This window comes from Anolis sagrei, chromosome 4, assembly GCF_037176765.1.
Source record: "Anolis sagrei isolate rAnoSag1 chromosome 4, rAnoSag1.mat, whole genome shotgun sequence".
Classification (NCBI taxonomy): Eukaryota; Metazoa; Chordata; class Lepidosauria; order Squamata; family Dactyloidae; genus Anolis; species Anolis sagrei.
Window position 1 is genome coordinate 223143921 of NC_090024.1, and position 215999 is coordinate 223359919.

At 40.0% G+C, this 215999-nt stretch overlaps 1 protein-coding gene across 3 annotated transcripts; it reads right to left on the reverse strand.

The window, feature by feature from the left end:
• Positions 1-30766: 30766 nt before the first annotated feature.
• Positions 30767-192661, reverse strand: NFATC2 (nuclear factor of activated T cells 2). Of its 3 annotated transcripts, XM_060772101.2 has the most exons (11): positions 192117-192661; positions 143769-144801; positions 141994-142162; positions 117981-118183; positions 116898-117070; positions 100265-100405; positions 82627-82682; positions 81827-81953; positions 79489-80172; positions 43705-43793; positions 30767-34306 (listed from the first exon to the last, which is right to left on the reverse strand). In XM_060772101.2, exons 1-10 carry the CDS (start codon positions 192178-192180, stop codon positions 43750-43752), a joined length of 2694 nt encoding a protein of 897 aa, XP_060628084.2. In that variant the 5' UTR covers positions 192181-192661; the 3' UTR covers positions 30767-34306; positions 43705-43749. The 3 variants fall into 3 exon arrangements, with proteins under 3 accessions (XP_060628084.2, XP_060628083.2, XP_060628085.2); XM_060772100.2 differs by lacking the exon at positions 43705-43793; XM_060772102.2 differs by lacking the exons at positions 43705-43793; positions 192117-192661 and adding an exon at positions 171217-171621.
• Positions 192662-215999: the final 23338 nt, after the last annotated feature.

Sequence of the window (215999 nt, forward strand, 5' to 3'; positions counted from 1 at the left end):
AACACACACAACACAACCCTATACTAAACACATCATACTAAATAAAATTGACTTCCATTTCACACTTCGGTTTGTTTTGAGTCCATTATTTCCCTTTTGCTATCTACAGATCCTCTTGTTCTCTTCTTCTTTTATCATACTCACAAAAGAGGGTCCAATCTGTCCTCTTTATCAACTTGCCCGTATTCTTTTTCAAGTAAAATGTCGAAGTATCCATATCTCTTATTTCTCTTATCTTTTCCAACCATGAATCAATCTCTGGGATTTTTTCCTGCTTCCAGACACTAGCAAAAGTTATTCTTGCTGCCGTTGTTATATATGTAAACAACCTATCTTCATTTTCATTAAGTTTTAGATCTTGGTCGGTAAAACCTAGTAAATAATATTCAGGTTTCTTTTTAAAAGATTTCTTCAATATTTTTTGTACCTCCACATGTATTTGAGCCCAATATTTCGTAGATTCCTTGCAAGTCCACCACATGTGGAAGAAGGAGCCTATCTGTTGGCATCCCTTCCAACATTTATTTGACATATTCCCATACATTTGGGCCAATTTTTCAGGTGTAGTATACCATCTGTGGAACATCTTTATCCAATTCTCTTTCAAGTCCGTCGCATAAGTATATTTTAACTTCCTGTTCCACATTTGTTCCCACTCCTTAAAGTGGATAGGTCTTCTTAAGTTCTCCGCCCACCTGATCATACAATTTTTAACTTGCTCCGTTTCTGTTGCCCAGGACAATAATTTTCTATAGACTGCTGTTATTATTTTCTTTTTCATATTTAAAATTTTGTCCCAAAAAGTTTCTTCCAATTCAAAATTTATTTTTTTATCTTGTTTGTGATAATCTTTCATTTGGAGATAATGTAACCAAGTGAGGTTTTTATACTTTTCTTTTAAATGTTCAAATGGCTTGATCTCCTGTGTCCCCTTACTTAATATATCTCTGTAAGTAGGCCATTCTCTCCAACCCAACAACCTTCTTTGGTGAGCTTCCATTGGAGATACCCATAGTGGTGTTTTTTTGTAAAAATATTCTTTATATTTCTGCCATACACGTAATAAAGATGATCTTACAAAGTGATTGCCAAAATTTTTTTCTTTAGATTCTCTATTATACCAGACATATGCATGCCATCCCACTCGCAAGTCGAAGCCCTCTAAATTTAAACATTGTTCTTTATCAAGTATCATCCATTCCTTGATCCAAAGAAGAGCACATGCTTCATGGTATATTTTTAGGTCCGGGAAATCCAGGCCTCCTCTTGTCTTACTATCTATTAAATTCAGATATTTTATTCTTGGCCTTTTCCCAGCCCACACAAATTTTAAAAGTTCTTTATTCCATTTTTGGAAACAAGATTGACTCCTGACAATAGGAATATTCTGAAATAAGAATAACATTCTAGGCAATATATTCATTTTAATCAAAGAGATTCTACCCAGCAGGGAAAGTTTTAAATTTCTCCATGTCCACTCTCTTGAATGAAAACAGAAGGACTGCAGACAAGGTTTGCAGCCTCCCACCAGCGATTAGGTTTCTGAAGCTTGGTTGTTGTTGTTGTTGTTGTTGTTGTTGTTAGATTTATTTACACCCTGCTGGATCTCCCCTAAGGGGACTCAAAGTGACTTGACATAAAAGCATCAACATAATCATTTAAAATATACAAATATACAAATATTAAAATGGGATTAAATATAATCAGTACTAAAAAAATATCCCAGTTAAAAAACATTAAAACAAATTCAGAGTTAAAAGCCACAGCACTCTTGAATTGATCTTAAAACCCTTCATATTCAAAACCTTCATCTTCAAAAACCTTCATCTTCAAAACCTTCATCTTTAAAAAATTTTAATCTGCAGTTGGAAGGACAGCAAGGAGGGGAGCATTCTGGCTTCCCTGGACAGGGAGTTCCAGAGCTGAGGGACAGCCACGGAGAAGGAAGGTCCACTTTCTCATTCCCACCAACCATGATTGAAATGGAGATGGGACAGAGAGAATGGGCCCCACCTCCATTTCAAGCACAGTTGGTGGGAACGAGAGAAGGGCCTCTCCTGAAGATCTCAGGGCCTGGGCAGGTTTGTACAAGGGAATGCCTTCAGCCAAATAGCCTGGACATAAACTGACTAGGGGTTTAAAGATCATAACCAGCTCTTTGAATTGTGCCTGGAAACGGTCTGGCAGCCAATGGAACTGCTGCAACGGGGGGTTTTCCAATCCCTGTAGCCAGCCACAGTGAACAACCTTGCTGCAGCTCTTTGGATCAGTTAAAGTTTCTGAGCACTCTTCAGAGGCAGCCCCAAGTAAAGTGCATTACAGTAATCCAAATGGGATGTAACTAAGACATGTACCACCATGGCCAGATTGCACTTCTAAGGAATGGGCGTAGTTGGTGCACAATTTTTAATTGTTCAAAGGCCCTCCTGGCTACTACCAATATCTGGGCTTCTACTGCCCAACATTATGTGCATCCTGTTGGTCTGCCTCCTCCAAGTGATTCTCCCATCACTAGCCATTGACACGTAGAGCCTCTCAATAGCGCCTAATACCACAACAGCCCCATCATCTACCTTGATGAGATAGGTCCCTTCCACTGCTGTGCCAGCATGCAGGCAGTGAAATGACATCACGGGGCGAGATTATTCTCCTCTCCCCTTACCTCCTTGCTATTCCTAAGATGCCCATGATAATATAATATTTTTGCTTTATTTTAAAAGCTGGAATAACTAAATTGATATAACACTAGAAATAAAAAATTAAGGAGCAATGGTAATGTAGGAAAAAGAGTTATGGGTGTATGCAGAAATATGATTGTGGGACCATGAATGGTTGAATCAGTGCAATTACACAATTGAATTGAGGAATGATATTGAAGGTGAGCAACCCAGTATGTATACTATCAATGGAAATATTACTGTAGTGAAATGGCAAGCTTGTGCGATAAAATCTTGGGTGTCCATACTGCAGAAAAGAAACAGTCCTGGCATGGGGGGCTGGAATATTGTAAGAGTATACATGGATAGCATTTCTTCCCTAATTTTTTAAAGTCAAAATATGGAGGTATTTGCAAAACTTAGTCATATCAATTTAAATTCCCTGTCCTTGGGCTACTAGCCTGCAAATCAGGTCACTTGATTTAAGTAGAACATATTCTTAGCTGTGTCATTTTCAGCACCTGGATGATGAGCTGAAATCCTTATCAGCCGAATAGCTTTAGCACCTTGGATTGCTTCTTTAAAGATCAGGCTAAACTCCAGAGAAGATTAATCAACTGCTGTAAACCATTCACTGCTACTGAACGGCCTGAGTGTGACAATATGAACATCCAAAGCCTATCCTTACTAGAACTGTTTTTTTTTTAAATTATTATTACAGTGCCAGGTGCACTCCTGATACATGGTCATCTGGTCTTTGTTTCAAAGCAAAGGACACTCTACCACACTCTAGTGGAGGATATTAAACTGTCAAAGAGCTCTTACAATCTGGAAGTTCTTCTTAATATTCAAATGTAATCTCTTTCCCTCTTTTCCTGTAGTTTGTATATTTTTTCCATGTTCTAGTCTCTAGAGTACCAGAAAAAAAACCCTGTGCCACCTAGAAGATGATATCATTTCAAATATTTAAATATGCAACTAGGGCATCTTTTCAGTCAAAAAGCTGAATCTTTCAAACATTTTCAAGGACTACATTCTAGCTTATGTAAAATAGGAGCAAAAGAGAAGGGAAGTATTATCAAATCTCTGATTAATCTTCATCTATACTCTTTGGACTCTTTTTCATCTATCAAAGAAATAGATGAATCTACAAAGGAATCTTGTAGAGACTAAATGAGAAAACAAGGTCTGGCCCAGCTTACCTGTCAGACTGTATCTCCCTCTATGAACCACCTTGGAGGTTAAGATTTTCTGGGGAGGCTCTGCTCTCAGTCCCACTTCCTTCGCAGGTGAGGCTGGTGCAGATGAAAGACAGGGCCTTCTCAATGGTGGCCCCTTGGCTGTGGAACTCCCTTCCCAGTGAAATTAAATCAGCTCCCTCCCTCCTGACCTTCAGAAAGAATGTGAAAACCTGGCTGTGTGACCAAGCTTTTGGAGAACAGACCGTGTAATAGGCAGCAATGAAGTAAGTGTAATATGATTGGAATGTCCCCTGAATTGTGACTTTGGATTTGTGTAGTTTTAATAGATGGACCATAGGGAAGGCTGGGCAAAGGAAGATAGATGCTTTTGAACTGTGGTGCTGGAGGAAAGTTCTGAGAGTGTCTTGGACAGCGAGAAGGTCCAACCAGTCCATACTTCAAGAAATAAAGCCTGACTGCTCATTGGAGGGAAGAATAGTAGAGGCCAAGATGAAGTACTTTGGCCACATCATGAGAAGAAAGGAAAGCTTAGAGAAGACAATGATGCTGGGAAAAATGGAAGGAAAAAGGAAGAGGGGCCGACCAAGGTCAAGATGGATGGATGGAATCCTTGAAGTGACTGGATTGACCTTAAAGGAGCTGGGTGTGGTGACGGCCAACAGGGAGCTCTGGCGTGGAGTGGTCCATGAAGTCACGAAAAGTCGGAAATGACTGAACAAATGAATAACAATAGTTTTTAATGTATTAATATGCTATGTTTTTAGTTTTTAATTTTTAACCATTATAATGTATGTGTATATTATATCTGTTTGTTGTGTGTATGGTATTGAATATTGCTAACTTGGAATCCGCTTTGAGTCCCTTCCAGGGTGAGAGAGAGCAGGGTAAAAGTATAATAAATAAATAAATAAATAAATACATAAATACATAAATTGCACACGCTTTTGTAGATTAAGTCTACTTCCTCAGATGTATGGTGTGAAATGCCTAGGACAAGATCTTGATAGGCAGAATATATATATATATATATATATATATATATATATATATATATATATGAATAGAATATCCATAGTAATGCAAAACTTGTGAGCATGGTGATGAAGTGCAGTTTTAACAATGACCTTTGGGGAACAAAGGCAGGAGTAAAAAGGTTTCCTGAAACCATCATGAATAGATAACCATATGAATGGTAGAGGAAATTATTTGAATTATTGTAATGCTGGCTGGAAACTAGAAAGATGATGTTATAAACTGGCCATGAGAGCCTGGGGTGTTAACTAGTGTTATAATATATGTGGCATGTTAGGAAACATTGCCACTCTTCAACTCTCTGCTGATGGATTGGAGTTTGTAGACTCCATTCCATATGTAGACATATTCCAGTTGTGTTGTTCCACTTTCTAACTTTCCTTTGTAGTTTTTTATTCTTGTTGTTGTTTAAGGACAGCTGTTCTGAAGTCAGAGATGGAATTTCCAGAAAGGTTGAAGGGTCTTGCAACTGGTTTTTGTGTATTCCCATTAATACAGACTGATTTACGGTATGACCATTTATCTTCTGAGCAGAGTGAACTGTTTGTCCAATATAGTGCTGAAGGGCATTGTTGACAGAGCATGACATATATCACCTAACAAGATGAACAAGTGAAAGTGCCCTTAATATCATGGGTGATGTGATTAAGTGCAATGACATTTCTCAATTACAAGTGTGGGTAGAGTTGGCATCTATCACAGTAAAACTTGAAAGTCTCTTTATCATTTACTTCCCTTGACTGGGGAAGTAAGTTTGCTCTGATATCTTTGGTCCTGAGAAGTCCAAAAGCTGTGTTATCAAGCATCTCCATATATCCATATCTGCATGCCAATTCAAATCTCTCTTTTTAACTACAGAGACTGTTCAGTGACTTGTAGGATCCTATCTGAATGTTTATGTGCACTCTAAAAGGAGAGAATGAGTGGTATTTATTATATGGTAGAAGGGCAGGTGAAATTCCAGGGTTTATCTGTAATATTTGTATTATAACCCTGACTGGGACCACCTTCCACCCGGAAACCGATGTCCTCACTGCGGGAGAACATGAGGATCAAGAATAGGGCTCCACAGCCACCTACGGACCCACTGCCAAGACACTACACTTGGAGGACCATCATCCTCGGGCTATGAAGGATCGCCTAAAAACAACAGTGTATCACATACAACTTTCACCCTAAAGAATCATGGGATTTTTGTTTAGTGAGATCTTTAGAATTCTCTGCTAGAGTACTTTACTGCATCACCCTGAACTACAATCCCCAAGGTACTCAGAGAGCAGGGATTGGAAATCCAAGTGTCTTATTTTGGAAATTGGAATTCAGGGGAGTGGGACAAGAAGTCTATTACAAAATATTCTAAGAACTCTATTAAAATCCATATGCGGCTACTGGATAATAAACAAAGCAGATATTTGCATTCCAATTTCATTTTTAGGAAGTTTTCTAAAATTTGAAAAATCAAATATTGTTTGTTTTTTCATATTACAATTATTCTCATTATCTAAAGTAATTGCTTTATGTAACATGATTAGAGTTTATTTCTCTATAGGTAGTTTAATGCATGACTGACACATTTTTAAATCTGATTTTTCTGTTGAAGGAAAATGTTACCGTCTCAGTTTCTTTTGCATTTCAAATCTTTCTGTGAATACTTTGCAATGGAAATGTGAAGGTTGGTTTAAATTCATGCCTGGAACAAAATATTTTTTCCGGAACCCATTTCATGTTTTGGAAATACTGTGATTTTTAGCTCTCTGGGTGAGATGCATGTTTAATAGAAAATGAGACAAGAAAATATTCCACTTTAATTTATCCATCCCTTCCTAAGCTTGGTTATATAAAAATGCAGTATAAAATCCGAGGCTTTGCTGTAGCACTACAGCAGGGGTCCTCAAACTAAGGCCCAGGGGCTGAATATGGCCCTCCAAGATCATTTATCCAGCCCTCACTCAGGTCAACCTAAGTCTGAAAGGACTTGAAAGCTAACAACAACAACAACAACAACAACAACAACAACAATCCTATCTCATCAGCCAAAAGCAGGCCCACACTTCCCATTGAAATACTAATAAGTTTATATTTGTTAAAATTGTTCTTCATTTTAATTATTGTATTGCTTTTTAGTGTTTTTATTTTTTTTGCACTACATATGAGATAGGTGCAGTGTGCATAGGAATTCATTCATGTTTTTTTCAAATTATAATCCGGCCCTCCAACAGTTTGAGGGACTGTGACCTGGCCCTCTGTTTAAAAAGTTTGAGGACCCTGCACTACAGCATATGTGGGATGGTTGCAAAACTTATCAAAAGGAAGTAACAGGACAAATATCAGGAAGCTTTTTCAACTCATGAGCCAAATTCAGTTTCAGAGAATTTCAGAAAAGTTCTTATTTTAGTGATGGCAAGGCCATAAGCAAAAGGATGGTGTCAAGAGTACCAGCATGTTTCAGTTTAACACTCTTACTGAGCATGACTGTGTTTTTTGTTAATTGCCTTCAAGTTGACTTAGATTTATGAATGAGAGCCCTCAAAGTCAACCTGGTCAGATCAGGATTCTTGACTGAGTCTCTCCATCTGGAATGCAGTCTTCCTCTATTGTCTTTTCCAGTGAGTTATGTCTTCTCCAGATATGGCTAAAGTAAGACAGCATCAGTTCAGTCATCTTGGCTTCTAGGGAGAGTTCATGATCCAGCTGTTCCAGGAGCAATTCATGCTTTTTCAATAGTCCATGGTATCTTTAGAAACTCTGCTCCAGACCACACCTGGAAGAAGAGGATAGGGCCATCTAGAAAACCCAGTTAAACTTTCCTGGCATCACCCAATACCTGGATAGATTCTAATGTGGAAAGAGCTTTTAGGGTTAATGCACATGCTCATATTAAGTTGAAGCTTGCAGAAATGGAATTGCATATGCCGTGTAATTGCTCACTGCAGATGCAAATGTGTTGCATATGCAGAGGCATGTTGGGCATCATATGCTAATTGCACACATGTGCAAGATGTGGCATATGCATTGCAGTCATGTATTTCACTATGGTTGAACATTCAGCTGCCCAATCTCTCAATTCATTAATAGGATACCTATTTGTGCAAGGTTATGAGTGGATTGAATAAATGATGGTGTGAAAGAAAGTACCTCATGTGTGTGGATTTGCCTTCAAGTCATTATTATTATATCCATTTATACCCCACTTTTTCTCTCCTTAATGTAAGCTTTCTTTCAAAGCTTACATTAAAGGCATTTTCAATACTATTAAAATTTACAAATATACAAATATTAAAACAGAATTAAATATCATTGGTATTAACAATCCATAAAAAAATCAACCTGTGGTGACCCCATAAATTTCTAAGCAAGGAATACTCAGAGTTGGTGTTGGCCAGTTGCTTCCTCTGAAATATAATGTACAGCATCTGTTCTCTCATCCAAATACTAAGCATGGCTGACAGTCCTTACCTTCCAAAATCATATGGAATCTGATAACTTTAGGGTATTTAGGACTTGGAAGCAGTGCCTTAGCCATTGATTAGCATGGACATGGTTTTCTGTTAAGTGTTTTTTCAAAGGAAACAACAAATAATTTTAATAATTTCCTTTATACTGCGATACAATATTAAAAATCTATACACTTTGGGAAACTGATTTGCAATTTTGGACATGTTCTGTAAAACAAAAATCACATATTTTTTGCACAGAAAACAGTACTTCCTGCACAGAAAATATGCTATTTTTAAGTCAGCAATCTAGTTAGCACATTAGAAAAAGATTTAGCAGATCAATATATATTTTTCATTCTCAACTTGCATCTCAAAATAGTGAAGATTATAAGGATTGCTATTTTAGAAGAGGTTAAATTGAATATGTATATTCAAATATGAGGCACAGAGTTGCTGTGAGTTTTTGAAGTTGCATGGCCATGTTCCAGCAGCATTCTCTCTTAATGTTTCACCTGCATCTGTGGCTGGTATCTTCAGAGGTTCTGCTAGCCACAGATGCCCATGAAATGTTAGGAGAGCAAACCACGAAGAGACATACGAGCCCAGAATATGCCAGCACCTCACATACATTTTCTGGGGGATTACAGACAGTTTAAGTTTTGAGAGTTATTTTCTAAAACTCACCTTTTTCTTGACTCCATTATAGGTTTTGTTGGCCACCAGCTCAAGTCCTATAAAACTAGGTTTCCCCTGATAGGGTATGTTTTTACTACAGTTAAAACATTCTGGGAAAGCATAATTCCTGACTGAGCTATTCATGTGTCCCTAAAAAAAGAATGATCAAGTTGCAATACAAGAAAATTACAGTTATGATAGGAAGTGGTTGTTATTGCAGACAATGGTAATCAAGTACTGTAGAATTGTTCTAACAGTGTTCCAGAAACATCAGTCTGAGGTTGCATTAAGCAAATAAAACAGCTGGAGAAATACACTGGATTTCCAAATAACTTTCAAAGCAGTGTTCTTTGCATTGCCACAAACAATTCCTTTTTCTAAGGATCATTTCCACAGTACTTTTCCATAATTGAAATATGGCCGGCCTCCCAACTCTGTTAATATTTTGGTGGAAGCCCCATCCACCGCTTTGAAAGTTATTTGGAAATCCACTTTTGCTGCTGCCGATCTGCAGAGAAGGAAAAAGGGAAATAATTCAGACACTGATAAACTGGCTTGGTTCACCTCAGGGAGGAGAGATATTGGAGTATACTCTCTTAGCTCTTCTCCAAGCGACATCAACTGAATTGGCTCCTTGCTGTCTCTTCTTCCCATCAGCTAGCAGTTGCAGCAGTCTCTCCTGGGTTTGAGAGCTGTAAGGGAAGAGTTTTGGCTGTTGCATTTTAATTTTTACTAAAGTTAAGACAAACTGAGCAGGTAGCTCTCTTCCTGGTTGAACTTTGCCTTCCAGCTGATTTGCTTTATCACTGCGAAAGGCTATAAGAATCGCACTTTGCCCTCCATGCAAAAAGAGATGCATGCAGAGGCCACATTGGCATGCATATATAGTATATCACTAACAGGATATACTCTGTGAGCCACATAGTTTTATGTACTCCATATTCACTGGGGTTATGGGAGCAGGATCCCTGCAAAAGTGGAAAAAAATGTGAATTAGAAAACAATACCTTTTTAAAAATAGAAAACACCTCCCAAAGAATTAATCTGGAAGTTCACCACAGGGTTGTATTGGATGACCTAGAGATTGGCTCAGAGGACCTAGAGAACCCCCCGAAACCCCACTGTAAGAAGCCCTGTATCATATGATGGGCTCAGTGGGACTCCGTGCCGGCAGCATGCCGGCAACACAGAGAAGCAGGGAGAAGATGCTTCTCAGTCTCAATGTAATGACGTCTTCCGTTTCTGCCAGAAGTTGGATATTGAGTTTCACTAGTGGATCTAAAGGTTCCTAGAGAGACCATGTTTATCAGATCGACAAATAGTTGCATTCATAACAATTAAATCCCCAAATGTAGAGGGCTGACTATATTTAATTTATGCCCCACCTTTCTCCTGAATGGAATGGAAGGCTATGCACCCAGGACATAGGCTGGAACAGGGAAAGAAATGATTATCCCCTGATTTACAAGATGTATACAGGTTCCTAACTATATTTATAACATGATATGACAGAAATCGCTCATTTTTGTAGGATAACATTTTGGATGCATTTTCTCCCTTTAAACATGTGCCAGTAGCACAGTGATCATAGAATCATAGAATCATAGAATCATAGAGTTGGAAGAGACCTCATGGGCCATCCAGTCCAACCCCCTGCCAAGAAGCAGGAATATTGCATTCAAATCACCCCTGACAAATGGCCATCCAGCCTCTGCTTAAAAGCTTCCAAAGAAGGAGCCTCCACCACACTCCGGGGCAGAGAGTTCCACTGCTGAACGGCTCTCACAGTCAGGAAGTTCTTCCTAATGTTCAGATGGAATCTCCTCTCTTGTAGTTTGAAGCCATTGTTCCGTGTCCTAGTCTCCAAGGAAGCAGAAAACAAGCTTGCTCCCTCCTCCCTGTGGCTTCCTCTCACATATTTATACATGGCTATCATATCTCCTCTCAGCCTTCTCTTCTTCAGGCTAAACATGCCCAGTTCCCTAAGCCGCTCCTCATAGGGCTTGTTCTCCAGACCCTTGATCATTTTAGTCGCCCTCCTCTGGACACTTTCCAGCTTGTCAACATCTCTCTTGAATTGTGGTGCCCAGAATTGGACACAATATTCCAGATGTGGTCTAACCAAAGCAGAATAGAGGGGTAGCATTACTTCCTTAGATCTAGACACTATGCTCCTATTGATGCAGGCCAAAATCCCATTGGCTTTTTTTGCCGCCACATCACATTGTTGGCTCATGTTTAACTTGTTGTCCACGAGGACTCCAAGATCTTTTTCACACGTACTGCTCTCGAGCCAGGCGTCCCCCATTCTGTATCTTTGCATTTCATTCTTTCTGCCAAAGTGGAGTATCTTGCATTTGTCACTGTTGAACTTCATTTTGTTAGTTTTGGCCCATCTCTCTAATCTGTCAAGATCGTTTTGAATTCTGCTCCTGTCCTCTGGACTATTGGCTATCCCTCCCAATTTGGTGTCGTCTGCAAACTTGATGATCATGCCTTCTAGCCCTTCATCTAAGTCATTAATAAAGATGTTGAACAGGACCGGGCCCAGGACGGAGCCCTGCGGCACTCCGCTCGTCACTTCTTTCCAAGATGAAGAGGAAGCATTAGTGAGCACTCTCTGTGTTCGTCCACTTAACCAATTACAGATCCACCTCACCGTAGTTTTGCCTAGCCCACATTGGACTAGTTTCCTTGCCAGAAGGTCATGGGGGACCTTGTCGAAGGCCTTACTGAAATCCAGGTACGCTACATCCACGGCATTCCCCGCATCTACCCAGCTTGTAGCTCTATCGAAGAAAGAGATCAGATTAGTCTGGCATGACTTGTTTTTGATAAATCCATGTTGACTATTAGCGATGACTGCATTTGTTTCTAAGTGTTTGCAGACCACTTCCTTAACAATCTTTTCCAGAATCTTGCCCGGTATCGACGTGAGGCTGACCGGACGGTAGTTGTTTGGGTCGTCCTTTTTTCCCTTCTTGAAGATTGGGACCACATTGGCCCTCCTCCAATCTGCTGGAACTTCTCCCGTTCTCCAAGAACTCTCAAAGATGGTTGCCAATGGTTCCGAAATGACTTCCGCTAGTTCCTTCAATACTCTGCTACTCAGTGTAAGTATTTAGTATTTACCAGTAGCACAATGATAAAGCAAATCAGCTGGAAGACAAAGTTCAACCAGGAAGAGAGCTACCTGCTCAGTTTGTCTTAACTTTAGTAAAAATTAAAATGCAACAATGAAACCATTTTGCTTCTGAACTCAGTAACCGTGTGGTTGTCTTACAGCTCTATAAAAGCTCAGAGCTAAATTGGATGGTTGAAAGGAGAACATGGCACCTACATTTTTCTGCTTCTGGGGAGAAAACCCAGGCATCAACTAAATTGTTTATAATTCCCTACATATACTAATAAACTATTGGCATTTGTTACTGAGAAAGCTCAGGTTCTAAAGTCTGATGGTTCATTTATATCCATCTGCTGAGTTTGTGCTTCTCATATTGTTGAGACTTTTGCCCAGAAGGTTTTTCAACTGATGAAGCACACAGCTTTGGAAGGGTTGGCTTCTGAAAGGATTGCTCACTTGTGGGCATGTCCAAGTAATTACTGGCAACCAGATCCATGGCTGAGGAAACTTTGGCTTTATAATTATAACATAGACAAATTGGAGTTTTGGCTAACCATAGATGATGATTTGGTGAGATCAGCTATGATGATGTCAGCATAGGCTGGATTGCTTCATGGAGCTTCTATGCCTTTCCCAGGACCATGCTAGCTGTGGAATTCTGGGAGTGCTAGTCTTAAAAAAGCTACAAAACTGAATACTTGTAATCATTTTTATTTTAACAAGAAAATGCTTGGACTTGATGATATTATTGAGGCACATTTCATTTATTAATTATTGATTAATAAAAATGTTTTTCATTGGGTGATGTGGGCCTTTAGAGTCATCTAAGCTAACCTCAATACTGAGATACAGGATGGAAGTAGGGAACAAATTGAACCAAATATCCCATGGAAGAATCACATTGAAACTGAAGTTCAGAGTGTTCTTTATGGCATTGTAATTTGCATAGCACTTATATATACCAACAAACCAGACAATAGTACAAACAAAGAAATGAAGTAGCATGTTGACTGGTTATACCATCCAGTGTCACAATATTCAAAATCAACAACGAGATAATGTCTAGAAAATTGATGTCATTCACAATTTGTCATTTGAAACCATTGTTCTGAGACTAGGACATAGAACAATGGCTTCAAACTACAGGAAAGGCGATTTCACCTGAACATCAGGAAGAACTTCCTGACTGTGAGAGCTGTTCAGCAGTGGAACTCTACCAGGAGTATGGTAGAGGCTCCTTCTTTGGAGGCTTTTAAGCAGAGGCTGGATGACCATCTGTCAGGGTGCTTTGAATGCAAGTTTCCTGCTTCTTGGCAGGAGTTGGACTGGATGGCCCATGAGGTCTCTTCCAACTCTATGATTCTTTTATTCTAATTAAGAATGCTGGAAGTCTCAGTAATGAAGGAGAGCTTTTGATTGAGGTGGGAATATATTTTACTGGACACAAGCATTTTAGTGCAGTGGTTCTCAACCTGTTGGCCTCCAGGTGTTTTAGCCTACAACTCCCAGAAATCCCAGGCAGTTTACGAGCTCTTAGGATTTCTGGGAATTGATGGCCAAAAGGCTGAGAACCACTTTTTTAGTTGAAGTAGCATGGGTGTTTTTTTTTATTTTTGCATCCCCCAATCATTGTTCTGGGAAAATATACACTTTACCTTTAAGATTTGCACATTTGCAAGGCTCACAGGAAGTTTCTAAGAAATGAATTGCATACAAAACCACATACACATTTTAAAACATGAATGCCTAAGATGCATATTACTGGGAAGAAGACATGCACAAACATTATTTTGCCACTCCAACTCTACCACACTATGTTTTCTCTCCCTCCCTTTCTCTTACTCATTTATCTGATCTATCTCAGCTGAAGTTCAGAGTGTTCTTTATGGCATTGTAATTTGCATAGCGCTTATATATACCAACAAACCAGACAATAGTACAAACAAAGAAATGAAGTAGCATGTCCATTGGTGATACCATCCAGTGTCACAATTTTTTTGCCCTCCCTCCTCACCACAAAGTAGAAATTCTCCTCCGTACATCTCCAACCTTATCTCCAGAAGAAATTAAGAGTACTTAACTCTGAATCCTTTTACTGATCTTCCAAAAGAGCAGAACCATGTTCTCATTTGTTAAGTGGTTCCTTTCTCAGAAATATAGCCCACTTTATTTAGTATTTGTTGGTAGTCTCCCAACCAAGTACTAATCTGGGCTGATCTTGCTTAGCTTCCAAGATAAGGCAGGATCTGCTGCCTTTAGATATTTTGATCCCATTTGAGATCCATCTTATAACATGGTGTTTTTAATGCTTTTTGAACACAGCTGTTGGGAAGCATAGACTGCATTCTTCTATCTTTCTTTTTAAAAAGTTGCTGGCTCCGAGGAGATGGAGACAGTTCAAGCCAATGTTCTTTGCATCATTTTTTAATTTTTACTTTAAAGCATGAAGCAGTCACTTTTTATAACAAGAGCCAAGCTAGTGTTACTTTACATTTACAAAAATGAAGCAGGAGGGGGGACCCATTTTGGCTTCGATTTCATGCTGAAGCCAAAGCATGACGTGGACCCATCTGACAGAAGATATTTCAGCACTTGCTCTGAAAAATGCCTGGAAACATGCACTCAATAAATATTCTAATAAAGTTGCCAAGTGAACCAAGAAAAACAGCAACATGCTCTCATGCCTTTAATGAAAGCTTGTGAAAAGAATACAGTAGGTGAAGCATTTCACAGCATGGAGATAAACCTCATCACCATAAGCTTCTGTTCAAGGCACAGCTGCAAAGGTACAGTAGTTGAAACACTGCCAAGCCTTCATACACAATGTTTCAGTTAAAAGAGGGGAAACAGAACTTGGAGGTTGCACAGTAGCCACAGCCAAACCAATCCCTCTACACCAAGATAGCTTCATTCTCTTCTCTGCTGGATATGTACTAGTTGGATAGCTGCCCAGGGCTGTTTGTAGTAAGTTGTCAAGCAGTTCAGTAATACAGGTCTTTGGAAAGTCATTAGATGATGGTGGTGATGATTAGATGATGATGATGATGATGATGATGATGATGATGATGATTCCTTATATGCTGCTTTTCTTCTACAATGGGGATCCAAAGCAACTTCCAACATTTTAAAATACAATACAAAATCAACCACTGTCAATGTATAAATAAACAAACTTTGTAAACACTCAAAAAAGTAAAAGCACATTGCTCTTGATGATCTTGGTGCTGTGTATTCTTCTCAGAATTCTGCCCTAGATTTACTCAGTTGCCTCAATTAGAGTACACCCATTAAACCAATGGTGCTTTGGAAAACGAACACTTTTTAAATCCTTTTAAAGAAAATAAAACAATTTTTAGTCTTCCTAACATTTAAATGAACATAATTTTATGTTCATTTAAATGTTAGAAAGACTAAAAATTGGTTTCTGGCAGAAGCGCTTCTTCATGGGCTTTTGGTAATTCTTGTATTGTTTGCATTCTTTCAGCTGCAGCTTGAAAAGTTGCATTTGTTGTTTTAGATATCTGCAACCAGGGCCAATGCTGGTTGGGAAATTCTTTTAAAAAGTAACTTTCCTAAACTCTACAAGTGCAATCCATCGATATGCATAGCACTAAGCCTGTCAACAGAGATTAGAATTACTGGTGTTTGCATTGCCATTTCTTGAAAAGAAGATGGAAGACTCCCCTCCTTGAGAGATAATCATATATTGTCCCAAAAGTTAACTGTGTATCCAGTAACCATCTTCCTTGAATCTATAATTTGCTGATAGACCTGTGCATTGTATGTTTTTACCCTATTTCCCCTTCCGCTTCCTCACACGTATTGTGCTTCAGTATTTATATTTATATTTTCAATGTACTAAACGTACCAAGTTTGTATGAAACTGTGACTTTTATTTCCTGTGCTGGTCTATGACTGAAATAAATAATTTGATTCTATATATTGTAATTGGGATTGAATTTTATCTCCTCTCTGAATAATCAGCAAAGAAGGACAGGAACTGAAAGGACAAGTTGCTTTCCTTCCTTGCCCTGTTGGCTTGTCTACATCAATTGCACTCACTAGTTGAAACTCATCCAATTAAATCTTACTCATGGAGTCGCTAGACATCCTATTCTCAATTTCTGTTATAATGATGGCATCTAGGTCAGCTCTTGAATTATGTGATTCTACCAACTGCATTATATGGTAGTGTAGATGGGACCTTGGTCTCCCAAACAAGAAAGGGTTTTTCTGAGGAGCTAAACTAAATGTGATCTACACTGATCACTTAATGAGAAGGGTTGGCAAATCAGCTTCTTGGCAGGTAAATGACTCATGGAGCCGATCCAGGTTAATGCAAGCCAAAGCTACTTAACATGGCCTTGAACCATGTTAAGGAAAGTCATGGGTTGTTTTGAATTCAGAATCTAGAACAAACCATTAGATTGGGCCATGTATACAGCTGGGCCAATTCTGAGGCAGCAGCAGTATGTATGCAAAAGTGCATGGTATGTATGTATGTATGTATGTATGTGTGAGTGAGAACAACAGAGGAAGGAGAGGGGCAGGGAGAGCTCAGTGAAGAAGGCAATGGAAAAACATTACTGAATGTCTTTTATCCCCCCTCCCCTAAGTGTCAATGAAGAGACAATCCAAAGAAGGGATAATAGGGGTAATATATGTGCTATTAAAGATTTCTGAGTAGAATTGTAAGGGCTGCTTTCATTGCTTTTCAGATACAGATACCACCTAGTGGACTATGTGTATTAATTTTCACATCCCTTTGAAATATTGTTCTACAATTAATGTGCAACAGAACTGAAAGCAACAATCTGCCTCTTAACTGATGCCTAATCTTTATTCTACTTGTGCTCAGATGTTATTGAATCCACATTTATGGCAGACTTGAATGAGTCATTAAGCTGGCTGTCATTTTAGGCTGCAATGTCTAGTAAGGAAGGTAATGTATTAGAAACTATCAGGAAATGAGCTCTTGCCTGAAGCCTTTATGTTACTATTTTTATTTATTTATTTGCCATATTTATACCCTGCCTTTCTCTACCTGAGCAGGGGGACTCAAGGTGGCTTACAATGGCACTACTGACTGTAGATCAAAGAGAGCTTGGCAGCATTTCCATGGCATGATAAGGGTGCATGATAATGCATCTAGATTGATCAGGGCAAACATGTTTACTTGATCCAAAGAAGCCATTTTAGCAATTCTGTATAAAATACAAATATATGGAAACTTGTTTAAGCAAAAAGAAAGCAACATGTTATAAAAGCAACAGGGAGGAAATGGCTGACAAAAATGATAAACTTAACTGCACTTTGAAGCAGTAAAATTGTCAGTCTAATTGACAAAACTAATATTTACTTTTAAAATGTCTTATAATCTCCCTTTATCTTATATGTTTGTGCTTATGTCACTGTCACTGAATACTTCAGTGCATTATATTCTGCTCATATTTTATTGCATTTGCAGTGACCTGTGACTAAGAGAAATAAATATCATGATTTGATTTTTTTTTTGTAGTGGGTGGCATGTGAATCAGTATATTATTTTCCTTGCCATTGAAGGAATATATAAAAGGGAGAAAGGGTTCCCATTGTCCCTAGTAATTGTCTATCCCATTTTGGGAGCCAGGAGGCTTGATGGATAAGATGTGACATAGCTCTCATGAAATATATGACATCTGGAAGAACTTATTGTTGCAGTTCTCATTGTTTCTGTTTAAGAAAAGTATTCATTTCATGGTCCAGAGACATAGAGAATTTCTGGAATGTAACTCAACAGAGGATACCAGTCAATAGGAGGAATCATTGTTCCTATTAGGGTCCTTCAGTAGTGTTTTCTGCTTTTCATGGGTGGCTTGCTTCTCATTGTGCCATTTGAAATTGCTATAGACTTCTGAAGCAATGCAATTTTGAACCAAAGTACTAAGTCTAACAAAACTGTTGTCTATATTGCTATCAAATCCAAGTTATTTGCCCATTTGATTACTTTTGTGTCAAGTCCAGATGCCTCAGCTATGCTTTTCACACTGATGGAGGCCACATGATCTTGACAGTTAGGCAGATGTGTTTTTACCAACACTCCAGGTAAAAGTTGATTGGTTAAAGCTACTTCCGCATCAATTTACAATTAAAGACTTTCCCTCCAATCTGTTATTTCCTTAATTATTTGTGGTGAATTATGCACAGTACTAATTCCCCATTCCAAATCTTCCCCTCTGGTGATGTTCTGCTATAAGCATTTGAGTTTGACATAAAATTGGACACTAGATCATACTTCTAGATGAGAATAACAAACTCCAGTCACAGTTTTTATGAGTCTCAATGAGTCTCTAATGAAGTCATTTGGATCATCTGTTGCAAATTCAAATGCCATCTGAAATTTGATGGGTTTTTTCTTCTTCTTCTGTAGAGCACACAAACTGCCTTTTGAACTCTCTTTTCAAGGAGGTGCAATTCACCAGCTCTATTAAATTCAAAGAACCCTGTTGAAAACTCAAAGCTGGTACTGCTGGGGATCATTCACTGGGATCATCTTGGGAGGTTTATCCTTCTTCAATTTGTCATAATATTTACTGGTTATTGTATTTTAATTGCATTTTGCACCTAATATTAATTGTGGTGACCTTTTCAAAAAGCAATTTGAGTCTCAAAGATAGGGGAAACTATAAAAAAAGATGGGTTGTTGTAGGTTTTTCCGGGCTATATGGCCATGTTCTAGAGGCATTTTCCCCTGACGTTTCGCCTGCATCTATGGCAAGCATCCTCAGAGGTATAAAAAAGATGGCGATAAAACAATTTAGACACATTTTGATTTTAGTGTCTTTAATTTAATGTGTTGTTAGCCCTATTTCTATCAAAAACTAAAGTCAGGATTAGATATTAATTACAGTTTATTTGCTATTGTTTCTATAGTGTAAGAGCAACTAACTAATGGCTCTCTGGATGTTGTAGGATTCCAACTCTAATCAACTTTATCCAATATGGTCAATTATCAGGAATGATTGGTATTTGAATAGAAATGTTCTATTCATTCCAAACTGGAAGATGTATAAAATTAGTAAATTGGTATAATTTCCAGAAGGGCATTGTGAACAAATGGAATTCAATGAGCAAGCACTTTACATTGCATGTAATTAATGAAGCAACCAGACTCATTGAAAAGTCCCAGATTCTGTTCCATTTTATACTAGGTTAAAATACCATTAGACTACCTGGGAACCCCAATTAAAAAATCTCTGATTGTACCGGGATCTAACTGAACAACAGCAATAATAATAACAATTATCATCATCATCATCATCATCATCATCATCATCATTTTTATCTTTATTTATACCATGCCTTTCTCCCTGTTGGTGCTCAAGGACCAATCTTGTTCTTTTAAACATATTAATCAGTCTGGATACACCCTAATTTAATAGTCACAAACTTTTTTTGGGAACATAGAATCATAGAATCATAGAATCAAAGAGTTGGAAGAGACCTCATGGGCCATCCAGTCCAACCCCCTGCCAAGAAGCAGGAATATTGCATTCAAATCACCCCTGACAGATGGCCATCCAGCCTCTGCTTAAAAGCTTCCAAAGAAGGAGCCTCCATCACACTCCGGGGCAGAGAGTTCCACTGCTGAATGGCTCTCACAGTCAGGAAGTTCTTCCTAATGTTTGATTTATAAATAATTTAACACCCTTCTGGAAATCTAGGAAACAGTGCTGGGAACACAGTATTTTCTGGACAGTAATTCAGTGAGTCTGCTTCCAAAAGAACCTCAAAAATGATAAATAAGAAAAGTGTGACAGATATTCTTTGGAGAAGGGGAAAAGATGAATGTGTACTTGGAAAACTTACCTGTTGAACTTCATTTCCCAGAATCCCTAGCCCACATCCTTTTGGCCATACTATTTAGGAGACATTCTGAGAGCTGTATTCCTGGATAGAACCTTTGCTCTGCTCTTTTAGTTGTTTTTTCTCCTGTGTGACTTGTGCATGGGTTTATCAAACTCTGGAATTAATATATAATGGGAATCCAAATGCATTTAGTTGAGTTGTTCAAAAGGAATCATGACAAAATACTTAGTCATTGAAAGTTCGGATGTATTGGATGTTACACATATGTAGGTTAGGAACAATGCACAGATTTGCACAATTCACCCACAATTTCCAGTTAGGACCGAAGTGAACATTTTCAGGAAAGTAATGGTCATGACAGAGTCCCAGTTCCATGATGGACTCATCCTTGCTGGGGCTAGACATCCAGAACCATTGCATATACTTAACCTGCTTTAGTTTAGAATATTTCTCCCATCTGCATTAAAGATTAAGGCCAGAGTTTCCTGGTAAAAACCCAAGAGTTCTGCAGACCTTTGAAATGTTTGTTGAAACCAAAGGTATAATATGTTCCAAGTTTAGCATTGTAGACTATAACATTAAGTCTATTCTATTTAATGACAGAAAGCTGTTCAGCATAATGCTTGGAACATTTATGATCCCTTACCAGTGAAAGTACAATAAGATTTGCAGAGTTCTTCAGAATTTTCTTCCCTACGTCAGCACGAACTTTTCTTCAGTAACGTCAACTGTCTAAATCAGTGGCTGGCTATGAATAATTCTTTTGGCCCTACATTGTTGTAATATTAACACAGAGTAGAGGGTAATGTAATATAGCACCATTGCGCCAGTGTTCTGGGTTTTAGAACAGTTCAGAACAAGGTATTTCAAAATGGACACCCATTCTTACTTTTTGGACATCTAGTGGAGAGAAAAAGACATACAATATAATCAATGAACCAAGAATACTGTTTTTGTCTGGAAGTCACACTGACTGTTTAATGCTATGATATAATTTGTGTTCATATATTTGAAACTCTGTATTTACTATTTCGTTTTTAATCATTTTCACCTCAGTTCAAATGTCAGGAGTGTGCCACAAAGAGGCTCCCACTCATGATCTATTTGAATGAGGAAAATGTATGTGCCTTTGAGTCACATGTTAACTCAGTTAATTAATTTCATAGAGTTTCCTCAGAAAAGAATACTTATAGGTCATTTTGCCACTTCCTTCCTCTGAAATATAGCTACAGTATCTGGTATTTATCGGTAGTCTCCCATCCAGGTGCTAAAGAAAGCTAACCCTGCTCAGCTTCCAAGATCAGATGTGATCTGGTGCTTTTAGGGTTAAGTAAATTGATTGAATTAGAGCTAGTGTGGTGTAGTGGTTTGACTATAGGATTATGGCTCTGAAGATCAGGGTTAGAGTTCCCATTTGGCCATGGAAACCTACTGGATGAACTTGGGCAGGTCACTCTCTCTCAGTTTCAAAGGCAGGCAAGAGCAAACCTCCTCCGAACAAATCTTGTGAAGGAAATTGCATGATAGGGCTGCCTTGGGGATACTATAAGTTGGAAAAAACTTGATGGCACACAGTAAAAACAAGACCAATTGAATGAGAAATTAGACACTCAGTCAGTAACAATTTATTTTACAATTCCTTGGCTCAGAACATTGCTACTTCCTCAGACATTCAGTGGATTTGCCTGGGACTTGGTGCTGAGATGCCCATGCTGTTGCCTTCCAGGGTGTGGAGACTTTTTTGTTAATAAGTCTGGATATGCCCTCCATGCATTTAATGGAGTGATGACTACAACTGGGGTCTTTCAAGTCCCACCCCAAATTTGTTACCCACTACAACTGAATAGGATACTAGTAATGTAATTTATCCATGTGCATTTCTCTGTTTGGATGGTGCTACTCTCTCACCCTTTGTGCCTTGTCCAAAACCATCTTTGGTAGCCATAGGAAGGGCTGTTGCTGTTTTCCAAAAGGGAAGGGAAGTGAGAGAATGACTAACAATTTAGACAGTGAAGATGAGGCTGGTTTATATAGCAAGACTATAAAGCAGGGGTTCTCAAACTTTTTAAACAGAGGGCCAGATCACAGTCCCTCAAACTGTTGGAGGGCTGGATATTCCTGTGCACACTGCACATATCTTATTTGTAGTGCAAAAAACACTTAAAAGCAATAAATAATTAAAACGAAGAACAATTTTAACAAATATAAACTTATTAGTATTTCAATGGGAACTATGGGTCTGCTTTTGGCTGATGAGATAGGATTGTTGTTGTTATGTGCTTTCAAGACTTTGGTTGAGCCTGAGCAAGAGCTGGGTAAATGACCTTGGAGGGTCGTATCCAGCTCTTGGGCTTTAGTTTGAGGACCTCTGCTATAAAGGGAAAGGAAACCAGGCTGCACTTCTGAGCACACTCTGGTTCCCACCACTACCACCAGTTGAGACAAGCTCTTCTTCGGCATCTGAATTAACTTCCCTGTCCTCTCTCCACCAGTAAGTGGGAAGGTTGGGCTTGAAGGTTGCCTGGGTAGGGGAAGGCATTGGTGGAGTGTTTTAGTCCACTGCTTACTGTAGGATCTCAGTCATTGTCACTGAGACCAGTAATTTTTTTGTTCCCAAAGCAGCAATTCACATTTAAGTGATTCTCTAGCCTTTGTGAAGAGCTCTGCTTGACTTCTTCAAAAGGCTTAAGTGCTTCAGAGTTCACTGTAGCGTGTGTAAGGAGAGGAGAAGCCAGCTAAAGCAAATTCACTACAGCTCATTCACAAATCCTCTACTTTCCCATGGAAACTGTTTCTATAACAGTCAGGCACTAGGCAACAGAGAAGCATTTTTCTTTGCTTCCTACTCCTCCCCCACATCTTTTCTTTCCAACTAGAGATATTGCAACTCTTGTTGGCTTGGATGCATGCAAGCGTTCTTTGGGGTTTAGGTGACATTTCTGTGCAGTGAGTCTCCCCAGCTGGACCAATCCCTCTGTCTGATCAAGCTGACTCATGTTTTTTGCCATCACAATGAGTTTGTTGTTCATAAACAGCATTGATTCTTCCACATAAGCCAACAAAATGCACTGATTCAGAGGTTTTTGGGCAACTGCAAACTACAACTTTCTGGGGGATTACAGAATCACAGTACTTGGAAGTGTCTCCAAGCGCAGTCCAGTCCAACCCTTGCCATGCAGGAATTAAAGCACTTTCAAAAGAAACCTCCAGAGAAAGAGACTCTATCACACTCCAAGGCAGCATATACCACTGTTGAACAGCTCTTACTATCCCCATATGTTTCTCTATATGTTTAGGAGAATGTCTTTTCCTATAATTTGAATCTACTTTTATTGGAGCAGCAGAAAACAAGCTTGTTTCTTCAATATGACATTATTTAAAATAATTAATTGTGGTTATCGTCACATCTTAAGTTTTTTCTTAATGTGGCTGCCAAGTGTGAAGTCTTGGTTCTGCCTTCTCCTCTCCTCTGCTTCGGTTTTTCCCTGTTCATAGGCTTTCCCAATAGTGTAGTCACCTTCCTTCATATTAGTTTTTGGGTGGAGCTTAAAATTCCCCCAGAGGCCAGTATTAGTTGGTATATTCTATTTCCCTGTACATTCTATGACTGGAATCTCAGGCCAAAGCAACCCAAACAGGCATGCTTAGCACCTACTGCATTCAAGCAGTATTATTATACCAATAGTCCAAAGGACAACAGAAGCATTTGGCCAGCCTAAGCTTCACAGGAGAGAAGATTAAGACAGTCTGTAAGCAACAAGTTAGAATCTATTGCTTTGCATCAGAGGCAGAAGATTCCAGAGAGATGACTGCAGCCAGCAAATTCTCCTTTGTAATGTATTGTTTCAAGTTATCTTATAGTAGTCCCAGGTGGAGTTACCCCTTTATTCATTTTGTTTCAGTAAACTCATTTGGTTATCTTTTCACCGTGCCTCAAAGTGCTTCTGTCTGCTAAGAGTCTTAATCTTAACAGAAGGTATCAGATAACTCCTGAGTAAAGCCAGACAATACAGTTTTCTCAAAGGGCTCGAGCATGCCATCACACCAAGGCAATTTCCCCCAGTTCCGCTTTAAGTAGTCCCAGCATTCTATTTTCACAGAGGCCAGCCAGATACCACTGGTATAAAAATACTGCAAGTTGGACACAAATGCAATAGAACTCATGTTTCCAACAGGTACTGTAAGGCTTAACACCTAGTTAGAAATTGTAGGTGATGTATAGGCATCATAACAAAGAGCCCCCATTGCCTTCCTCTTCCTGAACTGGTTAAGGAGAAATCCATAAACCCATGCTTTGCAGCAATATATAATGGCAACAGCAATAGCAATGAGAGGGTGGAGACTTTGAACCATACATCTCAGTTTATTAGTAACATCTCCAGCTTGTTCCCTAAGGAATGCATCTGCTAATTTGGTTGTTTTGCAGAGCGCAAGGCGGGTGGGGGATCTACTGTTCATTGCTGCTCTCTGCCTGGAACTTTGCCAGATCCTGGTGTTTCTTCCTTTTTCTGACTCATTAGCTCCATGCACCACTTGACATGAAATATGAATGCCTGTGTCATCAAGAAAGCAGGAGCACTTTGCTCACAGTGTGTGGCATGTTAACATGAATTTCCCCATGGGGCGTGGATTTGGGGGGGGGGATAAGGGGGACTTGATGGCAGTTGTGGGGGCAGCTTTCCTCAAGGGGGCAGTGAAGTTCTATGCAGGAGGGACTTGTCAGCTGGGGTGGAGACAGAAGAATTAGTATAGTATTGTTTACCAGCAATCTCTTAGAATGTGTACATTGGTTGGCTTACCATAATATTTGCTATGTATATGTAAATGTGTTGATTTTCTGATTTTTGGGGAGAAATAGTGATGCGAGAATGAGACCCTGTACAGTGAGTACTGTGTCCACAGGAATTTGGTTTCAGGATACACCAGATACATAAAACTAGATGATCATGACCCATATTATTAAATAGTGAAGATAAGAATACAGATATTTTGGTGTGTCTATGCAAATTTTGTCACAATTTAGGATGCAACAAGCCATAGTTACTGGAAATCATAGCTCTAGTATTCTCATCTTGCATTAGGTTGCCATGTAAGCAACACCACATATTTATGTTATTCTTTCTTACAGGGAGATGGGATAACTTTAAGGTCCTTAGGTTATATTTCTTTTCACAGGGCCAAAAATGGGAAATTATCATTATTAACACCAGCAAACCAAATGTCCGCTTTGTGGGATTAAGCTTGAGTGTGTTAACATGACAGCACAACAAGGCCTTAGGTGTTTTTCTGCAACAAACTGACATAGCCATTGTTCATGAAGCTTGCAAAATTAGTGACTGAAAGCACCAAGGCCTAAATCAATCTTTGAAGATTTTACTCATCTGGCTCCCAATTTTCTAGCCCAGATCTAAAAGGGAAAGCAGTGCTTGAGGCAACATGATTGTGCAGCATGACACTTTAGGAAGTAGATATAACAGATGGATACATTGTCTGCAATAGCTTTATCAGTGTATCTGTTTAGCAAACATTAATCCAAAGGGTGTCCTATTGGCGCTAGCTTCATACAGTAAGCATGTGGCATAATTGGATCAGTCTGACAAGTAGTAATTAGATCCTTGGAAAACCACAATTGCAGCATTCTTATTGAGGCTTTTCATGAGCCCTTAACAAACTTCCTCTAATTACACAAAAGTACAAGCATATGAGAAGACCACACATCCAGTAGTTGATGCCTTTTGATTTATTGCTAGACTATACTAGTACAAGCTGTATAAAAATATTTTACAAAAAAAAATGAGATCACAATTAAATTGAAGATTAAAATATCACACTGGAAGAATATAACAGAGATACAACTCTCATTCTTTTTGTTGTTGGTTTTTTTAAAAAAAATGCAATGACATTTTGAACATGGAATTTACTTCAAAAGATATGTAAATTAAAAGCTGATTTCTTGTTTCAGTAAATAAACATTGCTAGTTGCATATTTATGCTAATATTTACCTTGGAGCACTGAAAACCACTCCCCCAATGTATATATTAATATTGATTTCCATGAGATCTAAAGAGTCTTTCTTCCTTTTTCTGAAGTGTCCTTCAGGGTATTTTCTTAAATGATACTAACTGTACACTTTAATGTTCAATTTCCTGCTCCTAAAAATTGTTGAAGACCAGCAGAAAGTTGAACAGAGCCATCTTTAAACCGAGTGTACAATCTGATCAGTAGAGCTCTTTCATTTGTGGGAAATCACAGATGTGGGAAATCTTTGGTGTCACTTAGGAATGGCCCTGCTGGATCAGAACAAAGAGCTATCTAGTCCAGAATCCAGTTTCCTTGGAGCAGCCAACCAAATGCCTTGAGAAAAACAGGATATGAAGGCAAAAGCTCTCCATCTTCGGCGTTCCCAGCAACCGATACTCAATTTGCCGCTTGCAGCTGTTGATAGACATACGTTCCAAAACGGGGTAGGTCTCAATGGCTCCACTTCTGGGAACATCCAGACAAAATCAATCATGGAGTATGTGACTACTGAACAAAAGAAGGATTGTTACACCTCATCTTTGGGTGCTAACTGTAGTTAATCTTCATTTTCAGAGGGTAATTACATGAAGTCCTTTGGCTTTGCTGGATCAGTTTAGGAACACGCTTACAATTTAGTGCAAATAAAATGGATTCAATTCAAAAATGATAAAACAACTATCAGATGTAGCTTGAATCCCAACACTTTCCCACCATCTGATGGCAGCTTCTATTAGAAATGCACAGCATGCTTAATAATAATAATAAATCCACATAAATTCATCATGAACTGGAAGGGCTAATTGATGCATATTATTCACTTGCAGAACATAATTTGCATATAATTTTCTTGAACATGAAAGGTGCCAATGTATTGCTGGTAAATATAGTCAGCCCAATCCAGGGATAGTCAGATACAGCAACATGTTAAGGGTAAATAAAAGAATAAAAATTGCAAGCCACTGTGCTTAATATTTCACAATATAATTCTGATAGTCTTTTTTATCTGACATACATAAACATGAAGAACCTGAGTTAACACTTGGAAAACCTTGAAAATGATTTGTCCTGTTCCCTTCTTCTGATCATTTTAGCACATTTATGACCATTCATTTCCATAACTAGGAGGACAAGAAATTAATATAATATCATAAAAGCTAGGACTATCAATATTCTCTTTTTTCCCAAGGCCACACATAAGATGCATTTGCATTAGGCTTGTATACCACTTCCCCTTTGGTCTCTAGAAGATTGTGCAACTGCTATCAGCATTTTCAATTTACACAAATACCAGAGATATTGGAATTTTTTTATAAAAAATATGCATTATAAGCAAGCAAGTAAACAAATCTTATAACTGGCTATTGACAAGATTACTGATTTATCAATGAAGCAAATAACTGTCATTTGCAACTGTTATGCAGCAGGGACAGAAAAGCAGGGCAATTTCAGCTGACATATTAAACAGAGCAAATACATCTGTACATTGACCTTAAAAACATCAATATGAGCATCCAAAATAGCAGAATCTTTAAATGAGATGTATGGACAGATGCCTCATATGAAACACCCACTAAAGCATTTATAAAAGATAATATACAAGCTAAGTCTTTGGGAGTATTTTTGAGAATTTCATAGAATTGCAAAGTTGGCAGGGCAATTGTAAGGTTGATTCAATGGAAGAATATGAATAAAGGGATGTAGCAAAGCTAAGAGGGGTTTGAAGAGCCCTGGGGGAGATACTGTATCCCTTGTTCTCCAAGTCCACAAGGGTCCAGAACTGCCTCAGAGCTTACTTCTATGTAAAGGCACTTATTAAAACTTCAGTCGAAGAAAATGCAAAACTAGCTATTCATAAATATTAACATAGAAGAGTTGCATTATTTGTGGCAATTTAAAAAAGCATAGAAGTCATTTTTTTCTTTCAAAAGATCTTATAATACAATATACATATTTTTCCAAAAATACACTGTGCTAGCGGTTTGATATATATATCTCTATATAACCAAGACACAGATTTTAAAAATATAGTAACATGGCGCTGTCTTTGAACATACCCTACATTTAAAACATGTCAGTTGGTTCCCAAAGAAGACAGAAAAAGTACATATTTACAAGAATCACAATCCAACCAGAAAGCACTTTTCAAGACTAGGACGGATGAATTAAGCACATGCTCACCTCTCTCTTTCCTACAAATAAATGGATTTATGGAGTCTATATTACATACATATATAGTTTCTATCTAGCAAGGCATAAAGCAAAAAGTGCTTCATTTGCCTGGATTGTGTCCCAAAAGCAGTATTAACTTGAGTGCAAACTGTAACTATTCAAAATTCCTTTTACCAACAGAATCACATCCAACAGACGCTTCCATCCCATCACTATTGAAATTCAGTCAATCTAACATTTTTCTCAGCCTCACAGATTAAAAGAGGGAGAGAGAAACAAAAAGAAAAATGAGATAATTTGTAAATGAAATGTGGCCATTTAAATTACAAATTATCTCCACACGGTTTCTCTTTTCTTATTCTTAACTTCCAAAATGCATTCAAAAAGGACAAAAGCCTCTTCTTAACATCTGTCCTCTCCTTAAACTCTCCCCGATTGCTTATATGTTAAGACGGATGGCTTCATTTTCTCCATATTGTCTATCTGCTATAAAGGTTTACAGGAGCTTCATCCTGTAATTTGCAGGCAAAGTTGTGATAGAAGAATGGGAGTTAGAAAAAAGACACTAAAATAAGAGAGACTATATTTTGCATTACAATATGTCACTTATACTTGAGCATAGTATAACATCGATGGAAAATGCATTAAAGCTGTTCACCTCACAGACAATGCCCTGGGAGAACTTTTGGTACAATGGCAGGAAGGCACAGTAGTGAAACTTTCAGATAACTAAGGAAAGACAGAATTTCCTCATATGTTGCTATGGCTGTCTTCCAAATAAACTCACTTGAAGCAATTAATTTGTCCTAGGTGAATCTAATTTCATTTTAGGAAGACAGAGAGATACTTCCATCCATGTTATAACATTAATACTGTAAAATGAATGCAGAAGTAAAAGAAATAATTTTTAATATGGAAGGTTTCAGAATTTGCTATGCTACCTTAATGTATCCACTTACGTATAAAGAGAGAAATCTATATAATTGCCTCTAAAAGGGTTCTCTTGTTTCAGAAATAAATATATACCTAGTATTTGGAAACAGCTGCTTGCAAAATGTTCAAAAGCAAATACAGTAGGATAGCTTGTCTTCGTATAGCCACCATATTTGTAAATATGTAGCCTGTACTACACGCACAATATAGGAAACTACACCCAGCATTTAAGGAAGGCATCGGAATGCAACTGTAGTTAATGTGAGAGTGGGAACAAGCAGAATCATTCTTTGTATTGTCAAAGGCTTTCATAGTCGAAATCACTGGGTTGTTGTGAGTTTTCTGGGCTGTATGGCCACATTCCAGAAGCATTCTCACCAGGGGAATTCCAGACAAGAAACAATCAGTGCCACCTAATCATCTCCCAACAAAGGATTCCCCCAGGCAGTAAGAAGTCACACCTTGAAACTGCCATTAGCCATTAAATGCTAATCAAGGTGGCCAATTGCAACCTTCACACCTACCTCAAATACGAGTTCTTTTTTTCCTACCCTGGACATTCCACAGATATATAAACCCCATTTTCCTAGTTTCTAACAGACCCAGGCCCGTAGCCAGGATTTCGTTTCAGGGGGGGGGGGGGGCTAAAAATTTTCAGGGGGGGTTTCGGGGGGGGGGGCTGGGTTTCGGGGGGGGGCTGAGTCTGAGTGAAAGAGGGTCTAGCCTAGCAAACCTTCTGTATCATTACCCCAATACCCCCATACATATGGGATATATTGAGAAGGGTGATCAAATCATGATATTAATAAACATAACAGTTTAAATAATGCACCAGTAAGGCCTTTTTGCGAACCACCATGAGAATTTCGGGGGGAGGGGGGGCTGAAGCCCCCCCGGCTACATGCCTGAACAGACCTCACAACCTCTGAGGACGCTTGCCATAGATGCAGGTGAAACGTCAGGAGAGAATGCTTCTGGAACATGGCCATACAGCCTGGAAAACTCACAACAACCCAGCATCATTCTCGCTTTTCACACTTCTGTGCTTTTAAGATAAAATTTGTGAAAACAATCAAGGCATTGCATCACCAAGTGCTGAAGCTCAGGACTGGCTATGTCCTTTGAAGAGTGTTATTACCTGGAATGACTTAGGCACTGATAAGGTAAGAATTCAAACCCATCTTCAGACAAATGGGGGCACCACAAACAGAAAGGTAAAAGTAGGCACTGAATGGGAAGCAGCAGGTATACAGCCCTGCATTGAGAAACAGCCCGTCCCATTATTTTAGCATGTTAAAAAACAGATGTTGCCTTGCTATTTCTTCAATGGAAATGTAAATTTAAGGCATAGGTATCAATAAAAAGAATTAAAAGTGAAATAGTGCAAAATTGTCAATGCTTATAGTCTACCAACCATAGTTAAAAATTAGTTGATGAGTAGTTTATGAAAGAATTTGGTTATCATGAGATTTTGGATACATTTCTAAGATTAATCATAATCCCTGAGCATGTTTGAAAAAGGAACTTCCCTGTCAATAAGCAACAAGGGAATTAACTAGTTTTAAGAGAATGAATTGCAACATTGTGGTAAGTCTAATTTCTGCTAAATGCTGAGGATCCCTTATTCAAAATGCTTGGACTAGAAGTGTTCCATATCCCCCCCCCCCCCCCCAGATTTTGGAATACTTTTGTATGCATAATAAGATCTTGGAGATGGGACCCAAGTCTAAACATAAAAAAATTTAATTGTTTCATATATGCTTTAGACCAGGCATCAGCAAACTTTGGCCCTCCAGGTATTTGGACTTCAACTTCCACAATTCCTAACAACCTAAGTGGCTGAGGGGGGAAAGGAAGGGCCCTGAGGCTGTTACGAGTGGTAGAAGTTGAAGTCCAAAACACCTGGAGGGGCCAAGTTTGCTGACGCCTGCTTTAGACCCATAGCCCAAAAGTGATTTTATATGCAATGCCTGAAATAGTTCTGTGCAGGAAACAATTTTTGTGTATATTAAATCATTAGGAAGCAATCTCATTGTCCAGGAGGACAATATGGGAGAATTTTGCATTTCAGAATTCTGGATAAAGGATACTCAGCCTGTCTTGTCTATTATTGATTGTATAATAATATTTAGGCACTTTAAAATATATTGGATAGGAAAGGATCCAAAGGAATGCTTTTATGTAGTTTCTTCTCATTCTAAAGTAGTTTGGAGTAGGTCTGTCTCAATCAGCAATACTTCCTACCAGTAAGGATATTATCTAATAAACTGCAAGATTTTTCAAAATATGCCTTCTTGTCCCTTATTTTGTAAACCTGTGAGAAATCTTATCATGTTCAACTTATTCCATATGAATGTTCAAAGTGAATGTTTACTGAATGTCTGCTAAAGATTTCCTTTCTCTTGCTGTTTTGTGTGTGTGTGTAAACTCATTTTCAAATTGCATCATTTCTTTACATTTCTTGCTTTTCAGTGTTATGCTGGGTCATTCTTATTGAGCCAAAATAAACAAAAGTGATTTTTTTTCTTTAGGAAGAACAGTGACAAGATGAGCGAGGATTTTCCAAATGTCAAAACAACTTTCTGTTTTGTCTGCTACTTAACCTGACGTGAACATGACTACAAGATGTGCTCTGAAATTCAGAGGCTATAAAATTAGTTTCTGGAAGGTATTGTGAGTTGCATTAGAAGGTGGGCTTAAAAAAATCAATTTCACGTGAAACTGAAAATCCTTTTATATGTACAACTACTATTGTCTTTTCCTACCCCTTCTTTTTCATACATGCCACTCCTTCCATTGATCTTAGGGCAAATCAAAGATGGGATTGACAAGAAAACTTGGTTAGAGCCTAGATGACAGAATGGCTGTCCTTCCAAGTCAGAAGGAGACTGAAAGGGGAAAAAAATCTGTAAACTACAATCTGGTTATCCTACCTAGGAGAGTCACCAAATCTTGTCTGAGCTTTGCAGTTTAGCTGGATCATTCCTGGCTAGTATCAAATGGGAACACCAGAGGAAGGATTGGGCAAAAACCACCTGAGCATTCCTTGCTTAAGAAAATCTTTTGGAATTCACGGGGTTGCCATAAATCAATGGGTACTGGGGAACTGGAAGGCAAATGGACACATGTGGCTATCCTGCATCGATGTTAATCATGCTAAGAACTTTGGGAATTCTCATAAATATTCTCCCTCCTTATGAGAAAATCTAATTTGGCATACTCTTGCCGTGTCTATGTAAAGAGTGGCAATTGACAGTGCCAATGGTATGGAGAGCCAGAAGCCCATACAACAACAGATCCACTGTCAGCAAAAGGTTGAAGCAATTCTCTTCTTCCTGTGTATTGCTTATAAATGGTGAGATGATACAGCACAGTGCTGCCTTGCTCTCTCCATCTATATGACTTGTGTTAGCACTAGAGCTATAAGTTTAGTGACTCGCTATGAGTCCCAATACATATAGTATATTTGAGTCAATGTACATGTGATGTTAAATCACATGGTGTACATTTTTTGGAATGGTAGAATATCAGACTGGAGGGAAGGGGGCACACACCAAAAAAACTGACCTGTCAGTTAGAAAGCTACTGTAACATCTCTGTTGTGCTCTTTTTTCATGAATACTGAAATGCTCTGATGAAACATTCAGATATGTAGCTCCAGAAATTCTGAATCCTGAACTTCATATAGATGTGTAGACTGAACCTCAGTTACCACTTTTGCACTACACAAGCTGGCCAAGAAAGTAGAATTGGCTATCCAACTTGATATATTGTGTAAGGAAGCTCAAACATATTGCGGTTTCTTCTTGTAACAGAACTCTTAGAGAGTCAAGATCTCTATACTGACTATGTGTCAATTATCTTTGGCAGGAATTTTAAACTGGAGGAAACAAAATCACCTTATTGCACCATAATGAAAAAGGGTCCCTGAGATATCTGGGTATTTGGCTAGCTGCTGTCATGAGAACTAAGACAGGAAAAGTATTTAAACAATTTAACCAGTTAAATTTCTTTGCATGTCACTTTTCCTATGAATTAAATCATGGTATCTTTTTAGAGCAGTTTGCTCTTGTAATTTGGACCATGAAAAAAAATCCCATTGTTACAATATGGGAACAGTTTCCAGTTCATATTACTTAAAAGCAAACAAGTTCTATATATTGTGAGAATCTAAGATAAATCTGTTTGACTTTTGCATTATCCATATATACCCCAACATTAGATATGAAAAATTCACTAAGAAGAATCTGAGAACACAAAGTTACCCATTTAAAATTCCAGTGATTTCAGAGGAAGTTTTATGCACTAACTAATGCAAATATCTTCCAGTGAAATCCATGGCTTCTAAAATATCAAAATATTCATTATATTGTTGGTTGAATTTATATCTCTTCTAATTCAAAGCAAAACAAATTTAGCTTCTATGTATCCTGAGATGAGAGCAACAATATGGTAAAGTACAATTAAGAGCACTGCTTGATGTGTCCATAAACTGTGGCTTTCCTTTTTTTTCTCATTGCAGTATCGTTCTTGTGCTAGATTCCCTGCTGCTTATGAAGTTCCCATGAAATTGTGCCGAAAGGGTAGTTAAACCCCTATTTGAAAAAGAACAAAGGTAATTTTGCTCCCTTAATTTTTTCTGGCTCAGTTCGTGTGCATTATTTTGTGAGAGGTCTTATCATTTTAATTTTTTTATGGCCAACTTCATTACTTTAGGAACCATACTATTTTCTGTTGAATGAGTAACTTTGTAATTCATCTGGTGTGGTTCACAGCACAAACATAATCCCTCTTCAGCACAGGTTTCTGGACTGGTGCCTTCTTTTTTCAGTTGCATAGCTCTTTCCATTCTGCAAATGTGTGTGTATGTGCATCTGTAATCATAGTAATATATTGTGTCAAGCGCACGCCTTGTTACATGAGAACGACATGATCTTTGAACAAAAGGAAGAGTGTTCTTTTTGATGTTTACAGTGAGAGGTGCCGGGCTGCTTAGTCAAAGCTGTCAGTTTGATGCCAGTGCATTGTTCCTGGTGTTGAACTGGTGCCTTGAGATGATCAGTTAAGGAAGCAGGAGGCTGATGGGGCAAGAGAGGAATCTAAGAGGTCAGCTACGGAAGCGTTCAATAAAAGTTGACTTGCAAATCTCTTCTATGTCTGACTTCTGGCAGGCAGTCCTGAAAATTCTTTCCTGATAATTTCGTTAACTGTGAAGGAAAGAGAGGAAGGAGAAATGTGTTAATCTGCCAGGGATTTAAAAAGACCTTATTATGAAATCATGAGGGTAGTTTGTTGCTAAAAGCCATTCAGAGGGTCAGAGAAGTGTGGGAAGATGGCTAGAACTAGGTTGAAAACAGCTATGAAACTCACGGGGCAATTTTGTGCCACTATCTTTCATTCTGAAGAGTAGGGAAGACTGCCCCGAACTCCTTCGATGAAAGGATTTTTAAAAAATGTAATATAATAACGTATCCTTATGCATCTTTTGTAAAATATCTTGTGAAGTACTCTTATTTGACAGCCAGAAGAGTGTAGTAGTTTGAGAGCTGACTGCAACTTTGAAGACCAGGGTTTGAATCCATTCTTGCCTATGGAAAGGAAACCCACTGGATGACCTTGGGCAAGTCACATTCTCTCAACCTTAGAAGAAGTCAAAGGCAAACTTCCTCTGAACAAATCTTGCCAAGAAAACTTTACAACTGGTTCACGTTAGTGTTGCCATAAGTTGAAAAGTCACACTGTCTTAACTGCAGAAGAAGACCAAAGCAAACCCCAAAGGCAAGCAAATATAACTAGGAAAACTCTATGATAGATTCACCTTAGGGCTTACATCAGTTAGAAATGATTTGAAGGCATACAACAACAACAATGCTCCTGTTTGATAACTTAATTGTATCATGATGCACAGCCTATCTCCTTCCTTGGAAATAATGATGCAATAATCATAAATAAAAGAGCTCACATTTAATAGTTCTTTCAAGATACCCCATTCCACCTAAATGTATTTCTATATACTGACAAGACTGTTGGGTCAACATATGTGAAGTGTCTAAGTGTTAGGGAATATGTATATTGTCACTCAGATAGCACAAACATGTGTTGGTCAATTAAATATGCTGCACTTTGGGCTATTAATACTATCTTTTCATTTTGGAAGTCAGTGAGCTCCTTTATCTGGTATCTGCTGATGATCAATTCCCATTTTCTGGTGAAACCACACAATGACTAGCTAATATGCACACACATACCTCTCTTAGTTCTGTAAACTCATGACTTCACAGGAATATGCCACAATCACTGCTATCTAGACAAATCATCCAATAAGTTCACAACATCCCAAAGAAGAACATATGAAAATATCAAAACAACCATACCTTAAATTACAGAAGTAGAAATTTAGAAACAGGAAAAATAGAAACAAACAGCAGCATTGGGGGAAGGGGCATTTTCAGAAAGGAAACTGTTGTGGAGGACAGACTTGAACCTTTTTCAGATTATCTTCTCTCCCATGTACCCACAATTACTTTAGAGAGAGAAAGGGAGAGAATCCGAAAGTCTATTTATAAAACTGTCTTAGGGCAATGAAAATTTGGATTCCAGGTTTAGGCACAACGGGAAGCCTTTGCTTCCTTGTTACTTAGCCAATTCCATAGCAAATTAATGAATGTGCTCTTTTTGAGCAACAAACCAGAAAACTCTGCAATTCTGACTTATCATTATGTCTGAAAGCAGACAGTGTGTTAGCAGATCTTGACAGCAACTTTGTGCATTACTATCCAGAACACAATAGCTGTTGTTGCTTTCAGCAACCTTCAGAGGAATCTCTGAACATGTTCCATGGGTTCTGAGAAATTTAATAACTTTGCCATCTCAGATATTTTATCAGGATCAGACTGAAATGCTAACAGTTAGATGTTTGCGATTTTTGGTGATTTTAAATAGTGATCCAGAACTACTGAGACAAATGTGTGTCTTTGAATTTCATAATAATTACATTAATTAACATTATAATAGGATGAAACTATTAAAATTCTTAAACGACTAAAATAGCATACCTACTAAATGATAGTAGCAGTGCTGGACTGCTTCCAATTTTGCTATTTTAAGTGCTATCCTTAATATCCTTTTTGAGGTTAAGCTTTAAATTGTTTTAATGGCATAGCTGATGAGTAAAAATAGCAAACTTGATATAAAATCCCTTTACTTAAAAGTCTTCAGTTGTACACGATTGTTCAAAAAAGGTCCTTTCTGCATTTGTGTGTGAGTTTGTGAGTCCAGACTCCCAAATAAGGGAGCTTCGGAGACTGGGGGCAATCACTAGGAAGGTCCTATCTCATGTGCTCACCAACCCATTCCACTGAAGGACTTCTTCTGGGAGTCTTGTGACCCAAACAGGCTCATGTGAGGAGATAATGTCTGTCACACTGCTTGGATCTAAGCCATAGAAGGCTTTGTAAGTCACAACCAGCACTTTGAATTGTGTTTGTAAAGAGACCAGAAGTAAATGGTGCTGTTAAAAGAGTATGGGGCAGTCGTACGATTTCTCTGTATATGTTGTGTGCATATTTGTATGTGTGTAGAGGGGAGATGGGCAGGAGAAATTATACAAAACCAGAAAGCATTGTGATATTTATATCCTATAACATTCATAAAGAGACATAAAATCTGACAGCATCATCACACCAGAGCATGGATCCACTTTAAATCGGGTTTCTGCCTCGTGCAGAATTCTGGGGTTTGTAGTTTAGTGAGGCCAAGGGTCTGTCTGGCTAAGCAGTTTAAAGGTTCCTCCCTAAAGTACAAGCCCAGAATTCTGCAGGAGGCAGACACTGGATTTAAAGTGGATCCATGCTCTAGTCGATGAGGTTCATAGAGTTGGAAGAGACAACAAGGGCCGTACAACTCTCTGCCATGGAAGGATACATAATCAAAACACTCCTGACAGATGACTATCGTATCTATCATCTTCTTAAAAATCTCCAGAGAAGACTTCATCACATATTCAAGCAATGTACTCCATTGACAAAACACTCTCACCACCAGGAAGTTCTTCAAAATGTTTAATAGAATATCTTCTTATAGATTCCATGCAAACATTAGGAAGAACTTCCTGATGGTAAGAGCGGTTCAACATACTCAAGGCTGTAATGCTACTCAATGCCCTTTATGAACGTTAAAATAAAAAAATATGAGTTAGATTATTAATTATTGAGTGGTTAATAATCCATCGATATATAACCCAATATACTCTTGTAAAATCCCACTTAGTTCATGTTATTTTTAATGTACATGAAATCAGCCTGTGGTTCCTTTTGCCAAAGTTTGCCAAAGAACAGTTTCACTTTGCCAAAGTTTGCCAAATAACAGTTTCACTTTAAAAAAAAGAAACAGGCTTTGAAACGTATTTGTTAGCAAACCTCTTGTCTTTCTGGTTAGCTGCAATGCAAGGGATCAGCCGGTGGGAGGTGAAATTGATCTAATTTCACCACAGGCCAATTCAACGGCTGGCGTTTTTTCTTCTTCATTTTTTTTAAAGCTTCCTGTTTTCTCTACCCAGGAAATGAGAAGAGCAGATCTTCAATGGAAATTTTTCGGTCTCTTGAGTGCTAAAAATAGCAGTTAGGTAAAAAAAGGTGGGCACCAACACTAATGAGGGAGTGGAGGGTCATTTCCTTTCTGTAAACAAATTGACTGAAGCTACAGACTGGATTATTTATCAACATATTTGTTCACATAGTTCAGTTCACACACACAAAACACACACATACAAAAGACAAACACATGCACTGCATTGTAGGGGCATTTCCTTTTATTTAATGAAATCAACCTGTTTGGAAATGTGACATTTTCCCTGTTACAAAGCTCTGTTGGTTGCCAAAATGGGGATAGCTGGATGGGTTTAACATTTTAAAATCAGAGGAGAACCTTGGCTGGATTAAGAACCAAATTACTTTAATTTTATTACGAATACCAATGTGAGGGCCTCTGGGAACAGATAAAGCACAATGCAGTCTCATTAATAAAGCCACAAATGCTACTAGTCTGCAAAAATGTGTAACTAGCTTGGCAATAGGCTGATCCCACACATTTTCAAGCCAGCTGTAGAGGAAATGGGTGCCCCTGGTTCGGTGGCTGAGTAGAATATAGCCTACCAACCTTTTAGCAGGCTAGTTGTTTTTATTTAAATTCCCCTTATCAAATAGGTTGGAGGAGAAGGTATTCAATCCAGTGCCTTGCATCTACCAGTCATTGCTTTTTATTAGGCTTGGTTGATACAAAAAAAAAAGAAGAAGTTCAAAACTCATTTCAGATGTAGGGGGTGCTGGTGGTTCAATTCTAAAGTCACTTCCGATTTTTTTTAAAAAAATTGAAACTATCCAAAACTTCTGAAACTTTCCAATCAATATGTTAATGTGGACACACCTGCACAGTAGGAAAAAAAAAACCCGGCACTGGCACTGGCAAAACTTCAGGCGATTCTCCCTCATTTTTAAACCAATTCTGATGAAACTTGCTACAGTAGTAGAACACATGGACCTCTGGTAGCTCACCAAATGTCATAACCTTTGACTTATCCATGGATTTTTGGTGAATTTTCAAATTTTTCATTATATTTTTTAATAATAAAGAAAATATGTTCCTGATTTTGAAAGTGTTATTTCCTGTTTCATTGGGTGGTCTTTACTTTGCACGTAGTTGTTCTACTTCAGAAACTTTTTTTGTGCGGCACAAACTGTTAAATTGGCGGAGAACAGAAATCATAGTACAGACCCCATCAAGGGATATCCATCCATTTATTCCTTTTTGCAGTTGCAATCAATCATTTTATTTTATCATTACTTACTGACTGAAAAGGGCTGGCTGTGGTTGGCTACCCCAGTTCTTTGTTCATGGCAATCAGGCAAAAGTAAAATGATTGTTTTCAAGCAGTTTATGTTCTCTTGGCTTTGCAAAAGTTGCCTATTGCTTTGCTGCCTTCTTTAGACACTTTTGTAGATTCCATCAGTTTATTTTATATTCAGACAAAGACTGCTACAGACAGCTATTTTAGGGTCCTTCAGCCATTTTGGCCAATGACCAGCCAGGAAGTGTGGGAAATGTAGATCAACAGCAGGGCCTTTTGAAATCTCTACCATTGGGGGCCTGGCCTTCACAAAGTACAGTTAAAGATGGATGTGATTAGCCATGCCCACCTCATCCCTCCTTGTATCGATGGCGGAAAGCATGAGACTTTAAAAGTTTTTAGGCTTTACCAAAGTTGCTTAATGGTTGTGAAAATTAAAATAACCTTGGGAGACATCCAAAAATTATATAATATTTCCGGAAAAAAGTAAGTGGTTCAAACTCGGATTATTTTAGATAAAATAATATATTCAATAATGGAGTAGGGTTTCCTATGAAAGAATCACCCATAATTTTCTCTGGGTTGTATTCACAATAACTTATTGATGTGTGCCTTCAAAACATTTCTTATTGTGCCCTGTCTTGAGCCATATGGAAAGGCGGGTAACAAATTAAATGTTGTAGTAATCATCATCACCACCACCATCATAATTATTTCTGACTTACGGAATTTCTATGACAAACCTATCACAGGTTTTGTGTGTCTGAGAGTGTGTGACTCATGTAAAGTCATCCGGTGGATTTTCATGGCCAAGTGGAGAATTGAACCTTGGTCTCCAGAGTCATAATCAAACAGTATGCATTATTAACAGTTTTCTTGAATTGGCAGAATTGTTTCTGGCCTGCCCCACTTCAGGGAACAGATGGAAAATGGTATTATTGAACGCTTCTCTATCACAGAAGCCAAGAAAGCTTGTGTTTCATGGAAAACAATGCTTTGAAAAATTGAGAAAATTGAAAAAAAATCCATGATTTATTTACGACAAAACTGTTTTGATAACAAACATGGCTTTTTTGCAGAAAAAAGTGTGGGATTTTTTTAGTTGCAGAAAACAACATATTTTGGTGAGGAAAACAGTGCCTCTTGATCCAAAAACTGTGTTTTTTTTGTGGGGGGAAATGGTGGTTTGTACAAAAAGTGTTTCCCATAAACGCTTTACTTTTTACAAAAAGACCTGAAGTGTGAAAATGCAGAGTGGGAAAAAATGTTTGCAATTCTTAATTCTTGCATACAAGAATGGAACAAGCAATTATGTTCAAGCCTTACTCACTAAGTGTAAAGAATTCCTCCCACAAGGATGTGAAAATGGGCATGCAGACCAGGAGCACAGTTGTTGGCCATAGCAATAAGAAAACCATTACAACATCTTCTGCCTTTCATGAATATAAATTACTCCATGCTAAGCACTCTGACAATAAAAGTGAAGTTGTTTAATAAGTATAGATGATTTCAATGCAATCCGTTTAATATTTACTTGAGAGTAAGTCTTCTCAAATTCAGAGGGATTGAGGAATGGGCAATGAAAGCTGGTGGCTTCCAGGTTTGTTGGGTGAGAAATCCATTCTGGGTTTTAGCTCGAACTTGAAATATTATTCTGGACTATAGGGTTCGACACTTTGGACAGCCCCTCTGAAATCTTAGAGGCACAACTCAGTAGTAAACTTATCTAAGGCTGTGTGCCTGGATGTATTTACAAGAGTGGCTGAACTAATTGTGAACCAGGGTGTTATAGAATAATAGGTTGTTAAATGATGAGTTAATAAACTCAGGGTTCATGCTGCCTGACATAATTGAAGTTACTCACAGGGCTAGAGTTAATTCAGAAGCCCACATTAGCAATGATGTGATGCCATTTGAGTACCACTACCTCTATTTTCTTTGTTAAAAAAATACTGTGTAAATGAGGTACAGGCCAACTAAACTTATCGAGATTATTCAACCAAAATCTGGGGTCAATATTTACTTAATGGAACTGCAAAGTAAATACAGATTAATGTTGAGCCTATTTTTCATTTCTTACTATAGAAAGGGCAGGAGAAAACGTAACTAATGTTTTGTTGTGTCAATCCATGAAATGTTTTGTTAATTAAACTGAAAGTTATCTTATACTTCTTTCATTGTATCAAATACACTATCCTTGTTAAGCTTTTGGTACTATGTTGATTTTTTGTTAATCAATTGGTTAAACTGGTATAAAAGGTAGATTATTAATTAACTAAGCATTCTTTAATTGGTTGATAGTCTTAAAAGCAATGTTTCCTTTGGGCGTCTTCTATGTTTGAGAGTTCTGCTTAACACATGCTTCACGCATGTCTTATATGAATCATCAATGGGCCTATCTTTGTGAGGTCTCTTTTGAAGTAATTTTAATGCATCCTGTAAATCAAATATCTGATCTGCATATGATTGTGCATAGGGGAAGAAACATATTATTTTTAAACTTGCTCAGACCAACACCCTCACCAACTCTTTGTATCACAGGAAAGGGTAAACAACTGTTTCATATTCATTTTTTCCAATACTCTCATATTTTATGTACTTTTGATGATTGTGCAGAAGATATCTAGAGCTTATTATGACTCATTCTGCCTTTGCAATGGAGGAGGGAAAGAGGGAGATGGTGGTAAAGAGTCCAAAAATTTCTGAGGCCTGGATACTGTTCTTTGATTCTTGTAAATATCCAATAAAATGTGCCTTCATTGAGCCAAATAGCTGGGAAGGCATCCAAAAGATTAAGATAATCAGAGGTTTAGATAAAGGAGAGTGCTGTGTACATAGGATTATACTGTTGTGGACAACAGATTTAGAAGAAGGGAGTGCACTCAAGAACAGCCTACAGGCATATGCACACAACCCAACTAGCATGTTGCACATGTGGAACTGGTTTGTTTGGGTAAACATTCATCATGTCTTTAAGAATTTGTTTATTTGTTTTATTACATGCCAATGCATCAGGCTAATCAACAATTGGTAAGCAATAGCATCAACCATCTTGACTTCTCCTCCAGTGAGTTAGTAAATGCCAGCAATTTTGCAGTTATCAAGGGTGCCCTGTGAGTTCTTCAGCATATATCAAATGTTGCACAGATTGACCAATGTGCCTGTGTCCAGAGCAGTGGTTCTCAACCTGTGAGTCCCTAGATGTTTTGGCCTTCAACTCCCAGAAATCTCAACAGCTGGTAAACTGGCTGGGATTTCTGGGAGTTGTAGGCCAAACCACCTGGGGTTCCACAAGTTGAAAACCACTGGTCTAGAGAGTTCTGCAAAGTTTAGACTGGCTGATTAATTCACTCCCTTCCCATTTGGTCATCAGTGCTCAGACTGAACATTTGAATATGAGAGGACTGCTAGATCAGACCAAGGATTTACCTGCAGTGACCAAGCAAATACCCCCAGAAATCTCCCAACTAAAGGGAATTAGCCTCTCTTTGCTGTTGCTGGCCCATACCAGTTAGTAGTGTACACTATAAAGTGTGTCAGGCCACAATGTACATCACATATTTCAATTGGCTTCCTTCTCTAAACTGGGAGCAAACTTTGAGATTAAGCATTTTCCCCTGTCCCAGAACAGCTTATTGTCTTGCTTTGCTGGTGTTAACTGTGGTTTCATATGTCATGCTTACTTAAGCAAACTAAGGTTAACTCAAGTCATCATCCCTTCCAAATATGAGACTAAAAATAAACTAGACATGGTAATAGCAGATATGGATGTTACAATATTTCTGCCCTGCTCACACATAAAGAAAGTCAATATTTATAGCAGACTTGAATTGCTTGAATTACAATGGGCATTGTACCACTCCTATCAGCCCTCTTAAATGTTGTTTTCAGAAGCCTTAGGGAAGCAATTGTTTAAAAGTGGAATTAATAAGCAGGAGATTTCATCGTAAGCCCCTACACCTTTTTCTGATTCAAGCATTGTTTACCTCATTTTGCTTTGTCACCTCAGGCATTTTGCTTCACAAAATGGCAAAATGCCTCACCTTCTCACCACAGTACTACCCCAGGACCCTGACATGTTATCACAGTATCATGCAACTAGCATTGCTACAGCAGCACTCACAAATACATTGAGTTATATCAGAAGGCCTTCAATCAAACTTGTGTAATCAAACTGATAAGGGCATGTGAGATTGTGCTTCACTTAAGAAAAAGTTTGAATAATGTAGGAACATTGGCTCTAGTTACTGGCAAAAGATCTAAAGTTAATCAGTTTTACAAAATGAATTCTCTTCTCTTAGCTATACTGCATAATTGCAGATAAGAAACTCTGGATAAGCAGTGCCTATGCCAAACACAGGATCAAGGGCATATTTTTATACAAAATGAGAGCAGTCCAAATAGACCCAGTGCACAATACAGGTCAAATAACATATTAGGCAATGGGAGGAGGGGGCAAGAGTGTGGACAACAGCTAATGTGTTCATTTTTGGAACAAACCTAGGTCTTTGAATTATTAGATCCTATTGTTATCAATGCAAATAATGACTTGGCAATTTTCAGTGATTTCAAACATAGCATGCAATTCCCCCCACAACACCCACAGTGTTCCTCCCCAGCCTCCCCCCAAATATTAGGTTTCTGCAATTAGCCTTTCAACTGAGGAATAACCAAAATGACATTGACAGAAGTAACCCAACTAAATAAAACAAAATTTAAGAAAAGCTGTAGCTAGACAAAATTCAGGAAAATATAAATTACCTTGGACTTTGATTGCTCGGATCAAAAAAGCACAGTCATTCTGTTTCATATAATGTTTTGTATCCAGCTAAGGTGTGTATCTATCAGCTCTGAAAAAGATTTGCAAAACCGTTTTTGAGAAAAAAGTGTAACCTTTGACCCTGTTATAAGGTCAAATGTTACAATACTTGGGTTTTTTTGTTTCACATTACATGCTAAAACATGAATTATAGCCCTATGTATCGCTGGACTAACCAACCAGTATTTGGACAAAGATCTTGAGACAGCAGGAAGTACACCTGGAGTAACTTTCTTGAGTTTTGTGTTCCAGGCATTCTGAGTAATGAAGATATGGATGACTTACATATTAGCTCAGTGCTGAAGAAAAGCCATGTCTTTTACTCTGAAAATAATATTCACAGTAATTTTACCAAATAACTGGTGGAAAATGTTAATAATTTTGAAAATATTTATTTGGTTTATAGATGAATATTTCAAAGCAAGTGATAGGTATCAACTATTTCATAAGGATATGTGTGATCTGCAAATGAACATGTAATTACTCTAAAGGTACCAGATGTTGTCTGATCTTGGAAGGCAAGTAAGGTCAGGATTTGATGGGGGATCAGCAAAAAATACCAGGTGCTGAAGACCATATTCAGAAGAAAGCAATGGAAAACCAGCTTTGAATATTCCATGCCTAGGAAAATAATAGGAAATTCACGTGGTTGCCATGTTGATAGACAACTCGAAGGCACATACTTTTCTTCCTTTCCTAATCAGAAGTTTTTACAATATAGTGCCTTAAAGACTAGTCTCAATTTCTTAGATAGCAGGTATAAGCAGTGAACAACATAGCTTCAACACTGGCATTAATATTTATGCACATCTAGTATAACATATGTGCAATGTATCCAAGGTGTATTACCTACACCAGTGCGCAATGACTTAAATCAAGAAATAGTTTTCTTAGATCTACAGACACTCGCTGGAACACCTCAGCAAGTGAGAGTTCAAAAGTGGCAGACTCAAACCCAGCACCTCAATCCTTGGGTGATACCAGATGAGAGACTCCCCCCTGGGCACACAGAAGACTGGGCAACTTGGAGGGCGCTGAACAGACTGCGCTCTGGCACCACGAGATGCTGAGCCAACCTTCAGAAATGGAGCTACAAAGTGGAATCCACGACATGCGAGTGTGGAGAAGAGCAAACCACTGACCACCTGCTGCAATGCAACCTGAGCCCTGCCACATGCACAATGGAGGACACCAGAGGCACTCCAAGTGGCCAGATACTGGTCAAAGGACATTTAATCAGCTACCAAGTTTGCAAAATTTGTGTTTTTTAAAATCTGTTTGTTTGTTTTGTTCTGTTAGAAATGTAATACAATGTTCTGGTTATGGATGACACAATAAATAAAACCAGTGAGCAATCACTACCTGTTCCAGAAGTGAAACATGGAACATTAGGGCTTCAATTGAGGGCAATTTACACAAATCTGCACTTTCGCACATCTATTTTTTTTTTAAAAAAATAAAGCCATTTCCCGCCTCTACTAGTAAGGTTACAATATCCTCACAACTGCTGATAGACTGTTCACTTCCAGTGTAAAAATAAAATGATAAAAATGTGTTTCTTTCCTGTCAATGTCTCTGGAATTTGAGTCAGGAAAAATCTGCATAAAACTAGACATTCCCCTTTGTTAATACCATAAAACACACATATATAGAAAGCACAGAAGTATATAATTATCAATTAAAAAGTCAACAGCAACTATGTTTTGTGTTTAAAAATCATGTAAAAGATGATCTCACAAAAATGCACTTCCTTCAAAATGCATTAAGAAAATCTCTATATCACCAGTACATAGCCTTTTGATTTTTCATCTTAGTCTGCATGAATGAGATGTCAAAAAAATAGCCCTATCATCCATGTTCTGAGTGCACACATATTTCTAAACCTTTCTCTTGCAGCAAGCCCTACATGCTGGTTAAGCCTGTATTAAAATCCTGCACCTGGATGTACTCATTCTCACTCACTGTATATTTGGGTGGGCAAGCATACTGCATGCAGCCTCCAAGACCACCCCTATTCTGGGGAAAAGGGAATGAAATGCCTCTCTTGGAAGTCTTCAGGAATAGTGATTCATGTTTTTAGTTGTAGTCCCCACTCGACTGGTTATTCCCCCCCCCCCACCAAAAAAACCCCCCAGAACTAGACTTGCATCCAGTTCATTTTACTGGTTTGTTGTCATTTTTGTGCATCTCCCGCAGGATCTCTGAGAAGAAATATAGGCCTTATAACATCTAAAGTGCCTTCAAGTCACACGACAATATTTGGTGGTTTTCCCATGAGTTTCACAGGGTTTTCTCAGGTAAGAAATACAGGTGGTTTTGCCAGTTCCTTCCCTCCTCCCCCTCCTCCTTTTTTTTTTGGACATCTTATGACATGAGAAGGAAGGAAAGAAAGACTACAGAAAAAGTTCTGAAATACATCAGTCTTTGCAAATATTCTCAACACATGGCCTCATGTTCAATTGCGTTTCACTCTTCCAGACAGACCTCATTAAAATTCCACTGTACTTATTTATACCAGAATTTGTGTTGACAGAAATGTTAAATGGAACTGTTTATAATTGCCCTCTTACATTGCTAATGTAATAATGCATTGCTGTATACAAAGACTTTTTGCTACTGCGGTTGCAATATTTTTCAATTTACAATTTCCAGACATCCTTTAGTTTGTAATACATGGACATCTTTAAAATGGGGGTACTAGTCATTGCCCAGAAATTGTAAATGACTCTGGGAAAAAATGTTCAAAGGTACACTAATTGATTCTTTCACTCTAGGAACCTTTTGCGGGTAGATACTATCTTCAGGCTCCATTATTTTGTAACAGACTGCTTTAAAAGGCAAGTTTACCACTACAGATGTCAAAACTAGCAGAAAGTAACAGCACTCACATTCTTCTTATGCGCTTTCATTTTATATTCTTTGGCCAGTACAAGATGCTGAACTAGACAGACTTTTGATCTGATCCCTAGGACTCCTGCCTTTTTGAAATACTCGCATTATCAATATTATTTTCACTGAATGCTATTTATCTGCATTATTGTTTTTATTGTATAGCCAGATTGGTAGCTTAATGTGAAGAGCAGTATAGAAAATCTTAAGCAAATAAAATATATATATAAAAAACTTCATTTTTTTTCTCCAAAAGCATGCATTATTAACAGAGGTTGCCCTGGAGTGTGTGTGTTTGCAAAAGCTACATTCATATTTCCCCCAGTGAACATTTCAAAGATTGCAGTCCAATATTACTGATAGCCACCTCACCGATTTTATTTAGATTTTTTTTGTCGTGTCAGGAGCGACTTGAGAAACTGCAAGTCGCTGCTGGTGTGAGAGAATTGGCTGTCTGCAAGGATGTTGCCCAGGGGACACCAGGATGATTTGATGTTTTTATCCTTGTGGGAGGCTTCTCTCATGTCCCTGCATGAGGAGCTGGAGCTCATCCGCCTCTCCCCAGACTCGAACCTGCGACCTGTCGGTCTTCAGTCCTGCTGGCACAGGGGTTTTACCCACTGCACCACCGGGGGCTCCTCGGTGATCTAGGAATATGCTGACGGCTGAGGTGCAAATCCCCCTCATGTGAAGTGAAGTTAGAGCAAATGATAAAATTATGAGATTGCCACCAAAAATGGCAGCCACCTTTTAGTTCCTCTATCTAGAAGATTCATTCAATTCATAATATGATGATGATGGCCACGTCCCTTGTAACTAGTCTATCCCATTCTGGCATAATATATGAAATGTTAGAAATTGCCACTCAAGCAAAATGATCAAGTCTTCTAAGGACTTGAGTTTGTATTTTGCAAACTTCTGTTTAGTGCTTTTTAAAGTGCTTTTCTTAAAGTAGAAAGGCAAGACAAATGTTTCTAAACATAAAAAAAATCATCTGTTCTCTGTCCTAAGGGCATAGGGAATTGCTTTCCCACAAGCCAAGGGAATGCTGAGCTGAAACATGCAGCCCATTGATTTTTTTTTGCAAATTTCAGAACAGGACAAAATACTGCCAGAGGTTGGCTTCATTGGGTGTGGGGACCCATCTACACTGCCATTTAATGGAGGTTCAAACTGCAGTATATGACCAATGTATACTTTTAATGCAGTAACTGCACTGAACTGCATTATATGTGTCTACACTGCATTATATGGTAATGTAGATGGGGCCTCAGTGGCGGCGGGGGGGGGGGGGGGGAGATAGGAAGCTAAGACTAGTGAATGTTAAAATTCCTCCCCCCCCCCCCAGGTGTTTGCCTGATCTTCAGTAAAGAAAAAGCCCTTTAGTTTTAATAAAGTAATCCCACTATGCCTCCAAGTTGTCTTCAACTTTACCCTTGCTCAAAAGATCCACAACTAACTTTTGTGTGAAAGAAAAGGCCACCAAACGTGTAGGAAATTTATAGCCCAATCTTAGGTCATGAAGTTTGTGTATCTAGCCTATATTCTCATCCCTGAGTTTCAGCCATAGCTGAATGACACACAAACTGAAATTTTACACGTTGCCTACTATTTTCTGATCTCTTTAACTGGAGACACTGAAAATATGTGTTCCTGTCTTGTCCACTGTTCCTATGCAGTAGAAATAGAGAGAGGGAAGCTTGTCTTCAGCAAAATGTCCTCTCCTAAATTCCTAGACTTTTTGGTCCTGAGCTACAAAAAATCACTTGAATTGTTGTAGTTTGTTACAGATCCCTGTCAATCATTAATGTTACACCTGAGCCTGTAAGTGATTAAGCCATTACATTTCAAATGGCCAGAGGACTTTCACACAGTTAATCAGTTAAACACTATACTGTGTGCATGGGGATGGCTTCATGCTCTGGAAAGCAAGTTACAGATACCTTACTGTAAAAATAAATGTGAAATATAAGACAAAGCAACAAGTAACAGATGGGAAGTAACTGCTATGCATATTTACTTGGAAATAGTTTCATTAAATAGTCCCCTATCTCCCTGAGGGGGTTCAGGGCAGTTAACAACAAATATTGGCAAACATTCAATGCCATAAACACTAGACCAAGACAAATAACCCAACCCACCCAGGCCCAAAACATTTAGACATATTCTTTTTGAACAGAGGCTTGGTGGTTAGATTGATTCTTGCTCTACATTTTCTGTATGAATCTTCATCTCTGTGATTGTATGTTTGTATCTTTTAATAAGATAGCTGCACAACTTCAGATTTGGATTGTGATGATTTACCATAAAAGTGACAGTGACAATATTTTGTTAGTAAATAACATTTGAGTATAAACATGGGACATGGATGCTCTGTCTGGAAAATGCAAATCTGGAACAAATATATGGTGTGTATTAGTTTATAAAATGACCTATAAGTTGAAGGTAGGATTTGGATTTGGGTGTTACCTATGAATAAATTGTAGGTAATTCCATGAATAGGGGACAGGCCAATGCTGTCTCAAGGTGCCAGCTTCCCCCCATCACTAGTCTCCCACCCAAGCATTCAAAAAGGCAAGAAGCAGATAGAATAGAATAGAGGAGGGTCAATGTTTCTTTTAGAATGGACTACACTTTTGGTACTCTTCTCAAAGTTCAATAAGGTTTAAGGGATAGAGCTTACACTGACCTGTGGATAAGTGGACTTGGTTTTTTTTAGGATGATCTTTTGGCTAAAATTTCTATACTTATCTATAAGTGTGTGTGTGTGTGTGTGTGTGTGTGTGTGTGTGTGTGTGTGTATGTGTGTGTTTGTGTATATATATATATATATATATATATATATATATATATATATATATAAAATCATGTCATCCAAAATCGTAGTCCAAGGCCATTTCATTTGTCAGTTCACTATTTCTTATTCTCTTATTGCACTAAAAACTTGCTCTCTGAAAGATTGGTCCCATAATCTGGTCAGGAGGGAGGTGGCTGCTCTAATTTCACTAGGGAGGTGTTCTGTAGCCAAGGGATCACCACTGAGAAGGCCCTGTCTCTTGTCCCCACCAGCCCTACCTGCGAAGGAGGCAGAACTGAGATCAAGGCCTCGTATATATAATATAGAAGTATTACATACAGGAATTCTCCTCTACCCCCAGTGGAAATTCTGCTCCCAAGTGGTACTCCAATGAGATATCTTAAGTCATAGATTGGCTAGAGAAGGATGCACATGTACTTCTACAAACAAGAAGAATAATATAGTTGAAGAAGCATGGACTAACTCCACAATGGGAAAGCAATAAAAAAGACTCAAAGCACAGGAAAATGAATGAAACTGTGTATGTCTTCAGAACACAAGAGAAGTTCTGGATTGACTCAAAAGCTTACCACCAGCTAGATCAATAATATAAGATCTAAAACTGGTATAATCTAAATCAGTATAAACTCATTTTTTAATCAAAAAAGGAGTCTTTACTTAGGATGGAGAAACAAAAGGGCATTGACTGTTTTGGCATTCTACCATGTGGTACATTGTATTTATTTAACTTTCAGTAATAACATTTCTATAAAATATAACTTGCTTTCTTCAAATTCTTTGATATAAAATTTAGTATTTTATTTTTATTTTTTGCAAATGCTCACAGATGGTTTGGGTTGATTCTGGGGAAAAGAAGACCATGTGTGGCTGAGTCAAGTATTTGGCTCTCCCAGGTTGATAGCTAGTAAATTAGAGAAAAAATATTAAATGTGTTTAGTATTAGATTACACATGCTTGAAATCAAGTGAAATATTTTAAAGGAAGGCATCTATTCATTCATTTGCTGTTTCACAGGGAGTTGTCATAAACTTTCTAAACTGGAGGTTTTGGCTAACCTTTGACTTGATGAAATCATCACCATGTTAGTTCTCATTCAGAAGGTTCAGCCAGGTTTGGAGGCCATTCTAATGGTCCAAACCCTGACAGAGGTTCAGAAGAAAGGTAAACGAGAAATGGTTTTGTTAATTATGATGCTCATGTGATGGAATGGCTTATGGATATTCTTGTCACGCTTGTTGCCTGCTTTTAAATGGGCACTGAAGAGAGTAGCTTTTGTTAAGTTCTGGTTTGTTTGTTGTTGTTTTATTGTGTTTATCTGGTTTGTATTGTTTTAAGAACTGCTCCTTTATTGCAGTTTAATTACATTTTACTGTTATATATTATATTGCCCCATTGTGGTCAGGGGCTTTCATAGAGTCTATCTGCCTAATCATTTATTAATACATTGTATGCACAATGGAGCTTTATAGAGCAACAATAAACAAAAGAGCATGCCCCCTGCTGTGCATAGCAAACAATAAAATGTCAATAGTAGGGCAGAGAAAAATGAGCAGAAAAGAAAGGAGAAAATAGAGGGGCAAGTGTAACGGATGAATGTGCATAAATATGGTTACATACATATAGTCTCAATTCCATAGGAATATAAAAAGAAGAGCCCCTTTTTGAAGCAGGTTGTCAATTGAGAAGTAATACAGGAAGGCTTTTTAAATATATCTTTTATAAACAGCTTTGGTGATTCAACTTGGACTGGAGGGTGGTGGTTAAGCACAGAGCTGTTTCCTGACCCATAGTGCAACAAATTAAAAGCTTCAAAACAAGAAGCTTTAAGCCGTTTATTAACAACTTCAGAAGTTACAATACAAAACTCACTACCACAAAATGTGTTTGCTATAATTTTAGATTTAGTTGGCATATTAGTGATGGATGTGCCTATCCATTTCAACAAAACAGTTGCTTTTTAGTTGGATGAAATGGCTGGAAAATGACCATTGACAAATTAGTACAATCATAAAAGATGTCTATTCCTTCAAGCACAGCACAGTGCTTGAAGAAATGCAGTGGTTTCCTTGATTGGCTTTGAAAGTTGACAGGTGTCACTTATTGTAAGAGATGCTTCCTATTTAAGGGTTGGAAAGTTACCCTTTTATATATACTAGATCTGATGTTGCAAAATCCTGTATTTTGGAGCTTGGAAAGCAGAAAAGCATGCATCGTTATTTATGAATGTGGGTAATATATACATTTAATACAGGTAGACATGACTAGGGTATCTAAAATCAATACTTTAGTTTGGTATCTAGGCAGAACAAAGACTTGTTACCAGTTATTGTTGAAGGCTTTCGTGGCTGGAATCACTGGGTTGTTGTAGGTTTTTCAGGCTATATGGCATCTAGAACATGGCCATATAGCCCGAAAAACCTACAACAACCTTGCTACCAGTTACTTGCTGATTGTTGAATCTTCCTGTGCTCTCATTGAATGTAGTGCGATTGGAAAGGACAATCTCTGAGATACAGCTAAGCCCTGTTACTAAACACTCTACTGAAAAAGACACAAGGCCCAAAAATTGCAAATTTGCCTTTGTAAATCACAAAATGTGGTCCTGAGCTCCAAGAACTCCTTTACGCATCGTTTAGTTTAAATACATTAGATTCAGCTTCTGTCTCTAATTTAGTCTACATAATAGTTTTCACTAAAAATGGGCATAACTGTTCTGGTTTAGAACTCAGAAGGTTTTCTAAAGGCTCCTACCTCTTGGCAAGGAACACTAGAGGGGTTTTCCTTCTACCTTTCTCACCTGCTTTGTTAGACAGGGTGAAAAACAGGAAAGATTAGTTTTGGATCGGTGGTTCCTAATCTCTGATCCTTCAGGTGCTTGGGACCTTCACTCCCTGAAGCCCAAACAGATGAGCCAACTCTAGGAAATTCTGGGAGCTGAAGTCCAAAAAACCTGGAAAACTGAAGGTTTGGAATACTACTTTAGATGTTATTTCAATCTGTATGGAAAGTTCTTAGAGGGTCTAAAACCCTTTAAGTTAGCTTCTGAAGCTTAAATCCAATTACTATCCTAACTAGAGTAGACTTGCAAAATTAATTATTTTTACCTAAGTGTTCACTTAACATTTGACAATTGTTTCAGTTAGTCTTTTCTAGTTGGGAAAAGTCATTGGATTTGGGCCTTGAGAATCAAAGACTTGACGTCTGATGAAAAATAAACACAATGCAGCCCTTCTTGAAAAACTCAAAGGAGAGTCCTCAGAAAATGTATTGTTGAAGGCTTTCATGGCCGGAATCACTGGGTTGTTGTAGGTTTTTCAGGCTGTATGGCCATGTTCTAGAAGCATTCTCTCTTGATGTTTCGCCTGCATCTGTGGCAAGCAACCTCTGAGGATGCTTGCCACAGACGCAGATGAAACGTCAGGAGAGAATGCTTCTAGATCATGGCCATACAACCCAAAAAACCTACAACAACCCAGTCCTCAGAAAGTTGCCTGATAAATTTCCCTAGTACTGAAAAACAGCATGCCACTGTTCAAGTGACCAAGAGCAATGGGAAGACTGCTCTCCATCTCGCTAGAAAGAAGTTCATGACACATGGGGAATCAACTTGGCTCCATCTGAAAGCCATAGAAGGAACAACTACTAGGAACTCGCTTTGTTTATCCAAAGTTTCGTAACTACAAACTATTGCCTGACTTTGCTTCATCCCTCCTTCCTTCCAAGTGTCCTCTTTTATATCAAAGCAACTGGGGGAAAATGTTGATGCTTTTAAAACCAATGTAAATGTGGAGAGCCAAGACCAATTTGCTTTATTTTGAGAATCAAAACTTTAGCCATGCCAAAAGCAGTGAAGTCATTGAATTGCCATGTACAAATGTTCCCACTACCTTCCAGTAACAGCTTAGATAGCTATTTACCACAGGTACCTTTTAGTACAGCAGTGATAGGGGGAGGGCATCCATCCATCCCCACATTTATTCACACATAATTTTGTGGTTTCCTTACAGAATTCAAAATGCCTGCATAGAAATGACATCACTCATTGGAAAGAAAAGTATAACACTTTCTGATGCAAACAGGCTGATAGCTAATCACCATGTGGTCATGATTAATGGAGAGAGTCATCTAAGGAGCCTCCACAAAATGTTGCAGGAATGCTTCTGATGCAGGAAGAGGTCTTATTAGTAAGGACTAATTGCTCAGGTTTGCTCTATAACTTTCTTTCTAAAATAGAAAACCAGACAACATGCCGGTAAAGAGACATAGTTAGTATACTAGAGAGCTCTGTCAACAGTCTAATAAATATGTCATTTTCTGAAAAAGAAATTGTCCATTATTTCTGCATAATATTGCTTTTGAAGGAAAGTATAGTTGGTACTTCCCATTTGTGGATTGGACTTTTGCAGATTTGTGTATTCATAGATCTAATTAAAATGTTTTCTCCAGGAATCTCTAGGTTCACACTTCACTCTCTCTGGAGGCAGCAGTGGCAAGAGAATGGGACTTCTTCACTTCCCATCACCTTGTCCCCCAGCTGCTGCCACCTCCTGAGACAGAAGCAGAGAGGCTTCCACTCTCCCAGCTTCTGCTGCCCTTAATTCTCTTCATTCAAGACAAACTTGGCAACACTAAGGCAATGGTGGCAGCACAAACGGTGCAGGGTTGGGGAGGCGACAGCAACATGGGGTAAAAGGTTGGAGAAGTTTTCCAAGGGCTGGTCAGAACAGCTAAGCAGCAAGACAAAGAAGTTGGGGTGAGGACTTTCCCCCCTCCAAAATTTGAGGTTCAAATAAAAGGGGTGCATCCTAGAATCAAAAATACTTTTCCCCCAAAATTAGACCTCAAAAATTGGACGACTTCTTACAATTGATGGCATTTTACAATCAATGAAATACAGTATTTTTTTAAAAGTCCAAAAGAAAAGAAATTCAGAATTACAAACTGTTAAAGGCGTGTGGTATGTGTGTGTGTGTGTGTAGAGGGAAATACTGTAAATATCCATATCTCTTCATTCATAAGGCAAAGAGAAAGGGTTATGTACAGTCTCAAGAAGTAATAGCCATGAGACAGCTGTTCTTTACTGCCATTTTTGAACCAACATTCTCTGGCTCAAAGAAATCTGAGGAGAGAAAAGATATACTTGGCTGAGTAGATACCCAGTTTGGTACTTGGATAAGTAGCCTCTCTCTTACTCAAACCAGGCCTCAGAAAAATCACTATGTTCCAAAACTGAAAATTGCACTGAAAAATTAATACTATTGTCATTGCTAAAGCTTAGTCTTGTCAGTTAAAGCTCTTTTTGTTGGTGTAAATAATGCACTCATTTCTAGAGTTTTCAGGTATAATTTTGTTACTATAAAATAAAATATTAAGGTAGAGAAAAGGTAAGGAAAAATCAATATGAAGCTCTTATCATAACTCCTTAGGTTCTTCTCCAGTTGTAAGAAAATATGAAACTGGTACTACAAAACCCTTTACTCCCTTGTAAAAAAAAGTCCACATCATGTTGCAAAGAAGCATACTGAAATTATAAGAAGAAGAAAAAGAAGAAAGCTGCCAGGCAGTTTCATTATGACTAAGTGACACTAACGGTAATAATGCTCTAAGTATGGAGGAGAAAAGAGTGTGATTAAGGAAGGCAACTTCACACACTTTTGATTGTAGGGTGGGTATTGTGAAAAGCCCACCATTTTGTAAGGATTACAGACTGTAACATATAAAATTAAAAAAAAATGTTACAAAAATAAATTGACTCTTAGACTGCAGGCTATGACTATCTAACAGTGCTTCCCAAAGAAAAAAATGGTTATCTTGCACCGTATTTAATTTCTTCTCTTCAAATGTCTCTACATTCAGTGCCTTCACTTTAGAAAGAACCATCTGCTTATCATTATTACTTGCCCCTTCTATCACATTTTCTAATTTAATGACAGACATCCTATTGTCTGAAAGATTTGATGAGTTCTTTCAGGACCATTTAGGTAGCGAGATCATTTTACCTTGGCAGGACTTACATGCCCAGACCATTGCATGTTTGTCTTTCTCTGAGGCGGAAAGAGTGTGACTTGCCCAAGGTCACCCAATGGGATTCAAACCCTGACTTCCAAAGTCATAAACCAATATTTAAAACACTACATCACATTGACTCTTATTTATATAAACACTTAGTAAAGAAAACACTTTGCAAATATGATAATGCCGATTTTGGTCCATGAAATGTCACACTGTTAATTTGTTCCTTGTTAATTTGTTTAAAGAGCTGCAAAACTACATGCAGTCTCTTAAGTTACAAACATCCAACTTGCAAATGATCCATAGATTTGCAAATGATTATTTTTTCACCCCATAAGAACAGGGGTGAAAAAACATACAAATTCAACAAGAACAAACCTACAGAATTCATCTTGTCCATAACTTGAGGACTGCCTGTATTTCATAAAGTACGATGCTCTGAATCCTAACTACAAGAGAGGGACAGTGCATTGGAAGACTATAGCTAATTTAAAGCAGGGCTTACAGAGGTATAACAATACAAGAATGGGGCCTTGTTAAACCTGATTTCTTAGAGAAGATCGAGGATGAACTTAAATTGCCAAAAAGAGACATAGTTCTTGATGGCGAGTATAGCCAATGTAACTTTGCCCTGAGACTAAATGGTTTTTATTTTTGATTTGTGGTTTCTCCCACAGCATTTTTGTATTGTTTCCATGCATTACATATTTGCCTAGTGACAAGAGCATCTCAATTTTTATTTTCAAACTATGTGAGTGCATTGTAGGAAGCAATGCCTCCAAGCACTTTTCAATTCTCTGAAAAATTATTACCTCACTTAATAGATCAGCTACTTGAAACACCTTGATTATCTTTTATAAGTCTTTGAAGATTTATGGCCATTGTCATAATTTGCATCTTTCTGTATCCTACTACATTTTGTTCCACTCCCAGAACTGTGTAATTGCACTTAAAAACCTGTGACAATATTATTAGAGCATCCAAGCAATGGATTCATACCCATGAAAGCTTGTGCTAAAATGAATACGTCTGTCTCAAAGGTGGTGCTATATTTATTTTCCTCCAGTTGTTGTTTCCCTCTTCCTTTCTTGTTTAAGCTAAAACAGACTAATATGGTTATCTCTTTGAAAACTACTGTCTCAGGGTGCATTTACACTGTAGAATTAATACAGCTTGACACCACTTTAACTGTCAAGGCTCAAAGCTGTGTAATTCTGGGAGTCATAGTTTGGTGAGACACCACCATTCTTTGGGAGAAAATGCTAAAGACCTTCTAAAACTTCAACTCCCATAATTACCTGAACTGAGCTATGACAGTTAATGTGGTGTCAAACTGCATTAGTTCTAAACTGCAGATGCACCTTCAATTGTACATCAAAGTTCTGGTTGTCTGTGCTTTTTCTTTAACTCCTCATTTTGCATTCTCCTGAAATTATGACATCCAAAACAGTGTGAGGTGCGGAATTGGATATAAAAAATCAAAGTGAGAAGGAATCTGCTAGAAACAGGCTTGAAAATGTGCCAATTCTTAAAAAGTTGCTACTGAGATGATCTGTGGAGGGCTAAGATGGAGAAGTGTGGGTTTAAGTGTAATTTCTGATGGGAAAAGCCTCCAAAGCAGCTGCAAATCCAAAATAACACTCTCCTGTTATTCACATTACTGCACAGTTTTGGCTGCAGAATTTTGTACATACTAGGAATGTGTGAACAGCTGGATGCAGACTGAGATGATACTTCTCAGTGCAATGTACTCTCCAGTCACCTATTAGTTGCCAACACAAGTTAACCATCTTCCAGACTTGGAACTACTAAAAACTAAAACTTTAAAACATGGTTAAAATGCCATGTAATGATTCAAGTCCATTTGGGTAGATGGACAGAAACCCTCCTTGGTGAGAGACAGATGGGGATTTTACATACCATATATACACGCACATATAAGTCTAGAAATGTTAGCCAAAATATATAATTTTGCAGTGGTCTGGAAAAAACACTGTCCCTTTACCATCTTCTGAAATTCCTGCAAGCAGATTCTTTCCAAAAACTAGTGTGGTGTTTTGGTTTCTGACTCTGAAGAAAAGGGTTTGAATCCCTGCTCAGTCACCAAAATCCACTGACTGACTTTAGAGAGCGTCACATTTTCTCAGCTCAGAAGAAGGCAAATTCAAACCTCTTCTGATCATTGTTGGTTCCAAAGAATTTGAATAAAGCATACTCCAGCCTATATAATGGTTCTTGGTTTTTTTTTTTATGAATCAGCCACTACAGAATATAATACATTTCTTTTTAAAGGGAGAACAACCTTCCAGAAGAATAAGGCTAAACATTATGAGTCTTTTCCCTCCCTCCGTTCCTTCTTTCAGTTTTTAAAAGTGGCATCTGCAACCAGCTGTTGAGAATTTGGAGATTGTCAGGGTTTGTTTGCTTCCTGTGGTTCCGAATTGTGATGGCTGCTCCCATTCCTAGGTAGACCAAACAGCCTGCACAAAGTAAAAATATCCAGGAAACTAACTTTGGTGCTCCTTTAATGTACACATCCAGCTGGGAACATCTGTCAAAAGCTGTTTCACAATGTATACAACACAAGTCAGTGTCCAAGACTCACAGGCAGGGAAGGCAAATGCTTACAGGCTTCATGTAACTAGAATACGGCAGCAATGTAAATCTTTGCTTAGTTTATTCTTAAATGCAAAAATGAAAGCAACTAGAAGTTTATACTCTGTTGAATGAGATTATGAGAGCTTTGCATATTCTTCACTGATTTATCACAGTGTGGAAAAAAATTGGTCAACATTTCAGGAAGTTTTTTCCTGCCAAAACTAATATATTTTCCAAAAAGAATAAAAAAGATGCACAGGTCCTCTGGGAGATGTTCCTGCAACCAATTAGGACTAGACTGGGAATTGTCACCCAGATTTTTTTTTCATCAGCTGCTGTACTATGGAATGGCCTGATTTTTTTAAAAAAGGTTTAACATTTATATCTTCCATTATGCCAATTCAGTCAATTTTATAATTTGATATTTTATAGATATGGACAATTTTACTGTGTGTATTAATTTTATGCTTATGTGTTTAAAATGATTTTATGTGGGGGTTTTTTGTACTGTAATTCTATTTTGCTCCCTGTGTGAAGTCTTGGGCAAAGACAGGTGAGAAATAAGTTGTTGTTGTTGTTGTTGTTGTTGTTGTTGAATTCCTACTATACCCTGTCCCCAATTCCACTCCTGGCTGATGAAAAGATAAGTTTAACAAGACTTCAGACCTTTTACTATCAGAGATGTTTCTTCTTCTGTTTCTGTACTTCCATATAACTTTTCTCAAAAACTAGACTTCAAAATACCCTAAAATACTTCTTTAGAACTGGCAGTGTTATGAATAATCTTTGAGTGGGTGCAAAAATTTAAGGAAATCATTGAAAAAAACCTTGTTGCTTTTTAAAAAGTATGCTGTAAGTGGCTAATGACGAAGGTGGAAACTTTTTCCCCTCTCATGTAGAAATATATATAATGAAAAGGCAACTCCTGATGCTTTAAAAAAATAAAACAAAACGGAAGCTCCTATGAAAACAGAAAAGGGTAAAACAAAATATATGCCACACTGATTTCATGCTATTTTCCATGTGCAGAAACAGGGCTCTGCAATGTGCCTTTCAGCACAGCTTGAACTTCAGGCAAGCCTATCAGGGAGGCAGAGGAGTGGGAGGGCTTTGAAATGTGTAGTCCAGTCCAGAAGATGAAAACACTACTGCTGTTTATAGAGGGAAACCCAAGCCGTCAGTCCAAATGAATTCCTGCACTAATCCATGCAGACTTCATGTTTTCCACCCAGCCTGGCCGCTATAAAGACTATCTTTAGGAGGCGGCACACACTGCGCTTGGAAAGCTGCCCCTGGAAAAGAGGAGGGTGTCGATGCCAGTTTGGCAGGGCTTCACTTTGGGTATGGAAAATGAGGAATGCTCTCTCCTAGGTTTCCCCCCACAGAGTTCAAGGATCTTGGGCCAGATGAAAACAATGCCAAAACATCAACAACACAAGGCTTTCCCCAATTCTCCTGAGCCAGCCTTCACAATGGTTTCCATAGAACTTGTTTTGCCATCATAACAAAGTTTACTCGAGCCAACCACTACAGTGTGCTTCACATTTTCAAAGCAAGAACATTAATTTCCTGAACTGTAGGATGCTATTATTATTTTACTACGTTCCCTTAAAGTGCATGCCTGCTTCTGTACTGGGACCTTTTAACACTACTGAATACTACTGTGTTCCATTCTCAACTTGTAGTGGAATTAAAACAATGATCTCGAATGGCAAGACATATGAGAGTGTCTTTATAATACCTTTTCCTACACATATGCAATTAACAACAGATTACAGTCAGTCAAATCCAGTATTATAGCTGTTTGGCCTGCAAGTCTGATATCCAGCATGTTCAATCATGCCCTTATTCCTCTACCTCAAAGAATAAGGACCTCATCACATTAGAAAATGTCAGCACCCTAGGATGCTTCCAGGACACTGGGAGGACAGAGCCTGTCAGAGCCCATCTGACAACATAGGGCTACTTCTAGCGGGGCTCCGTGCTTCCAGTATCCTGCCAGCATCCTAGTACGTTGGCCAGGGAACACGGGATGCTTCCCATGTTCTCATTAACAAGAGCAGGGCAAGTGGTGATGCTTTTATATATAGTTTTGGACTGCTAAGATTTATGTTTCTTTCACCTCACATGGTTAACATACAGTTTTGTATTTTGCTACAGCCGAGCAGTTATCAAGCCCTACCATGGTCCCTTGCTGCTGTTGCTTTCTTGCCAGAAAAGCAGAGTGCAGGGAAAGAATTCATAATACAGAGAAGTAGTTAGACTGAGAACATCATCAGATGGGGTGAATTCAGCATCCCAGGATGTTTTCAGGCAGTTTAGAGGATGGAGCCCCTTAAGGGAGGACCCACCCACAATCAGGATGAAAGCATCACTGGATGCTTTCCCCTCAACATGGGAGGCTTCCAGTGTTGTGCTTACTCCAATGGAGCCATCATGAGGCCTCTCCACAAGGATGAGAGTTTCTCCATGTGATGAGGAAAGCGTCACAGAGAGAGAGAACTGCACGTGGGGTGACAGATTTGTTCTACTGCTCCCTCTTTCCTCCTGGATGCCAGGTGAAGCAGGATGCTTCACTTGGCCTTTATGATGAGGCTCTCAGTTCAGTAAGAAAAGAAGGGAAGGGAAGAAATGATAGTTCACCCTGAGATGTAGTGCGCCTGCTTTTTCCTAACCCACAAGTCCAGAGTGGCAGGATCTTCATGGAATGAATGATTCCCTGTGTCCTCGTCTTTCCTCTAGTAAGGAGGAGCATAATTCATTTCCAATGCCAAAAGTTGTTGAGTATGAGAGATTTTTGGATGAAGTGGAAGGGCAAGAGAAGAGTGCATTGCACACCACCCAAAGCGGGATTTGCACATAGATAAGTCACTGACAGATTAACAGCCAATGAAAGAAGCCATTAGTGCTGTGCTTACAACATCTGCCCATGTAGTAAAGACAAAACAAATCCAACACTGGGACCAAAAGGAGAGGTCTTCTTTCTTCTTAAGACTTGTCTCTTTCCTGCTTTTGCCTCCCCTCATTCTAATTGAAACTGCTTTAGGTTTGTGTGTAGAGTATTTATGTGTGGCAACACAAGTTTCCTGCCATAAACTAGACGTGCACTGCATGTATCGTTCACTGCATACAAAAGAGGAAGTGAACATTTTGATCTGTTCACCACAATATTGTTGAAATGCTAGTAAATATTATGGTCTAGCTGTGATTCAAGGCTAGAGTAATTTGCTCTGCTGGGTTTTGGGAGGGGGGGGGGGAGGAGTGTGGCAGTCTCTCCAAACAAACAGGGATTAGGGTGTAGTAGTTGTTGTTTTTTTTTACTAACTTGTAGAATACAAGGAACATACTGCCAGTGGCAAAAAGTGCTTTCCTCATGACTTTGATGAAGATCATAGGGTGGAACAAAGATAGGGTGATTTGAAGCTGGTTTGAATTTTGGTCTAGTCTAATTTATGCTTTGCAAAAGAGGGTTTTGGGGCTAGGGCATTGTTTTAAAAACCTGCAAACTGGTCTGAGTAACAAATACTATGGGACAAAAGTGGTGTAGATATGTGGATATCAGGAAAAGGGCTGAGTAACAAATACATTTTGCAGAATGGTTTTCCCTCCCCATCTCCTTTTTCTATATCATTTCCACTGGAACATCTAAGAGAGGAAAACTGCATATAGGACATCTTACATAAATGCACCTGGATTAAACATGCTTGGGAATATGCCTATTCTTAAGTATATTGAAAGCGAAGTGATTGATGGAGTATTAGCAGGATGCAGTGGGTGGAAAAATGAAGGATTTAATGCAGTCCAAGGGGGTAAAGTGAAGGAGAAGACTATATAGTGGATGTGGTTGATAGGGTAGACTGGAACCTGGCTACTATGCTCTTTACCCAGCATTCTGCTTTGTTGTTGTTGTTGTTGTTTGTCTGAAACTTGCACAGAGAACACTACTTCTGGTTGGATTCTTTGCTGTTTTAATTTCTGAGAAGCTGGAGTGCAATTTGAAAGAGGAGAAGGAACAGCAAAATTACCTTAGCAATCAAAATGTGTTGGACTGGCTGAGCATTCATTTGAAGGAAGTACCATTACACTTGCTTACAACTTCCGCCTTCAAGCTATACCTGTCTCCCGGATTTGTTTTTCCAGGGTAAAGGCCAATGTCTGGCATGAGACAGGAACACTGAACATAAGAAGAGTCAAGAGATGGCAAAACCAAAATTCAACCTAATTCTGCACCCTCTTTCTCACAATAGTCAACAGATCTTTCCAAGCAACCTTATGAGTAAAGCTTGACTTTTATAGTCTTCACTCATTATTTGTCTTTGAGACGATATATTGGTTTGATACCTGATACCTGCATTTGGAAATTCCGGTTGAAACACACTCAAGACTTAATCTCCATGAATTTGTGAAGACACGTTATCACTACCACCAAACCAGTGGTCATCATCATCATCATCAACATCATCACCACCACCTGTCTGAATGTATCTCTCCCTATGAACTAGCTAGAAATTTAAGATCTTCTGGGAAGGTCCTGCTCTCGATCCCACCTTCGTCGCAGGCGTGCCTGGTGGGGACGAGAGACAGGGCCTTTTCAGTGGTGGCTCCTCAGCTATGGAACTCCCTCTCTAGGGATATTAGATTGGCCCCATCCCTACTGACATTCTGAAAAAAAAAATAAAACCTGGCTTTTTGAACAAGCCTTTGAAAACACAGTGTAACTGATGAATATGGAACCCAGGAAAGAATGAACATGGGACAGCTTGACAATGTCTTTGGAAAATGAGCTAATAGGATGTTACTGGTGTTTTATGCTTTTAATGCTTTTTTTTTACAGGGTTTCTATAATGTGTGTTAATAGTTTTTAATTTTGTTTTAATTTTGTTCATGTTAATTGTGGCATTGAATCGTGCCAGTGTAAGCCACCTTGAGTCACCTTCGGGCTGAGAAAGGCGGCATAGAAATGCAGTAAATAAATAAATATTGGCTTTAGATTCTGCATCCATAGATCTATCTATCCATTCACAGCTTAAATATATATATATGAGAGTCATTTTATATAAGGGACTCAATTTTATTATGCTATTGCTTGAGCATCCATAGATTTTGGTATTCACAGGATCCTGGGACAAAACCTCAGCAGATACCAAGGACCATATATGAATATTACATGATGTGAAAACATATGATATTTTCTGTATCAGTCACAGTCTCAGCTTCATCCTTCATCTACTTTTGGGGGGTCAAAATCAGAAATTACCTCAATATTCAATACAATAAATGCATGTGGAAAATCAGTTAAAATTATGTGATTTAACGTAGAAAACTGTGTAGTTTTGGAGTAGGTAGGGTTAAGCTTCCTCTCTCCACAAGCTTTTCATCTGCTTAAATTCTCAGCCTCCTGGGATGTGTTTGGTCAGTTTTTTAAGTCAGAGGAAAGATACACACAGTGGCATGCCACAGCTAGCCTTAAGTTATCCTCAACATTTCCATCAAAGTTTAAACCATCCAAATAAACCAGCAACAACTGCAAATGTCAGAGGAGTCATTCATGCTTTTCTCTCTTCTTGGTCTTCTATTTGACTTGATTCATTCATAGGTGATGAAGTCATTTTATATATTAAAAATACACATATACCAAAACCAATTTAACAAATGCCGTAGTTTGGGAATATTTAACTAGTCTCTTTTTGACTTACAGAGAAAACTGAGAAAGTTTTCATCATATTCAATTGCATATGTGAGTTCAACTTTTTGGTGTTATTGCTGCATGCAAAGTTAAGCAGTTTCCGTGTAAGTCTGGGATTACCTTATTTTAATGAATGTCTTACATGTCTGAGTTCAAAGAGTTGTCCCACATTCGAGAACATCACAGTCCCAGAGGATAACACAAAATACATCTTCAATCAGAACATTATGGCATCAGTGAGACTAGATTTATTTTCTTAAAATCATTTTGTTCTGAGGTTTATTATACCAGAGAGAGAAAGGCTCCTCATTGCACGTGGATTGAAAACCCAGGCTCCGTTGGGATGCTAGTACTAGTTCTCAAGAGGGTATAATTTGCTTATTTTATTTATAAAGCAAACCTTTGATGGCCATGCACCCTGTTCTGATGCTTAATTGGGTGGTTGAATACTAAGGGGTACCAACTCAGGATGCTGATAGAAAGGTGGTGTACAATTCTGAAATTTCTCCTAGTTAGGAACTTCCCATTTGCAGTTTATGGCAAAAGCAACACCTATTGAAATTCTGTATTACTGTGAATATTAAAAGCCTGGGGTCCCCTTCAAAGACTAAGGACCTCATTAGATGGGCAGGGGGAAAGAGGGGGAAAGAGGAGGGAACCATCCTCTGTCATTCCTTATCATCTTCCCCAGTCTTCTGGGATAGCCTCCTATCCCACATGGTTTCCTGTCCTTTCCCTGCTTTCTCTTCATGTTCTTCAACGAGAAGTTGGGTAATACTCATTTCCTCCAAAGCCATTTCCTCCAATGCCAAAACAGAACCCTACGGACCCCTGCCAAAATTTGCTCTGCTTCATGTGACGAACTCTGTGGGACTCCACTTTGTCAATATGGAGAAACAAGAAGACACAGAGAAGACTATGTCTGATAAAGTCCCAAGCCTTACTAAAGCATGAAAAATTCACAAACTACATATATTGATTGGTGCTTGCCCCTTTTAGCCACCAATATATTATCAATAGCTAAGATTAGGAACATGGATACTGAACAGAAATTGTAGTTCTCCAGCTAGTGTTGGACTTCACCTCCCATCAACTCTAGCTATGACCAAAGATCTGAGACAATAGAACTGTAGCTCAACATCATCAAAACACAGAATATCAACATGAATCTAATCCTAGGCTAAACTATTTCCCCCCTAACCTAGACACATCAGAACCTGGCTTCCATCATCAATTCCATTGTCCATGTTCAAAGAGAGTTCTTTTAAAGGTCAAAGGTTTAAACTAACTACATCTTTCTTATATGTAACTGCTACAAAAGAACATAGCTATAATTTGAAGTTCATCATTGTTTCTGGAGATGACTCAGACTTCTGGGTAATTTCTACTGCTGGCCTTGTTTGTTCTTCTCTTCAATGACAGATGGAAAAAATTGCTGGATCAATCTAGTGCATTTAATCAAAACACTAGTATCCTCAGTATAGAATGTGTATGACTGTGGAGTAGAACAAACAACTCAACATCTGTATCCTTGCTCACAATGCCCTGCCTCATGCACAGAGGAAGAACTGTTTAAAGCTACAGACAATGCGGTCGCTGTTGCCTGTTTTTGTTCTAAAACTATTTGTTGCTTGTAATCCCCTTTTATCAGTTTTAAATTTATTTATTACACAATGCTTTTGAGGTGAAATAAATAAATAAAAGTATAGAATTTCTTTCTAGTCCCTGTCTGGTTGAAAGATTTCTCCTGCCATAACTTTCTCTAGTTAAAAGATTTCTCCTACCATAACCCAACTTAAGAGTACTCTAGATTTGGTGGAAAGCTTAGTCATGCTTTCATGTGAGCTCCAGAAAAGATTGGCAAAATGGTTACTGACACGATTCACCAGCAGGTATTTTTTTGTTCATGACTGGCAAGGAAGGGGGAAGGGGGCACTTGGTATTTAAGCTAAGGTTTTTTGTTTTGTTTTTTTGGAGTGGGTAAAAGGTATACTTCAGAATTTTCTTATTTGAAATTTGAGAAAATAGCCATTCAACAATGTCTGATCTCTTCTTCAGAAAAGCCTCCTAAAAGCATGAGAACACTGTTACATGGAATCTCTATGCTGGTTACCTGGATATAGCTTGTCACAAGTATGAATTTAGATCAGAGATTTTCTAATCCCATATTTTTCCAAAACTGTTTTTCACAGTTTCTGGGCTACTGTGGTGCAACAAATAATGTCACATCAACCAAATATAGGATGCAAACTTCTAGGACCTCTTCACATGGGCTGAAATTCAGCTGCACGTTATATGCATTTTTACCACGGAGCCTCCTGGTTCCCATCACACAGAATAAAAGTACTTCTGTGGCAGCTCTGTGGCAAAAGTGCCAAAAATCTGTTGCCGTCACTGAAAAATTGCTGGCAATGCACAGCAGGAGGCTTCCTGGCTTTTCATCTTAAAGAGGCTTCCACCCATGTGATGAGGGGGAATCCAGGACGGTGTGGGGCGTGGGCACAGTCTGGATCACTGCCTCTGGCAACGTGAAACCCAGGCTGAGGAAAGAAGGGACAATGAAGGGAGAAACAGCCAGGTCTCCCTTAAAACATGAACCTAGCTGGCTTGAGGCTTGAAGCAGCATAAGACCCGTCGCAAACTCTGTTCCTGCGGGAGCAAACCTTGCTAGCATGTCCCTGACGTCATGAGCCTGCGCCTCTCGCCCCGCCCCTTTCTCTGCCCCTTTCTCTTTGCCAGCGTGGTTTTTCCTTTGCTAGGGCAGCACTGCCCGCATTTTCTCTCAGTTGAATTCTGCCAACTGAGAGAGTATGCTGGCAATGCTGCCCTAGCAAAGGAAAAACCACTCTCGCAAGGAGAAAGAGGCGGAGAAAGGGGTGGGGCGAGAGGTGGAGTCTCATGATGTCAGGGACATGCTAGCAAGGTTTGCTCCCGCAGGAACAGAGTTTGCGACGGGTCTAAGAAAGAAAGGAGAGTGAAGTGAGAAATAGCCAGGTCTCCCTTTTAAAAGCCTGAACCCAGCTGGCTTCCCTCTGTGTGATGAGGGGGATGAGAGGGAAGCCTGGACGGTGTGGGGTGTGAGGCAACAAATCCCCACACCACCTGGACGGGCACCATCAGAATTGCCTCGCTCTGCAGCGATACTCAGCAATTCCAGTGGCACATTTGATGAGGTCCCTATTTATGTATTCTTTTAAGAAGACAAACATTGGCAAATTCAAGTGCTCAGAGGAACCAACGAATTACTGAATACCCTGCAAAGCTTATTTCCATTTCACAAAATTTCTTGCTTCTCAATCAGGTACAAGTAGAAGTAGTCACAGCAAAGTGTGATAAGTTTCCTGTGCTCACAGACTCTCATGCATCTTTTAATGAAACACAAAGTTCAGCTTGTTGGACTGAATCTGATTTCCTTCAGCTTAAAATGGAAGTGAGAATTAGAGCAAAGAGTGAGTCTCTGAAAGTGAAATTATTACAATTATACCTCAACAAAAGAAAGTTAAAATCGTAATAGGTACAGCTGTTTTTAGATGTGTGTTCTAAAAATATGTTCTTTCAGGTGTAGTCATTTTTGGTTAAATGTATGCTTACTCTTTAGGGATCTTTACCAAAATCTGGTAAATGTATCAATGTACTTGGCCTCTTATTCAGATATTGTCATTCACATTTTGGCATCTAACCCCTTGCAGCTCAAATTAGAGTATACATTGTCTTTATCCACTGTGGCTTAGCTTATTTGGCAATGACTGTCAGAAAACTTGTACACTATGTGTACTATATGGTCTGAAAACAATATGGTCTGAAAACCATTGAGTTGACATTGACAAATTCTCATTAATCCACCTTTTCAGACTTCCTGACTTCCAGCTAATACTTTCTGTACTTTAAGAGGGCAAATAAGGCAACCAAAGGCTAGGATACTACATGCATTTGCTTGAGATCAAACCATAGTGAATTCAACAGGACTTAATTCTAAGTAGACTTGTTGAGGGTTGTACTTACTATTAAATGGCAATGAGAGATGCTTTCATTTTTTTCCTTCATGAAAATAGTTAGGTGAATATATGATCCTAAAGTAGCTAAATCACAGAACAAGAAAAGCAACAAACCTACAGCACTCAGCAGCAAATAGAATTATCTGTGTTGTAGTTTTGTTAGATGCGCAATGGGAAAAATAACACCTTTTGACTTTGGGCTTCCTGCACTCTGGTGGTGTGTGATGCAAACACTTGTTTTTTAAAAGTAATACCACAGCTTTAATAACAAAGATTTGTGTGTGATATTAAAGACTAGCATGTTTGGTGCAAGGTAAGCTTACATGGACTCATTTCTGAGATTCCACAAATATCTTGGTTAAACAGATGAATCCATCTCTTCCTATAAGATTTCTAGGATTGTTCATGGATACCTTTTTCAAAATGGGCTCTGGCTGTTCCAGCTCTTTTGGCCAGTCTTAATGACACAGGGACTGCTGCCATTTTTTTGGCTGCAACAGACCATGCTGACAACAGCTACATTTGGTTTCATTCGGCTACACAATGAACACGGAGGGGCAGCCGTGCACCTGCGCAGGGTTTCCCTGTCAGCCCTGCCTGTTGAGCCAATCAGAATAGAAAAAAGTTATGACATGTCTTTTAGCCAAGCGGGACCTCCATTTTTCTGTTGTGAACAGGCTCCTGAGAGAGACAGATCATACTCCAGTCTGCTGGTGATCTACATTCTCAGTGCCCACCGCAGCGCTGCATAGCTTGCCCTGCTTCTTGACTCAAATAGCTATAAATAAGCATTTCTACACAAAGAAGAAACTGCCACCAATGGTGCCCTTCACATGAGCCACTATAAAATGAGGAGGTAAATTATATATTTTTAAAGAATGGCTAATGCTCCTTCTGGTAGTGTGGCCGCCACTGAAATAAGTGTTTAATAAGGGTGTCTTAATTCAGCTTCATTGAAAGGGTGTTGAGGGCAAACAATGCCAGAAAAGGTGGTTTCTTAAGCCCGATGCCTTAAACCTAGTTCTTATTGAAGGGTCAAAGCAGAAACAATGCCAGAACAGGTGGTTTCTTAAGACTGGTGCCATAAAAATGACAGAAAGGGAGCCTTGTACATTCCTCATTGCTGCCAAAGGGCTGGATCTTCCTGGAGTGAAAACTGATCTTTTGGCTGCTAGATTGAAAAATTGAATTTTGCCTGCCAAATTCAGGAGGCTCAAGAAAAATAGATTGGGGGGCACTAAAATCTGGACACCAAAAACGACATGGGGTTCAACCAAATTGTAAATCCCAAGAGATTACTATAGTTTTGGTCCCAATATTTTCCTTTTAAATTGTTTTTAATGTCTTAGGTTGTATTTTATTCTTGTACTTGTTTTATAAACTGTCCCTATTCACATATGAAAACAGATACACAAGTAGTTAAGATAGCAAAGGTTATTAAGAAGTAAAAATACATGAGCTAAAAGAGACTGCAGCACTAAGCATATAGGGAAGGAAAAGACTCCGTACTCCTTGATGTCCTCTTACCCCATCCTGTGCATTCTGGTATCAGTTTGCAGCAGTTGATGTAAGCCAAAGACAAAGGGAAGAGAAACTGGGACATTTAAAATGAGCTGGAAAGAGCCACACAACTTGATCTAGCCACAAGTATGTTGACCTTTAGTAAAACATATATAATTTGGGAGGTGGAGAGAAGAAGGTGATATCCTATTTTATCGAATTGTCTAGGCATTTCTTTGAAGAGAATGAGTAATGTCTGATTATTTACATGACCTACTGAAGCATTCAGTGATTGTGCAGTGACTACTTGGCATGTTAGGGAATAAACTTCTTTGTGGTTGAGTTTCCAGCCATGTTCCTCTTTTGGGTAACTCTTACTGTATTTTAGAATAATCATTGAAAGTGTGTCATCTAGAAACTGATTTAGAAATGTAATGCTGGTAATCCTTGGCAGCTTTAGAGCAAGTGTGGTTCAACGGCAAAAGAGCTGGAATGTACTCTTGACAGAAAGGAGTTCACAAATGCTATCTCTAGCATAGTGTCACTGTATGGCTTCAGGAAAGTCACTCACCCTGCCTTGTATAAACTTAGAATTATAACAATCTATCACACAAAATTTGGGGATGGCAAACATCCACAGGAGTCTGCAACAAATTCTAAATGCTCTAAAGTCACCAGATCCAGACTGATATTGGAAGCTAAGGAGAGTCAGCCCTAGTTAGAACGTGGGCGGGAGATCACCAATGAATCCCAGGTGTTGTAGCTATATTTCAGAGGGAAAAAGTATTCTTTCCCTAAGAAAACACTATGACATTCATGGGGTCACTATAAGTCAACAGATAATTTGAAAGTATGTACACACATAAGGAAAAGACAAGCAAGTGATTACGAGAAGTTGTCAAAGGAGAGATATATATATATAATGAGAGAGACTAAATGCAGTCAGATATAGTGCTTCAATCACGATACATGGAAGCAGGAATTTAACCTGATATACCTCTCCTCTACTCAGTCTGTTGCCTATACGCAGATGTGTTGAAATTTTAGCACATCTAAAGTTTTTATAAGTATTACAGTTTATTAAGATCACCTACAAATGGCAAAGTTCAACATCCTAGTGAGATCAGAACTATTGCTCAACAAACATTGCTTATAATTATGTTAACTTTAGACTTAAAAAAATAAACATTACACTGGGACATTTATTAGCACAAAACACAGCTTCTGCTTGAACCATTTTATATTTCATCTGCAGTAATACCCTCTGGTATTTGACTCCTAATGATACAAGGGCTCTATTGTCTGGCATTTTGATTAGCAAACTAATTAAATGTGGGATAGAAAACTGTGAGATGGATCCATAATTGATTGGAAAACCATATTTAAAGAATCATCATCTATGGCTGCAGTTCAAACTGGAGAAAAATCTCAAGTGGGGTACTGCAGGGTTCTGGATTAAAGACAATGAAAGTAGTACTACTCACGATAATCTACGTTAGTCAAGCTTCATCTGAAGTACTGTGTTCAGTTCACGACACTTCATTTCATGACTGATAAAGACACGTTGAAGCAGGTTCAGATAAATACAATGAGGATTGTAAGAGGTACAGTGTGAACATATGAGGACAGGTTGAAGGGCCTGGATGGGTTCAGCGTGGTGGAGAGAAGATTGAGATGTGACACACTTTTCAAGTATCTCATGGGCTACCACAAAGAGGAAGGTGCAGGCTTGTTTGCCGATGTCTCAGAGGTCTGCCTAGGTCTAACAGTGCTGAGTTACAGGTGGACAGATGTTGATGTGATATGAGAAGGAACGTATTGGTGGTTAGAGACATTCAGAAATGAAATCAATTGCCTAGAGAGGTGATGGGATCTCCTCTAGATGTCTTCAAAAAGATGGTGGACAGCTACCTGCTGGAAAAACTCTAACTGGAGTTCCTGCATTGACTGGGACATTGGATTCAGTGGCATATGAGACCATTCCAACATTGATTTTTTTGACATTCTGACTTGAATGGATGTGTGGGGATGGCACTGTAGACCTGGTAATAGTGGTGGACACTTGGTCCACCCCATGAGACAGACTTTTTAAGGTGAGAAATATAATCTAATCCAGTTCAATCCAATCTGTCTGTTTGCACCAGGGAACTGGAAATCAGGTGAAGGATATTGGTATACTATGCTTTTTATTTAGCTGGATGGAGCCCCCGGTGGCGCAGTGGGTTAAACCTCTGTGCTGGCAGGACTGAAGACCAACAGGTCGCAGGTTCGAATCCGGGGAGAGGCGGATAAGCTCCCTCTATCAGCTCAAGCTCCTCATGCGGGGACATGAGAGAAGCCTACCACAAGGATGATAAAAATATCAAAATCATCCAGGTGTCCCCTCAGCAACGTCCTTGCAGACGGCTAATTCTTTCACACCAGAAGCGACTTGCAGTTTCTCAAGTCGCTCCTGACATGACAAAAAAAAATTAGCTGGACACTACTTTGATTTCTATTCAAGCAATGTCATGGCCTATGTCCAGAGGATGCCTCGACCCCAAAATGGATAAATTGTTCTCTAGCAATGCTGCAGTTCTTACTTTCTATAAAGCAAGCAAATCGGTCACAGGCAAGAAAGGGGATATACAAAGGGATCTTGCAGCACCTTTTGTTCAGCTTAGAATAAATGAATTTTTCCCCAAGGAGACACACACACTGCAAATCCTACCAACAGTGCTGCAATTTGATTTAACAATATTCCTTTTTCCAAATAAATGGGGAATTTTTCATCTTGGCTTTATTGTTGCCTGAGAGACCTTGTGCGTGAGGGGTGCGAGCACAAATTGTGAATGTGTACTCTGAGAAAGGCTGCTGAGTTCCGTTCTGTGGTGATCTTGCTCTCTTAATAGTTTTTGTATGTTCTTCTGAACAGGAAACGCTTTATAGAAAAACTTGCCCGTGGGCATTGTACTGTACCAATTAAAGGATTCCTGAATTCAAGAACAAAGAAGTGCCAGTAGAACAACTTCTTTCTTTTCTTTTCTTTTCTTTTTAAATCACCCAATACATTTTCCTCCTTCCTCTAGTGCTGAGTCTGGATTTATCGTTTTCAATTTTCGCTTGCATTTTATTAGATGATTGGGCAAGGTCTCTTGGGAATAGTGCAGGTAGATTTATTTTATGAAGAATTTAGGTCTACTTAAAAAACAGTCCTTAAATATACCTGGAATTTGGCACCTTTTAGCTAAGCCTCCTTGTGTGTTTTGAAAAACATTAATTAAGCCTCCATGCAGTTTTGTGAAGCAAAAGTTATGGAAATGCATAGAGTGCCTTGCAAATATAAACATGTATTGTCATAAGAAAAGGAATAAGATCCTGTCTGAGAAACTGAGAAATAAATCTTACTGGATTATTAGTTGAAAAAGCGCATAGCCAGAAGAAACACGAAGGCTCATTCAGACTAATTCAGCCAAAACTATGTTAGCCGAAGTGGAAAAAAGAGTATCATGTTTTGTAGAAAATGTAGGAGAAGATCTGCATCATAAATGTCCATGTCTACTCCAGAAATGCAGCAGAACCAGCAGACCCAACACATGTGTTTCATCCCTAAAACCCCACATTTGGTCCCCAAATATCTCAATATCTCATAGCTGGAAAGAGTCTTTATGAGAAAGAAAGAGCAGATAATACCAGGTTGGTGGGTGTGAAGGGAGTAGCTGGCAAGTCTGGCTTAAGGCAACTAACCATGGCTCAAAGATTGCTGGAAAGTGGGGCTGTGGGAGGGAAGTAATGTAACAAAAACTGAAGACTCTCTCTGTAAGGGACAAATAGCGTTTGGATTTGAGAGAGACATGGAAGAGCTGGAATAGAAACAGGATACCCAGTGAGAAGAAACAGCAGAGTATATTTTTAGAGAGCTGTGTTTGACTGAGAATTCAAGGGTTAATATATTGATTGTGTCTTAATAAACATCCACTTGTTTTGTTTTTGTTTTTTGCCACTGTCTCTGTCTGTCTGTATTAAGTTTGGTGTAAACTGCCATGCTAACCACAGCAAAGCCACCAAATCTACACATCCGCAAATCCATATAATAAAAGGGTTGCCCTGAGCCCCAAGTACACACCCAAGGAAGGGGTGAAGAGGTGAACAAAGACAGGTTGAGTGACAAAATTACAAGAATTGGAATTATGGAGGCAACATAGAAAGTACCAACAACAAAGAATGCTACAACAAAGAGTAAGAAATGTTCATGGTAGCACTTTTTCTTATAATGGCATGAGTTTCTATGGACTATAATCCATTACACATGATTCCAGCTATCTATTCAGGATGTATGTGTAAGTACATGCAAAATGCTTTAATGTTAATTCCAGTTTGCCCGATGTTTGAAGAAGCAGTAGAGCAAAACCAAAACAAAAACCTTTTTCAACCATTTTCAGTCATCAAGGTGATTTTCACTCCAGTTGTACTTTAGGGGTGAGATTAGAGGAAGAAAACATGATTAGCTGCCATATTATTTTATCTAAAAAGGAATGCTCTTGGGCATTTTTGGAATCTGGGCAGAGTAAAAACAGCTGTCACTATTAAAAATGGTTGTTTCCTTCACCACCCACTGAGGCCCACAAATATATGGACAGCATCTATGCATCTAAAGAAACTGTTGCAGAGTTGATAGATAGTTCCATCAGCAACCCATTCTTTTAAAGAGATAGGAAAAGGTAAAGGTTTTCCCCTGACATTAAGTCCACTTGTGTCTGACTTTGGGAGTTGGCGCTCATCTCCATTTCTAAGCTAAAGAGCCAGCATTGTCCGTAGACAACTCCAAGGTTATGTGGCCAGCATGACTGTATGGAGAGCCATTACTTTCCTGTCAGAGTGGTACCTACTGATCTACTCACATTTGCATGTTTTTGAACTGCTAGGTTGGCAGAAGCTGGGGCTGACAGCAGGAGCTCACGCCGTTCCCTGGATTCAAACCTGAGACTTTTCGGTAATCAAGTTCAGCAGCTTAGCGGTTTAACCCACTGTGCCACTGGGCACTCTGGTGTATCTCATTATAAAGAGATACAGTGTTAAATATCACTCAAAAATGGAAGCAATTGAACCAGGCTTGTTTAAAATATAAAATCACAGTATTCAAGCCTTTTTTTAAAACATTGGAAACTACTAATTATTTGTTTTTTTAAAAAATATCTGGAACTGTTTTTTTTAACATCTTCCAAAACCTGTTTGAGGTGAGGAAAAGAATAAGAGGGCACCAATACAGTTCCATTTGTGTGTCTTTTCTGAAGGGGATTATAGACTTCAATGGGGTCTACTTATGAGTAAGTCTACTAAGTAAATGAAATGATTCAGTGAAACAAAGGTGGGAACGAAGTACATTTAATCAACTTTCTCTTCAAATTACTGGATCAGTTTTAAAATATTGAATTAGACCATTTTCCCTCCTAGCACTAACTCATGCAAACACACATAGATGTATGGAGAAGAGCAGAGACCTCAACAAAGAGAATTAATGTACTGATATTTAATCACAAACAGAACTGAAAATGTTCAGATTAGCATCACCTCTGAACTCCAGGGTGATTGCAAAAATGGCCATGCCTGCTTCAAAAAGCTGTTCTAATTATAACTTATCATTTCTCTAATCAAACTACAAGCTTTTAAAAACATACAAACTCATTCACCCTGAAAGTTCAAGGGAAAGCAGAAGGAAAACTTCACATTTCCTGTCCTATCATCAAAGTGCAATGCTTGTCGTGCAGAAAGAATAAATATAGTAAAATGCTGCATTGAAGTAAGGGTGAATATGTTCTGGGCAGTGGAAAATTAGAAGATGCAAGAGGCTATCTCATCTTTTTAGCTACAGGATTTCCTATCTCGTAGCAGAATCATGGTGCAGTTGATGTTGGGGTTAAAGAAAAAAGAAAGAGTCTATGTCTCCAGAAGGATGCAGGCGGACTGAAACCCCCTCATGTATTAACTTCAATGGACACTTTCCATTCAGAAACAGTTAATGTATCATAACCAGGTTTCCCATGCTACACAATTGGCTGAGTTTTACCCAGAATCACCTAGTGATCACCTATGCCATTAGCTGACTCAGATTTTGTGCTTTTATTCTGTTTTTTTATTTTAAAAAACAACCAAGTTCCTTGCCCACGGAGGAGCCATGATACAGGACAAAACATGTCTCCCTACTCTACTTTGGTTAGACCTCACCTGGAAGACTATGTCCAACTCTGGGCACCACAATTCAAAAGAGTTATTGACAATCTGGAAGGTGTCCAGATGAGGGCAACTAAAATGATCAAAGATCATGCCCTAAAAGAACTGGGAATGTTTAGCCTGCAAAAGAGAAGATTGAGAGGAGACATGATAGCCATGTATAAATATGTGAAAGGATGCCCTGGAGACTAGAACTCAGAGAAATGAGTTCAAATTACAGGAGATTCCACTTGAACATTAGAAAGAATTTCCTGACTATAAGAGCTGTTCAACAGTGGAACTCTGCCTCGGAGTGTGGTGGAAGCTCCTTCCTTGGAAGCTCTTAAAGAGAGTCTGGATGCCCATCTGTCAGGGGTACTTTGATTGTGCTTTTCCTGCATGACAGGGGTTGGACTAGATGGCCCACGTGTTCTCTTCCAACTCTATTATTCTGTGATTCTATGCAGTCACTATTCTGAGATCTAACCTTTTCTGTGAAACAAGTCTGCTGCCCCCTTTCAATTTTTAAAATGGCAAATGAAATCTCACACTTTTGACTGACTCTTCCTCTATTAAATTACTCTGGAAAATGATGCAATTAGGACAAAAAGTCTAGCTTTTTGGGAAAGCCTAGCTGAAGACTAATTTGCAGTACATAGAAAACAAAGTGCCCATGGGAATGTCTAGCAAAGCAAAGTAACTGCAAAATAAGATAAAATGTTCTAACACTAATACAGTTAGGACTTGTATTGTTTTTTACACTTTTTAACATGACAATATTATGCATTTGCTGATTATTTTGGGGGGGGGGGGAGTTCCATTCTATAACTTTTTCTATGGTAAAACTTCACCAAGAATGTTCTGATCATTTCTAGGCATCATGAAGGATATAAACAAGGTAGACTGTGCATAGAGACTAAAAGACATGATACAAACAAAGATTTCATTCTTAACAAACTTTTGCAGACTGCAATTTACTTTCTTAGATGGATATTGACTTGGAAGCTACACTGGGTTTGGCATTTATGTGTAATTGGCAAAGTGAAAGAAAAATACAACCGTGAGTCTTAAGCAGTAGTAGGGTTAGTAAAGACATTCCAGCACAGATGAAATGAATAATAAATACTATGTTGAAAAGCTGGAATAGACAAAGTTAAACAAAAACGGTTTCTGGTAATAACTCAATATTTAGATACTGAAGAAAACCCCACACATTGTTTTTTCCCTTGCAGTTTCTGTCTTGATTTTTTCTATCTTTCTCCCTGTGAATCTTCTTTTTTGGGGGGGGGGCAGTCCTGTGGTATTCTTATGGATCTGCAAGGGGGGGGGATTGCCATTAGTGAAATAAATAACAGGGAACTGATGAGAATATCACTCAATCACTTGTGTGTGACACAATAATATTTTGTTGAGAGTGCTTCGTTGTGTGTTCCAGGAGCTCAACTGGATGTGGCCTTTGTGGTCTGTTCCAATTCTTCTATTGTTCCATAATTCTATGATAATTTGTGTCAGACCAATAATGTATATTGTCACTAATCTCAATAAAATGCTACCAAAGCTAAAATATAGTTGTAAAAGAATGCAATAATTAAAGCACTTTAGTGCAGCCTTATGTAAGAAAGCATTTTGGCTGAGGGCTGAATTCAAATTTAGGGAAATTGTCAGGGGAGCGCATGAAATAATGGACCAAATCAAAAACTGTAGTGCCAAAAGGCACTCACATATTTTACCTTAAAGTCTTATTGCAAGTAAGTAAGCCTTAGGGAAGCTGTCTAATTTGGCTTAAATCCTATTTTTTCATGTCTAGAGGAGATCCATTGAATTAATTGGAGTTGTCACTCCACTCAAATACAAATCCCTCCTCAAAAATAGAACTCAGCAGTTCAATGGGCCCATTCTAGCTGAGACTAATCAAGACTCTAGACTATACAAAAGTTGGGAAGTAACTAACCGATGTTATGATGGATAAAAGCACACGAGGAACCACAAGAGGGATGCAATGGGAATCCATTATGATCTCATCTGTCATTCTTTTCCTCTATGGATTCCTTCCTCCCTTTTGTGGCTTTCATAAATCACAGGATGCTTATAAAGACATGTTCATGACAATACAAAAGCATAATTAGAAACCACACCACCCCTTTAATATACATATTATTTAGAAATAATGGATATGTTTTTGTGTCTTATGATGCCAGAAACTGAATGTAGAACTAAGAGTTATACTGAAAAGAGTTATACTAAAGAGGAGCAAAGTAAAAACAAAACTGTCAATTGAAGCACTCATTTTTCCTCAGAAGAATGAAGAAGAACAATGATCAATATTTTACTCCCTACCCAGCTTCACTGGAATGTATTATAGTTAGTTGTTACATTATTTTTCTTTTAGGAACAAAACCATGCCACAGTAACATTTTTCAGACATTCACAAAATTCCTCAATAGCTTTCCCTCATGGCAATTGGATTAAGCACCAATTGACCAATACATCTGCCTTGGAAGTTATTTACATAGCACATCACAGTACAACTGTCTCCGTGATTGGTCAACAATCATGAAGACCCCAAACCAAGACCCCAAAAATCATTATGAAGCTATCCTTCCACCCACAATGAAATGCCTACTGGCTTCCATATTATGACTTATCTCGTCCATACCTAAACCTCACACAAGAAAGGAAATGAACAACAGCACTTTGAATGTTTCCCTCAAAAATGCAAGTTCAGGCCTGCAGAGGGTGTGAATTTTTAACACTAGGAAGGTCTTGACTCAATTTTGTGATTTATATATATGAAGAAAATTTAAAAGATAGGAAACAAGTGGCATGCTTGTCATTGCCTTATTGTGTCTAACTGATTGACCTGAAAACCAGTTCTACAGAACAAAGTAAAGGTTTACATTAGAGAATACCCCAATGTGTGTCCTCACATTGAACAATGAACTCCAGTGAGGTGTCCCGTCTATAATAACAGTCATTTCAGCAGTATATGACATCATCAAGAACTTGGTTCTAGTTAACAAGCTATAGTTGTCATTCCCAGTAGAACTGAATTGAGATCAAATTCTTAGTGGTTTCCTCCACACCAACCACATACTTTTTATTAGAAGAAATTGGGATATAACCTAATCTGCTGATGGAGCAAATAAAATGGGATGTGCTTAGAGCAAGACTCACTACATTTTTTCTATTTGTTCTAGAACTGAAAATATCTGGAGTTACATGGAAATTGTGCTTTTGTACACATGTAGAGACATATACATGCATACAGTGGCCGTGTTCTTCAAGTCTGGGAGATTCCTTGCTTTTTGTGTATGAGGAAGTATACTGGTGATGACCAATGACAGTTGTGTAATTGCTCCCACGAACAGAAGCTGCTTCATAACTACATATCCTTCAGGAGGAAAAAGCTTAGCCTCTGAACTCAAGCTTGAGCCAAAATTAGAATTGCTGTCGAGCGTTAGCCACTCTGAGTCCCTCACTGAGGGAGAGAGGGCGGGATATAAAACAAAGTAAATAAATAAAATAAATAAATAAGTAAGGCATCTGAATTTGGCTTATGATTCTTGGCTTGTATAGAAATGAGAAAGTATGCTTAGAGTCCCAGTGTAATACTAATTTTTGACACGTTGATGTTTCTATTATTTATTTAGTTATTTAAAATTTTAAAGCCCTCTTTTCTTCAATAGCTGTTCACTTACCTGAAGTCCACCAGAACAAAAAGGTCTTTGCCTTTCATTGGAAGGAAATATATCACAGGCTAATTTAGGTTCTCTTTGGAGGGAATTCCATAGCCTGGGAGTAGCTAGATAAATTGTCCCCATTACCAAGAATTGCCAAAATTGGATTTGTTGGTCACCATGCATCAGAACAGTCATTTCTGAATTATTGATATGCCAAGATTCTGCTTATTGTTTTGTGTAAACAATCCATTGTGCTTTCCAAAGTGTGTACATGTACCTTAGGGATATGGATGCTACATCGCTTCCTTACAGAGGTAAAACATGAGTAGGTAGGAACTTATAAAAGTAATGCTGCTTACCATCATCCAAGTAGGCTTGGTCAAGATTCTGTTCTTGTTTAACGGTGACTCCTGTTGATGCTGTTTCTTTCTGATCACTTACTGGTGGTCCATTTTTGACTGTTCTCTGCTGCTGAATCACAGTAGGGTATGAACTTGGGCTTAACCTTTGTGCTTGGCTGACCTGAGGCTGGCTGGGCCTCACTCCACTGGATGTGAAATTTTCACTACACATAATGTGTTGAAATTCCTGATGGCTTTCACACCTCAAGTGTTGGTTGGTCGAAGGAGAGCAGTGAATCACAGGAGGAGACTGCTGATTGGCTGGAGAATGATGGAGCCCTGCTGAACTTTGGCTGGGGGATCCTGTGTGCACCAACACTGACCTGTGAACATCTGGAATGGAGACTTGTGCAGCCATTAAGCTGGACTGCTGATAGCCCAGGTGGCTAGGACTGAGACTCTTGCTTCTTTGATATATTACAGCCCCTGGGGTTTGTTGAGGATACTGATTTTCAGGAGAAGACAGGCTTGAGCGCAACTGTTGGCAGGAAGCCATTGTGGCCACAAGACAGGAAGGAGATTCAGAGACCATTGTATGGTGTGAATAATAAGGCTGTGTTACTGTTCTTAGACCACTGTGTACTGTATTGCAGATTAAAGCTGGATCATAATCATCAATGGGCTCTGTTTTGATGGAAGGCACTGTAATAAAGTGCATATAAAAGACATGATTCTTAGCTATTGAACAATTAAGAGGAGGAAGCAGGATGGGCACAAACAATAAACACATTGTATATTTCTCCTCAATCATAGATAGAGGCAGATGTTGGCTTCTATTGGACAATGAGTCTCATCTACATTTTCATCTGAACTTTAGAGGGTCTATCCAAGGTCCTGAAACCTATCTCCAAAATAGATTCAGAACATTGGAGAGCTCCTTTAAAGTTATAATTTAATACTAAAGTGGATCCACTATCCCATTGAGAAATGAGCCACCACTAGCAGTATGCAAACACATGTTAATTATTGGTCTAGTGCAACACCAAGCTATGGCCTTAATGTGTGAAAGAGTCATAATAAGGCAGGAAGAATTTTCATGTCTCCTCTTGTCAGCTGAAATACCATGCTTTGTATGAATTGACCCTGAAACATAAGGTCACTGCATTGGACTATAACTCAGAGGACCAGGATTTGAATCTTCACTCAGCCATTAAACCTACTGGTGACCTTGGGCAACTCACACTCTTTCAGCCTTAGTGAAGGCAAAGTCAAACCCTGCCAAATCCTACTAAGAAATCCCAGTGATAGGGTTACCTTAGGGTACCATAGGTCAGGAATGATTTGAAGACACACAACAAAACAAGCAGTATTCCCTTTCATACTAAAGTAATTTTTAATCTATTTTTTATTTTCTTCTTTATTGACTTGTCATTTATTTTGCATATATTATTTATTTTATTTATGTTGTGAGCTGCCCCAAGTCCTTTCAAGGAGATGAGGTGGGATATAAAGATTATTATAATATTATTATTGATCTAAATTTCAAGTCAAACCACCCCGAGTTTCCTAAGGGCTGAGAAGGGCAGTATAAAAATATTATTTATTTATTTATTTATTTATTTATTTATTTATGTACGTGATTTCTACCCTTCCCATATCAGCCCAAAGGTGACTTAGGGCGGCAAACAGTTGGCACAATTCAATGCCATATAAAATACATACATCAATAAAAATAGAAAAACATCACATCACAATGTATCTAAAAACATCAAAACAGTGAAGAATAAAAACATTCTTAAATAACTATGAAGAAAGTCTTCATGTTGATTCTTGCCAGTTAAGAAAACAATAAAATTTACAAATAAAAACAGAATTACCTTACTCTTGAGTATACATGTATCTGTGAAATGAAATTCTTTCTTCCAAAGTAAAGAACAAATATGTACCTTTTAAAACAAATATGTACTGGCCATGAAAAAAAAAATCTCTGATCTAAAGGCATAAATGCAAAAACAATTAAGAGATGGAGAATTAGGCTGCCCTGAGTCCCCCTTCGGGGTGAGAAGAGCGGGTTATACATGCAGGAAATAAATAAATATTATTTATTATTATTATTATAAATAACCTTCATTGCTATTGTTAGGACTTATTGTTTTCAAATTAATTTTTTCTGTTTTTATTGTAGTAAAGGACTGAAGTAGTTGAGCTGAAAGAATATTTTGTAGTTGGGCTGAAAAAATATGTTTAATAAATCAGTTACACAGAAATAATATTTTTGAATAAAACAGCTACAGAAGAACAGTCCCTAATAAATTTGGCAATATTTTGCTCCAGGCCCCTTGCAATAAAGATTTACCTGGGTGGTAGGTGAAATGCTGTGCTTGGCTTTTTTTCCTTTTTCCATTGATCACATAGAAATTCACCTTGACAGGAGTACGAATGTGCTTGTTCCGATATTCTGGAATCTCTACAAAAAGCATATTCTGAAAATAACCAGAAGTGGGTTCAGGGAAGAGAAAAAAAGATATTAGAATACTCACTGGCTATTATGTAGTGGGATGCCTACTAGAAGTAATTTTATTCTCCACTGCTAGAATGTAGCAACTTTTAGATAGGATAAATAAACATTCTTGTTTATTATATTAGTAGCTCTAGATAGCCTTTTTCTTCAAAAGTATTTATGCAACAGAAAAAAGAAGATAAATGATATTATCATGGTTTAATACCTGCTATCCGTGGGGCAAGCTAGCATCATTGATTTACATCTAGCTTGCACCTTTCTTTGTTTTAAGGCATAATAATCTTAACCTGGGATTATTCTGTTCTTTCATAAACTACAATCATTCTCTGATAGATTCTCAAATACTTGTGGCCATTTGTTTATGCAATCTAAAGCATGAAGCAGTCACCCTAATAAAATGCATAATAGTCTCAATGCAAAATGTAAATTATGGGGTTGTTAATACTAGTTACTGCACTGCAAAGCTCTTTTTAATATAAGGAAGATTTTTGGTAAATAAAAATAATTTTGGATCAACTATTTTAACAATGCAGCCATTGGTGGATTGCAGCTATTGGGTTTACAAGGCTTTTCTTGCTGCCACTGAATGAAATGATGTCTAAAAACTAGGAAGAGGAAATGCTGATACAACTTACAGGCTGGCTCTTATCTTTATCCACGGTGGCTTCCATCTCCCATATCTGTTGACCATCTGGGGACAGAAATTAAGTCCTGCATAACAACTGTTTTCCAGAACATACAGAATACACATGTAGTTAAAAAGGTTATAACACTATAGCTCTTTTAAGTGTTTACACATTATCATACTGTATAACTATCTGAGAAGTTGTTCTCCATGCTGCAAATAGGAGGTTAAGGCTGAAAGTACAACGGGGCCACTGGAAGATTTCTAATCAGAAGCGAGATACAGATTAGAGCCTTTCAAAATCAGATTGTAATCCTTTCTCATTTACCCAGAATCTCACTCAACATTTCACCTTTCCTTGTGGAAAACATGCACATGATTACTCTCATTGTTTCTTAACACTACACAACATATTGAATCATCAACATGGCAAACTCCAGGTCAACCGGAGTTTCTGAAAAATGTTAGCGAAGTATTTTAAAATTACTTTTAGGACTTCCACAGAATGCCATGTTTTGATTTAGCATTAATATTAATATGTGAGTCAAAAATATAAAAAATTATGCCTTCTGGAACTTCACTGTTTTTTCCCTGAGATTGCAAATACTTTCAGTCTGCTTCCTAAGGAGGATCTGCTAACCAAGTCACATTCTTTCCTAGTTTTATGTAAGACCACTCTTTCTAAACTGTGGGTCCTGACCCCAATTGCGGTTCCCTTAGCTCAGCATTGGGGTCACGAAAAAATTAGCAGCAGTAAGAGGTTACACAAATCATCCAGTGTTTGCAGTGGACTCTGAAGAAAATGCTTCAGCTGTATTCCACAAAAGAAAAATCCACCTGTTTAGCAAGCTATGCAAATGCTGATTTATTTTAAGAATATGTCTTATTTTTATACCTATTTTATATACCTATATACCGAAGGTCACATGAAAATTTATCAGGTAAAAAGTGGTTGTGAACTGAAAAAAATTAAGAAGCCTTGTTTAAGACCATTATGTCTTGATCTGTTTTCAGCTGACGCAGAAGAAAAAACAATTGATAGCACACTCCAAGCAGCTTTTTAATGATTTTTTGAAAAATGATATGATGTTCCCACCACTTTAGCCTCTCCTGTGAGCTAAAACTTTCCTAGTTCCTTCAGGCCTTCCTTGTTGCTCTTATGGCCATACACAAGTTTCTTTCCTTCCTCTTTACTTTGTCAGCATATTACAGGCAACATGCAAATGGAGGCGGCCATTTCATTGGCACTCAAAGTATGTTTCAGCTTCCTTGGATTGCTCCCAGATATTCTCAAGTGAAGCCGGCTTACTGTTGCATGGAATGAGATAATAGCTTTTACTATATTATATTATACCTTCTCGGTGATTGCTCCCCGGCTATGGAACCCCCTTCCTGGTGAGATCAGGTCGGCCCCCTCCATCCTGTCCTTTAGAAGGATGGTAAAAACTTGGCTGTGGGACCAAGCTTTCAGGACAGGGCAATAAAGCGGCAATAGGAAAGATGACCACGCCAATTGATTTGATTAGGACGGTTTTAAATGGTGTATTTTAATGTTTTGATAAATGTTTTAATGTTTATGTATTTTATGTGAATTTGTGTCCCAGCTTTGAATGTTTGCTGTGTATATGCTATGCTCCGCCCTGAGTCCCCTTCGGGGTGAGAAGGGTGGAATATAAATGTTTTAAATATATACAAATAATAAATTATACCAGTGCTCCCAGGAAAACTGTGTTTTTTAAAAGTCATTCTCTTTCTTAAGTTGTAAATCATCCAAAGCCTTTTCTCCTCCTCCTTAACCACTATCACCTGAGTGCTAATGCTTTGTATTTCTGCTTCTGTAATTATTGTTCTGTGGGATGATGAAATAAAGGTGCAACTTCTCCTGTCCCCAGAAGAATGATTAAAGCCATACATGAAATATGTCACAAAAGTATTTATGGCACTTGGGATCCTCTTTAAGTCAAACCAAGGAGTCTATTGAGAGCTGGCTCTGAGTAACTTGAAATAAAACGTGGCTATTTTCTAGAGCACGGTAAAGAAGAGACATTTTTATGAGCCAGAACAGCCAGTTCAAAGCAAGGAACTTGCTTGTCAGTATTGTTAGAAGCTTGCCATAAAATCACTGTCCCTTGGGGCGGTAGGGGAAGGGGAGGCAGAGGAAGAGGGATGACTCAGATGCGGCTGAGTCAGAAAGACCTCTGGGACTGACTCTGGGTGGTTGCAGTTTACACCCCGGTCCTCTCTCAAGGGGGTTTCCTACATGCACACAGTACTCCATTGTTTTTGTAGCCAGCTAGTGTGTAAGGTTTCCAGATTTTCGGTGTGTCGTTCCCAAACCAACCTGGGCAAGCACATCTCAATTGAATACTCAGCTTTCTAAACAGGTTAATTATGGTACTGTTACACACAATCAGCCAAGTCAAGGTGACCTAGACTGCAACGCAACAGACTAAACACTGGACAGACAGCTTAGCTTCAGGTATACACTGTGCTTTTAACAATACTGGTAGTAATAAATAGATAAATACTAACACACAAGCACAGCCAAGGCGACCCAATGCTGAATCAACGTCTCAGTTCAGCAGCTCGAATGCCAAGTTCTGCAACTTCTGTGCAAGGTTAGCAAGTCTGCAGAATTTATTCTGTTTCTATTACTTTTGAGCAAAGGCAAGGGGTAAAGCAGAACAAGGGCACTCATCATTTCCTTCATCAATCTAAAATCATTTTAAATGAGCAATACAGAGCTTGAACTCAAAGCACTATGGATCTAATGTTAACCCCTGTCATAAATATTACTGTGGGCTAGATGCCAACATTATTGCCCATTTTAACAACTGACACTGGAGGGCCAATCTGGTGATATGAATGGTTATGACTCACTGGACTACTGTATTCTTGCTCCGTCTGGTCAAGTCTTTTTAGGATATAGTTGTTGTGGTTTCTAACGTCTCTCTCTCTACTCCCTGACTATTAGCTTCAGTGTAGATATGAAATGAGAAGAACATAAGAACAGAACCAAGTTGTTCATCCTACCTTGCTTTTGCTTGCAGACTGCAGTAGAGGAGACAATAAAGCTAGTCTGTTTTACTGAGATGTTATAGTGAATATAGTTAGACAAAGAATTTATTATGTGTTCAGCTTTTGGAATTGCTGTACAAATTGCTACATCTTGATAATATTTATTTAATCCTTGCTTTCCTCCCTCTTCTCCAAGGTTTCATCATGTATCACTTGCATGCTTTCAAGTACATGTTCATATTCTTGACAGTTTTGTTTTTAAATCCACAACCATGATTCTCAAATACATTCCAAAGACTGCACCCAAAGCCAAGCCCTACTCTCATGGCACACCTAAAAATGTGAAAATAGCCTTGCTGAATCTGTCCAAGGTATTGAGCTTTCTTTTAATATTAACTGCAGAGATGAGGGCATAGTAATACAGAACAGTTGCATCTCCGGGTATTAGATGGCAAATCAATCATCTCTCTCCAGTGGCTGATGTGAATTGCATTCCAACTATATCTGGATGCTCACCCCTACTCAGGTATTCTGGAATTAAGCCTTGATTATATATGCCAGGGATAAGGAATTAATCTGGGTTTTACATGCAAAAGAATAAGAGAGTAGAATCCTGGTATGATGTGTGGACAGAACTATTTCTTGCTAGGACCTCTCTAGGTCCTCATGCACAATTCTATGAGATTCCTAGAGAGAATATTGTAATGAAATCCACAAAATTAAAAACCGCAAATGTTGAGGGCTGACAGTATAGTCTAAATATATACATTCTACCACATAGGGTCTCTACCATCTGCATCTCACCTTAGTATGCTATATGTGGGGACTCAGTATTATAAGAACAGACACAAAAACTGATCTAACATAAACTAGGCACAGCATTCAGAATCAGACATCCCTCCAGAGACCAGTGAATCATGCTAAAGCCACAGAAACATTTGATTTCATTTAGTGACCAAACCACTGGGATGGCACTAATAAAAGCCTATGAATCTTAAATGCTAAACATAACCAGATGATGTTTTAGAATTTAGATATACCCCAAAGTCTAAAAGAGGTCTCAACAGGGGGATAAAGATAAGCAAAAGTAGTGAAACTCTGCCTCAAATGGATGAGCTTTTCATTTTTTTATGGTACAATTTTGAAAAAAAAAATTACCAACATATATTTTTTCACATGTATATAGCCATGTGCCCAATAGGTAAATGTTTCCCTTAAAAATCTGTTACCTGGAACAATTAGACTTGTTATACCCTTGTATTAAAAAGGCTTCTCTATGGTTGGTCTGAGGTATGAACGTAGAAATCTAAATATACTAAAGATATCAGATCTTCTATAATCTTGGAATCTAAACAAAGTCAGCATTGGTTAGGAGAATGTTAATGAATACTATGTGATGTCTTATCTAAGAAAACCCTATGAAATTCATAGAGTCATAAAAAGTCAATAGGCCACATACACACATGAAGCTGATCACATGGGCTGCTGTCCACAGAGCTCAATTTGGACCTTGAGATTTTAGTGTCTGGGACAGCCCTGACACCTCTATATGGATCTGTTTCTTTGTGGCGGCACATACCTACATAACATTATTAATTAGAAGGGAGCAGGAAAGGCATTAGGTTGCTCCTGTTGTTACAGTACAGTGTTGTAATTTATCTCCTAGCTATTACTGCACTGCTGCTTGGAGGAAAACAGAGGAATTTTATGGACAATTTTAAATTTTGGCACTGCTGACAGCCAGCTGCCTGTTTCACATTATTCCAATTATTATATTTTGTTGTCAGCCACTTAGCAACCTGTAATGAAGGTAGTACATAACATTTCTAGAAGAACAGGGGGGGGGGAGGGGTACAACTCAACACTAATCTGTATTGTAATCTAGGTCTCAATAGTGTCAGATAACCGGTAAGTCTACATATGATTTTCCTTGCCATTCTGTTTTCTATAAAACTATAAGTGCAAGGAACAATTCCAAGAACTGAAAATAGAATGCTACCGACCTACCATCCATCATCAGGCCTAAAAAAACAAATGCAGCAGAAGCAGAATTGCATCTTCCTCAAATATGGTTCTGAGAGCTGCGCCCATACCTTGGGAAGTCTGACTTGGCTACAGTGGTCCACGCTTTGGTTACATCCCGTTTAGATTACTGCAACGCTCTCTACATGGGGTTGCCTCTGAAGACTGCACGGAAGCTTCAATTATTCCAACGTGCGGCAGCCAGACTACTAACAGGAGCGAGGTACAGGGAGCATACTACTCCACTGTTGCGCCAGCTCCACTGGCTGCCAGTCAGCTTCCGAGCACAATTCAAAGTGCTGGTCTTAACCTATAAAGCCCTAAATGACTCCGGCCCAATTTACCTGCCTGAACGTATCCTCCTCTATGAACCATCAAGATTGCTAAGATCACCTGGAGGGGCCCTGCTCTCGATCCCACCGGCCTCACAGGCGCGGCTGGTGGGGACGAGAGACAGGGCCTTCTCGGTGGTGGCCCCTCGACTCTGTAACTTCCTTCCACTGGAGATCAGAACTGCCCCTTCTATCTTAATGTTCAGGAAACAGGTGAAAACTTGGCTTTGGGGATTGGCATTCGACGAATGAGCATGGATGGATGACAACGAATAATGATTTTTGATGATGACTGACCACTGTAATTATATGATTGTATTTTGCTATTTTAATGTTTTAGTGTGATTTAGAATATGATGTTTTAATGACTGTCTGTAATATTGATGTTGGAAACCGGCCTGAGTCCCTCGAACGGAAGTGAGAAGACAGGTATACAAAACTGCTAAATAAATAAATAAATAAATATAGAGAATATGGATTTTCTTAATGAATTCTCTCACCTGCCCATGTGGTTCCTTCTTTTTTATGGACCATACTATGCATTACTAAATAATTAACTCAGAGAACTATTGTTCAGGTGCATGGAGACAATCTATGATCTATTGGAACAACATGAGGAATCAGATGTGTTGTCCGAGCAGCCCTTTGGGATGGAAATCTGGGACAGTCACTTAGAATAAAGAGGAGCACCCAGAGTCATATTTCAATACCCTATCAAATTGTTGCCATCCATTTGAGATACATAATGCATATTTCCACCCCACAACTCTTTCTCATCTGATCAAATGTAGCATCTAAAATTATCTGACTAAGTAAAAACCAGCTAGCAACAGAGATCCATGGGAAAGCACCCTAGACTTTTTATGTATTGCACCTGTCTAATAGCAGAATTATCAAATCTAGCATGGATGCATATGTTTTATGTAGGTGGCACTCCCTATGTCTTTATCACTGTGATTTGCCCTAAGTAGGTTTGCATGACTGGAGGAGATCATGGTCTCCCAGAGGCCTGGTCCAGCAGTGAATATTTTAACCACTACACCATGCTAATTCACCATGTGTATATTTATGTGTATTGGAAATCATATCAGACGTATATATGTATTTGTAGACAACCTTAGAATTTGACTTAAGCCAAGGCTGGAAATCATATAGTCCTTCAGATATCGCTGGTCTATAAACAGTTGCATCTCAAGCCATGGCAAATAATGCTAGGGATTGAAATCAGACAAATTTGGTGGGATGCATGATTTCCTCCTCTGATTTAGGCCAGCTTCTCCATACCTTGAACCAGTCTTGGTGATTGTAGTGTTCTGGAATGAAAGGATTGTTGCTACAAAATGGGTATACGTTCATGGTGAGAAAGTAGCCCATGTCCAAAAACACACAATGAATTACATGATAGCATTAAGGATCTCTTTATCTGTAATCTTCAATAATATTTTTTTATTTTTTTAATAGTCAGCATCCATATGATGTAATTATTTATCTTTCCATTGCAGTTCCCCTGTTCATCTGCAGTTCCTGACTTTTTGTGGGGCATGAACTACATCATCAATTAACCTCCCCACCTCCACCTCCCTGTAACCATTATGCATTACATATGTTTTAAGTGTAAGCCAATTTCAGATGAAAAGTGGGATATAAAACAACAGCAAAAATATAATCAATCCATCAACAGAGCCTGTGTAAGGGAGAAACCTGTGTCCCTCTGCAACCCTCCCTATAAGGCCCAAATTATACTTTGGGGGAATTACGGACAACCGAGAACAGATGGGGGTGCTGGAGGGGAACAGAAGGGAAAAAAAAGCCATGCCACACAAGAAGACCTCAATTTGCATGGCATTGGATTCTGCTCACAGTAAATGAATAAGAACACGAGTATAAGTTCACAGTATATGAAAAGCCATGCATTTTTAATATGTGTGGTCCCTGCATCTGCCATTTAGATACGTATTACTGAAATATGTACTTGGAACGTAGGAGCAGATTTGGCAGTATGGTGAGCAAACACCATCCATGCCTGACACACCACCACCACCACCAAATATTGTGCATAGTAAGCATACATCAACCTGTCCTTACTTGGGCAATACTTGGGCAACATCATAGTACAATGACATATTTAGTCTTATTTTGGCACTGGAAACTTAATATGGAATTACACTCCAGCACTGGATCTGACAGTGTCAGCACTTTTCTACAGAAATAAAGGAGGTTTTTTTTGAAGGAAAAGTGTAATTCTATGCTGTCTAGCCTGAACTGCGATCGGACCACAAATTTTGTGCCAAACTCAAGGGGAAATCAAGATGTCAGTCTGTATTAGGTAAATCCTGCTTGATCTGCTACAGCACCCTCAGTGTTGTTTGGCTTAATTAGCCAATTAAAGGGTCTGTCAAGCATGTACACATTACTCACAATCCCTTACTCATTACTATGGGTTTGCAAAATGGCAGTAAAAATTTATTTTCTGCCACAACTTGGTTGAGCTGGCATTGGAGATGAACTGAAAGGTCTGGGAAATTCTCTTAGCATTTTTCATAAGCCTACTCTGAGGTTTTCACAACAGAGATTTGACAGATTGTCAAAGAAAATGTCCAAAAAAAGTAAAATTTACTAAAGCCGTTGCAGAAAAAAGTGGTACTGGAGCTTCCAATTGGATATCTGATCCGATCAGTACAAACCATATGCAATCTGAGAGACTAATATAGTTCCAGTTCCCACCTTTGCTGTGGATTTGATTTATAATCCTGAACTACATACAATGTACACTGGCAAGAATTTGAACTAATGCATATTTAAACAAAACCACAATGCATTCTACCACTCGCCTTTTATTTCTCATAAGTAACATCTGAATAATAGTGATCTGTCTCACATAGCTGTTGTATAAGTAACCATAACAAAGACTGCAATGTATTTTTCAAGAAAAAGCGATTTTACACTGGAATAGGGATGAGGTAGTTCAATGGAAGACCAGCTGCTTCACCACTAAGATTTCAGGGCAGAGCTAAAAATACCATTTACAGCCAGCTAGCTATCTACCTATTTCCAACTGTCTATCCAGAGAGTGTTAAACACTCAGTTCTCTGTATCTGCAGAATCAGTCATGCCATTTTGACTTCAACCTTACTTGTGGCTTCTTTTACTTGGAAAAACTCTGCAGTCCAGAGCAACCCCCCCACCCCCAGGCTACATCAGCTTCAGCAAGTAGTTCTTTGGAACCTTATTCTGCACAGACTTACCTCCTCCACAGGCTTAACTATCTGGAGACTAAAAATGAAGGTGAGGCTAATTCTGCTCTGAATCACCCTTCTCCTGGCAGCTAATACTGACACAACAAGAAAGATAGCTCTACAGAGGAATACTTTGTCACTATCCCATTGATGAATGAAGAGGTAGGAAGTCTGGGGTTTCAGATTTGTGTAATGTTTTTGGACCAACCTGTGTGTGTGGAATTGAATTTTTGGTTGTACCTCACTGATAAACCAGGGAGAATTGAAGATTTGATGCATCACACCCCATAGAAGGGACAGAAAGATTTTGACACTCACACATCAAGAGAACATTTTCTTCAGTGGGACTGTGTTGAGCTTGACAGATTCATGTGTGTCAAGAGACTATCCATTTTAGCCAGTTAGACTGGGCCAGTGGTGTTGCAGCCAACATTTTAATTGCACTGAGAAAGAACTCAAGGATGATTCACCAAGGCCAAAGATACACATCAAGGTCTGGCTGGGAATGGTCCAGGAGAATTAGTCATCTGGGTTGTAGGCCAACCCCAAAATTGACATTTGTACCAAGAGAACAAGTTCAGAGGCACTCTTCCCCAAGTCAATTGTTTTAAAATTTTGACCCTAACTGCAACAAAACATAGCAACAGTAGCAGAATATTGAAACAATGGGGGCCAATGTACATCCAAATCTATTTCAACGGATGTCTTGTGCCAATTCATGGAAATACATTTAGCAAAAACATTAAAGAAAAAAATGCACAAACATTTTATGAAACAAAGACTCCACTCAAAATAAAACCACTGGGAACCTCCATGTAATAAAATGAGTCACACCAGGATGAGATGACTAAGTGGGAGAATAGGGAATTCCATTCCTTCTGCCAGTTTTTTAATGCGATCAATTAGCTTTCGACAGGTGTCAGAAGAATCTCCCTCTGCCTTCTTCCTTTTGTTCTTTCCAAGACAAATGCATTAAAAAGCAATCACCTTCTTTAAACAAATACGATGGAAAGCTGAATAATCAGAGGCAGGTTTGTTTCTAGGCACCCTGTAGTAGTAAGCAAGCCAGAGAATCTAGGCCAGTAGTAGTTGCCTTTGTTAATGAGAGCTTACCAGCTGCAAAATTCCAAAACCATGTGTCATGCAGGGAGACTTTCCAAAACACTGGATTCCACCCCGTCTCAGTGATTCTCTTTCAGCCATGGCAACTCAGTTTCCACAGCCACTTTTTCTTTCTTCCCCACAAGAGTTATGCTTATTTGTTTGTCTTCATCTATACCCCCACCTGCCTCCGTTGCAATGTTTTTCTGGGATTCCCCTTTTTCCTTCTGACATTTGCTGGCTGCATTACAAAAATGGTCTTGCTTGTCGCCAAGAACACAAGAGACTACAACAAAAAGATAATACTTTCACCAAACATCACAGCTATGCATATATAGCATTCTTTATATGAGACTTGACAGTCTCCAGAAGGTCCTTGGCTTGTTTTCACCTTCTCCTTCTCTAGAGCTCTATAATTCTGCTATAACAAAGATTATAGATCATCTCTAGAAACACATCCTGAGAATTACAAATATAATCATGAGAACAAATGCTATTTCTGTACATATAATCATTGCAATGCAAACAGGCAGAGTGTTTCATTCCCATTACCAATGTTTCGTTGGAACAAACTGGTAATGGGAATGAGTACGGATTACATGTGGCTACTTGGATATCTTTAACCATTACTGAAGAAAAGATGTCACTGCTTTAAAGTTCCAAACAATGCCTCCCATGTGACAGACCACCCATGTGGAAAATATCTTACATATATTGCAGCACATTGAGTTTAATATGGACTACGATTGCTCATTAATGCGCTAGATTGAAAACATGACTTTGTCCATGTGCAGCATGGAACGTCTTGAGTAAAGTAAGCTCTTTTTTTCTTGAAATTTTATTAGACAAGGCAGACAAGCTTTAGATATTACCACAGATCAGTAGAAATGCCATCCCTTGAATGGAGAGTATTTGGATTTGTGGTACATGAGGTAAACAGAGTAAATAACTGCTGTATTTAAATGTTGAAAGGAGAATGGATAGGGACAGAATAGTATATATGCAATCCCACATTTTAAAAAACCATAATGATGAGCTAAAGTCGCTCTTCCAAAGGCACCTTGAGAAATTGAAGGGCAATGATCCTATCAGGTCAGTTTCTTTCTCCCACCCTTCTTTGGCATTATTTCCTTTACAGTGGGAACAGCACCGATTTCAGTCTTTTGTTTTAAGAGCTTTTGGATAGTGGAATGTTCAATCCAAACCTATCATCCTGTAACTTGAAAACATTACACTTAGTACTACTTTCTGAGGCAGCAGAGAACAAGCCTGCATCCTCCTTTTTGTGGCAACCCTTTAGATATTTAGAGACTGCAGCCCTCATGTCAGCCCTCAGTCTCTTCTTAACCAATGTGAACATTCACAGCTCCTTAGATCCCTTTGTATGTTTTACTCTCTCTATTTCTTACTCTTCTTGCTTTTCTCTGAAACAGATTCCACTTAAAATGAGGTCTACAGAAGTGAACACAAGGACTTCCCTTGATTTGGAAGCTATGGTTCTATTAATAAATTGGCATTCTTTGCTGCAGCACCACACTGCTGGTTCATGTTCAACTTACCATCAAAAATAACCCCAATGTTCTTTTCAAATGTAGGACTGTTGAATCAGGTATCTCCCTGACATGCTATATCTGTTAATTTGGAATTTTTAAAAATAAGAAACTGATATGTCATTTTTTATTTGAATCATATGAGAAGGAAGAAAGGAAAGAGTGTGTCTTTATAGAGTATGGATTTGTGTTGTTATGACGTGATGTGTGTTTGTGAACTTGCTATTTGCAAGAACTTTAGGATGCTAAGGTATCTTGTAAATTCTGCAATGAGGGCTAAGTTATGCACTGTCATTTGCCCTTCAAGCGCTCTCTTTTTCTATACAGAAGTGTATGGTTACTATTGACTTCGGCAGGAGTCCATTTTAGACACCACTGATGTGAAGGCAATTCCTGTCTTTGGCAACCAAAGCCAATAAAAATGAAATCTGCTGCTGTTTCCACATGTCTTCCTTGATCACCCAGAACCATGATGGTATGTTGGAATCTGGTTTCTATATACATAGACATAGTTGTTAAATAAAGGATAGTTGGGGCATGAAAATCCTAAATGATTTTATGCACCTCTCCAAACCACACAGTATTAGTGATCTTATGTAGTATCTTAGGAATCCAGACATGACCAAAAAAGGTTACCTACTCAGAAAAAATTGTTACTCCCCACTGCTCCTATCACTTTGGAAAGCGGGTGTGTGGCTAAATCATTGCAAGGTTCATTTAAGAGTGCGATATGCACGCAGATGGTGTAAGTAAACATACTACATGTGCAGTGCACACCACAGGCCTCTTAAACACAATTGCTTTATTCAGCTGCTGCAAGAGCACAAATTTGCAATCTCCCAGTCCCCCAGAGTTCACTTCCTTCCACCATTTCCTGTGCCAGTCTTAGAATGACTGTGTCTTTATAAACTGCTGGCTGATCTCATTAATATGTAGTGTAGTTAAGTCAACGTAGCAAGGGTCAGTTACTTTCATGGCACAGGCTTGATATATTGCAGCTTTGCACCTATAGCCCTTTTAGTTTCGAGGTCTAGTTAGTGTAGAAATATGCTGAACTTTCTAGTTGTCTTCTTCTTTCTTTCTGATCTACTAACCACTTTGAACTCAGCAACATCACTATCCATATTCAATTTAAAAATACAGTATGATCCTGGCAACTGTGGAGGATACATTTCCAGACTTTGCATAAATATGCAAAACTACAGGTAATAGTGAACCCCATTAAAAAGAATTCAACTGAGTTGTATTGGAGGACCTAGAAAATGCCTAGAGAGTGTATATTCTGTCAGATGTGGATAAATGAAACTACTTTCCTGTGGATACGAGAGCTGTACTGTAATCCAATACAAAGGTTTCCCTAGACTAAACTATGAAGATACTGATATGGGCCTGGGTTTCAAAGGCATGTGGAATTTGTTGCCTATTTCTTTTCAGAGCCGAGATTTGGAAATTTATATTTGGCTACACTTCTAGCTTTGCTTAAAGCTCTGCTCAAACTTTGGCATCCCAAGATGATGCTGGCCTGAGACTTGTAAATGCACAGAAATACAGATGCATGTATCTAAATCCACACAACTATCCCTAAAAAAACTGGCCCCAGTGAAACACTGATGTTTGTATACAAAGATACTCAGTGGTGCTCTTCCTTTATTGCTCACCCACAATGTAATCCTAAGACAGAACCCTCTTTTCTTACCAATTGCAGCAGTTGAAAAGAAGAAACCAAGGTGATCATTTCCACAGTAAGGTGTGACAGGGGATTCAACAAATTACTAACTGTAAATCAAACAATGACATTCCTGTTGAGGGGGATGCATCATTGACAATGGAGCTTAATCACTTTTTTGCTTGCTTTGAAGTAAGCCCACCAAAGATAGATGCAATTCAGCCTCTGGGCAGTTGCGGCTCCCTCCTCACTGTGGAGGAGCATGAGGTAAGGCATGTTCTGAAGGTTCGAAATCCTAGGAAGGTCTCTGGACCAGATGGCATTTCTGCCCGGGTGCTTAAAGACTGTGCTGACCTATTGGTCAGTGTTTTTACTGTGGTTTTTAACCAGTCTTTTTCTCAGCCTATTATTCCATCTTGTTTGAAGGCCTCAATCACTGTTCTGGTACCAAATAAGTTTCCTACTGGAAATATTTAGAATTACAGACCACTGGCACTCACTTCCACCAGCATGAAGTGCGTTGAAACACTGGTCTGTAGATATACAATTTCTTGCCTTCCACATACATTGGACAAACATCATTTTGCATATAGAGCCAACAGATTGACAGAGAACACCATAGTCATCATGCTCCACACAGCTCTGACCCACCTGGAATGACAGGGAAACTATGTGAGGATGCTTTTTGCAGACTTTAGTTCTGTGTTCCTCCCACATAGACTGTTATCTAAACTGATGGATCTTGAACTGTCAGGTTCAATCTATTCCTGGATTATGGACTTCTTGTCTGATCTTCCCAAAGGGTTAGATTAGGTAATCATACCTCTTCAGCTCTCACTCTCAACACAGTCCTCTGCTTTATAGTTTGTACAGATATGATTGTACCCCCCATCTACCATTACTAAATTTGTGGATGATACAATCATGGTGGGGCTTAGCTCTGAAGGAGATGAGCCTGTCTATCAAGATGAGATGGATCGGCTACTCCCATGGTGCAGGGACAATAATCTGGTTCTTAACATCAATAAGACCAAGGAACTTATAGTGGACTACAGAAAGAACAGAACCAGAAATCCAGCACTTGGTTATAAATGGAGACCAAAAGGAGTGGGTGGCCAGTTTTAGGTTCTTGAGTGTCATTATTAAGGAGGATCTGGCCTGAAGCACCCATAGGGAAGCATTGGTTAAGAGAACCTAGTAGAGACTGTCCTACCTACAATGACAATAAAGTTATTCTATCTATCAGCAACACGACTAAGACTCAGGGGGTCTGTTTGCTCAAACCACAACATAATGCTGGTTCTGTATATAAAGTATAGCCCATCCTTTTTTTTCTTTTTTTTCTTTTTTGGTAAAAAGGCTGACAGGCATCACAGACACCATTCGTAGAGCAATGGAAACAAATTGTATAATGATTTGCCAAATTGTCACCTACATTTATAGGTTTGTCCATACAGATATTTTGTAGATCTATGTCCTATTTTCCCGTTCCATAAGCACCCTCTGCGCTTTGTACTAATAAACAGTTGCTGTTCAATACTCTAAGGAGAAATTGAGGCCAGCACTTGAATACTCAATTATAAATTAAGTCAAATGATATCCTTTGGAAATGATATATCAGACAGGTCATATGAAGGAACTGCTAGACTACGCTGACTCTGGAAATGGTGTATGGGTTTCAGTGCATTCTTGACCATGGCAGTCAAAGTGCTCTCAAAGCATAGCATGAGAAAGATGGCATTAGGGAAAATCCTATTACAAGTTGATGGACTCAATCAAAGAAGCCACTGCTTTCAATTTCTAAGAGCAGAGCAGGGTTGTTGATAACAGGATAACTTTGAGGTCTCTCATTCATATGATAGCCAGAAGTTGGAGTTAATTTGATGCATGCTAAAGAAAAAGGCCCAGATCCTGGTGAGAGCATTACAAAAGTTGAAAGAAGGTAATGCACATGATGCAACACAACATGCACGATCTCCTGTAAAGTGCATTAAACTCCTAGAATCTTTGCACTACACAAGATCAACACCAACCCCATCATGCTTACTATCTCCTTACTTAGTGATACTCAGACAACATTGCTAGGGTGATCTTGTGTGATAAGTGAAAGTTCAATAAGATGTTGTGTGTCCTCATGAGTCATCAAAGTGAAATGAAGAAATAAGAAAGTGCTTCCAATGTGCTGCTGTTCTCCCTCACCCCTTTTTCTTCTTTCATAAAACTGCAAGCTTTCAATTACTCTTAGATAGCTGAAAAAGGAAATTAACCATGACACATCACCAAGAAGGATGCACAAGCCACCCACAGTAGGTTTATTGTGGCTTTATTTAACTCTTAGCTACTTATCAGCATCTTAGCAGGAAATGTGCAAACTGGATCAGTTGCTGTGGATGGCTCTATTATCTGCATACATGGAAAGAATGTGTATGTGCATCATTCACATAATAAGCACTAATGCCAGTGCACCACATGCCTGTTGTAAGTCTTTCTCAAGGGAAGCTCTGTAGTAAGGGACCATCTCCTGTAATCTATGTTCAGACTTCACTGCATCTCACTATGCATCACAGATTGGAATAGGGGCAACTTGTGAAGGATGGCTGAGAACACATTTTAAAGTAGATAATCTAACCTTTTTGAAAATATACAGAATTCCATAAAGCAGGAGCGGGGGTGGGATGGGGTACAAAATCCTCCAGTTATATGTGTGTTTTGTTTGTGTTTTGCAACAGCCTTAGTCAACATACTCAGCTTGCATTTAGATTCATGTAATCTACTTCACATTAGTCTACTCTTCTGCTTGGTTTGGAAAATATGGCATACAGGAAGCTGAGTGGAATACCTGGCTACGTATTACAGGGGTGAGGAAGAAACTATTTATTAGCTACCTGACCTGGCTTGACATCTTGTTGCTGACATACAAGTCCAAAACTTGCAACAATATAATCAGGCATATCTCCTTCCATGATATAGATCTGTACAATCACAATATTATCACAGAAGGTCTTGCCTGCTGGTTCTATTGCATCATATACATTGCTTTCTGTCAGGAGTCTGGAAGCAGGCCTTTCCCATAGTGGCAACCATCTTTTGGAATGTGCCACACATCAAGATGCATGTTCTCCTGCTCACCTGAGACCAAAAAGATATATGAATTGGACTTGGTTCTCCTTCCTCCCATACATATTGCACAAATGGCTTGGATGTAAACAAACAGGATAATGTTTTGTGAGTTGTTGACATATTCTAAACATTTGCAATGCTGCCATAAGCAAATACTAATAAAGGACTTCTTAATTCATAAACATAAAAGAAAACTGGATCGATCCAGTTCCTACCAAGAAGCACCATCATATATGCACATCTAGGCATGTGTATAAGTCCACACAGATACAGCCAGGTTTAATTTTTTTAAATTAAAATAAACAGCACTAACGGCTGCTTCTTGCACATTTCAGAAGATGCTTCCAATGTGGCCTCTTTGGGGGAGATAAGGTGGGGTGAGGTTAAGAAAACCCAGTGCAAATTGGCAAACTGTGGTGAATCTCTGAATCGGAGCCAATCTCTGAGAAATTTCAAATTACAAAACAGAGTGGCAGCTATTACTAAGTAGTCTCCAAATGAATCAGAGCTTTAGAGGTTAGTCTTAACTGCTCTATAATTGTATGTGAATGAAGTGTGCTGCATTCTTGTTAGTCATCCCCATTGTTTGAACTTGTGTGCTACATACTTACTGAAAACAATGAGTCCATGGTGAAGTTTTTTTTAAGGTCAGGTATGATTCAGGTCAGAAATCAAAGGATCCCTGTGGCTATTCATAGCAGGCTACACAGAATGCCAGGAAAAGAATAGTCAGAGTGACTTTGAGGAGATGTATCTGTGGTCATTCAGCAACTGGTAGCCCATGGAACAAATCTGGCTCTCTGGCCGAGTCAGCAGTAGTGAAAAGTGGGAAGAAAATAGCATTGCAATGGAAGTAGTTGGGTTGCCATCTTGTGCAGAAGGGAAGCCTTTCTCAAAAGTGAAACAACTTGCTAGAAGGACTTCATACTTCTCATGTTTCATTACAAGTGACAGATGTTTATCTGAGGTTGTAATCGATGAATTCTCTCTAAAGACCCATATATCCTCATGTCATTTGAAGACAGTACATTGCATCTCTAATAGGGAAAACTTAACTTTGCATTGTACTTTTGTCGTTTTCATTACATCACAAAGAGAGTTTCTTCACTTGCAATAGGTGAATTATGTTTGGTTGAAATTATCATACAAGGGCCAAAAGTCTGCCTACCTCTTTTAAAAAAAATCTGAAGGTCTCTACAATACAGTAGGTCTCAATGGTTACTAAGATTACAATTCATGTATTATTTTACTGAGGTGTGGATTGTTTAAATACTTTGAATAGTTTAATTCTATTTTAATATTCACTTTTTGTGTGTTTTTAATTATATTGTTCTTTTAAATTATAAGGCCCCAGAGTCCCAAATCTGGGGGGGGGGGGGGGGAGCAGAATGTTAACAAATAGATAAAGCCCTTTTTCTGATTGTCTTCATCTAAAAGAGTTTTCCTATTTTCCAGTGAAGGTTTTGTCTTGTTCTAATAGCTAATAAAATCTTTTGTTTTTTACCTTTACTTCTGGTCATCCTGGGCTTATCCGTTCCAGACCTATAAAGCACCGACTTTTGTGATCAGACCCATTATATAAATAATGCAAAGAATAGCATACCTGGTGTTTTCTCTGTGAATATGACCTTAGATTCTGCAGTGAAATTCTGCCCACTTAGGATCATCTGTTGCCCACCATAAACAAGGCAGCTGTCAACATCTTGCCTCTCAACCATCGGAAGTTCATGAGCAGAGCGTTGGGCTGTGGACAAAATATAGGCAAGAATGTAATGAAATCTCTCAGGTTTTTTTCAACTTGGAAATTTCAGAAATACCCACAAAATCTATTTTGTCACTATTGCCATCCCCTCACCGCCAAAGGAACTTCTCTGTGAGGCTAAATTTAGGACTAAAAAAGGAGGAGGAAAAATAAACTTATACTCAAAGCATTTTTATTTGGAAATAGTCAAGAGCTGGCTCCAATGCTTCAGCTGTGCTGGCCTTGCTCCCTGTCCCTGACAAAGGAGAATTCGACTGAATGAGCTGGAGTCAGCCCATGTCTGTTTCCAAGTCAATGGCCAAATATTCAAGTACAAATACACTACAATCCTGGAACCTTAAATATGCCACCTGCAGTGTGGATAACTCTAAATTTCTCTAAATAAAACCAAAATAGAACTCATTCCAAGCTGAAATACAAAAACTTTTGAAACACATTGTGTGGATGTTATGTATACATGCATGCATGCATCATCTGTACTATAATCTAAAGTATATATTGTGGTAGAAAAGTGTACATGCCAACAAGATTCCACCTGAAGTTCAGCCAGAAGTTGAACATAGAATCATGCTGGAGTCCTGGGGAGAACATTTCTCTAGGAATGTGAAGGTCCTCTAACACAATTTTAAGGTGTGTTTCAATCAGTAGTTCAAGATATCATTCATTTCAGATAAGAAAAATAGGGTTCCAAATTACAGGTGAAAATTGTATTATATGAAGGTTCCTTCATGTATCACACAGACCTAATGCATGTGGTAGCACTCAGACCTTTTGTTTCAAAGCATGAATGAAATCTCAAGTATCAGACCAGGAAATGCTGGAAAATTTCCTATTTCCCTCTAATACTGAATAGAGAGATCTTCTCCACTATCTTTTTTTGAAGGACTCCAATGAATTCATCATTCCCAGAGGAACAACAAGGCAGGCAGAAGAACATGCTCATCCAAATTTTCTTCACTAAAGGAGAACAACCTTTTTATCCTTCAAATTCTTGTACTTTAGGATAATGCATGCATGTTACACCCTCAGTCTAACTTCCAAATTTTTATCTTTCTCTCTGAACTATTGCTTGGCTTCCTCTTCTGCATACGTCCCCATTTCTTTTAGCTATTGGCTATCATCAGAATGAAGAGTGTCAGGCCAGGCAGTGGGTAGAAAGGACAGAGTATGGGAGTATATGTGTGCTCTTTCTTAGAAGTAAGAACAGAGGTCACTGTCCTTGGAGAAAGAAAATGAAGTGTGTATAATCTTATGCCGAGACTTGAATTTCTTAGGGTTTTCTTGTGGAAGGGATACTCAGAAGTGGTTTTGCCATTTCTCTTCTCTGAAACATAAAACCTAGTATTGACAGGCTGCCATCCATCGAAATACTAACTAGACTTAACTCTGCTTAGCTTCCAAGGTGAGACAGAGTCTCTCAGTGTATCATTAGGGTCTCTAAGTAAACTGCTGCTCATTCAGAAGATACATCAAGAAGACATACTACTGAATAGAAGCTGTCCTAGTCCAATACTACATAACTTTAAAAAAAGGGATGAAGAGCAGAAATAATAATGCACATATACATATTTTGTTGTGAGTGCCACTTGTCCAGCTATACAATCTAATAGACTTCTATGACAAATCTCTGCCAAATAGAACTAGCTGAAGAGGAATGGGACATTCATAGAATGCTGAAAACCAATTCTATTTTTTGTTTTTTTTTAAAAAAAATGACTGGTTAGATTGGGAGTAACACCATCATTGAGAGCTTAGAAACATGATATATACAACTTGTGTTGTGAAAAAAGTTATGATGTATATCAAGGAATGGTGAATTTGACAGGAGCTATATGTATGTGCATCCATATACAGGCACATGCTGTATGAACCATACCAGCTTGAGAAAGAGAATTCATCAAACAATTCTATAAACAATTTATTATTTCATCTGGCCTTTACAAGAAAATCTAGTTCAGAAGAATAGCAAGCGTATGCAAGGAAACGGTCACTAGATTTCACAAGTATGAGGGTTATCCGGAAAGTAAGGTTACAAGATTTTTTTAAATTACAAAGAATGAATATATTTTAATAAAACTTACATGGATTGTAGCATAGGCATTACATTATTTTTCCAAATCATCACAATTGATTTCAATACATTTTGTCATCTTTGGGACGAGTTTTTGATGTCTGTGTCATAGAAGTTTCCCTCCACCTTTTTTTGCCAGTTTGGCACTTTGATTTTTACCTCCTTGTTGTCAGAAATGTTTTTTCCACTAAGGTGTTCCTTCAATTTAGTGAACAGATGATAGTCACAGGGTGAGAGACCAGGGCTCTGAGAGGAGTGGCTTAAAACATCCCAACCAATGAAGTCAACAACCCTTGTGGTGCATGAGCAGTGTGAAGATGTGCATTGTCATGAAGATGACAGACTCCTGCCATCAGCATCCCACAACATTTGTTTTTGATAGCTCTACAAAGTTTCTTCATGGTCTCACAATATATTCCATACCCATTTTGCACATGCTGTGTCTTGATATTATGTTCTCTCCATAAACTGAAATGATTTCATGATGAATCGCAGCAGCATTCATGCCCTTAGCATTTAAGTAGCGTATTACAGCACAAACTTTGCACTTGGAGGGAAACGGAATGAGGATGCTCATCTCTAACCTTCACCACATTGCCAATTGATAAGCTACTGACAACTGACACTGCTCATTTGCTTCCTCTTGCTTTCTGCTACACAGCAGTGATACCAACTTCCACTGAGAAAATTCCCCGTGAGAGCTACATGCCTCGTAACCTTACTTTCCAGATAACCCTTGTGCAGTCAAAATGATATACTAAATCTTCAAAAGCAAATCCTTAGCTTCACATAGGGACATAATGAATACCCACACATTTCCCAACCTTGATAAGAAAGAGTGTCTTCATACAATGCAACATTTCATAAAGAAAACAGTCAATCATCACAAGATCTTTAATGCTTCAGGATTTCTTTGGTGAAACAGGCGTTTGCTCATAACATTTGTTTCTTTTTAAAAAAATTGAGCTCAGTAAAAATACCTCAGAGTATTTTGTTGACATTGGGTGTTTTTAAGTGAATGTTTTGCAACAAAAATAAAGGCGAGTAAAAAAATAGATGGTGTAAAAGCTCTCATAATCTCACTGAGTGAGTAAAAACGTTGAAATAAATTAATTTTATACATGAGAATGGAAAACAAAAAAAAAATCACAACTCTCTTTCATAGAAGTGAAAAGGCAAGTAAAGAAGTAAAAGGGTGATTAAAGACTTATGTTATCTTGATCAGTCTTTTGCTCTAAGACACAATGTCTTGCAAAGCAATGATCCCTTCTATACTGAATAGGCTCATCTTGGGACCTCATCACATGGAGGTTGAGAAACCAGGGAACAGCAGCAGAAACCCTGGGGCTGCATACCGCTTGGCCCCCTTACCATGGTTGGTCGTGAGCTCTCATCCCATGATGTTTCTGTGTTGTCCCTGGCTTCCTCCCTGGCTTCTTCTATGAGAAGTTGGGCAGTCACTCAACTCCTCTGGGCTCCATCTCTGTGCTGCTGCCACACTACCAGCACACTGCCAGCATGGAGCCCAAAGGATCATCTCCAGAAGTAGTCCTGCATCGTTTGACGGGCTCCAGCGGACTCTATGCTAGCAGTGTGCTGGCAGCACACAGAGATGGAGAAAAATGGTGTGATGAGGACATTGTTCTCACCTTGTATCAGAAGCAGCACAAGGTATGAGATCTGAAATCCCTCCCCCACCAAAAAAAAAACCTGGCCATAACAGTAACAGCTGGAAAAGATAAACTCCTTTTATTTTACTGCTCTAGATGTGTCTCAAGGGCAACTGTTTAAGAGCTTTGGCATTCAGGACCTGAATTCAAACTCCTCCACGCTCATCCCATCCCTGCAGTAAAGATCTCCAGAGAACTCTCTTCAGCAGTTCAAACATCTTTTTCTGCTAACCCATGTGCTTTTGGGGGAAGAGAGAGGAGATTTATATTAAAGGGCGATGAACCTTTCAAATGGGAACCAATTTGTACAGGTGTTCTGCTTACAACTGGGCGCTTCCTTTTGCTTCTACATGGATTAAAAAATGAACCCGATACATGGAATCTGCAATGACAGAATCCTTTCTGAAGAGAGATTCACAGATTCAGAATGACACTTTACAGTGTAACTAACAACTGTAGAGATGTGCATGTGAAAGGAAGTGCACTGTAGATTATGAACACAGTGGTTACACTAACAGAGATTAATTTGCTTTCAGTGGCCACTAGAACCTTGTTTAGTCCACGCATCAATCATTTGATACCTAGGAAGGTTGCCTGAATGTCCCCCCCCCTCTCTCTCCCCAATCTATTACAGAAGTTTCAGCCCAATAATTTCAGCCCAAGCTAAAATGTTATCAATTAAAATAATTTTAACTTTTAGTGCTATTATGGATATTATTGATAAATTTACTGTCTTATTTCATTTGTGTTAATTCTATTGTGCTATTGATACATTTTAATTCAAAGCCATATTTCACAGGAGATGTATATATCTAACTCAGGGGGGAAATTGTATAAGATATAATTTTGAGGGAAATGCAAGCAATGTAAATGCAAGCATGAAAATAACAGAAAGAAGGTTTGAACAGATAAATGAATGAACATCTATTAAACTGACATACATTAAAAATAATCTGATCAGTCTTTCTTATTAGCAAAATGAATGCTATGCCTTTTGAAACTTTCAACCACTCATGCTAGCCATGTTTAAATAGCTGAAAGGATATCATAAGGAAGAGGGAGAAGGCTTGTTTCCAGCTGCCCTGGAGGCTAGGACACGGAACCCACCCCTTCAGAAGGCATCAAAGTGAAATTTTGCAAAAAATATATCATTAAATTTGCCCTGAAATGCCATTTACTTACTTACTTACTTACTTACTTACTGGTTTTATATACAGCTCCCCCCGCCCCCAAAAAAAGGGAACTCAAAGAGGTTTCCAACATTATAAATGCAAAATTCAATACCGTACATACATGTGAAAACCGAAAGATAATAACAAGACAATAACATATAACTATAAATTAACCTAACCAAATTAAAACAAAAACATAAAATAACATTTAGACATTAAGCATAAAAATTAAACATCGATAATATAATAACATTTCTATTAAACCTCACAGATAAAGCAACACAATTTAAAAACAGTTATTCAAACCACGCCATCCAAAACAGAGTCCGTTCCATTGGTCTGTTCACTATTTTTATTATCTTATTGCACTATGAGCCTTGCTGTCCGAAAGCTTGGTCACATAAAGGTGCTCAGGAAGCTGAGCTGTCTCTGCCAGAACAATCTTGTTGCAGTTCTATGTAGTCTTGCTACATTTCAAAAAATAACAATATCTTTGCTTGAATCTTTAAAAAGGTTCCAGAAGTTAGACTTTGCTGTGGGTTTTTAAAGCACCTGAACAACAAATGCGACACTTGTACATGTGTCTAAGCTTCAGAAAACTTGTTCACTGTCTATTAATTCTCAGTTGAGTCATTCATTTTGTGTGATAAAATGTATTTTAAAAACTTTTAAATAAGTACTTTCCAGAATAGACTTCAGTGCTTATTGTAATTAATTACTTGCACAATTTTAATACTTCATTTTAAATTTAGAGCACTCATCTTTTATTATTCTCACAGCTGGGCCGCAAGGCTGCCAGTAGAATATATTAAGATTACTTTCACAGAAGTTGCTTATTTCTTCCACATGGTTTATGATTAATCATTCTTTGTAAACAGACAGGGCCCTGATGAGTTCATAATTGGACTTACCACTAGCAGGAGATTTATATTTCTGAAAACTCTAGAGTAAATAATAGCAAGCATAAATAAATAAATAATCCACAGCATTCAAGAGAAAATAAGCTTAAATACTGTCTTTGAATATTTAAAGTTTATTTTCTTTCTGCTGAGATGAATTCCGAGACTGGACATTTCTGAAGGGAATTTCAGGGCACCTTGATGAATGCATCTGGATAGATACATTACATTATAAAGAGTTTAGTTTAGCTCAGGGTGGATAACTGCCCAAGCTTGGAACTGCATTGGCCCCAGGGTGAACTACATCTCCCTTTGGGGCCAGGGCTATAAAAGGGACAGCATTTTCTTGGCATAAGAATCTTAAGAACAGAATATATACATCTGAATAAGCGGCAAAGGAAGATTTAGTTGGGGGAGTCAAGGATTATTGTCTGCTTCCTTGCTATTTGTGGATTTTGAAGGTCTTTTTAATGTTACTTGTATTATTATTATTATTATTATTATTATTATTATTATTCTGCAACTTCTTAAGCTTATTACCTGGAGTGGCACTCCAGGGTGCCTTATTAAAATAAAGTCTTTTTCTTATCATAAACTCTTTTTTTTCATCGTCAACATCCTGTCCACTCAATGAACTTGTGGGGAAAGAAGGGGAAGGGCTCTGGAAGTTGGAAATGGAACAAAACAGACCCCCTGGCAACATCCATCCTTCTTGTCAATTTGAGGTGCTCAGAATCAGAGAAAGGATAAGGTGGAAGTTACTCAGGAATTACTCAAGGTGAGGATCCTGGCCTTCATGCAAGGATGGTTACAGGGTGTAGATCCTCTACATAGAGGAGTCCACAGAAGGTCAAAGGCTACCTCAAACATCAGTCTTCTGACTCAGCTCCTGCTGCCACATTGCTCTTATGCACCAGCTTTATTATTAAATAAAACCTCATTCATTAAATAGAAATTAGATATACAATCCCAAAGTGCAAGATGAAAGTAATATCTGGTTTGATTGGCAATTCATCAGAGTTACTGACTGTTCTCCTTTATTTTCAACTGATGCTGGAAAACAACAGTAGCTTCATGTAAAAGAAAATGGCCAGGACCTCCTCTATAGCATTGCTGCTGTATGGACAAGTGGGTGTTTTTGGGGGGAGCAGTAGTAGTGTTTATTTTTATACTTCACAACCTGCTGATTTCGCCAGAAAGGTTCTTTAAGTGACCCCTGCATCTGGGTATAATTAGTTATATTTAACAAAGGGAAGTCTGTCCTAAAATGCATTTTTCAAAAAGTAACATTAATAAAATCTCAGCCCAGCATCAACCGGTTTCCAGATTGCTCACTGCAATTAAAAGTCATCCAAAACTTAATAGTTTGGTTTTTCTTTTCCAAAGAGGGAAGGGCTGTAGCCCAGTGGGAAACCACACACAATAGGAAAGACACTTCTCTAAAATTCTGAAGACCTTGTTGCTAGTTGATGTGGACCATATTGATCTGGACCAAGAAATGGATTGACTCAGGACCTCATCAAATTGAGATCCCTAAAGTGCAGAGTCTTCAGGGCAGTGGGGAAAACCATCTCTCCAAGGCCCACATCATCACCTTTCCCATTCCACTCAGGAAAGTGTCACTGGCTACCTTCCCCCCATGCTGGCCCAACTGTAGGCTATGACAACACAGGTAGCCACCCATGTTCTCAAGTCTCTGTCCTAGGACACCTCCAGAATGGAGCCAAGATGGAGCCCTGGCAGAAGTAGCCCTATATTGCATGAAGGGCTCCAGCAGCTCTGACCTGCCTCCATCCTGACTCTGTTCTGGAAGCATCCTAGGATGGAGCCAGACATCCATGTGATGAGATCCTGAGTGTAATGTCTTAAAATCATTGCCACACCTCCCAGTTATCCAACTTTGATTCCAATGGAACATCAAAAGAGGGAACTTCCATAAAGGAGTCATTGTAAAGTTTTTCTTTGCACCCTAATACAAAGATGCTCAGGAGCTAATGCTCAGGTGCATTTAGACATTGCTTTAAGATTCAGAGAGGGCTGTTTCTAAAGACATTCCTGTGTGGACATGTCTAAAGCAGATAGTGGATAGGAAGTCCTCTTGGCAATCTACAGTCAGCCCTCTACATTCACTGGAATTAAGGGGCACAGGCCCCATGAAAGTGAAAAACTACAGATAAAGCCATTGCTATTTCTTTACCAAAAAGAACATCTCTATGTTCTATGCTCCAGAAGACAGGAGCAGAATTCAAAACGATCTTGACAGATTAGAGAGATGGGCCAAAACTAACAAAATGAAGTTCAACAGTGACAAATGTAAGATACTCCACTTTGGCAGAAAAAATGAAATGCAAAGATACAGAATGGGGGATGCCTGGCTCGAGAGCAGTATGTGTGAAAAAGATCTTGGAGTCCTCGTGGACAACAAGTTAAACATGAGCCAACAATGTGATGTGGCGGCAAAAAAAGCCAATGGGATTTTGGCCTGCATCAATAGGAGCATAGTGTCTAGATCTAAGGAAGTAATGCTACCCCTCTATTCTGCTTTGGTTAGACCACATCTGGAATATTGTGTCCAATTCTGGGCACCACAATTCAAGAGAGATATTGACAAGCTGGAATGTGTCCAGAGGAGGGCGACTAAAATGATCAAGGGTCTGGAGAACAAGCCCTATGAGGAGCGGCTTAGGGAACTGGGCATGTTTAGCCTGAAGAAGAGAAGGCTGAGAGGAGATATGATAGCCATGTACAAATATGTGAGAGGAAGCCACAGGGAGGAGGGAGCAAGCTTGTTTTCTGCTTCCTTGGAGACTAGGACGCGGAACAATGGCTTCAAACTACAAGAGAGGAGATTCCATCTGAACATTAGGAAGAACTTCCTGACTGTGAGAGCCGTTCAGCAGTGGAACTCTCTGCCCCGGAGTGTGGTGGAGGCTCCTTCATTGGAAGCTTTTAAGCAGAGGCTGGATGGCCATTTGTCAGGGGTGATTTGAATGCAATATTCCTGCTTCTTGGCAGGGGGTTGGACTGGATGGCCCATGAGGTCTCTTCCAACTGTTTGATTCTATGATTCTATGATTCTATGTGAATTTCTAGTTCTTTCAGCATGGATCTATGATCAGCTTCTACTGAAATCTGATCATAAAATCCCACTGGAGAAACTAAAGATTCCTGTAGATGTGGTTTCTATAGGAATCACTAGATCCTCCAGCATGACTGGAGAAAGTTGGCCAGAGAGAACCTATAAATCAAATCAGTAGAGAATCAAAAGCTCGCAAGTGAAACCCATGTATGTGGAAAATCAGCTGTACACATCTCATAGTACATGGCCATCACCATCTCATGAGTACGAAGAGGATTAGGCTGTACTAGACAATGCTGTACTCCTATTATTCTTTCCCTGTCAAATGTTCCCAGAAAGCCTAAGGATCAGAATGTGAATGGAGCAGTTACCCCTTTTTTTTCTTGGACCTAGCATTCAAATGTTTTCTGAATACAGAAGTTTCATTTTCAGTTATTCTGACTGACTTCCATTAATCTATCTGTTCATGGTTTTTAATGCTAGAAGATCTCAGTATAGTGATAGATATGAATTAGTAATGTGTTGGGAAGTAACAGTTTTTTCCCTCTCCCTTTCATGGTCAAAAGGTCAGTTTCATTGGGTGATTCCTGCTGTTATGAAGGACGAAGTAATGGAAATTTCAGTGGAAAGAATTCACACAGCTAATCAAGTCCACAAATGTCTGTACATAGGTTCTATGTATTTCAAGAAACGCTTATTCAAATAGTTGTTTTTATTAGGGATCTTTGGGAACTAGGGTGTTTTTTCTCCTGTGATCTTCCGTGTTGTTCAATATATAACTTTCTTAGACAAACTTTGGCAGATTTGGCATAATTTCTATGTGAGTTTCCTAACCCAGAAGAGGCGGTGAAAATTTGCTCCTTTTTTATTGGTTGGGATGATGATTTTTAAGGCAGCTCTTTTTTGCACGGATGGCACAAAAGGATAGAAGTAAATTTGTTGTAAAAAATGTGGTTAGGCATTACAGGCCAATTCATCATCACCCATGATTTTCTTATTAGTTTGTTTTACATGTTGTAAACTTTTATGGATGGTTTCATATTTTAGCTTGTATATGGGGCATTGTTTGCTAGTTTGCAAACCTCAGATTTGTTTCCGTGTTTAGCAAAGACCAATGAGCCCAAAACACATGAATGACTACAGTGACTTCAGAGGAAAAAAATCTTTGGTTCAAAGGCCCACTGCTTGTGAGACATACATGGAGGACTAAAATATCACTTGTATTTCTTAGACTAAATGTAAAGGAACCTTTGTCCTTCATCTGTCTGTTTTTACAAAGTATTTGTTGGTAAAATTCTTGTTTTTGGCATAAAATGGGCCAAAAAGGTCCAAGGACTTAGCAACAATCCCCCAATCCTCTTAAGGGACACATGAAGACAACCCTCTTGTTTTTATTTCCATGAGTTGCAACCCTCAAAGAGGGGGACAATATTTCCTATCACCACTTCTGGAATACACATTCTAAATTGTAACTACTTTGACCCTAATATAATGGGAGATTAAAATAAAAAGCTAGACCAATGCTGACAAATACTTTTTTCCCCCCACTGTATTTTATAGCCTTCTCTATCTAGGCACCAAAAATACAAACAGTAATAAAAATGTTCAAAGATCTATTTTTGAACTATAATTCTATTTATTACCTGAAAGCTATAAGAGAAGCCTATTACCTGTCTAATTTGTTCTGTTCTTGTTTTGTTTGAAAGTACCATTTGCAAACTTGCATTGATGAAACAATTCATTGTACTCCCTTCCAATCCCATCTGTTATTGTTCTGGTAACAGACTTTTGGGTCTTGATATTTATTTGCATTTTATTTAATACATTTTATTTGGAAATGCTGCCATCCATTCTGATGATTTCTTTTAAAATATCATATTTTGGGTTCATAAGAGCTGGATGGATACTAAATAATGCAAGGGAATTGGATCTGCTGATATGCCAGCCAATTCAGCATCATCATATACAAATGGGAGTCATGTGGAATAGATAATGTTGGTGTAGATTAACTTTATTTTCTTTTGCATGCTGTATTAAACCCCAGAATATTCACTGCCTCTAAAGCTCAGGATAGGTGAACGGTAAGCCTATAATTTTGCACTATTCCTTCTCTTCCCCTCAGGGGCTGGCACTCCATAAAGCAGACCTACAGCTACTGTAGTTTATGAGCTCTGTATAAACATAACAGTGTTGACTTATCCAGTCCGGGTGTTTACTTTCAATAGCAACAGCCACTGACATAATGCAGGAAGGCAACTGCTAACGAAACATTCACTTTTGCCTTGAAACAGCATTTTAGCTCTGTTAATGGCATACGGGTTGGGTGGGGATTTTCTTTATTTTATTTGACTGCCTGCAAATCAAGATGTTATGGATCCTCCATGCCAAAAACTACATTAGACCCAGCTTTGGAAGAGAAACAAAGGGGGGAAAGGAGTGAGGGGACTGATGCTATTGAGGCACCACTGTGTTTGCTTCCAGACCCCTGCAAAATAATAGGAGTGGGAGGTGGGGGCAAAGAATTTGGCTCATACACAGAAAACCAAGAAGCCCACAGCTCCAAAGCCAGGAGACACCCCATGTTGGTTCACAACAAACCAACACCTAATTGGAAATAATATATGTTTCAGTGTCAAGCATTACAGCACCAGAGCAAGAAGGTTGAAAATTCTTCACTGGGGTAACCTACATCAAGGAATACCAAATTATGGTCCCTTAATAAATTATGAAATTTTAACATAATTTGTAAATCATTCACAGTGTGCCACTTGCAAATAAAGGGGTAATGGGTCCCACAGTAGTCTGCAGAAAAAGATGATGGGATAGGAGGGTGACTACTTTTTACCCAGCTTTTCATCTACTATTGACAATCTATCGGCTAGCTTTTTCAGTTTTAACAAAGCCGTAGAGGACCTGCCAATATGAATGCACTGTTGAACTGTTTCTTTCCACTGAGTTTACAACTGTGCTGCATATCATAAATCCAGTATATCTAATTTTATTGGGAAAATTGAGTTGGAGGAGGAGAAAAGAAATAAAAAAGAGGAAACTTCCAAGGAAATTGACTAAAATATTTTATATATATATATATCTGACTCAAATTCATTGGCACAGAACAAGTTTGCACACAATAGGGAAATGTCAAAAATAATCAAAGAGATTCTTTTTAGGAAGGAATATGTTTATCAATATTTATAATTAACGAATTGCAAGGAAATATTATTTAGCACTCCATGATGGAAGGGGAAAGGTGTTTTATCCTTGGAAAGTTAACTTCAACAGGCTGAGACAAGGCAAACCTCAATTACTTCAAATGTCTTCAATGGCCATTTTTTCTTATTTTTCCTTCAGCAAAATGGAAAGCAAATGGCAGGTAAACAGTTAAATATTACCTCCCATCTCCTGATCTGCCCCTGAAAAGTCTGGCTCTGCATTTAATTAGCAGTCAGTTAACCTTCTGGACTAAGTTGGCAGACCTTCATTTAAGAAACATGTTTGTGACTACATATTTAGTGACATGAAGACCTTATGCTCAGAGGCAAAGCCTGGGATTGGTATATATGATTATTGAACTTATTTTTCTTTTACTGAACATAGTCATCAATTTCACATGCACAATCAGGAACAGTGTGTCTTTGGAGATGTAACTGGTTACTCAGTACTTTCCACACACCAAGGTTTTTTTAGGATGCTATGCCAAATTCTTGTAATCGCTCTTTGAACTACTGAGGACCACATCCCTCAAAGCACACACAGTGGAATATGACCTCTTTACTCATGTCAATTCTCACTTCATTGCAGCTGCTGATCTTCTCCCTACTGAAGGGAGCTCTCAGGTGCACTGTTGCTAGCAACCAGCATCTCAAGGGAACACCAGCAGCTAACTCAAACTTGACTATTTCATGATGCTGTCTCTAAAGGATGTTATAAATTACTTCTGCTTTAGATGGATCCTGCAGGCAGATTTATCCTCAACAAGAGTCACTGCCTGCAAAAATGAGCAAGGAAAGCACTCATAAATATTGATAGGAGGACTTGGAGAGGGGGACCTCTCCTTTCCATTTCCAGAGCTAATACAAATCTCCAGGCTTTATAGTCCTACCCATATGAACCAAAATACAACCGCATGCAACAATTCATCCATTAAAAAGAATTATCCCTCTGAGAACTATTTCAATAGAGGGTTATGGTTTAATAGTGCTGGCTAGTGTGCTTTATATTAAAGCTGCCATTTCTTCTCACAGAAGCAGACAGAGCTGCAAGGCTGCAGCTAGGAAACATCGTCAATAAATGTATGTGAAGAAGGAAATCGAAAAAAAAAACCCCACTGTACAATAATGTTCAAAAAGGAAACAGATAACTAAACCCAACCTCCTATTTCATTAATAAAGTGTGACCATCTTCCAAAGTAAACTTTTGTAATGAGTCAAACAGTTAACTTGGTGATTGAGATAGCTTGCTGTTTCATTGTTTTATAGTGCTACTGTTCTCGTCTTCAGGTTTCAAAGAGGTTGTTGCCATTTTTGTTCATTTGTTCAGTCGTTTCCGACTCTTCGTGACCTCATGGACCAGCCCATGCCAGAGCTCCCTGTCAGCCATCACCTCCCCCAGCTCCTTCAGAGTCATGCTAGTTACTTCAAGGATGCCATCCATCCATCTTGCCTTTGGTCGGCCCCTCTTCCTTTTTCCTTCCATTTTCCCCAACATCATTGTCTTCTCTAAGGTTTCCTGTCTCCTCATGATGTAGCCAAAGTACTTTGTCTCTAATATCCTTCCCTCCAATGAGCAGTCGGGCTTTATTTCCTGAAGTATGGACTGGTTGGATCTTCTTGCAGTCCAAGGCCCGCTCAGAACTTTCCTCCAGCACCACAGTTCAAAAAGCATCTATCTTCCTTTGCTCAGCCTTCCCTATGATCCAGCTCTCACATCCATAGGTGATTACGGGGAATACCATTGCTTTAACTATGCGGATCTTCATTGCCAATGTGTCAAAGAGGTTAGAGACTTTGATAAACCATGAACCTAATTTTATCCTAAATTACTAGGAATAATAGACAAACTACTGGGAAAATTCTCCAGAATTGACACTGGGCTATGTACATCATCATCATCATCACCTTCGGTATGAGAAAGGTGGTGTATAAATGCAGCTCAAAGCAGCTCACAACTAAAGCATTGCAATGCAACTTAAAATATAAAAACATACAAGTATTAAAACAGTATTGAATATCATTAAAAGTATATAAAATCAAAGCAACACCTGATGATCTTAAAAACCTTTTTTAAAAGCCTCCTTGAATAAAAAGGTTTAACCTGTCAGCAGAAGGACAGCAGGGAGGGGGTCCATTCTGACTTCCCTGGGAAGAGAGTTTCAGAGTCGAGGGGTAGCCACCAAGAAGGCCCTCTCTCTGGTTTCCATCAACCGAGCTTGAGATGGAGGTGGGACCGAGAGAAGGGCTTCTCCTGAAGATCTCAGATTCATACAAGGGGATGCTGTCAGCCAAATAGCCTGGACTTGAACCATCTAGGGCTTTAAAGGTCATAACCAGCACTCTGAATTGTTCCCTGTAGCAGACTGGCAGCCAGTGGAGCTGCTGCAACAGAAGGGTTTTGCTGTTGCAGCAGTTAGCAATGTGGCTGCAGATCTTTGGACCAGCTGGGGTTTCCAGGCAGTCTTCAGAGGTAGCCCCACGTAAAGTGTATTAAGTAATCCAGATATGATGTAACTAAAGTATGGATCACCGTGGCCAGATCTGGCTTCTCAAGGAACAGGTGCAGTTCGCACACACGTTTTAATTTTGCAAAGGCCCTCCTGACCATCACAGATACTTGGACCTCCAGGTTCAGTGCCAAGTCCAGGAGTACCCCAAAACCGCTGACCTGGGGGATTGTGACCCCATCCAGCACAGCCTGGAACCCTATTCTCTGGTCCGCCTTACAACTAACCAGGAGTACCTCTGTCTTGTCTGGATTAAGTTTCAATTTGTTTGCCCTCATCCAGTCCATTACTGATGACAGATGCTAGTTTAGGGTCAGGGTAGAAACCCCGGATGACCTCTCCCAACGGTTTCATGTATATATATATATGTTAAACAGAATGGGAGACAGAACATGTATTCTTCTTGGATTCCTCTAAAAGTGTTCAAAATGCAAGATGACTATGTATTGACAATACATGGGGAAGAATGAGATAGGACATATATATATTGGAACCAGGACTGCTTCATGAAAAGTGTGATTAAATTTACAGAAGTAACTATCCAAAATTTAGACAGAGTTATTGGAATAGATGGTGGCCGGTTCCCTTTTCATTAAGAACTAGATCCGTCTTCCATTAGTTTGCGTGCCAGTGAAATCCATGGACAGAGGTAGACAATTTTTTATACAGGTGAAAGCAGCAAACAATAAAGCTACCCTGCTGTTCTGCTTGTATGTGGCAGAATACAGTGGAAAAGAAAATGCTAGAGTGGATTGAACTCCAGATTAGATGTATCTAAAAAGGCACACCCTACCAATTAATCACATTTCTTCAGAGGTTTGCTTTGCAACCTATATGTTTGTAGTATTGCTACAGTACAGTCAGAAGCCACAACACTGCTCAAAATCGTCTGAACAACTTTTCTCAGGCTGCTTATTGTTACAGCAGGGTTTTGTAGATTATTATGAGTCATGCAATAAAAGAAGTGAAAATGGTTCGTTATGATTCTGTAAAATCCCCAAACCACTGAGAAAGGTCGGGTTACTAACAAAAAGCATCACAGGATGATCAACAAGACTCATAAGTGCAAACACTCTGAAGATGACTAAGACTCCCTGCATGTGCCAGAATGGAGGCCCTTCTACAGGTCCAGTCCTGTGAAATGCAAAGAGCTCATGTTGGGAGTTAATCCTCCTACACCAAAAAGGATGATAGCTGGAAATGGGAAATCTAAGAAAGTGAACATACGCTAGTGGGCCCCAGTCCGAGAACATTTGCTGAAAGTGAGGGCTAGTGGGTTAGTACAGACCACATTCTGTGATCATTACATATGTTAAGTGGAAATCCCCTCTTCTTCAACATAGGGATTAATTAAGTGTACAAAAGGGAAACTCCCACACCCCCACTATTTTATGGCTTGCTTGATTGGTCTTGTTCTCTTGGAGTACTGCCTGGAAGCAGTCCGCTACAATGTACTCAGAGTGAGACTTGTAAAAATATCTCATTTTCAGACTTTCATATAACCAGGCAGTCTTTGACAGAATCTATACCAAATCTCAGCTTTTTATCTGTCCTGAGTGTACACCAGTGATCCCTGATTCAATGATATCACAACACCTCACTATTCATTATGTGCAGCTTTCTCTGAAAAATGCACTCAAATGTAAGCCTTGTGGTCTTCAGTGAGACTTACTCCCATTCAATACATATACCAATGCAGCCTTGAGTATAAATGTAAAGTGTGCACATGGATGTTTGCCCCTGGAGCACAGCTATCTTTGGGCAGGAGACTGGATTGACTACCTTGCAAGTTTATTTCAATCTTGTAAGGCTTATGGGTTCTATGTTATGAAAACAATCGAATTAAAGAAAAAATGTGGCTTACAGCATTCAATGGGGTTGGATGCAACTTGCAGAGATACTATTCTGCCACTGGATTCAGGAATGTGCACACGGAAAACCAGCCTCACACGGGTGTTCTTCCGACCAATATCTGTCTCTCCTTTCCGGAGTTCAATGTCTGCGTTCCTCAGTTTGAGGATGCCTGCACAGTCAATACTGTAAAACAAAAAAGAGAGGAAATATCAATTAATCTCAAACCAAAGGGATCAATCACTTAATTACCAAGTACACTTGCAAGGCAGGAAAGACAATGCTAATGCACCTGATTATAACCACGGATTGAAAGAGAACTTTCTCATGGTTCATTTTTTAAAATTCTTCATAGCTAAGCATACATTTTGAGATGTATAGGCCTCCATTTAAAACAACTCAGGCCCTGAAGATGTTTGAGTGTGATGCACCATGGGCTATTCTGGCTGTGGCTAACGAGAGTTGTGGCTCAACATTTTAAAAAAGGACAAAGAAAAGGGGATGGGAATTGCCACACAATTTAACACTAAATAAACAATATTATACATTGGTTAAAGCAAGACTACATATCTAATCCAGAAACAGCCATAATACTCATATGGAATCTTGTTGGCGTATACGCGTTTCTATCACAATATATACTTTAGATCAGTGGTTCTCAACCTGTGGGTCCCCAGGTGTTTTGGACTAAAACTTCCAGAAATCTCAGCCAGTTTACCAGCTGTTAGGCTTTCTGGGAGTTGAAGGCCAAAACATCTGGGGACCCACAGGCTGACAACCACTGCCTTAAACTGATTTGGCATTGATTCATCTGCCTTGCCGGTATTGCCTGCTCTAACTGACATAGCCTGCTACCTAACCATTTTACTAGAGATATGAATGACTGAACCAGGAGCATTTTACATGCAAACAATTTGTTCTGTTACTAAGCTATGACTGCATGATCAAATCAAACTGTACATTCAAGCCTGAACGTAAATCTTTTGCATGTGATACTTTTCGTTTCAAATTAAATACAGGTTCTTTGTTGCATGCACATTACATTTGGCTCTATAAATATCTTGCAAGAAGACACTTTCTCTGATAGCACACTTACGTTGCTTTCATGTTGTTTTTTGGCTCCAGGGGAATTTCCAGCACTTTGGTGTTGCCAATGATTTTCTCATAGCTTGTTGTGGTGACTGTTTTCCCCGTAATGCGATGAACTTGGTAGAAAGCATGTGGTTTAAGAATCCGTTCATCTGCTGTTCCAATGAAGATCTGAAGGCCCAAGGGCTTATTGTCCATGTAACCATGAAGCTGGCAAAAGACCAAATCAGTTACATCAGTATCATTTCATCAACAAATAGAGGAGACAAATCAAAATATAAGTAGTGTGAGACCGAGTACAAGACAAGCTATAAATAGTTGCTGGGCTGATCACCTATGGTGACAGCAACTAGACAGAGGATTTTCATAACTAACGGAGTTTTGATTCTTTTAATTTCCTTGACCCATAAGCTGTTAAATGGGGGAAAGCACAATCGTCTATTAACTGTTGCGGTTTTACATTGCAGGGCCAGAACAAATTCAGGTACAGAATGTTGATCTTATTTAGTAACTGTGGTTATTCTGATGAAATGCTGGATGTTTTAGAAATCATTTTCTCTCCCACCCCTTCTATGTATATAACTCTTCTAATATATAAGACATCAGTATAGTATAATACAGACAAATCTTATTTGCACAAATCCTGCCAAGAAATGATTGGAATTAATCATAGGATTGCTACAATTTGAAATCTACTTGAAAGATATACAACAATGATGCAGACATCAGGTATGTTGTGTTCAGTGACCTAAATTTCTACTCAGTTCTTGTGAGTTTTTTCAGGCTATATGGCCATGTTCTAGAGGCATTTCTCCTGACGTTTTGCCTGCATCTATGGCAAGCATCCTCAGAGGTGAGGTCTTCACCTCTGAGGATGCTTGCCATAGATGCAGGCGAAACGTCAGGAGAAATGCCTCTAGAACATGGCCATATAGCCCAAAAAAACCCACAAGAACTGAGTGATTCCAGACATGAAAGCCTTCGACAATACATTAAATTTCTACTTTTTTCTCATTTTTTCAGAAGAGAAGGCTAAGAGGAGTCATGATGCCCATGTATAAATATGTGAGGGGAAGTCATAGGGAGGAGGGAGCAGGCTTGCTTTCTGCTGCTCTGGAGACCAGGACACGGAACAATGGCTTCAAACTACAGGAAAGGAGATTCCACCTGAACATTAGGAAGACCTTCCTGACTGTGAGAGCTGTTCAGGAGTGGAACTCTCTGCCCTGGAGTGTGGTGGAGGCTTTTCTTTGGAGGCTTTTAAACAGAAGCTGGATAGCCATCTGTCGGGGGTGCTTTGAATGAGATTGTCCTGCTTCTTGGCAGAATGAGGTTGGACTGGCTGGCCCATGAGATCTCTTCCAACTCAATTATTCTAGGACATACAAAGTTAAAGACACAGCAGTCCTTAATCTTATTAAGAATGCTGAAATCTAGGTGACTTATAGAAAACAAATTTAAACACTGACCCCTTATAAATAAAAAATCTGGGTATTAATTGGGAAGTCAGCAACATTTTTATACCTGTGAAAAGCAACAACAGGGTGGGACACTTCACACATAATTATAGCACTCTGATTCCATTTGAACTACTTGGATTGCAGCCTATAGAATCTTGGGATTTAGGAAGGGCAAGCCAGCATGGTGTAGTAGTTTGAGCATTGAACTATGACTCTGGAGGCTAGAGTTTGAATTGAGTAAATCACAATATTTCTGCTCCAGAGGAAGGCAATGGGACACTTGAGAACAAATCTTGCTAAGAAAACACTGAGGTCACCATAGGTCAGAAATGACTTGAAGGCATATACAACACAGATGTCAAATTCTCATAGGTAGAATGCTCCAGTACATTACCACACTATGAACCCTAAGATTCCATAGGATACATTCAAGACAGTAAAAGTGGGATCATCCTGCTATAATTTTCTAGTACAAAAAGGTCCTGGGTCTCACACAGAATTCTATTTATATAAGCTGTCCTGATTGGCACTTGCATCATAGCTGAATACTAACGGTCAGCAACCTCCACTGTACTTTAGGGCAGCAGGCTATCTTAGACTCATATCACACACATTTCACTCCTCCAACATCTTGCCACCACACCCTGAATGCCAGCATCTCATGCCTCAGGAGGATACCTCATTCCACCTAATAGTTGACTCAAGGTTGTTTTGTGAAGAACTGAAATCTGAATAAAACTATGTTAGAAATGTTTTGAGTAATAGGGCATTCTAACCAAAATGTCTTCTGCCTCCTTCTCCATAGCAATGCAACAAGAAAACACCACTAAAACAGGATGTTCAAGATCTTCCTTATATATAGTGCAAGGATAAACTTCAAAGCTAAACCTAAAGGCTAAATTTCAATAGGTGAGGCATCAATCAAATGTTTAGTCAAACTCTTTGTCAGTTTACATTGTCAGCTCACAAAGCATTTCCTGTTTCTGAATAGCTGGAAATAATCTAGCTGCAGAAGAAATAATCTGGAGTCATGATCATTCCAAATCTAAGGAAGTGTGTGTGCACGTGTGTGTCCACATGTACGATAGAGAAAGAAAAAGAGAATATATCGTGTTCTTGCCTAGAGGCTGACTTAGAGAACTCAACTGAGTAATTAAATCCAGTTCATATACATAAAAAGTGGATGTTGAGAAATAGCAGAGATAGATAAAATGGAAACCACAATGATTCTATCACCCTGGTTGAAACAACATCTCCCTGAAGGCTTCTCTCTCAACTGGAAGTTCTTCCAACAGGACATGATAGAAAGCACCACAAAGAAAGGAGAATAATTTCAACAGACTTATTAAAAGATAACTTCTTTCTTTCCTCCCATCCAGCATTCCTCATCATTTGGTTGCTTGTATTTGAAGTCTAACAACTTCTGGAAGCTTTGCAATTCCCATTCTAGTTTTAGACCGGCAAGTAGCTATAGATAGGACATAAGCTGCTCCAGGAACACACATACACACACACTTTTGTTCTGTTTTTGTTTTTTTGGCTGAGGAGCATGATAACAACGATGCAATTCAAACAGAGTTAGAGTAGCACCATGTAAAGCTAGTAGAATTCCATCGGTGAGAGGCAGACACAACTCACAAAGCTAACATGAGTCCTCTCAGTTTGCATCACTCACCAGGAGTTCAATATACCTCCAAATTTTGTCACCTGCAAGAAGGTGCACATGGCAGGCCATCATATATGCCTCATGGTTGCCCTGAGCTAGGAAAGGAATTTTAAATACCTAATAAACTCTGTTTTGGCTAATGCTGTGTGACTGTCTTTGCAAACATTAACAGTACATACATTTTAAATAGTGCAAACGCAATTACATGCAACAGGTTGTTGTGTGAGACATGCCACAAAGTGCAACCGATTGGAGCATAGATTCACAAACAGTATCGTAATGTCTAGCAGACCTGTGGTGAGCAACTATTTTACATAAATGACTTGTCCTATACAGCAATCGGATTGGTGTCAGTATGCAACACCTTTAGAGAACTGCCACAGCCTAAGAAACTTGGCAGAATCCACTACCGAGCCTTCTTTGATGTGCCCCACCCCACCACGGAGAAGCTCATTTGGGGACCTGCCATTTCAATTCATCACTAAGTATTTAATGTAGAGTTGTTCTAAGGTACCATGTGGAAATCAAAATGGCACTTCTCAGAACCAGCTTCTCCTGGTAAGTCAAAGTTTAAAAATGGCTATAATTCCACATCACTGCAAAGGTATAGAAACAGGAGGGACTAAGGCAACCAAATGAAAAAAAAGATACTGTAAATGTTCTGTGCATTGAAACTTAACTGTAAAAACCGAACCAAACACCTGGATTAACTTATTCATAGGTCAATATAAATATTGTACGTTAATTCTAATTGAAAAAAGAATAACCTTGAGTAGTGTGGCAACCCCCCCCCCCCCCCAATAAAAAACAAAAAACAAAAACCAAGAGCTTAGGCCATTAACAGTTTAATTGTGTTACTCATTGTTGCTTTTTATGTAATAGTGGCATTGAATAATTGTCAAAATTGGGAGCGGCTCTGAGTCCCCCTCGGGGTGAGATAGAGTGGGATAGAAATATAGTAAGTAAGCAAATAAATAAATAAATAGGTCATCACAGAAGAATCTAAAAGAAGCACCAACCTTCTGTTACCTCTGCTACAGGCCACTTCTGACGTATTTGAGTGGGAAAATAGTGGTGGGAGTGGTTCCCCCCCCCCCCCCCCCAAGGTAATGCTGCCACTTCTCTTCCCTGAGGAATAACCCTCGACATATCTAAAGGTCATATCAAAATCCATAATTGTGGCACAAAGATCTGCCCTTCAATAATACATGAGAACAATTTATACACAAGTATACACAGTACATGCTATAACAGAACTTAGGAGTAAGACATTATAGATAGCATTATTATCTGTAAGTAGTTTGTCTTTGGGATCATGAAGTTGGAAAAAAGTGCATTTTACTATGAAAAGTATCTGTGGTGGATAGGGGATTCCAGGAGCTTGCAACTCCTTTGTTGAATCAGCTCCACTGGTTGCTGGTCCATTTCTGAACATAATTCAAAATGCTGGTTTTGACCTATAAGCCTTGTGCGGTTTAGGTTATTTGAAGGACTGCATTTCCCCTCAAAAACTGCCTTCAGACTCTGGGACCCCTTACTGACACTTTCCCTATTCTCAGTCTGCAGACTTTTCTATTCTAACAGGCCTTTAGGGACTGAATGTTCAAAGCTTATCCTGCCTAAATGATTTGCTGGATTTTCTGGGATTTTTTTGTTCTGCTATTGTTTTAAATAAAAATGGTAAATGCTATTAACTGGTTCTTAAACTTTGTTTATTTTTTAACTTTTGTGTTTTGTAAATTTTATCTATGCCTTTTATCTGTTGTTAAAAAAAATCGCAAATACAAAGAAGAAGGAGATGTTCAATAAAGTAGCATGTCTAATGTTCAGATCTGAGGATAATTTGCCAAGACTAGTTCCCAATCTGAAGACATGCAGCCCCCAGTGGCACAAACCATTGTAACAGGAGGACTGCTGACTGACAGGTCAGAAGTTTGAATCCAGGGAGAGCGGGTTGAGCTCCCTTTGCCCGCTCCAACTCCCCATGCGGAGACATGAGAGAGGCCTCCCACAAGGATGGTAAAGAATCAAACATCCAGGCATCCCCTGGGCAACGTCCTTGCAAACGGCCAATTCTCTCACACCAAAAGCAACTTGCAGTTTCTCAAGTCTCTCCTGACACACACAAAAAAATCTGAAACCATTCCTCTACAGCAGCATTTCAAAATACTGTATTCTTTTGTGCCTGGAGGAATATTACAATACATCAGTGGTGCCATGGAGTGACATTTTGTAAATTCCACAGAGACAGTGTTGAAAGGATGCATAAGGGACTAGAACTTCCTCTTCTTTCCCTCTTCCAGGTCTTGGGAAAAGACAGGATATCCTCATACCACTCCTTTGCACGAGACTTGGGAGCAGTGGACAAGAAAGCACAAGTCATTCTCTAAGAAATATATGCCACAGCAGTCCCAAATGCTCTTCAACAGCAACTTTGCTGAAATGTGATTCACCATACCAGCTCCGTAACTGTTGGTAACGTTACATGGTTGGATTACCAAGGGCTATGCAATCCCACCTGGGAGAAGGCAAATATCTGGATAGGGACTCATATATATGAAGTCACCTTTGTGGTTAAGATAGTTTGCAAAACCCACAAACTACAAAATCCTACAACAGTAAATCAAATCAATCAAAACAGAAGGTTTCCAGCTAAGAAATAGCTCAATAGTTACATAATCTAAGTGTAAAACTGAAGTTATGAAAATATGAGACTGCCTTACACCAAACTTTGGGCCACCTGGTTTAGTTAGTTTCCCAAACTTTGGCTTTCCTGGTGCTTTGGACTTCTGCTCCCAGAATCCCTGATCATTGACCAAGGAAGCTGAAGCATCTGGGAGTTAAAGTCCTCTTTTAGAATAATAGGCAGCTACATTCAAATTTCCTAGCATCACCTGAAAAACATACCGCATATAGACTTCTTCATATAGAACATCTTCACGTACAATGAGCTCCAGATTTATAGACATTTAATCCAAAATAGATTTCCAGGTACTGTTAAAAAATTTCTTTTAAAAATTTTTGCTCTGCCTTTAAGCAACGTGGTCATACACATGGTTCCCTCTTCTTTTATTATCATAGCCTAAAGACATTTCTATTTTTCAAATATTCTTTTCATAGCTGCTCAAAATGAAACCAATTTTTCCACTAATTCCTGGAAACTATAACCAAGTTTCCGTAGCTGTAAAGACGATAGTGGGGTTCAGGTTAGAAAGGTCCAGCCCCCGAAAGTTCAGCTTCTGGGGACACAGAAGCTGTGTAAAATCACAAATTTAACCAAACACAGGACCTCATCCCACAATGTGGGGGAAGCAGTGGGGGAATCAACTTCTTATAGTTTCTATTCACTTTAAAGACGGGCTCCCACATAGACTTCCAGTGGAGTTCCTCTTTAAAGTAGTATATAGAAATGGGAGGCTTGTGAAGCCAGGGAGGAAATGACTCAATTGCTCCCCTTGAGCATATAAAAGGTTAAAACCAGGTATTTTAAGGTGAGATGGGAACTGTTGGATTTTAAAGTGGGGTGGGAATTATTATGAAATTCTCAGTTTCCTTTGGAAACAGAAGGCCACTGAATGCCACACTTAGAAGATGATTCCTCTCACTCCCCCTCCTCTTGTAGGATGAGGTCTTGTGTTGAACTGAAGAGTTCCTTAATCTAATCTCCTTGAGAAATTCTGAAAATCCTTCTCTATGTCAAATCAGTGACAGTAATCAAACATATCCAATTATGATGTCATGGGCTACTGCAGTGATTCCAAACTCTCATCTTCAGGTGTTTTGGATTTCAGCTCCTAGAAACTTCAGCTTCTTTGCCAATGATCATGGATTCTGGGAGCAGAAGTACTAAAACAACCAAAAGACCAGAGTTAGGAAAACATTGGGCTAAGAGGAGGACTTGTAGTAAATATACTCAGAAATTGGCAACACACCAATTGTCCAGCTGGGGGCTTCCAGGCATTGCTCCATTAGGTTATGTAACAATTTGCCAGGAACCTTAATTTTGGAGGATTTTTAAACACAACTGTTGAAATAAAAACGTTCCTTTGATTTTCATGGGAGTTGATGAGATGGTGCTTCTTTATCAAGCATGCATCTTTCAAAATGAAAAAAGAAAAACTCATGAAAATAAAGCGCAGTGCAACATAAAATATGTATGACTTTGTTATAAGTGGGATTTAATGTATTTTTCTCTAAGTAGGTTTTGATAGTTATGACTGTTAGCCACCTTGAGTCCCCATGGGGAGAAAAACAGGATATCACAGAAGTTACATTCAACAACCAAATTTATCCGCATATAGAAAAGCAAGCCTAATTTTTTTTACAAGAATCTTAGCCTGAGCAAATACTTAAATATCCTGTATGAAGCACATGTTTTGAGGAAACAAAATGGGCACTTGGTTAAAATAATAGTTGAACAGAATTTTTTTCAGTAAAGAATAATAGCAGGGTTTTGAATTGGAGTTTGTCATGTGAAGCGTAACGAAGCCAGAATTCCTATGTAGGCTCAAAACCAGAGATTTTCTCTTTCATTATTAACATTCACAATTACAAATCAAGCCATTCTACATTTCTCACATCAGTGGAAATTGAAAGCAGAAGAGTCTACCGCATAGCTAGCCATCTAGCTGAAAGGGAACTTGATGGTCTGAGACATGGTAAATTTGTTTTCAATTACTTGGACCGCTTAAAAAAAAAACCTTGATTAAGCTGTACAAAGCAAACAGAACAGGAAGATCAGAGAACAGAAACATTAAGCCTCTTTTTCTTTGTTCTCCACTTCAACAGTCAGCAGGAGGTATCTTTGCATAGAAGAACTAATCCACCACCATCAGCACCCCCAGAAAGAGGCCACATGCAACTTCTATGCATTGCTGGCAGCCTTCCCATTATGCTATAAATGAAGAGGAGCCAGGAGACATGCAGACTTCAGATTCATCTTGCTTTCACCAATATAGAACTAATGTATCAAGGCATGGAGAAATCTCTATAGAAGTTTGGGCCACTCAACATGGATCATGGAACTTGAGTTAAAACATCTGGAGATAGGGTTCTCACCCTGGACTGAATGAAAGAGCAGAGATTGCCCTTTATTCTTTAAATAACTGGGGGGGGGGGGGCTTGAAATGTTCATTTATAGGATTAAATCTATGAATTTAATATATGATGTTTTTTCTTTAATCTGATGATGCAGACTCTCGTCCACTAAAAGCTTAAACCACAATGAATATCCTAGTGTTAAAAGTGCCAGAAGACTCTTTGTTGTTTCCAGTTCATAGTTATAAATGAATGTTCCTCTTTCTTGAATGAAACTGATGATCTTTATCCATTTCAAGCATACTTATGGGTCAGAGGCAGATCTTCCACATTGGTGGACAATCCTCATCCAGAACTGGATAGGGGAGCATGTTCCTGTTGGTCTTTTCAGTGGTTTTTGAAAGCACTGACCATATTATTCATCTGGGTTGCCTTGCTGGAAACACTATTGCTCCATTGTTTTCTACAGCATAATCACAGAAGGTTCTGCTGTGGGATTTTGTATGATCCCTTAGGTTGTGGAATCCCTCAGGGCGGTTTCTTCTCCACCGTGCTATTCAGTACACACACACACACACACATGTCATAAACAAAATGATGACACCCAACTCTTATTCTTCCTTTCCATCAAGCTCCATCAAAGCTGTTTTAGGAACCTGTTTCAGGCATTAGACTGGTTAAGAATGGGAAAATGGGAACTTAATTCAGACAAGACAGAAGTGCAACTGATCATTTTGAAAAAGCAGATCAGGAAATAGGGTAGATGTGGGTTCCTGATCCAAAATGAGCCCCATTCTACTGCATGGTTACATTTGGACCCATCAGGGTGCCATGTCATCCACCAAAATCTTCACTGTGTCCCCAAGATATCTGAGAATGTTATTCTTAAGAAACAGTCTCAGACTATCACCAAGGAGATCCATTAGACTTGGGGAGGATACCATGTATTTGATAGGTTTTCACACTGAGATCAAGTCTAGACATAATCACTTTGTTAAAATGTCAAAGTATGCACACAGTTAGGAATTGCAATTACAGTAGAGTCTCACTTATCCAACATAAATAGATCAGCAGAACATTGGATAAGCAAAAATTAATTAATTTAATTAATTTAATTGGATTAAGAAAAAGCCTATTAAACGTCAAATTACATTATGATTTTACAAATTAAGTGCCAAAACATCATGTTTTACAATAAATACACAGAAAAAGCAGTTCAATATATGCTAACTTTATGTAGTAATTACCATATTTACGAATTTAGAACCAAAACATTGCAATGTATTGAAATAGCTGTGGATCCGGGTGGGAGGCAGACTGTGTTGGATAATACAGAATGTTGGATGAGTAATGGTTGGATAAGCAAGACTCAACTATATTATGAAAGGCCAAGGCATTGCCTTTAAAGTTTCAATGCCATTGTTTTCAGTGACAGAGAAAATGGAAATTGATATTTAGAGAGCTCCAGTAAAAAAGGGAAGAAAACAAGTAAAAGGAATAGGATCTTATTTCCCTTATTATAAGACAAGCAACTCACAATAAGCCTTCCCTCAAAAGTGTATATATAGAGAGGACTGGAGAAAAACCAATTCATTTGAGTCACATTTACCAAAAAGGGAAAGAGAAGCCAGACATGATGTGTACCTTTCCATATTCTATTTTGGTTTTTTTTCTTTCTCTCTCTCTTGGTAGAAATTGACTGGCACTTTTAAAAAAAAAATCATAAGAGTTATAATATTAACATGGCTAGACTTGGTCTGAGACCCAGCATTCTGTACTAGGCATTCGGGCAAATAAACAAATAACATCATCCAGAAAACAAGGAGACTTTTCTTCATTGATTTTATTGCAGGGATTGGTTTTTCACCCTCCCTACAAAAATGCACAATTAAATTTACCAATGTGCCTCTTCATAAATAAGTATTATTCCCTCATTTGTTCTTCAGGATGTGCAAAAATGAGGCATGTGCTTCCTTTCACAGAACTGTAGTTACGCTGATAAAAAAAGTATCTATAAACACAAATGTTTATTCAATACACATGGCGTAACTATGCATGAAGTTAAAGCTACACAGCACATACTCACAAACTCTGTTTATACCTTTTTGGAAGTCTGAATCAAAGCAGTGCCTCAGAACCAACAGGCTCTTATACCCTGTAGAATGTGGCTTAAAATTCAAGTGTGGCCAGAGGTAGATTTGCACAAACAAAAATGTTCATATCAGAAACATATCTACTTGGCACCTCAAAGATACACATTGTAAGTTAAGCTATTGATGGAGTAGGGACCACTTTGTCAGATTAAATAAAAGACATACTAAATTCATCGAGTTAATATATAGCTTTTTTTCCAGTCATGCAAAAATATGGGTCACTCTTACATCTTCCATATAGTTGGTATGAGACAAAATTCTAGTCACATTTTCTTCATGTGCATTGTTTTCATACATGAATGTATAAACAACCCCACTGATAGGTAAGCCAGGTCAATGGGGGGAAAGGATTAGCATCTTCTTTATGTACGCATTTGATGCTCGCCTCACAAATAACTGCATTCATCTGAAAACTGCTGTGCAAAATATTGTTTTAATATTAGAATAAGTAATCCTGGCAGAGTGCTGTCTACAATATGAACTAGATTGTTTTTCTTTCCCATGCTCATTAAAAAGATTCAGGTAAGCTGCTCTATTTTACTCTTCCATCTATAATACTTACGATGGATATATATTTTCTTAAGTACAATGCTGGATTAACCAGGTCTTTCACCTGACCTAGAATTATTAGAGTAATTAGAATTTCTACTCAGATGACCTCATCATACATGCCACCAGAATCGCCACAAATCATGGGGAATCTGGTGGTGCCTGACAGAAGGCGTAAGGAACCCATCACCCCACACCCCACATCACTCAACTTCGCCCCACCTCATCCCATGGGGGGGGGGGAGCATCCACCACCCAACTTCCCCTTATTAATCCCAATGCAACATGGGAATCCTCTTGTGTTGCTGCTGTGGCATATGCCGGTTCCTCTGCAGTTTTATGACAGAGTCCAACCAGAAGTAGTTTTACATCATGGGATGGGAGTCAGTGGGTTCTGTCGCAAACTACAAAGGAACCAGCATATGCCAACAAAAATATCCCCGTCTGATGAAGTCATAAGTCTTACCCAAAAGAAAAGGGATCACGAATATTTTGAACTCTCAAGGGTCATACAAATGATTATTACTACTGTTATAGTGATTACTTTTCCAATCATTTCTAGAAAATTTGGTGTATAATGGGGCTTTAACTAGAATCACATTTTCTGAAAACAAAGAAGCAGGTTGTAAAATAGAGTAGAAACTAGCAAGTAATCTCTTTTTCATTTCTCCTTCCAGAGGTTTTGCTTCCTGGGAGTGGTGTACTTTTCTCCACGAATCAGATCTTTAGAGAAGATCAACACCCATCAGTCTGTCTAGACAACAGCAAGCACTCTTCCAGAAGGAAAATTTAATATATATGAATGCATTCCCAGTACTTGATGATTCCATCTGACTTCAGCTGGTGCATTACAGTGGATTGTAGACTGAGTCAATATTACCATGTTTTTGGAAGGCAACACACAAATGTATGTCTGTGTCAGAAGACAAATGCATATCTAGTGTTTCAGTTTTAAACATACCTACTCAAAATAAGTCACACTGAAATTAATGGGACTTATATCTGGGTAACAATTAAAATTATGTCAATGGTCTAATACTTCCTGGACCTCTCCATTGTGCAGGTATTACTCATGCATAAGATAAATACTCAAATGTAAACTGACCTCAGTTAAAAGTCAAGGGCAGGTTTTGAGGTCAAAAATATGGACTTGATATGATCTGTGGATAAATCGAGGATCGTTCCACAGAGAGCGAAAACAACAATGATGCTTCAGAAAGCCAGCCAACCCTGGCTGTCAATACCCTGGTTCTTTTTTTAATAGGTACAGTTCTGATGTTGACCCAGGCTTCCAAAGTTGAGTTTTTTGACTAAAATTTCTACATGGATATATGAACATATAGTGCAAGCCTCATGTGAAAACAAGTTGTTAATGGGCAAAAAACAAGAAAACTTAATATGAATAAGAAATAGAGATAGATAGGAATGAACGCCCTGTAATAGGGACTGTCATACATTTAACCAGCTAACAAATAAATTCATTGAATATACTTTATGCTACCTATAGCCAAATATTGAAAAGGTTACTGGAAATGAATGAATGAATGAAAAAAATAGGATTCTCTTTGTCACTGAAGAAGCCGTTTGTGTCTGTGTAGACAGCCCTTGACAAAGTGATAACATATCACAGTGAGCATATAATTATTTGATTATGAATTAGTCATTTATATTGCCTCATTCCATAAATAAATAGATAAAGCTTTATTTATATACCGCTCTATCTCCCTGAGGGGGACTCAGGGCGGTTTCCAAGTAACTTAACTGAAACATATAAAGTAAACAGCAGAACATAAAATTAACAGAAAAACAACATAAGCATAACATTATCACAATAACACATGCATATTAAAAGTAATCCTGCCTGTTCATAGCAATTAAAAAGCTGGGCCAAGGCTAGTGCAAACTCAAAATATGAGGGGGCTGGGAATTAAGTACAGTGCTATGATGGGCTAATGGCCATGGCAGGTACGGATCTGTGGCTGCTTATTTCCAGGGCTTATTAGAGGGATGACTGGGGTAATAGGTAAGAAGTGCAAGGCCATATTCAACAATGTTTGGGGCCGGACTATTATCTGGCCTACACTGTGCCTTTTATTAACTTGACCTTTGACCAATGGAACCTTCTTCCTTTTGATGAAAGTTCCTCTTAGTTTCTCTCCAAAGGAAGTGTGTGTGAGTGTGTGTGCGTGCGTGCGTGGTTAGCTTTTTTAATACTGCAGTGGTGGTTCAGGCACTCATTCACTAACCTTTGGTTAAAAATATGAAGAAAATAGAAAGCTATTGCCTAGAGTTAATGAAGGCAAATACAAAGCTGAGAAATCACTTCCTCCTATTCCTTCCTTTTTCCTGCCACTAACAAGATGATAAGGGAAGAGTTGAAATCAGCACAGCTACATACATGCTTCCACATCCAAAAAGTCTTATCACTTGCTGCATCAGAAATGGTTCCTCCAGTAAATGTAACTGATCTTCCTAAAAACCGCATGACATACAGAGTCTAATTTTACAACAATGGGGGAAATGTCCTTTGCAGTAAAAGTGTCTAATGAAAGCACAGTTTCCGAACTCTAAATAATGTAAGTGAAATACATAGCTCTAAATTTATTGCACAATTTGTTCTCTATCCAAGAGAATATTGATTTGAGGAAAGGAGAACTTGGGAGTAACTGGAAATACAACGATGGAGAGAGCCATACTACAAATTTAATTTCTAAAGAAATGAAATTAAGTAGGTCAAGATGCTGTATCCTGCTATATTTCTTGCACAAAGAAAACAGAGATGTGAAATTCACAAATTCCAGAATTTATGATAATATTTTTGTAAATATTTACATAAACTGTTGTAATCAACTGCTATAATTTACTGAACAGTAAGTACCTGAACTTTCAAGACAAATACAATATATATAACAGAGTCTACAATAGTAAAATATGAATTCACTGATATGGAATCAGTGCCGAGCAACCAGCTGGTGCCTCCTTTCTCTGTGGAGAAAGAAGCAAAAACAGTCATGTGTTTATTGACCAAACTAGCTATGAACAAATTATTGGGATCAGTTGAACCCATGTCTGTATAAACACAGAGCAGCAAATGACAAAGTGTTGCTGCCACTATTAAGCAAGCGTTGAGACATTGAGGAGGAAAGGCATAGTTTGGTGTGAAGAAAGAGACTTTTCTTATTGTCACCTCCTCTTAATCTTTTAATTCACCAATTCCAAACCATATCATTCTGAACCCAACTGCTGAGTGTTGTATGGACAATATTTCAGCTCCATATTTAGGAGGTGGGTTAAGGACCTTGGGCAAATTATGCTTTCTCAGCCTCAGTGGAAGGTAAAGAGAAACCTCTTCTAAACAGATCTTGCCAAAACCACGATAAAGCTTGCCCTAGGGTTGCCATAAGTTGGAAACAACTCGAAGGCACACAACAACAACATTTTGTAATCCATAAAAAATCTAGAGTTTGCATGTAAATATGACACCTACACCCCCCCCCCCCCATTTTTATTACTGGGGGACAAACATAATTTTGGAAAATATTATTTCCGGAATGAGAAGTGCTTAGAACTTTTCTCATCAGCTATTTTTCAATGCTGCTTTCCTCTACCAACATAGTCCCAGGTGCACACCTGTACAGTCAAAGTTGCTGTTAGGTTCCCTCAAGACAACTCTCTCTTGGGTGAACCCTATCCTAAGGGTAAGATTTATTCAGAGAATGTTTGTCATTGCCTTCCTCTAAAGATGAGAAAGCATCTTTACGACATTCAAACAAGTTTTGCACTAGGAGCTCAGTTTACACCAAGGACAAAGGGGTAAAATGGGAAAAAGTGAGAGGAAAGAGACTCAAGAGAGATATTGACAAGCTGGAATGTGTCCAGAGGAGAGCGACTAAAATGATAAAAGGTCTGGAGAACAAGCCCTATGAGGAGCGGCTTAAGGAGCTGGGCATGTTTAGCCTGAAGAAGAAAAGGCTGAGAGGGGATATGATAGCCATGTATAAATATGTGAGAGGAAGCCACAGGGAGGAGGGAGCAAGCTTGTTTTCTGCTTCCCTGGAGACTAGGACGCGGAACAATGGCTTCAAACTACAAGAGAGGAGATTCCATCTGAACATGAGGAAGAACTTCCTGACTGTGAGAGCTGTTCAGCAGTGGAACTCTCTGCCCCGGAGTGTGGTGGAGGCTCCTTCTTTGGAAGCTTTTAAACAGAGGCTGGATGGCCATCTGTCAGGGGTGATTTGAATGCAATATTCCTGCTTCTTGGCAGGTGGTTGGACTTGATGGCCCATGAGGTCTCTTCCAACTCTTTGATTCTATGATTCTATGAAATGGGATATTTCAAAAACAACGGAAAAGAACTGGGATTGTCGCTGCCAAATCAAAACATTTGGAAGGTATACAACTTGTCCAAAGTTGCCAAGGGAGTTTCCATGAATGAGTGAGGATTTGAATCATTGTCTAATAAATTCCTAGTTCAACATTCAGATTGCCATACTAAATTGGCTCAGACACTTGTAAGGACACCTACAGCTACAGGAGATTATTGGCTGGGATAGCAGTCAACATTTCAACGACCATAGAAAAGGATGAGCTACCTTTTTTGCTTCAGAGAACCAGTCAAAGCATTGCTGGTGATATTTAAACGCCAGGCCAACTTTAAGGTGTTGAATTTTTATGTCATCTGCTGAGCCTTGCCCTCAAATCCTGTCTATAAAGGAAGGTTTATATCAGGGAGATGAGATTTTCAAGCATGGCATCTAAATTTTGGAATGTCTTGCCCAGGCTTTTAAAAGCCAGGTGAAATCTTTTGGTCTTTCCAGCCATTTAAAGCATTTTATGTTTTGTTTAAATACTGTTTTATAATTCCACTGCACTTGATTCAGAGAATATATCCACAAAAATACAATATAAAATAAAAGACCTTTCAGAGTGTGTACCTCTTTTGCTGCTGAGTAATCATAGTTCACTTCCCTATTTCTAAACTTTCTAGAGTCCCATCCCTCTTTGCAAACTTTAAAAAAAACCCTCAGCTGGTAGTTTTGGACAAAAGTTTACTGAGAGGCGCAGGATGCATGTGCCACATCCTCTCCGAATTGGGTGATTGTGCCAACCTGGTGGGGGGAGAAATGCTTCATGTCAACACCAGCCTTTGTCCTCAATACAGAGGCAGTTGTTGCTATTCTCAGCCCTTGAACAAGATGTTAAACACACAAAAGCCATGTCCTTGCTGAATGCCTCTTGTCCTGCCAGAGGCTGTAACTTTAACAGATAGACAATTGTTCTGGTGTTCTGCAAGTACTCTACGAGTGCACGCTCCTCGGTGGTGTGTGCCAAACTCCTGAGACCAAGCATGCAAAGAGGAGGAAGTCACATCAGAGAGCAAAACCACAAGATAAAACTGGGGAGGATGTGAGACCCACTGCTGAGCAGCTTCCCTTCCCTCACCAAAGCCAGCTTCCTTGCGATGGGAGGGGCAGGTTTTAAAAAGTTACAAGCCATCATATTTCATAAATTAATTCAATACAGTGGGCAGTTCTTACCTAAAACCTTTTCTTGATTAATGCCGTGCATGGGAGAGCCCATATCTCAAAACAGATGAATCCTGAACCAGAATGTTTTAACAGGTTTTATTTTATTATTAAGGACTCACTAGAGACAAATGTTCTTTCTCTCACTACAGGTGTTAAATAAGCACAGCAGAGCTAGAGAAATCGCCTGAAAAGTCAAATGTTTCACCATTCCTTGCATATTCTAGCTTTCCTGTATGTTCTTGCATACAGGGCTATTCTAGGTAGCAGGGGCAATAGGGCCATGCTCTTGAATCTGCTTCCTCTATATCCATACATACAGTGAGGAGGTCTACAAAGGTTCACATAAGGAACTGAAACTGTAGGTATTACAAGGAATCGGGGACCCCAATTGTAGGGAAATTCCAGTCTCTTACAAAGTCTATACATCTGCGTCCTCTATATCCGTATTCACTAAATACTATACACTTATGAAGCTGTCTTGTACCATACACTAAGGAGATGAAGACAGCATAACTCAATTACCAAAGCCTCTGGCATCTACACTGTAGAATTTGACAACAGCTATGGAATCATGGGAGTTGCACTTCTGCAAAGTTGCCCTTCTCCACCAAAGAGTGCTGGTGGTGACACACAAAATTACAATTCCCATAATTCGGAAGGACATTATATTAACATATAATGTCTCTCCTTTGGTGGTTTGGCCAATTAAAATATCACACAAGTGTTGCATACATCTTGTTATTATGATTTCCAAAGCCATCTCCTGATTTTGAAATGGCTTCTAAACATTTTAAAACATTTTAAAGACGTGGTCCCATGGAGCTCATTAAAGGATGCAAGATTACCTCTGTGGATTGCTTGGAGGACTTCATTTCTAAAGTGTGTAGAAACTAAGGTCTTTGGAGTCAGGGAGCAATTGACTCCAGAGCTGCCCATTTGTGTAGGATCAACAAATGGTGCTTATTTTAAGGTGGGGATGGGAATTGTTGAATTTCACCATTTTAGGTGTCATTTTAGGGATGTGAAAGTGTGGGTGTTCTTGTGAGTGGTCTTGAAGTGTGCCTCGATGCTGCTTTTGTTGCCGTAAATTGTCTTTCATGCAACTTTACCAGCAATTTTATTTATTTATTTCAGAAAATGCACAATTATTTATATACACACGCACACTTCACTGTAGCTATATTTTCCAATTTTGTAGACCTGGGGTTTCTCATTTTACTGCTGCTTTTTTCACTTTTTATTTAAAATTATTATTGGAAATAACAGAGGTAATATTTTTTTAAAGTCCTCGAAGCACTAACATCTTTCCAGTACCTCATGATTTAGGACTTCTGCAATAGCAGTTTCCCCCTTTTTTAATAAAAAAAGAAGAAAGCGGTATGGGTAGAGATGACACTTCCCCGTGAGATAGTTCAGTAAGTGGAGGATTTGTCTAGAAATGGTTTGAGTCCATCAATGTGATGGCGATTGAATAAATTATCCTTTTTTTCTTTAAACTGAAAAGACACAAAACACTATGGTAAGAATATGAACCCCCCCCCACACACACACACACACACACTTTCTGTTCCAAATGGGATGAGGTTCTACGTCCTATAATTCAGGACTCTTGAGAATGGCAACAGCAGTTGGTGACCTCAACTGACTAAGAGAGTCAGTAAACAAGAGCTGAATTTTATCATTTCTCTCAATATGCCAAGAACTATTTCCTGGAAAGCCAGTGCCACACAAGGCATAAAGCAAAGTCAAAGACTTTTAGGGAAACTGCAAGCAGAACTTGCAAGATTCTGCATGCATGCATGTATGAATATGTTTGTGTATATATGAGGAGGTACATTTCAGATAGTACCTAAACAAATTTAAGCATGTAATAAATAATGCAGATTATTTCTTACCCTGGGGCTTGGGATGCATTTTAGATATAACAATTAATGATATACATGCTATATAAATATATAAACAGGTAATGTTGGAAAACACATGCAGAAAGTAAACAAGAAAATATTACCTACACAGAAGGATATATCTTCCTTGATAAGTGGGGAAATATCTATTATTTGCCTAGTAACTGCTCCTTTAGATTTAACTCCCATAAGATATAAAATTCTACTTCCGCTATTGCTTTTGAGGAGTTTGTTTTCAGAAACCTTAGGACTTTCAGGGTACTGTCCAATGGGCCTAATTTGATAGCCAGCTTTGTAAAAAGGCAACTTTTTGGATTTGTAGTCTTGCAAGCCTGCATCTTTTTGCTTGGTATTAGCACAGTTTGTATTGCAATCAACACAACTACCGATACATTTGTAGAAGGAAGAATTAGACTTTGGGAGTCCTGATTTTACAAATCAGCTTACACATGAGTAAAATAATCAACATTATTTCCAAAGAAACCTTTCAACTAGTGACATTTCCACCACCAGAGCACTGCAGTCCTCAAGATTCGCTGCAGAGAGCAAACAATCATTACGGTTTTGGAACTCCCTCCCCAGGGAGATTAGAAAGGCCCCCCACACTGTCCTCCTTTCATAGGGACTTGAAGATGTGGCTCTTCAATCAAGCCTTTGAGAATATTTAGACCAGGGGTCCTCAAACTTTTTAAACAGAGGGCCAAATCACAGTCCCTCAAACTGTTGGAGGGCCAGATTATAATTTGAAAAAAAAATGAATGAATTGCGCACTGCACATATCTTATTTGTAGTGCAATAAACACTTTAAAACAATACAATAATTAAAACGAAGAACAATTTTAACAAATATAAACTATTAGTATTTTAATGGGAAGTGTGGGCTTGCTTTTGGCTGATGAGATAGGATTGTTGTTGTGATTGTTGTGTGCTTTCAAGTCGTTTCAGACTTAGGTTGACCCTGAGCGAGGGCCGGGTAAATGACCTTGAAGGGCCGCATCTGGCCCCTGGGCCTTAGTTTGAGGACCCCTGATTTAGACCTCAGTTATCCTACATAGTAGTCACACATTCTGCACTTTATCCCATGCCCTCACTCCATTACTACATCTGGCACTTATTTTATTCCTATGTTTACACCCAGGCCATGGTGCCAGTAATTTACCACCACGGTTAGAGGATTGCAGCTTGATTGCATCTGAATGGATGTTTTTATATATCTTATTTTATTGTATTTTATATTGTGTTCACTTTTATGTTTGTTTTTAGACACTTTGTGCCTTCTGTCAATCACCCTGGGCCTCTTCGGGGAGATGGTGATGGGATATAAGAATAACTAGCTGTGCCCTGCCACGCGTTGCTGTGGCCTATAGTAAAACTTATCAAAGTTGTGGTAGATATCTGGACTATTATGAAAGAGAGATACCTACCTATTCCTTCCCCCTTTTCCTCCCCTTTTCTCTCCTTTCTTCCTTCTCTACCTCTTTCTTTCTTTCCTTCTTTCACTACTTGGTTTCATCCTTCTCTCTTTCCTTCATTCCCTCCCCCTTTCTTCCTTTGCCTTTCTTCCTTCCCTGTTTGCTTCCTTCTTTCACTTTTTATTTCCTTTTATTTCACCACCATCATAACAATAACAATAATGCAATGCATTGCCTCTGGGACCTGACACCTCTCCCATTCCCCCAGGGTCTAATAGGAATAATAGCATAATAATAATAGAAATAACAACCTTTACCCGCCACGTGTTGCTGTGGCCAACCTTCCCTCTTTCTCTCCTTCTTTCCCTCCTTCCTTCCTTCCTTCCTTCCTTCCTTCCTTCCTTCCTTCCCTCCCTCCCTCCCTCCCTCCCTCCCTCCCTCCCATCTTTCCTTCTCCTCTTCCTTCTCTATCTCTTTCCTTCCTTCCCCCTTTTTCTTTCTCTTCTGGTCTCTTTTCTTCCTTCTCTCTTTTCTTCTTTCCTTCCCTCCCTCTTTCTCTACATCTTCCCCCTTCCTTCACTCCCTCTTTTCTTCCTTCATTCCCTTTTTTCTTTCCTTCTCTCCTTCCTTCCTTCCCCCTTTTTCTTTCTCTTCTGGTCTCTTTTCTTCCTTCTCTCTTTCCTTCTTTCCTTCCCTCCCTCTTTCTCTACATCTTCCCCCTTCCTTCACTCCCTCTTTCCTTCCTTCATTCCCTTTTTTCTTTCCTTTTCTCCTTCCTTCCTTCCCCCTTTTTCTTTCCCTCCCTCTGTCTCTCGTTTCTTCCTTCTCTACCTCTTTCCTTCCTTCCCCCTTTTTCTTTCTCTTCTGCTGTCTCTCTTTTCTTTCCTTCCATTTTTCCTTTTCTTTCCTTCTTCTTTCTCTAACTTTCCTTCCTTCCCCCTTTTTCTTTACCTCCCTTTCTCTTTCTTCCTTCTTTCCTTCCTTCCCGTCTTTCCTGGATTTTGACAGGGCGGGAAGGGGCGGAGTGGGGTTTGGAGGTGGCGTGAAGTAAAAGGAGGTAAGATTGGGGCGGGGGAGTGATGGAGCGTGGGGTTGTGTGTGTGTGTGCAGCGGCGAGGGGACTGATGGAGCGTGGGGTTGCGTGTGTGTGCGCGGCGGTGGGGGGAGTGGGGTTGCATGTGTGTGTGCGGCAGTGGGGGGAGTGATGGAGCGGGTGTGTGTGTGGCGGTGGGGGGAGTGATGGAGCATGGGGTTGTGTGTGTGTGCGGCGGCGGGGGGAGTGATGGAGCGTGGGGTTGCGTGTGTGTGTGCGGCAGCGGGGGGAGTGATGGAGCGTGGGGTTGTGTGTGTGTTTGCGGCAGGGTGTGTGTGTGTGCGGGAAGTGGCACGGCGGGGCTTGGAGTGGGCATGGCTTCCGCAGAGGGAACGTTGGCCAGAAGGCCGTGTGTGCGCGCCAGGGAACTTGCGGCTGGGCGCCAATGCACATGCTCAGTTTTGCCGTTTTGTGAGTGTGTTGTTGTGTTGTTTTTCATTTTGAGTAGATATGTTTGTACCTTGTAGGTTGTGTCATGGGCATGGGAATTTTGGTTAAGTTTCGTTGCGAGGTTTTGGAGTTTTGTGGCTCCGTTGGATGCCCCTAACAAATTTATATATATAGAAGTTGTTGTTGTTGTTGTTGTTATTAAGGTGGATTGTGTCTCTGGCATAGATATGCATCATGACTTGAATATCTGGAGATGGAAAACATGGAAAATTCAACATTTATATCAGCCCATACTCTAATACAAAGATGAATCACAATGTTCTGAGGTCCAACACTAGTTCACACATGCATCAGTATACTGCAGAATGAATGGAACACATAGATGGGAAACATATGATCACAACAGACAAGGTCCAGCGCGATGCCCTCTCTTAGTTTGGTAGATGACTCATGGGTAAAATGGACTGGACTTTTCCAGGGTTATAGCTTTTGTTACAACTTGTGTGCTGAACATTACAGCTTACAAATAAGGAGCTAGAAAGATGTTACAATAGGTCATTGGGGGGTCCTGGGGTTTGGTTCCACCCCCCCCCCCCTTTTCCCCCATGGATATCAAAATCCATGGATGTTCAAATTCCGTTACGGCACAATCCCCTTATCCTGATTTGATATCTATGTTTTTGTAGCATCTTATGAGAGATAGCCTGAAAGCCAGACTAAAATATTACTACAATTAATTCAGTTCTAGTTGGACTATAGTTGAGGAACAGGACACATGAATATTCTGTCAATAAATCCTATCTCCACACAGAAAAGGAGGCTGCTATAGAAATAAAAAAAATGTGCCTGAATTACATGTATCAACCAGAATCCAAAGAAACATAGGTGGGCAGGACTGGGACAAAAGTGCCACAGAGCAAAACGAGAATATTACTTGCCTGAGATGCTTTCCAACACTGCAAACTACTGTGGCAAAAATTGCAATTGAAACTGCACTGTAGCTCTCTTCCTGTATGCTCAAGCTCCCTTTTTGTGGGATTCCAGACATAATACATGGTTAATTCTGAGGCACCAAAGTTTTGATTCTAATATACCTAAGGAGAGAGCTAACCTGGGATTCTCCCATGAAGATTTGCCTGAATTTGTAGTGAAAAATACAGATTCACCTAACTCTTCAAGGCCCTGATGCAGGAATGGAGAACCTCAAATGCTCTAGAAATTGAATGATGACTACTCCCATTATTGTTTATACTTCTTGGAGGTTGAAAGGGGATTGAGGTCACGAACTTCACTACCCCTCCTGAAAAGATGCCTTACTGCTTCCACGAATTCACACCAACTTTCAAAAAAACCATTCCTGCTTCAAACTCATTCACCTTTCCCTGGTGGATTCATGAACCCAATTAACCTGTGTCAGTATCTCTTTACAACTTTGTAAACTTTACAATGGGCCATCAAATACCTCATTGAAGTAGGTGCCAACTCTATGAAGTACTTCATTGACCTCCAGCTTTTTTCTTATCACACTCTAACTTTGCCAATGAAAAGATCATCTATTGGCGTCATACAGACAAATGCAAAGATATTGCTAAAGGAGGAGTCGTTGTGAGCAAAAAGCCAGCCGGGTGACAACTTAATTTATAAACCTTGTCTCACAAAAGGAAATCAATATGCAGGTTGCCAAAATGCCTCTAATGAAATTCTTATATACCACACAAAGTTCTAAAATTAAAAAAAATACACAGGAGAATTATTGCAGGTCTCCGTTCAGGATGAATCTACATTGTAGAATTAATGCAGTATGATGCCACTTTAACTGCCATGGCTCAATGCGAGTTGACTGAGGATGTTGTAGTTAGGTGAGGCACCAGCTCTCTTTGGCAAGGAATGCTAAAAACCTTGTAAAACTATGACTCCCATGATTCCATAACATTGAGTTATAGCAATTAAAGTGGTGTCAGACTGTAGATGCTCCCTCTAGACAATGTCTATACCCACATTAACATGAAAATATTGTTTTGTACTAACGTAACATTTCACTGAATTTCAAAACAGTTCAAATTTCCTTTCGAGAGATGGGATATACATTAAGAAGAAGATAAAGAAAAAGAAGGAAGAACAGGAGGAGAATGAAGAGCCTGTCAAGTTTTATTAATTAAGGCTGTGATTATTAATTTCCATCAGGCAATTCCAAAACTTCTACACCTTGTAGTTTTCTATGGCCATGAAAGGATATCCCCTGTTCTTTCCCCCACATAATTTCTTTTTATTTAAGGGGCTATTAAAGTTTGTTAATTATGCAGGAATCAGGAATTTGAGTGACACGAGCAACTAGAACACATTTATTTTAATGGCAAGAGTCATATGCCTCTGGTTCAGAGGCCCAAAAGTATGACACAAACATTATGGTGTTGTTATTCTACTTCCATTTACCCAACATGTTGATGTTATATTTGATCATTTGGGTATTCTTCTTCCATATACGCTCTATATAATCTATAAGAGAAAGGAAGTGGATTGTGTATACTCCTTTCTTCACCTTTTCTCAGTGTACTTCCCATATTTGCATAAAAGAGATTCCTGTATCCATAGAGGCTATGGAAACGGGAATATCAAAATCTGAAGGACAGCCTCCATAGGCAGAGGGAGGTTTTGTTTTTTTTCTTGGCCAGACAACCCTCTCCAAATGTAAAAGGCATGAAGAATAGAAAAAGGGTGAACTAGAATGCTAGTCCCCATTTCTTTTCCTATGACTCAAACTTACATACGAGTAAAACTCCCAGACAATCTTCCAAAAATTAATCTTTCCCAAGAAATTATCTTACCTGGACCACAGGGTGCCCTCCTGTTGGTGCTTTGACTGCCCCTCGACTCCCTTCTGTTTCGTAATGGGCACGATGGTGGGGTTTTGGCTGGACTTCAACACTTAGTTCATAAGAGCCAGAATGGCTGGAGAGTGGCCACTCAAGTGGTGGAAGGGATTGCACAGGAATGCTGGGCAGAAAAAATGAAAAATGATTTGAACACACACTGTGAAAAACCCATTTGCCAAAATATAAAAACAAAATTCAGCAACAGCAGGGTGTACAGTCTCCTTGGGTCCTTCCACATGGCCATGTAACCCAGAATATCAAGGCAAAAAATCCCACAATATCTGCGTTGAACTGGGTTAACTGAGTCCACACTGCCATATATTCCAGTTCAAAGCAGAAAATTAGAGATTTTATTTTGCTGTGTGGAAGTGGGCCTTGAAACAAATGGAGAAGCACTTTCCTCAGATTATTTGAAACAAAATAAAACACATACTATGAGCTATAACATGCCACTGAAAAGTAAGGAGAGAAGAGACTGCAAGGTGCTGACAAATCCTTTTATAGTTTATAGTTGCATCCTGCCCAGTAAGATTATCATTATTACTGTAGCTACTACAGAAAATGAGAGATTTCCTTTGTCAGCTTGAAAAGTAATTTGTAGGAGAACAGCCCAAAGCAAGGCTACCACAAAGGCTCTCAAGGTCATAGTCAACTGTGAGCCGCAGAGTGCTTCCCCACATCTAAAGTGGGCTCTCTAGCCCAAACTCCTTGAAGTTAATGGCTGTAGTTGGAAATGGTGGCTTCAATAGGCTGAAGCAGAGGCTGGGTGACCAATTGTCAATGATGCCTCAATAAAGGATTTCTAGCATCAGCAGGTTAAATGACCTTTAAAGTCCCTATCAACTCTAGGGTTTTAAGACTGACCACATGTGGATAGCCCACAAGACTGCTAATATATCAGCTAACCAATCTTTAGATAGCATTTAGTGTCACCATTTTCCCTACTATAAGTAAAGTATGCAAAGGGACCTGAATCACCGTCTAGAGATTGCTAAAACAGCTCTCTTTTTGGAACAGCAAATATTTTTTTATTTGAAAATTGAGATTTATTACATGCTATCCTGCCTCTTCTTGTTCCAAGAGCTCTTAATAGCACATATCTCTCCTCTTTTATTCCCACAATAAGTCTATGAAGCAGTTAGGCCAGCAATTAGGTCAGTTCTGTATCATGACTGCTTATCCATGGCCAACTAAGCAGAGAGGAGACTTCAGTCCAGGGAGTCAAATGTCTCCCAAAAGAATACAAGAAATCCCCTACTGCAGAGCATTCCCTGACTCAATCTGCTGTGGTAAAAAAGCAGGTATTCCCAGTCACAGCATAAAACCTGTAACGTTCCACAACAATGTTCACATTGCTAACCCCAAAAGTGCAGCCAGAGGTCGGATACAAGGTAGAACAGGGAATGAGTCTTGTCCAAATCTAGAGATGGGATCATGAGTAAAAAATAAAATAAACAAAACCTGTAACCTTGTTCAGAGATATATTTTTTTTGCTCCCAGTATATCAGAATATGTTCCTACTTAATGTGCTAAAGAGCATCTGTAAGGTAACCCAAACAACAACTCTCACCATAATGCAAACAGAAAACTTTGTAAGATTTCCCCTGGCATTCTAATTTCTGTTTAGAAACAATATTAAAGCTACACAATCCCATACACATGCATAATGGGATTTTTTGGAACCAAAGACAATTTCTGTATCATTAGATCACAGACATTCCACTTACCTGCAGATAGGTATTGCAGGCATCAGTTGCTTTGGCCAAGATGGTGGCACTAATAAGATGGATTCTGGTGGTGGGTTTCTTCGGTCATCCTGATCACAAGTCCCAATGTATTCAATAGGCTGAAGCACATGACACGACATGCTGGCTTTGTGGGAATGCATTGGAGAAGGATCCGGGCTGGTTCTCCATATTTTTGTGGGAACTCCACAGGAAGGATCTGTGCTGAGGTTGTTCATTGCATCCATGAGAGTAGAAGAGGTGGACAACTGGGTGTATGTGACTGAAGATCCGTCTTCTCTCAAGGAAATCTGAGGAGAGGCCTGTGGAGAGGGGGTCCTCGACTGCCGTGGAGAAGCAGAGGGTTGCTGGCTTCCGTAGAACTCAGTGCAAGAGTACCTCCTCTTTGTGCCCGGTGATGACGACCTTGAGTTGGGACGTGGTGATGGTGAACGCGGCCCCAAGCAGGTATCCTCCACGATGGTTGTTTGTGGGGACATTATTGGAGAGGTTCTGGGGGAATAATGAGCATGGGTGTTTTGAAACTGTGGACAAAGGTCATCACTAGGGCCATTATTTGGTGAAACACATGGTGAGGTGTAAGGAGAGAAATTAGTCTCTGAAATGAAGCTTGCAGAGGAGCCACTGCTAGGAGGGCTCAGGCAGAGCGGTTCTCGATAGCTTTCAAAGCCAGGGACAGGCAGGGTAAACCTTGGGCTAGTGGCAGCTGAGCTGGATTGATGCTCTACCAATAGGTCTGTATCTCTGCTGCCGAAGGGACCCCCCGAGTGAATCAGTTCATAAGATGGTGTTATCTCAATCCTAGGGCTCAGAGTAGGGGGGCCGGCAGCCTTGACAGGGTCCAAGTAGCATTTTGACCCTAAGCTATCTGGCTGTCCATACCGGCCCATGTGATCTGCTGAAAGACTAGGCAAAACGAAGGGGTATGGCTTCAGGCCATAATCCGAGACATCATCATGAGGGTAAGTTACTCCAGAGGGTGGGCTGATGATTTTATGTGAAGGTGTCGGTTCTTCTGGAAAAAGAAGGGTTGCTTTTAAGACTAGACATACCACTGCAGAAGCTGAGCAATCATGGGTTAACAAGAAGGCATTAGCGATAGTGCATTAAGGAAAAGATGGCAGCATCTTTACAATACTGATGTTGTCTTAATGTAGAAGGCATGCATCAACAGCCCAGGAGCATGAAAATCTCTCATATTCAAAATAAAGAAAGAGGACAAAAAACCACAAAAACAAAACAAAAAAACATCTAAACCAGCACAGTACTGCATATAATTGCCTCACTGGATTCCAAAATATCCCGGATTCATCGTACTTCATAAGATAAGGATCGATTGGCCTACAAACGCCATGAACTTCAAATCTCAGCAGCTCTAGTCAGTCTAGTCAAAGGTTAAGAATACTGGGATTGTCAGTCAGTCCCACAACATTTAAAGGGTGACATGATTCCAATCCCTTCTATACAGTATAGGTATTTATGTATGAGTATGCGCTTTCATCTGACTCAGTGGGATCTTAGTGCATCAACACTTACATAAATTCCACTGATTCAGTACATTTTCTCTGGTTCATACTAACATTTGCACTGGTATCTTTATTCTATGTTCAACACAGGACAGTTCTCAGTCTTAGCCAATAGCTGTAAGCTCACAGCAGCCGCTCCCAGAAATGACACAGGACGCCAATCCGTGATCAAACAGGATACTTTTACTACTGGATGCATATACACAATGAAAGCCAGGATTGGCATACAGACGCAAGTCAACCCTTATATACCCTCCCCCACATTCGAATCCCCTCTTCCCGCCGACCAAAGATCCCGCTCAATGTTCCCCGCCAATTCACCAACTGCCCTTCCCAAGGCCACCAGCTGCAACCCCTTATCAGTCCTCCATGTCAGGAATCTGGTTTTTTGCGCCACCATCCAAGGCCAGGAAACCGAGTCCTGACATAACGTCCCCCTCCTCCTTCTCTTCTTCCTGGAAGGGAAACACATATTTCCATCATGTCCCTTCTTTGTCCAGTGGGCCTTGGTATTTCTTCAACAGACTACAATGGAATGTTGGGTGTACCTTCCCCAAAGTCTTTGGCAGTTTCAAAGTATATGTCACCTCATTTATTTTGTCAGAGATCCTGAAGGGACCAATGTATTTGGGAGACAATTTCCGAGAGGGGGTATTTAGCTTGAGGTTTTTGGTGCTCAGCCACACTAACTCCCCTTCCTCCAATCTATCTCCTTCCCTCCTTCTCCGGTCTGCGAACAGTTTGTATTTTCGTTGGGCTTCTCGGAGTGATTTTGCCACTTCCTCCCAATTTGCTTTCATCTTGTCTGACCACCCTTCCTTTCCCTCCAGTTCTTCCCCCCAACTCGGCAGCTTTGGTAAAGGGGTTACTTCCATGCCGTATACTACCTCAAAGGGGGATTTCCCTGTGGATGCGTGACAAGCTCCATTGTATGCAATCTCTGCAAACGGGAGTAGATCGGCCCAATCGGTCTGGCATTGGTTTGTGTATGTCCTTAGGAACAGTCCTAAAGTCTGTTGTGTGCGCTCGACCCCCCCATTGGTCATGGGATGGAACGCTGAACTCAGGGTCCTTTCCACCCCCATCAACTGCATGAATCCTTCCCAGAATCGGGCTGTAAATTGTACCCCTCGATCACTAATCACCTGGTCCGGGCAACCATGCAACCGGTAGATATGTTTGATAAACAATTCAGCCAATTTTTCTGCAGATGGCAATTTAGGCAGCGCTATGAAATGTGCTTGTTTTGAGAATAAATCCATCACTGTCCATATATAGCGCTGACCTCTGCTGACTGGGAGTTCGCCCACAAAGTCCATAGCAATCACCCTCCAAGGTTTTGATGGCTCTGCCACCTTTTGCAATAACCCCGTTGGCTTTTGTGTGGTTGCCTTACTTTGTGCACACGCATTACATTTGGATACATACATTTTGGTGTCACCCCTCATCCCGGGCCACCAACACTGACGTGCCAACATTTTCAGGGTCTTCGTCACTCCCCAGTGTCCTGCTCCCTTGTTGCCATGGCATCTAATCATCATTTTTTCCCTTAGGTTGCCTGGGATGTATAACTTCCTGTGCACAAATCCCAATCCATCCTTCCATTCCACCTTTTCCTTATTTCTTTCCAGCCACTCATCCTCCCTGCATGCTTGTCTTATCTCCTCCTCCCATCCCCCGTCCTTGCTCTCAACCCCCACCAGCCTTTGATTGCGCTCCGTTTGCGCTCGGGTTTGTACTGCCATGCCCCACTGCTGTTCTGAGAATATGCTCCCTTTTGGGCCTCGCCCCCTCCCTCCATCCTCCGGCATTCTCGACAACGTGTCTGCGACCACATTTTGTTTCCCCTTTTGGAAACGCAGCTTAAAATCAAATCTGCTGAAATACTGCCCCCATCTTATTTGCTTCGCTGACAATTGCCTGGGTGAAGTGAGGTATTGTAAGTTTTTATGGTCAGTCCACACTTCAAAGGGGATGCCGCTTCCTTCTAATAAGTGCCTCCATGTCTCTAGGGCCCTCACTACTGACAGAGCCTCCTTTTCCCACACCGGCCAGTTTCGTTCAGTTTCGCTGAACTTTTTTGAGATGAACCCGCATGGTTTCAACCTCCCTTCTGGGTCCCTTTGCATCAGGGCCGCCCCGTAAGCCCAATCTGACGCGTCACAATGGATCACGAACGGTTTGGTTAAATCGGGGTGGATTAATACTGGTTCTTCAGTGAATCTGCGTTTCAGTTCTTCAAAAGCCCTTTGGCACTCAGTTGACCAATCTAACTTTGCTCCCGGGGATCGTACCTTTACCGTTTCCCCCTTTCCCTTTGTCTTTAGCAGTTCAGTTAAGGGCACTGTTATCTGAGCAAATTCCTCTATGAAACCCCGGTAGAAATTTGCAAACCCGAGGAATGATTGCAACTGTTTGCGCGTTTGGGGAGGGCTCCACCCCCTGACATCCTCCACCTTTGCCGGATCCATTGCTATCCCTCCCTTGGAGATTCGGTATCCCAGGAAATCTATCTGCTCCCTATTGAACTCACATTTTGGCAGCTTTGCAAACAGTTTTGCCTCCCTCAATTTCTGGAGCACCTCTCTCACCAATTTGACATGAGATCGCCTATCCCGGGTAAATACAATTACATCGTCCACAAAGCAAAACACCCCGCGATACAATAATGGATGTAACACCTCATTAATCATTTGCATAAATGCTGATCCAGAGCCTTTTAAACCAAAGGGACAAACGGAGAATTCAAAATGGCCGAGCGCACAGGTGAACGCCGTTTTCCACCTGTCCTCGGGCCTTATACGCAGCTTATGATAAGCTTCGATCAAGTCAATTTTCGTGAACACCCTTGCTTCTGACAGTCTCGATAGCAAGTCCTTAGTCAGTGGCATGGGGTAGTTGTTGGTGGTGCTCACTGCGTTCAGCCCCCTATAGTCCACGCACAGTCTTAATGAGCCATCCTTTTTGTGCCTAAACAGCACTGGGGCCCCCAAGGGTGATTCGGAGGGCCTTATAAACCCTCGGGCCAAGTTTTTATCAATATATTTCCTCAGTTCCTCCATCTCCTTGACCGACATGGGGTATAATCTACTCCTGGGCAGCTTAGCGTCCTCATTGAGTTCAATTTTCACCTCGACCCTCCTAGGAGGGGGAAGCTGATCTGCTTCCTTTTCGTCAAATACATCCTCGAAGTCTCTGTACTCAGGGGGAATCTCCTGCACATTGCCTGCCGTGCCTTCCTCCCCCTTGCAACACTCCCCTCCTTCTTCGCTCTGGAATGTTATGCTGCCTTCCCTCCAATTGATCTGTGGGTTGGCTTCCTTTAACCATGGCATCCCCAGTATTATATTGTAAGTAGCCATAGGGGATACTACAAAGGTTATGCTTCCTTCCCAGCTCCCCACTTTACATCTCACTTCTCCCACTTCGAATCGCGCCGGGGCTCCAGCTGCCACTGATCCATCTAGCTGCGAGAATGCTATGGGGCTCTGCAAGGGGGTTTTCTCACATTTCAGTTCGTCTGCTAACTCTGGGGCCATAATGTTTCTTGAGCAGCCGCAATCCATGAGAGCTTTGCAGCTGGCCCACTTCCCCTCCCCTTCTAGCCTGATCGGGAATACTAGCATTCCTGGGCTGTGACTCACCAGATCTCCCACTGGGGCCCTAGAAGGGGGGCTCTCCTCCGCTCTCTTCCCTGCAGCCGGTTTGAACTTTGGGAAATGGGACTCTCCCCCTTTCCTTTGTCGGCATTCGGCAGCTCGATGGCCCAGGCGACCGCAGACATAACAGCCGCCCCTCTGCTCCTTGGGCCCCCCGGTTGGGGCTTTCCCGACCGTGCCTCTCTCCTTTCTCCGACTCTCCTCCTTTGCTCTCGTCTGCTGCGGCGCCGCTCCTTGATGCCTCTTGACCTGTGCCAAGGTCGTCTCGATGCGGCCGGCCAGCTCAATCCATCCACCTATCTCCTCCGGGTCGTCGCGATGAAGCGCCCAGGTCAAGATTTCCTTCCGCAGGCCCTCTTTGAAGATCTGGACTTTGGTGGTGTTGGACCACTCTGGGACCTTCTCCGCCCTCAACCGGAATTCCTCCACGTACTCAGATACGGAACGATGTCCTTGGGTTATCGTCTGCAGCTTTTCCCTCGCCCGGACCCTCTCGAGCGGATCCCTGAAGCGCGCCTCCATCGCAGCCAGGAATCGCCTCGTAGATCCCAAACATGGGTCGTGCCTGGCGTGGAGCTGGACATACCACTCCGCTGCTCCCCCTCTCAGTGCTGCGCCCACTGCTCGCACCCTGCTTGCCTCCGACCCGAAGGTAAGGGCGTTATCTTCTAGATATCCCCTCACCATAGTCAGGAAGTACGCAAGGTTCCCGGCTTCTCCTCCGAATTCGATCCTCAGCTCCTCCCTTCTAGGTTGGTAGAGAAGGGGCTGCCTCTCCCGGTTCTCCGCTAGCGGTGGCCCTCCCTGGAGCCCTCGCTGCTCCGGGGGCAACTCCCGACGCCCTGTGCCGCGCCCGGCTCCGGCCGGGGGCACCAGGAACGTCTGCTGGGACGCCGGTCCCCGGGGTTGTTCCTCCTCCTCATCACTCTCCGCAGCGGCCCTCCAACTCGTCTGCGTCTTGGGACGTGCCCCGGGTCCCCGGTCACTCCTCTCCTCCGCGCTCCACATCGATTCCCCTCGGGGTGGTGGTTCCTCTAACAGGGGGGCCAGCCGCTCCATCACTTTTGACATCATCGCGAGGGTGGTCTCCATGGATGCCAACTTTTCCTCCAGGAAATCCAGCCTCTGTGGGGAGGGAAAATCTAGCCCGCTGCTTTCTCTCGCTGCTGCCTCTGCCCCCTTCACTCGCCTCTGTGTGACTCCGTTGGGCTGGGCGTACGCAGTCGATGAAGCCAAGGCATTCACTCTCTCCAGCTCCTCTTCCGCATTCCCAAAAGGGGAGACTGGTTCTCCCCCCTCCGTTGGATCTTCCTCCTGTTGCATAGGGGTACCTCACCACGGCCGTGGGATGGTACTGATGAATCCTGGCTTAATGTAAGCTCACAGCAGCCGCTCCCAGAAATGACACAGGACGCCAATCCGTGATCAAACAGGATACTTTTACTACTGGATGCATATACACAATGAAAGCCAGGATTGGCATACAGACGCAAGTCAACCCTTATATACCCTCCCCCACATTCGAATCCCCTCTTCCCGCCGACCAAAGATCCCGCTCAATGTTCCCCGCCAATTCACCAACTGCCCTTCCCAAGGCCACCAGCTGCAACCCCTTATCAGTCCTCCATGTCAGGAATCTGGTTTTTTGCGCCACCATCCAAGGCCAGGAAACCGAGTCCTGACAAATAGCCATATCTGTCTCTTCTAATGTTGCCATAGATTCATTCAGTAGTTAGAACTGGACTGTAGGACAAACAGGAAAATGACTATATATGTAATGACTGTTCCAAGCTGCTTTATTAAACACAATAACTCACATCTTCTTGTACTTTCTATTCATCTGCCAAACCCAACACTTCCCCATCAGCCCATATTCCAATGTTTCTGCCTTTAGCCTTTGTTCTTGTTTATCTGATCTCCAGCTGACAATAGTTGTATCTTCTACCTCTGGTCCCTTGAACATATGTTTACCTTGCCACTACTGGTGCTTACTTGAAGCCTCTGACAAAATCAGGACCCAGACTGAGATACCCATTGATGAATGATTGTCTTCCTCTATCCAAGGCTTGAAATTGACCTGAACTTTTAATTCTCTAATAATAGGTATCCAGATTGATTGTTTTCATATATGAATGTTAAGTATTGTATCACCTTATGCAACCCTTTGAATGTTGAGGGCAAATATCATGATTTGTCCCCTTCTGGATCCTATTACGTTCTATCTCATTCCTACTCCTAGCTCCTTGAGATCATCAGGGAAGGCTCTCCTTCAGAGGTGGCTCTAGGTAATTTTCAATGGTAAGCAAACAGTATTTTGCCCCCCCCCCCCCCACCAATCACTGATATATATTTTCTGTTCGTCATAGGAGTTCTGTGGGAGAGGGCCTTCTCAGTGGTGGCCCCCATGGCTCTGGAACTCCCTCCCTGGGGAGATCAGACAGACCCTGACCTTATCCATCTTTCATAGAGAATGAGGTGGATGTTCTGTCATGCCTTTGATTGAGCAGTTTCACCAGAGAACTATTCCCTTCCTACCCTGACTATGCACTTTATTTTGCCCACTGACTTATTACTTGACATGTTAAGGCATCTCTAACCTCAGTTCCTTTAATCCGCACTCTCCACTGGCCCCAATCCAGAAGCACTGCACTAATTTGAGCCTGATCCCAGTTTGACTGTTATCCCAGCCTATTGTTTTAAGATGTTGTTCTGATTGTGTTTATGTTTTTATTTGATTGTTTTTAATGCTGTTTTATCTGTAATGAAGGCTTGCTCCCTTGTAAGCCACCCCGAGCCCCTTCAAGGAGATGGTGGCAGGGTATAAGAATAAAATTATTATATTATTATTATAGAGGTATGTATACAAGTCATGGACATTGTTTGGTTGCCTGGCACGATAAATAAAAATGGACAGGGTTACACTCCCCCTGAAAGACTATGTTCACAGCTTGAGAGTGTTCTTGGATTAATTTCTCCAAATGTCACCCCAGGTAGATGTGACTGTCAGGAGTGCTTGCTACCAGCTTTGGTATTCCCCCTCCTAGATTGAAGGACTTAAATATGGTAGTGCACAGACTGATAATCTCAAGGCTGGACTTCTTCAATGCAATGCACTGTACACTGGTTTACCTTTGTACCAAGTTCAGAAACTCAAATTAGTTCAAAATATGGCAGCCAGCTTGGTTATAGGAACATCCAGGAGTGAGCATATTACACACATATAAAAGTCATTCTACTGGTTGCCAGTTAGTTTACAGGAAAAATACAAAGTGTTGGTTTCTATCTTAAAGCCCTACATGGTTTGGGTCCAGGTTACCTACATGATTGCCTTCTCCTGTACAATCTGCCCTTTAGATCACCCAGAGGACCTTTTCATTGGCTGCCCCAAGAAGACTGTGGAATGACCTGCTGGAAGAGATTTGACAGCTAAACAAACTTTTGAAATTTAAAACGAGATTGAAGACCCATCTCTTCTGGCAGACTTACACAGTCAACTTTCCATAATGAGTTTTGATTAACATTCTATTGCTACTATATGTTGATTCTGGATCTGTGTTTGAAGCAAGTTTTTATATTGTTGTGTTTTTATCTATAGAATTTCTTGTATATATTTTATGTACATTTGACTTTGTTGTAGCATGCCTGAAGCCATTAGGAGAGGCAGGTAATAATAATATTATAGTAAAATTTATTTATTACAACTGTGTAAATATGCTTTACAGCTGAGCATTTAATATCATTCTGTACTGCATCTGAACAAGGATTTATATCCACAGCTACATTACTTTTCCGCCAGCACAACTGGAAAGGATTTTTATTACTTATTATTATATTAATTATAAATTTTATATATAATTATGTACTGTAAATTTGATCCATTTAAACTAATCTATTAAAATTAATATTATGGAAATGGCCCAGCACCTGGAAATTTGATAAATATATGGTTTTATCTTTTATAAATAAAAAAGTCACATGTAGTAGATTTTCCTATCAGAAAAAATTAAAATCCTGCAAATGGTGTTTTAATTTGTACACCCCCCTCCCCCCCAAGAAAAGGATTATTTTAAGAATGGTGATAAAACATGCCCCATTTTCACAGTTTCATAAATGCTCTAGTTAACAAAATCTTGGGAGAGACATAGCAACAGAAATAGTGTGTGGTAATAAACACAAAAATATTGCAAAGTCTCATATTTAAGCTTAAATAATGGTTCATTTCATTCTGTAGTTTATGGGAGAAGTTTATCTAGGCAAACACTGGTAATATATCTTTGGACATTTATAATTTTATTGAAAGTCGAAAATATTGCACAAGCTTTGAATCATAAGGCTCCTTCATTTGATAGAGGAGGACAAATTCCTTACTTGTTTCATGTGGACAAGTCTGACGTAAGAAACTTAAATCATGTCTAAATATTCCCTTCAATTTCTAAGGAATACAGATTTGGGTAAAGCAAACTATGAGGCAGACAGGAACCAACTCCCTTGGCACTGGCCATTCAACTTAAAATGAGTATTTCCAACACAAGGTATGATTGTGTCCACACTTGATTGTGCACTTTAAACATATCAATCAATTATCGATCTGTGGTTTTTTAAAAAACTTTTTTCACACAAAAACTTCATACCTGGAACTGGCAAATATGACATATTTTGCAAACAACTCCTGCAAACTACACCATGCAAAATACACCATGCAAAAGTTTGGATGACAACTCTTTTGAGAGCCATATATACCACATTTATCAGGCAAGCAACGTAGAGTGGGATTTAAGGACCTAAGCAGTCTTTCAACATGGGTTCCACATGTTAACAGTGTCTGCTGCCTGCAATAAGCCATAACAATTCTCTTAATCTTATTTGTTTGTTTGTTTGTTTGTTTATTGCACTCACATCCAGCTTTTCTCCCAAAATGGGATTTGGGAGAAAAGAATCTACAAGTTTCCATTAAAAGTAATCATAATAATGTTATAAAGGCAAATCTGACTTTTTGAGCTTTAAGACAACTGTCAGCCTATGTTCTGACACAAAGTTGACTCTTTTTGGTGGGAGAAAGGGACAAATTTGGGATAATGCATTTATATGGTGGGGGATATTTAGCTGTCTGAATCCAAACTTATCCTTCCTGCCTCAATTTTGCCTTGATATGGCACTAATTATTTTACTGCTCTTGTTTTTGTTAACTATAAGATGGCCTGTATCTTCCAACTATGCAACTTTGACAAGGTTGATCTGAGTTAACCCATTGTCATTCCACTTTTCAGCTGCTTTACAAATGTACCGTTCTCTTCTTTTCTCACCTTTCTCCTTTGTCCTCAGATCATTTCAAGTGCTGCAAAAAAAGAGTGCAGAGGGGAAGGGAGAAAGGGGCAGAGTCATGCCTTTCCTAATAGGCTATATCCTGTACATCAGTGGTTCCCAACCTGTAGTCCATTGATCACCAGTGGTCCACAAGAACAAAAATATGGTCCACAGCCTCATCATTACAACACTGTTGCCTCAAAACCATGCACCAATGAGAGTGACTGGTTTCACAAAACCCTCTTGCAAAGGCAACAGGGATGTCGGGAGAGGAGAAGCTGACTACCTACGAAATATTACTACTACCACATCAGCTCTATGTTATTAAATATGGTTTTCTGTAGGTGAGCAGATGGTGACTACTGGATGGTATGTGTTCTGTATCAGAAACTAGAGCCGATGTGGTCTATCCAATGCAGTTTTCTGAATCAGCACCCCAAATAATCAAACCGAATCTAAACTTGACCAAAAACTTATTCATAACCCTTTTGGTAATAATGTTGGAGAGTGGTCCCTGGTCAAAGTGGCCCCAGGTCCGGTGGTCCCTGTTCAAGTGGTCCTTGGTCAAAAAGTGGGAACCACTGCTGTATATAAACTCTTAGGTTTCTCTGCTTTGAAAAGTAGTTTTTGTGTTTTCCAGCATCAATTACTTTCATCCCTTTAACGCCTGATCATATTCTTTTCAATACAATCTGATGTTCCTTGGCCACATATGTTCTTGTTTTCATCTGTGAAATATTGGATATAGAGGCAATTATTATATTTACCATACAGTATGATGCTATAATTAGCTAAAATCTAACTTGTGAATTATTCAGTCTGAAGTGTATGTTCCTTATGTTCCTCTGAAGCAATTAACCACATTCCAATTTTGGAGACAGAAGCCTCTATGCACCCACACACAAATGCATATCACACCCTGAAAACGAATTCTAGATGGTTAGAAACATTTTTGGAGCAGATTTCCAGTGCTGCAAACAGCCATAGCAGTAAGGGATCAGAAATAAACTACGACTTGTTAAGTTTTATTCCCAAATTACAAAGTTGCTTCTCTTGAATACCCCAAACTCACTAGACTTTGAGGCTAACCCAAATACCTTGGGAACAAGTTGTGTGGATCTGCAACACATTCCCTTCCACACATTTACCATAATTCTTTCATGTGTATACAATCCTATGATCAATATTAATACACAGATATAGTAGTATGTGGCATGTATGTGTGTAAATAGACATTTACTCACAGATCTCTAGAATTTTTGCTAAATTCTACTAAAATTTTGTTACTACTGGGTCTGGGATTGATGTCCCAAACTGCTATTATGCTTTTTTCTCCTATTAGATTTCCCTTCTTCCTGTTTATGATGAAACAACTCTAGAAGTGCTAGTTCTGGACAGCATGTCAAACATGGTAGCACAAAAAGTCACACACAGTAGCACAAACCTTTTAACTCAAAGTCCTAATTTTAGCTGTACAAACACACACCCTCTCTGTTCTAAAGAAAGGCCTGAGTCAATTATTGGCTGTTCAGAATGGTGCTTGCTCTAAACTGATGCAGCAAACACCACATTATCTTGACAACAGGCACAAAGATACAGCAAAATAAATTTCTAAAATATCTTTTAACCATAATCTTCATTTTAATCTTAAAAAATTCAATGTGATCATAGGGTTGCAAGCACTGGTAAAGTGTTCATTTCCTTTTTTTCTCTCTCCTTAAGATTTACATCTGTGCAACTACACAAATTGAAATCCTCTATTTGAAGGTATCTCTGTTTCAGAAGAAGGAATGTTTAGATAATAAATAAAATAGAAGAAGTTTAAATAATAAATAAAATAAATAAATGTGTGGCCCTACAGATGTTGGCCTCTAACTTGCACTTGTCCGAGCCAGCAGAACTTGTGGTAAGGCGTTATGGAAGCTACAGTCCCATAATATATCCGGAGACATACATTCCCTGTCCCAACTCTCTTTGAAAGATTGTCTGGCAAATCCTCAGCTAATTAATTTAAAACAAAGAAAGTAGGAATCTTTCATCTGTCCTTTCACAACAACTGCATCTATATAGCAAACCAAGCAGGTATACAAGTCTAGTCACAATCTTCCTCAATGAATATGGCAAATTCATTATCATTCAGTAAAGCTAAAAGTTTCACCTTGACATTAAGTCTAGTCGTGTCCAACTCTGGGGGGTGGTGCTCATCTTTATTTCTAAGCTGAAGAGCCGGTGTTGACGGTAGACGCCTCAAAGGTCATGTGGCCAGCATGACTGCATGGAGTGCCATTACCTTCCCGCCTAAGCAGTACCTATTGAGCTACTCACATTTGCATGTTTTCGAACTGCTAAATTAGCAGAAGGTAGGGCTAACAATAGCCATCCGTGAATTCAAACAATTGACTTTCCAGTCAGCAAATTCTGCAGATTAGTGGTGAAACTCGCTGTGCCACCATGGCCCTATGGCAAATATATATTTCTATTTTTAAATGGAGGGTTGATAACCATCTATTGGGATTGAGGGCTCCTGCATTGCAGAATGAGGTTGAATTGGATGGCTCTTCCAACTCCATGATTCTAAGTTATAATGATGTTTCTAAATTTTCTGATGTAGTAAAACACCCTTCTGTTCTGCAAATTGATGCCTTTCCCCCACTTTCGAAATGATGCAGAAGGAACTATACTACATATGTTCACTATTCATAGAATCATTTTGCTCATAATTAATAAACCACATTACAAGCTAACACTGACATTCTAAATCTTCCTCTTTGCTTAGAGACAGCATTCCCACTGATTTAAATGCTTAAGAATAGGCTCGTAAAAACAATAAAAGAAAGCACAGAAAAAAATAACCTAGAAGTCTGTATATATTTTTGTTAATTTTTGGGGGTAGGCTGATGCCCTGAATGAAAAAGAAAGAAATCTACTCCAGTTAACAATAGGTTTGAGGAGTGACTCATGATAGACAGACATACAGATGTAAGCAGCCTGGTTAGAAAGCCTAATTAAGACTTGCTGAAGTTCATTGGAACAAGCCATTGCTCAGTGGTAGGGCACATTTTTGCATGCCCAAAATCCAAAGTTCATTCACCAGCATCTCCACTTAAAAAAAGATGGAAGGCAATGGGCACTTGGAAAGACCTCTGATCATCTCAGGAGAGTCACAGTCAAATTATTGTACTGGGCTACTGGGACCACTGGTTTAAACCAGTACACAGCTGTTTTATTAAATTTCTTTGTATGTTAAATGGTTAGGATTTTTCTTAAGGATTACAGGCTAAACCATATCAGAGAATATCACTGTCTCCACACTGAATCTCTATTAAGAGAGAAAAAGTGGCATAGAAATATAATAATAATGCAGAGGCATAACACCGTTGCTCAGATGATTCATTGGAACTTGTGCCACAAATACCATCTGCCTGCAACAAAGAACTGGTGGGATCACAAGCCTGAAAAGGTTACAGAAAATGAACATGTCAAACAGAGTTTTGAAGCACAATACTCCTGACCTCACGATTGTGTTAAAAAACAAAATATGGATCGGTGATGTTGCAATCCCAGGCGATAGCAGGATTGAAGAGAAACAACTGGAAAAGCTGACATGATGATTTAAAGATTGAATCGCAAAGACTCTGGCACAAGCCAGTAAAGGTGGTTCCAGTGGTTATCTGAACACTGGGTGCGGTGCCTAAAGACCTTGGGCTGCACTTAAACACAATTGTGCTGACAAAATTACCGTCTGCCAGCTGCAAAAGGCCACCTTACTGGGATCTGCACACATTATTCGCTGATACATCACACAGTCCTAGACACTTGGGAACTGTCCGGCATGGGATCCAATACAACAACCAGCAGAGTGATCTTGTTTGCTGTGGATTCATCTTATTGTGTTTCAAATAATAATAATAATAATAATAATAATAATAATAATAAATACAAAGGCTCTGGCATAAACCAGTACAGGTAGTCCCAGTGCTCATCGGCACACCGGGTGCCGTGCCAAAAGATCTCAGCCAGCATTTGAAAACAATAAACATTGACAAAATCACGATCTGTCAACTGCAAAAGGCCACCATATTTGGATCTGCACACATCATTTGAAAATACATCGCACAGTCCTAGACGCTTGGGAAGTGTTCCACTTGTGATTTTGTGATACGAAATCCAGCATATATACATATTGTTTGCTGTGGCATACTGTGTTTTTGTGTCAGTAAAATAATAATAATAATAATAAATAGCCTCCTGATGCCTAGCTCGTTATATACTCCTAGGACAAAACACTGCATCCATAAGAAATTTCTCCACAAGCAAGAAGAGAAATGCATCTTCATTCTATCCTTTTGTTCAAACGATCACCACAATGGTCAAAGTACAAGTGGAAATGTACATGAATGAAAAATGTCAATTTTTCATGGCTCATCTAGATCACTGCTACTCAAAGTAGGATCTATGAACCAGTGGCAAAATGTGAGCTTTTGGCTGCTGATCCATACAGAGGTTCCAGGAAAGAAAAAGTTGTAGCCAACTGGCACAAAATAAGAAACCACTCATTGGCCCATTGGGGGGAAATGCCAGTGCCCCACCTCACACAGAATGAACAGGACTGCTTGAAATGATCACAAGCAAGCTGTGAAGACCTCCTATTGACATCCTGCATGCAGAATGAAGCCATTGGTAGTGAAATAACAACTCTGGTCCCACCAGGCCCGTAGCCAGGATTTCGTTTCGGGAGGGGCTGATTTTTTTTCAGGGGGGGTTTCGGGAGGGGGCTGAGTTTCAGGGGGGGCTGAGTCTGAGTGAAAGAGGGTCTAGCCTAGCAAACCTTTTGTATCATTACCCCAATACCCCCATGCATATGGGATATATTGAGTATGGTGATCAGATCATGATATGAATAAACATAACAGTTTAAATAATGCACCAGTAAGGCCTTTTCGCGAACCACCATGAAAATTTCGGGGGGGGGGGGGGCTGAAGCCCCCCGAGCCCCCCCCCCTGGCTACATGCCTGAGTCCCACCCATCTATATTAGTCCAGTACTGCCTCAGAAAAGGTGCTCCGTGTTGAGTCACAGCACACTTTCTTGCAGTGTTTGGGTTTTCCTTGGAGGCAGTACTGCTTCAGTTTCAAAAAGACGACAGACCAACTGTCCAGTCAAAATGGTGTGAGCACAGTGCATATGTTTGTGACATCATAGTCTGTAGCCATGGGAACAGCTGTGATGGTACAAATGAAGCATTGTGACTTCACAATAGAGTGGGAAGAGAAGGAAGCTGATGCAAACATATCAGTGCCTGCTTTTAAGATTATATTCTCTAATTTGGCTCCAGTTTAAATTAAGTAATCCAAACTTCAATGGTACTAAGACTGGGCATGTAATTAGCAAACAGCCGCCAATCATGCTACCCTGACTTGGCTCAGTGGGACAATTGCTGGTTTTTTTTGGAAAGCATCCCTGGAAAGAGCAGGAGGACTAGCCAGCATCCCTACTTATTCAAAACAAAAGGTAGTTGGTGTTTTTTTGTTTTTGTTTTTGTTTTTTTGTTTTTTTTTAAAGTGTGGATAACTTCTGAAAGCAGAATCTACTATGTGTAGTCTTGCCAGTTAGCATGAAACAATTTTGCAAGGGATTGAAGATACCTCATTTCTATTATGGATCTTGATAGTCTATAAGCTAAACTATTAAGAACAAAGGTAACTAAAACAAAATAAAATTGTTGACATTACACTGCACATAAAGCAAGCTAGTAGTTTAGCAAATGCCCTGTTACTTAGGCACATCCTGTTTCTATTAAAATTAATGGCTTAAATTGCAAGAAATGATCCAAGATCTAAAACCATTATGACCTGGAATAAGGAAAAGGGTGACCTTGGATGGTGGATGTATGTACAAAGAGCTTTAACTCACTCTATTTACCTGTAACTGCCATGATTATGCATGGTGCTTTGCTGTACTTAATAATCTACTTTGAAGCCAACATTTTTTGAATAGCAAGTCCATTATTCCTCACCATTGATTATGCTGGCTATGGTTGATGGGGGATGTATGCCAAAAACATTTGGAAGAGCACATTTGGTTGTTTCCATATTATTTTTACTACATTTTATTGTAAAACGTAAACTTGGTTTTTAGTTACCTAAACATAAAACTGACCAAAACAGCACAAATATTTGTATCCAAAGTAGAGAATATTCAGATGTCCAGAATAAAACCTAAATTTTATTAAGTGTTGGCATCGGACTTCGAAGTTTATTTTTAGCTGTAGTAGCAAAACAGGATTTCACCATGAAACAATACAACTTTTAGTACTAACTATTGTTGCCAGTAACACAAGCTAGATCGTAATTCATCTAATTTCCTTTGTATCTCTCTTTGAATCAAAATATAGTAAATTCCAGGCCTCACTCTTCTTTCCATTTTAGATGGAAGAGTGAGCACAAGAAGCCTGAAAATCCTTGGGTGCCATTGTTTGTTTACATTTCCTGCTGACAAAATTGTTTAGTACAACATAAAACCTGCATCAATTTTGTGGACCACTCCATTGGCCCAATGTCATAAGCCAGAAGATATATCCATGTTGAGGATATATTATCATTTCAGAAACAGGAACCATTTCAATTTGTTAAAGAAAAAGAAATTTGCAGAACCCATCAGATGAGTCCACTGGAAGGAGGCCAATCAAGGATAAATGATTCAAGAAATACATATATGGTTAATATGAATGGTTGCCAGATCAGGACTATCCAAAACAGGAGATCTGGGAAGGACTCCTTGCTATATCACAGGGGTAGGCTCTAGCAGTTTGATTGGGCATGTTACATTAAGTATCAGTTACAATCAAAAAGGGTATGGCATTCAATTTTTTTTAAAAAAAAAACACCCACTGTAACAAAGGAACACACAAACACACTTACATAACATTTCCAAGATTCTTCCCCTTGCCTGAGGACTGGAGAAAAGCGTTCTGGCCCTGAAATTTGGAGCCAAACCCTGAGATTTGCCACCATTACTAATAAAGGAATGAACTGCTATCAAGCCGCATTTCACATACCCTGTACAAGATACGGTGTCATAACATATCGAAGTGAAAACAACAAAGAGTTTTGTGGCATCTTAAAGACCAACACATTCCAGATTACTAACTGGAGCTGGTTATAGGGAGCACATCATGCCCCTATTATCATGCCCAATGAGTTTCCAGATCCAATTCAAATCACCTATAAAGCCCTATATGCTTTGGGTCCGACCTATCTTGGAGACTGCATCTCCTACTAAGAACCAGCACGGGCACTAAGATCTACTGGGGAGGCCCTCCTCTTGGTCCCACCACCATCTCAAGTGTGGTTGGTGAGCACGAGAGAGAGAAGGCCTTCTCGGTGGTAGCCCCCCAACTTTGGAACGGCCTCCCAAGAGAGATTAGGCTAGCCCTCACTCTGCAAGTCTTCTGTATACAACTGAAGACATGGCTATTTGACAAGCCTTTGACCGTGTTTAGAACCCCTTAATGAACATATTTGAGGAACTAGAGACTATTTCATTGTGTACTTTCTTTATGAGACTGATATTGATTGCAGTTGTTTTATATACCTGCAGCTTTTGTTGCCATTCACGGATCTTAACCGGGGGGGAGGGGGGGGAGATGATGTTTATGTTAGTTGTTATTGCTTTTGTGGTATTGCTTTTTGTATTTTGCTTGTTTGCACCTTGAGTACTTTGTCAGCCCCCTGGGAGATGGTGGTGAGGTATAAATAAAGTATTATTATTATTATTATTATTATTATTATTATTATTTTGACATATACTTTGGTGTACTGTAGTCCATGTCATTCGCTGTATGAAACTTTATGCCAAATAATACAGTTAAACTTTTAAGCTGCATACCATTCTTACTTATTATTGTTGCACGCCTTCAAGTCATTTCTATGGCCACCCTAAAATGAATCTATAATGAGAGTGTGATTTGCCCAAGGCCACTCCGTGGGCTTCCATGGCTGAGCAGAGACTTGAACCCTGTACTCCCAGTCCACATCTGATACTCAAACCATTACACCAGATTGGTTGATGCTGATCTTGTTATGACAGACTAATACAACTTACTCCCTCCATCCCTCTTCTGAAAGCTGCCTTCAGTAATATTTTCGGTGTAGAAATTTTAGCCTAACAATTTTAGATGTCATATCTTTTCAGGTTACAACAGTTGGTTGTATGAGATGTCTGGCACAGATCAGTTATTGTGGACAAGATTTTATTATTGTGCTTATTAACTTAACTGAAGGAAACTTATATCACATCTGATTGCCAGTGGGACTTAATTAAACTGAATATTTTGGCAAACAGCATTCTCTTCCCAATATATAACAAGACTCTGAGGCTATATTTCACTACCACCTTCACCTTATCATTCTACTTAGAAAGAGTTTATTTTATCCATTTGGTGTGGATGAATAGTTAGTCATGCAAGTCTTCCTTTGAAGTGGTGTTTCTCAGCTACAACTTGAGCTCTCGGTGAGAAGTAGGTTTAGAAAACTTGTAGTCACACCCTATGTCTTGAAACGATTCCTATTCCTTTAGGCCGCAGGACTAAACTTTTTAGATCAAAAGCCAGAGCTCTGCATAAGAACATTAATAGAGTCATGGTGGGCCAGACCAAAGGCTTATCTGGCTTAGCTTTCTGTTCCCACAGTGGTCAAACAGACTCCTACATGAAGCCCACAAAGAGGACATGAGAGCAATATCAACTTCCTGATGTCAAATACTGTCTCAAATGCTATCAGGAATATATAGCTATGGTGACTAGCATCTATGGGTAGTTTTATCTCCTATGAACTTTCCTTACACTCTCTTTATACTGTCCCAGCAGGCAGATTTCACTACATCTTCAAATAGTAAACCCCACAGTTCAACTACTGTATATGCTGTGCACAAGAATCACTCCTTTTTGTTTGTCCTGAATCTGTCATTCAGATCCATAGGATGACAGTGGCAATTTCTTAATATAATAATAATAAAAGGGACATATGGCCACAAGAATTGGGCTATATGGTCAGATAAAGCATTCACTTTGCCCAGCATTCGGCTTCTAGTAGTAGCTAGTCAGAAACTGACAAACAGCATATGAAACCATTGTTTATTCCTAGCATCTGAAAATGCAAAGAGATCATACAACAGAAGTCAGGCATGGAATTGCTAGGCAAAAATGTCCTTCCTCATTTTTCCTTTTTGGAATTCCATCTTCAGTGCATGCCCTGAATGCTATTGCCTCCTAGACCTGCCAATTTGCACATTATTTTGATCTGTACAATGGCTTGTACACAATGCAGTGCTTTAGATGCTCTTACTTCCTATAACAGGCAAAACCAGCTGTTTTCTAACCCATCCAAGACATGGACACATGCTTTTCATGTTAAGAACAGACAAGCATTTTGAGCTCTGAGGATTACCTGAGAAGGAATCCCAAATACCTGGGAATTACCCTGGACCATTCTCTGACTTACAAGACACACTGCCTGAATACTAAGCAAAAAGTGGGCACTAGAAACAATATCATACAAAAGCTGAACTGGCACAACTTGCGGATCACAACCAGATACATTAAATACATCTGCCTTTGCACTCTGCTACTCTGCTGCTGAGTACGCATGCTCACTGTGGATTTGGCTCTTAATGAAAAATGCTGCATTATCACAGGCAGTCTGTGCCCTGTACCACTGGAGAAATTACACTGTCTAGCTGGTATTGCACCTCCTGACATCCAGCAGGAAGTAGCAGCCAATAATGAAAGGACCAAGGCAGTGATATCTCCGGCCCATTCCCTGTTCAGATATCAGCCAGCACGCCAATGCCTTAAATCAAGAAATCGTTTTCTAAGATCTGCAGAGGCACTCGCAGGAACACCTCAGCAAGCAGGAGTCCAAAAATGGCAGGCTAAAACCCAGCACCTTAATCCATAGCTGATGCCAAATGAGAGACTCCCTCCTGGGCATACAGAAGTCTGGGCAACTTGAAAGGCACTGAACAATGTATTTCTCAAATACATTGGTTCGCTCCTGATACAATAAATAAATAAATGCAGTGCTTTGCACAAAGATGCTAAGCAAGAGAGTTCTCCATTCCAAGAGAGGTTTTCAAAACCTCTCCATTCCAAGAGAGGTTTTACAGAATATAAATGCTGTAAATAAATAAATAAATAAATAAATGCATCTGAAAGTCAAACTGTAAAACAGAAGAAGGGTCATGACATTCCCATTACATAATTATTCTGGTCATAGCTCAATATGCAGAATCTAATTAATTTTGACTTAGCTCATACTGTATCCCCCCCCCCCCCCAAATCTGCATAACTGATGTTCACAGTTTCATTATTCAAATCTGATAAAATATGTCCTCTCTAGGCCTTTTCTAAGGAGCCCCCGGTGGCGCAGTGGTTTAAAGCACTGAGCTGCTGAGCTTGTTGATCGAAAGGTTGCAGGTTCAATTCCGGGGAGCGGAGTGAGCTTCCGCTGTCAGCCCTAGCTTCTGCCAACCTAGCAGTTCGAAAACATGCAAATGTGAGTAGATCAATAGGTACCGCTCTGGCGGGAAGGTAATGGCGCTCCATGCAGTCATCCCGGCCACATGAACTTGGAGGTGTCTACGGACAACGCTGGCTCTTCGGCTTAGAAATGGAGATGAGCACCACACCCCAGAGTCAGACATGACTGGACTTAATGTCAGGGGACTACCTTTACCTTTACCTAGGCCTTTTCTAGGTCCTCCAGTACAGCAACTCTAGAGTATTCTTGGATCAGAAGCCCTTCATTTCAATAAGGTTGGCTACAATCTGAGGTTTGTATGTCCATGGAAAGCCAGGAAACATATCCTCCAGATATTGGGGAGGGGGGTTGTATTGTATAAACCTACAAGGAATTTCCATCTGTTCCAAAACTATATCAGTGAAATAAGCAAATAATGCATTAAATGAATAGTTTCATCTTAGTGCTTTTTCTTCCATTCTCGTGTCCATGATGCCTCAGTATTGCCAGACTGGCACTTGAATGTGTGAACTGACTTCCTATGAAAGCAGAGCAGCTGAGCCAATAACCAATATGGAGAGTCTATTCAGAATCCTATTGGATAGTCCCCACAATGGGTGCCCTATCAAATGAGTTGATGAATAATGTGTGTGTGTATCTTTGAACCAACTATTCTACTCTAGTTGTGACTAACAGTAAAATACAAACCTCTGTCTGTAGTGATAGGCCAGTAGTGGCCCATACATATAAGTAACTTCGTGCTCCTTCAGACTTCAATATACACATGTGAAACAGCCGTAAAATTATATGCAAAGAGGCACAACTGATTCTGCTCCACTCCTTCCATTTAGGAGACTTCTTAAGGCAGAGACTGTGAACTTAGAAAAAAACAAACAAAGAAAGTCTGGGATCCTTACCCCTCTTAGAGTTATACTTCTGGTCAGCATCCAGCATTTAAAGCCTAAGAAAATTTACCAGCTTCAGATGTGACTAACATCATTTAGAAAATAGTCATCTTCAACTATTGCCAACATACTTACACATGTGGACTGAAGCTCTTTTTAAAAAATCTATCTCTTTGTAAACATGCTTTAATCTTTGTACATTAAAAATTGCTGATGTACAAAGGATTACTTACAGACTCATAATGGTGTCTTTTGAAAGACAAGGAATGTCCTCCAGATTATATGTTCCATTGTGATCTCTTCTACACTAATTACTTCCATCTTGAAAATGCCCAACATTAATAAGTATCACGGTATCCAGGCATTTAGTACAATGAAAACAGTCTTTGGACCATCTTTCCAACTCATGTTCTACTTATCATTAGTACTGGGTTAAAATGTTTCACAAGGTGGAATCTCTTTTCCTGTAGTTTGAAGCCACTCTACAACAACATCAATTTCTATTACCATCCAAATGCATTTAAATCTTCTATCACACAGATAGATCTAGATAGCTACAACTAAACACTTTAAAATGTTATCAAAAAACACCATACCAAATATTAAAGCCGTACGTTGCCAAGGAAGAGTTGAGTTAGGCTTTAGGACAGGGGCCCTCAAACTTTTCACAGTCTCCCAGACTGTTGGGGCGGTGGCAGGGGCAGATTATATTTTTTTATTTCCCTGTTTAGTTCTTAGGAGAGTATCCATTCCTGTATCTTGGAACACCTGACCATCTGCATTTCCATCATTTTGGGAGTTATGCATAATGAAAGTATAGATGTGTCAAGAAGAGTCAATACTAGGTTCAACATGAAAACTTAATTAAAAATGTTAAGCAGTATGTTTCTAAAATATTCAAAATTACAGATTCAAGGAGCAAACCTTTCTTTGCAAGTCTGTCTCAAGAAAATAATAATGCCTTTTTATTCAGCTAAGTTTTTGGCAACTGACTGGTTGTTGGTGAAAATGCTCTTAGTGGAACTGAAGGATTCTACAGTCTATAGATTTGCATTACATTTGGTTGTGTTTTAATATGAAAATATAATTAAGTTTTCATAATATCCTGTAGAGGATGCTTTCCTGAACTTTGTGCATGGATACACAAAACTGCAGATGATAGTAAAGCCATGCACATCATAGAGTCACACTGAAGGACCCTAGATAGCACCTAGGAAGGACATATTTTGTCAGATGTGGATAAACTGAACTGTGGATGCTGGTTCCCCTGGATATGTGGTCACATGTATGGTTTATTGTGTTTTTATCTGTATAACCTCTTTAAAATAATCCTGGTATAAGCCACTTTAAATACCAATTTTGAGAAAAAATAGATATGTAAAACAATGCACAACACATGTCTTGGAAACCAAGTAGGGCACTGAACTCAGTAAGACTTTGTTTGAATAGGCATCCACAGAGTAGCATTTCTTTTGTTGGGAATTCTGGTGGGATAATTGACATTTAAGCTGCTGATACTTGTATATAAGTATATAAATATAGTGAGGAATTTAGTGCAGTAATGACCTCCTATATTTGAAGGAACATATTCTTGAATTTACTATGGAAATGGAATCCCCAGTGGCACAGCAGGATAAACCACTGAGCTGCTAAACTTGCTGACTGAAAGGTTGGTGGTTTGAATCTGGGGAGCAGGGTGAGCTTCCACTATTAGGTCCAGCTTCTGACAACCTAGCATTTTGAAAACATACAAATAAGAGTAGATCAATAGGTACCTCTTCTGCGGGAAGGTAGCAGTGCTCCATGCAGTCATGCTGGCCACATGACATTGGAGGTGTCTATGGACAACACCCGCTCTTTGGCTTAGAAATGGAGATGAACACCACCCCCCAGAGTGGTGGGGTTTTTTTATTATTATTATTATGGAAATAGGAAAGCATGGATAATAGCAAACCCTGTTGAAATGAATGGTTTATGCTGGAAGAACTAGAACATTTTCTAGGGATCTATCTTCTCTAAGAATTTGCTGTCCTCCAATACGATGCTATGGAAATGTCTAATGGAAGCATACTATAGAATCACTTGTGGACCTAGAAAATTCCTAGAAAAGACATGTTTTGTTGGATGTGAGTAGGTGAAGCTTCAAATAGAAGTTCCATGGGTATGGCAGTTGTACTGTACAGATCAAAGAAAAATGTGTGTATACTACAGAATATTCGCATCACTGATATATAAGTCTGTCCAAACACTAAGCTTCTCTGCAGAGGTCCTGTTATATGACTTACTATCCTGTGATGTTATGCTAGTGGGTACACAAGCTAGGGTTTTCTCTATACCAGCATCCTGACTGTGAAATCCCTTCCCAAGAGAGGTTGGTCTTCTGAGTTTCCAGCAGTCAATGAAGACTTTGCCATTTTACTTGGCCTTTGGTTCTTAAAATGGATTTGACTTTTCTGGATATTTTTAATGGTTGCTAATTGTTTCAGGTTCCTAAGACTATTCTTAAAAAGGCGTTTTCATTTGTTTTTAATTTTCTTTAGTCATGTCATTTGAATGTTTTTATTAATTGCACATCTGGAACCTTGGGGCCTTGTGTTTCAATGCACTGATGCTATAAGGTAAAAATAAAGATTTCCCCTTGCCATTAAGTCTAGTCAAGTCTGAGTCTAGGAAATGGTGCTCATCTCCATTTTGAAACTGAAGAGCTGGCGTTGTCCATAGACACCTTCTAGGTCATGTGGCTGGCATGACTGCATGGAGCACCGTTACCTTCCCGCCGAGGCAGTAGCTACTGATCTACTCACACTTGCGTGTTTTTGAACTGCTAGGTTAGCGGGAGCTGGGGTTTGCAGCTGGAGCTCACCCAATCCCACGGATTCAAATTGCCAACCTTCCAGTCAGCAAGTCCAGCAGCTCAGCAGTTTAACCCACTGCTGCCTATGATGCTTTAAAAAAACATAAATAAAATAACTAGCGATCATTCTGATAAAACCAGATTAATTGGTAGCTATTCACTTCAAAACACCTATGGCTGTATTTGAAACCAGCTCCAGCCTTCCAACACACCTTAAACCACAGCACTATTTCATCTGCAGCATACTCTGTAAGGAAATGTCTGGGGATCAGCAATTTGCATGTACTAGATTGATGAATCTTACTATTGGAGTATTTTTGTCATATCCAAACAAACCAATGTTTGCAGAACATGCGTGAGACACCCCAAAAGAGGAGAAAATCATAATAGCCAGATATTCTGTAATAACTTACAGGCCTAACAAAATAGCAGTCATGTCCACTGAGCGAAATCAGGCCTGTACATTGGACAGCTGTTATGATTACAGCAACCTATATTTAGCAGATGGCACCCATGATCCAATCATTATTTCCACACTATTACCATCTCTACAGATACCAGACTCAATGGATCTGTACTTTGTATTGTTAAGTCAAATAGCTATCATGCAAAGGGTGATTGCTGTTAGCTTATAATACAAACAAAGGTTATATTTTTTTTACTCTATCATTTTATTAAGCAAATACAGTTAACCCTCTGAATCTAGGGTTTGGTACTTGGAACTTTTGTGGATACCAAGATCCATGGATAAACAATTCCATAGCAAAACGGTGTTCCTTATATAAAAAGGCAAAATCCAGGCTTGCACTTTGGGTGTGTGTGTGTGTGTATGTATATGCATGTATATGTGTATCAAGAAGTGAATGGTGGAATCTGTGGATATAGAACTGGTGGGTACAAAGAGCCAAAGAACAGTCTTTGCTCTGCTACAACACCCACAATATATTTCCCACCCTTCAGCTCAAGCATCCCTCCAATTCTGCCTTGCTATCTCTGGGTGTCCATTATGGGTCTCTAAGAGTGTAAAAGTGCAAGGAAGGAAACACATAGGCCTCGTTGTGGAAGAGGCACCCAGAGGCCATCTAGTCCACCCTTCTGCTCAGTGCAGGACCTTCAGCTCAGGCATCCTTCCCACTCTGCCTTGCTATCTCTGCTTGTCCATTATGGGTCTTTAAGAGAGTAAAGCGCAAGGAAAGAGACATAGAGGCCTCGTTATGAAAGGGACACCCAGAGGCCATCTAGTCCACCCTTCTGCTCAGTGCAGGACCTTCAGGACGTTCAGAGGCCATCTATGTTCTATGTTTAATATGATTTTAATGGTTTAATTTATAGTTATGGTATCATTTTAATTATGATGCTTTGGTTTGTATATCTGTTGGCATTGACTCCTGCCTTTACTTGATATGGATTGCTTTGAGTCCCCCCAGGGGTGAGAAAAGTAGTATATAAATGCAGTAAATAAATAAATTTCACGTCTTGTTTTTCTAAGCAACTTAAATTCCTGTGATGCTCACTTCATCCTATTCATCCTAGAATATCTTCTGATCACCCATAACACAAATATTTTCCAGCCTGCACCAATCTGGTGGAAGAAGGGATTTTTTCACAGCCACAAGTGATTCCCAACTCATATTGCAATGCTTTCCTATTGACCCCTTTAGGGTCAACAGCACTATCTATCTATCTATCTATCTATCTAATTTCTTCTACAGTACTGTCCAACCTGCCTCTTCCTCTAACACAGTGATCTTTCTGGCCAAGTGCTAAAGAACCATCATTTCATATCGATCAGTCATCCAATTTAACACAACATAACAATAACAGTATCATCATCATCATCGGGTTGTTGTGAGTTTTCCAAGCTGTAGGGTCATGTCTCACTAGCACTCTCTCCTGACGTTTCATCTACATCTATGGCAGGCATTCTCTAAGGTTGTGTGTACCCTCAGGGGTGAGAAAGGTGGTATATAAAATAAATAAGTAAATAAAGAAATACATATCTGTGGCATGTCCACAGACAAAAATCAATCAGGGCCAGCTCACACCTCCCAAAAAAGGCTTCCCTAGGCAGCAATCAGCCAGGCTTTGTAGCTGCAAGGCCATTCAATGCTAATCAAGGTGGCAAATTGCAACATTCACACCTGCCTCAAGCAGACAAGAGTTCTTTCTCCCACCCTGAATATTCCACAGATATATAAACCTCCCTTGCCTAGTTTCCAACAGACATCACAACTTCTGAGGATGCCCTGCCATGGAGGTGGGTGAAACATCAGGAGAGAATGCTTCTGGAACATGGCCATACAGCCCGGAAAACTCACAATACCCAGTGGATTCCAGCCATGAAGGTAAAGGTAAAGATTATCCCCTGACATTAAGTCCAGTCATGTCTGACTCTGGGGTGTGGTACTCATCTCCATTTCTAAGCCGAAGAGCTGATATTGTTCGTAGACACCTCCAAGGTTATGTGGCAGGCATGACTGCATGGAGCCATGAAAGCCTTTGACAATACATCATCATCATCGTCATCATTACTACTGCTACAACCCTGTTCCTACATTTTGAATCCATCCACACAAGCTTTTAGGTGCATCAAGAAGATCCTGTCCAAAAAAACTCTTCCTCCCAGTACAGAGGAATCAATCTCAGAGGCGCATGATCCACAAACCTGCTATAGAGTTGTCATAGTCATAATCGAACAAAATAGAGAAGTCCAGCTCTTCTTGAGGACTGATATTAGAAGTGGGATCCGGGTCCCCCGGCTGGGAGTTTGGATCCGAATCGTTGGGGCTGGAAGCCATGCTCTGCACCGGTGGGCAAGGCAAGGGAGAGGAAAGGCGCGCCTTGGTCAGCCCTCTGCCTCCCGCACACCTTTGCGCAAATGGAAATATTAGCGGGAGATGGTGATGGCAGAGGTGGTGGTGGTGGTGGGAGAAGCTTCCTTAAAGTTCTGGGACTTTAATCTCTTCGCTTTGTAAGTCCCAAGCCGGGAGGGTCTCCCGCCAGGAAGGCTCAAATGCACCTGCAAGGCGCGCCTGGGAGAGAAAGGTGAAGCCAGTGCAGCCAGGCTGGGCTCGCTCGCCTCCACACTGCGCTCCAAACACCAGCCAGAAGAGGAGAGCAATTAGCCAAGCGCACAGTAGCAACTTCCTGCTTCTTGCCGCCGCCGCCACCTGCGGAGGGGAGGCGGGGGCTCTTTCAAGCGGGGGGGGGGGGGGAGAGAAGCAACAGTGGCTGTTCCCACAGGCACACGTCTCCCCTCCCCGCCACTTTCCACCCAGAGGGGAAAAGAGCAGGAGTATAACTCGGAGTGCATCGACTACACTGTAAAACTAATGCCGCTTGACACCACTAACTCCCACGAAGTCATGGGAGCTCCAGTTGGACATGGTCTTTAGCCTTTCCTGGCAAAAAGAAATATTATTGCAGTGCTTCTCAACCTGTCAGTCCCCAAGTGTTTTAGCCTTCAACTCCCACCTGGCATTTCTGGGAGTTGTAGGCCAAAACGCCTGGGGACCCACAGGATGAGAACCACTGTATTAATAAAAGAAGTCAACATTGACACCAGGCTTCAGCCCCCCCCCCCCCCCCCAAATTCTCATGGTGGTCCGCGAGAAGGCCTTACTGGTACATTATTTAAACTGTTATGTTATTCACATCATGATCTGATCACCATGCTCAATATATCCCATATGCATGGGGGTACTGGAGTAATGATACAAAAGGTTTGCTAGGGTAGACCCTTTTTCACTCAGACTCAGCCCCCCCCCTCCAATCAAACTCAGCTCCCCCCCAAAACAAAATCCTGGCTATGGGTCTGATTGACACTGAAATACAACACTGCCTGAGCTCTGCGAGCGCAGCTTTTTCCCGAATGAAGCACAGAGTGTTTGAGGATCGGGACATCCATAGGGATACCAAGGTGCTTGTTTATAAAGCTATTGTCTTCCCAACCCTGCTTTATGCCTGTGAAACATGGACTGTCTACAGATGTCACAGGCGACTCCTGGAACAATTCCATCAGAGTTGCCTCTGGAAAATCCTATAAAATCTCTTGGGAAGACAAGCAGACAAATGTCAGCGTGCTGGAAGAAGCAAAGACCACCAGCATTGAAGCAATGGTCCTCCGCCGCCAACTCCGCTGGACCGGCCATGTTGTCCGGATACCCAACCACCGTCTTCCAAAGCAGTTGCTCTACTCCGAACTCAAGAACATTGGTGGGCATGAAAAGAGATTTAAAGATGGGCTGAACGCCAACCTTAAAATCTTTGGCATAGACAAACTTTGGCATAGACAAACTTTGGCATAGACAAGCCCTGACCCTTGAGCACTCCAGCTGGAGGTCAGCTGTGACCAGCAGTGCTGTAGAATTTGAAAAGGCATGAATGTAGGGCAAAAGAGGGAAACTTGCCAAGAGGAAGGTGGGTCAAGCCAACCCCGACCGGGACCGCCTTCCATCTGGAAACCAATGCCCTCACTGCGAGAGAAGATGCAGATCAAGAATAGGGCTCCACAATCACCTACGGACCCACTGCCAGTACACTGATCTTGGAAGACTATCCTACTAGAACAATGAGGGATCACCTAAGTGACGTAAGTGAATAATAATAATAATAATAATAATAATAATAATAATCTTTATTTATACCCTGCCACCATCTCCCCGAAGATTTTGGTATCTGCAGGAGGTCATGGAATCAAACCCCAGTGGATACCAAGGGGCCACTATCTCCCTTGTCTGAAATTCTTTGGACCAGAATTGTATGTCAGGTTTTTCCTCCCTGGATTTTGGAATATATCTGATATCTTGGGGATGGGGCCCAAGTAATGCAAATGTAAAATTCACTGATGTTTCATATACACCTTATATGTGTAGTCTGAAGGGAATTTTATACATAATATGTTTTAATCATTCTGTGCATCAAAATCTGGGTACACTGAAACACCAGAAATAAAAGGTGTCACTCTCTTGACCACTCGTGCGGACAATTCTGGAATATTTTGAAAGTCTGGATATGGGGCACTCAAATTGTATTATATTTATTCATATCCCACTTTCCCCCACGAAATTGGAACTCAAAGCAACTCCCAATGTAAAAAAAAATGTCATTCAAAATACAAAAAGTAAACAATAATCTGGAATTTGTATAAACACACACATCCTCAATAACAGTGACACTGTGATATGTTCTCCATACAGCAATCTTGTAAATGTTTGGCTATTGCTAGCAAAGAGCAGGTTCACTGAGTTTACTTGTTAGCTGTTTAAACAGAGAAAGATCCAGATAGCAGGATGTTCATTCCGAGCTCTCTTGCATCTCTGTTCGTATTGAAATTCTATAGCTTGCCCAGTAACTACTTCTTTCACATGAGGCTTAAAATATCCACAAAGGAGACTTCCCAGGTGTCTAATGACAACTGGCACAGTTTAAATTATTGTTACTTAGATGTAAGGCCCATTAAATTAGAGTTAATTATTCCATAAGCTCCAACTGTCCTGATTTGGCAGGGTTTTTTTTCCATGTCAGGAGTGACTTGAGAAACTATGGTATGAGAGAATTGGCCGTCTGCAAGGACGTTACCCAGGGGACACCCAGATGCTTTGATGTTCTACCATCATCATGGGAGGCTTCTCTCATGTCCCCGCATTAAGAGCTGGAGCTGAAAGAGGGAACTCATATGCGCTCTCCCCGGATTTGAACCTCGAACCTGTCGGTCTTCAGTCTAACCCATTGCGCCACCGGGGGCTCCAATTTGGCAGTGATAAGACCTACATAATACTGTGTTCCCTCTTTTTCAGCCTCCTTTAGATTGCACTGGTTTCTCTCCTCTCCTACTTTCTCCCTTTGTCCACCTGTTAGATTCCGTTCTACCATGCAACTGGCAGAAGGGACAAAAGGTGTTTTTTTCTTTTTTTATATGATGAGAAGGAGTTCTGCTCCTAGAGAAAGGTCTGGTGGGTTTTGTGATTGCATTCTCTCTGGCACTCAAAAAAGGGGGCATTAATTTGGCATCATTATTGTTTTCAAAAAGGACCGCAGTTGCACAGTGGGATAAACCTCTAGGCTGCTGAACTTGCTGACAGGTAGGTAAGCAATTCAAATCTGAGGGACAGGGTGAGCTCCTGTTAGCCCCAGCTTCTGCTAACCTAGCAGTTTGAAAACATGATCAATAGTAGATCAATAGGTACTGCTTCAGCGGGAGGGTAATGGCACTCCATGCAGTCATGCAGGCCACATGACCTAGGAGGCATCTACAAAAAACTCCAGCTCTTTGGCTTAGAAATGGAGATGAGCACCGCCCCCCAGAGTCGGACTCAAGGAGACTTAAAGGGGAAAGCTTTACCTTTACCTTTTTTTTTCAAGAATAAGAAGTTGGAAGTATAAACTTGAAGGAGGGAGGCCACAATTTACCAGATTTCAGTGTATAAACCTGTTTTGTTTTAATCAGGAGAAATCCTTAGTAGGTTGGGTCTACAGGGGAGGAAGACAGACAACTTCAGAAGAGAGGAGTCCTTACAAAAATATGTGTTTTGAATGGCGAAAAGATGAAATGGAGCTTTAAGAGAACTGAAAGAATGTTTGGTGGAGGTAGTAAAAGGAATGTGCACATTCCTACTTAACTATCCCATCTTTTGCTTTTCACTGCCAAGTTCTACCTTTCAAGAGACTCCTCCAAAGTTTTGACTCATTCTGATGTTTCTGCATATTTCTCAGATTTTTGAAAGTGAGAAATCTCCAAAACTAATAGCATTATATTCCTTTCCGTTTCACTTGCTGTTCACATCTTTGTGTATATGCCTCTTACATGAAGAATATATCGCAATGCCTGTGTTGGATCGGGTCACACTCCCCCTGAAGACACAGGTCTGCAGTCTGCGGTTGATCCTGGATTTAGCATTGCCCCTGGAACCCCAGATGTCGGCGGTGGCCAGGAGCACCTTTGCACAGTTAAAACTTGTGCGCAAGCTGCACCCATACCTTGAGACATCATGGTAGTTCACGCCTTAGTCACATCCCATTTGGATGATGTTATTGGATCATAGTAACCTGTTTCAGGTGCCAATTTGGGAGCTAATATTTTCCCAACTAATATGAATTATTTGAGCACAATTTCTAGTATCTCAAGCAAAGTTCAGAGCATCAGAAGCCTGCCTATTAATGTAAATATGTTTTATAATCTTTCTTGTGCGTTCTTCAGTTCAGGGTCTCAGTGAGGAATAATTGAACCCTATTATTTGTATTAGATTTGCAAGTGACTTCTCATACATCAGCATCATAGAAGTATAACAGAACAAAGTACAACAGCCTGAACCAGTGTCATGTGACTGGTTAGATGCATGTCTTTGGCTACCATGAACAAGCATACATGTCTCATCAGCAAAACAGAAATGCAAAACCACTTAATCCAGTTGTCTCTTGTTCCTATTATGCTTCACATTCTTTATTGCTCTGCTCTTTATTAAAACCACTCATCTCTGAACTAATCACCCTCTACTAGAGTTTAGAATGTAAACACTTAGTGAAAAGGACCTACCTTATTTCTCTGCGAAATGCTAAGTACCTTGGATAAAAATAACAATTGCAAACATCTTGAAATGGCAGGTTGCAGCCTTATACATACTTTACATGGGAGCAAGCCCTGTTGGTTTTAGTGGTGCTTACTTCTGAGCAGACTTGGCTGCAGATGCAATATGATTCTTTTTTGCTGACCATTTTCACAAGATCCACTTTAATTTTCCATGTCTGTATGAGGATGAATCATATTGATTTTAATGCGTATGCATATTTTAATGTGTTTCCACTTTAGCAAAACCACGCTCACCACTGTGGGAGAGGCTATCCCCTGGACTAGATGAGCTCAAAGGATTTCCTATTCTAAGTACAGTCAGCCCTCCACATTCACTAAGATTCAGGATGCAGGGTAAACACAAAAGTGGGAAAATGCTATTTTATTGACTTAGGAGACCACCGCTCTAGGAATCTCTAGGTCCTCCAGTGTGACTCTTCAGTCAACTTTGCCAGAAATTGACCATGAAATCTCAGTGGAAGACCTTCAAATGCCTAAATGAATATTCGTAGAAACTCTATGTCTTCCTGCATAATTCTATAGCCAACTTCTAGCAGAAGTTGACCATAAAAATGCACTAGGGAACCTAGAAAGTCCTAGAGAGATTTGTAGACACAAAAAAATGGTCTCCTGAAAATCCCAAGTTAAATAAGAGCAGCCATTCAAATATTTTAAAGACTGTTCTTACATTAATTCATAAACATACAGATTTAAATATCCACAGTGCTATCTACATTTTTGTATGAATATCTAAAAGGACATGGAAATCAGCTTGCAAATGAAGATACTGCCCTGCACCAGTTATCAAAGGGAAACATATCTGTTTAACAGGAGAGTCTTGCCATAACTAAGAGATAATTATGTTTTGTATACACCTATAGTAGCACTTTCATTGTTTGCAAAGTCCGTGAGTCATAATTGCTTTTGACTTTCTTCCATTGTTGTACACTAAAAATAAATCAGAATTAGCTGCAAAGCACTAGGAGCATTTGTTTGGGAAGCTGCATGTTGAGCTATATAGGTGAGAGTCACAAAGCCTTTCAGATGATATTGGACTGCCAACTCCAGCAGACCTATCTGGCATAATTAACATTCAAGATCACTGGGAGCTGCAGTCTCACAACATCTGAAGGACTGTATGATTCTCCGGCATGGTAACCTTTCCCAATCTACCACCCAGAACTTGGACTATGTTTCTCATCATCCTCAGCCAATAGAGGGAAAACACACCATATCCTATCTAATGCTTTTTCTCTGGACACTTGGTCTCAAATCCAATGGCTAATCACAAAGGAAGGAGAATTAACAAGATTTACATTAAGTGTTGTCATGTTTGTGTGTATGTTCTTTCAGGTGAGCTGTCAATTTATAGTGATCCCATGAATTTCATAGGATTTTCTTAGGCAAGAGGTGGTTTTGCCAATTATTTCCCCTAAAAGAAAGTGTGGTTGGACTGGATAGCCCTTGTGGTCCCTTCCAACACTATAATTCCATGATTCTATGAACTATACTGGTAATACACAGCACCTAATATTTGTTGGTGGTCTGCCATCCAAATTCTAACCAAGGCTGACCCTGCTTAGTGTCCAAGATCAGATAAGATCTTTAGAGTAATTAGGCAATAAATGTTGGCAATAAATGTTGGCAACATAAATTACTCAATAAATTACTTTAGAGTAATTAGGCAATAAATGTTGGCTGACCATTCCATAATCTAATAACTTGGTCTACTTTGATTGGGATTGGTAATTAGAATTAGGCCTTGGAGTCTTTAGAAGATGCCTTGATAAAAATGTTGAATCATACATCCAATTATGATGTTTACTTTACTTTGTGACTGTATAAAGTCAAAGTGATTGATGACTGTGAATATTCTTTTGTTTAAATGTGCCCTCGAGTGGAGAATGTTGGTATTTACATAACCTGGGCAAACCTAAATTTTCAAGAGTTTTCTTGAAATGGTAAACACCTGACTGAGAAAAATCCAGTAAAATATTAATGGCATATAACTGGTGAGTAGATACTGTTGCATCAAAAGCAATCCATTAACAAAACCTGGCAAATATATTAAAGGTTACAATAAAATGTATTAGTATTGGTTAGTAATGTAGCTAGTAGGATTTTTTTTTAATGTGTCAGAAGCGAATTGGGAATATACTGCACATCACTTCTGGTGTGAGAGAATTGACCATCTGCAAGGACGTTGCCCAGGGGATGCCAGATGTGTTACGATCCTGTGGGAAGCTTCTCTCATTTCCCTGCATAGGAAGCTGGGGTTGATAGATGGGAGCTCACGCCATCTCACGGATTTGAACCACTGACCTTCAGGTCTTCAGGTCAGCTGTTCAGTCGGCACCCATTGCGCCACTGTGGCTCCTGTAGCTAGTAGTAATGTATTAGTAATGAAGATTTGATTTCCATTGGTTTTTGACTCACTTGCCTGAATTGCCCAGAGATCTTCTGCCTTTCAGGAACTGTGCTGTAAAACATTTTGCATCTTCTGTCTATATGTCCGGCATTATGACCTGAGCTAATTTTGTAAGAAGCTTGAGGTATGGAAAGATAATGTTTTGCTGTAGTGAAATCCTGACATTTGTAGTATGTATGATGAAGCACCAGCACTCTTTGGCAGAGAAGTTATAAAACTACAACTCCCATGATTCCATAGCATTGAGCCATGGCAGGCAGTTGAAATGATGTCAAACAGCATTAATCAATCACAACTCCTCTGTTGCGCCAGCTCTACTGTCTGCCAGTTTGCTACCAGGCATAATTCAAAGTGCTGGCTTTAGCCTATAAAGCCCTAAACGATTCCAGCCCAGCTTAATTGTCTGAACGTATCCCTCCTTATGAACCAGCTAGGAACTTAAGATCTTCTGAGGAGGCTCTGCTCTCAATCCCGCCTTCATCAGAGGCGTGCCTGGCAGGGATGAGAGACAGGGCCTTCTCAGTGGTGGCCCTTCAGCTATGGAACTCCCTCCCTAGGGATATTAGATTGGCCCCCTCCCCCCTGACATTCCAAAAAAGTAAAAAAAAAAACCTGGCTCTTTGAACAAGCCTTTGGAAACACAGTGTAATAGATGAATATGAAACCAGGAAAGAGTGAACATGGAACGACTTAGATAATGCTTTTGGGAAATGACTTAACAGAAAGTCACTGGTGATTATATGTTTTTATTGATTTTACATGGTTTTCATAATGTTTGTTAAATGCTTTTAATTGTGCTTTATGACTATCGTGGCATTGAATTGTTGCCAGTTTGTAAGCTGCCTTGAGTTGCCTTCGGGCTGAGAAAGGTGGCATAGAAATACTGTAAATAAATAAATAATAATAATTTCTACAGCATAGATGCACCCTCAGTTATCTTCTGTTTGAAAGACAATGGCATGGGGAATGATGGACTCTAGCGAAAAATATTCACACACTGATCTGATCTGAATTCAAATGGCATAAACATGAAGTACTGGGAAAGTGAGAAGAACTATCATCTAACTGCATATTGGGTTTTACTGCTCAGAGCTAGGCCCATTAAAAATGAACACTCTTCAAAACAAAGCAAGCAGATGGAAGACCCACCCACTCACCAACCCAGCCCCTGCAAAAGGATGTCATTTCGGGTCATTTTTTTTTAAAAAAAAAATCAGTTTTGGGGTCAGTTTGAGTCAGAGATATTTCTCCCAATCTGAAGTAAAGTGTGGTTTGGGTCGGAAAAGCCAATGGAAAATTTGCTCATAATCTCCATGTTCCCATTAAAAATGCTGAAGGCAGCCTTGAAAACCAATGGAATGTACATATCGTAATAAAAATATATATCTATTAAGCCAAATAGTGGAAAAGGGTTCATAAGATATTATTATCCCAGGCCTGTTCTCTAAAGAGGTGGATGATGAAATTATTTTACTTGGGCAAAAGGGTTTGTTCAGTTCAGCTTCCACCCATTATACCTTGAATATGAATCTTCTTAGGCAATGAATTGGGAATCAAAGATATCAAGCATCTGGAATTTAGGGATGCAGTTCTTCTAAGGATGCCATTTCAGAAGTAAATCCTACTGCAATGGTTTACATTTATCTTTTTTAAAAGCAACAACAAAATGTACACTTGTCCAAGTATTTTGAAACAGAGAAAAAAAACAAGCTTGTTTTATCGTGACTAGATTTGGGCTAAGTCCCTTTATACACTGCCAGAAAAAATCCAAATGATCTGCTTTGAACTGGATTATATGACAGTGTAGACTCATATAATCCAGTTAAAAACAGATTATGTGGATTATCTGCTTTGATAATCTGGATTATACAGATTTGTAGAAGTGGTCAAAGTTAGTTGTGCTTAGGTCTTTTTTTCATGTCAGGAGCAACTTGAGATACGACAGTCCTTTCTGGTGTGAGAGAATTGGCTGTCCACAATGACATTACCCTGGGGACACCCAAATGTTTTAATGTTTTACCGTCCTGTGGGAGGCTTCCATCATGTCCCTGTATGGGGAGCTGGAGCTGACAGAGGTAGCTCATCCCTTATGACATGTTGGTCTTCAGTCCTGCCACACAAGGGTTTAACCCATTGCACCCCGGGGGCTCCTTAGGTATTATGAAAAGACTTAAGTCCAACTGACCTTGGCACACCAAAACTTACCAGGAAAGTGTTGATTTGGTGGAACTGCCTAACATGTGTTTGACACACCATTTGCATGCCTAACCTAAAAGATGTAGTCCAAGCACAGCCATATCAATTTTCAAATTGACATCTAGAGTAGTCATCTTTCACTATACTTTTGTTCTGGAACTGGGTGTAGTTCCAAGTTTTGCAAAAATTTGGTGTCAAACACTGCTGTCATTGTTGCTATAGGTTTTATTGGTGACCAAAGATGTATGCAGCAAGGAATTTCTTCCCGTTTATTGAGGTGATTCAGCACCTCTTAGAAACCTTTTGACAATTCATGCCAATTGATCGAGTTCCTCATTGCCTGCTAAATGGGGTCCTGAAACAGATATGCCATACTAACAGATTCCTAGGGATTATACAAGAGTAAGCACACACACAATAATACAATACAAGTGTGAACCATCTCCCCACCCCTCCATGCTATGAGAGCTGCACAAGCAAGAAACCAGAAAGTACGCTTATCTGACATCTACCAATCTCTGTGGATTAACTGAGGCCCCTTCTACACTGCCATATCAAATCTGGATTATCTGCTTTGAACTGGATTATATGGCAGTGTAGAAGAGGCCTGATAGTCTACTGCACTTTCATTGCCCCAAAGAGAACCTAGTTTCATAGAATCATAGAATTGGAAGAGACCTCGTGGGCCATTCAATCCAACTCCCTGCCAAGAAGCAGGAACGTTGCGTTCAAAACACCCCCGACAGATGGCTCTCCAGCCTCTGTTTAAAAGCCTCCAAAGAAGGAGTCTCCACCACACTATGGAACAGAGAGTTCCACTGCTGAACAGCTCACACAGTCAGGAAGTTCTTCCTAATGTTCAAGTGGAATCCCCTTTTCTGTAGTTTGAAGCCATTGTTCCGTGTCCTAGTCTCCAGGGCAGCAGAAAACAAGCTTGCTCCCTTCTCCCTATGACATCCCCTCACATATTGGATCCATGGCCCTCGTCATGTCTTCTCTAAGCCTTCTCTTCTTCAGGCTAAACCTGCCCATCTCTTTAAGTCGCTCCTCATAGGGCTAGGTCTCCAGTCCCTTGATCATTTTAGTCACCCTTCTTTGGACACATTCCAGCTTGTCAATATCTCCCTTCAATTGTGGTGCTCAGAAATGGACACAATATTCCAGGTGTGGTTTGACCAAGGCAGAATAGAGGGGTGGCATGACTTCCCTGGATCTAGACACTAGAATCCTATTTATGCAGGCCAAAATCCCATTGGGTTTTGTTTTTTTTTTTGCTACCGCATCACATTGTTGGCTCGTGTTTAATTTGTTGTCCACAAGGACTTCAAGATCTTTTTCACACATACTGCTCTTGAGCCAGATGTCCCCCATTCTATATCTTTACATTTCATTTTTTTTCTGCCTAAGTTGAGTATCTTGTATTTGTCCCTGTTGAACTTCATGTTGTTAGTTTTGGCATATAATATGGTCCTTTTTTTTTTTTTTTTTGGTCGTGTCAGGAGCAACCACTCCTGTTGTGAGAGAATTGGCCGTCTGCAAGGACGTTGCCCAGGGGACGCCTGGATGATTTTTGATGTTTTATCATTCTTGTGGGAGGCTTCTCTCATGTCCCCGCATGAGGAGCTGGAGCTAATAGAGGGAGCTCATCTGCCTCTCCCCTGATTCGTACCTGCGACCTGTCGGTCTTCAGTCCTGCTGGCACTGGGGTTTAACCCACTGCGCCACCGGGGGCTCCTAATATGGTACTTATAATATATTACTTCTAAGATATGTTGTAAAAAGAGTCTACTTAGAGTGTGTGTGCATAACATTTTTATACTGGATGAGTTTTGTAAAAAATGTAATTAATAAACAACAAAATATTCCCCCAGATAGTAAGAAACCAATCCACACCTTAACACTGCTAGGCCATTAAATGCTAATCAAGGTGGTCAATTCACACCTACCTCCAACAGACAAGAGTTCTTTCTCCCACTCTGGTGGAATATAAATAAAGTAAATCAATCAATAAATAAATATAATGGGTTTTAATTGATTTTAAGTTTAATTATTTAAATTGATTTTAAGTTTAATGGTTTTTAATTGATTTTTCATAGTTATATGCAGTAATTAGTTATTATGATTTTTTGTGTGTGTTGTATGTTGGCATTTTTTGTGTGTGTTGTATGTTGCCATTAGCATGTTGTAAGCTGCCTTGAGTAACCCCCCCCCCCCAAAAAAAAAAAACAGGGTGAGAAAGGTGGTATATAAATACAATAAATAAATAAATGCACACATACATATCTGTGGAATGTCCAGACAAGAATCAATCAGGGCCAGCTAACACCTCCCAACAAAGGATCCCCAGGCAGCAATCAGCCAGGCTTTGAAGCTGCAAGGCCATTCAATGCTAATCAAGGTGGCCAATTGCAACACTCACACTTGCCTCAAGCAGACAAGAATTCTTTCTCCCACCCTTGACATTCCACAGATATATAAACCCCATTTCCCTAGTTTCCAATAGACCTTGCAACCTCTGAGAATGCCTTTTCATAGATGTGGGCTAAACGTCAGGAGAGAATGCTTCTGGAACATGGCCCTAGAGCCGGGAAAACACACAACAACCCAATGTAATTAAGATTTTGTAAATAAAGATACATTTTGTTACAATTTCCCATTGTCCCTCTGTATGGCGACTTTTGGGGCATCCCGTGTATGTGTACACGCACACACACATACAGGATATCTCTTGCTCAGGCCAACCCTGCTGCCTGCCTGCCTTCCTCCTCCTCCTCTGATCTCCTTTCCTTGGTCGCCACGCAGCGCCAAAAGCCTCCAGTGTGGCTAGACGGGACTCCGCCAGTCTTTCTCCGGCTGGTGGGAAAGGGAGAGCCCGCCCTTGCGAGTCACGCCACGTCACACCACGCCGGGCCCCTTTGCCAGCCCCTGGCCACTAGCCATCCCTGGGAAGACACTCGCCGCGGAGAAAGAGGCAGGGAAGTAAAGGCTGCGCTTTGCCGCTCATTGACTAGTGGAGGACCCGACTTGCACTCTGTACCTTTTTCCACTGCCCTGATAGGCGGTCTAAAGTGTCATTGAACCAATGGCTGAAGGGATCATTTAAAAGACATCTCTCCCAGTTGGACTTCAGTCTATAGCAGGCATGAGCAAACTTCCGCTCTCCGGGTGTTTCAGACTTCAACTCCAACAATTCCTAACAGCCTATGGCCGGAGCTGAAGTCCAAAACACCTGGAGGGCCGAAGTTTGCCCATGCCTGGTTTATAGGGTGCATTGCTGTAGAATGAATGCAGTCTGACACCACTTTAGCCCCCTTTGCTCTTTGCCCTGGAATCCCTGGGTATCAGCACTCTTTGGCTGAGATGTCTAAAGGCCATGTGCAATGACCATTTGGAATGGCTATGGCAGGGGCCCTCAAACTTTTTAAACAGAGGACCAGGTCATAGTCCTTCAAACTGTTGGTGGGCCACAGGCATGTAGCCAGGGGGGGAGGGCTTGGGGGGCTTCAGACCCCCCCCCCCCCCAATTCTCATGGTGGTTTGCGAAAAGGCCTTACTAGTGCATTATTTAAACCAGGGGTCCTCAAACTTTTAAAACAGAGGACCAGGTCACAGTCCCTCAAATTGTTGGAGGGCCGGATTATAATTTGAAAAAAACATGAATGAATTCCAATGCACACTGCACATATCGTATTTGTAGTGCAAAAAACACTTAAAAACAATATAATAATTAAAACGAAGAACAATTTTAACAAATATAAACTTATTAGTATTTCAATGGGAAGTGTGGGCCTGCTTTTGGCTGATGAGATACGATGTTGTTGTGTGCTTTCAAGTTGTTTCAGACTTAGCGAGGGCCGGGTAAATGACCTTGGAGGGCCGTATCCGGCCCCGGGGCCTTAGTTTGAGGATCCCTGATTTAAACTGTTATGTTTATTCATATCATGATCTGATCACCATACACAATATATCCCATATGCATGGAGGTATTGGGGTAATGATACAAAAGGTTTGCTAGGGTAGACCCTCTTTCACTCAGACTCAGCCCCCCCCCCCCCCCCATCGAAATCCTGGCTATGGGCCTGCTGGGCCAGATTATAATTTGGGGAAAAAATGAATGAATTCCTATTCACACTGCACATATCTTATTTGTAGTGCAAAAAACACTTAAAAGCCATTCAATAATTAAAATGAAGAACGATTTTAACAAATATAAACTTATTAGTATTTCAATTGGAATTTTAGGCCTGCTTTTGGCTGCTGAGATAGGATTGTTGCTGTCATTGTCATTGTTGTTGTTGTTGTTGTTGTTGTTGTGTGCTTTCAAGTCATTTCAGACTTAGGTTGACCCAGAGCAAGGGCCGGGTAAATGACATTGGAGGACTGTATATCCAGCCCTCAGGCCTTAGTTTGAGGACCTCTGGGCTATGGTATATGATTTGTGGATCATGGGATTTTCATGTTTCTACTAGGATGATTTTATGCTTGTCTGAATGTTTACATTTTATGTATGTCTTATGTTTAAGACATAACATGGCTGTGGCCAGGGAGCTTTTTGCACAATTAAAACTTGTGCGCCAGCTGTGCCCGTACCTTGGGAAGTCAGACTTGACCACGGTGGTCCATGCTCTGTTTACATCCCATATAGATTACTGCAATGTGCTCTACGTGGGGTTTCCTTGGAAGATTGTTCAGAAGCTTCAATTGGTCCAATGGGTGGCAGCCAGGTTGCTCACCGGAGTGGCGTACAGGGAGCACACAACCCCCCCTATTACGTCAGCTCCACTGGCTGCTAGTCTGCTACTGAACACAATTCAAAGTACTGGCTTTATCCTATAAAGCCCTAAAAGGTTAGGCCCAGTTTACCTGTCCAAAAGTATTTTCCCCCATGAACCATCATAGAGATTAAGATCGTCTGGGAAGGTCCTGCTCTTGGTCCCACCTTCTTCACAAGTGCGGCTGGTGGGGACGAGAGACAGGACCTTCTCAGTGGTGACCCCTCAGTTGTGGAACTCCCTTCCTAGCAATATTAGAGTGTCTCCCTCCTTCCTAGCCTTCAGAAGGAGGGTAAAAACCTGGCTCTGCGAGCAGGCTTTTGAAAAATAATACAGTGCAGTAATTTTAATGTGGAACATGTGCAACTGATTATGAAATGGCCTTAGACTCTGATTCCTGAATGGCTTGTTTTAACATTGGAATATATTTTATGTTTAATGTGTATGTATTAATTTTAATCCAATTTATTTTTAAGTTAGCATTGTATGTTTTAAGTCACTATGTAGATGCCACATGTAAGCCACCTTTAGTCCCCTTTGGGGTAGAGAAAGTGGGATATAAATAAGGTAAATAAATAAATAAATGTAATGCTTTTTGTATTGTCGATGGCTTTCATGGCCAGAATCACTGAGTTGTTGTAGGTTTTTCGGGTTATATGACCATGTTCTAGAAACATTCTCTCCTGACATTTCGCCTGCATCTATGGCAGGCATCTTCAGAGGTTGTGAGGTAATGGTTTTTAATTGATTTTAAGTTTAACAATTTTTTTTAAAAAAAGGATTATTGAAAAATTTTGGGGTAGGGGAGGAGACTATTATTAAAAGCCGTACCAGGAACAGGGTTAGAATTTTAATGATTTTAATTGATTTTAAGTTTAATGGTTTTTAATTGATTTTACATAGTTATATGTAGTAATTCGTTATTATGATTTTTATGTACTTTGTGTTGGCATTGAATTTTTGCCATTAACATGTTATAAACTGCCTTGAGTCCCCCAAGTGTGAGAAAGGCAGCATATAAATACAGTAAGTAAATAAATAAATGCAGACATATCTGTGGAATGTCTAGACAAGAATCAATCAGGGCCAGCTAACACCTCCCAACAAAGGATCCCCCAGGCAGCAATCATCAGGCTTTGAAGCTGCAAGGCCATTGAATGCTAATCAAGGTGGACAATTGCAACATTTATACTTGCCTCAAGCAGACAAGAGTTCTTTCTCCCACGCTGGACATTCCACAGGTATAGAAACCTCACATGCCTAGTTTACAACACACCTCACAACTCTGAGGATGCCTGCCATAGTTGTGGGTGAAACATCAGGAGATAATGCTTCTGGAACACGGCCATACAGCCCAGAAAACTCACAGCAACCCAGGGATCATACCGACTAGCAAACTGCTGTTGTAGGATTTGTGACAACATGTGTACATAACATGCCTCTCACTAAGAAACACAAGGGCTAGATTTGATACTGCAAATTAAGGCTAAGTATTATTTTTGTACGCAAAGAGATCTTTTGGTAGTACCTTAGTGACTAACCGAGGGAAAGAAGTTAGTAGCATGTGTTTTTGTAGACTATTTCCTCAGATGCATGTTTGTATTACTCAATTGCACTTTGGTAGAATAACAGAAATGTGAGACCACGTCTAGCCATTCTTTCAACACTTGCTTCTGGATAAAAGTGAACATCGTTTTTCCCCCCAGTTTAATTAACAAAGGGTGGACAAATTGGGCAACCAGCTTTCCTTACTTACAGATTGTGTCTGTAGGCATGCATTCTTGTCAGTCTCCTTTGAACCACTCAGTCCCATCCACCCACTGCCCACCCCAGCTACATTGTGCCTACTTGTGTGAACACCACCCATAGGTTATCTCTTCTTGAGAAGGAAAGGGGGATCAATATTTGGAAAGGTGAATCCATTTTTTCACTTTGGAGGGGCAGAACAGTGTGGATAGTGCCACTGCCTTGTGTTTTCAGCAGAGGTCAGAGAAACTTTTTGAACTACAACTTCCAGAATCGTCCAGTCAGTAAGCCCAGCAAATTCTGGGAGTTGTTGTCCCCAGAAGTACATTGATCCAAGCAGTGTTTTTAGAAGGATCAGATTCACCTTTCTATTTTGTATCTCTTTGCCATTGCCTTCCATCGAGGTTGAGAGAGTGTGATCTGCCGAAGATTCAGTTTCCATGGCTGAGCAGGGATTCAAACCCTTGTTTTCCAGAGTCCTTGTCCAATATGTAAACCTTATGATGAAGTTTAATAAGAACTGGATGAACAAAACCACATTGTGCACACTTTGTCACACTAGTCCCATCCAAAAACATACATTCAGGCCCCTTCCACACAGCTGAATAAAATATCACGTTATCTGCTTTGAACTGGGATATATGGCAGTGTGGATTCAGATAAGTGCTCGCTTAGGCAGCACATATACTAATTGGACTCAGATTACCCAGTTTAAAGCAGATATTGTGGGATTTTATGCCTTGATATTCTGTGTGGAAGGTCCCTCGGTTTGGTTCATGTACCTTGAATGTGACATGATTAAATAGTTTGGATTGGGACTCTGAGGACTTGGGTTTGAATCTCTAATGGATGGCCTTGAGCAAGTCACACTTTCTCAGCGCCAGATGAAAGCAAGGGCAAAACCTTCTGAGGGCCCTTCCACAGTGCCCTATATCCCAGAATATCAAGGCAGAAAATCCCACATTATCAGAGTGTGGACTCAGATAACCCAGCTCAAAGCAGATATTGTGGGCTTTTCTTGCCTTGAAATTCTAGGATATAGGCCTGTGTGGAAGGGCCCTGACAAATTCTGCCAAGAAACCCCCATTATAGGTTGGCCTTAGGACCACTACAGAGTCCGAAATGACTTGAAAGCATTTAACAACACCATATTAAATCAATCCCAAACCACACTTTAGGTGCCCATTCAACCTTGGGTCTACTTTTATAATACTATATAATATATAATATTATATAATATAATACTAACAATAATAATACAATATAATAATTATATATTTTATATTACATGTAATATTACAATATAATGATATAGTGCAATATAGTAATATATAATACTGATATTGTATTATGCTAATAATGTAATATAGTGTGTGTATGTGTGTGTGTGTGTGTGTGTATATATATATATATATATATATATATCTTGTAAGCCACTCTGAGTCCCCTTTGGGGTGAGAAGAACTGCATATAAATGTCGTAAATAAACAAATAAATACTTTTAATTTCTGTTTCATAGTATACAACACCAGAGGCACTGCAAGTGGCCAGCTACTGGTCAAAGGACATTTAATCAACTACAAAGCTTGCAAATTCTGTGTTTTGTCTGTTTGTCTGTTTGTTTTTGTTAAAAAATGTAATACAAATGTCTGGTTGCTGATGACACGATAAATAAAAAAGTATACATATACTCTGAAAGTCATTATGTACAAATAAAATAATAATAATTTTACGCGTGAAAGAAAGTTTGTGTACATTAATCCACTGAAGGCAAAGGTGTCACTATCTCTGCTACCCACATATAGTGTGTAAAAAAGTAAAGGTTTTCCCTTGAATTAAGTCTACTTGTGTCTGACTCTGGAGGGTGGTACTCATCTCCATTTCTAAGCCGAAGAGCTGGTGTTGTCCATAGACCCCTCCAAGGCCATGTGGCTGGCATGGAGCTCTGTTACTTTCCTGTGAAAGTGGTACCTTTGGATCTACTCACATTTGCATGTTTCCGAACTGTTAGGTTGGCAGAAGCTGGGGCTAACAGTCGGAGCTCACCCCGCTCCCAGGATTCAAACCATCAACACCTCACTACCTCTGAGGATGCTTGCCATAGATCCAGGCGAAACGTCAGGAGAAAAATGCCTCTAGAACATGGCCATCAATATTTTGGTCAGCAAGTTCTGCAGCTCAGCAGTTTAACCCGCTGCACCACCGGGGACCCATATGGGGGACTGTTTATTTCCACAAGCTTTAGGCTGGGACATGGAATTGAAACAGCCTTGGTTGCCTTAGTGGATGATCTGCGTAGGAAACTGGACAGGGGGAGTATGTCCTAGTTAGTTCTCTTGGACCTCTCAGTGGCCTTCAATACCATAGACTACAGTATCCTTCTGGGATGGCTCGCAGGAATGGGTCTTGGGGCACTGTTTTACAGTGGCTCCAGTCCTTCCTGGAGGGTTGCTCCCAGATGGTGCAATGGGTCAAACCCCTGTGCTGGCAGGACTGCTGACCAAAAGGTCGGTAATTTGAATCTGGAGAGTGGGGTAAGCTCCCCTCTGTCAGCTCCAGCTTCTCATGTGGGGACATAAGAGAAGCCTCCCACAGGATGGTAAAACATCAGGTCGTCTCCTGGCCAACGTCCCTGCAGACGGCCAGTTCTCTCACACCAGAAGCGACTTGTAGTTTCTCAAGACGCTCCTGGCACGGAAAAAAAAAATCTCAGGGTCTCCAAACTGGAGAAGAAGGAAGAGGAAAGGAAGAGGCGTCCCACGGCGCTGCCCGGTTCCCACGGTTCGGACTGCAACCCGGAATCGGTGGCCACGGGACGTGGGAGCCGGGCAGCGCCGTGGGACGCCTCTTCCTTTCCTCCTCTCCTTTCAGACTCCGCCCCACGGCGATCCCATTAACTCCCCCCCCCCTCTCTCTCTCCGAAGCCGGGGAAGCGATGCAGGCAAACCGCGAAGCCGCCTTTCTTTCCCCCTGGAAACCTTTGCCTTTCTCCCCGACCGTGCCAACTCTGCCGCTGACTCTCTCTCCCTCTAGAGCCCTACTCCTCAGAGCCAACAAGGGGGGAACAACACCCTTTCTAACCCCAAAGGCGGATCTGTTGTATCTATTTGATGATCCGATTCATTGTTGCTACGAGGATGTGAAGTGAAGTCTTATTAGCTATGCAATGCAGGGTGCTGAGGCTTTCTTTGGACCACCCTTTGCCAAATCCAAAGGATTGTCAACTTGTCAACTTGCCAAAGGACAGCACCATGTGAAAGTATTGGGGTACATTTTCACTGTAGGATAAATCCCGCTTGACAGTGCCCTGCCTCCCTGCTATGGCATCCCGAGAGTTGTAGTTTGGTGAGCCCCCCCACCAACCTTCTTGGACAGAAAAGCCCTTGAAAAACTATAAATCTCAGTATTCCATTGCATTAAGCCCTGGCATCAAAGGGCATTCATTCTAAGGGGTTAAATAGGGACGCCTACGGGGGGCCTGCTTCGAATCAGTCCAAGAGATGATGATGATGATGATGATGATGATAACAATAATATAAAAATCATAAAAATAATAAGCTTGGACACGTCTTATTATGGAATGGGAGAGTTTATTCCCTATTAAACCTGAGGGTAGAAAGAATGCAGGTTGAGACCACTATAATTCCCGTGGCTCAATAATCTCGAATCCTGCGAGTTGTAGTTTTCCAAGGTCTTCTCCCTGGCACTTTGCCAAACTATAACTCCCAGGATTCCATAGCGTTGAGTCCTGGCATCAATGGGCATTCATTCTAAAGGGGTTAAATAGGGACTCCTACGGGGGTCCTGCTTCGAATCAGACCAAGGGTGGTAATAATAATAATAATAATAATAATAATAATAATAATAATAAACCTGGACACGTGTTATTACACGTGGGAATGAGCACCTCTGTTATCATGGAATGGGAGAATTTATTCCCTATTAGATCTGAGGGTAGAAATAATGCGGTTTGAGACCATTATAATTTAAATGGCTCAATAATCTCGAATCCTGCGAGTTGTAGTTTTCCAAGGTCTCTCCCTGGCACTTTGCCAAACTACAACTCCCAGGATCTCACAGCATCGAGCCATAGGCAGTTCAAGTGGTTTCGAACTGCATTCATTCTACAGTGCCGAAGCAGGCATCCGAAGAAGTAAGTGGCAATTGGGGAGTCAATGCAGGCAGGCTCGGGACCGCCAGGCAAGAACTTGGCACTCTTTGGGGCAACGCCTGGCTGGGAGGAGGAGGGGAACCCTGTGGAGGAGGAGGAGGAGGATCTGAAGTCACCCATTCTAAAAATATATATACATATAGATGTACACACATCGACATAGACAAGACACAACAAGTCTCAGGAAGAGAGGCGCCAGGGAATCCCTTCTTTCCGACTGTCTTCTTCGGTCATCCCTCTCTTCCAAGTGGGAGAAAACGCTCTCCTCATCACACTAGAGAATGAATCCGCTTAAAATCCGGTTTCTGCCTCCTGCAGAATTCTGGGGTTTGTAGTTTAGGGAGGAGCCTTTACCAGCCTCAGTGAACCCCAGGTAGGGATGCCCTTGTCGGGTAGGGAAGCCTAGTTTATTGACTCGGAAGGGAAGGAGGAGATGGCATGGCTTTGGTGCCATTGCGGGCACAAGGAAGCCTTTCCCGAAAGAGAAGCATCCAAAGCAAGAGAGAAAAGCGGCAGAAGAGAGCGAGAAAGAGCGAGATGGGAGATATTATCCTGGCAAAGCAAAGCACCCATGCCAGGCTGGTGGGCATCAGGGAGACGTGGGCTGGGGGCGGGGGGGGGGGGAATAGGACACTGACAAAGGAAGACACGCGCGAAGGAATAAAATAAATCGCAAGGACTCTACCTTGATCCATAGATCTCATGATGTGGTGAAAGTGTACCAGCCGGCACGCGGGTTCTCTCTGCATTTGGGTATATTATGGATATTGATAAAATAATATATGGTTAAATATAAACAGAGCTATTATGGTCAAGAGGGGAGGTAAGGCTGCTTTCCCTCTCTATCTACAGAGGAGCCTTCTTTCGGGCATCGTCGCCCCCTTCCTTCTTTCCTTCCTTGCTTCTTTCCTTCCTTCTTTCTTTCTTTCCTTCCTTCCTTCCACCCGCGGTCTCCTTCTCGCGTGGGGCTCCTTCTGCTCCGCCGCGCTCCGAGTTCCCCGAGAGGGAAAGGCCACTTCCTTCCCGGCGCGGAGTGTTTATAGTCGTTGAATGCTGTAAAATAACGGGATTCCCTCACTGTTTCCTCCTGTTTATGCCCGGCGCCATGGAAACCCTTGGACCGGCTCCATCGCCTCGGCGGAGGGCTTTCCTGCAAACTTCCACACTCAGGAATCCATGACGTCGCCCGCCACGGAGCCAAAAGGCGGCCCTGCGGCTTTCCTCGCTCCCTCTCTCGCTCTCTCTCTCTCTTTCTCCATTTCTCCATTTCTCTCTCTCCTCTGCAACACAAGCACCCGATTGTTGGGCAGCGCTAAAGAGGGGAAGGAGAGGAGAGAACACACCAGGGGCAGAAATGGTTCTTTCTTTCTTTCTTTCTTTCTTTCTTTCTTTCTTTCTTTCTTTCTTTCCTTCCTTCCTTCCTTCCTTCTTCCTTCCTTCCTTCCTTCCTTCCTTCCTTCCATTCTTGCCTTCCTTTCTGTCCTTCCTTCCTTCTTCCTGTCTTTCTTTCTTTCTTTCCTTCCTTCCTTCCATCCTTCCTTCCTCATTCCTTCCCTTCCTTCCTTCCTTCCTTCCTTCCTTCCTTTCCCTTCCTTCCTTCCTTCCTTCCTTCCTTCCTTCCTTCCTTCCTTCCATTGTTGCCTTCCTTTCTGTCCTTTCTTCCTTCTTCGTCTTTCCTCCTTCCTTCCTTCCTTCCTTCCTTCCTTCCTTCCTTCCTTCCTTCCTTCCTTCCATTCTTGCCTTCCTTTCTGTCCTTCCTTCCTTCTTCCTGTCTTTCCTCCTTCCTTCCTTCCTTCCTTCCTTCCTTCCTTCCTTCCATTCTTGCCTTCCTTTCTGTCCTTCCTTCCTTCTTCCTGTCTTCCTGTCTTCCTGTCTTCCTGTCTTCCTTCCTTCCTTCCATTCTTGCCTTCCTTTCTGTCCTTCTTTCTTTCTTTCTTTCTTTCCTTCCTCCCTCCCTCCCTCCCTCCCTCCCTCCCTCCCTCCTTCTTTCCTCTTCCTTCCTTCCTTCCTTCCTTCCTTCCTTCCTTCCTTCCTTCCAATCTTGCCTCCCTCCTTCCCTCCCTCCCCCTTCTTTCTTTCTTTCCTTCCCTTCCTTCCTTCCTTCCTTCCTTCCTTCCTTCCTTCCTTCCTTCCTTCCTTCCTTCCTTCCTTTCTTTTTCCTTTCCTTTCTTCATTTTCTTTTCTTTTCTTTTCTCTCCTTCTTTCTTGCCCATCACAGCAAGGGAATCTTTCAAACCTAACCGTTCCAAACAAACATCTCAATAATCTCCAGGGATGGCCTGAAACTTCTTGCCCTCCTGTGCCCTTCAGGATTTATTTATTTACCCTATTTATATCCCACCTTTCTCACCCTCAGAAGGGGACCCAAAGAAGCTTTACATATAGGCAACTATTCATTGCTTTAAAACAACATACAGTAGAATCTCACTTATCCAGCCTCATCCAATGTTCCCTATTATCCAGCACAGTCTGCCTCCTGCCCGGATCCACAGCTGTTTCAATACATGGCCGGAAAGTTTTTTCCTAATGTCCAGGAAGTATTCTCTGAAGGTTTGATCCAAAAGCCACATTTTCACTTTCCTTCTGAAGGTCAGGAGGGAGTGGGCTTGTCTAATGTCACTAGGGAGTGAGTTCCACAGTCGAGGGGCCAGCACTGAGAAGGCCCTCTCCTTCATCTTCAACAGCCGTGCTTGCAAAGAAGGTGGGATCGAGAGTAAGGCCTCCTCAGAAGATCTTAATCTCCGAGGTGGTTCATTGGGGAAGATACATTCTGACAGGTAAACTGGGCCAAAACTATACAGGGCTTTATAGGCTAAAGCCAGCATTTTGAATTGTGCTCGGTAGCAGATTGGCAGCCAGTAGAGCTGATGTAACAGGAGGGATGTCCTATCTCTGTATGCTGCTCTGGTGACTTGCCTGGCCATTGCCCATTGGATCAGCTGAAGCTTCTGAACAGTCTTCAAAGCACATTGCAGTAATCTATTTGGGATGTAACCAGAGTGTGGACCACCGTGGCCTAGCCCGCCTTCCCAAGATATGGGTACAACTGGCACACAAATTTTAATTGTGCAAAAGCTTACCCGGACACTACCAAAACCTGGGGTTCCAAGCTCAGCAATGAGTTCAGGAACACTCCCAAGCTGAGAACCTATGTCTTTGGGGGAGTGTAACCCTATCCAACACAGGCTGCAATTCTATATCCTCTTCAGCCTTTCAACTGACCAGGATACCTCTGTCTTGTCTGGATTCAATTTCAATTTCTTCACCCTCATCCAAACGGTCACAGCTTCCAAACACTGGTTCAGGACCGGAACAGTCTCCTTAGTTGCAGTTGGAAATGAGTGATAGAGTTGAATGTCATCTGTGTACAGATGACATCCAACTCCAGAACTCCAGATTATCTCCCCTAGAGGCTTCATTTAGATGTTAAACAACATGGGGGGGGGGGGGGGATGGGACAGTATTGAACTCTGTGAGACTCCATAGCACAATGGCAGGTGTTCCCCAACAACACCTTCTGGGAGCAATCCTCCAGGAAGGACTGGAGCCACTGTAAAACAGTGCCCTCAGACCCATTCCTGTGAGCCATCCCAGAAGGATACTGTAGTCTATGGTCTTGAAGGCCACTGAGAGGTCCAAGAGAACCAACTGGGCAGAGGTGGCCCTAGGTAATTTTCAATGGTAAGCAAACAGTATTTTTGTGCCCCCCCCCCCCCCCCCCACAATCACTGATATATATTTTCTGTTCGTTGTGGGAGTTCTGTGTGCCATATTTGGTTCAATTCCATCATTGGTGGAGTTCAGAATGCTCTTTGATTGTAGGTGAACTATACATCCCAGTAACTACAACTTGCATATGTCAAGGTCCATTTTCCCCCAAGAGCGCCTCAAGAGCGCCCCTGGGCAAAATCAACTATACTGCAAATGCTTACTTTGCGTAATGGGTTGAGCCGCCCCTGCAACTGGGACATACTCCCCCTGTCCAGTTCCCTATGCAGATTATCCACTAAGGCGACCAAGGCTGTTTCAATTCCATGTCCTGGCCTAAAGCCAAACTTATCACATTAGAAAAAAATCCACTTAAAATCCAGTTTCTGCCTCCTGTAGAATTCTGGGGTTTGTAGTTTAGAGAGGAGTCTTTAGCAGCCTCACTAAACTACAAAACCTAGAATTCTGCAGGAGGCAGAAACCGGATTTTAAGTGGATTTTTTCTCTAGTGTGTCTTACTGCTCTGCTAGAGAGCTCTAGCACATAATTCAGGCAGAAGTCTTAGCTATCATTCAACAAACCACAAATCCAAGCATTTCCAGAGGATGGAGCAGTGGCAATCAAAATTATAGAGTGCTGGAAGTGTGCAGTGTGGATAGATATGCCTTACGAGGAGAGAGTGAATGGTGCAGGGTGATATTTGTGGTTGAAGGGGGACTTGAAGCTGAGTCTCCAGTCTCCTGGACTGCACTGATCATTACATCGTACTGTTTTCTAGGACTCAAGATCTTTTGGAAAGCCTTGATATCTATGGTCTAAGCTTAAACATGCATCCCATGTTGGTTGGCAGTAAGCCCCACTGCATTCAATGAGATTTGCTCTCACAGGAGCATAGACCACTGGGTTCACAGTTTTAAATGTACAGGGCAATTAAATCCTGGTTAACCATTTTAGTTGGGATTTAAAACGTGCTGCTACATTTTTGGCTGATTAGTGATCCCGCGAACAATCTTACTTAATTTCCTTTCTGTTCTAACGTAGTGCTTGTGTCAAGTGAACTGGTTTTCTGGATTGATCATGGAGAATAATACTTGTCAAACAGTTTGATCTGATGTGTTTGCCTTTTTATTATTTGATTTAGTTACTACCAAGAATTAGCCACACAAAATCAGGTTTTGGCATGTATCCGAAGTGGAGCCAGCATGGCATTATTTGAGCATTGGAATATGACTCTGGATAGTAGGGTTCGAATCCCCACTTCATTATTGTCATTGGGTGAGCATGGACATGCCACACACTCTCGGCCACAGAGGGAGTCAGAGGCAACCCCCCCTCTGAACACAATCTGCCAAGAAAACCCCATAAATTCTCCTTAGGGTCACTATATGCCAAAAATGACATGGAGACACACCGCAGCAACATGTCTCCTAAGGCTTTAATATAGATCAAGAAAATTGCTTATGTATATGTAGCATCATAATAACTTTAAAAATTATCTAAATGAAATATGCATAGTAATGGGGGTATGTATTTGATTGTGAATACATATGTTGAGTTACCCCCTTCCCAATTTCTTAAGGGCCTTCTTCTGCAGAACGTATATTATAATCATGGCCATTCCATAGCCATTAATTTAAGGATCAGAGGAAATGGCTTGCATTAATCAAATGGAATTGCAGTAGTTGCCTTGAATGGATATTCTGCAGAGATTATAAAAGCATATAATGAACATAATGTACAGTTGGCACTCCAAATGTGATTTCATTAAAATGTTTTCTCTAGGAATCTCCAGGTTCTCCAGTGCAACTCTATGGCCAACATTTGGTGGATATTGGTGAATATTGCATTGACGGATATTGGTGAATATTGGTGTTTGCACTGGAGAACCTTGAGATTCTTAAAGAGGTGCTATCTCAGCTAAAAACAGCTGTGTTTTCTTTGCAGTTTTTCCACTTTCATAAGGAACCTTCACCTCTCACTCCAATGAATATGGAGGGCTGATTTTATTGTACAACACGAACTAGTGCAGAACAGCAGTTTAATGAAATGAGTGGGATGGCTCTGGTGTAAAAATCCCAGCTCTGCTTTCAGGTTCCCTGGATGGCTTTGGACCACCCAATCTAACTTACTTCATAGGGCTGTTGCAAGAGTACACCATGCTCATTCCTTGAAGGAAGCATAGGATAGAAATGCAGTGTCTGTGTGCATATGCCTTCAAGTCGCCTGTTGACTTATGTTAACATCATGAATTTTATAGGGTTTTCTTAGGCAAGGAGCATTCAGAGATTTTTTTCCCCCATTTCCTTCCTCTGAAATATAGCCTACAGCACCTAGTATTCATTGGTGATCTCCCATTTAAATCCTAACCAGGGCTGATCCTGCTTAGCTTCCAAGATCAGATAGTATTAGGTGTCTTTAGAGGCCCCCAAAGTTGTTATTCAGCCTGCAAATGTCTGACAGGGTCAAGGGTGGTCGTGGGAAGGAGCAGAGGATGAGTCATGTTCTTTTGCAGAGGAACTTGGATTCCAGCTGCACAAACTGCTGGCTCGCTGGCTGGCTGGCACCAAACAAGACCTTTCCGTCTGTCCTCTGCTCACTGTCCAAATCGCATTTCTGGAGTTTGTGCTTCTGGGTTTTGTTGCGGTGGAGTTTGTGTAGTAGCAACTAGGAGTGAGGCAGGGGAAACATGCTGCCCCCTCCTCAGTGGTGTCATTTTTGGACATGGTTAAGTGGAAATGTCCGGTGCCCAGTGGAGCCGAGTTATGTAACGTAGCCTCTACTGAACTCTCAAAAAGCTGCACAAAGCATTCAGCATGCGTGAAATTGGGGAGGAAAAGGGAGACCTGGAATGTTGTGAACGAAGATGATGAAAAGTAGGGAAAGAAACATTCCTTTCCAAAACTGGGAGTGGGGATTTTGACTCTCTTCCAAACTGTCAGTCATAGCCTCCAAGCTTTTCCAACTGCTTCATAAAGAATGCATAAAATGGATCACTTACTTATCTCTTTACATGTTCTTTTGTAAAGACATCTTCATATATTTCTTCTGCATAGTTAAATGTGAATAATAGAAAAAAGTTAACAAAGTAAAGGAATTGATTCCCAGCCACACTTTTAAAAGTTATCTCAAGTTGGAATAGAGTGATATAATCTAAAATGCTATGGATGGGACAAGGAAGCCAACGTGGCATAGTAGTTTGAGTGTTGGACTCTGACTCTAGAGCAGTGTTTCTCAAACCAGCTGTTAGGAATTGTGGGAGCTGAAGTCCAAAACATCTGGAGGAGCACAGTTTGAGAAACACTGCTCTAAAGACCTGAGATTAAATCCCTGCTTGACTATGGAACCCTTTGGGTTACCCTGAGCACATTACTACTACTACTACTACTACTACTACTACTACTACTACTACAAAAGTGCCATAAAATAGCATTTAAGTTTAAGAATATTTCTTATGGGTGTGTGTTGAACATAAGGAATTTCTTAGCAACAAACAATTTATTGCTCAACATTTTTGTGTGTGTCAGTAGCGACTTGAGAAACTGCAAGTCACTTCTGGTGTGAGAGAATTGGCTGTCTGCAAGGACATTGCCTGAATGTTTCGATATTTTACCATCCTTGTGGGAGGCTTCTAGCATGTCTTTGCATGGGGAACTAGAGCTGACAAAGAGAGCTCATTCACACTCTTCCTGGATTCAAACCTCTGAACTGTTGGTTTTAGAGTCCTGCTGGCACAAGCGTTTAACCCATTGCACTACCAGCGGCTTCATAAAGGTAGAGGACTTCAAGAAAAATGGGGAAAAATGGTGAAAAATTGTGGCAAAGAGAGTTCAATAGGGTACTCAATAAGATACTGAAAAGACTGTGTTTCCTAAAGAGGTTTTGCATGCCTAATCTCAATTTTGGATAAAGAAAACATTTTGCTGTGAAAGGCAAGTTGGCCCCATGCTCCTGCTTAAGTGCACCGACCTCCTTAAATTCAAGATAAACTGAATTTATCTTGAATTTGTGCCATTTTTGAATATTGCTTATGTGACTGCAGTAGTGAAACTGAATGCACAATCTAGCAAAAAGTTGGTTCACATCATATAGCCTGATTTTAGATCTTACCAATCTAAGTCACTCGCAGTTGAAAAGACCATTGTTTTGAATTTAGCTGTGTGGAAATAAATCAGTCAACAGGTGACTCTAGAAACAATGGGTGCAATCTAGCCAAAAGTTAAGGAATTTTAAAGTCTCAGGCTTAACTCTTGGCCATGAAATCACTAGATGTCTCTTCTTTTCTTTCAAAAATATATTTACTATCTCTCTGCTGTTACTCTCCTCCAAGACAGTTATCAAAATATCAACACATCATAAACAGCAAATAAAAAATGCATTAGAGAGAACACATTTTTAAAATAAGGACATTTCCATGAGGCTTCCAGGATACCTGTTAGCATTCCTTCATCTATATTGAATATCTGTTAGCATTCCTTCAGCTATATTGAATATATTGTTGTTTTTATTTTTCCCATGAGGTAGCCCAGTTAGAAATAAAGACGGGGAAGGTGAGCAAGAAATGGATGTAGACGAATGGAGGTGTAGTGCAATCTCACTTTCACTGAGATGAATGGGACCGGCACATTCAAATATATTATCAAAACCTATTGATTTTAATGAGAGGAAAATCACTTCACACACATGGATGGAGAGAGCATATCACCCAATACACAGTGCTGCATGAAAAGCAATCTACCACAATATAGACACTTTGTGAAGCCCCAGCTAGAAATTCTGCACATTTATTGTTATGTGGCTTGAAATATACTGCATGTGACACTATTAAGAGAGGAATGCTTCAAAGGCAATGTGGATATGTGTGAACAATCCCTTGTAAAAATGCCTTTTCCAGGAAGTTCTGAAATGAATTTCAATGAAAATGCAGGCAATTGTTGTTGTGTGCCTGGAAGTCATCTCTGATTTATGGTCACCCTTAGGTGACCCTATCACAGAATTTTCTGTGGCTGAGAGTGTGTGTTTCACTCAAGGTCACCCAGTGGAGTATTACTTCACTGACTACAACTGGGTAGTTGAAATATAAAAGTGACCCCACATATGGTTGTCTTGGAATGTCTTTGGTAAAGCATGGCCATCTGGAGGAGGGGATAGTGGGGTAGACTCCCCTCCCATTCCCTTCTTCTCTCACACAGTGTTAATCTCTCTGTTTCTCTCTCCATTTTTCTCATGCACACACACACATTTCTGAACTATAGAGCAATGTTGTTGTACAGTGGTGGCTGGGATCATCCACGTGGAACAGTGAAGCTGCCCTAGGATTTAATTTTAATGGAGCTGTCCAAAGTGCTGAACTCTGTTCAGCAAATTGGTTTGGCTCAATAAAACAGCTCCTTTCAAATTCAGGTTAAAATTTAGAATTCTCTGCTCTACTGACAAGGAAGCTATTTGCCACCCCTACAAAGGCACCAAATCCTATCATACCTTGGAAGCTCAGTCCTGGTTAGTACTTGGTTTGGAGACCACCTATTTATTTATTTATTTATTTATTTAATATCAAAAGCATTGCATAAATAAGTATAAATGAATAAAAATAGAGGGAGCACAAGCAGTTAAATATTTTTGGACCAAAATCAGGCAACAGCAACCACATTGTCACTAGCTTTAAACAATTATTCCTCTGTACGTGAGGCAGGGCATTGTGGACAATCATACACATGAGAGGTTGTTGGTTCTGCTCCACATTTGCATAAGGTGGAGGATTCTTTTAGGTAGTTCCATTTTGGCAGGTTGTCTTCTGAGTCTGTTCAGGGACTTCCAAGTTGCTCATTCTTGGTTTGCCTCTGGAGGCAGACCCTCATGGGGGACCATCCAATTGGGATTTCCTGGTTTAGCTGTCCAGAGGGATGATCTTGCTGTTGTTCAGGGGATTTTAAGAGGAGTGGTAGTTCTCGTGAAGCTTTTCCTTGATTTGAGTCTACTAGGAGGAGGTTGATAGCCACGTAGAGGATGGCTTTAATGGCTTTAATGGTGTTCAACCTTATTTCTCTCACAGTTGGCAGCAACTTCCCATCGCACATCGGGGGCGGGGGGCAATGTCAGCTAGCTTGTAGAGTTTATCAACAAGTGTAGTATTGAGACCGAGTCCCTTGGGGAGATGGTAGCGGGGTATAAATAAAGTATTATTATTATTATTATTATTATTATTATTATTATTATGCATGCTACATTCAATGCTTTGTTTGGCCAGACTTGTGCCAAACAGGACAGGCATACTTGGCAATTGAGTAACACAAGGCCAGGGCTGACACTCTTATTAATTTTGGGTCTGCACCCCATAAGTTTCCACAGGATGTTATTGCATGTACTTGGTGCTATAGGCTATATTTCTGAGAAAGGGACTGGCAAAACCACCTCTGAGTATTTCTTGCCTAAGAAACCCCAATGGAATTCATGGTGTCACCATGAGGTGACTTGAAGGCACATATGCTCACTTAAGTGATTGTGTATTACTTGTTTGAACTCTTAGGTTACACTTTAAAAAATAAATAGTTTGTTCCAATATTGGAGAATCAGTCATCTGCAAGGACGTTGCTCAGGGGACACCTGGATGTCCATTCTTGTGGGCGGCTTCTCTCATGTCCCCGCATGGGGAGCTGGAGCTGACAAAGGGAGCTCATCCACGCTATCCACATATTCGAACCTTTGACCTGTTGGTCTTCAGTCCTGCCGGCACAAGTGTTTAACCCACTGCATTTAGGCTGAGGTTTTAAGACATTTTACACTGATAAGAACAATGTGTGCCTAGAACTGTTGAATTGCCTTCGAGCACTGAAAAAACAGTAAAGGTTAAAGTAAATGAAACTTAAATGTTTCATTAATTTGAGAAAATAATTCAAACAGGAAGAAAGGGACAATGCGGATCCTATTTGACCCCTTCAGAGATGGGGTCAAAAGTTGGTTAGGACTGAGATAGAAAAGTGGCATTTCTACAAGATAAGGGATAATGAGCAGGTGGGATACATATCCTGTGTGAGTGGTGGCAGGTGTGATATTGGACAGCGATAGAGTGATACTGACCAGAAAGGAAAAACTTAGGACTAGTATAGCAACTACTGGCAATGATCAGGGACAGGGGGGTCTTATAAACTAACATGTTTCCCATAGTGAATGGAGATTTTGGACTGTCCAGGTGGAAAGCTCTGCCCACGCATTCCTTCATTTCAACTGGGAGAATCCCTTTTCTGTGGTTAGGACACTCAATTTGGCCGCACTTAGCCAGGACAGGTTTAAAAATAAATTGTCTTTCCTTAAATAGCTCAAAATCCATCTGCTTCTGCGGGTTCACTTGAGAAAATTTTCCTAAAATATCCCTTTTCCACCAGTGCCTTCTCTCTCTCTTTCTCTCTTTTTCCAAACTGAAAAATGCTGAATCCTGCTACTCCAATCCAACTCCAAAAAGGAAGACTGGCAAGAGAATGCTGACTTTGTAAGGCTTGTAGCATTCCCCAACCAACTCTGAGCCTGACCGCTTTCCAAGAGCTCCTGGAGAAGGCCAGCAAGAGAAATGCCTGTCCTCCGCAGGCTCCCGCTCTGCCGCTGAGTTAAACTTTCCTGATGGAACTTCTTTTCTGTTGTGCTGGCTTCGCTACAGGAGACCTGAGAGTGACCATGAATTGGGAAGGAACAAGTTCAGATGTTACATAACCTTCAGGAACTCCAAAGGAGGAAGGGAGGGAGTTTCCCTAGAAACCAGAAGAGTTTTCTATATAGTTATGTATTTCAATTTCTTCTTAATGGAAGGCCAGATACCTCCCTCGCTTTTTCCCTTTCTTTTTTTAGTAACAAAAAAATGGATTTTATTTTTGTAAGAGAGAGAAAATAAACCTGGCTATTTATTCCTCCTGCCTTCAAATGTTCCCCTGTCACCAGTTCTCCCAGATGTTGAATTAATAGATTTCCATCTGCATTGGGTCTCTTGCCCTTGTGGCAGAGGAGGCATGGGTCAATGCAGGACAAAGGGGTCTTGGCTCTTTCGACAACTATTCCTTCATGAGTCCGGGTCTTTTGTGAGTTGCCCACTGAGGGAGAGACCCTCCTCATTGAAATTTTTGCCACAGTTATAAGACCAAGGAAAAAAACACAATCTCACAAGAAATTATTCTGTCCAAACTCCACAGAAGTGAGTAGGATGTACTCAATCAAAATTCATTCAAGCAATTCATTTCAATAGGACAGAATAATTTTCTCGGCTGAGTGACTTGATTACTTTGCTTCGTGCTGGCTGCTACTCATGTGGATTTGATTTGTGATTGGTTGTTGTTATTAGCTTACAAAGGCAGCATCTAAACCAGGGAATCATGTTGCCATCCAGATTTTGTTGGACTGCAATCCCAGCACTTGATGATACAACATTTCTGGAAAACGTTGCTCGGGTATGTAGTCTAACAAAATCTAGAGGGGCCACGCTTGGCATAAATTAAACCAGGCTAGGATGTTGGAGAATCTGTCCTATTCCACTAGCGCACGCGCACGCACGCACGCACGCACACACACAAATGACTAAATAATCGAAGTTGCAGGACGCCTCAAACAGAATGTATATTTCCACTCTAGTATTTTGAATAAAGAAATAGCATGAGATTGTGCTTGAAAAATGTCAGGCTAGAACAGGCAATATGGGATGGGAGGTGAGGATAAGAAGAGTCTCCAGGCATCGGGAAAATATTTTCCTTTTTCCAAACTGATGATACTGTATTTGGCATAAAAACAATCTTCTATGGATGCTTCATGACTTTAGCTTTTCTGTGATGGTCACATTAAGCTATTAAGGTAAGATGGGGAAATAAGAAATGCCTTACAGATTAAATTGCCCTTAAGCGTTGCCTATCTTCCATTAATCAAACCCATTTCATATCCCCTTTCTCTCTGGCCATCATTTAAAAAACAGATAGGAACACAGTTAGTATAAAGAACAATGTATCTGAGTGTATCCCCTTGTATCCTATCTGTCAGCTCCAGCTTCTCATACAGGGCCATGAGAGAAGCCTCCCACAGCATGGTAAAACATCTGGGCATTTCTTGGGCAACATCTTTGCAAATGGCCAATTCTCTTACACCAGAAGCAACTTGCAGTTTTTCAAGTCATTTCTTTCACTGCCATTCACATTCCTCATGGCAATTGCAAGTGCCTATGTTGACACGAGAGTGGGGCACCTGCAAAACCAGCATGAAGGAGAGGGGACCCCCTCCCAGTTGTGCAGGTGCCTCTGCCAGTGTCAGAATGGGATGCCCATGCAACCAGGAAGAAGGGGGAGGGGGGAGAGAAATCATTTCCCTTCATGTTGGTTATGTGGCGCCTTGTCAGCAAAGGTGCCCACAATGGCCAATGAACTTGCATGGAACTCTCTGGCCAGTTAGAATCAATGGTGGTAATGGCATGACCATAATCCAAAGGTAACACTGCTGGTGTCCAATCTGAGCAAATCAGATCTGATCTAGCTGTTCATACTTTTCTGAAGCTGCAGGATATGCCAGAGTTTCTAGCAAACTCCAGATAATTCCCTGGCTTTGCCCTGAGTCCCCCAGGGAAGATAGAATATCTATCTATCTATCTATCTATCTATCTATCTATCTATCTATCTATCTATCCATCCATCCATCCATCCATCCATCCATCCATCCATCTATCTATCTATCTATCTAGTTATGTATTTAGAAGTGAGCAACTTGCACTTGCATTCATTTTGTATTTTTTATTTATAGCTTTAAGATTGCATCTCAATGTTACAATTCTGCTGGGCAACATAGGCAGAAGAGCCCTGGAATCAAGTCCTGTGCTGTCTCTTCATTGGATGCATGGAACCTCTGTGGCAGGGTATATGCACGAAATTCAATGTATAATTTTGTTGTATTGCTGCTTATGATGTACTGAGACTTTAACTGAATTCATTTGCAATATTCTATTATAGTTGAATCCTGTACATGCTGTAAAATTGTACATGAGTCAGAATGCTGTTTTCTTGCTGTTGAGCAGGTGCCCCTTGCCTTCATATTGAAATTCAATAGCAGACTTGAGAACCCTTGACTTCCTTTGTTGGTTTTGACAGCTTTCAGCTTCCTTGACTGCATTCTGAAAAAGTAGTGAATTGTTTTGGTTAAGTTCATGTATTTTTTTTCTTCCATAGTGCGTTTTCTTATGCTGGTATTCTATGGCTAATCAATGCCACTTCCGTTTACTGGACTGCATGTGGAGAAAATGTTATTGTTGTTGTAAGCCTTCAGGTCCTTTCAGACTTACTCTTGTCTGCTTGAAGCAAGTGTGAATATTGCAATTGACCACCATGATTAGCATTTAATGGTCTTGCAACTTCAAAGCAGTATTAAAAACACTAAAATCAGTACAGTAAATAAAGAGCAACACTCAAAAAACAGGGGAATTCCAGACAAGAATGAATCAGGGCCAGCCAACACCGCCCAACAAAACATGCCCCCAGGCAGCAACCAGCCAGGCATTGAAGCTCCAGGATCATTAAAGGCTGATCAAGGTGTTCAGTTGCAACATTCACGCCTGCCACAAGCAGACAAGAGTTCTTTCTCCCACCCTGGACATTCCACAGATATATAAACCTTACTTGCCTAGTTTCCAACAGACCTCACAACCTCTGAGGATGACTTCCATAGATGTGGGTGAAAGGTCAGGAGAGAATGCTTCTGGGACATGGCCATGCATCCCAGAAAATTCACAGCAACCCAGGGATCATACTGACTAGTAAACTGCAGTTGTAGGATTTGCGACAACATGTGTACATAACATGACTCTCACACTCAGAAACACAGGTGCTAGATTTGATACTGCAAATTAAGGCTAAGTGTTATTATTGTAAGAAAATGGATCTCAATCTCTAAGGATGCTTGCCATAGATGTGAGTGAAACTTCAGGAGAGAATGCTTCTAGAACATGGCCATACAGCCTGGAAAACTCACAGCAACCCAGTGATTCCGGCCATGAAAGGCTTTGACAACACAAAGAGGGTTTGCTTTTGCCTTTCTCTGAGAATGAAAGTGTGCAACTTGGTTTCCATAAAGTCAGGTGAGATTCAAATCTTGGTTTCTGGAGTCAGCAAATGCTCAAACTGCTACATTATGCTGGCTCTTGTGAGAGTGTACCATCAGCCAAAAAGATATCAGCTAGGATGAATGTTTTGATCAGTCACTCATTTAATATGAAAACTTCCTGCAGACAGACACTGAACCAACACCCACATTTTTTGTGAATAGTTTCAGAAGTCCATCCCTAACACATCAACCAGAATCAAAAGGAAAGACAAAAACGCAGATTTAGGCCACCCCTGAACACTTTTGTTAATTTATAATGATGCAAACAGAATCAAAATGATCTCAAGAGAAAGCAGTTACTTGACTGGTGTCTCTTCAAGTTCAAAGTAGCCAATCAGAAAGAAAATCCTACCTTTTGTGATATTTAGCATTATTAAGTACATCACACTGGCAACGAAGATTCACATAGTTAAAGCAATGGTATTCCCCATAGTCACCTACAGATGTGAGAGCTGAACCATAGGGAAGGCTCAGTAAAGGAAGATAGATGCTTTTGAACTGTGGTGCTGGAGGAAAGTTCTGAGAGTGCCTTGGACTATGAGAAGATCCAACAGTCCATACTTCAGGAAATAAAGCCTGACTGCTCGTTGGAGGGAAGGATGGTAGAGGCAAAGATGAAGTACTTTGGTCACATCATGAGGAGACAGGAAAGCTTAGAGAAGACAATGATGCTACGTAAAATGGAAGGAAAAAGGAAGAGGGGGTGACCAAAAGCAAGATGGTTGGATGGCATCCTTGGTGACTGGATTGACCTTGAAGGAGCTGGAGGTGGTGATGGCCGACAGGGAGCTCTGGCATGGGCTGATCCATGAGGTCATGAAGAGTCAGAAATGACTGAACGAATGAACAACAACAACAAAAGTAAACTCCTTTGTTCTGTATGAACGAGCCCTATTAAGTTTCAAGAAAAGACTTACTAGGTGAAAGGCTGTTTATGATTGTTTTTTCCTCCGTCTCTTCTGCCAAAGAGCTTCCCTTAGTGGCTTACAAAGATAAGTAATAAGAGAGTCTCTGACTGTAGGCTCACAATCTAAAAGACATCGTTCAAAAAGGAAAGCATTTGATAGGATAAAGTGGGAGAAGGGGACCAAAGATGTTTTTAAACTAAAAATACAGACAAACAAAAGGTAAAAGATTTGTTTAGACTGCAGTGTATTTTATGATAGACACATCCTATGTACAGATTATTACAGGTTGAGGATCCCTTATCCAGAATTCTGAAATTAAAAAAAATCTAAAATCCAAAATCATCCACATGGATGTTTGAGATGGTGAAGCCATTGCTTTTTGAAAGTTTGATGTACACAAATGTTTTTTCATGCACAAAGCATATGATATATAAAATTACCTTCAGGTTATATGTATAAGGTATATATGAAACATAAATGAACTTTGCGTTTAGACTTACACCTCCTCTCTATGATTTCTCACTATATATATGCAAGTATTCCAAAATCTGAAAAATCTCAGGGTCTGCCTGGCCTGGGGAAGCTCATAGTAGGGCCATTCCTGTATTGAAGGCTCTACAACAGGCATGGGCAAACATTGGCCCTCCAGAATTACTACTGGTTGTTAGGAATTGTGGGAGTTGGAGTTCAAAACACCTGGTGTATGTGTGTGGAGGGGGGCGTGCGACAACACAAAGTTTGCCCATGCCTGCTCTACAACAACCAAAATTGCACTGGAATATCAAGCAATTTACTCAGCTCAGCTTGGTTCATACTGCCTTTCAGAAGTAGCAAGTAACATCCCAATTTGGGAACTAAGAGACAATCTGTAATTCATTCGAATCACTCTCTCCCTTTACAAATATTGTAGAGTTGGCAAGACTTCTGGAACCAAGCATTCTGGATAAGGGACACTCAGCCTGTATTTATCATTATTGCTGTCTTATGTTAGAGATGAGAAAATCAGTAAGTTGCTGATTTTCCTTTTGTTCTCTGAGTGGTTTGAACATTATCCTGCACTTTATATAATTTAGGAATGAGTGACTTCTGTAAATCCCTGGAATCATTTTGTCTCCAAGCAGATGATGATTTTATTGAGCCAACACTGTGGGTTTTTTTTCAGAACTAAACCTTTTAAATTCTCCTATGGTTTTTATTCTTTCTGTCTTAAAATGTGTTTTCAGATCCTTGCAGTGTCTACCATCTGCTGTTAAGATTTCTCTGTGACTTCATTCTGTGGCTGATTTTATTTGCATTAGATTTTCAATCATATTCAATGCACTCATGCATTTTATGATCTCAACTTTATTTGGAACCATTAAGAGAGCTTCAACTATTGAGAATTATAGAAACACCATAAACAAACAACAAACAACCAGGCTCTTCCTCCTTCCATGTGCCAAACTTTGTAATAAAGATGCTACTATTTGCCAGAAATTTCACAGTTATGGAGCATACATAACTAGAGCATATGAAATCTCCAAACAACATAACATTAATGTGTGGAATATGCATACATAAAGAAGTATGAAAGCACCTTTGCTTTCCTTTTTAGTAAAGCTTTGGGCAAACTTTAAGCACAATACACATTGCATTGGGATATTGGAAACCTAGGTTCTTGTTCTCATTGAGCCATAACATTCATTGGATGACCTAGGACCAGTCATTTGCTCAACCTGACCTAACTCACAGGGCTGTACTAATGCTAAAATGGAGAGAAACAGAGCCTTTTACATGTCTTGAGCTCATTAGAGGAAGTATGGTAAATTCTTATACCTGATAAACAAATGACACACATTTGCAATGACTATACATGCGTACATAGGATGCTGCCTTAGATCAAGTAAGACAGTTTCTCTACTTAGCTCTATATTATCCTCTATTAATAGCACCATTTCCAGGTCTCAGACAAAAGTCATTCCCATAATCTACCACCTGTTGTTTCAGATGAGGATACCTTCAAAATGGTGGAATGGTTTGGATGTTTGATTAGGATTCTGGCAACCAGGATTTTAATCTCTATTTGGCCATGGAAACCCACCAATGACCTTGTGCATGTCACACAATCTCAGGCTCAGAGGAAGGCTGTGGCAAACCCTTTCCGAATAAATCTTGCCAAGAAAACCCCATGATAGGTTCGCCTTAAGGTCATCATACATCAGAAACAACTTGAAGGCACATAACAACAAACCACAGAGCTATGGCTTCTTTTTTGTGCTTTGCAGAGCACATAAAATTACTTCAAGAGTTGGATTTAGTTTACAGGCATTGGTTAGCCATCTCTGCCTTAATTCATTCAGTGGGAAAGTCTCAGTGGCAGGATGCAAAAAAGTGTTTAGGAAATCAAAGCAAAGACTCTAAATTGCCACCTTTCTTTTTCTCAGGCTCTTGAAAAGATCAGGATTCAAGGTTTCCTGAGGATGTGCTCCCAAACCTTGGTGGCAGCTTTTTTAGGGCTTATCATAACAGTCAACTGTTTTTCATTTGCAACAGCATTCCAGTTTCACAGCAACAATATGTCGTTTTGACAAAAGATACTTGTCCTTCCAAAATAAATAACCACTCAAATTCTGCTTTTGTAAGCTACTGAGAATAGGTTGTAAAAGAAGTCAATTTGCACAGAGAATGCCAAGCAAAGTGTGTGTGTCCATGCATGCATGTGTATGCACAGACATTAAAGGAAGTGTCCACATCCAACAAATTGCAACCCTTTGTTTCAAAGCTAGATCTTTACATGAAGCAATTTCATTTAGATTTCATGATGTCTGAGTGCTTTTCTGGATTTGGATTTGGAAAGCCATTCTGAAAAAAAGTCAGACAACTTGCCCAAAGAGTAACCATAGTGAGCCAGATCATAAACAGATTCAGCCATCATGACATAGACCCAGATCAGTTTCATGTTTCCAACCACACAGGGCTATGGGAACTATATCACTATGGTCCAGTCCTACACCACTCCTGTTGCACACATAAATGTGGTAAGGAATATGTAACAGAATTGCTGGGGAATGGAAAATTAAAATTCCAAGGAAAGACTGTCTATATTCTAGAGGCAGGTGGGAAGAAGAGAGTAGGAGAGAATTTGTTAAGATGCCAGTGTTGCTGGGGCTAGAGGCTGTGGATATTGTAGTGGTTACAACATTTGCAAACAATTGCCTTTCAGCAAAGAATTTGGTGTCATCGTAAAAACCAAGAAGCATATGTTGGCACAGACTTTTTTGGACTGCAATTTATTATATCAGATGCGTCCCACAAAAGCTTATACTAAACAAACCAGTTAGTGTTTAAAAGACACTAGCCTGCTTGTCTGTTGTTTCATAGTAGAACTCAATTATCGTATACTGGAAAAGAATTTAAAGAAAACCTTCCAACTGCAATAAGATAAAAAAGGGGAAATAATTCAAAAACCCAAAACTGAACCTGGTGCCAATTGGCAGAGGAAGCAGAGAGTGGACAACTTAAAAGAATGGGGGGCACACAGCCTCTAACATTTATTCAATAGAGGTGGTGGAACATAGGCTGAAACAGCTGGAATACCTTTGCTGTAAAGCTGGTCTGAATTAACCTGTGTGTTGTCAGGAGCCCAATCTACACTGACCATTCAATGGAATTTCAAACTGGTTCCTTAGCAAAGAATCTTGGGATTTGCAATTTATGGAATGGTGAATCTCCTAAATGCATCCTAAATGCATCAGATCCCATCTGATTTGGAAATCTCAGAGGAAAGAACTGGCAAAACACCTCTGAAGCCACTTCTACACTGCCATATAATCCAGATTATTAAAGTATTTATCCACATTATCTGTGCTGAACTGGATCATTATGATAATTAACTTTATTTATACTCCACCTTTCTCCCGGTGGGGACTCGAGGCAGCTACACTGCCACATAATACAGTTCAAAGCAGATAATCTGGATTTGATAGGGCAGCGTAAGTGAGGCCTGAGTGTTTCTTGTCTAAGAAAATTCTATGATATTCATTAAGTTGACATAAATTGTCAAGTGACTTGAAGGCATACGCAAAAACAATTATCAGCCAAAAAGTTCTAGTTCATTGTCAAATTACAAATTCTAGGAGTCCATAGGACAGTGCAATGATAGTTAAATTGTGTTCTAATTGTCTAAGTGTGAAAGGGCTTTTAGTGTTGTTCCCATGAGCTATTCTGCTCAGGAATGCTGCTCCATTGCTGCAGGGAGAAAAGATGTTGCTTAAAGTAGCAACTAAAGAAAAGGGAAGGAGAAAGAATCCCACAGCCACTGTGTATCATTCTGAGGTAAGATATGCCTTCTGCCTTAGTTCCACAAGGTACCAAACATCTTTCTGCCTTTTTCAAGAACAAATTTTTGGCAACTGGTGTGATGTTGGGAAGCAACATTCTTAACCTGTGCTAATACTGAAAATAATACATTATGAACTGAAATGCAGGTAAAGTGACTAATTTCATAGGGTCATAGTCTTAAACATTTATTCACCTGCAATGAGAGTAAAATGTCTTTATTGTCTCTCTTCTGTCATGTAACACTTGGTGACTACTAGTTCTTAGCTGTTTTGCATCGCCACCTGATTGTATCAGCCAGGACCCCATTAATGCCATACTATTAAGCATGCAATCCCTTAGATATATTGCAGTGGTTCCCAACCTGTGGTCCATGGACCACCAGTGGTCCAAAAGAACAAAAATATGGTCTGCAGCCTCACCATTACTACACCGTTGCCCCAAAATCATGCGGCAATGAGATTACTACTACCACATCAGCTCTAGATTATTAAATCTGTGGGTGAGCAGATGGTGACTACTGGATGGCATATGTTCTGTATCAGAAACTAGAGCTGATGTGCTCTGTCCAATGCAATTTTCTGAATCAGCACCCCAAATAACCAAACTGAATCTAAAGTTGATCAAAAACTGATTTGTAACCCTTTTGGTACTAATGTTGAAGAGTGGTCCCTGGTAAAGTGGTCCCTGGTCAAAAAAGGTTGGGAACCACCGATATAGTGTGTCGCTTCATTGTTTTTGTCTCTCTTTCAGGCTTATCATTTTGTTTTTGAGACACTGGCTTTATACCCAGAGTGAGAAACAGTGTATGCCTTTAGTATTACACATTTAGAATTACACATTTTGTTAACCAGAAATAACTCATGCATACTTACATCATGTAATCTGAGAATAGTTTGGTGGGGCACTATAACTCTCTGGCTGAGCAGTCTACTGTAAATACCTCTCCTTAAATTTCACATTCTAGGATTCCATAGGATGGAACTTTGGCAGTTAAGGTGAAATCATAGCACCATAAATGCAATTTGAAAAGAAGCCTAGTTGTATCCCATTTCTGGGAGAAATGTGGGATAAAAATAATAAACAAACAAATAAATAAAGTGCAATGGCAGTGGTGTGTGCATGCAGGGGCATGAATACATTTTTAAAATGTTGGGAAAGTAATGGTATTCTTCCCCATGTTTCCTCGAAAATAAGACACTCTCTTATTTTATTTTTCCTCAAGAAGATACACTATAGCATATTTTCAGGGGATGCCTTTTTAAAAAATGGTACAACAATCTGCATTTATGGGATGATCTCTCTGGGTTCAGTAGCAGACTGCTTTGCTGAAGCTTTTCCCTTATGCCCTGGTGTTTGTGTGGGGTGAGATAGACAATCCTGAGTAAAATGGCAGCCACAGCTTTACTTCTTCTGCCTGAGGACACACAATAGCCAAAGCAGAGTGTCCTGCTCCTCACTTCACTGAGGAGACTTTCATTTTCTATGTCTCTCTCTATGCCTCTGCTTGACAGGATGAGCCGACCTTGTAAGTTGCATAGCCACACTTCTCACTATGACTTATTTTCGGCTTATATTGTACAGATGCTTAGAAAACCTGCTATGGCCTCTAGAACATGGCCATATAGCCCGAAAAAACCCACAAGAACTGAGTGCTATGGCTTACTTTATTTGTATGTCATATTTTCGGGGGGGGGGGGAAGGGTAGATCTATTTCTTATCCTACAGCCTACCATTTGCATTTCCAGGGAATAAAGGAAATTAAATCTGAATTAGGCCTTGATTCAGATAAACCAGATCTGAATACTAGTGTGCATGTGGGCATGTGTATTGGACACATTTGTCCCTGTCAGTTTCCTTTGGAGCAGGCATGCCTTGATGCCCTATACAGACTAAACCTATAGAATTATTAGCAAAACTGTACTAATCAATAATTCAGAAAAGGAATTAAAAAGAGGAGTTCTTTTAGACAGAAGTCTCCAAGTAGTAACAATCAAAGATAATTGTGCAGCTATTCCACCTTTTCTTTCCCCTCAACATATTTTTTCTGGAGAAGAGAAAGTGATGGAATAATATAGGAGGACTACAAATCAATGATATCTGAGGCCCCCATTCCAAATAAATAAATAAATAAATAAATAAATAAATAAATAATCAGGGAATGAGGAAGTGCAACTGCATTATAAAACCGTCTTCTGGAAGCACCTACAGCAATTTTGCAGGCAGGACAAGTAACTTCTTGTTTAATGTAGAACTGCACACTTTTATGAGACATTGGCAAGATGTCATTCATCTTAGTTTTCTGGTATTCTTTCTATATTTTTGAATTTTTTTAAAAGCTAACTTTTAAATAAAAGGTGGAAGAAAATGTTTTTTCTGTTTTCATTTAAATGTTGAAGCTGTCATTTTTAAAAACGTGGCACCAGTCGAAAGAATCTAACTTTCCCTCCGAGCACAATTTACCATTCATTACTGTGGCCAATGGCCACACCCTCCAGCTAACGTAGAATTTCACACATTTAATGAACTCCTTATTTGAAAAAACAAACAAACATGTGATCTGTAAAATCTGATTTACACTGTTAAAATATCTGGTATTATGAAAGAAAACATTTGAAAGTATGTATTTACGCAAAGAGTATTAAAAAGAAAGAAATATATATCCAACACCCTTAATTGGGCTGAAAATATCACCCCTCCCAGTCAATGAAAACATTCTTTCTAGTGCTGTATTTCTTTCAGCACTTCAAATTTAGTTGCTCTGTGCCTTAGTGGCCAAACATACGAAGTTATTTAAGGACGGGAAAGCCTTCACAATGTAATTGTCGATACTTGGGATGTTAAGTTAATCTGACAAGTCAGTTCATGATGCAGTCCAGGTTCTATAATTAGTATGTTTCTCGCAAAGGTAATAAAAACACTCGGCATTAGGTCAGTTCATGTCTGGACTATTTAAGAGGTACGTTGCACTGAGCTTTGATTCAGGCATGTTCAGCTTTTATTAGATGTTAACACCTGATATTTCCTCCTAACTTTGAGTTTACTAAATACTTGTTCATTATTATTATTATTATTATTATTATTATTATTATTATTATTATTTGCACTGCCAGATCATCAACAGGAGCTGCCTTGAAACCAATAAGCTCTGGGATGACAATAAATCACCAAATCAACACCACAAAAGGTGAATACAGATGTAGCCATCACGCCTCCCCATAATATCAACAACTGCAGTTGATGGACTAGAAAAATGTTCATCACTATGAAGGAAATTCTGGTATATGAAGGGAGAGAGCCACATACAACATATGATTGTTTGGGTGCATAACCTCTAGGAAAGTGCATAGTTAAACTGTAGTATGTATATCAGGAGATGTAGCCATGACTGCCAACTACAGTAACTTTAATGGAGGATTAGGTATATTCATAGTGGTTAGACCCATGAATGGATACTGGTCAGCACTGTAACTCCTCAGATATCAGATATGCTGCCTCAGCAACTCCATCAGTTGCTAGAGTATGCATGATAGATGTGCAATCGCACTTCCATCCTGCTGACAGATTTCGTATATGTACTACTGGATTAGCCAAACATGTGAACTAAGCTAGCATGGCTTTCCTATGCTTATGTCAAGAAATACTGCTTAATACAGGGTCACTCATGTGTGACTGTGATGGTAAAACCTTCTGCTGCACTGTGTTGCATGTGTATTATCTCTTTAGTGCCTTACGACTTTCTGAACAGGTTCAGATGTCTGGCATATCTTTCTCTACATATAAAGAAAGTCTTTGTTTTAAAATTTTGACCATGGCTTTGATGGGCCATCAGAGCAAGAGTCCAAATGGTTACTACAATTCCAAGTGTATCCTTTCTTTCAGATGAAAATGTATATCAAACAACACTAGCCTATGAGCCATTGTCTAGTTTCCATATTTTTGGCAGAATTTTTAAAAACTTGGATGGATTTTGTTTTTATACCTTATAACATATCTATTGGCAAACCATCTATTCTTCCCCTTGTGATTTATTTCTTCCAAGTTCCTTGAGAACCTCTTCTTCTTCAGTTTTTAACATTGTGGTTTCATTGTCAAAAGTTTCTTTCTTGAAGGAGATGTTATCCATTCACTTCTTTTATATAGTCCCTCTGTGTATTACTTTTTATATATTGCATCTTTTTATTTTGTCCAGATTATATAATGTGTCCCTTGTTGGTCATACAACATCCTTATGCTTAGTTTCCTTTAATTTTCCAGATTTTGTGGAAGAAGTCTCTAAGGCTGGTTCTATACTGCCAAATAATGCAGTTTGAACTGCATTACATGATCAGTGTAGAACCACATAATGCAGTTCAATATAGTTCAAACTGCATTACTTGATTCTCTGCTGACTATATAATACAGTTCAAACTGCATTATTGGGCAGTGTGGAACCAGCCTTAAATTACCTTTTTGTTGTCTTGTATTTGTTTGTATTAATTATTTTAAAGTTCCCTTTGTCTTTAAGCATAATTTTCTGAACT

Bases quoted from the DNA above. Each gene is read 5' to 3' on its own strand.
- NFATC2 (XM_060772102.2), bottom strand. From the start codon at position 171,349: ATGGCTTCCAGCCCCAACGATTCGGATCCAAACTCCCAGCCGGGGGAC. The intron at 100,406-116,897 runs GTAAGCCACATT...TTTTGTCCACAG, and splicing joins ATCCAACCCCATTGAATGCT to CCCAACGCTCTGCTCATGAA. The intron at 80,173-81,826 runs GTAAATCTTTAT...ACTTTATTACAG, and splicing joins GCATTTCACCTACCACCCAG to TGCCTTCCATCAAAACAGAG.